General features: G+C 40.7%; 3 protein-coding genes and 1 long non-coding RNA gene across 6 annotated transcripts; 3 read left to right on the top strand and 1 right to left on the bottom strand.

The window, feature by feature from the left end:
- Window positions 1-27,708: 27,708 nt before the first annotated feature.
- LOC124267327 lies at window positions 27,709-157,463 on the top strand. Of its 3 annotated transcripts, none has more exons than XR_006896004.1 (19): window positions 27,709-28,174; window positions 30,990-31,213; window positions 42,382-42,471; window positions 43,012-43,168; window positions 43,696-43,822; window positions 44,526-44,619; window positions 45,015-45,080; window positions 47,890-48,047; window positions 52,171-52,217; window positions 53,222-53,336; window positions 53,800-53,973; window positions 55,033-55,174; window positions 55,762-55,875; window positions 56,255-56,306; window positions 58,133-58,282; window positions 61,715-61,846; window positions 62,232-62,967; window positions 66,230-66,305; window positions 70,277-70,942. XR_006896004.1 is itself a non-coding variant. In XM_046702247.1 (19 exons), exons 1-19 carry the CDS (start codon window positions 27,991-27,993, stop codon window positions 157,396-157,398), a joined length of 2,871 nt encoding a protein of 956 aa, XP_046558203.1. In that variant the 5' UTR covers window positions 27,709-27,990; the 3' UTR covers window positions 157,399-157,463. The 3 variants fall into 3 exon arrangements, 1 of the variants encoding a protein (XP_046558203.1); XR_006896003.1 differs by lacking the exon at window positions 70,277-70,942 and adding an exon at window positions 68,777-69,208; XM_046702247.1 differs by lacking the exons at window positions 66,230-66,305; window positions 70,277-70,942 and adding exons at window positions 156,127-156,208; window positions 157,372-157,463.
- On the bottom strand, window positions 89,452-94,549 carry LOC124267328 (inactive polypeptide N-acetylgalactosaminyltransferase-like protein 5). The gene is made up of 4 exons (XM_046702248.1): window positions 94,413-94,549; window positions 92,986-93,603; window positions 91,977-92,069; window positions 89,452-90,752 (listed from the first exon to the last, which is right to left on the bottom strand). The coding sequence occupies exons 1-4, from the start codon at window positions 94,487-94,489 to the stop codon at window positions 89,840-89,842; spliced, it is 1,701 nt and encodes a 566-aa protein (XP_046558204.1). The 5' UTR covers window positions 94,490-94,549; the 3' UTR covers window positions 89,452-89,839.
- On the top strand, window positions 109,453-118,181 carry LOC124267329. Its single transcript, XM_046702249.1, has 5 exons — window positions 109,453-109,604; window positions 111,568-111,791; window positions 115,536-115,625; window positions 116,445-116,601; window positions 118,039-118,181. The coding sequence occupies exons 1-5, from the start codon at window positions 109,544-109,546 to the stop codon at window positions 118,164-118,166; spliced, it is 660 nt and encodes a 219-aa protein (XP_046558205.1). The 5' UTR covers window positions 109,453-109,543; the 3' UTR covers window positions 118,167-118,181.
- Window positions 139,521-141,598, top strand: LOC124267330. Its single transcript, XR_006896005.1, has 3 exons — window positions 139,521-139,574; window positions 140,167-140,280; window positions 141,239-141,598. It is a non-coding gene; the product is annotated as an uncharacterized LOC124267330 (long non-coding RNA).
- Window positions 157,464-224,772: the final 67,309 nt, after the last annotated feature.

Consider the following 224,772-nt stretch of genomic DNA (forward strand, 5'->3'; position numbering starts at 1 on the left):
TATGGGGGGTTACGCAATACAAGCCAATGTATAGAATGCGTGTATGATAAAGGTGTTTTGTCATGTATAGTTTTGGGTTAATAAATTTTTGCAAACTAAATATTGTTCTGTTTGTGACAACCATATTTTGTATTTTTTTTACTTTATGTATTTTCATATTGGGTATATTTACTTTCAAAACTAAATTGTGTTTTCTGCCACGCAAGTAAATAACATAAAACGCCTTAAACTATTCTGGCTAGTCGCAACCATCCCGAGCGTATAAAGGCAAACATTGTCGATGCTTGATAAGCGTACCAAAACGTCCCCTAACTCAAACTGTGCCTGTCTGCTCAAAACAAACCACACGTTAATGATTCGATTTTTCCAGGCTCTGTCCTTCTTTCTCGTCGATATGGAGGTAACATAAGGTATTTTACTTGCCGAAAGGTAGTTGAATCCATACAACGCAAGTACAAAAGTGCAATATATAAGCTCTTTTGTAATGAGTAATCAGTCCTGTAACAGGTCACTTTCTCCAACCACTGTATTCGATTCAACCAGTACCCCTTTCACTATTTCCAGTGGTACCGATATAGTAGCAGATGTCGACAGTCGGTTTTGCACAACAGCCAGCCAATATAAGTCCTGAACGCAACATATGGGTAAAGTCAAGGTCTGACGTATGCAAATAACATAACATCATTTTGACTCCCATAAATGTGAAACATGGTCCGCAAAACCGCCCTAGTTGTAGGTAGCCTGATTGCCTTTGGTCATATACTTGTCCGTTGCCATGCTTACGACACCTTGAACGTGGGGATCAAGGAGGAGAGTATCGACACGCGACATTCCCCAGGTAGAGTAAGCTGTGATCCTTCCGCAAAACACTCATTATATGTCCTTGTGGCGGAATGTTAAGGAAATGAATGGTTATGTGTGATACAATCTAAAAATTAAAAACTAATTTCGAAATTATTCTGAACTCGAGGCGCCTCTCCTTGGAAAAGACTACATTCCAGATACAAACTCTTTTTAAAAAAGAAGAGGGTATGGGGACACCAGAAATGGGCTTCACACACAGCTACCATGTGGGAAATCGAACCCGGACCTTCGGCTTTACGAATTTTTAAAAGTACTAGATCATGAGATATAACATTTGTCGCAGCTATTTGAACATCGCCGTGATATTGCTGAATATTGCTAAAAGCGGCGTAAAAATACTCATCAATAATATTATATGATCGCCAACTTAAGCCCATCTCAATAAACTTATGTTGCACGCACGTACTGACCCGGAGAACATCCGCTGGCGCGATCTCTGCGCTTTGCTGAAGGAGGCGACAAGACGGATCGTGATCACGGTGTGACTTAAGAAGAGGTAACGTATCCCTGGAATGGCCTGATGCTCTGTCACTGGATTGTTCAGGATACTTTGACCCGGCCATAAAGGGTGACATTGTCTGAGGGCGTCGTCTAGCAGCAAAACAAAGAAGCCTCGCTATTCGAGTTCAAAATGATGTTCCAACACAAAAATTTTAGTTTTTTACTCATAAAGCCTCACCACAATAATTTATTGTAAATGAGTTTTTTTCACAGCCATGCACGGTAAATCAGCCCTATATCAATCTTGATGATTTTTCAGAATCCAATCTTTGGAAACCAGGTCAGCCACTATCCAGTTCGAACCTTCATTCAACAAAGTCCCTGTCACGGAACGATCTACAAAAATCATTAAAACACTACCTTCCGAACAAATGATACATATTTTGCCGCGCGACAAAACCGAGTGACAAACGCAACCCTAAATGCAAAATATCAGTCCACGGGTCAATTGATGTCCGTTATCATTCCATTCTATAACGAAGCATTCATTCTACTACGTCAAGTGTGCATACACTACTAACGAACGCCATCTCACCTGTTAAAAGAAATCCTATTGGTAGACGACAGAAGACATTTTCGTATCTGGGAGCCGATTTAGAACGTTATTTTGAAATACCGGCCAAGAGAACAGTATACTTTAGAAACAAAAAGAGAGATGGTTTATACACCAGGAACAACCGTTGCGGCCAGAGGAGATGTTCTTAGAAAGTTCCTGGATGCACACATGAAGTGGCGTGGCTGGCTGGAGCCCCTTCTGGAACGAATAGTCAGTCAGTCACGAATTGTAGTTCAACCGTCGCTAGAATACAGGTAAAGTTCAGGATCCCAATATTCTTTACTTTCTTTACTTTGAATTGATACTGATAAGTACAGAATGCCAGACACCTCCTGGCATATTAAATATACGTACGTCAGCGCATCCCGATGATATTTCAAACATGACGAAACTTTGTTTCCTTACATAGAAGGTCCGGCGAATATCAGGAACCTTTGTTATTGATGGAACGTTGCAATTTTTCACAACCTGATTTGGTGTCCACTTATGTCATTGCCACCTAAATGCACCATAAATGGGGTTCGAGCACGGAAGATCAAACACTGCACTCACTTGGCTACTTCAATCGCCGTAAATGTGATGAGAGCCGTTACGTCACGGAATCATCCAGCCTTCTTCTCCTTTTGCTGTAGTATGTTGTGGTTTGCATTGTTAGGCGCCCCATGATGTATTTTGGGATTTAAACCTCGATGAAACCAATACTGAAACGCCCAGTAACTGCTTCATAATCCATTCCTGTGGAGTTCACCAAAGGTCACCTGATGACTGCAGCACTAGCTCATGGTGTTAAAGATATTCATAATGTAGGCAGGTAGTCATATTCGTCGTTCTCTAAATGCCTTTGTAAAGAACATGTTGTGATACAGTGTACATCTACAACTCTTTCTCACATTGTGCCTTCACTTGCTTTTTCAGACATCCGGAAACATCCAACCATTCCGTTGTCAATGAGGAATCTTACAAGAAGGAACGATAACTTGAGGCCGGGCATGTCTTGGGGAAAATGAGGTAAAACAGATTGCTATAACCAAAATAAGTTGGTTGACGTTACATGTGCAACATGTGTAATGAGTAGAAGTTGTTCAACGGCATGTGCAAATACGTAATGAGGTAGAGTTGCTGACGTTACATGTGCAAATATGTGTACGAGGTAGAATTTAACGTTACATGTGCAACATGTGTAATGAGGCAGAGTTGCTGACGTTACATGTGCAACATGTGCATTGGCAGAGTTGTTGACGTCATACGCAACATGTGTAATGAGGTATTGCTAACGTTACATGTGCAACATGTAATGAGGTAGAGTTGTTCACGCGCCATGCGCAGAGTTATAACGTTGCCGTGCAAATATGTAATAAGGCAGAGTTGCTGACCCAATGTGCAACATGTGTAATAAGGCAGAGATGCTAACGTTACATGAGCAACATGTGTAATGAGCAGAGATGTTAACGTTACATGTGCAACATGTGTACAAGTAGAGTTGCTGACGTTGGCATGTGCAACATGTGTAATGAGGTAGAGTTGTTAGCGTTACATGTGCAACATGTGTACGCTACAACGTTACATGTGCAACATGTGTAATGAGGCAGAGTTGTTGACGTTACGTGCAACATGTACGAGGTAGAGTTGCTGACGTTACATGTGCAACATGTACGCATTGACGCCATAGCAAATGAAGCAATATAAACGCCGACGTTATGCAACATGTAATGAGGTAGAGTTGCTGACGTTTTCATATACCGCACGATGCTAACGTTACATGTGCAACATGTGCAATAAGCAGAGTTGGTTATCGGCGCACATGCAATAAGCAGAGATGCTAACGTTACATGTGCAACATGTGTAATGAGGCAGAGTTGCTGACGTTACATGTGCAAATATGTGTAATATGAAGAGCTGCCGACAACATGTGCAAATATGTGTGCATGAGCTGCCACCCATAAAAGTAAAACAAGGCCAGGTTGCGAACGTTACATGAGCAACATGTGGCCGAGGTAGAGTTGTTGACGTTACGCAACATGTGTAATGCCCAGATGCTAACGTTACATGAGCAACATGTGTACGAGGTGAGTTAAAGCTGACGTTACATGTGCAAATGCGTAATAAGCAGAGATGCTAACGTTACATGAGCAACATGTGTAATAAGTAGATAAGTTGACGTTACATGAGCAACATTACGCAAAATGAGGTAGAGTTGTTGACGTCATACGCAACATGTGTAACAAGGCAGAGTTAAAGGGACGTTACGTGCAACATGTGTAATAAGCAGCGTTGCTAACGTTACGTGCAACATGTGAATACATCGCCATATAAATATGCGCACGCGGTCGTTCACCACGCAAATAAGTAGAGTTGCTAACGTTACATGAACATGTAATGAGGTAGAGTTGACGTTACAGCAACATGCACAAGCGCAGATGCTTAACGTTATATAAAACATGTGTAATAAGTAGAGTTAACGTTACATGCAACATGTGTAATGAGGTAGAGCTCCAGGGTATCGCTGCTGGCAACGTATAATAAAGGAACAATTATCCATTGATCCCCAAACACCAATATAACATATTCACAGGGTGTTTGACAAACATCGTACCATCGTAATTGCTCTTCCAATGATATAATTCATAGAGATCAGAAGGGAGCATGGAAGTTGAGATGCGCGTCACCTGCATTAAAATTAATATTTGAAGAGGCTAAACATATCCCCGCAACCTATTTATTAGTTGCGAATCTCACAGCCGCTATTACGAATGTAACTGACTAACAAAATAGGTTGCGGTGATATATAGCCTCTTCCAAAATATTCGCTTGCACAAGAGAAGTCCCATTCGCTGTCTGGGCTGGGTGGGTAGAGGGACCGCGTCTTGATACATTAGCCCTACTACCGACTGTGCCAGGATCACCTTCGAACCCTCTCTGCTGCATTGTGATTCTAGTCGTCAAACATAATTAATAAGATCATGTTTGATACCGCCCCAAACTTTGACACAACTATCGCAGGAATGGTCCAGGCTATGTAAATGCTTTGCAGACTAGAGATTCAAAAGGCCAGGACAACCGCGTATTGGTGGGAAATACTCAACAAAACAATAAGCTTGAAAAAGGCGATATTAAATCATAAGCACCATTCATGAAGTTGCTCCGTTACTTTTAGTCGCCAGTCATTCATATTTCTAACCAGCAGCAAAATAAATCTACAAACAATTCCTAAACTTTAAAATCATCTGTTGACATATCCTGGAATCATTTTCTATTCAACTTCTAAAATATCAAAATCTCAACAAAACACGCAACATTTCCCCTAATTCTTTCCAAGAACGCCCCAACCACGCCAAAATGATCAAAAGCTCAATGTAACAAACTTGATCACAAAATGATTTTGGATTTGTAAATGTAGTTTAGAGGAATACTTTCCTCTCCAGATGTCATTGTATGCGACCTTGAACTCTGATCTACGTTTCGAACATGATATCTTCCTAATCGTAAACGTACTGACGTGATGCAACATCGTCAACTCCAGACAATGTCGGAATGCGGAAAGCAATTTGCGAGATATGATTCCCATCTTCAAAGTCCTATCAGTCGTCCACCGTTCCACCAGCCGCACCAGCATTACAAGGATCGGCCATTGTGGTTCGAAGGTCTTACTTCATGAGTATCAGAGGCTTGATGAAGGACTGAACATCTGGGGAGGCGAGCATGCAAATTGGCGTTGGAAAGTCAATGGCAGGAGACGATTGAGACAGTTCCATGCTCTATTGTTACCACGTGCTGCCAACCCGAATGTTAAAACCATAGTGACATTGTAGTTACGAAGAATGTTTTCGCTTATCGCCGAAATATGGATGATGAGCGCAGACTTTGTGATTGCAAATTCCCAGAGCTAATTCTCATAATGGACACTTGCCTACTTTGACGTCACGTACAGTTGAATCGATTCACGAGGGAAGGCATTTGTGGGAACAGGTTTTCTTCAAAACGCATCTGTATCGAAACTGTCTCATCGAGGAATGATCTATTGTGGGAGAAATCATGAAGGATGACGTCTTTCGGTCGCAATGATACCTGTTGCTGTTGACGATGTATGCGAGCTTCATAATGGCGTTACTTTCAGAACGTCTTCCTGGACAAACGAGGCCGTCTCAGGAGTAATGGCCAGTGTTTTGGCTTAGGTGCACACACTAAGAGCCTTGTGATGATCCCGTGTTGCAAAGAGGATATGTCTGAAGCTGCTGGTGAATGGGAATATACAGAACACGATCAGCTGATGTACCGAAGTCCTAGCGGAACATACTGTTTGCGCTTGGTTACGTCAGAGGACGCCATTCATATGGAATCCTGCGAACGCAAATGGAAACAGCCTGTCCTCAGCGTCAGTCAGTTCGCAATCATGAACTGTCGCTAAAACCGTTTTGTTAATTATACTATATTCCTCCTGGTACGTCCCATGAAAGCATGTACCAGCGAATGGGGGTCCGCGGACATAAATTCAAGGATCCGAGGGGCAAGGTAGCATCCCTAAAACGTTCGTCTATAGGTAGGTGCAACAGGGATGGAAATAAGATTCAAGATATTTCTTGTTTTAAAATTAATACAGTTGAAAAAATGCAGCGTAAGGAAGAAACTATTTCATTAAAAAGATGTGTTCATCTTTTGAATTGGTAAACATATATTTGAACTAGAAGTATTTACCAATGCCGTGGATGAGAGAGCGGGCAGACGGACGGACTGACAGACAGACTCATAATCCACTTACACCCACATAACTAGGTTGAAATACCCTTCACAGAAGCGGTAAAACCCAAACTCAAACAGATATCCTGCAGCCGGAAACATCAAGCGTCACAACAACAGCCGCTACAACAACAAAATGTCTTCAGTCTCATTTTTGAAACACGTAGAAGTTGGATCGGACATATGATATGTTTCTTATGGACATTTCATGTACTTAAGAGACACCAGAAAGCATGGAAATGTGTAGAAAATTGTCAGTGTAGCGATAGTGAAATATGGCGTTGTGGGAGAGGTCATTGGGCGATTAGGGGTAACCCTAATGGTTAAGCGTCCGCTCGTCACGCTGAAGACCTGGGTTCGATTCCCACAACATGGAATTTTTAACGTGTGAGGGCACATTTCTGGTGTCCCCTGCCGTGATATTGTTGAATGTTGCTAAAACTAAACTCACTCACCCACTCACCGTGGACGGAGTCTAAGAAATGCTATCGGAAATTCTTTTTTCCAAGATTTATATCAACAATTTATGAAGTTGATATGTGCAAATTAATGAAATATCTGTTAAACTAAGTTCGGCATAACTACAGTCTCAGTGGTAGGGAGATGGAAACGTTAAAATATAGACTTTACTGAGGAGATATTAGTGCAGAAATAAGGCAATGCGGGATTTTTTTCTAAGTCCAATGCTGACTTATTTGGAACAGATGGCCTTATGCAAAATTGAGTGTGCGATGATATTGTATTACAAAGGATACTTTTAGTACCCATTTTGGAAATTAGACTTGGCTTCATTATAAAAGATAGCTGACGTAAAAAAATGATAGCTTAAGTACAGAAACTATTAAGGATGCAGAACCATGGAGTCTCACTCGTCACTATAAAAATAAACGAGTAAAGGAGGGGTCGTCTCAAAAGCAAACACCAGGACAGATTGTCGCAGATGGCGGTTAAGGGTTGGGCTGGGTAAGATATCTGAGATAGAGATATCAGCTAAGATAAAGATTATACGATTATTGAATTCTAGTGAGGAGTTGATCAATGATTTATCGACCGAGGAATTGAATATCCCACATGTCAAGGTCGATAAATCATTGGATCAACCGACAGATGCCAATACCTGTTCTTCTGTGACATAGGGAGAGACTCAATATAAGTTGGAATAGGCTTACAGCTTTCAGAGGCGAGTATTAATAAGTGAAAGCATTTTTAAAAATTCAACTTGTTTGTTATCACAAACTCTTAAGATATCTTTCAACAGTCAATAACATTTCAACATCTTTAAAACATCACACAGTTCAAATATTTCAAGTCTCAATTTCAGCAGCAGTGCAGAGTTCACTGCTGGAATATCCCAAATCTATTTTCAGCCACGGGGAGGTGCTTTGGATTGTTATATCAATGTCGAGGTTGACATCACTTAGCGCCACAACTGTCATGTGATTAAATGGGCCAATCAGAAGGGGCGAAATCTACCCGTCATATAATAAAATCTTTTTAGGGGACTATTAAACTGAGGAAGTAAACGGCGTAACGTCATAACAGTTTACAAATGCCTATCCAGTCCTTTCGAGCCACGGGTGGGTCATACCCACCTATATAGTGGAGACATTTAATAACGTTGGCCGATTTAAGATTTTCTGTGGGTATCATACTCTTTTCACATAAACCTTATGAAAGAAGGCAGCGCAGATGTTAATCAATAGATGGAACATATTCAACATGTAAGAAAAGCAAAATATCTTTGAGATGCGCCCTTGTGCCTGTATGCTTAGCACATGCATTTCATGCCAGAAATTTAGAGTCAACGGTCCGTTGTCATCACCACCAGGCTGAGCGACCTAATTGCTATCTATAGTCTGATCTATTGTGAACAGCGGCTATTGGTATTTATTCTAAAGATTTGCCCGGTTTGTAGCGAGTAAGCATGCTTCTATTAAGCACATCCTATTAAGCATCCTACTGAACGCCCCGGTTAGGCCGATGTGAGTTATTTCGACATAGGCTATTGTTTACAGTAGCGTAGATTGTAGGGATACAGGTACCTGCCAGCTAAAGCAGTTGTTTTTCTTTTTCCGACAGTACTTTTTAGTAACAATGACGCCGTGCTGTGGCGCGATGACAACGACGTGGTACGTGTAGATGCCTGTTTATTACGATCATCAGAACAGAGCACTGCGTACCGGTCACCTGATCTACGACTCCAGAGCGAATTCTCTTGAAGGCAGATAAACATTCTCAGTTTCCAAGCACGGGAAATCTTGGCGGCGTTTTAATCCCTCATAGTTTAACACTGTCAAATCGGTGAAAGCGTTACCCAGATATATTAATCAACTGGAAATACATGTTTCGTCTCAAATGTTTAGAATACAACCACATTTAGATACATATAGTTGTAACGGCAGCCACAAAACATTGCTGTCCTGGAGAAATGTCAGCTGTGACCAATTTGATTTTGCAAACAAACTTCTATTGTAACAAAATTCTATGGTTCTTTTGTGAGGAGGTATATGTCGGCGTTTGTGCGCCACCGGTAGCACAACCTGGCAAAAATCTATTCAACGGCTGTTATTAGACAGATATTGATATTACAATGCAGCAATATGTTCTACTATATTGGAATATACAACATGTTGTTTTGGTTTTGAAGCTACAATTCAGGGAATTAAGCTTCGCCCTGTTTTTCTTTTTGTCAATTTGCGCATACTCCTTGAATCACTATCAAATAGTGATCAGTAGGTGTTCGTGAAAAAGTTGAGCGTATGCTGCACTAGAGCTCATAACCGTCACAAATTGTTATTTTATGGGTATTTATATAGCGCTATAGTCCATCACATCTACATGCATGCTCAAAGCTTTGCCACCTCGATCATTGGATGTCAAGCCCAATGGCACATCGTATTTTCGATCTCAACTCCTGGGGATCATACAACTCGATGCAGCCACTAGGCGCACCGAGTAATATGTGGCTTTTCCCCATCCTTACAGAGGTACCCATTCACAGCTGGGTGGACTGGGACACATAGTCACAGTACTTTGTCCAAATTTTTATTGCACGTTGCTGTACCAGTAACTAGGTGTTTGTATGTATTCATGTAGCGGCTACCATTTGGTCATCTACTAACAGGTTCGTGGGTTCTTTAAAGTGTGCAGGGTGTACGTACAAAGTTGACTCCAAGGTGTTTACACCCGGCCTCGATCCGGGCACCCGTAACTCGCTGGATCACTAGCCTGGCGCCATAGACAGCTCGCCAACCACGCATGTCATGTGACAGGAAACGCCCCACCTACCATACATTTTTCAGAGCTTTTCTGCAGCCTTGAATGCTGTGCAGAGGTCAACCATCTTTTCTACAGGGGTGATGTGAGGTTCCTCAACGTCGAAACAGAATACTCGTCCTTGTCCCAGTGCATAAATGTCAGTGATCTGCACCCCTTAGATCAAAAAGTCTTAAATCAATCGTTCTGAAACAAGGCTTTTGCAAGTCATCTGACTGAAACGTCCAAAGAAACATTTGTTTCCTTCCATGATTTCATTATTAAAATCACTGCATGCAACGAATCACGCGTGCTCAGGACCACATGTTCAAATAAAGGGGCAATTCGCTTTCCACATCCATGAAAAAATTTCCGACTATACAACGACACTTGTTTAAGAATCGATGCGAAATAGTAGTGATAACAGGTATTCGTAAAACCAGTTATTAGTACGTCAGCTTCAATTTAAGGCAAAATGACATTTTTTGAGGCCATGATGGCAGTGACCATTACAAGTTATCCATGTACGAGACACTGGAAAGTACTAGTGGGACAACATTCTTGCGCCAACTGTTTTGTCATATCTAAGCCGTGAAGCCCACACCGTAATATTGCTGGAATGTTGCTAAAACGGCGTAAAACTAGATTCGCTCAGTCAATCCACTCATTCCACGCCTTGCAGGTCCCTGTGTTAAAGGCGACAAAGGGTTAAAACCTCCGCTCGTCATGCTGAATACCCGGCCGGGTTCGATTCCCCACATAGGTGCAATATGTGATAGCCATTTCTGGTGTCCGCCGTATATTGCTGAAATATTGCTAAAATTCTTACTCACTAACTCAAAGCGACAATGCTCGTACCCACCGTTCGAATCATACCAGCTTCAAAGCAACACACCACCAAATGCAATGGCCGTCACAGATCTTTCGCTCATAAAGCACGTGTAGGTTGTGTTCGGACAGCGTCCACCGATGCCAAGTGCCACACGCTGGGTTAGTGGGGTAAAGCGCTTCTAGAAGAGTGAACAAGACTGTTTCAAACCTATATTTGAGGGATAGATTCGGACAATGCCGCCGTTAAAACAATCGTTTGATCAGTAATGGTGGCATGACCCATCTCACACAGATGATGACTGTTTGCACTCCGTACACTACCAGGATGTTGATTGCGGAATCAGTCCCTCTTTTATTTTGTCGTATTTATATTTTCTTTGTATCTTTGTGGTTATTTGTTTATAATTTTCAATAATTTGTTGCTGATTGAATTTTACATGTTGTCAATATTCAAGAACGAACTCACCTGAAAAAAACTTCACTCACTCCACTCAAATTTCCCTTATATGCAGCAATATTCCGCAGTTGGTGTGATTCTTGCTAAAAAGTGTTTTGATCGAGGCAACAACATTCAGAGTCATTAAGTCTTTTATCAAGCTACCCTTTTCCAAACTTTACTGACTGACTGACTGAGTTTGGTTTTACGCCGCTTTTTAGCAATATTCCAGCAATATCACGGCAGGGGACACCAGAAATGGGCTTTGCACATTGTACCCGTAATGGGGATTCGAACCCGGGTCTCTGGCGTGACGAGCCATCGCTTTAACCACTAGGCTACCCACCGCCCCTCAAACTTTATACTTTGGATCGGTTGGGTAGCCCAGTGGTAAAAGTGATCGCTGGTCACGCCGAAGACCTGGGTTCGATTCCCTACGTGGTGCATTAATGAAACCCATTTCTGGTGTCCCAGAGTGACGTATTAGTGTAGGTATGTTTCGGTGTAGGTACTAACACCGTTATCAAACAAATGATGACTTGCTTGATAACGGTATCAGTACCTACACCGAAACGTCGACTACCCCTTGAGTTAGGTGACCTAAATATCAATTGTGGATACTGTGTAGCCATATACTCCATTGTCATGTCTTCAGATATAGCACTCTGAAAAGCGAAATTACCTCGTTGAAAGAACACAATGAGCATATGCAAGTATCTAACATTGTAATGAAACAAGCTGTCGAGTATGTTGTTGAACAGATGGCAGACCTAAAAGAGCAACTCACTTTGAATAATAGAGATGTAACAATGGCGGTGAAAACAAGCGCAGAACAATTGCCCACCACTCAGACGGAAATATTGTTAACCGAGAAATCTGGACGCAAAGAATGTAGGTTGACATCAACAAACAACAAAAAGATGTGACACAATTAACAAATTTATTACTCAAATAATTAACTTTAAAAATCAATACAATTCACGGCAAAACAAATACAATGACAGTAGAAGCGTGACATTAATTATAGATTACTATTCAGTAAAAGTACAACTGCACTTGGAATTCAAGATAAACAGTTGGAATGGCTGTTAAATCAATGATGATAATAATAATAATCACCTAGCTACAGCAGGTGTTGGCCCTGGGGTGGGAGAGCAGGAATAAAGCAAATCCATGTCTTCACAACACGGCTGGTCTTGATGTAATAACCCGTGAAGGTCCGGGTTAGAATGAACCTTCAGTAACCCATGCTTGTCGTAAGAGGCGACTAACGGGATCGGGTGGTCAGGCTCGCTGGCTTGGTTGACACATGTCATCGGTTCCCAATTGCGCAGGTCAATGCTCATGCTGTTGATCACTGGATTGTCTGGTCAGACTCGATTATTTACAGACTGCCGCCATATAGCTGGGATATTGCTGAGTGCGGCGTAAAACTAATCTCACTGCCTTCATGTAATATGGGAGTATAGGGACTTCAGGTTTGTCCACTTGCCCTCAAGTATATTCGATATTATGCTGGATTAGCCTTTAACAGTTCAGACCCGTGAAAATCCGGGTGAGAATTGGTCTTCAGCAACCCATGCCTGTCGTAAGAGAGGTGACTAACGGGGTCGGCGGGTCAGGCTCGCTGACTTGATTGACACATCTAATCGTATCCCAGTTGCGTAGATCGATGCGTACGCTGTTGATCACTGGATTGTCTGGTCCAGACTGAAGCATTTACAGACCGCCGCCATATAGCTGGAATATTGCTGAGTGTGGCGTTAACAACCAAACCATTCCTCTTTAACAGTTCTAGAATACTTCAGATGACATTAACTCCAAAGCCATCAATATATAATAATTACACAATGCCTACATTTAACAAGTAATTCATTAAAACAACAAATTATCGTTGACAGAAACAATGAAATACAATTACAACAGCGTTCAAGAAGAAATTACTTCACATATATGGTAGACAATTAGAGATGGAGTAGTTTCGAAATTCTGCTCTTGTCCCGCATACAAAGACTGCATGAACAGCGTGCCGTTGCACAAAGCGATCTTAGCGCATAGTTACCGTACCTCCCATGCCTTAACATAGACTTAAGGCCGTGTTAGCGCTGTGGTTGTTTTGTACAATACCACCCAGGTCTAGATATGAAGTGTGCACCTGTGCTCTTTCTATCTGCTCAAACTATAGCTCAGATGCAGCTTCTGAAAACAGGCTGTTTCATTTGACAAGTTTCTTTTACTTATCATTTATAGTTGAAGTTAAAGTGTCCCATGTTACGTAAAGGCGACCAAATATAAAGTTTGTGCTTATATGAATGTGTTGTGTTCATCACTGACACCTGTTTATAAACATCGATTTTGGTCAAATAACCTTTGAGTTTACTATGAGGATTGATGCAGCTTGGATCCATGCAGGTAACAAAGACACTGTCCCCATGGTCCTCAGTATAGTGATCTACCTTCGGTTGCTGGTGATCTCTATCCTGTTTTGTATATTGTATTGTTGTCTATAGTAATATATTTTTATTATAATTTGAAGTTACGTTCTGTGATATTTTAGTTATTTTACTGTCCATTAACGACAGGTTATTACATTCTAAGTTTATTCATTTTAATATATAAATTGTTCTGTCACGATATGGCTAACATATTGCATATATAAAGCTGAATATTAACTCACCTACTCACTCACTCACTACATAACTACAAGGGTTTAATTAGTCGATTGAAGTTAATAAAATAGAGATGTTCAAAATAGTGTGTGTATGGTTTCATGCCGCTTTCAACAATATTTCAGCAATATCACGGCGAGGGACACCGGAAATGGGCTTCACACATTGTCCCCATGTGGGGAATAGAACCCGGGTGTTCGGCGTGAGGGGCGAACGCTTTAACCACTAGACTACCCCACAGCCCTTGTTCAAATTAGGCTAAAACAGCTTCAGTAAACAACATGTATACCAAACTGGCGTAAAAACGATTTGGTGTTGTGCGTTTGGGATACTTTGAATATCTTATTCTTATATTTAATTTTCAAATACCCTTGGCTATTTTAGTCGCAATGAGTGTCATTGCGTGTCAATCGCAACTGCTGAAAGTACAACGAACTGTAATTCCACGAGTGATTTTTGATGATAAATAGAATCCACCCTCGTGTATTCTGATATCAAATACATGAACACTCGTTGACAAAAGTAAACATTTGTAACTTTATCAACTCGTAGTGATATATTTGATATCAAAAGACACTCTGGGGAGATTCTCTATATCCCTTTGAGTCCTTAATAACTGTAATTTACTCCACACGAAATTAATTTTAGAAAACCAAATGTTAAGGGCAGCCCAGTGAAAAATTCAATGGGTCGTATTCAGTTCTAGCGTTTAACAGGAACTTCACAAAAGAATCCTCGTGGAATATAGCAGTTGACATCATCCCATCTGTACTGTCTGTCACTCCAGCGGTAGGACAAACAACAGTTGGCAGGCCATCCATCCTTCCCGCTTTTCTGCCAGTAGAACTTGACAATGGGTGTTCCGTCAAGCCAGATCCAGTTGACTTTCCCCTTGCCACCGATCCACAGTGAAAGCTCTGGAAATGATGATTGGTTGGTCGGTTTGTTGTTTTACGCCGCACTGAATAATATTCCAGCTATATGGCGGCGGTTTGTAAATAATCGAGTCTGGACCAGACAATCCAGTGATCAACATCATAAGCATCGATCTATAAAATTGGGCTCCGATGACATGTGTAAACCAAATCAACGAGTCTGACCACCTGATCCCGTTAGTCACCTTTTGCGACACGCATGGGTTGTGGAAGATTAATTCTAACCCGGATCTTCACGGGTTTAAAGTGAAAGGAAGCAATGTACTGATATCGAATAGCTTGGAGACCAAGGATAACATGAGCGTTATTGTGCATGTTCCTCTGTATAAACGACGCTACTTAGGGTGGAAAAGTTTTGAAAGGGAACATAGGGCTTGATGAGTAATTATAAACGATTTCAAACCTGTAATTGTTCTTACAATTTTTTCTGACAATTCTGTTCGTGTTTTGCGCTTTCTGCACATTTTCTACACATTGATAGTTGTTCATATATATTTTTTATCGAAACTCATCAATTCATTTAAAGTGTTAACAAATTTCATACAATAATGAAAGGGGTACTCGTTACTTGAAAGTGTACAGGCTGCAACGAAGTTTATAAATTCGGTACAATGTTTCGGGAAGTAACCGCGTGCGTGCGTGCGACATTCTCAATATTTTTACTGGCTATTTATGATAGTATTGTTAAAAGTATATGGTTCCAAAGACATTTATGAAAATATGTCCCAATCTAACACACGTCCCAACTGCGTAGATCGATGCTCGTGCTGTTGGTCACTGGATTGTCTGGTACAGGCTCGATTATGTCGCCATATAGCCGGAATATTGCTGACTACCGCGTAAAACTAAATTCACTCAGAACGTGATATTCCAGAAATACTGCTTGATGCGGCGTAAAATATAGGATTTTGGACATTCTGCATCGTTGCTATAAAATATTGCCGAGGCATCTCGGGTGTTGAAAGCATTCGCCCGTCACGTTGAAGATCCGGGTTCGATTCCCCACACGGGTACAATGCGTTAAGCCCATTTCTGGTGTCCCCGCCGTCATATAACTGGAATATTACTAAGTGGTGACAGGGCGGAGGGTGCGGTAACGGGTAAAGCGACCGCTCCTCACGCTGAAGTCCGGTTTTGATACCCACATGGGAACAATGTGTTAGCTGACTCATCCACCCTTCGTCAACACGTATGTGACGAAACACGTGCATGCACGAAGACGCGAGCCTGAGTGAGTGAGTTTAGCTTCACGCCGCTTTTAGCATTATTCAAGCAATATCACGGCGGGGGACACCAGAAATGGACTTCACACATTGTACGCTTTAACCATTAATCTACCCCACCGCCCCGTTTGGCCCTGACACAACCAGGTACCCGTTCCTCAAAGCGATCTTAGTGCTACGATGATAGCCATGAGATAGCCTGGCCATGAGAGATAACGTTAACGTACGGGTAGATTCTCCGTAGGTGACCATGAACTTGTGTTTTTCTTCCGTGTCTACCTTCATCAGGGCCCCTCCATCTGCCTTGCACACCTTACTCGCCATGTGCCACGTGTGTCGGGTAGTCGTTCTGTTCCGGTAGCAAATGTTCCCCCGGGGATGGTAGACAAATCCTTCCACACTGCACCCCTTCGCAGCAATCCCTGAAGGCCAAAGTCAACTATTTAAAAAAGTTTTTGGGTTTTATTTAAATAAAATTATGCAATATAATATCGAATGCAGTTCAACATCTTGACTTGTACCATATGTTTTCACGGTAGGCGTGTCAAACGAGATATTGCCTTGGCTTTGCATGTATCGGATGCCGCCGATGGAGCAGGATACGCTCACCATTTCGTGAACATATCTTTATTGATGTCATATTTTTCGAAATTCAGCATTGCCATATCCTTTGCTAAACTAAGAATTACTTTTGTTTCAACGAATATCTGAGGCCCAAAAGAGGACCAACAAGTAAAAACGGCATAGGTGACTGTTTGCAGGTGTCATCTATTGTCCAACACTGTTTGCAGGTGTCAGCTATTGTCCAACGCTGTTTGCAGGTGTCATCTATTGTCCAACACTGTTTGCAGGTGTCATATATTGTCCACACTGTTTGCAGGTGTCATCTATTGTCCAACACTGTTTGCAGGTGTCATCTATTGTCCAACGCTGTTTGCAGGTGTCATCTATTGTCCAACGCTGTTTGCAGGTGTCATCTATTGTCCAACACTGTTTGCAGGTGTCATATATTGTCCAACACTGTTTGCAGGTGTCATATATTGTCCAAACATCTATTGTTCAACACTGTTTGCAGGTGTGCTATTGGTGTCATCTATTGTTCAACACTGTTTGCAGGTGTCATATATTGTCCAACACTGTTTGCAGGTGTCATCTATTGTCCAACACTGTTTGCAGGTGTCATCTATTGTCCACACTGTTTGCACTGTTTGCAGGTGTCATCTATTTATTGTCATTTATTGTCAACACTGTTTGCAGGTGTCATCTATTGTCCAACACTGTTTGCAGGTGTCACCTATTGTCCAACACTGCGTGGTTTTGCCTGTTCCTTTAGTGAGCCGTTTACACAATCAATTAAAAGGATAATAATGTCAAGTGCTTTTACAGTAAGTACACAAAATTAGTCAAGACAATAGATACCTTTCATAGCATTTTGGAAACGTAAAATATGGTTCTGATGGACATATCACGTTGCTTCGAAATGTCCAGAAAATAATTGAAGCAGCCTGGACCTAACTGAGGGAACTAGAACATGTTTGAAGCAACGAGAAATACTTGATTTTCGAGAAAATAATTGAAATACCGAGACAATATTTGAAGCAACGAGAGAAATCTTTATTATCAAAAAAAATAATAACTAAAATTACGAGGATGAAAATGGAAGCAACGAGAAATTTCGATTAAACTATTAATGCAACAGAGGTAGCAACACCAGGATGTCAACAGTTATATGCTAGGCGTCATAAGTAAAGAGTCAAGTGATACAAAGCACATGTAAAGACAAGTTTCTCAGAATTGCTATAACTAAGAGTGTCATCATAATGTTTAATGTGTTGGCAAACGTGAGACATCGTGACATACAGACAAAAAGTTCAAACAGCACGAGCAAATATCCGTTTTATAGATCAACCCCCAAAATGAAAATGACAAACATGAAGTACTCGGTCATTCAATATGTTGTGTGCCCTTCTCGCGCGTCCAAGACACAGGTGCACATTTTCCTCATGCTCCTTATCAAGTTCATAAAGAAAACTTGCTGAATCGCATTCCATTGCTCTGCTAGAGCTCTGCGGAGTCCTTGCCACTGGTGCTGGTTGACACGTCGACCGAGTTTATCCCAGGCATGCTTAATTGGGTTGAGGTCTGGCGAGCGTGCTGGCTACTCCATCCTTTCTACACCCTGCTGCCTAAGGAATTCCGTGACAATCCTGGCCGTGTGAGGCCTAGCGTTGTCGTCTTGCAGTAAAGAGGGTCGACCATAAAAGCCATGCATAACTTGCAGGAAAGGCCAAAGTCTCGTCAAGATAACGCTGTCCGGTAAGATTACGTCGACCACGAACAGTGGAGTACGTCCAGTAGGAGTTATTCCTCCCAAACCATGATCGAACCCCCTGCTGCGTTGAGGAATCCCTTACGTGACGCAGTGTTAATCATGTGCCTATCATCTCGGACTGTTGTGACTCTGGGGCGACCTGGTGGACATGCATATTCCACGGACCCACTGGCTTGAAATCTCTGGCACAGTCTACCAATAGCACTCTGACTCACATTAAAGCGGACAGCAACCTGCCGCTGAGTTTGACCAGGTTTTAAAAGGCCTATAGCCTGACCCCTTTCAGCAAGTGTAGAAAAAGGTATAATTTTAAGCTGCGATTTCAAACAGGTTCCTGAACAGTGAACGAAAGTAAAAAAGGGTCAATGTTTGTGTATTGTCCTCCACTTAGAGCGACTTGCACGATCTAATCATTGACATTAAGAGGCAGGTGAATTTCCATATTGACAATTTGACTTAAAAATATGCCATTTGTAACAGAATATATCGGACGTTAAATGACGCAATATTGACATTTCAACGGCCTGATAATATTTTTCCATCCTGTTTAGAAACTTTGTAAAACACTCAGTTGTATATTTTTCAAACCAAACCGAAGATTTTACAACTTTTAAAAAGTAGTTTTACCAATAGCTTAACCCACCATTAATGACGCCGAGTGAAATTATTAACACGCAGTCCATAATTGTTTACTCAGTTTGAAGAATCTCTCCGCACAAGAAGTAACAAGCGCGACATCCACGAGCTATTCGAATTATGTCTTAAAGGGCTGATGTACATTAAATCTTGATTTAGATAAGATACATTTGTAGGTGTGCATTTACCTGTGGAAAGGGTTTTGTCACTTTGAAATGCCTGTCGGTACCGTCATCCGCTAGTTTATATTAAATTTCGTATCTTTATTTCCAGGTACACTCCAATTGAGACTGGATCTTGCCTCGAATCTAGATGGTTTGTTTACTTCTTAGCTGTTTAACGCCGCACCCAGAAATATTACGGTTATGTGGAGCCGGTGTGTACATAATAGAGTCTGGACCAGGCAAACCAATGATCTACATCATGAGCATCGATCTACGCAGCTGGGATACGATGATATGTGTCAACCATGTCAGCGAACCTGACCACCCGATCCCGTTAGTCGCCTCTTACAACAAGCATTGTGTTGCTGAAGACCAAATCTAACGCGGATCTTGAAGGGTCGGATCAATATGTAAATGGTCAGATTCACTTCTAGCTGCAGTTGAGACATGTGTAAGACATTCAAAAACTTTAAAGGACACAAGAAATTATATCGTTCACATTTTTATCAATATAGTAAATATATAGCCTCTCTATAGCGTTGGTACTAGATCTTCCTTTCACTACCCCAACTGCGCAGATCAATGCTCATGATCACTGGATTGTCTGATCTGCAGCCATAGCTGGACCGAATGCGGCAACAAACAAACACACAAATGATTTCACTATGTACGTCTCACATTGTTTACACACATTCAGTAAATATTTCTGCAAGAGTTATTTTGACAACCTCACCAATGTGAAAATCTGAAAAATATTGACATGGCCATACGTCAGGTTATCAATATCATATCCAGCCATGACAATAAAGTCATGTAAACATTATTTTTAAAAATTGTAGATAATGGAATCTGCGCTTCTGCCATGTATGAACAGGACAACATTAATCATTATAATTTTACGTGGGCGAATCCATTTCATTTGCAACTGATGGTGAGGTTCTATGGCCGCAGTGACAGGGCTTGGATATTGCTGAGCGTTTCTTTAAACAAATTTTATCATAACAACAACAACAATAAAACAACAGCAAAAAAGGAAAATCAAGGATTAGGACTGCGGAAAAGTGAACTTACTGGTGACAGATACTTTTCCGTAATGCTTCACGTTGTCTCGAGGTGCCAACTGAGCTCTGTCTGTTATATTGGCATCTGCCAGGATGCACTTCCCGTCCTCGTAGAACAGAGACCTACAGGAGGGGCGATCTACACACAGCTTGGCACAGGCTATCTCAGTTACAATATTCATCTCCGGAATAATTCCCAATAAAATGTGATCAGAAAACAGAATTTCCATGGCGAACACCCCAATAACACAACCGGCACACATTGCTGCAACTTGTCACTGTGCTTAAGAAATTCTGAACGAGTTATATTAATAATAAAATAGGAACTTGAGAGTTGAGTTCTCCACTGTTGCAAATGTCAGTTTTGGAATGTGCCTTGTGTAATGAACTCTCTGGGTCAAGGTCAAGCGATACTCTAGAACTTTTACATTGTAAAATCCCGTTCATCAAGGATACTAGACCCCTTTCGGTAAAATATTTGTTTGTGCCATTTATAAACATATTTGGCTCTCCATCGGAATCGTGTGGTTGATTAAACTGCGATCCGAATTTTGACTTGACGAGCATGTACTCTGATGATATCACTGTAACCATGTGGGGAATAAATTCAATTCAATTCTTTATCGAACCCGGTCTACGGCGTGACGAGCGAACGCTTTAACCACTAAGAATACTTTTGATAAACACATGTCCATAATTTTACTTTCTTTCAGACGCCGTGTAGCGATGTGAACAATTTGTTGTACAAATGTCTGAGAATATTTTAAAATACGCAGTTAATAATTGAAATGGTGAACACAACTAAAGAACATTTTGCTGATTGAAAAGTAACAATATTTCACCATTGAAATTCTAAACGATCCTGTATTGTGTATCGTGTATGCTGTAATGCCTTGATGTGACGGTGTTGTCATGGCAACCTATTTATCCGACCAGAGAATATCACTGCAATCTATACAGCTATAAATCTGTAAGTATAAACATTCCATCTTAATTTTTACACTCGCAGAATTTGTGATTAATATCAGTGGCACTATTGAGAGAATAAACGTTGTCTGCTTTGGACCAACAAATCTTAATCGAGAATCTTGAGACGATGAATTTCCGTGGCAGACAATTTCGGTGTTTTTTCATCTGGGGTTTCCATAACATCCTACCTTTTCCACAGCAACCTTGACACAAGGCTTTTTCAGGTGACCTTTCGGGGGACATTAACTTCTAGTGGTAGGTTTCATCTCAACATTGAGTCAAATTTTCCAGGCATCCCATCCGTGACCTTTTGAAAAAATGTACATATATACTAACGGAAAAAAGTAACTGTGGTTAACATAAAACTGCATAAAATAAAAGCTATTTACAAAGTTATAAAAATGATCCTAAATTAACATGGAGCAAAGCACTTCGCATAAAATCTCATGTCACTATTATTACTGGTGGCGCCTGGCACGTGAGATTTGTGCACAATGAACTTACTCACTTTTGCATGCTTTCTAACACCTGAATTTCACACACCTGACATTGAAAACTGGGTTATTTTCTAGCTTCTGAAGTTGTGGAAAACACGTTAATGTCAACCTAAACTGCGCGTACGTCATGCCATGGCTTACAGAAAATCTGCGTCATCTCATCACTGATTTCCAACCATTAAAAACTGTAATATACTGACGGAAAAAGGTAACTGTGCATAACATAGAACTGCATAAAATAAAAGCTATTTGAAAAGTTATGTTCCTAAATTAACATGGAGCAAAGCACTTTGCATAAAATGCCAGATAAAGAAAAAAACACAAATCATGATATTATTTTTTGGGATTAAAGAATGGCATAATATGAAACATTGCACAGTTATTTTTTTCAAGTAGTATATTATTTGACAGAAACAACATATCGAAATTCCCCCTGGTTCTCGTTATCAATCTGGTTAAAAATTCAGGGACAACCGACAGCCACGTCATGGTCAAAACGGATGAGACTTTCAGGGCCGAGAGGGTAGCTTAGTGGTTAAAGCGTTCGCTCGCCAGATTGAAGACACGGGTTCGATTCCTACATGGATACAATGCGTGAAGCCTATTTCTGGAGTCCCCCGCCGTGATATTGCAGGAATATTGCTCCAAATTGCGTAAAACAATATTCACTCACAATGAGGGTATCCAACAGTTCCAAGACACAGATCTTAGAGAATGCCAGAAGACTTTACCTCGTGAAAACAATGCCCCAAAAGACCAAAGTTTCATGTTCGACCTTCTACCTAGCCACAATGAAACATGATCACAGACACACGGATGGAATTCCTCCCTAAGGATGAAAATAAAAACTACTGTTCAGAATTTTTTCAAGAGAGCAGAAAAGGGCAAACGTCATGTATATACGCCTGCTACATAACATGGAAGTCTTGCTAGCTGTGATAGGTAACTGACCCTATTGTTGAGGCAATATAAGATATATTGATGACAAAACAAGAAAGGCCACGCCCTAAAAAAATCAGATCTGATTAGAAACCCAGATTGTGAGTGGCTGTATCCTCACGGAAGGTTAGAGTATTGTAAATTTACTGTCCTCCTGAGAGGAAACGTAATTCCCAAAACATTCAAAGTATATGTTGATCTACCACAATCATTAATCGTCATATGTTTGTTGTTTTATGTGATTGCTAAAAATTCAGTTCAATCGCCAGCGACTGAAGGAAGGGTGTAAATCCAGCTATGGTCCATGCAAGTGAGTGAGTGAGTGAGTGAGTGAGTGAATATTGTCTGGTCCAGACTCGATTATTTACAGACCGCAGCCATATATTGCTGAGTGTGGGGTAAAACTAAACTCACTCATTCACGATCTGGCTGACATACTGCCGCTGGGTATATGCACTTTAACTCACTCACTCACTTACTTAACTTGATGGATTGGGGCTTGTTTTGTTCATTGATTGTCTCACGATTGTATCCAGGTAGTTAATTATTGAATAGATAATAGAACAATCAAACAATTTCAGATGCTCTTCTGTGTAGTCTACTAATATACTTTGGAATGAATTATCACTGTATAGTGTCGTTTTTACTTTGAACAAAGTGAATCCAATTGTCGATTTGAAAACGTCTTATTGTAACTGTATAAAGAGTATGTTGATACATGTTTTTTCCCCTCTGTTTAGGGTACAGAATATCTTGTCAAGTTGCAGGGGTATCCATTGAGCAGTCGACCTGGGAACCACGTTCCAACCACATCCAACATTCCTGTGACCTACCCGAGATATTTTCCCATGACGCTAGGAAGTCGATTCCGTCAAGACTAAAGAGTCGGGGCCTACTGTCACCTGTCATTTAAACGTGTTTAGGGCCTTATTTAGGACTGACAGAGCAATTCTTCTAGGTTGAGAAGAACTAGAACATGTGTCTTCCACCCTACTGGTGGTATAGCATTAACAAACACGGAAAAGAAGAAGAAGAAGAAAATTAGTTTATTAAGGTGTCACACATTGTTTTTACAACCAAATTCAATAAAAGTACATGTAATGAAAAATGTCCATATGGCCTATATGATACATCAAATACATAATTGTGAAATATTTGCCATTAAAAACCTATGCCCATATCACAGCTCAATGTATCTCCCTGCCGTGGGTACCGACCACCGTACTGTGCGAGAACACCAGCATGTTCTAGTTACTAGCTAGAGGGTGTAAGTCACGCAACGCCCATGGTACTGAGAAATGATAAACGTTGCTAATCCCAGAACCGCCTTGCTGACGTCATCCCCCAGGGACATCAGCACCCACGACAGGCCGACAACAAAGCACGTATACACATTTAAAAGGTTGAAGACATATATCTCAAACATGAGCGGGATGTGGTAGATACTGCTTATTGTCGCCGAGCAAATTACCGGCGCTTGTACATTTTAGTAATGGAGTTGCTCGTGTTATCTGTGAAAAACCTGGATGAACTGATTCTATTTCTTGCCCTATAGCATATCGCAAATCTGAATACAAACTGCAGTGAAGTGTACTTCAACTCTAACCACATTTTCACTGCAACATTTGCAAATACGAGTTTTCGGACGAGCATCTCCGAGGAGACAGTTGTCTTTCAGACTCGCACAAGAGCTTGCACCTTGGCCCTGATCCATCGTTAAGTAATAACCATTCCGATATATGTACGATGTTTTGAACATTCACTTGTTGAGTTGTGTGATTTTTGGTCATTTTCCTAATATTTTAAGTTCTTGAAATATACACACTGTCATTCAACCTGAGGACCTTACGATTGAGTCAGTTCAAGGACACTGTTTTAAGGTGAACCAAGCCCATGTATCAACTTGAAATACCTTAGGAACATTTGCGTCTTTGCAAATGACAAATCTCTTACTCAAAAAATTGAACCAAGCAAAGAACTGTATGACAATTTAACAATGGTTGACATCCGGAACTCTCAGCTTGCTTATATTATGATTCACCAGAATGATAGAGAAGAAACCAGGCTAGCTACCCAATCTGGAATTGTATGTCGCAAATTGAAGAAAATGAAAGGAGGGAAACAGAAAATCAAATGTGAGAAAAACATATACACCATGGCCGTATTGGCCAGGGAGTTGGTGAAGTCCTCAGATATGAATAATGATCAAAGAATTTGACTCGAAGAGCGTGGAAGTGGAAGATCGCTGTCCGGAAATGTGGTGCTCTTTAAGCACGAGGCAAAGCGAATTTTCCAATTGAGTGTTTCTCCAAAAGACATTTAATGCCACCAAGACCTGCAAAAGAACATTGCAAAGAGTTATCTCCCATGACACCATTTTTCAGAGCCTGGCAATGACGTGGCAGTTACATCGGGGATCGTCTCAAAACATGAAAAAAAGAAAGCTTGATGAATTCGATAGAAGGATTGTGAGGGACGTCATGTGTCGGTTACATCGATCCAATGAGTCCATATCTTCAAGCAAACTGAAGAAATATTGTTCAAAAGAAGACCATGACATCAATGTATCAAAGCGTACCATATGCAAGCTCTTGCTCAAATTTGGATATAGATACAAGAGATTGAGCAACCAGTCTTTAAAGACTTCAATACATCTACTTGTTTAAGATGGATTTGTGATGATTATACAGGCCCATTTAGATTTGCTTGCAGGCGTAACAATGTAAACAACATGCACGCGTGTCATACCATGTTGTTTGCTTTTCCATCGTATCATTTTACTCCCTTGTATAACTACTTCTATTTTTTTTATTTTTATAAGATGGCTTCTAAAGGAGAAGTTTTAATAATTGACATAAAATTATGAAATTTAAACCTTAGATAGGTCATAAGATATAAAGAGCGTATGCACAAAAACATTTTGAAGGCATTTTTGGATAAAAGGTAAATTGTGAAAAACAGGGTGCCAAAAGTTCAGTTGACGGACTATAGTCATCGACAGTCGAGACGACGACTCACACATATTCAGGAGTAGTCCGAGAAAACACTGAAATGTTTTTTCACGAATATGGGTTAACACCCAAACGGCTTACATTATCGAATGGTGCTGGTGCGGATATTAACATTTCTCATGGCAGATAACACTGCAGGTAATGACTAATTCACTGCCAAAACGGAAGGACTCTTTCCGTCTCAGTTACAGCACTTCTTAAATCTGGTCTGAGATTGTGGCCAGGGCATTCAGTTAGATAAGGTTTCACTGTCTCGCGAATATTTTTATCACTGCGCGTACACCGAGGTGTCTTTACGAATGGCACTGTGTTCAAGTCACAGTGTTCCAGACGAAGTGTAGTAATTATGACTTCCTCAAGTTTCTTAGTCGACTAATTGACTGTTCTACTGGAACAATCATACAGTTGAAACTTCTTCATCAATGAAACTGCGGTAAGTATTTAATCCATAGTGTTCAAGATGAAGTCTAGTAATTATAACTTCCCCACGTTTCGTAGACGAATTGTCCAATTTGATTTTACAGAAGAACAAACGGACCAAATCGCTTGTTTGGGGTATGAATTCTGATATCGTTACTTCAGGATTAACGCAGTTGGTCTGTTATCTCACATTTCCCTGTAACCCACCATGAACTGGAATTCACACAATATCACTAATAATATGCTTTGAGTTCAGAATTGTACCAAGCAACTTAAACAAGGTCCATTACAAAAATAAATTTATTGATGTTGAAAAGAAGCACAAGTGAATTAGGAGATTCCGACCCTGAACCTCATGAATTGCTTTATTTAGGGGTTTTGGGCATACAGAAGCGTTAGATAACGTGGCTCAGGTACTGTGGGACAGACTAGATTGCTTGTAATCAACGGTTGTGATATCCCATTGCCGCCACACAAACCTGCAGGTTGCCCCATGGATTCTATACTTAGACATCTGAGTAAACCCCTCACCTATCCCTATCCAAGTCAAATCACAGGCCCTCGTGTCTTTGCGAGGATTAATGATTTAAAAAATATTGTTTTGAGATGACCCCCGACTCGAAATGCTTCACAGCATATCACATTATGACAAGGCCGGACACTTCGGTGCACCCTACCCGACTGCTTTGCCGATCGCTACGCTACAAATCGTATACAATCGATTAAAACTTAATGTAAACATAATCATGGATGACTGGCCTATCGTGCACCACTCATGACACCTACCCATTCTTTATTGTTCTTTCTGCAAGTCGATTGAAACCCGATTTTGACTCTCAGCTAAACGATCTTGACACAAATGGATGATCATATATCCGCACAAAACGTGGGTGTGGTCGAAGCAAGCTCTCTTGCAAATACAATTTTTTAAAAATATTTTATAAAATCTTTAATCCTCGCAAAGGCACGAGGGCCTGTTGTCAGAATGAGAGTACATGTATCCAACCAATCAGACACACAACAGATTCACAGAAAAAACAACAACAACATTTTATCAGTTGCATCTGTATATTGTTATATACACGTGATGCGATAACAGCAAGTAACAGTTTGGACACACAACAGATTCACTGAAACTGACTGACTGACTGAGTTTAGTTTTACGCCGCTTTTAGCAATATTCCAGCAACATCACGGCGGGGGACACCAGAAATGGGCTTAACACATTGTGCCCATGTGGGGAATCGAACCCGGGCCTTCAGCGTGACGAGCCAACGCTCTAACCACTAGGCTATCCCACCGCCCCTCCAGATTTGAGGTGAGGTGAGGTGAGGTGAAATTGGGTTTAACGTCGTGCTTGAGAATATATATGACGACGATAAGTTATGTGGATCCACGAACAGGAAGTGTTCCTGATCGTGAAAAATGGAAGCCTAATCTACAGCGTGTCGTCAAATGTTGTCATAGTCGCCACTATTACAGGGGGATATATTTGATATTATACAAACAAACCGCAACATTAAACAAAAGGCTTACAGTAAGTTAGTCAGCTCGGATTTCAGAACAGGCGCAGTCAAAAAGGATCAAGGTCCACGTGATATGAAAATAATCCTGCTACAGTTGTTTAATACCATATCAGTACTTAAACGGATTATTGCAAGTGTTCGGGCGGGCTTGTACGGACGATAGTGTCATGGTGTTTTGTCTGTTGTTAGCTTGGCCTTGAAACTATTTACATTTTGAATTAACATACGTAGAGTCTTAAAGCCGACACGATGCATATGTAATTAGCTGTAATGGTAAACCCATTGGAATGTCAAAGGCGGAGTGATTTTTTGACGACTAGAACATTCGTGTGCACCCCTTAATATTCGACCTGGGTTACAGAATCTCCAAGTAACCCATACCATCCCCTCCATTTCTACTGACAGATGAATACTTGGTGAAAGAAGAGCACATGTTATTTGATCACGAGGCAAAAAGGTGCCATTATCACGAGTTGGACACAGTTGTGCAAGGTTGCACGTCAGACACTTGTCATTGTGGGTTCAGTTTCGTTGAAGAAACAAAGACCGACATGGCGACTCGAGACGTATTTGCGTTACTGTACTTGTGCGGTATTGTCGGGTGCTGGGCCCAAGGTGAGCTCCATTTCCATTCATACTAGTGTGAGTGTTCCGCCGCTTTTAGCAATATTCCGGGGTATATGTGCAGTCTGTCCCCCGCTCCTGAAATATTCCAGAAACATTGTGGGCAACGTTCACTTTGGGTGGTCAGACAATCAGAGAAGCTCCGGGGTAGAATAGGTCTTCAGCAACCCATGCTTGCCACAAAAGGCAGCTATTCTTGTCGTAAGAGGCGACTAACGGGATTGGGTGGTCAGGCTCGCTGACTTGGTTGACACTTGTCATCCGTTCCCAATTGCGCAGATCGATGCTCATGCTGTTGATAACTGGATTGTCTGGTCTAGACTCGATTATTTACAGACCGCCGCGATATAGCTGGAATATTGCTGAGTGCGTAAAACTAAACTCAATTACCCACTCAGACCCTTTTGATTTCCGCTCAGTGTTGTCTCATGAAGACCACCTCTATTCTGGAACATGTTCGATAAACCACGCCTCCATGGCAGAAGCAAACCGTGGACATGGGTCACTCTGGTGGCTCGCAGTCTCACGTTGCTCGTCTATTCACTATTGATCACAATTTGATAGTGACTCCTTTAATTCTATTGTACATTTGCTATAAATATGGAAAGTGTTTCGTCACTTCCAACACACCAAAGACAAATAACAAACAAACACACACACACACACACGCACACACACAATCGACATTTATAGAGAATCTCACCTTCGTGTCTTTTGATATCAAATATATCAACACGAATTGATAAAGTTGGAAAACTCCGAGGCATATTGTGTGGCTTATGGTGATACATTTGATATCAAAAGACACGAGGGTGAGATCCTACTTATCATCCAATATCATCCAATATCATCCATAATTTGTCGTTCAAGAGGAATTAAAAACGAAATGTGACCTGTAGGAAGTTCATTTGAAGACTACATCCAAGTGAACAAGAGTGATGGAAGAGGGAACAAGTGACACCTTTACGTCATAAAAACAACCATACAAAAGGTAGTGCTAACATGTATTGCTTTAAATTCTGCAATGCACAAGTTTCACCGTTTCTTGTTGGTATTTTAAGTGGTTCCATCAATTGAAACTTTGTCACCTGTCAAAAATGACTTATTGAGACGGCCACCTTTGTTCATAGCTAAGGGAGATGAAAGTAGTCCGAAAATATTGACCAATCAGCATTTACCTCAAAACTTAGCAAAACAATACCTCCTAGGAGATATCGCCTGATCTTCTACAAGCGATATCGCCTCTGGAAACCAGTATTGTATGATCGGTCCAAGGGTTTTGAGTCATGATGGGTTGCACACATCAGTGCTTCATGGTCGAAATAAATAAATAAACAGATTTAAACTATTTGAACTTTGAACTGCTTCCCCACCCGGATATGTTCGCGTTGTTGCGCAAAATTGATTTGGGGTTGACCTCAGTCGTGACGGAAGCATGATAAAACGAGACGGAGATCCTGGTCTGATTTTACAACAGACGTGGTCAACATGGACAGGTTCAGGGTTTTGTTGGTGTACGTTGTGCTTCCAATGACAACACCATACGAAGGTAGGCCGCCAATGTGTGATTCTTATGCGATAAATATATCAATGGAAGATTTTCTTAAGATAATGTAAATTGAAACATAGATGATGTTTAGAGTATTTATGTAGGGATTCATCTTGGGGCAAAAGTTACGGTTACTGCTTCCTCATATTGGTTCATCATTGGGTTTCATTTTCTATCCATTTTCTTAGATGTAATTACAACGTGTCACATTTCGTAATTGTGTTATGCGACATGACTTCAGCATTATTGTTTCTTTGTTGTTTTACGCCGCACACCGCAATATGGCAGCGGTATGTTAATAGTCTGGAAAGACAATCCAGTGATCAACAGCAAGAGTATCATTTCGCAATAGAATCAACCTTTTGAGTCGTTGTACGACACTGACCAAGGATTTGTTTTTAAATCAACACTTTCCCCCACATTACTCAGAATTCATAAACTTAATATAAACGTGCGTGTCAGTATAGTACTAGGTGCCTCACTATCATAAAAGTCAAATTATATTTTCGATTGCAAGTTTATTTACTTGTTTCCTGTTTGTCCGTTAGCCAGCAGTATATCTGTTGAATATAGCTTGATATCGACGCTGAGAAATATCTTTTATTGTCCATTGTTGACATCTTAAAGCTTTTCATTGACTGAGGTGATCCAGGTGACTGAGTGAGTTTAGATATACGCCGCGTTTAGCAATATTCCAGTAATATCACGGCGGTGGACACCACAAATGGGTTTCACACCTTCTACCAATTTGGAGTAGCTAGCCCGAGTTTTTGTTGTGACGAGCGAACGCTTTAACCACTAGGCTACCCGCAGTCCTACATATCCAGGTGAGCTAACCAGTAAGCTACCCGCAGTTCCACATATCCAGGTGAGCTAACCACTAGGCTACCTCACAGCTCCACATATCCAGGTGAGCTAACCAGTAGGCTACCTCACAGTCCTACACATCCAGGTGAGCTAACCACTAGGCTACCTCACAGTCCCACACATCCAGGTGAGCTAACCACTAGGCTACCTCACAGCCCCACATATTCAGGTGAGCTAACCACAAGGCTACCTCACAGCCCCACACATCCAGGTGAGCTAAACACTAGGCTACCTCAGAGCCCCACATATCCAGGTGAGCTACAATGTCACGAATCTGTTTTGAAATGAATAATAATATCCTGTTTCAAGAGACGCATCCCTTCAAAGTGTAAATCTATCTTAAACAATGTTAAAACCATGTCTTTATCTTCGTGTATCGTTTTGTCATAGGTATGGAGGCCATCGTCGACATCGTTTATCCAGACATCTCATCTGGAAACGTCACCTTCTGCCGACTGCAGGACTCCATCGTGGTCAGTGTGCAAACCGGAAATGACCATCTCACCCTCAACTTAGAAAGAAATTCAGCAGTGAAGGAAAACACACCGGTGTATGTTGTCAGACACGTTGGCAACAACACCGTCATCGTACGGGATACGGTTATGAACATGGAGGTACGTACTCTGAACACGTACCTTTGCAGCTGATATTCCGTTTCAACAACCATGAACGTTGTTTTAACGGGCACAGAAAACAACAACTTACTCTGTCGCCCAGTTAGCCATCCAAGGTGTTTCCAATTTTTTTTATCTGTATTTTTCAAGTTAAAACTTCTTACCAAAGGACAATGAAATGGAACTAGATTTTTTCGTTATTACCAATAGTAAGTGAGTGAGTGTAGTTTTACGCCACTTTTAGCAATATTAAAGCTTTCCAAAGCGTTGAAAATACCAGGTAAAGCGATAGTAATCAGACGCCGGCAAATATCGATCAATATGTCAGATAGGATTGTCAAATGTGTCGCAAATACAAAAATGGACGGACGCCTTTATCCAGTTTTGTGCTATAGCTTTATCCGTTTCGCACATGCAACACGTTCCCCGTGACACCTGTTTCCAAGTTAGTTAGTTTATCAATTAAAATGCAGCCATTAAAACAGCCATGATGAGGCCATGACCATCGAGATATCACCTATCTCATTCAATACATTGAGTCTCGACCCATGAGTATCTGGGATAGAATTGATCTTCTGTAACCCATGCTTGTACGAGGCGACTAACGGGATCGGGTGGTCAGGCTCGCTGACTTAGTTGACACACGTCATTGTATCCCTTCGTATCAATTCAGATTGAAGATCGTGAAGATCGTGAAGATCACTTAATGTGTGCCTTTTAACAAGTATTCCACTAACAATCCCAATCGACGGTAAAATATATTGATGGCGTGTAACATGCTCGCGCGATTGAACAAACTTCGGATTTTAAGAAATCCCCAGCAAGCCATAGTGAAACGTATCTGTGGTGTCTTGGCAACATGTGTGCGACTTACTTTTTGAAAAAGATAACCGCAAATTACTATGTGTTTCCTTTGTTTTGCACTTCAGTTATATAAAAAAAAATTCCTTGGCTTGAGATATCAAAATTCATTCAACAAAAAACACTTAATCATGACATGGACAACATGCTTAAAAATAGCTCACCGACACACACTTTGAATTCTTTGAACCAGGAAGTAGTTACATGTAATGCGCAATATATAAATGTTCAAATAAAATACTCCCACTATGGGATACTGTAGGGAATATAATCGCGATGTCCAGCTTTGGATACAAATATGACAAAAACATACGAAAATGAGAACTAGAAATTTAGCAACGCAGAACGCTGTAAAGGACGTTCTCACAATATACACTGGATGCTTGTATTCGTGTTTTGAAAAGTCTTGAATTCGAGATTGTGAGATCGAGATGATGTCCCTTACAGTATTCCATACCGCACCGAGACCACTGAATAGCCTTCTATACACAAGCTGTTTAAATCCGCAGTTTAACACGCAGCTTTCCTCTGTTACAGAAAAGACCCACATCCTGGTTACTGAAAACACCCTCCTCGTTTTCCTACTTCTGTTGATTTTTCCAACAGGATATTGACTTATGGTTTGTTGTGTTCTGCCCTCAAGAGACACACATTCACACAAGTAGAACAGTTTATACATCTTTATACACGCAGCTTTCCTCTGTTACACAAAAGACCCACATCCTGGTTACTGAAAACACCCTCCTCGTTTTCCTACTTCTGTTGATTTTTCCAACAGGATATTGACTTATGGTTTGTTGTGTTCCGCCCTCAAGAGACACACATTCACACAAGTGGAACAGTTTATACATCTTTCCGCGAACGCCTACTGTCATAACCATCTAATGCTTGTAAACACACGCTTGACATCGTCCCAATATTAAACACTCTTCCTAATGCTGACGTTTTTATGACTACTGAACCGTTTCGTCGCTGTCATTAATTTATTCTATTAAACAGGGGTACGTAAAGTTGGTGATAAAATTATTAGTTTGCATTACAGCTTTGGAAATATTACTGAATGTTTCAAAGAGTCCGTATTCCGGTTCCTGAACTCTCCTCGGGTGGTTTTCGGGGTGACGAACGAACGCTGTAAACCACTAGGCCACCACACTGCCCTCAGTCTGTCTCACAGTCCCTGAACCACGTTATTTTCCATACAGCCTAGCCCTCCCTGCAATGCTAAAGCCCAAAAAGAAGCAAGTCTCCAAATTCACTGGGTCTCCTTTTCAATTTAAAGGATGTATCTGTTACTATCAAAATTATACATATTCAGGGACTAAGCGTTAGTCTACACCGGCCCCTTATAAGATGAGTTAAACTGAGGTGAACGTCGGGTTCCAAATCATTATCCATAACATGCCTGTGTGCATTAGTTGCTTGCAACAGTCCGATTTCGTCCGGTTTAATAGTGCCTAGATACCATGTTGCAGTATCGTTGATACGCCTCTCTGCAACATCATACTGACTCCGAGACGATTAGTTTTATTTCGAAATGACAACGCCCGTACCTGTCAAAAACAGGAACATGATCTTATATTGCCATTAATTGGTACGACGCGACCAGGTATTCATCATCGGTAATCTCCAGGGTATACTTTCCGATATATACAGTGTGCCCGTTTGTCCGGAAGAAAATTATATCCAGGGTGGCATTATAACCAGTTAGGACGGTTAGAGAACCTGTGCAATCAACAATTTGATTGAGCTGATGTCTCCTGTAGTGAGCCTTGAATGACTGGATAATCCCAGCGTCTTGGGGCTGCAGGTGATTTATTCAAGGTGGTAGGAAGTGTATCGTCACATGTGTTATCAATATCTGAGATTACAAGACAACTTAAAGCGTGAATGAGTTTGGTTAATTAATTTGAGCCATGTCATTTAAACAATTAAGGTACGTATACTACATGCAGCCAGTGTAATTGGCATTATAACCGAGCAAAATGACTTTTTGTTCCAAACGCCTTTGGCAAATGGCATTATTTACAGTTTGGCATTATAACCAGGGTATTATATAGGCAGGAAATCCGTTCTGGCAAAAACATGTCATTACATCCAGGATGGCATTATAACCAGGGTGCACTGAATCCACTAGTACCCTGGATGGATCTACGGTTCGGCCCCATGAATTACATTACCCCTGTTTTGACATATATTGGATAAGGTCGGGAATTATAGGGCAGATCTTCAACCCCATATCTAATCGTTCTTTGCCTCCATTACCCACCAGTTTCCGGTTCAACGGAATGAAGGGACAAGATGAAGCAGAAATTAAACAGAAATATCATAATGCCTAATTTTATCATTAAACTGTTAATTGATTCAACAGATTATTTGTCTGCCGTCGTTATTGATAGAAATTTCGTAGTATATATTCTTAAAAAATCACTTCACTGAATCACTGAAAGCAAGGGAATTTTCGTAATATATATTCTTGAAAAATCACTTCACTGAATCACTGAAAGCAAGGGAGGCAACTCACACATGGTTAATCTGGACGACTACTGTCATTTGCGAACTTTCCATGTGGCAGATATGTGATACAACATGTATAGTTAGAGTTAACTGCCCTGTTCACTCCGTTGAACTGGAAGCTGGCAGGGGTAATGGAGGCGAAGAAAGATTTCATATGCCACGAGTGACGCTTAAAATGTTTCATGAAGTATAAATTTACGTGAGTACTTATCAAAAGTAAGCTTGGAAATCTGAGGGCACAACCCTGTGATTAGATGGGTGTATATCTTTGATGGTGGCGATATTTTTTTACACTAAAAATATTTTTCGAACCGAAGCGAGGGAAGTACGATGATAATATTTGCTCTCTTTGTCATTTTTCTCTCTATTACGCAACCCTGTTTGCGCTACAGTTTGCCTCATTCGTGACCAACTCGTGTTATTCCGGGACAAGCCGAATAGCGACTCGTGCCCCTCTGTGAAGATGGAAGGAATTCATACTGGCGCATGAACATTAGAATTACTTTAAACAAGAACGATAACTCTATCCATGTTTGATTCCAATGTTTCTAAAAATCACCGAAGTACATGTACGTTGTATTCCTAGGTTGTTGTTTTTATTTTTTTTAACTTATTCAGAATTAAACCTCTTTGATGCAACTCAAAGAAGGAGAAACACATATTTGTTAAGGACATATTCTAATGTAATTATTACCAGCTGTTCACCTTATTTACAATTATGTTAATTTTCTTAATAGGGTTTAATCATCACAAATGGGAATTGTTTTATTGAAAATACCCCCCAAAAAATTCAGCTACATTAAATCCCAAAGCAGATACTCAAACATGACTTTAACATATTTCTCAAACTGAACATTCGTGTAACCTTGCTGTCACACCCCTGGTGGAATTTTAAATGAATTCGCTGAAAAAAATATGAATGACCAAAAAACAGTCAGACTAAAATATTCCCAGAGCTATGAAATATAAGCCAATGTTAAAGATTAAGGTTGATTAGTTTACGATATTATTGTTTTGAAACTCGTAGCGATTATTATTACATTTCCTAAAATTGGTCGAAGCGCACGGACAATCTCCATAACAAGCCCACAAGATTGTCAGAAATACACTCAGTTGGACTCATGAGAGCAGTTATGTCAACAAACGCACGTGCGTGTATTTGAATCTCTCACCGTCAATCGCATGATTCTTATTAAAACTTCATAATAGGCAGTAAAATCTTTTTAGCTACGTTCTTTGTACTTTCAATATGACGGCATATTTTTTTATCATTCTTTAAACAATGACATAATGCCATAAACGATTTAAGCACCGCGCTCATTTACGCGCGTTCTGATTGGTTTGTCGTATTTTCGCACATAACAAGTATCGAGTGGGGGACGAGTCTTTTTGGAGGTTACGGAAAGGGGCGAGTGGTGACGAATGAGTTTGCCTGTGATCCAGAAGAAGCTGACTTGTCACGCGACATTCCACAGATGCATTGTGGGAATGTAAAAATTGCGAGCGTTTTTTAATTGTGAGACATTCTATCCAACGAAAAACATAAACGCAATGTTCCAACCAGTGATATTAGCCGAGTGAAGCAACTACAGACCAAGAAACGAGGTGTTACGGAATGGTTTACTGTAGGAGGCGGTACGAGGCGATGACATCTGACATGCATCGTGACGTTGCTACCAAGAGTACGTTTGAAAACGAGGGGGTCAGACGAGAATGGCGTAGTGACGGCACTACAGTGTGACGACAGGGCTAGTATACACAGGTGATTATTTTTGTGATAATCGCACATGTGCTTTTCAGTGATTCTCAACGGCGATTGGTCAGCTAAGCAGAGAAGAAATATGATTGGTTGATGGAACTACTTGTCATGATCCAAGTTCATGGACAACTTTTACCGTTTCATTGAAAATTAGAACGTGTTGTACTCACACATTCCGAGATTTAAAAAAGAAAACATAAAGGTTGAAGAATAATCTTTTTATTAGACATTATTATTTTGCAATAAAATTGCGTTATAAATAGTAGTCATTTTAAAATATATAACCTTACAAAACCAAAACAATCGTTTGCATTGTTTGTAAACAAACATGGCCGCATAGTTGAAGTTGACGGTGACCTAATAGGAAGAGTGATAGGAATTTTACAGCCTTTGAATTCCTACAACCTGTTTGTTGTTAAAACTGAATTCGGGGAAACAGAAGCAGCAAGATACCGACTAAAGATGTTATCTGAAAGTGTAACAAGTAAGTCGGACACGTCGTCCATGCAATCGAACCAGAAAACAGCTTCTTTCTTACCGGAATCAGTGCTAAATGATCTTCTTCAAGATGACGTTTTATATCCATGCATTCTTAATCAATCCGAGTGGTTTGTCCCAGTATCCGATGCAGAGATTGACACATTTCATAGACTCCTACTAGAGTTATCCTTCTTGGAACTGCTGCACTCTACTGTAACCAGTGACGTGTCTGTAACACGCCTTCCACAGAACAAAATGTTGTTTAATCTTCAAACTTGTTGAGTTTCTTGACAGAAAACATTTTCTGAATAATAATAAAAAAGTGTCATCAAAAAGTCCAAATCTAATACAGCTCCAGGGCCTGATGGCATTCGAAACCGGTATTCGAAACTGTTCCCCTGTGTCCAAACACCATTACTTCACTGTTTCAATTCTCTTGTGGACACAGGTGATGTTCCTCCATGGTTCTGCAAAGGTCGCACAATACTTCTCCCCAAGAAAGGAGACTTGACTGAGCCGAGTACAAATCTCGCTTAAAGAAAATCTGGAGCTCAGAGCTAAATGCTCGAAACAAGGTCAAAGCTACCAATACATTTGCTGTGCCAGTCCTTTCCTATTCCTTTGGAGTAGTTGAGTGGACAAAACAAAATATCCAAAGTCTTGACCGTCTGACCAGAAGGATCATGTCTGATAACAGCCCACCACCCTCGTTCCTCTCTTAACCGTTTATACATGCCAATCAATTCTGGAGGTCGGGTTTGATTAATGTGGAGGCTCTTCATGATAGAATTTTATTGTGTACTTTTGCACATATTTATTTATCAGATGATCCTCTGGTGATGCATGTGAAGACTCATGATGAAAGCAAGGAATTCCACAGCTATTTTAAGCGTGCCAAGGTTGTTGGACAGAATCTGAAATTTGAGGTAGATTTTGTTGATGGCGATGTACTGCTGGACGGTACAGCGATGGGAGTAAACCAGGTGAAGCTCTTTACCAAGTCCGCCCAGAGTCGGTCTTTTGTGGAGAAGCTTTCTGAGAAGCCATTGCATCGTGTGTACATGCAGTGTGTTGAACAGAATAGCAATCCCACCGACTCCTTCGCCTGGATGAAATCAGCTGGTCTTAAATGTGAAACTGAGGGCTTCCTTTTTGCTGCTCAAGACCAGTCCCTTCCCACTCGCAACCGCCTAAATGTGATTCTTAAAGAAAATATCAATATGAAATGTAGACTTTGCAATGAATTCACGGAGACTGTCCAACACCTTGTCAGTGGATGCCCTTCCTTGGCACAAACAGCATATCTTAAACGACATGATGGCATGGCTCGTTGCTTTTGCTACCGTCTCCGACATGCCTGTGGCTTTGACTCCGAGGTCCATCCATGGTACGACCCTGAACATGTCCAGGGCGTCATGGAAAATGATGCTTTCAAACTTCTCTGGAACAGGCCCATATACAGCCTCAGAAGAATTCCAGCCAACAAACCTGATCTTGTCCTTTTTGATAAAGCCAATGAATTTATATATATCATTGAATTTTCTGTCCCTTTTGACACCAATGTGATTGGCAAGATTAAGGAAAAGCATGATAAATATGCGGACCTCGCCTTTGAAATGTCTCGCTTGCATCCCAAGTACACTGTCGTCAGGCACCCCATTGTTCTCGGTGCCCTTGGTTTGGTACCTCCTGCTCTCTTGGCACAGATCAGGAGAGTGCCCGGGTTCTCCACCGGGAGTACAGCTCTTCTGACACTCTGGGTAATGCAGAAGGCTGCAGTGTTGGGGAGCCTTCATATTGTCCGGAAAGTTCATGGTGGGTTCGACTAGGCAGCGTTTCCTGGGAGAAGTCTCATTCGCTGTCTGGGCTGCGTGTAGAGGGGGCAAGGGCCCTGGGCTGATGATGAGCCTTACCAGCCTGACTGTGCCAGGATCACCCGAACCCTCTCTGCTGCATATTATCTTTAATCTGTAAAACATAACAATAATAATAGAACACTTGTAATGCGCATATATCCATGATTGTTTGCATGCTCACAGCGAACAGTGAGAAAAGCTGGAGAGAAGAGATAGGCCTGAGGTTGTGACCTAGAAAGAGTCAAGTCAGTACAGACTCTCAGGTAGTGTGGTAGGCTGTTCCATAGGATCGGTGCTGTGAAAGTAAAAGTCATTTTGCCATATTGTGATGTTCTTACTTTTGGGCAGTTAACAGGTTTTTGTTTTATGAGTGAAGGCGTCTTCCTGGAGTATAAATTTCTACTAGTTCCTGAAGCTAAGATGGTACAGTATGATGAAAACATTTGAAAACGATGTAGAGGATTTTGAAAGAAATTCTGTGGTCAATGGAGCTGTTTTAGAAGAAGAGTGATGTGGTCAGTTTTGCGTGTTAGAGTCACAATCCTCGTAGCAATGTTCTGGACATGTTGAAGTTGGTAAAGCTGAGCTTTTGTAGCGCCGGAGAGGAGACTGTTGCAGTAGTCGAGCCAGTGAAAGGACTAAAATAACAGCAGAGGTTTTAGTTAGATATTTTTTTACAGATCCAATGTTTCGTAGTTGGAGGGAAAACAATTTCACAACATTCTTTACATGACTGCTTAAAGAACGATCCGAGTAAAATGTGACACCCAAGTGTCTTACAGTGTAAGAAACTGATAACTCTACGTCGCCATCATCAAAAGTGGAGAAGCAAGACTGCGGGCATCAGTTCCAAAGAGAAGAAGTCTTAGTTTCGTTGAGTTTCAACTTGTTGTTGAACATCCAGGCCCCGATGTCTCGAAACAAACTTAAGTTTTTACTCAAGTTTCAAACTGTATTTGACAATTTTAAACAGCTGAAGATTTCACTCCACTGGATTTTTAAAATAAAAAAGCCCAAACAACTTAAGAAATCTATCCACCAAACTCAATTTGTCAACTGAGTTTGAGTTTAATATCGATTTCAGTTCATTCTGGGAAACGCAATTTTCCTGCGTTTTCTCAGACTTAAGTTTGTTTCGAGAAATCGGGGCCAGGTTTTTATCTCACTGCAGTACTCGGTGAAGTGTAGGGTCTATTTCAACTGGGCTTGCTTTAAAGGCATCATGTAGTTGAACATCGTCTGCATACATATGGAAGCCAATCATGGACTTATCAATGCAAGCTCTTTGACGTACAATGTGAACAGGACTGGCCCGAGTACGGAACCATGTGACGCCACAGTCAAGATGGATTTGATCAGAAGAGGGCCAGTTTACAGACGCATATTGGCAACGTCCAGTGAGATAGGATGTGAACCACTGGTGAGCAGTACCGTCTATTCCAAACTCAGTCTTCCGTCGAAGACGTAGCTAGATGTATTCGTGGGATGGCTGTCTTTTAGTTTTCCCATTTTTTAACCGTCGACTTTCCCCCAAACTGACAGGTTTTTGCCTAAGTGTGTTTCAACACTACACCGTGACATCCTCATCCGTCACTAGACACATGTCAGTCGTGATTCTACCATGACTACGTGAAATACTCGAATTTGATTGGACAATAACAAAAATACACACTATCAATCCTGGATTGAAAATGCGTTTGAATTCCTGACCGCTTCACTGCGTACGTACACAGCACTGCCGCACTACTTCAGCTTGACCACCAACATGGCTAACATCAACACAACAGACGTGATGCAAATGTATATAAAACATTTATTAAACTCGAAAAATACAATAAAATGGTTTTTCATCCTCAATTATTAGGGAACCACACTACCATTATCTTCTACATGTATTATAAAAATATTCAAACTCAATTACAATGCACAGACCCAAACATAAAAAAACACAGTATCTAACATATAAATCAGTGTGATTGAGGGAGTTTAGTTTTACGCCGCACTCAGCAATATTCCAGCTATATGGCGACGGTCTGTAAATAGACGAGTCGCGACCAGACAATCCAGTGATCAACAGCATGAGCATCTATCTGCGCAATTGGGAAAAGATGACATGTGTCAAGCAAGTCAGCGAGCCTGACCACCAGATCCTGTCAGAAAAAGGTTCTATTCTTCGATTCTGCAGGGTTCAGATTCGACAGTCAATGAAGTATTTTCTCCACTGTCACTTCAAATTTCAACCTTTCACAAAATGTAAACACTGGCTCGTCCGCCATTTCAAACTGTTGCGTAACAACTACTTATAAGTAGGTCAGATGATTCCATTATAGTGTCGCCGGGGGGTGCAGTAACACGGCACACAAAACAACAGGCTGGTTTCGGTCGTGTGAAGCTCTCAAGTATTATAACTGCATTGAATAAACAAGTTTGTTTTCTGAGGACAAAATATTTTTTTATGTTGCAATGTTTAAAACAATACAAACTGCACCTACCACTCCCACCACAGACGAGTTCAAATCGCCTCTCGTCCCATGCCGGATTATGCAGGATCTCATGCAAAACGAAGAAGTTCGAATATAAATCGGTTATGGTAGAATGGAGATAAACATACTGTGTTTGGAAATTAGGTGAATGTTACGCATTCGGATTTAAATAAAATTTAGATACTATCAGTTCGGTCTAACATTCATCTAATTTCTAAACACAGAACATTTACCTCCTAAATGAACGATGTTCCGGCGCACAGACTTGATCAAGTAACGTCTTAGTTGTTTTAGCATATTCAATGATATTGCATTTAAAAGCTCATTTTTACCATATTAACAAATGTTAATAAATTATTCCGTAAAAAAAATTGTGTTATATTTTAAAGCGATTTTACGAGGTACTATTTTCCATAGCGTAGTTATTTTATTACCGCTGAAGAAGTTCGGTTTAAGACGCGCATGAATTTGAATCAGTTGTTTGAAGGCACAGGTCCTGGCTCCGGCTGGTTTTATTTCGTAGTTATTTTTAAATTACATTATGGGTAATAAATAGAATAACCAATTTGCCAAGGCTCGGCACTGTGTATATTATTTCAACTCGGGCATATTTCCCGTAGTCACTCGTACCTCGTTGGTTATTCTTAAAGTATCGCCTTGTAAAGAACTGTCGGCACCCTTGATCGTTTAGCAAAGCAGAGACAAACTGTAGCGCTTCGGTTCGAAAAATATTTTTAATGTCAAAATATAATATAGCCACCAGCAAAGGTAGACACCCACTTCCTCACAGGGTTGAGCTCTCAGATTTCCAACCTCATATTTAATAATTACTCACGTAAAATATGCTTTATTCAACATTTCAAGCGTCGCTCATGGCATATCAAATCGCTCTTCGCCTCCATTACCCCTGCCACCTTCCGGTTCAACGGAGTGAATGAACAGGGAGTTAACTCTGATTATATTTGTTGAATCACATGTGTGAAGCCCATACTTGCGAACGAAGTGTGTTTTTAATAAAAAATTTATATAGAAAATATGTTACGAAAATTCTAACAATAACTACGGCAGAAATGAAAAATATCTTCAACAGTTTAATGGTAAAATTAGGCAATATGATATTTATTAATAATTTCTGCTTATTCTTGTTACTGTTTTATAAGAATTGCAAGTGTGATGGTTGATATATACTAATTCACTCACTCACTCACTCTGCAGGGGCGTCACGAGTACCTGGATGTTGCTAACATGGCTTCAATTGAGGTGTCCTGCCAGACAACATCAGAGGACAAACCATGGTATCAGCTTGTAAGTAACGTGTTATACGAGTTATGTCATACAGTAACGTTTGCTTGTTGTTTAACGCCGCACTCAGCAATATTCCAGCTATATGGCGGCAGACAATCCAGTGATCAATATCATGAGCATCCATCTACGCAATTGGGCTACGATTTCATGTGTCAACCATGCCATCGAGCCTGACCACCCGATCCCGTTAGTCGTCTCTTACGACAAGTATGGGTTGCTGAAGATCAGTTCTAATCCGGATCTTCACGGGTATGATACAGTAAGGACCTATGTAACTGTATAATTATCTAATGGAGAATTTAAAATGGGTCAAAATACTTGCGGCTATAACGAACTCAATGGGACCGGTCAGTTCGTTATAACCTTTGTTCGTTATATTCATTGGACGAAAACATCAATAAGAGACCAACACAAAGAGACTCGCTTCCAATGGCAGATTCCCCTGGTTTTAGTCTCCTCTGGAATATCGATGTGTGGGGTAAACAACAAACAAGAATACACGAACCCAATTTCGCTGTATACGGCTTTTTTTATTTACAGCGAGGCTTCTTATCTCTTCCTGGAGGTATTTTGTATGAGATGACGCCTTATAACGGGGCTCTACGGGAGGCAGGGGGACCTGCCGACGATGCTCTGTATATCCTCAAGCCAGTGAAGCCTCTTATTGATAAACAAGCCATTGACATCACGTTGCCTTGTAAGCTTCAAGTTTCCAACAGTGTATGCGAGTGAGTGAGCGAGTGGATATGGATTTACGTCACTTTGAGCAATATTCAACCAAGATAAGCGAAAGTGACGTTAGTGTGGGGAATGAAACTCAGGTTGTAGGCGTGATGATCAAACACTTTACCAAAAAAACTAACAAACCGACCCTCAACAGGTGATGCTAAATGATATCCAAACCTGTATTCGTTTTGACTTGTTGATAATTTCGACTTGATCTGACGTCAAAAGTGAGACATTTGTTTTAATGTATCATTCGGAATCCTACAAAATGGTAAAGTGAATATATGATACAGGTTCACTTCACAAAGAACCGATTACAGTATAAACTACGGCTATAACGAACTCGAAGGGACAACAAATTTAGTTCGTTATACAAACTTAATATTTTTAGTACCTGGGACAAAATTAAAGTTAATTTTATCCGTCAGTTTCTTAAGGTTTATTATTTTTTAAAGGGGATCCTTCGTCCTTCGTCTTGTTTTCAAAACAATATTTCAGATGACGAGGAAGATAATGTTTCGGAGCAGGAGGCTGAACGGTGGACACAAGAATCTAGAAGGAAACGTTCGACTGACCAAATACACATTGATGTTGTTGCTGTCGTTGACCACTCCGTATATCGAAGGTAGTTGGTGTCTTTGCGCTACTGTTCTATGTTGAGGTCCCAGTTGAATCCTTTTACTAGTCTGAAGTGTCTTCATCAGTTTGTCAAAAGTGTATCCCTCTATCGGACAGTTGTTATGACATTGAGTCCAAAATATACATTACTGCCATCCTGTTTAAAACATGCCGTTGAGTTGACACTCACAATACACGAATTGTACATAACATGAACAGTTCCTTCATCAGTATATTTTACTGTTGTGAAATATACAACACAAAACATTGTTTGTTTGTTTGTTTGTTTGTTTTTGTAACGCTGCACTCAGAAATATTCCAGCTATATATGGAGGGGTCTGTGAATAATCGATTCTGGACCAGACAATGCAGTGATCAACAGCATGAACATCAACTTACGCAGCTGGATACGATGACATGTGTCAACCAAATCACAAGCCACTTACCACAAGCATGGGTAGCGGAAGACCAATCCTTTGTCATCTGGCATCTGTGCAACAGAAGAATGAAGTATTTGACAATGTCCTTTAGAGGTATTCTGGCCACCATGGCAATCTGATTCAAATCCATTGGTGATTGAAAATATATGTTGCCATCACGTCCTTCGCGATGACACACAATTAACAAAGCCAATGAGCATGACCACCCAATCCACTTCGTCCCCTCTTCCAAGCATTGTGTATTGGGATAAAAAATTGTACCTTTTACAGATGGTTTGCAAGGACTTCCCAGGTGTCCGAAGTCCTCAAGCATGCTGAAACAAAGGAGAACATACGACGCCATTTTGCTCATCTTGTGAATGGGGTAGGTATTAAGACGTAAGATAAGTTGCCTACAATGGTGAAAGAATCTATCTACAAGGAAAAGTAAAGGCTGTCTGTAAGCGTTAAGGGTTGATGCTCTCCTTGAGCTGCTATTAACACCGGAGTCTTTACTTAATTGTAGTCTTTACTTAAAAGTATAGGCTACCTTTGAGCTACCATCTGCAATTCGACGAAGAGCGAAGTGTCTACATAATGGTGGTCTTTATTTAAAGGTAAATGCTCCCGCTGAGGCACTACGAAGAGCTGAGCCTCTATGTCCATTTGTGAAAGCAATCTAAGTGCTGTAAGTCACACACGTTAACACAGACATACGAAGCGTTACAGTTGTATGTGAACGAGGTCCTCATCTCTGCAATTATTACCTTATTTTTACAGATTAACTTAAGGTTTAAGACTGCCTCGACATTGTACAACATACACCTGGTTGGGTATGTCATTGAGGTAAGTAATTCATCACGATAACCCATTGTTGATTGAACTGAAAAGTTCGATGTGCAATAAAATGCTCAATACTGTTTTCTCTATACAAGTTTTTTATTGAACAAAATACATTCAGTGATTTTAAAGTTTCTGAGCTTACACAAACGTTATGTAGCGATACGATGTTAACTGTAAAGTGCTGCCGTTCATGTGTGCGCGTGTGTGTGTGCGTGTGCGTGAATAAAATTTATATATATGATTTATAACCCGATGTTATATTTTGAACTGACCTATTATATCTGTTTCTGGTTCACACCGCACTCAATATGTTCAGACAATACCAAGGCGGATGTTAATAATCAGTGATGGTCCAGACAAGTGATCGACATCATGAATATGAAGCTAGGCAATCGTGATACGTTTAAAAACATTAGTTGACGATGACCACCCCTAATTTATGGTTGCTTTAAGAGGCGACAACGTGGATCTGGGGTGTCAGCTTAGTGTACGCGGTTGTTTCAGTGAAATAGTGTTTTTCCATGTGTGGATCGATGTTCATTGTATCTCAGTGATCTAGCACTATGAAACTAGCTAAAGTCTGGACTAGCACAAGCAGCTACACATACACCCGCATGTACGTCGTCGTCCTATGAGCGAAATAACCATAAGTACGACGTTAAACCCCATCTCACTTCACAACGTGTTAAAAATAGTTTCGAAACAATAATGATAATTGTTTTCGAGCATGACTGTGTTTATAATGCACGTGTTGCTCATCTCCCGTTAAATTCATTCACTCACTCACTATCACTCTCTTTCTCACTCTCCCTCTTCCCGTCTTCTCCAACTCTCTCATATATACTCAGCAGCAAAACAAACGTCAGTACGAATTCAAAATTAGATAGGCACTGTAATCAAATCATTACAGAAATGAACATAATAAGCGGATCAAAAACTTTTTTTGTGTACAATATATTGACACATCAATGAATAACTCAGCATAATTTCAAGACATTACGTGAACGTTTGCTGTCCATTCAGACTCTTGACTTCAGTATCTATTGTGACCACCACGAGCGGCAATAACTGCAGCACAGCGTCTATGCATGGAGTGCACTAATCGATTGGTACCTGGAACCACACTCTGAGAAAGGTCTGGCGCAATAAATCGGCTGTGTTCGGCCTTGGTATGACATTATTCAGTCTCCTCTGAATTTCATCCCAAATATGTTCAATTGGTTTTAAATCAGGACTAAGGGCTGGCCACTGCATAATGTTGACACCGTTCTGCTGTAGGAAGTCCCTTGTAGCTCTGGCAGTATGGGCCAGGGCGTTATCGTGCTGGAAAATGTAGTTCCAGTGACGTGCGAAATGTCGTTATTACGTGAAGTCTGAGAGCTTGGTCGATGTAGCACACCGCTGTGATGCCGCCTCCTCTCCCTGGACCAAGATTCTGGAATACCACAGGACCCACTCTCTGGTTCAGGCCTATGCCACCCCATAGCATGATGCTTGCACCTCCCTATGAGTCTCTTTCCACAACACATTGGTCTGAGTAACGCTGGCCACGTCGTCGCCATATTCTTGCTCTGCCATCTGCAGTTGATACGCAGTCCCGACTTTCATCTGTGAACAGAACAGTTCTCCGTTGCCTGTATCGCCAGTTTGGGTGTTGTAGGGCAAACTGTAGACGTTCACGCCGATGACGAGGGGTGAGGATAGGTCCACGGTAAGGTCTACGGCAATGGAGGTTCCCGCTGTTAAGACGTCGGCGTACTGTATGTATCAGTACTGATTGGTCATCCGTGTGTTCCCACTGTCTGGCGTGCTGTTTCGGATGCCTGCATGAAGGGATTCTGGCGGTCTTGTCTTGTGGTCACCCTTGATCTGACAGTACGGGGGCGATCATTTGTGGTGTTGGTGGCCGGGAAACGTTGCTGCAGTCTGTAGATGGTCCGAACGTTGACCTGGAAGTGATTGGCAACGGCTTGTGCAGTGTGGCCAGCTTCAAGTCTTCCTACTGCCTGGTTCCTCTGAGCTGTCGTGAGTCGCGACATCCTGCTGACGTTGTAATGTGAATGTTTCAACCAGGTTTGGGGGTGCATTTTATAGGGCTGGTCCTAGTGAACAGCACGTGCAGCAACAGTTGCATGAAAAACATGGAGAACACCGTACCATCTCCGAGGTCAGGTTGCGTTTATGAGATCATTTCCGGGGTTCAATTCTGAGTTTGGGAAGGAGTGCCTTTGGTCAGGTTAATTTGGAGATGTTGTCAAAAATATACAATCAAAATATTACATGAGTTTACAGTTATCCGTTTCTGCGAAGCAAAATTCCAAACTGACGTTTCTTTTGCGGTTTAGCCACTGATGCATCAATTTCGGAAATTTCCACCTCATGTTAACCATTATATTTTCTGAAAGCCTCACTAAAGTTTTGACCCGTGAAGAATTGATCTTCAGTAACCCATCCTTGTAAGAGGCAACAAACAACATCGGGTGGTCAGGCTCGCTGACTTGGTTGACACATATCATCGTATCCCAATTGCGTAGATCGATGTTCATGCCGTTGATCACTGGATCGTCAGGTCCAGACTCGATTATTTCGCCATATAGCAGGAACATTACTGAGTGCGGCGTAAAACTAAACGCACTCAGTCACTCACTCACTCACTTAAGTTTTACATATTATAAGCCTGGACAACCTTTCAGGAAGACTCGAATGAATCATCATTCTTGGAAGAACGTTCTGCAATGTGCATATCGATCGCTATACAAATTACTTAAGTTAATTAAGTCTAGACCCTCAAACATTATTTGCATTGCTTAAGGATCAAGGAAGAGGAGTCTGGTTCCAGTCAGTCTTGAACGAGGAGGATTACCCAAACAACACACAGATAGATGCTTCCAATCTGCTTCCAAGTGCTAGAGATTGGAAAAATAGCATCACAGGGTTCCCAGAGAACGACCACGTCATTGTTTTCACAGCGTAAGTTATAGTCATAGAGTTATAGTTATATACGCCATTCTTTGCTAAGGCATCTCGAGTACTAAGGCTAATTCTGATTCTGCAAATAGCTGTCGTATATCGTTTGTACCCGGTGTCCACTCTTTCCCTTCATTAACACCTGGTGTGGTCACGCTTTGATAGAAATTCAAAAACATGCTCATGATATAGTCGGAATTGTACAATCGCTTCAGATTTCTTCGCTTTTAATTCAGTCATCCATTCGTATTATTTCACCGCTATTTGGTCTTTTTAGACTGATCACCGCTATTTAGTCTTTTTAGCCTGATCACCGCTATTTGGTCTTCTTAGTCTGATCACTGCTATTTGGTCTTCTTAGTCTGATCACCACTATTTGGTCTTTTTAGTCTGATCACTGCTATTTGGTCTTCTTAGTCTGATCACCGCTATTTGGTATTTTTAGTCTGATCACCGCTATTTGATTGTCTTAACCTTATCACCGCTTTGTGATCTTCTTAGTCGGATCACTGCTATTTGATCGTCTTAGTCTGATCACCACTATTTGATCGTCTTAGTCTGATCACCACTATTTGATCGTCTTAGTCTGATCACCACTATTTGATCTTCTTAGTCTGATCACTGCTATTTGATCGTCTTAGTCTGTTTACCGCTATTTGATCTTCTAAGTCTGATCACCGCTGTTTAGTCTTGTTAGTCTGATCTCCGCTATTTAATCGTCTTAAGCTGATCACCGCTATTTGATAATAATAAAGTCAATTTCTATAACGCAATATCCACGTTGAATGACATGCTCAAAGCGCTTTGAAGTAGGTAGAGGCATGCCACCTGGAAGAGATAGGTCTTAAGTAGAGTTTTAAAAGTTGAGAAATTGTCACATGATTTCAGATTTTCTGGCAGATGGTTCCATTGGACTGCTGCTGTGTGAGAGAAAGACCGTTCGCCTTTGTTGTTGTTTTTGGAACTTGCAGCAAGTTCTTTGTCTGAGATCTCAGAGATCTATATGGAAAATATGGCTTGAGAAGCTCATGCAGATAGACTGGCGCTGTACCCTGGATGCACTGGAATGTTATACACAAGGTTTTGCATATAACCTCTCTTGTATAGGTAGCCATCGGAGTATTGGTGTTATGTGTTCTCGCTTTGGGCACATGGTTACAATTCTTACTGCTGTACACGCTGTAGTTTGTTGATTAATCCTTTGGGAGATCCCATTAGTAGAACATTGCAGTAGTCCAGACGGGACAATATTAATGACCTCATCAGCTTGATTGTAGCATCCTTTGAGATCAGCTTGCGGATCTTGCTGATGTTACGGATGTACATGTAACACGTCTTGGCTAGTTGATTTACATGCTTCTCCATTGACAGTTCGTTGTCAAGAGTGGCACCAAGGTCTTTGACTGCAGCACTGAGAGTGATCTCGTTGCTTCCTACTCTACTCTGATGTTGGTAAGATTGGTCTTATCGCGTCTGTTCTTCGGGCCAATAAGAATTGATTCGCTTTTTACCTCGTTGAGCATGAGCATATTTATGTTCATCCAGGTTTTCACGCTCTGGCAACAATCAGTGGTTGTATCCACGGCTACTTTGGCGTCAGCATGAGTTGGCTTGACAAGTGTGTGCACTTGGGAATCATCTGCATAAAAGTGGCGAAAAAGGTTATGATTTTTGTTTGATAGAACCCAATGGTGTCATGTAGAGAGTAAATAACTGGGGTCCAAGAACAGATCCTTGGGGCACGCCATATTTCAGCATCGTGGGTTCTGTCAAGGTGCCATCAATGGACACACTTTGAGATCGATTCTGAAGGTAGGACTGGAACCAGTGGAGTGCTGTGTCACCTATGCCCATTTCATGCTAGAGTCGATGAAGCAGTTTGTGGTGGTCGATGGTGACGAAGGCGGCCCAATATTTCCACTATCTACTCCACGGTGTAAATAAACAACAACTCGCAAGAGTGCAGTTTCAGTGCTATGGTGGAATCTGTAAGCAGATTGGAATTTTTCTTGTAGACAGTGACTTGAGATGTGATCGTTTAGACGCTGTGATACTGCTTTTTCAATAAGTTTAGAAACAAATGATAGGTTCGAAACTGGTCTGTAGTTTTTAAGACTGTCCGTGTCGAGTTCTGACTTCTTAAGCTGGGGCTTGACTAGAGCTTTCTTCATGGCAAGGGGGACTACTCCCCTGGTAATACAGGTGTTGACAAGCCCTCTCATGACTGGCAGCATGATGTCTGTGTTTTCACAAAAGAGGGTTGTTGGTATTGGGTCCAAGTCACATGTCGTCTTGTTTGCGCTTTTGAGAAGATTTAGAATTTCACCATCCGTGAAGGGTTTCAGATCTGTCAGTTTCACTCCTTGAAAGACTTCTACTATGTCATCACTGGCATCGCTAGAGGGTATAAATCTCTTGCGAATTCTATGAATCTTTCTTACAAAATATGCTGAAAATGACTGTGCAATGTCCTGATTGCTGCCTGTTGAAGGCGGTGTTTTATCTGGAACCTTTCCAATTAGGTAAAACAGGAGTCTATACAGAGTTTGGGGGGCTGGAGGACGAGTCGGTGATCTTCGCCATGATGTAATCTTTCATAGCATGTCTGATCATATCCGTCACATTTTCCCTCTCTTGCACATAAAGTTCTGACTTCCTCCCTCGTCTTAGTCTGATCACCGCTATTTATTCTTCTTAACCTGATCACCACTTTGATCTTCCTAGAGTGATTATCGCTATTTGGTCTTCTTAGTGTGATCACTACTATTTGATCCTTTTAGCCTCATCACCCCTATCTGATCGCCTTAACCTGATCACAGCAATTTGATCTTCTTAGATTGATCACCGCTATTTAATCTTCTTAGTCTGATTACTGCTATTTGATCATTTTAGCCTGATCACCGCTATTTGATCTTCTCGGTCTGGTCACCGCTATTTGATCTTCTTAGTCCGATTACAGCTATTTTATCATTTTAGCCTGATAACCGCTATTTGATTTTCTTAGGCTGATCACCGCTATTTGATCTTTTTAGCCTGATCACCGCTATTTGATCTTTTTTTGCCTGATCACCACTATTTGATCATTTTAACTTGATCACCGTTATTTGATCTTCTTAGTCTGATTACAGCTATTTGATCTTCTAAGTCTGATCACCGCTATTTTATCCTTTCACCTGATCACCACTATTTGATCTTCTTAGTTTGATCACCGCTATTTGAACTTCGTAGTCTGATCACCGTTGTTTGATCTTTTTAGCCTGATCACCGCTATTTCATCATTTTAGCCTGATCACCGCTATTTGATCTTCTTAGTTTGATCATCGCTATTTGATCTTCTTAGTTTGATCACCGCTATTTGATCTTTTTTTGATCTGATCACCGCTCTTTTAATTTCTTAGTTTGATCACTGTTATTTGATCTTTTTAGTCTGATCACCACTATTGATCATTTTAGCCTGTTCACCCCTATTTGATCTTCTCAGTCTGATCACCACTATTTGATCTTCTTAGTTTGATCACCGCTTTTTTATCTTCTTAGTTTGTTCACCGCTATTTCATCTTCTCAGTCTAATCACCGCGTTTTGATCTTTTTAGTTTGATCACCGCGTTTTGAACTTCTTTGTTTGATCACCACTATTTGATCGTTTTAGCCTGATCACCGCTATTTGATCTACTTAGTCTGGTCAGCGCTATTTGGTCTTTTCAGTCAGATAACCGCTATGGGGAATCTTAGCCATGATCATGACATAGTCGTAATTTTAGCTTTAAGCAGGGAAATTTCACATGGATGTAGAAAGAGTTTTTCGTGTTTCTTTCAGTAGTCCAATAGTATTATTTCATCACTAGTTATTCTTCTGAGCCCTATGAAACTTGTTAAAGATATCCAGATCTTAGCCGACTACTATCCAACATAATATAGCCGTACTGAACGTTAAATAATATTCACTCACTCAAGATTTCTAGCAAGTGATGTTTCCATAATTATTCTGTTTTCACATGACTCTTCCTCTGACAATTAAGAAGAAAATAGCAAAAAGTAATCAGATTTTGAAATTTGTGTCGTTGTCCGTGTCTGTTCATTGTTTCTGTGTATTTCGTCTGTGTATGTTTCAATTCCTATGTTTTAGGTATGATTTGTACAGGATGGATGCTAACGTAACTAAAAACCTGCTGGGTAAGTTCTGTTGATGGGGATTGTCTTCGCCTGCTTCTGTTGCTGCTTATCGTGCACAGGTATTTGAACTGATGCCATATTGGCTGCATCACACGTGGAGATTTGGGACGCTGAGTCCCTGTGAAGATCCATGTCAGAATTAATCTTCAACAACCCATGCTTGTCGTAAGAGGCGACTGACTGAATCTTAATGTATCCGACCCATGAAGATCCGGGTTCGAATTGGTCTTCAACAACCCATGCTTGTCTCACCCCGTGAAGATCCGGGTTCGAATTGGTCTTCAACAAGCCATGCTTGTCTCACCCGTGAATATCCATGCTTGTCGTAAGAAGTGACGGATCGGGTGGTCAGGCTCACTTATTGGTTGACACATGTCATTGTATCTCAATTGCGTAGATCGATGCTCATGCTGTTGATCACTGGATTATCTGGCTAAACTTCAAACAACAAGGGATATTGAAAACAGATCTTCGGCATCAAGTTGTCATTAGGACTCTGCGGGTCGTCTCCGGTGACGTTGTTGTTCCCAGATGAAGACGTTGTTCATGCTTTCAGATAATTCAGATGTTTGATAGGCATTTAGAAGTTGGTAGGGTAATGCAACACACTTGATATGGATGTACAACTTCTTTATTATTTACACACAACGTTTCTGGGCTAATACTTGCCCTTCATCAGGCAAGTATTAGCCCAGAAACGTCGTGTAAATAAAAAAGTAGTTGCACATCCATATCAAGTGTGTTGTATTTCAGAAAATTGTTTTTCTTCCAATTTACTGCGGACCAAATATAGGTGGCATATTGCGAACTGCGGAGTTAAACACAATTCAGTCGTTCATTGACTCACTCACTGGCTCATTCACATTCTGACATTATAATTAATTATTATTATGATGATGGCTATGTCTGTCGACTGTTTGACCTTGACCTCCCCGAGCAACATCTCTGCAAGAAGACTTTTCCTTTTCTTCAGGTTTTGCATACGTTGGATTCCTTTTCTTCAGGTTTTGCATACGTTGGAACTATCTGTGACAAGCCAGGCCACAGCATATCACTAGTGGAGTATACCGACATTCTGGTGGATGATCTTCTGGTGACAGCTCACGAAATGGGACATGCGTACGTAGACGTTTGGAGTGAGTGAGTGAATGAGTGAGGGAGTGTAAGGCAAGTCTCCTGTAACAATAGATGTCCAGTCACTCACTCATTCTTCACCTAACACCCAACCACCCTCTCATTCAATCACTCACCCTACCGCTCACCCGTCCTGGCATCGACCCACCCACTGACTCAGTGACTCACTACACAGCACACTCACCACCAACTCACTCACTCTCCTCAAACCCTTTCACTCACTCTTTCACCCACCTTCTCTTTCACAATTCATCTCGACTACTCATTCACCATAAGACCGATCCCACCACCCACCAACTAACTCACTCACCTACTCGCTCACCCACTAACCCACTCACCCACCCACTCACTCACTCACGCCCGACCATGTACTCACTCACTCAAACTCACCCGCCCATGCACTCTCTCACTCACTCACTCACACTTACACTCACGTGTATGTTTACAGACTAAGTGCACGGCATGACGGGGAATACAACAACACGTGTTCTGGGACTGACGCCTACATCATGAGCAGCAGCTACTCAGCACATCATAGCGTCAGCATAACGAATTACTTCCTGTTTTCTAACTGCTCCATCCGCTATTTCCAGACCTTCCTGGACCAAGTGTTAGCAGCAGGGTAAGAAACATTTACTGATATCTACTTTGAAAGTCGAGATCTGCACTTTTGGATGGTAAAGCTGTTGGCTATGACAAGCGCTGCCATAAGCTAAGTGAGTGAGTTTAGTTTTACGCCGTAGTCAGCAATAGTCCAGCTATATGGCGGCGGTCTGTAAATATTCCAGTCTGGACCAGACAATCCAGTGATGACATGTGTCAACCAGGTCAGCGAGCCTGACCACCCGATCCCGTTAGTTACGACTAGGATGGATTACTGAAGATCATTTCTAAGCCGGATCTTCACGGGTGTTTCTTATGACCATGCTATGCTGCTTTTTTGGATGCTGGATTCAAACTGGCCCCAAGCAGCCAATGCTGGTCGTTCGATGCTATTAAAAGGACAGAGTCCATCGCGATGGATGCTGGTCAAGACTTGACCATTCCCGGGCCGTAGCTATGCAGCAGAGTTCATTGTAAAGCAGCGGAGCTCATTGTAAAGCAGCAGAGTTCATTGTAAAGCAGCAGAGTTCATTGTAAAGCAGCAGAGTTCATTGTAAAGCAGCAGAGTTCATTGTAAAGCAGCAGAGTTCACATTGTAAAGCAGCAGAGTTCATTGTAAAGCAGCAGAGTTCACATTGTAAAGCAGCAGAGTTCATTGTAAAGCAGCAGAGTTCACATTGTAAAGCAGCAGAGTTCATTGTAAAGCAGCTGAGTTCATTGTAAAGCAGCAGAGTTCATTGTAAAGCAGCAGAGGTCATTGTAAAGCAGCAGAGTTCACATTGTAAAGCAGCAGAGTTCATTGTAAAGCAGCAGAGTTCATTGTAAAGCAGCAGAGTTCATTGTAAAGCAGCAGAGGTCATTGTAAAGCAACAGAGTTTACATTGTAAAGCAGCAGAGTTCATTGTAAAGCAGCAGAGTTCATTGTAAAGCAGCAGAGTTCATTGTAAAGCAGCAGAGTTCACATTGTAAAGCAACAGAGTTCATTGTAAAGCAGCAGACAAAAAACAAAAATAAAAACGACCTGATAAAAAATGTAATATGTTTTACTATGTTTAACAAAAAGATATTCTTTCCACAGTGATACCACTTCCAGGAGCTGCCTCCTGGAATCTCTAGAACCGGCGTCTGTGACGAACGTCACCGGTGAATGGCCTGGTCAGCTATACAACGTAAACGAGCAGTGTCAGATGAAATATGGCCCCACTTCCTATATGTGCTTGGTACGTATCGAAAGTGGACAATCCGGATTTGAAGTGGTACACGGAACCTACAAATTTGTTGATTGGTTGGATTTCAGTGAGTGTGTGTCATCGTGACTCACGAGTAGCTCGCTCCCATCCCATGAGCGGCTTCCTTCACGGGTTATCCAACATATTTCGTTGTTTTATGCCGCACTCGGCAATATTCCATCTGTTCATAAGCTGTATGCAAATAGTCGCGTTTGAACCAGACAATCCTGTGAATGGTATGATGAGCATCAACCAAGTCAGCGAGTCTGATCACCCAATACCACCAGGAGTCTCGTACGTCAAGCAGGCTTTCTGAAGACCAATTCTGACCCAGATCTTCACAGCTTCAAACATTCATGAAGCATACCTTGAAAAAAGGCACTTTTTTATTGTCGTTTTAAAGTTTAACGTTAACTTCGCGACGTAGCCCCAATGTACATATTTTTAATGGAATACTGATTTTATGAATTTATATAATTTCATTATCTGGAATAAGCAATATGTCCAAATCGGTAAAACCTTCTTATGCTAAAGTTCGAAATGGAAGATACTAGTGTCATCTTTGGATGTTTTTCCAGGGTGTGAACTCTAGCGTCAGTGTTTGTAAGAGGCTCTACTGTTACCTTCCTGATCGGCCGGGATTCTGCAGGAGCATCAACGCCGTGGACGGTACAACGTGTGGCAACAGACAGGTAGGTGGAGGTTTCCGTTCTGCTGTAAAGTCAGGATAGATGGCTTCAGTGTTCTTTGTTTGTTTACGTGTTTAACTCAACAATATTCCGGCTATATGACGTCGGTCTGTCGATAATCAATTCTGGACTAGACAATCCAGTGATTGACATCATGATCAATGCTCTACGCAGTTGGGATACGATGACGTGTTATCAAAGTCAGAAAGTCTGACCATCCGATTCTCGCCTCTTACGACAAGCATCGGTTGCTAACACGGTTCTCCATGTAATGTGAAAAATATTCAGGCAAAATACATACTGATATTCCATTGAAATGATGAATCTCCCACATATATATGACACCGCTTAATCATCCTGTACATTTCTAAATTTATTACAGTGGTGTGTTTCTGGAGAGTGTGTGTCCTCAGTTGATGCCCCTGAACAAGACCGTAAGCATCGATGTTACGCTTTCATGTAATCTGTAATTTAGATGTAAGCATATCTTGAAACCTTCATCCTTATAAAATAATTTGTGATTACTTGTAGCCGATGCTATTTGTTTAACATACAAACTCTTACCTGTTTTGTTACGTGTCAAACAATATAAACTAACGGGCAAAAGAAACGATACCAAGTCGAAATCACTGATATTACAAAACGACAAACCACCATTGTGAAAAAGGACAGTGAATTGTAATAACAGGTGTATGGGCAACATGCACTCAGTCATTTCATTGTAGTAGCAACAATAACACGTCCATTGAATCACTATATAAGTGAAGGAGTGAAGTCTCCAGTATTCGATCACAGATGTAAACAAAACAACACACGTGGCCCTTATCTGGTATGCCCACATCGGACGCCGTATACCTTGGGCAAGGACCGTTCGCCATTCCTCTTGAATGGCTTGGACAAGCTGACGTCGGTTTCCAGGAACAACGGCCTTAGCACGAATCTGACGATCCAAATGGTCCCACAAGTGTTCAATTGTTGACATGTCAGGTGACCTGGAGGGCCAAGGAAGTAAACTGACGTTGTTTCTCTGTAGAAAATCCATGACAATACGTGATGTTTGAGGACGGGCGTTGTCCTGCTGGAACATGATCCGGTTAGGGCGTTGACGTAGGAATGGTAGCCAGACACAGAATTTGATGAATGTATCGTTGAGCAGTGAGACTAACATCCACCACAACAAGATCTGTCATAATAGCGTCACATATCCCGACAAAACCATAACACTACCATCACCGAACGGTTCCACTTCCTGCAACGCTGCACACGTTCTCAAGGGCGTCTGTAGACACGAGGCCTGCCATCATTCCTGAACAGCTGGAACCTGCTTTCGTCTGAGAAGATCACTCTTTGACACTGTCTGTTTTGCCACTGGCGAACCGTGCGTGCCCCTGCGAAGACGTTGACGTCGATGTTGAAGCGTCAACCGTACACCACGGTGGGGTCTTTAGGCACAGATACCGTATTGTCTGCTGTTGTTCGTCGACTGATAGGATGTTCAAGCTCAGTCGCAGCTGATGACGTCACAGATGGGAAACGGTTTCTCAGGTGCAGGATACGTAAGTAGGGTCTCCGTTGGGGTTGGTGACGCGAGGTCTTCTACTTCCGGTCCTGTCTACTGCCCGCCCTGTTTGCCTGTAGCGGGTCATCAGCCTCGTGATGGTTAGACGGTACAGCCCAAGGTCGCTGCATCATGTGCATGAGTGGCACCCATCTGTACCATTCCAAAGGCTCTCTCTCTCTGGATTCCAGCGATAATCGAGGCATGGTCGCTGAAGTTGACTTGATGGTCTGATGTCGTGGAAGGTTTGTGTACGCTCTTATACCCCAAAGATGCACGTGCTTCATGCAATCCGTTCACGTGATTCTCGTGCTTCACGACCTGTTGCAGTGATACTATTCGCCCAAACACAACATTTTCATGACAAATGTTAGGGAGCGCTGTGGCGATTGTTTTAAGCTCATAGCTTCCTACAAAATTTGACTTAGAGTCCCAATTATCAAAAATCAAATCGTTTCTTTTGCCAGTTAGTTTAGATCCATGAAGCTTCAAATCCCAATACCATTCTAGAAAAATAATGTTTCGAAGAAAACTAAGTTCCTAAATGTCTGTAAAATATATTCCTTCAAATCTATAACTGATAAGAAATACGCAGAAGCATGTGTTTACCGCAGGAGTTACAGAAGCACCCCAAATGCTGTCGAACTGCAAACATGGTATGCTACAAAACTTCAAATAATCTGAAACATTTTACATTTTCGGTGGCCTGCCCATTTGGGGATCAACACTCACATCAAAACATGAGCTGTCCTGAGCTTGTCAGTCCTGCTACTAAGCATCTCTGCTATAGAGAGTTTTACTCTGTGTTAATCTGCTGTGACACGTGTCGGCGTCATAAAGGAAATGATTTAGGTAGAAATAAACAGATGCAAAGAAAGACCCACATTCATTTCAGTACAACCTTTGTAAACTGTCACGAAGACAACATTATTATGGATAAAACCGTAATCTTGTTTGAAGCGACTTTTCACGGCCATCTTGTCCTTTAAAGGCGTTAATGCTTCATCGAACAATCACAAGCTTCAACAATAACTTGCCATGAATGAAAGCGTCAAAACGTTCATCATGTTCATAAGTATAAGAACCCCTTGCTTAAAGTGTGTTCTTTAGCTGTGTCTGTGTCAAGAGAATGTGTGTACTTGTGGTCAGATCATGATAGCCTCTAAATGTCAACCATAGAGTCTTGGAGAGGCTGATTCTTGTATAACTGTTCTTCTACAAATCACACATGGATGTTATCACTCAGAATTAATTCCTAGTTAGCGTCAAAAGACGTGTTCAGGACGTCCTGACGAACACGTCTTTTGACGTTAACTAGGAAATAATTCTGAGTCTACGTGATACCATCCTCACGGATCATGGTAGTTTGTCTTGAAATAACGAGGTGACAAATAACATAAGACTGTGTGTTATGGTGTGATATGGTGTTTTTGGTGACACTTTCTTAACCAACAGTGAACGTGCCATCAGGTCTAGCAATATTCCAACAGCTCCAATCTTGTGTGTTTACAGTTGTCAGCTTTTGAGGTACATTTTTTCTCCAAAATTTCAAAGAACGTCATACGACGTTGTTCGATCAAGGTTACAACATTCAAGACCTCAGTGAAGATTTCGAAACGTTTTACAGACACATAGAAGGACATTTCACAATCTGGCATTTGGATATTCATAAACATTGACAAAAATGGTATTCGATGGAAACTCCCACTTTGACTTCTGTCATGCATTCACGATTGTGTTTGCTGTAAACATTTGACTAACCTTGGCATATGTTTTTGACGAGTAGGGGCAGGATAAGTTCACCCTTTCGCAAAAAACTGGTATTTTGATCATTTTCATAGGGGCGATGCGGTGGCCGAGTGGTAAGGCGTCCGCTCGTCACTGACGTCTCGGGTCCGATGTCCCACATGGGTACAGTGTGTGAAGACGATTTCTGGAATATTGCCGCAATCATAATAACGCGGAGAGGGACACCGGAAATGGGCTTCACACCAGGCACCCATACGGAATCGAAACCGACGTGACGAGTAAAGACGTTAACCACTGGGCTACCTTGATAGATAACTCGTTAAAATTGCCATGCCTAAAAGTCATGATCTACTAGCGTGGTACAAAGAAGCATTATCCTGAATAACAAATTGTCAGTTCCTGCTTCAGCATTTTGTTGCACATTTTACTTGTTTTGATCAAATGGACTTGTAAAGGCCTCGTTAAGTATTTAGTTTAATGTGCTCATGTTCGTCTGAGTTCATTGCTCTTTAAATGTCTTTATTTGAACGAGACATCCATTTGGTAATGACGTTTTATCTGGCCTTTGGGTTTTTGACTAAGTATACTTTTTCATGCTGAACGTCTCTCTAATGAAAGATATAATTTCATTGACAAACTGCTCATTGTATGTAACACAACCTGAAAATAATGTAGGCAAAATGCAAACTTAATGTGTGTGAGTGTTTTTCAGTAAATTGATTTTTTGACTCCCACCAACAACGCTTCTGTAAAGCTTTAAAATTTTCAAGGTAGATATGTGGAAAACTGTTCTCAAAGTGGCCATCGGGGACTAAAATGACTTTGGATTCAAGTGCCTCTTTTGACTTGTATTATATGTCATTCATTTTGGTGAACAACTGACTAGCCTTTCCATTTGTTTATGACGGTGTCACCGGTGGGGCAGGATACGCTCCTTTTGTCGAGTACTCGCTGTTATCATTAATTGATGATAATTCATACACGCTCCTTATATAGTTGGAAACGAATATCGACTGATTTCAGCAGAAATTTCTTGGAAGGCGTTTTGTCAATTTTAGTCACGCTCACCGACTTTTACACTCAATTTGACACTCCGAAAACCTGTGATCGGTTTCGTTCATAATATGTTTCCGGGTTTGTTAGCACAGCAACTGCGGTAAACTTCGGATACCTGCAACATTCAGAGCAGCCTAAAACCCAACTCCCTCACTCACTTTCACATCTGAGCTTACCTTCTTTAGTTGTTTATATTGCGTAACGAATTCTGAAAGTTCATCAAAAGCACCACGGTTTGGTGCGGGGTAACAGTTTTACCCATACTCTGCAGAGAACAGTTCATACGGAGATCGCATTGACACTTGTGCCATATAATTCATCCTCGATAATCTCCAGGGTATTCGTTCCCATAAATCTCCACTGGTCCGCTTGATGCATCTTCCGTGCGATTATTGTATTACCTGCCTTTGCTGGCTTTTTATCCAATCGGTTGAGCGTAGATCAATCACAAGGGTTCTATATCTCTCACTTCCGCTTTTTTTATCTAACCAATTAAACTTTGCAACACAATTGTTGCAGAAGTACCATGAAAGAGGTAAAAAAAGTTCTTGCATATATTTTTCAGGTTTATATATAGTTTCAGACCTGTCAATTAGTCTCTACGTTTTGTTCCCAAAATCTGTGTCGCACAGCGAGCAAACGTTCGTGGCTGCAGCCATCATCTTTGTTGACACTGGCAAGCTCGGTTGTAAAGGCTTACCTGGTTGGCTCCTGTGAGACGGCGGAGCCAGCAAGAGGAGTTAATACAATTATCGGGCCGAGTCGTAGATGCATCCAGGGTGCAAGTGGAGATTTTATTGAAATGTATACCCTGGAGATTATCGAGGATGCTAATAATCCATCGGAGGAGAAGAACTTATGCTAAGTCCAGAACAACCACAACCTCTGTTGTGCGACATGCGAGTCTAGGTATAATCAATTTCCTTTGTGCGTTGTCTTGAACGTGCTCGCTCCAATACATGTGTCACCTAAAGTTTTAATTTTCTGAACTGTTTTGCACAACAAAACAAAACACGTTAATTTGATGTTTGGAGGCATGGAAATTTGGATTCAGTACAACTGACTGACTGACTGAGTTTAGTTTTACGCCGTTTTTAGCAATATTCCAGCAATATGACGGCGGGAGACACCAGAAATGTGCTTAACACATAGTGCCCATGTGGGGAATCGAACCCGGGTCTTCGGCGTGACGAGCCAACGCTTTAACCACTAGGCTACCCCACCGCCCCTGATTCAGTACAAAGGTAATGAATATCATTTTAACCAGGAAAATGGGCTTTAATGATGTACCCTCTTAGCATCATCACACATTCATGCAGTGCTCTGAAAGGCCAGGTTACCCTTGTACAAAGCTGTCTTAGCGCTAAGGTGATCGTAACTCTCGTATCTTAGCATAAACTGACGACATACATAAGGTTAAGGTTGTTTTGTACAGTGGCACCTAGGTCACCAACTGATTCACTGATTCGTTGACAACAGAGAACTGTCCATACGGAGACCGCATTGAAACCTGTGCCATGGATATTCCACCACAGAGGAAGAACTTATGCTACAACGAGAATAATTACAACCTCTGTTGTGAGACATGTGCCTCCTACAAGGGCGACGAAGGTACTTTAGATATTTCTTGGAATGTAGAGTCTGAAACATTTAGGCAATACTCAGATGTAAAGGTTGGTTGTGCCACGGTGACCTTGGCTGATGTTCTTAATATCGACCACTGGTATGTCTGGTCTTTATTGATTATTCAGATGTGAAGTTGAGTCGAACTTTCAGAAAGTGGGAATGTTAATTACAATTACCCTTTTCGCGAACACCTGGTGGTATCAATTATTTTCAGTCATCCATTCATTTAATTGTAACTGGTATTTTCCACTTCACAACAATGGGAATTCGTGTCTGAGGACATTTAACACTGGTTATTCTTCTGTTCTGACGTTCTATATTATGTTATTAGTTTGTTATTAAGAGTGTATGTATTTGTCCTATTTTCTAGGCTGTGAGTATGGAGATGACGAACGGAATAGGCTGTGTTCCCTGGAAAGATGTGACCCGTCTGATATCACCTACATCAACACTTGCTGTGCTACCTGTAGCACATTAACACCCACAACCTCTACACTCACATCCACGCCCACATCCACAACCACAACCTCAACTCCTACGTCCACATCCACAACTTCAACACCTACACCTACGTCCACATCCACAACCTCAACACCTGCACACGTCCACGTCAACATCCACAACCTCAACACCTACACCAACGTCTACATCCACAACCTCAACACCTACACCTACGTCCACATCCACAACCTCAACACCTACACCAACGTCTACATCCACAACCTCAACACCTACACCAACGTCTACATCCACAACCTCAACACCTACACCTACGTCCACATCCACAACCTCAACACCTACACCCACGTCAACATCCACAACCTCAACACCTGCATCCACGTCAACATCCACGACCACAACCTCAACACCTACACCAACGCCTACAGCGACAACTTCAACACCTACACCAACGTCTACATCGACAACCTCAACACCTACGTCCACAACTTCAACCTCGACATCTACACCTACGTCCACAACCACAACCTCAACACGTACAACTACGTCCCCGTCTACAACATCATCATCAGTACCAACATCAACTGCATACACAACATCGCCTTCAACAACTACTCCCGTTACAGAAACACCGACCTCCAGCAGTGGTATGTATGGTCTTTTCCTGCAAATGACAATATTATGAAACACATTATAGGTTTGAAACGAATAGTTATTTTTTCACAGAAGGTCTGAGTAAGAGTACCACTAAGAGGTGTGAATAGCATGAACTCTACTGTTCGATTTCTCCTCAAAGTTTGTCTCAATATCCAGAACTGAAATGAGTCTTTCTGAATATTTCATGACAGTAAAACCAATAGACACGTTGTCATCCTTTATTTCTTTGTCATAGTTATTTACATGTTGTTCTGCCTTCTGTTCCGTGACGTACATAGCTTCATGCATGACGTACCTATATCTTCCTTGTATGACGTGCATGTCTCACAACAGAGGTTGTAGTTATTCTCGTTGTAGCACAAGGTCTTACTCTGGGGTGGAATATTTATGACACAGGTGTCAATACGGTCTCCGTATGAACAGGCTTGTTATACGTCATGTGGAAGGATTTGTCACTTTGCTAGTGGCAGTGAAGTCCTGTAGTGGTGCTTGCAGTACTAAGTACGCAGAGGCGTCAGCAGAGTAGATTGAAGAGTAGACACAAGTACGATTTCACTAGACGGATGATCTTACTCCCATGGTGTGAAATGTTGTCTTATCGTGTGAAATCGCAGAAAGATCAAATTCATTATACATTTAGCATATAATAATTGATTAACTAACTAGGGTCCGGTTATTCAAAACGCTGTTACTTTAACGTACCGTTAAACACTAACGACCCGTTAAATAGCTTACGAAAAGTTAGTTAACAGTACGTTACAAATGTGGTTGCTGGAAGGTACTTTTAACAGGCCGTGAACTAATGGTATGATTAGAGGTTAACAACCTGTTAAGGACCTAACCATTACCCACAATTCCTTGCACACTGTCCCATGATTTCCTGTCATAACGGCATCGCTACCAGAAGCACATGAAACGATGACCACCGTAACCTCTGACTATAAGAAACGAAATAGAAGTTAAGATTTCAGCGCGGAAGAAGAGAATGTCATTCAGGCAACGTTCCAGGAAAATGCTAAGATTCTTAGTAAAGCATTCAGCCATAAGGTGACCAATAAGACCAAGGCTGCAATCTGACAAAAAAATAACTGATGCTGTAAACAGCAAAGGCGTATGCTGCCGTACTGTAGATCAGGTAAAGGAAAATGGGAAACATGGCCCAAAAAAGCAAAAAAGACATTCTGCGATTACAGGGTGCAGCAAAGGAAGACGGGAGGAAGGGTCCCGCCTCCAGAGATGAGCTGCCATTATAGAGTCTATGAAGGATACAGCCTCTTTCAGCGGCGTTCCTGGAGGGGTGGAAACTGAAATAGGTTCATGTAGTAAGAAATAAGAGGCCTTAACATAATCAGATGTTGGTGTAACGATATATTCTGGCAATTGACAATATTTTTAACAAAGTAGTGTCTGCTTTTCCTGGCATGAAATGTGCAAATTCGATGTTTAGTACCATTATGTGTTTAAATAAACCCTCCTTGTGACGGAAAACGTTGGTTTTCTAAATTAATCTGGTCAACTAAACGTGATGACACTTTTTGTCAAAAATGTAAAACTGAGGAATTAAACGTGAAACAATTATTTCTAAGGATGAACTGAAGAACTAAATATGATAACACTTATGGGTAAAAAAACGAATGTGTGAAGAACTTACTAAATATGTTAACGTTTGAGTTAATGAAGTTTGAAGAATTTAACTAAATTTACTAACTCCTAATATCTAAATTCTCACTCTATTAATGTTCAAAACCCGACAAATACTAAAAAAATCTAACCTCTAACTTTCTTTACTAACTAAACCCCACTGATTATCTAAGCTAATTTATGAATGTCTAACAACTGATTGATTTTCTAACCTGACAGTCCATGCAGGTAGCAAAGGTACTGTAAGTTCCCATGGTCCCTAGTTTGGTGATCTACCTCCAGTTGTTGGCGATCTGTAGCCTGTTTTATATTGTATTGTCCAAATAGAGCTATTAGTTATTTTAACCTTCCACGCTAGTTTTAATTCTAATTGTGATATTCTAGTTGTTTTACTGTCCTTTGACGACAGATTTATATGATATACACATGTTCCATTTCAATGTCAAATATATTCTCGTCACGATATGGCTGAAATATTGCCGATGTGACGTTAATTTGTAACTCACTCACTCACTTAAGCCTAACAACTAACCCTAAATCTACGTCTGGTATCCGCGATGTTGAAAACCGAATTAAACTTCTACCATATGAAATGAGCGTGTCTAGTTCACTCGCAGGAAATTTCATGCAGTCAGTGTCTGTGGATTTTCAACTCCGCGAAGTAGGTGCGTTTCCATAAATATTTCTTAAATTACATAAACACTAACTGAACGAAATGCATTGAGTGAAGTCTCCCGAATACTCCTATATCTTGTCTTTCTCGTGTACGGTTGGCCACTTGATAAACTGATGCCACTTTCTAACAAGAGCATCGCACACTCTATCAACAGTCCTCGAAACTGTACTCTTATCAAGGCCAACCGTGTCTCCCACAACCCGTCGGAAACTACCGCTGGCCAAGAACTTCAAGGTGACTAGCACCTGCATCTCTACAGTGAGAGCATGATTCCTTCTTGTGTCTCTCCCCACATCATCACGAACCAAAGACATTATGAAATCGGTATCTTTGGTGTTATTCCACTTCATTAAACTCAACAGCAAAAATTCTGAATTCCTTAGGTTTTCTTTGTGGTGTAATGTTCATGAATGCTGCATTACGCTGGACAACAAACGCCATGTTGTCACCATGCAGCTAGACCTAGAACTGATGCTAATGGTAACGTTAGTGAGCTAATGTACCCCTTACGTTAAGTTAACGTGGGCCGTTTAAAGGTTGGCGCGCTTTGAGCAACACGCTTTCACTCTCTTAACGTTAAAGTCTAGTTAACGGTCTGTTAAAATTTAACAGGCTTTTAAACAACCGGTCCCATGCAAACAACGTTAGTGACGGTAACAAAACAGGTCCATGTTGACAAAAGAACTACGTCTTAATGAAGATAATAGCTAGTACATCTTTTGGTTTCATGTATAAGAACGAGATGAAAGCTACTTTGAAGACGAGTCTATTAGTTACAAAGATTGTCTTGAATGTGATTATTACATCCAGTTCAGCAATGCGCCGGATCGAGTTTTCTACAAATTTTACTGCGACATTTTACAGCAATGTGACATGCCGCAATTGTATTACAACTCTCCCGTGTAAGCTTGTTGATCTATGTCTGTCTGTTTCAGGACTGGCGACTCATGGTAAGATGGCAGAAGTTGGTAGATTGGCTGTCCTTCTTTCTCTCCTTGCCATCAGCCTCTGGTATGTGTAAAACAATAGCTTGTACAAGAGTGATGAGTTCAGTTTTCAGACGCTTTTAGCTATTATCCAGCAATATCACGACTGCGGACATCAGATATCGGCTTAACATATTGTACTCGTACTTACGTGAGGAATCGAACCTGGGCCTTTGGCGTGAGGAGCAAACGCTTTAATCACTGGCACACACCAACGCCTAATAATCCTTTGAACTATTTAATAAATTGTCGAAAGCTGTAACATATGTAGCAAAAAATAAGTTAGATTTATATCAGTCTTCCACTAGTAGGAACTACATCTTATAACTGAACAAATTAACATTTTCACATTTTGGGTCATCGTTGGTTTTCAGTGATCTACTAGTTTCCCTTTTGTCAGAATGGGCAGATGTTCAAGACGTTGACGTTCTTTACACATGGCATGAGTCCCAACACTGTAAAGCCCAGTTTTATTTGTTGATGGATTATGAATATGATTGTTATTTTGATTATCACGCAGATGCAAAGGAAAGGGAAAGAACTACAACAAACTCCACTGTCACGTAACCCAGACTACACCCTACCACCTTTGGGTTCATGGAAAACAGTTTAGATTTGGATCAATATATGGCTTCGAGAAAAGTGACAATCGGATCCTGCAAGGACTAAGGGACTCAACTCTTTACACCAAGCCTGATGTTCGTGCAGAGAGACTGACATGCCTAGCTTTTAACTATAACCGTCGAACACAAATACTATGAGTGCATGCTTCCGTTGCATGTGTGTTTGTGTTTGTGTGTGTGTGTGTGTGTGTGTGTGTGTGTGTGTGTGTGTGTGTGTGTGTGTGTGTGTGTGTGTGTGTGTGTGTGTGTGTGTGTGTGTGTGTGTATGTGTGTGTGTGTTCGTACTCGAAATGTTAATGCATCATAATGTATCGTCTTGTTACATATTTTAGCTGTAAAAATAGATGCTGTTCAAACAATATAAACCTGAAGGCTGCTTCTCACTACATATTAGACAGGGCTTCTTTTCCCGTAATAACCGCATTTGAGGTGTTTGTTTGCTCCCAGGTTTTACTTTTGTAAGTAAGACCTCTTCCCAGGTTTTACTTTTTCCCAACTCTATATTAACATCAACATTCAAATTATATGTTAGTGTTTGAAATCAATTGAAAAATATCGTGAAAGATCAACTTAAATGTGCAAATGTTTTCCTTAGCAGGATTGCAACCGCAAATTTCAGATTCATAAGCGGACGCTGTACCTCACAGCCACCGGGCCGACAAAGAACGAGGGTTGTATTATCTATTTATAGTTAGGCCTACTGTCATTCAGTTGATTTTACTAGCGTTTCAGTTACTGTTATGTAGCTTCATTACATGATCATCTAATTATCCATCATTGACGGTTTATATGTATAATAAAGCACTCCTCCTCGGTTATGGTTGGGAAAGTAAGCCCTCGACCATCGGGTGGGGAGAAGTAAGACCTCGAGCGCTACCCTCCGGTTTCCGGTCTTACTTTCCCAACCATAACCTCGGAGTCGGGCTTTATCCTTCACATAATTACTGACGAATTTTGTTTCGGGGCGTTGCTGAATAATGGCGTGATGTCCACTGGTCTGAAGGAATGAAATTACGTGACTAACGTCACCATGGAACCCCCGTCGATTTCGACTACGGGCCCCTGTGCAGTGGTTCCACCCCATACCATTCCTCTACCCACACCCGTAAATACAACGTTGAATACCGCACCAGTGTAACGTCCAATTCGACGTCGATAAACAGTGCAACGTCCAATCCGACGTCGATAAACAGTGCAACGTCCAATCCGACGTAACTAACGTTGAAAAACAGTGTAAAGACCAGTATGTTTATTATAGAATATTCTTTTTAATATATTGTTTCAAAAAGGTGTTTTCCCTGAAAACTGGTCTTAAGCAATTATAATTCCTATACATAATAATGGTGAACGAGGTAATCCCGATAATTACAGAGGGATTTCCCTTTTATGTGTACTCAGCAAAATATATACACGGATTCTTCATACCAGACTTACAACTTGGGCTACGATAAAATACCTGAATTTCATGCCGGTTTTAGAAAAGAGTATTCTACAACTGATCACGTTTTCACCTTAAATGCAATAATTCAGAAATACTTATCAAGAAAAAAGAAGAAATTATATGTCACCTTCGTAGATTTTAGTAACGCTTTCGATTCTGTATCACGATATAAACTTTGGTATTGTCTTCAAAACTCTTGATTAAATGGCCAAATGCTAGCTGCAATAAAAAGTATAAATTTATCCGTTAAAGCACGTGTAAGATGCAACGATAATGTTCACACAGATTATTTTGATTGCCCAGTCGGTCTAAGACAAGGGTATATTTTAAGTTCACTTCTTTTTTTCCTTTTTTATTGGTGAACTGTGTACTGATAGTGTAAAAAGTGGTAAATTTGGTGTACAGCTATTTCCTGATTTTTTACTTTTGCAGATGATGTCATTCTCATATCTAACGTAGCTTCAGAACTACAAAAACAATTGAATATTTTAGAATCATATTCTGATAAATGGGGACTTGCAGTCAACCTCGATTAAACCAATATTGTTGTTTTTAGAATAGGTGGGCGATTATCAGCTAAAGAAAAATGGTATCATAACGACTCTGTTATTGATGTTGTGAATTCATATAGATATCTTGGAGTTATATTTACATTCATGTTTAAAATGAATAAATGTACAGACGATCTAGCACTGAGGGGGAAAAGGGCTTTATTACAAATATTATCTAACTTAAAAAAATTGATGTTATTGATCCAATATTTGATTCACAAATTCAACAAATTTTACTTTATGGTGCGGAAGTATGGGGGGTTAGCGGCTTTGAGAATATTGAAAAAGTTCATTTGCTTGCATGTAAGAGATTTCTAAATGTATGAGTACAAACGCCTAATATTATAATATATGGTGAATGTGGACGATATCCTTTGTATATAAATGCCTTATGTCGAGTTATTAAATATTGGTTAATACTTACAGAAATGCACTCTGGTAGAATACCCAAAAAATCATATGACATCTCAGTATATTTAGATAACACTGGGCAAAATAATTATGCTTCTCATATTCGTAATATACTTTTTTCACATGGATTTGGCTTTGTATGGTTAGCACAAAGTGTAGGCAATAAGGCTGATTTTCTTAGATGTTTTAAAGATGTATGTGTAAATATGTTTTACCAATCTTGGCACTGTACTCTCGCCAACAGTTCACGCTACAATTTGTATAGAGAATTTAAGATTTAAGTGTTATACATGTAAACAAACATCGTAATATTCTTATAAAATTCAGAGCAGGCCTATTACAATAAAAACATAATGAAGGAAGATGGTTAAATATTGATGTATCTCTACGCACTCGTCCTGTTTGTAAATTTCGGTATAGAGGATGAATTCCATTTTCTTTTAGTATGCAAATATTATTCTGAAGAAAGATTACGTTATTTTCCACATGTTTACAATCGAATTCCAAATATATTTATATTCAAAAGCCTGTTAATTTCCGCTTCAAATGAAGCATTATTAAATTTATGCAAATTCATATATACTGCTTATAAAAATAGACTTTGTTAAACTCTTTATTGTTTTACGTAATGTTTCCAATATATTTTGATTGTATACATGTTATATGTATATGGGCCGGTGGCCTTCATGTATAATAATAAACATCTTTGACTTTGATCTCGGACGTTGATCAACAGTGTACCGTCCAATCGGACGTCGATTAACGCGCTGACGGCCATCACTGCTGTCAAGATGAAATCTTGATTCACGTATGAAGAGGAGTATTTTTAAGTGGCCAGGGTCCTTATTCTCGAAATGTTCGTAGCCCTAAGAATTCTTAACTTTGATCGTAGCCAATGTGTTAAGAATGGGCTTAAGAAGTTCGTAGGGCTACGAACGTTCCGATAATAGCTAGCAGATGTTGCCCTCAGGTGTTCGTGAGGTTCCTGCAGCAAAGGTGGACAAACAGCTGGATGTTGCCGTCATCAATTTCTCAAATCCTTGCACTGATCGGACATACGTGCAAGACATTTATGACGCGGGCTATCATCACTGCAGTTTAAAACCAAATTCATGGTTGTTGTGGTGTTGCCGACGTTACCTTACAGACGTCACGAACGTGGTCGGTCCTGGAACCGGAACTTGTTGGTACCAACCAGAGTGACTGTATATGGTGTTACGACGCATGCGCAAGAATTGCACTCGTGTTTGAGATATGTCGTCAAAATCTTGAATATGTGACTTGTTGTCGGCCTGTCGTGGATGCTGACGCCTGTTCCTGTGTGATTACGTCAGCAAGGGGGTTCTGGGATTAGCAACGTTTATCATTTCTCAGTACCATGGGCGTTGCGTGACTTAAACCTTCTAGCTAGTAACTAGGACATGCTGGGGTTCTCGCACAGTGCGGTGGTCGGTACCCACGGCAGGGAGATAAATTGAGCTGTGATATGTGCATATGTTTTTTATGCCAAATATTTCACAATTATGTATTTGATGTATCATAAGCCATATGGACGGACATTGTTCAGTATATGTACCTTTATTTAATTTGGTTGTAAACACAATGTATGACACCTTAATAAACTATTTCTCTTCTTCTTCTTGGCGACTCGGCCGTCTTACACGGTGTTCTTGGTGCTTTGTCTCGGGCAGGGTCATTCGCCACCACTCGCCCCTTTCCGTAACCTCCAAAAAAGACTCGTCCCCCACTCGATACTTGTTATGTGCGAAAATACGACAAATCAATCAGAACGCGCGTAAATGAGCGCGGTGCTTTGATAAAAATAATCCCGAGTACTTAAATCGTTTATGGCATTATGTCATTGCTTAAACAATCATGAAAAATATATATCGTCATATTGAAAGTACAAAGAACGTAGCTAAAAGGATTTTGCTGCCTATTATGAAGTGTTTAATAAGAATCATGCGATTGACGGTGAGAGATTCAAATACACGCACGTGTGTTTGTTGACATAACTGCTCTCATGGGTCTAACTGAGTGTATTTCTGACGATCTTGCGGGCTTGTTATGGAGATTGTACGTGCGCTTCGACCAATTTTAGGAAATGTAATTATAATCGCTACGAGTTTCAAAACAATAATATCGTAAACTAATCAACCTTAATCTGTCACATTGGCTTATATTTCATAGCTCTGGGGATATTTTAGTCTGACTGTTTTTTGGTCATTCACATTTTTTTCAGCGAATTCATTTGAAATTCCACCAGGGATGTGACAGCAAGGTTACACGAATGTTCATGTTGAGAAATATTTTAAAGTCATTTTTTAGTATCTGCTTTGGGATTTAATGTAGCTGAAATTTTTTGTGGGGGTATATTCACTAAAACAATTCCCATTTGTGATGATGAAACCCTATTAAGAAAATTTACATAATTGTAAATAAGGTGAACAGCTGGTAATAATTACATTAGAATATGTCTTTAACAAATATGTTTTTCTCCTTCTTTTTGTTGCATCAAAGAGGTTTAATTCTTTAAAATGAATAAGTAAAAAAAACACCAAAAACAACAACCTAGCAATACAATGTACATGTAGTTCGGTGATTTTTAGAAACATTGGAATCAAACAGGGATAGAGTTATCGTTCTTGTTTAAAGTAATTCTAATGTTCATGCGCCAATATGAATTCCTTCCAGAGGGGCACGAGTCGCTATTCGGCTTGTCCCGGAATAACACGAGTTGGTCACGAATGAGGCAGGGTCTCAAGAGCAACAGAACGCACGTACCATCGCCAGTAGGGGGGAAGACAAAGATGTTCCAACCCTTTTCTACCCAGAAGAGTTTCTCAGTCAGTCCTAAATAAGGCCCTAAACACGATTTAATGACAGTATGCCCCGAGTTTTCAGTCCTGACTGGGCAACGTCACATATGAAAATGGTCTCTATCAGAGATCTCGGGTTGGTCGTACGAGTGTCGGATGTGGTTGGAACATGCTGAGCTGGTTCCAAGATATTCTCTACCCTAATCAGAGGGGAGTAAACATGACTGACTGACTGAGTTTGGTTTTACGCCGCTTTTAGCAATATTCCAGCAACATCACTGCGGGGGACACCAGAAATGGGCTTCACACATTGTGCCCATGTGGGGATTCGAACCCGGGTCTTCGGCGTGACGAGCCAAGAGTAAACATGAATTACCGCACACTCTATGTACATTTACAGCAAGACGTTTTCTAATCGATGAGTGGATTTACTTTGTTCAAAGTAAAAACAACACTATACAGTGCTAATTCATTCCACTATTTACTTTTAGATTAGATAGAAGAACAATTTCAGGATCTACAATTGTTCTTTTATCTATTTAATGTTTAACTACCTGGATACAATCCATGAACAAAACGAGTCCCAATCAATCAAGTGAGTGAGTTTAAGTTTATATTCACAGCGGCGGTATGTCAGCCATATCGTGACTTAATATATACATAGTTACAAATTCATGATAAATACCTGCATTTTAAAAACCGGTCGACGAAGGACAGTAAAACCAACTAGAAAATAACACTATCGAGAATTAAAATTAGCATCAAGCTCTAAAATTGGATTTCAAATTAGAACAACACAATATAGTATCGCCAGAAGTTACTGAAGGTAGATTACCAAGGGGCCCTGAAGTAGTTATGGTACTTGCATGGACCCTAGCTGGATTTACACCATCCCTTCAGTCGATGGCTATTGTACTGAATTTTTAGCAATCACATAAAACAACAAACATACTACGATTATTAAATGTAGTAGATCACAGTATGCTTTGAATGTTTGGGGAATTACGTATCCTCTCAGGAGGACAATAAATTTACAATACTCTAACCTTCCGTGAGGATACATCCACTCACAATCTAAGTTTCTAATCAGACCAGATTTGTTTAGGGCGTGGCCTTCAAGTTTCTTGTTTTGTCATCAAGATATCTGATATTGCCTCAACAATAGGGTCAGTTACCTATCAAGCTAGCAAAAACTCTGTGTAATGTAGCAGGTTCATATACATGACGTTTGCCCTTTTCTGCTGTCTTGAACAAATTTTGGACAGTTTTTATTTTCATCCTTAGGGAGAAATGCCATCCGTGTGTCTGTGTTCATGTTTCATTGTGGTAGAAGGCCGAACGTGAAACTTTGGTCTTTGTTGGCACTGTTTTCGCGTGAGAAATTTGTTTCAGTCTCTTTTCGAGGTATTTTCTCTTTTGGCTCATCCTTAATCATTTCCAAATTCATCTAATACTTCAAGGATAGGAATCTGTCGAGTTACTGTCGAGGTAAAGGTTTCTGGCATTATCTATGGTATCTGTCTTGGAACCCTCATCGTGAGTGAATATTGCTTTACGCAATTTGCAGCAATATTCCTGCAATATCACGGCAGGGGACTCCAGAAACAGGATTCACGCATTGCACCATGCAGGAATCGAACCCGTGTGTTCAATCTGGCGAGCGAACGCTTTAACCACTAAGCTACCCAGTCGGCCCTGAAAGTCTCATCCGTTTTGACCCAGACGTGGCTGTTGGTTGTCCCTGAATTTGAACCAGATTGATAACGGGAAGCAGGGGGAATTTTGGTATTTTGTTTCTGTCATTAATAATAGACTACTTTAAAAGACAACAACTGTGCATTGTTCCATACTATGCCATTCTTTAATCCAAAAGGATAACATCATGATTTGTGGTGTTTTCCTTTATCAGTGTTTATCTGGTAACAGGATAATATCGAAATCTGTTTAATTTGACACAAGGTATCGTGGCACGACCTTGAAGAGAAGTGGTGTCAAAAGCCAGTTCACAAAGTTAGTATCGTGTGTTTCCACCATTGATGGTGCAGGCTTGACAACGACGACGCAGAGACGACACTAAACGATTGAAGAAAACTGGAAAACCACCGTCGATTACGACTACGGGTCCCTACGTAAGCCGTGACATGATATACGTGCAGTTTAGGTTGAAATTAACGTGTTTTCCACATCATGCAGAGGCAAGAGAATAATGAACTGTTCTTCGATTTTCAATGTCAGGTGTGTGAACGTCAGGTGTCAAAAAAGCATGCAAAAAGTGAGAAAGTTCACTGTGTACAAAGCGCACGTGCCAGACGCCACGCGCAATCCATGTTAATTTAGGATCATTTTTATAACTTTTCAAATAGCTTTTATTTTATGCAGTTTTATGTTATGCACAGTTACTTTTTTCCGTTAGTATATTACATTTTTGTGATGGTTGGAAATCAGTGATGAGATAAAACCTACCACTAGAAGTTAATGTCCCCCGAAAGGTCACCTGAAAAAGTCTTATGTCAAGGTTGCTGTAGAAATGGTAGGATGTTATGGAAACCCCAGATGAAAAAACACCGAAATTGTCAGGCACGGAATATTAAGATTTGTTGGTCCCAAGCAGACAACGTATATTCTCTCAATAGAGCCACTGATATTAATCACAAATTCCTTGAGTGTAAAAGTTGAGAAGGAATGTCTATACTTATAGTTTTATGGCTGTATATATTGCAGTGAATTCTCTGGTGGGATAAACATGTTGCCATGACAACACCGTCACATCAAGGCCTTACAGCATAAACGATACACAATACAGGAGCTTTTAGAATTTCAGTGGTGAAATATTGTTACTTTTCAATCAGCAAAATGTTCTTTAGTTGTGTTCACCATTTCAATTATTAACTGCATATTTTAAAATATTCTCTGACATTTGTACAACAAATTGTTCATGTTGCTACACGGCGTCTGAAAGAAAGTACAATTATGGACATGTGTTTATCAAAAGTATTCTTAAATGTTATATAAAGATATAGAGTGTCATGTTATGTCAGATAAACCTTCGTCATAATATTTCAGATAAGCCTTCGTCATGTTATTGCAAATAAGCCTTCGTCGCGTTATTTCAGATAAGCCTTCGTCATGTTAGGTTAGAAAAGCCTTTGTCATGTTATGTAAGATAAGCCTTTGTCATGTTATGTCAGATAATCCTTCGTCATGATATTTCAGATAAGCCTTCGTCATGTTATGTCAGATAAGCCTTCGTCATGGTATTTCAAATAAGCCTTCGTCACGTTATTTCAGATAAGCCTTCGTCATGTTAGGTTAGAAAAGCCTTTGTCATGTTATGTAAGATTAGCCTTTGTCATGTTTATGTCAGATAATCCTTCGTCATGATATTTCAGATAAGCCTTCGTCATGTTATGTCAAATAAGCCTTCGTCATGTTATGTCAGATAAGCCTTCGTCATGCTTTGTCAGATAAGCCTTCATCATGGTATTTCAAATAAGCCTTCGTCGTCTTATTTCAGAGAAGCCTTCGTCATGTTATGTCAGATAAGCCTTCGTCATGATATGTCAGATAAGCCTTTGTCATGATATGTCAGATAAGCCTTCGTCGTGATATTTCAGATAAGCCTTATTATTCTGTTTTAACGTTGGGGGCGGCAGAGAAGCCTAGTGGTTAAAGCGTTCGCTCGTCACGCCGAAGACCCGGGTTCGATAAAGAATTGAATTGAATTTATTGCCCACATGGCTGCAGAGATATCATCAGAGTACTTGCTCGTCACGTCAAAATTCGCATCGCAGTTTAATCAACCACACGGGTTCGATGGAGAGCCAAATATGTATATAAATGACACAAACAAATATTTTACCGAAAGGGGTCTAGTATCCTTGATGAACAGGATTTTACGATTTAAAGGGTTCTAGAGTATCGCTTGACCTTGACCCAGAGAGCAATATATGACACCTGCAAACAGTGTTGGACAATAGATGACACTTGCAAACAGTGTTGGACAATAGATGACACTTGCAAACAGTGTTGAGCAATATATGACACCTGCAAACAGTGTTGGACAATAGATGACACCTGCAAACAGTGTTGGACAATAGATGACACCTGTAAACAGTGTTGGACAATAGATCACACCTGCAAACAGCGTTGAACAATAGATGACACCTGCAAACAGTGTTGGACAATAGATGACAGCTGCAAACAGTGTTGGACAATAGATAACACCTGTAAACAGTGTTGGACAATAGATGACACCTGCAAACAGTGTTGGACAATAGATGTCACCTGTATACAGTGTTCGACAATAGATGACACCTCCAAACAGTGATGGACAATAGATGACACCTGCAAACAGTGTTGAACAATAGATGACACCTGCAAACAGTGTTGAACAATAGATGTCACCTGCAAACAGTGTTGGACAATAGATGACACCTGCAAACAGTGTTGAGTAATATATGACACCTGCAAACAGTGTTGGACAATAGATGACACCTGCAAACAGTGTTGGACAATAGATAACACCTGCGAACAGTGTTGAGCAATATATGACACCTGCAAACAGTGTTGGACAATAGATGACACTTGCAAACAGTGTTGAGCAATATATGACACCTGCAAACAGTGTTGGACAATAGATGACAGCTGCAAACAGTGTTTGACAATAGATGACACCTGCAAACAGTGTTGAGCAATAGATGACACCTGCAAACAGTGTTGGACAATAGATGACACCTGCAAACAGTGTTGGACAATAGATGACACCAGCAAACAGTGTTGAGGAATAGATGACATCTGCAAACAGTGTTGGAAAATAGATGACACCTGCAAACAGTGTTGGACAATAGATGTCACCTGCAAACAGTGTTTGACAATAGATGACACCTGCAAACAGTGTTGGACAATAGATAGAACCTACGAACAGTGTTGAGCAATATATGACACCTGCAAACAGTGTTGGACAATAGATGACACCTGCAAACAGTGTTGAGCAATAGATGACACCTGCAAACAGTGTTGAGCAATAGATGACACCTGCAAACAGTGTTGGACAATAGATGACACCTGCAAACATTGTTGGACAATAGATGACACCTGCAAACAGTGTTGAGCAATAGATGACACCTGCAAACAGTGTTGAGTAATATATGGCACCTCCAAACAGTGTTGGACAATAGATAACACCTGCAAACAGTGTTGGACAATAGATGACACCTCCAATCAGTGTTGAGCAATAGATGACACCTGCAAACAGCGTTGGACAATAGATGACAGCTGCAAACAGTATTGAACAATAGATGACACCTGCAAACAGTGTTGGACAATAGATGACAGCTGCAAACAGTGTTGGACAATAGATGACACCTCCAAACAGTTTTGGACATTAGATGACACCTGCAAACAGCTATGCCGTTTTTTACTTGTTGGTCCTCTTTTGGGCCTCAGATATTCGTTGAAACAAAAGTAATTCTTAGTTTAGCAAAGGATATGGCAATGATGAATTTCGAAAAAAATTACATCGATAAAGATGTTTTCACGAAATGGTGAGTGTATCCTGCTCTATCGGCGGCATCCGATACATGCAAAGCCAAGGCAATATGACACGCCTACCTCGAGAACATTTGGTACAAGTCAAGATGTTGAACTGCATTCGATATTATATTGCATAGTTTTATTTAAATAAAACCCCAAAACTTTGTTAAATATTGATATTGGCCTTCAGGGATTGCTGCGAAGGGGTGCAGTGTGGAAGGATTTGTCTACCATCCCCGGGGGATCATTTGCTACCTGAACAGAACGACTACCTGACACACGTGGCACATGGCGAGTAAGGTGTGCAAGGCAGATGGAGGGGCCCTGATGAAGGTTGACACGGAAGAAAAACACAAGTTCATGGTCACCAACGGAGAATCTACCCGTACGTTGACGTTATCTCTCATGGCCAGGGCCCCGGTACACAAAGCGATCTTAGCTCCAAGGCGATGGTAACTACCATACTTTAATATAGTCTTACAATCATCGTAGCACTAGGATGGCTTTGAGGAACGGGTACCTGGTTGTGTCAGGGCCAAACGGGGCGGTGGGGTAGATTAATGGTTAAAGCGTACAATGTGTGAAGTCAATTTCTGGTGTCCCCGCCATCACACTGCTGGAATATTGCTAAAAGCGGCGTGAAGCTAAACTCACTCACTTAGAATCGCTTCTTCGTGCATGCACGTGTTTCGTCACATACGTGTTGACGAAGGGTGGGTGAGTCAGCTAACACATTGTTCCCATGTGGGGGATCAAAACCCGGGACTTCAGCCTGAGGAGCGGTCGCTTTACCCGTTACCCTACCCCTCCGCCCCTGTCACCACTTAGTAATATTCCAGTTATATGACGACGGGGGACACCAGAAATGGGCTTAACGCATTGTACCCGTGTGGGGACTCGAACCCGGATCTTCAACGTGATGGGCAAACGCTTTAAACACCAGAGATGCCTCGGCAATATTTTATAGCAACAATGCAGAATGTCCAAAATCCTATATTTTACGCCGCATCAAGCAGTATTTCTGGAATATCACACTGTGAGTGGGGGAGTTTAGTTTCACACCGCAGTCAGCAATATTCCTGCTATATGGCGACATAATCGAGCCTGGACCAGACAATCCAGTGACCAACAGCACGAGGATCGATCTACGCAATTGGGACATATTGTCATGTCATTGGAACCATACACTTTTAACAATACTATCATAAATAGCCAGTAAAAATGTTCAGAATGTCGCACGCACGCACGCGGTTAATTCCCAAAACATTGTACCGAATTTATAAACTTCGTTGCAGACTGTACACTTTCAGGTAACGAGTCTCCCCTTTCATTATTGTATGAAATTTGTTAACATATTTAATGAATTGATGGGTTTCGATAAAAATATATATGAACAACTATCAATGTGTAGAAAATGTGTAGAAAGCGCAAACCCGAACAGAATTGTCACAGGAAATTGTAAGAACAATTACAGGTTTGAAATTGTTTATAATTACTCATCAAGCCCTCTGTTCCCTTTCAAAACTTGTCCACCCTAAGTAGCGTCGTTTATACAGAGGAACATGCACAATAACGCTCATGTTATCCTTGGTCTCCAAGCTTTTCGATATCAGTACATTGGTTCCTTTCACTTTAAACCCGTGAAGATCCGGGTTAGAATTAATCTTCTGCAACCCATGCTTGTCGCAAAAGGTGACTAACGGGATCAGGTGGTCAGACTCTTTGATTTGGTTGACACATGTCATCGGAGCCCTATAGATCGATACAGTTGATCCCTGGATTGCATGTTCCAGATTCGATTAGTTACAGACCGCCGCCATATAGCTGGAATATTGGTGAGTGCGGCGTTAAAATACCAACTAACCACACGTCTTTTCCAGAGGTTTCACTGTGGATCGGGGGCAAGGGGAAGGTCAACTGGATCTGGTTTGACGGAACACCCATTGTCAAGTTCTACTGGCAGAAAAGCGGGGAGGATGGATGGCCTGCCAACTGTTGTTTGTCCTACAGCTGGAGTGACGGACAGTACAGATGGGATGACACCAACTGCAATATTCCACGAGGGTTCTTTTGTGAAGTTCCTGTTAAACGCTAGAACTGAATACGACCCATCGAATTTTTCACTGGGCTGCCCTTAACATTTGTTTTCTTAAATTAATTTCGTGTGGAGTAAATTACAGTTATTAAGGACTCAAAGGGATATAGAGAATCTCCCCCGAGTGTCTTTTGATATCAAATATATCACTACGAGTTGATAAAGTTACAAATATCCGAGGCTCATTTTTACATTTGTCAACGAGTGTTCATGTATTTGATATCAGAAGACACGAGGGTGGGATTCTTTTTATCAAAACAATCACTTGTGGAACACAGTTTGGATGGTAACGCGAATGACAGCTCGTTGTACTCGCAGTTCGTGACAAGCATTGCAACTCAAATAGCCAAAGATATTTGAAATATAAAATTAACATATACAAAATAGCCCAAATGCAACACAAAAGTTCGTTTTTACGTCAGTTTGTTATACATGTTTACTGAAGCTGTTTTTGCCTTTTTTGAAAGAAGGCTGTGGGTAGTCTAGTGGTTATAGCGTTCGCCCCTCACACCCCCACGACTTCGATTCCCCACTTGGGTACTGTGTGTGAAGCCCAGCAACTGAAGGTAGATCCCCAGCAACTGAAGGTAGATCCCCAGCAACTGAAGGTAGATTCCCAGCAACTGAAGGTAGATCACCAGCAACTGAAGGTAGATCACCATGCCAGCGACCATGGTTATTTACAATACTTTAGCTACCTGCATGGGCCCTAGCTGTATCAATCCTCATGGTAAAGGTTCGTTGATAGAAATCGATGTTTTTGAACAGGTGTCAGTTTGTATATGTAGCGTTGACATACCCCACGGCTCTTCCTTGTGTATTGGGGTAAAGATACGCTTATCCAGAAGTTAATGATGAACACAAAACGTTTATATAATCAGAGATTTTATTGTTGGTTGCCTTTACGTAACATGGGACACTTTAACTTCAACTATAAAAGGTAATTGAAAGAAACTTGTCAAATGAAACAGCCTGTTTTCAGAAGCTGCATCTGAACTATAGTTTGGAGCAGATAGAAAGAGCACAAGATGCACACTTCATATCTAGACCTGGGTGGTATTGTACAAAACAACCACAGCGCTAAGACTGCATTAAGTCTATGTTAAGGTATGGGAGTTACGGTAACTAGGCGCTATGATCACTTTGCACTCTCTACATGGATTCTTTTTGATGCGGAACAGGAAGCTGAAACTTCAAGAATCAGATTTTCCAAACTACACTGTCCTAATTGTCTACCATGTATAGTTTTTACAGTGGGACGCGAGCTTTGGGGGCATGGTGGGCGAGCTGTCCGTGGCGCCAGGCGAGTGATCCAGCAAGGTTGAGGTGTAGGGATCGAGCCCACCTGTGACCGGGTGTAAAAACCTTGGAGTCGACTTTGTGTGCATATTCTTTCAGTGTTGTCACAACCCCTAGTGTACAATAAACAACCCTATGCACTTAAAAGAACCCACAAATCCGTTGGTATATGACCAGATGGTGGCCAAATGAATATGTGCAAACACCTGGTTACGGGTACAGCAACGTTTAGTAAACTTGGACAAGGTACTGTGACTATGTGTCCAAGTCCACCCAGCTGTGAATGGGCACCTCGTAAGCACGGGAAAGCCTAGTGGCTGCAAGAGTTGTATGATCCCCCGGGAGGCTAGATTGATAATACGATGTGCAGCTGAGATTGAAATCCAATGATCGAGGGGAAATCAAAGCGCCTTTGAGCAACTGATATTGGCGCTATATATATAGAATAGAATTAGGAGATAAACATACTGTGTTTGGAAGTTAGATGAATGTTAGACCGAATTGATAGTCTCTAAATAAATCATTTGAAACCTCACTCTACGCGTTTGGCTTCAAATGAAATTTAGGGAGTATCAATTCCATAACCCATTTAATATCGGACTTCCTCGTCCTGCAGAAGACACTGCTAATCCGGCATGGGACGAGAGACGAATTGAACTCGTCTGTGAAGGGAGTGGTAGGTGCCGTTCGTATTTTTTTTTAACATCGCAACATAAACAATATTCGGTTCAAAGAAACAAACTACTGTTTATTCAATGCAATAATGTAACACCCAAGAGCTTGTTTTTTATGATCACAACTCCACACGACCGAAACCAGCCTATTGTTTTATGTGCCGTGTTACTGTACCCCCCTGGCTACACTATAATGGGATCGTCTGACCTACTTATTTTTTGGGGAAGTAGACAGTTTGAAATGGCGGACGAGCCATTGTTTACATTTTGCGAAAGGTTGAGATTCGAAGTGACATTGGCAAATGCTTGACTGACTGTCGAACCTGAAGCCTGCAGAATCGAAGAAATCATCCTTTTCTGATCGACCTATGACCTGTAACTCATCAAAGACTTTTCATTTTTTATGACCGGCGAGTGTCGATCATGATTTCACGTACGTGCCTCCATCCCGACATGCGACGAAAGAGTGACAGTGCTGCTTTGTGTACATGTCACTAACTTGGGATTCCTTGGAACATTGTTCTCATCATTTGGGACTGGATTGTAGCCAAGCTTTTCAAAATGTACGAACATAGCAGTACGTGACAGCCTTGCGGGGAAGGTGGCAGAGGGCGGAATTCTCGTGGTTCAATTTTTGAACGATGCAACGGGACATGATGGAGTATGAGTGGCATAAATTTTGTGTTTCGCCTGACCGTTATGTTGCGAATTTCCCATTCTAAACGGAAACAAATATACCATTTACCAGAAAGGTAATTGTTGACGAACGTTTTGCCGCACAAATAGGGATCTATAGATGGGGATGTATTTTTACAAGGTTTTCTGATTTATATGTTAGATATTGTTTGTTTATGTTTGGGGCTGTGTATTGTTATTGAGTTTGAATATTTGTATAATAGAAGGTAATAATTATCATAGTGAGGTTCCCTAATAATTGTGGAGGAGAAATCGTATAATTGTTTTTTTCGAGTTTTAATAAATGTTTCATCAGCATTTCCATCACGTCTGTTGTGTTGATATTAGTCATGGTGGTGGCCAAGCTGAAGTAGTGCGGACGTGTTGTAAACGTGCGCAGTGAAGCGCCGTGAAATCAGACGCATTTTCAATCCAAATTGATACCGTCTGATTTTATTGATCAACCAATCAAAATTCAAGCATTTCACGTAGCCATGGTAGAATAATAATTTCATTATCGTTGATGTTGTTTCTTTTTGAATGATGTTGTATTGTATTTTATTGTACCTGTCAACGATAATTTGTTGTTTTAATGTATTACTTGTTAAATGTAAAAATTTGTGTCAAGTATTACATATATATCATCCCAGGCCCGTTTTGAAAACACCTGCTGTAGTTGGTGAATATTATAATTATGATCATTGATTTAACAGCCATTTCAACTGTTTATCTTGAATTCCTATTGCAATTGTACTTTTACTGAATAGTAATCTTTAATTAATGTCACGCTTCTACTGTCATTGTAATTGTTTTGCCGTGAATTGTATTGATTTTTAAAGTTAATTATTTGAGTAATAAATTTGTGAATTTCGTCACATCTTTTCGTTGTTTGTTGATGTCAACCTACATTCTTTGCGTCCAGATTTCTCGGTTAACAATATTTCCGTCTGAGTGGTGGGCAATTGTTCTGCGCTTGTTTTCACCGCCATTGTTACATCTCTATTATTCAAAGTGAGTTGCTCTTTTAGGTCTGCCATCTGTTCAACAACATACTCGACAGCTTGTTTCATTACAATGTTAGATACTTGCATATGCTCATTGTGTTCTTTCAACGAGGTAATTTCGCTTTTCAGAGTGCTATATCTGAAGACATGACAACATGAGTATATGGCTACACAGTATCCACAATTGATATTTAGGTCACCTAACTCAAAGGGTAGTCGACGTTTCGGTGTAGGTACTGATACCGTTATCAAGCAAGTCATCATTTGCTTGATAACGGTGTTAGTACCTACACCGAAACATACCTACACCAAAACGTCACTCTGAATGCATAAAGTAGTTGACTATCCATAGAACTCGGTTTTCCTTCATCTTTACTACTTCTAAAGGGCCTCAAGTAATTCAAGGGAGTTGATGTCGTGACCTGTATTTCTGGCATGGGTTATTGAGGCCCGTTTTACGTTTCGACCCACTGGATAGACGTCGCCAAATGTTTGTCTTAAAGGTACGAATCCATCTTTTGTATAAAGAACCTGTTGAAATCATTCAGCCATAAGTTGGTACAAAATGTAATGAGTGAGTGAGTTTAGTTTTACGCCGCTTTTAGCAATATTCACAGCGGGGACACCAGAAATGGGTTTCAGACACTGCACCCACGTAGGGAATCGAACCCAGGTCTTCGGCGTGACGAGCGAACACTTTTACCACTGGGCTACCCAACCGATCCAAAGTATAAAGTTTGGAGGGGCGGTGGGGTAGCCTAGTGGTTAAAGCGATGGCTCATCACACCAGAGACCCGGGTTCGAATCCCCACATGGGTACAATGTGTGAAGCCCATTTCTGGTGTCCCCCGCCGTGATATTGCTGGAATATTGCTAAAAGAGGCGTAAAACCAAACTCAGTCAGTCAGTCAGTAAAGTTTGGAAACGGGTAGCTTGGATAAAAGACTTAATGACTTGAATGTTGTTGATTCGATCAAAACACTTTTTAGCAAGAATCACACCAACTGCGGAATATTGCTGCATAGAAGGGAAATTTGAGTGAGTGAGTGAAGTTTTTTTTCAGTTCGTCTTGAATGTTGACAACATGTAAAATTCAATCAGCAACAAATGATTGTAAATTATAAACAAATAACCACAAAGATACAAAGAAAATATAAATACGTCAAACTAAAGGAGGGACTGATTCGTAATCAACATCCTGGTAGTGTACGGAGTGCAAACAGGCATCATCTGTGTGAGATGGGTCATGCCACCATTACTGATCAAACGATTGTTTTAACGGCGTGGCATTGTCCGAATCTATTCTCAAATATAGGTTTGAAACAGTCTTGTTCACGCCTCTAGAAGCGCTTGCCCCACTAACCCAGCGTGTGGCACTTTGCATCGGTGGGCGCTGTCCGAACACAACCCACACGTGCTTTATGAGCGAAAGGTCAAGATCTGTGACGGCCATTGCGTTCTGGTGGTGTGTTGCTTTTGAAACTGGTATGATTCGGAACGGTGGGTACGAGCATTGTCGCTTTGAGTTAGTGAGTAAGAATTTAGCAATATTTCAGCAATATACGGCGACACCAGAAATGGTTATCACATATTGCACCTATGTGGGGAATCGAACCCGGTATTCAGCATGACGAGCGGAGGCTTTAACCCCTTGTCGCCTTAAACACGGGGACCTGCAAGGCGTGGGAATGAGTGATTGACTGAGCGAATCTAGTTTTACGCCCTTTACTATTTCGCATCGATTCTTAAACAAGTGTCATTGTATAGTCGGAAATTTCTTTCATGGATGTGGAAAGATAATTGTCGCCTTTATTTAGAACATGTGGTTTCCGAGCACGCAGATTCGTTGCATGCAGTGATTTTAATAATGGAATCATGGAAGGAAACAAATGTTTCTTTGGACGTTTCAGTCAGATGACTTAAAGCCTTGTTTCAGAACGATTGATTTAAGACTTTTTGATCTAAGGGGTGCAGATCACTGACATTTATGCACTGACAAGGACGAGTATTCTGTTTCGACGTTGAGGAACCTCACATCACCCCTGTAGAAAAGATGGTTGACCTCTGCACAGCATTCAAGGCTGCAGAAAAGCTCTGAACATGTTGTATGGTAGATGGGGGCGTTTCCGTCACATGACATGCGTGGTTGGCGAGCTGTCTATGGCGCCAGGCTAGTGATCCAGCGAGTTTAAGGTGCCCGGAGCAAGGCCAGGTATAAAAACCTTGGAGTCAACTTTGTGTGTACACCCTGTACACTTTAAAGAACCCACGAACCTGTTAGTAGATGACCAAATGGTGGCCACATGAATACGTGCAAACACCTAGTTGCGGGTACAGCAACGTGCAATAAAATTTGGACAAAGTACTGTGACTACGTGTCCCAGTCCACCCAGCTGTGAATGGGTACCTCGTAAGGATGGGAAAGCCACATTTACTTGGTGCGCCTAGTGGCTGCACGAGTTGTATGATCCCCAGGGAGTTGAGATCGAAAATACGATGTGCCATTGGGATTGACATCCAATGATCAAGATAAAAGCCAAGCGCTTTGAGCATGCATGTAGATGTGATGGACTATAGCGCTATATAAATACCCATAAAATAACAATTTGTGACGGCTGCCAGCTCTTGAGCAGCATACGCTCAACTTTTCACGAACACCTACTCGATCACTATTTGATAGTGATTCAAAGAGTATGCGCAAATTGACAAAGAAAAACAGGGCGAAGCTTAATTCCCTGAATTGTTGCTTCAAAAAAACAACAACAAAAAGTACTAAATTGAATTCAAGTGGCTTTAATTAATCCACATAATAAACATCGCAATGGCGTCATAAGTGAAAGACACAAGTGAAAGAAACACATGTTGTATATTTTAATATAGTAGAACATATTGCTGCATTGTAATATCAATATCTGTCTAATAACAGCCGTTGAATAGATTTTGCCAGATTGTGCTACAGTGGCGTTCAAACGCCGACATATACCTCCTCACAAAGAACCATTGATTTTGCAAACAAACTTCTATTGTAACAAAATTCTAATTGGTCACAGCTGACATTTCTCCAGGACAGCAATGTTTGTGGCTGCCGTTACAACTATATGTATCTAATGTGGTTGTATTCCAAACATTTGAGACAAAACATGTATTTCCAGTTGATTAATATATCTGGGTAACGCTTTTCGATTTGACAGTGTTAAACTATGAGGGGTTAAAAACGCCAAGATATCTGCGTTGAAAACTGAGAATGTTTATCTGCCTTCAAGAATTCACTCTGGAGTCAGATCAGGTGACTGGTACCAGTGCTCGTTCTGATGATCATAAACAGGTACCTTTATGTCGTCGTTGTCATCGCGCCACAGCACGGAATCATTGTTACTAAAGTACTGTCGGAAATAAAAAAAACCCTGTTTTTAGGCTGTTACTCTGTATCCCTACAATTGACACAATTGCAAATAGCATCTGTCGAATAACGTACATCGGCCTAACTGGGCGTTCAGTGGGCTGCTTAATAGGATGTGCTTAATAGAAGCATGCTTACTCGTAAAACCGGGCCAAACTTAGAATAAATACCAATAGCTGCTGAAAACAATGGATCAGACTATAGATAGCAATTAGGTCGCACAAGGGGCCATCTCAAAGATATTTTTGCTTTTTCATGCGTGTTGAATATGTCTGATCTATTGATTAACATCTTGCGCGTCTTTTTTTCATAAAGTTTATGTGAAACAGTATGATACCCGCAGAAAATCTTAAATCGGCCTTCGTATTAAATGTCTCAAAATATATAGGTGGCATGACCACCCAAAGCTCTAAAGGACTGGATATTATTTTTAAACTGTTATGACATGCCGTTTACTTCCCCAGTTTAATTCCCCTAAAGGATTTTATTATATGACGGGTAGATTTCCGCCCTTCTGATTGGCCCATTTAATCACATGACAGTTGTGGCGCCAAGTGATGTCAACCTCGAGGTTGATATAACAATCCAAACACCTCCCGTGGCTAAAAATAGATTTGGGATATTCCAGGTGTGAACTCCGCACTGCTGAAATTGAGACTTGAAATATTTGAACTGTGATGGGTTAAAGATGTTGAAATATTATTGACTGTTGAAAGATATCTAAGATGTTGTGATAATAAACAAGTTGAATATAAAAAAAATTGCTTTCATTTACTTAAACTGCCTCTGAAAGCTGTAAGCCTATTCCAGCTTATATTGAGTCTCTCCTATGTCACAGAAGAACAGGTATTCAGTACTTTTGTCACATAATAAAACAGTTATTGACTTCAGTTTGGTTGATCCAATGATTTATCGACCTTGGACATGTGATATTCACCTCGGTCGATAAATCATTGGATCAACCTCACTAGAAGTCAATAATTGTATAATCTTATCTTAGCTGATATCTCTATCCAGATATCTACCCAGCCCGACCCCAACCGCCATCTGCGACACCCGTCCTGGTGTTGCTTTTGAGACGACCCCTCTTACCTGTTTATTTTTTATAGTGACAGTGAGACTCCATGGTTCTGCATCCTTAATAGTTTCAGTACTTAAGTTATCATTTTTTATGTCAGCTATCGTTTGTAATTAAGCTAAGTCTAATTTCAAAATGGGCATTTATAAAGTGTCCTTTGTAATACAATATCATCGCACACTAATTTGCATAAAGCCATGGTCTGTTTAATAAGTCGCTTTGGACTCATTGCTTATTTCTGCACTAATCTCTCCTCAGTAAAGTCCTTTATTTACGTTTCCTACCTCCCTACCACAGAGACTGTAGTTAGGCCGAACTAAGTTTAACAGATATTTGAAACTGTTACATATCAACTTCATAAATTGTTGATATAAATTTTTAAAAAAATTCCGACAGTACTTTAGACCTGTCTACGGTGAGTGGGTGAGAAAGTTTAGTTTTACGCCGCTTTTAGCAATATTCAAACAATATCACGGCAGGGGACACCAGAAATGTGCCTCACACGTTGTACCCATGTTGGGAATCGAACCAAGGTCTTCAGCGTGACGAGCGGACGCTGAACCATTAGGCTACCCCACCGCCCCATGACCTCTCCACAAAGCCATATTTCACTTAGACTACACTGACAATGTTCTACATTTCCATGGTTTCTGGTGTTCCCTCTTGAGTAAGTACATGAAATGTCCCTACAAAACATATCATCTGTGTCATGATAGAGATGAAGATCTTGTTGCCGGCCGAGGATATCTTCCTACGTGTTTCAATGATGCGAGATCAAAAGAAGACCGATTTTGTTCTAACTCGAAAACTAATAAATACATAATACTCAATGAAACGCTGATCATTATCAAAATTAGACCAACTAGTTGTTTAGATTTATGTCCTAAAATTAAAATAGTGGTTTAAAGTTCTATCATTTGTTACGAGGGAGGAGTGCAGAGAAAATGAGAGCCAGGTGTTAGAGAATCACTGCACAAGTGCAGACAAAGTTATTGATTCCTTAACCTGTGCTGTGCTGTGCCGTCTCCATCCGTTCTCGCACACCTGGCTGTCCCTTTCTCTGCACTCCTCCCTCGTAACAAATAGTGAACTGTGTCAATATTTTAATGATAGTTTGTTAAACAACTTTTTTTAATTTTAGGACATAAATTCTGCAAAAACCTCACAGAGTTGGTCTGAAGGTTTGATTATGATCATTGTTTCATGGAGTATTTTATGATTATTAGTTTTCGGACTATAGTTATGTGGTCTGTTAAATAATGCGTTCTCGCGATCTCGCACTTTTGGCATTTTTAGCTTGTTTCCAAAGGTCGAGATCGCAAGAATGCGAGATCGCGAGAATGTCCCTTACATGATTCCATAATTGTCCCTACAAAACATATCATCTGTGTCCGATCCAACTTCCTACGTGTTTCAAGATAGAGATGAAAACATTTTGTTGTTGTTGTTGTTGTTGTTGTTGTTGTGACGCTTGTTTCCGGCTGAGGATATCTGTTTGAGTTTGGGTTTACCGCTTCTGTGAAGGGTATTTCACCCTAGTTATGTGGTGTTAGTGGGTTTTGAGTCTGTCTGTCAGTCCGTCCGTCTGCCCGCTCTCTCATCCACGGCATTGGTAAATACAAGTTCAAATATATGTTTACCAATTCAAAGATGGACACATCTTTTTAATGAAATAGTTTTCCTTACACTGCATTTTTTTCAACTGTATTAATTTTAAAACAAGAAATATCTTGAATCTTATTTCCATTCCTGTTGCACACCTATAGACGTGAACGTTTTAGGGGATGCTCCTTGTCTTGGGATCCTTGATTTTATGTCTATGGACCCCCATTCCGCCCCTTCGGTATTCTGTCCCTTCGCCAGGATATTATATCTAATATTACGAGCGTCAAGAAGGGTATATATCGATATCGAAAATCAATATCTTCAACTAGGTTTTTTAACCTGGCTTTCCAGTTCATGATTCCCATTCAAACCGACACTGAAAGGACCATGACTGTTGCTCATTTGTAGATTTGCAGGATTCCATACGAATGGCGTTTTCTGACTTAACCAAATTTAAACAGTATGTTCCGCTAGGACGTCTGTACATCAGCTGATCGTGTTCTGTATATTCCCATTTACCAGCAGATTCAGCCATATCCTCTTTGCAGCACGGGATCATCAAAAGGCTCATAGTTTCTGCATCTAAGCCAAAACACTGGCCATTATTCCGGAGACGACCCCGTTTGTCTAGAGAAAAGATTGTTCTGAAAGTAATGCCGTATGACTCGCATACATCGTCAACAGCAACAAAGGTATCATCCACGACGAAAAGACACTTGTCATCCTTCATGATTTCTCCCCACAATAGATCATCCCTCGATGGAACTTTCAGTTCAGGAAATACATGCTCGAGATACCATTTAAAGCTCTCGCTCCCCATTCGTTCCCTGAAATGCCTTCCCTCGTGAATCGATTCAACTTCTTGTGACGTCAAAGTAGGCAAGTGTCCATTATGAGAATTAGCTCTAGAATTTGCAGTCACAAAGTCTGCGTACTCATCCATCCATATTTCAGCAATACGTAAAACATTCTTCATAACTACAATATCCTCTTTGTCTGTTTTAACATTCACGTTATCTTTAAACACATGGCCAACAATAGAGCATGGCACTGTCTCAACTCGTCCTCCTGTCATCCAAACTTTCAACGCCAATTCCAGCTGCTCGCCTCCCCAGATGTTCAGTCCTTCATCAAAGCCTCTGATACTCATGAAGTAAGACCTTCGAACCACAATGGCCGATCCTTGTAATGCTGGTGATGGAAAGGCATCTGTTTGGTGATAGCCAGCTTGGTGGAGGTAGGGTGGGAACGGAAACCAATTCTGGCTGCAAAGATGGGAATCATATCTCATGAGTACTTCCACGTTGACATTGTCTGGAGTTGACGTGATGTTTAAATCCCATCAAAATTTGTACACGATTGGAAGATATCATGTTCGCAACGTAAATCAGAGGTTCAGAGGTCGCATACAATGACATCTGGAGAGGAAAGTATTTCGTCTAAACACATTTACAAATCCAAAATCATTTTGTGATCAAGTTCGTTACATTGAGCTTTTGGTCATTTATAAACATTTTTTGAAAATTGAAATGTTGCGTGTTTTGATTTAATGAGATTTTGATATTTTAGAAGTTGAATAGAAAATGATTCCAGGATATGTAAACATATGATTTTAGAGTTTAGGAATTGTTCACACTTGTTATTACTTCTTTGATAATGGTTAGAAATATGAATGTTCATAACTGCGACTAAAAGTAACGGAGCAACTTCAAAGAAGATGTGGCTGCGATGTGCATTTATAAGGTTATTACTCATCGCCTTTTTCAAACTTATTGTTTTTGTTTGGTATTTCCCACCAATACACGGTTGTCCTGGCCTTTTGAATCTCTAGTCTGCAAAGCATTTACAAAGCCTGGACTTTTCCTGCAGTAGTTGTGTCAAAGTTTGGGGCGGTATCAAACATGATCTTATTAATTATATTTGGCAAATTAAAATGACAATGCAGCAGAAAGAGTTCGGGTGATTCTGGCACAGTCAGGCCGGTAAGGCTCATCATCAGCTCAGGACCCTTGTCCCCCTCTACACGCAGCCCAGACAGCGAATGGGACTTCTCTTGTACAAAAACGAATATTTTGGAAGAGGCTATATATCACCGCAACCTATTTACAGCTGTATAAAAAGGTCCGTTACGTTCGTTAATAGCAGCTGTAAATTCGCAGCTGTAAATAGGTTACGTTGATATGTTTTAGCCTCTTCCAAAATATATGTTTTTGTACAAGAAGTTGACCCTTGCATCTCCAACATAACTTTCATGCTCCCTTCTGATCTCTATTAATTGTATGATTGGAAGAGCAGTAAGATGACACGATGTTTGTCAAACACCCTGTGAATATTTTATAGTGTGTGTTTGGGGGATCTGTCAAGTCAACATTGAATTCCTTTGTGCATACGTTGCCAACAGCGATACCCTGAGCTCTACCTCATTACACATGTTGCACATGTAACGTTAGCAACGCTGCTTATTTTGGTTATTACTTAATATATTTTACCTCATTTCCCAAGACATGCCAGGCCTGGAGCTATCTTGTTCCTTCTTGTCAGATTCCTCATTGACAACGGAATGGTTGTTTGTTTTCGGATGTCTGAAAAAGCAAGTGAAGGAACAATATGATGCGTTGTAGACGTACACTATCACTATCATGTTCTTTAAAGGCATTTAGAAGTTGGACGAATATGACTACCTGCCTACATTATGGATAACAACAACATTAACACCGTATTTCGGAGCTAAATCTTGCACATTCATCAGGTGAAGTTTAGTAAAATCCACAGGCATGGTTATGAAGCAGTTACTGGAGCGATTTCAAGGGGGGTTTCATCAGGGATTCACAATCCCAAAAATACATCATGGGGCACCTAAGAATGCAAACCACAACATATTACAGCAAAGGAGAAGGCGGCTGGATGATTCCGTGACGTAACTTGACTCTCATCTACACATTTAGGGCGGTGGAGTATCCAGTGTTCGATCTTCTATTGCTTGAACCCCATTTATGGTGCTCCCGCCGTGATATTGATGGAATGCTGCCAAAGGTGGCAAAGAACCGACGCACTTACTGATCAACCCATCATCAGAACCTATGTCTAACCAATCTTTCAGCCACCCTGCTTTCGTCTCCTGGTGTACGTCACTCGTTATACCATTATTTGAACTATTGTTAACAGGAACTACCCCGGATATTTCCTCATGATGCCAGAAAACTCAACCGTATATCAGCTGTATCAGTACTTGGAGGTCCTGGACATTTAGCATTTAGGTGGCAATGACATAAGTGGACACCGTCAGGTTGTGAAAGATTGAAACGTACCACCCAATAACAAGATTCCTGATATTCTCCTCTCTCTGTAAGAATCAAGTTTCGTCATGTTTAAAATATCTTCCCGGGATGCACTGACGTACGTATATTTAATATGCCAGGAGGTGTGCCACAGCATTCTGTACTATCACTATCAATTGAAAGTAAAGAAAATAAAGAATTATTAGGATCCTGAACTTACCTGTATTCTATGTCAGGTATGTCGGGTTGAACTACAATTCGTGGCTGACTGACTATTCGTTCCAGAAGGGGCTCCAGCCATGCCACGCCCACTTCCATGTGTGCATCCAGGAACACAAGAACATCTCCCCTGGCCTTCCTGGCACCGTTCATTCTGGTCCTTATTAAACCATCTCTCTTTTTGTTTCTAAGTATCCTAATTCTCTTGTCCAGTATTTCAAAATAACGATCTAAATCGGCTCCCAGATACGAAAATGTGCTTCTGTCGTCTACCAATAAGATTTCTTTTAACAGGTGAGATGGCGTTCGGTGTAGTAGTGTATGCACATGACGTAGTAAGGGCGTCAATGCTTCGTTATAGAAGGGGATGATAACCGACACCGTCAATTGACCCGTGGACTGATATTTTATGTCACGGCATTTAGGGTTGCGTTTGTCACTCAGGTTTCTGTACAGTTGTAGTTTGTCACTTACCGAAACATTGTAACCAAAATATGTATCATTCGGAAGGTAGTGTTTTTTAATGATTTTATGAAGAAGATCGTTCAGAAGTGACAGGGTTTTGTTTGAATGAAGGTTCGAACCAGATAGTGGCTGACCTGGTTTCCAAGATTGGATTCTGAAAAATCATCAAGATGATATTTGGCTGATTTACAATTGCGTCAAGCTGTGAAAAAGCTCATTTTACAATAAAATTATTTGTAATGAGTAAAGCTTATGAGTAAAGCAAATTTGTTTGTGTTAGTTTATCATTTTGAACTCGAATAGCGAGGCTTCTTTGTTTGCTGCTAGACGACGCCCTCAGACAATGTCACCCTTTATGTCGGAGGTCTGAAAGTAATCACCAGACAATCCAGTGACAGAGCATCAGGCCATTCATCAACCAAGTCACAATCGATCACACGATCCGTCTTGTCGCCTCCTTCAACAACCACGAGATCAGCGCCAACCCGGATGTTCTCGGGTCAGTACACGTGCACGTGCAACATGGAACATTGAGATGGGCTGCAAGTTGTGATCAATTGATGTGTGAGTGAGTATGGTTTTACGCCGCTTTTAGCAATATTCCAGCAATATCACGGCGATGTTCAAAAAGCTGCGACAAATATTTATATCTTATGATCTGCTACTTTTTAAAAGGGGGCTCGTAAAGCCGAAGGCCCGGGTTCGATTCCCCACATGGGTGCAATGTGTGAAGCCCATTTCTGGTGTCCCCCATACTGACTACTTTTTAAAGAGAAAAGTATCTGGTATGTATTCTTGTCCCAGAGAGGCGCCTCGTCTTCACGCAAATTTTAGAGTTCAGAATAATTTCGAAATTAGTTTTTTTTTAATTTTAGTTTGTATCACACATAACCATTCATTTCCTCTTAACATTCCGCCACAAGGACATATAATGAGTGTTTGGAAGGATCACAGCTACTCTACCTGGGAATGTGTCGCGTGTCCGGTCTTTCCCTCCCTTGAACTCCGCGATCCCACATGTTCCAAGGTGTCGTAAGCATGGCAACGGACAAGTATATGACTGTAAAGGCAATCAGGCTACCTACAACTAGAACTGGTATGCGGACCATGTTTCACATTTATGGGAGTCAAAATGATGTTATGTTGCATACGCCAGACCTTGAGACCCATATGTTACTTATTCTAGGATTTATATTGGCTGGCTGTGCAAAACCGACTGTCGACATCTGCTACCTATATCGGTACCACTGAAATAGTGAAAGGGTACTGGTTGAATCGAATACAGTGGTCGGAGAAAGTGACCTGTTATAGGACTGATTACTCGTACAAAGAGCTTATATATTGCACTTGTACGTACTTGCGTTGTATGGATTCAACTTGCACTACCTTTCGGCAAGTAAAATACCTTATGTTACACTCCATACCGATGACAGAAGGACAGAGCCCTGGAAAAAATCGATTCAAAACTAACGTGTGGTTTGTTTACAGGCAACCCAGGCACAGATTGAGTTGGGGACATTTGTGCGCTTATCAAACATCTGTTCATGAATGTCATTTTGCTTTATACGCTCGGAGAAAATCAGTTTCTACACATAGCCAGAATAGTTTTCAGGCGTTAACATATTTATTTAGTTGTACGTGGCAGAAAACACAATTTAGTTTGAAAGTAAATATACCCAATATGAAAATACATAAAGCACAAAATACAAAATATGGTTGTCACAAACAGAACAATATTTGGTTGCAAAAATTTATTAACCCAAACCCCCAACTATACATGACAAAACACGCTATCATACACACATTCTATACATTGACACGCAGTTACCCAAACTCTGCCTTCCTCATCCCAATATACTCAAACCATGATGCACACTAAACCTGCAGACAGTCCTTCCATCACTAATCACAACACCGTCCCATCGGCACAGTCATACGATCATAACTGATATCGGGTACAGTCATATGATCATAACTGATATCGGGTACAGTCATACGATCGTAACTGATATCGGGTACAGTCATACGATCATAACTGATATCGGGTACAATCTATAGCGATACAACTGTAGGTTACTATGGCAACAAGGTAACAAATAATTTGGCTTAATATGGCAACAGAGCAACAGTGTCCGTGTTTGGCATCAATCCCTAACCTCTGTCAGTACGAACCCTCAGTTCACATACACCATCCCAGGGTGCCGTTGTACAAAGCAATCTTAGTACTAAGGTGACCGTAGCTCCCCACCTTAACATACCTTAACATAGACTTAAGGTAGTCTTAGCGCTAAGGTGACCGTAGCTCCCACACCTTAACATAGACTTAAGGTAGTCTTAGCGCTAAGGTGACCGTAGCTCCCACACCTTAACATAGACTTAAGGTAGTCTTAGCGCTAAGGTGACCGTAGCTCCCACACCTTAACATAGACTTAAGGTAGTCTTAGCGCTAAGGTGACCGTAGCTCCCACACCTTAACATAGACTTAAGGTAGTCTTAGCGCTAAGGTTCTTTTGTACAACGGCACTCTGGTCACTGGCGTTGTTAGCCGCCTATCGTAGTTCCACTGTCCGACTCGTCAGCCTACAATAGCCACTACTCCAACCGTGGCAATTTCTCCTGGTGATCTTCACGCTTGCCCTCTGGTCACAGCACATCAACCTCTTCGAGAATATCACGTTCAACAGTCCACCGTTGACAAACCATAGGTCTTCATGATAGGTTCTCAGTAACACCATATCCTGGATGCTTAAATACAAACCACTTGTATTTACTAATATGTCCTAGGTTTATATATTATGCCATTTCAACACGACCTGTTCAGTTGCCCATTATACCATCAATGACACAATTATTTTTACCTCTTAATACAATTTAATACCCGTACAACTATCCCACAAATAGTCAAATGTATAACACAACCCGTCAAATGATCACCCAATACTACATTTCTTATTCAAACAGTAAACTCGCGCCCCGTTCTCCCGCCGAAAACACACACAAAGAACCAGACCTTGACAATGGTGAATGAATGAATGAATAAATGAATGAATGAATGAATGAATGAATGAATGAATGAATGAATGAATGAATGAATGAATGAATGAATGAATGAACAAAAAAACAACAAACAAACAAAACCCAATCCCAGGAAATATAAGGAACCCTACAAAATGAGTGGCACTTGAAAATAAGAAGATGGAGAAGACACAAGTCACTAACAGACTACTATGGTATTTCTTGTCAACGGGGGACATGCCTCTCATGGGCGCGCCAGACACTTGGGATTGTGAGTTCGAATCCTAGTTAGTTCAGATTATGTTTCTAAGTCTGTCACCAGTACACCCGTTCTCTGGCTTTGTTGGTTGGTTTGTTGTTTAACGCCGCACTCAGCAGTATTCCAGCTATATGGCGGTGGTCTGTAAATAATCGAGTCTGGGCCAGACAATCCAGTGATCAACAGCATGAGCATCATTCTACACAATTGGGTTACGATGACCTGTGTCAACCAAGTCAGCGAGCCTGACCACCCGATCCCGACCTTACGACACACGTTGGTTGCTCAAGATCAATTCTGACCTGGATCTTCACGTCTTCGTTCCGTAATGTTAAAACTCCGAGACATGTATGACTTTCCTCTCATATGAGTGAGTTTAGTTTTACGCCGCACTCAGCAATATTCCAGCTATATGGCAGCGGTCTGTAAATAATCGAGTCTGGACCAGACAATCCAGGGATCAACAGCATGAGAATCGATCTGCGCAATTGGGAACCGATGACATGTGTCAACCAAGTCAGCGAGCCTGACCACCCCATCCCATTATTCTCCTCTTACGACAAGCATGGATTACTGAAGTTCAATATTCTAACCAGAATCTTCACGGGCTGCTCTCATATGAGGGGCGGTGGGGTAGCCTAGTGGCTAAAGCGTTCGCTCGTCACGCCGAAGGCCCGGGTTCGATTCCCCACATGGGTACAATGTGTGAGGCCCATTTCTGGTGCCCCTCGCCGGGATATTGCTGGAATGTCTCTAAAACCATGCTCACTCACTACTCCCATATAAAAGGTGCCCCGCCAAAAGGAATACAGTTTTAATCAAACTCACACACGTCCGCTTGATTGTTCTGCTTTAATATTTGGATTGGGAAGAACCTATACTAAGGATCCCCTCCTGGAAGTGTACAAACCAACAACCGCCAACAATACAACATCACACCTGTTTACGTGGTCACGTTATTGTTAATATTTATAACAGCCGGTTCACATGAATAAGAAAACAGTTCAATAGAAATTTCACAACAAATGGCATCGTGTTACACTAAGAGCGTACAAATTATCACAAAGACGCTGGATAATTATGTAGATGAAGGGCGTTCGCCCACGTTCCCCGTTTGAAATAGATCAACTGGCCGCTAAATATAATGTTCGTTTGCCTTTTTCATATTCATAAGATATATCTACTAAAGCAATATGTATGTGTTTATGAATCAATATCTAGTCGCGGCTTGTCAAGGAGTCACAATAAAAGAAACTCGGGAACAAATCAAAACAGAAATGTGCATCAGTAATTTTTGTCACTGATGTATTAAGTATGAAAATATTCTCCACATGTCTAACGCTTTACTGGAGCCTTGAATGTCGTAACACTGATCCTGGTTGTGAAAAGAGAGTGAGTGAGGTTAGTGTTACGCCGCTTTTAGCAATATTACAGCAATATAACGGCAGGAAAAGCAGAAATGGGCTTCACATATTACACCCATGTGGGGAATGGAACCCGGGACTTCGTCGTGACGAGCGGACGCATTAGCCACTAGGCTACCCCACTGCCCTGTGAAAAGAGAAACAATAAACAGTCAGGTTACGTGGAACTATCCTTCTGAGTCGGCTTGCATTCCATGCCGAAAGTTCGAAAGTTTCAGAATTACACTTTAGGATGTGAAGAAAAGGCTGATATTTATATTGTTTAATGGGCCTATAAAATGATGAACATTCTTAAACAATATTGTAATTATATTTTTCAAAGGCATTTAGAGGTGACACACATAAGAAAGAGGACTTTATGGATGTCAACTTGTTTATCATGAGGAATGGGTATATAGTTATTCCTTCAACAGGTGGATAAATGCTGACTGATTGATGATTTTGATTTAACGTGCACTTTCCGACATACTGGATCCGCCTATGCCATTAGTACTATCTCACGATCATAATTGTTCCCAATCTCCCACAATCGGTAACTGAACTGTTGAAACACATGAGACAGATCTAGAAAGACAAAGAAAGCCTTAAGATGTGAAGAAACAGTGTGGTTGATATTGTTAAACGGCTCTGTAAAATTATAAACATTCTTGAACAATGTTTTAAATTAGGACTTTGAATGTCATGTAGAAGTGATACGTAAACGGAAGAGAATTTTATGGATGTCAACTTCTTTATTATTAGGAACAGGTATATACTTATTCCTTTCACAGGTGAATAAATGCTGTTAGATTGATGTTTTGGATATAACGTGCGCTCTCCGACATCGTGAGCATTTTCGTACACGTCCCGCCAGATCATTTAGTGTATCATCGAAAGATATGGCAGCCTGACGGGGATGTTTGGATAGCATGACTGAATTTGTATGAATATTGAATTTGGAAATTTGTCCGAAGCGGCGGTCGGGGAGTTGAAGTACGGATTGTTTTGGTTCTTATTGTTTTTCAATTTATTTAGTTTGAATTTTGTTTAAATTGGTATTCGTTGGTTTTGTGGCTTGATGTGCGATTTAGAAGGCAAGTTTTGATTAGAAATGTACTAAGGCTTTGACAAATTGGGTGTTATTTAGTGGCATATGTGTGTGTTTGTAGTGTCAGTGAGTGTTAGTGTCCAGTGAACTCTGGAGCACCATTCTGTGTCGTTGGTAGTGTGTGCAGTGTTCGGGCGTGTCTGTTTGTTGCAGTGTGTGCATTTGCCAGATTGTTTGTTATTTTCGATATTTCATGTAGATAGTTAATTTCGTGTATCCTGTTTGTAATCTGGTTATCACCCTGTTTATTTTTTGATTTATTGTGAAAATTTTAGTTCAGTTTTTAGTAAACTTTTCAGTTTAGCATTTGAATTGTGGTATTTACTTTGCCACTTTTGGAAATTGTTTACTTTCGAAAGGCTTTTGATTTCGTTTGTAGTTAAGGGTATGTTTAAGTTTTCTGGGAGTTTAAGTGCCGCTTCGGCTACTTGGTCGGCATAATCGTTGCCAAACACGCCGAAGATTCCTGGGTGATTGTTTTATTGCATTAAATAGTTTAGGGTGTTTTGGGTTTTTTTTAAAACATTTTTTTTTTTTTTTTTTCCTATTGCGTGGAAATTGTTAGAATTCAGATTTTATTGTGTTGTTTGGCGAGCGGGTCATTGAGTACTGTTACTAAGTTAAATTTCATTTTATGTTATCATCTAATACTTCCTTATCAAAATTTGGTTTAATGTGTTTCAAGATGTTTTATCGTCGCAAATATTTTTAAGCATATTTCAACCAGTTCAAGCTAGTCATTGTCTTATTTATTATATTGTATCATTTTATGCGTCTATATATATTACTATACTGTTATCTTACCTTTATGAAATTATGTATATTTCACAGTTTTACAGCGTGTCTCTTCGGTCTATTGAGGCCCTGCATAATCAATTTTATCTTTGTGTATTTATTATGGGAGTATACCATATAATTTTACGGGGAACATTGTTTTACAACAAAAACACCCGGAACAGAATAGACTAATCCAAAATAGCAGACCCGTGAAGGTCCGGGTTAGAATTGATCTTCAGTAACCCATGTTGTGTGTCTCCCCCGTGAAGGTCCGGGTTAGAATTGATCTTCAGTAACCCATGCTGTGTGTCTCCCCCGTGAAGGTCCGGGTTAGAATTGATCTTCAGTAACCCATGCTGTGTGTCTCCCCCGTGAAGGCCCGGGTTAGAATTGATCTTCAGTAGTGCATAGCCCAAGCTTGTCGTAAAAGGCGACTAACGGGATCGGGTGGTCAGGCTCGCTGACTCGGTTGACTCATGTCATCGTATTGTAACTGCGTCGAGCGTTGCTCACGGCGTCAGTCACTGGATTGTGTGGTCCAGACCTAATTATTTATAGCTGCGGCAACAACACACAAACAAACAAACAAAATCAGAAAAGTGTTGTGTCTGCACCACAGCCGTATCGAGTATTTTACGCATGCTTCAGTTTAAAGAAAGCACACATTATGGCCGATCAAGTTTTGAGTTTCACGCCCAGTGGAATCTTTCAGATGAATGTAAGTGTGATTTATAGTCACAACCATATCGTGACTACGACAGGTCATATATTGATGATAAATGATGTAATACCATTCAATCTGTCGACAAAGGACAGTAAAGCGACGAGAATATCACAGTTTGAGACTTAAAACTAGCAGTGAGTGTGAGTTAGGAATTATGTCACTATTTAGGACAGTACGATATGTAAACGGGCTGCAGATCGCCAACAACTGAAGGTAAATCACCATACCAGCGATCATTGGGACCTTCGCTATCTGCATGGACCCTAGCTGGATTTACACCATCCCTTCAGCAGCTGGCGATTGTACTTAGATTTAGCCATCTTTTAAAATGACAAATATACTTTGTTTAAAAAAAAACCATGGGTGCAATAGTTTTACGGTGCTTAAAACCCTGTTGAAGATACTGAGATTAACTGTTTTAGTTATCATATCCTGCCTGTTTATAAAATTATTATCACCAATATTGCCTTTCCGCAAATCTGTCATAACGCTAATACGACCATACCAAGCATATTTTCACATAGATCGCAGTAAGTGAACTGAGTCTTTCAGTTCTGCCACGGAGTGTCTGCTGCATGTGGGACAGAATCCCGAAGTACTGCAGGTTTCAGTCGTTAAACCAACATTTATGGGTATGGTGCAGACTAACGCATAGTCTATAAAATATACACTTTTGATTGAAATATTTATGTCGTAAAAGGCGACTAACGGGATCGGATGGTCAGGCTCGTTGACATATGTCATCGTATCCCAACTGCGTAGATCGATGCTCATGCTCTTGATCACTGGACTGCGTGTCCAGACTCGATTATTTACAGACCTCCGCCATACAGCTGGAATATTGCTGAGTGTGGTGTAAAACTAAACTCACTTACTCACTCCTGACTACCTGATTCCGTTTGTCGCCTCTTACGGCAAGCATGGGTTGCGGAAGATCAATTCAAACCGGGATCTAAAACTAAAGTCACTCACTCCTGCAGCTCCAGGGTTGACAACGCTTGCATTTTTTGTGGAAGTTGAAACATTTTAAAATCGACCAAACTATCATGATGTTATTTTACAAAACCGTTATTCAAAGTGTGATAACTTTTAATTTCTTGAGTTGGTTCTGGAACCTGTCCGTCCAGAATAAAAACAAACTATCAAAAATCGTAAACACGGCGTCTAAAATTATCGGGCTTCCTATCGAAAGTATCGGCAGTTGTTATGAGCAGCAAATTTCAAAAAAGGCGAACAAAATTTTAAGTGATCCTTCTCACATACACTTTTCGGAATATTCATCATTACCTTCTGGACGCAGGCTGCGAATGTCGACTTTTAGAACAAACAGGGTTCGCCACTGATTTGTTCCAGCTGGTATTAGATCTATTAATAACAAATTCAGTAAATAATTTGTGTTACAATTGTCCAAATTCTAGTCAATATCTATGTTTGTGTACTAAATTGATGTATTTATATCCTGATTATTTAAACAATAGTTTTATGATTATCATTTGCAATGTTATATATGGCTTCTTTATGAAAGAAAAACTGGAGAACTGCATCTAATGCAAAACAAATTTCCCTTATTGGGATAATAAAGAATTATCTTATCTTATGTCTTCCGTTCACAACTTTTGGGATACAGTCGAGCATTCTGTTCCTACGAAGACATGCCTCACACCACCCTTGATCAAAAGTTGTTTGATCACTGTACAACATTCAAGGCTGTAGAAAAGCTCTGAAAATGTTATGGGGGCGTTTCCGTCATAGACATCAAATTCCTAACTTTGTACTTCATGCTCGACTTCGGTGTTTTTTCGGGTGAAATTATTTCTGATGAAATACCTTAAATTTTTTTCCAAATGATCTGGTGTTTTTCGGATGAAACTATATCTGATGAAATCCCTACATGTGTACATCATGCTCTAGTGCGGTTTTTTTCGGCGTTTTTTCATGCTTTGGTGTTCTTTTCGGGTGAAATGATTTCCGATGAAATTCTTAAATGTCACAATTGGGACACGATGACATGTATCAACCAAGTCAGCTATCATTATAACGTTATTATATATTAAATCTATTTATACCTTAATACAACTTTAAAACAATTACAACCATGTACAATAAATGCAACATACAAAAATTAAACACCCACATTAAAATGAGTCGAGTTTCCTGTTTTTATAAATCGACGTAAAGATAACAACAATTCCAGGTTGTGTCTGCTCCAAAGCTCATAAATGCTTAATTCCCTGAATTGTTGCCACACAAAAAAACAAATATAAAAAACAAAACATTGAACTACAATTAATGGAAATGCTTTTATTGTTCCATATTCAGTATCACAATGGTGACATTACTGAAAGAAACATCTGTTGCATAATTCAATATAGTCGACCATATTGTAGTATTGTAGTGATATCAATATCTCTCGTGTTAGTCTTCACCAGCCCACCTTTACTAACTACATGTTCGGAGGAAGGATATAATTCATTTTATGGGTGCACAAGCAACGTCTACTGGATTTCGCCAGATTCAGCTACTATAAGCAAGGGTAGAGTAGAAATGCCAAAATTTGTCTCCTGACAAAGAAAACATGAGTTGTGTTTGGTTTGTTTGCCATGACGTCACTAGGCAGCTTTCAGTGACAATGGTAAATATGTGTAGTCAAAGACGGACACAACTTTAATGCAATAGTTTTCCTTAGCTTTAGGCTCTATTGTATCAACTGTATTCATTCTGAAAAAAAGGAAATATCTTTAATTCTATTCCCTCCGAAATTCCCTGTGACGGAATTATCGATGTGAGTGTTAAAGCACCTTGTATCAGAAGAGGATGTGTCAGTGTCGCCCTCTCCTGCAGAAGTATGCACCGTCAGTAAGACACATGCTCAAACAAAATGGTAACAGAGATGGACCTCATCCTTGAAAGGACGCCATATCTTTGGAATCGAGCCTTTTGTGACTAAATCAAAATTATTATTTTAACCAGACTTCGTCATTTGCATTGTGGTCTTGGTGCATGTCTACATATGCATATTATTAATAAAGATATTTCTGCAAATTGTACAGTGTCTAATCAGCTAGATAGTGTGGCTCATTATTTACTGCATTGCCAAAAATATGTAAATCAACGTAAGGCGATGGTGGAATCTCTTAGTCCTCTCAGCATTGACATCTCATTGGATGAACTATTGTGCTCAAGGAATATCGTTCGCCATGAAGTTCAGAATGTCATTCTGGCTTATATACAAGCGTGTGGCAGGGGTATTACTATACCAGCCACATAAAGAAACTGTGCATTGTCAAAATATTATCCCAGTTGATAAGTACGATAACAATGTCAAAGGTACATATAAACTTTAATGGAGGGATCATGAGACCATAACAAGTCGGGAGAATTTCAAAGGAAAAGTCAATAACAATGACGTCACGAGTCCACAAGCGGGACAGGGGTCAAACGACCATGTCACAAGTTCAATAACGGGTATGTCCACCATCGGCATTGAGAACAGCAGTGCATCGACGACGCATAGAGCCTATCAAACGTGCAAGGAAGGCTTGTGGGATGTCACGCCAGATTCTCTCAAGTTCCGTTGCAAGGTCAAGGACGTTATCTGGCGGATGGTTGGGGTTTGCTTTGATGTGGTCAGAGATAGCTGATTTGGTGTCGGAGTTAGCGACATGTCGGAACATCGCACCTCTGTTGCTAACTCCGACACCAAATCAGCTATCTCTGACCACATCAAAGCAAACCCCAATCATCAAATAGAGTGGTCCGACTTCACCATTCTCGCCAACAACCAAACGGACTTCACTAAACGCAAGCTCACCGAAGCCATTCACATCAAACGCCATAATCCCACCATCAACCGTGACCAAGGATACTTCATTCCATCAGCTTATGATCCACTCCTCCACCAAGCCCAATCTATTGTATAAACATCGCACCTATTGTATAAACATCTCTCCATTGTACCACTCCTGTATTTATACATCTCTGGCTTCCATTCACTATCCTTTGTGTACTCACTGGCTTCATCAGCTTCCTGCTTAACCAATTATGGCAATAATGTTGTTTCCTTTGTCAATTACAATGTATATAGTTTCATTGTTATACACAGTATATATATGCAGCTCCTCCACTTCATGTATCACTCTTGCTTGACAACGGTACAAGAATCGGTATCGAAACGTCGCACTCACGAAATAAAGAAGTTGTTATCCATAAAAACTTGTTCCATATTGTACGTCTCAACTTCTAAAATGCCACTCAAACAAGTTTGTGCAATAACATTTTATACCAGGCCCTGTCAAAATCTTTCGAAATGTCACAAAATACCATACAGTAAAGATGGCGATTATCTAGGACTGAGCCTATATTATGATAAACTTTATGAGTTGAGATGTGGTAGAATGACTAGCAGTAAAACCTGACTGGAATTTACTTAAATTGTTATGTGCATGGAAATGGTTGTGCACATGCTTTACCATTATCCTTTCAATAACTTCCTCCAGGATATAGTAAACTAATAGGTCTGTAATTAGTTGGGAGGGGTGTATCTCCTGCTTTCAAAATAGGAGTAACATTACCCGTTTTCCACATTGTAGAAAATACAGTCACTCAGTGATATATTATACAACAAACAAAGAGGTTCAGGTACAGATGTACAAATTCGTTTTAACACTCCCATGTTAATGCCATCAGGTCCACTAGATTTGTTTGCTGGTAAGGTGTTAATCATATCAGATACCTCCTTTTCGGTTACAATGACATTTGTTATACTGTTACCACAGCGATGGCTAACAGGTGGCAAAGTCATACCGCTATCATTAACATTTGAAACATATACAAAATAGTCATCTAATGTTTGATGAGCTTTATCCACATCTGTAAAAACTGAAGGTATATCCCAGAATCATCAGTTACAAGAGGGGAATGGGTCCTTATGAAGTAGTACCTTTATACAAAATATTAAAGATCCTCCAATAGGTGAGGTGATAAATAGTTATCAAAATAAGAATAAAAGTTTCTTTCCGTCTACGTTCTCTTTTCTTTTAAGGTTGTTACGAGGGGCGTTGAAAAAAGTGGCCTGTCTAACTATACTCTCGATGTCCAATGTTTGAAAAGCTTCCATTTTATTTTGAAGGAATTATTAGCAAAGTCATATCTAAAATTTCACATATGTGGGTAATGTGGTTAACGAGATATTAGTCATCACAACACATTTGTGTATAATATTTCTTAAAAATTTGCAGAACATGAAAAACGATCTGTCATTTGGTACCTCTTGGATAATGGTATACTCTCAGATAAAATCATATAAGGTATGTTCATTATAGTATTGGATGACTTCCCGTCATAATCAACATTCAAAGGTATGGATTGCTTGATTTATATTTAGACGGGGACCGTTTTTTAAGGACATTCCCAATTTTTCAGAAACATTGTGTCAAGATATACAATATATTGAGAGCTGACATTCATTATTTAGTTTGACCCCTTGGCATCATGTGTGAATAAGTGAAAACATAAGAATAATTTATGTCCTTATGATTACGTCATCTGAAAGGGGTGTGGGTAGTGTCTCCACAACAAGCTCTTTCAGTAAACATGAAGGGGGAGCCACTTGAACAAGCGATTGTAGTTTCAAATTGCCTTTGTGTGCACTTTAATATCCAAGTTTGATGCTAGCGGACTTCTGCCAATCTCAAATATACAAAATGTTTCTTGCACAACGTTTCTTGCACATTTGAAACCTAATAACGGACATTCAATGTGGTTTTCGTAAAAACAGAAGCACCATTGATCACTTAGAGCGTTTAGAATCATTTGTCAAAAACGCTGTAATTAATAAACAACATGCGGTGTCGATCTTTTTCGATCTAGAAAAAACGTACACGACATTACATGAAAATATGGTAATTTAAAACATTTACGTGACTTTGGATTGAGAGGCTGTTTGCCTCAATTCATATCCAAAGTTTTAAATGACAGGCAGTTTCAAGTACGAGTGGGTACAACCCTGTCAGTCATTATAGTCAGCATCAGGGTGTTCCGCAAGGCAGTATTTTGTCTGTCACATTGTTTAGTATAAAGATTAACAGTTTACCAAAGGTTTCAAATGATTCAATTGATGGATGGTTATTTGTGGATGATTTTAACATTTCTTGTCGTGGAAAATATATACATTCTATTGAAAGACAACTGTAGCTTTGTTTAAACCAGATTGATAATTGGTATTTGGAAAATGGATTAACAAAAACTCAAATATAAATCAAATATAAACCTCACAAAAACCTAGACTTATATTTAGATAACACACCTAAGGTGGTAAAAGAAATAACACACCTAAGGTGGTAAAAGAAATAACACACCTAAGGTGGTAAAAGAAGAAAATAAATTGGGTTTAATTTTTGATGAGCACTTGACCTCTCGACCTCATATTAAATATTTACAAAATAAATGCCTGAAGGCCCTTGATTTCTTAAAATCTATCTCTTATACAAAGTGGGGAGGTGATCAGAAAACCCTCCTCAAACTCTACCGAGCACTTATACGCTCCAAACTGGATTATGGCTCCATTATCTATGGCGGAGCCTGCAAAAGCAACCTTAAAGTTTTAGATTCTACCCACCATCAAGCTCTGAGACATTGTCTTTGATCTTTTCGTATCATGAGGATCTGTACAGTAACAAACTTTCTCTTAGTCCACCTGTTTTTATATTGTATAGTCATTTATAGTTAAAATATTTTAGACTTAATTACTAGGTTTAAATATAGTAATGGTGATAATCTAGTTGTTTTACTGTCCTTTGCAGACAGGTAAGTATATTCTCTAAATTTGTATGTTTATTCATTTATAAATTTACAACTTTCTTAGTCACGATATGGCTGAAATACTGCCAATGGGACTTTAAACTCACTCACTCACTTCTAGTTAATCACCGAGGACGGCGAATAGAAAAAACCCACCAGCTTTAATCATTATCCTAACTTGTATGCAGACATTAGATTTGTGTAATGTTTGTGTCGCTTTTCTTGTTGCTCATGAGGCTGAACCGCAATGGATCGCCACAATAGTTCCGGTTAGAAATGCAGTCTATTTATCTCGTCATTCATGACGTCTGAAGATGGCTTCTTGGAAAAGACCACTGTTCATTTGGTTGAACTTAATGATGCAATCATGGGCTAGGTTTACGTGAAAAGTATCGTCTCAACATTTTGTTATTTATCATGTGAGCTAGTTTATGTAAATCGAAAACATCAGACATACAATTTGTGTGATGTTTGTGTCGCTTTACTTGTGGTCATTAGGCTGAACCGTAATGGATCGCCACAATAGTTCTGCTTAGAAATGGAGTCTATTTATATCTAATGTTCAGTAGTTAACAAAGTCGAGGTCACCCAGCCTCACCAGTGGGACACGCAACATACTTCGTCCTTGGCCCAAAGTAATAACAGGGCCTATCGTGTAGAATCTCTCAGCAGCAGTAGGAGTGTCAACCATAAAATCAGTATGACACCTTCCACCCTCCAGAAAATCTTGTCACATTGGAACTAGCCACAGAATGTCCAGGTTACTGACAACAGACAAGGTTTACCCCCACTGCTTGTCTCACAAAGTCCACGTCTAAGATACGAGGACGTGGGTGACAAGTATCCAGATTGAGATTAACAGTATAAACTGCATGAGAATGGTGCAAACTGAAATTTACTGTTCATAAACAAACAACGGGGCACGAGTTTGAACATGAACCTTGGAAAGTTATAAACTTTTGATATACATAGTGTAACTGAAATATTACTATATACGGTCAAAGAGAGCAGACATATATGTCCTTTAGATGAACATTTTTATATATGTAGCTGCTATAACAATAAGTGTGGTTAAGTCATCAGAGGAAACGGCAAAGAGCGACAATGGCTAGTGACTTCATGCAACAACCATTCTCTCAACTCGATCGATCATGTACCGTAATTAATACGCTCCTTTTAAACTTTGGTCGAATGAATACATGACTATGATTATTAGTGGCCGACTCTCGGAGGGGGCTGAAGTAGCGAAAAAAACTGCCCTACGAAGAGGGTACTAAAGACAACATCCTTCAATGTTTGTTGATCATTGCCAGAATTTTAATCGAAGAATGTTTGTAGTTTTAATTTATGGCTAAATTGCTTAAAAATCGCCAACAGCTGAGGGGATGATATATATTCAGCTCGGGATCATGCAGGTAGCAACAGTAACGTAAGTCCCCGTGGTGCCTAGCATGGTGATCTACCTTCAGTTGCCTTCTACAGCCCGATTTTATATTGTGTTGCTTTGAAATTTTACAGTGAAGTCAAACTAGTTTTTATTAATGTGTGATAATCTAGTCGTTATACTGTCCTTCGCTGACAGGCTATTAAAAAGTATACGATAGTCTAAATATTTATTCTTAATACATACCTAAGATATGGATGAAATATTGCCGATATGACTCACTCACTCACTTGCACATTTTGTCTCCTGAAATTTGTGATGCTTATTTGCAGATTTTGCGTTTTTGGGGAGTACCAAGATATATATCACAATACGATATATTGCTGTAGGCTTTTCGCGAACCGGTTCTCCCGCTACGTAATTTTCGTCATGTAGTCAAAACTATTAATACCATAGATAAATACGTGTAAATAGATTTGCAATATTTTAACTTTGAAGTGCTCCTCAACCCGGATACGCTCCCGTTGATGCGCATAGTGGATTTGGGGTTAACCTCAGTTGTACGTGAAGCAGACCACAAAACGCCAGGGAGATCTTGATCTGACTTTACAACAGACGTGGTCAACATGGATAGGTTCAGGGTTTTATTGGTGTATCTTGTGCTTCCAATGGTAACACCGTCCGAAGGTAGGCCGCCAATGTATGATACTTATGCGATATATATATATATAACAATTGACGATTTTCTTAGCATTTTGTAAATTGAAACATAGATGATTTTTAGAGTATATACAGAGGGAAACAAACAAGGGAACACCACTTCATGGCAGTGTTCCTTTATTTATTCTGATTTCCTCCCACAGCGCTATTCAAAGCTGGTGGTGAAAACTAGAAAATATTAAAGGAACGCTTGAATTTTACTGTGTTCCTTTATTTGTTTCTCTCAGTATATGTAGGGATTCATCTTGGGGTAAAGGTTGCGGTTACCGCATCCTCTTATTGGTTCATCATTTGGTTTCATTTTCCATCCATTTTCGTAATGTAATTACAACGTGTCGTATGTAATATGTATATGTCGAATAACACATATTGTAATTGTGTTATCCGACATGACACCAGCATTATTGTTTCCTTGTTTGATGCCGCACACCGCAATATTCCAGCCATATGGCAGCGGTCTGTAAATAGTCTGGAAAGACAAACCAGTGATCAACCGCATGAGCATCGATTTCGCAATTGTTTCAGCGTTATGAGTCCATGTATCACAGTGACCAAGAATTTTTATTAAAAACAACACTTTTCCCCATGTAATTCATAAACTCAATATAAATTCGTACTCAGTATAGTACTAGGTGCCTCACAATAATTAAAGAGTCAAATTACATTTTCAACTGCACATTGTCCAAGTTTATTTACTTGTTTCATGTTGGTCCGTTAGCCAGCAGTATATCTGCTGAATATAGTTTGAAATCGACGTTGAGAAATATCTTTTATTGTCCTTCATTGTTGATATCTTAAATCTTTTCATTACATATCCATGTGAGTGAGTTTAGTTATACGCCGCTTTTATCAATATACCAGCAATATCACGGCTGGGGACACCATAAATGGGTTTCACACCATCTACCCATTTGGAGAATCGAACCCGAGGTTTCGTTGTTAACGAGCGAACGCCTTAACCACTAGGCTACCTCGCAGTCCCACATATTCAGGTGAGCTAACAACTAGGCTACCTCGCAGTCCCACATATTCAGGTGAGCTAAGCACTAGGCTATCTCGCAGTCCTACATATCCAGGTGAGCTAACCACTAGGCTACCGCACAGTCCCACATATTCAGGTGAGCTAACCACTGGGCTACCTTGCAGTCCCGCATATCCAGGTGAGCTAACCACTAGGAGGCTACCTCCCAGTCCCACATATTCAGGTGAGCTAACCACTAGGCTATCGCACAGTCCCACATATCCAGGTGAGCTAACCACTAGGCTACCGCACAGTCCCACATATCCAGGTGAGCTAACCACTAGGCTACCTCGCAGTCCCACATATCCAGGTGAGCTAACCAATAGGCTACCCCGCAGTCCCACATATTCAGGTGAGCTAACCACTAGGCTACCTCGCAGTCCCACATATTCAAGTGAGCTAACCACCAGACTACCTCACAGTCCCACATATTCAGGTGAGCTAACCACTAGGCTACCTCGCAGTCCCACATATTCAGATGAGCTAACAACAAGGCTACCCCGCAGTCCCACATGTTCAGGTGAGCTAACCACTAGGCTACCTCACGGTCCCACATATTCACGTGAGCTAACAACTAGGTTACCTCGCAGTCCCACATATTCAGGTGAGCTAACAACTAGGCTCCCTCACAGTCCCACATATTCAGGTGAGCTAACAACTAGGCTACCTCGCAGTCCCACATATTCACGTGAGCTAACAACTGGGCTACCTCGCAGTCCCACATATTCAGGTGAGCTAACAACTAGGCTACCTCGCAGTCCCACATATTCAGGTGAGGTACAACGTCACGAATCTGTTTTGAAATGAATGATAAAATCTTGTTTCACGAGACGTATCTTTTCCAAGTTTAAATGTGTTCTATACAATGTTAAAACCATGGCTTTATCTTCGTGTGTCGTTTTGTCTTAGGTATGGAGGCCATCATTCACATCGTTCATCCAGACATCTCATCTGAAAACGTCCCCTTCTGCCGACTCCACCACTCCATCGTGGTCAGTGTGCGAACCGGAAGCGGCCATCTCACCCTCAACTTAGAAAGAAATTCAGCAGTGAAGGAAAACACACCTGTGTATGTTGTCAGACACGTTGGCAAGAACACCGTCATCGTAAGGGATACGGTTATGAACATGGAGGTACGTACTCTGAACACGTACCTTTGCAGCTGATATTCCGTTTCAACAAACACGAGCGTTGTGTTAACGGACACAGGAAACAACAACTTACTCTGTCCCCCAGTTAGCCGTCCCAGATGTTTCCAATTATTTTATCTGTATTATCCAAGTTATAACCTTTTAACAAAGGACGATGCAATAGATCTGGGTTTTTTTCGTTTTTAGTAATGGCAAGTGAGTGAGTGTAGTTTTACGCCACTTTTAGCAATATTCAAGCAAAATCACACCAGAAATGGGCGTCACACATTGGGGGTAATCAAACCCGGGTCTTCTTAATCCCAGGACAGTGTTAGTAAAAGCTGCTAATACCAATGCAAGACAACGAGGCACACGGGAAAATGTCTTTCGAAGTTAATGCACCATTCTTTAACACAGACAATCATTACTTTACATAGGAAAAAAGGCCACGGGTACTTTGCATTTATGTCGGAGGGTTATTTGCTACCATGCCTATAAGTAGCAGGTTGTAAATTACGATGAATAAGAAAGACTTTGGGCAATTATCCTTATAGTTCTTATACTCTGTACCTTCATGGTTGGAGGGATTTACAGGATAAAACAGGACCCCGAGATTATGCCTGGGATTGTAGTTTTGTTCCCAACGCGTTTGAAATACCAGATTCCGGCAAATATCGATCATTATGTCAGATAGGACTGAGAAAATATGTCAAATGTGTCTCAAATACGAAAACGGACGGACGCCTTTATCGTTCCTGTTTTGTGCTATAGCTTTATCAGTTTCGCACATGCAACACCTTTCCCGTGACAACGGGTTCCAAGTTAGCTCTTTTATCAATTAAAATACATTAAAACAGCCGTGATGACGTCATGAACATCGAGGTATCACCTATCTCATTCAATACATTGAGTCTCGACCCGTGAGTATCTGGGATAGAATTGATCTTCAGTAACCCATGCTTGTCATACGAGGCGACTAACGGAATCAGGTCGTCAGGCTCGCTGACTAGGTTGACACATGTCATTGTACCCCTTCGTATTAATTCAGATTGAAGATCGGGAAGCCAATCACTTGATATGTGCCTTTAAACAGATATTCCACTAACAACCTCAATCGACTGTAAAATATATTGATGACGTGTAACATGCACGTGCGATTGAACAAAAGTCTGATTTTAAGACATCCCAAGCAAAACACTGTGAAGCATATCTGTGGTGTTTTGGCAACATGTGTGCGACTTAACTTTTTTTTAAAATTAACCGCAAAATACCAGGTGTTCCCTTTCTTTTGTGTTTCAGTTTATACAAAAAGTGAATTAATTCAAGAATCACGATCCATTCAGCCCAAAACACTTAAACCTAACATGAATAACCCTCTTAAAAAGAGCTCACCGAGAGACACTTTGAACCAGGAAGTTTCCACTTAATGCGCAATACATAAATGTTCAAATAAAATACTCCCACTATGGGATACTGTAGGGAATATAATCGCGATGTCCAGCTTCTGATACAAACATGACAAAAACATACGAAAATGAGAACTAGAAATTTGGCAACGCAGAACGCTGTAAAGGACGTTCTCACAATATACACTGGATGCTTGTATTCGTGTTTTGAAAAGTCTTGAATTCGAGATTGTGAGATCGAGAAGATGTCCTTTACAGTATGCCATACCGCACCGAGGCCACTGTATAGCCCTCTATACACAAGCTGTTTAAATCCGCATAACTTAACACGCAGCTTTCCTCTGTTACACAAAAGACCCACATCCTGGTACTAGGTATTGCTCAAGATATTCGACACTTGTGCAAATATCAACTGTCACGGTCATAAATCTGTATGTGATGGGAGACCGTATGAAAACACCCTCTTCGTTTTCCTATTTGTGTTGGTTTTCTTCCAACAGGATCTTGACTTATAGTTTGTTTTGTTCTTCTCTCAAGAAACACACATTCACACAAGTGGAGCAGTATACACACCCTTCCACGAACGCCTACTGTCATAACCAACCAATGCTTATAAACACACGCTTGACATCGTCCAAATAATGAATACGCTTCCTAGTGCATACGTTTTTATGCTTATTGAACAGTTTTGTCGCTTTCATTGATTCATTCTATTTAAACAGGGGCACGTAAAGTTGGTGAGAAAATTGTTTGTTTGTATTACAGCTTTTAAATTATTACTGAATGTTTAGGTTCAAAGAGTCCATATTCTGGTTCGTGAACTCTCCCTCGGGTGGTTTTCGGCGTAACGAACGAACACTCTTAACAACTAGGCCACCACACTCTGTCTCACAGTCCCTGAACCACATTATTTTCCTTACAGCCTAGCCCTATCTGCAATGCTAAAGCTCTCAATGAAGCAAAACTCACTGGGACTCCTTAAAGGGTTTATTTGTTACTATCAAAATTATATATATTCAGGGACTACAACCGACCCCTTCTAAGATGAGATAAGGTTAGGGGAAAATGGTCCAACAAAGCGTTCCAAAACATTATCCGTAACAGGCATGTGTGCATTAGTTGCCTCGAACAGTCCGATTTCATCCGGTTTAACAGTGCCGTGATACAATGTTGCAGTTTCGTTGATACGTCCCTCTGCAACATCATACTGACTTCGGGACGGCTAGTGTTATTTCGAAATGCCGACGCCCTTACCTGTCAAAAACAGGAACATGATCTTGTAATGCCGTTAATTGACGCTTGAAATTTTGCATGAAATATATTTAAGGCGAGTAGTTATCAAAATTGAAGTTGAAAATCTGAGAGTACAACCCTGCGTGTCTACCTTTGATGGTGGCGATATTTTAGTTTGACACTGAAACTATTTTTCGAACCGAAGCGAGGGAAGTACGTTGCCAACCTTTGCTTGTTTCCCTCGCATATAGGAAGACTGGTAATTTTCCTCACTGTTGCGCAACCCTGTTTGCGCTACAGTTTGCCTGTGATCCAGATGGAGTATTTAAACATTGCGAACGTTGAATAGCGTAGAGACGCCAATACAGTGTGATGTCATGCAAATAGTGTACTTTATCCCCTTATGAAGTACTGTCGGCACCTTTGATCGTTTAGCAAAGCATCTAAGAATATATGATATTGATATTGTACATGTGTTTACTATGGTGTGGATATGTTATTGAAGTATTACTGTGTGCTTCTATGCTGTAAGCGCTTACTTCTTCAGGTAAATTGTGTGAATGGCGGGTGTTACCAGTGGAGAAGAACATGCTTGCCCTTTCAATGAACACCTGGTGTCATCACTGCTGTTTAATCTACCCATGCGTTTTAACAGCTATATTTTGTCATTGACACCAAATTGATTATGTTTCTGCGAATAGTCAAGACTCGTTATCTTACCTTCATGTAGAATACTTTAATTTCCTTGGTCAATGACGCTTTAACAAGTTTCCATGTCGCCCCTCCCAGAAGGGTGACAACTGAAAAAAAATTATTATCCGCTGCCACGGGAAACGAAAAACTCTCCGCCGAGAAGCTGAATCGCTTACAATCGCATGACGTCATAATATGACGCATACAGTGCACGGATTTCGTTAATACGGTCTGATGTACGCCTTTTTGTAGCAGTGTTCGGGTAACACTGCTACAAAGAGGCGAACATCAGACCGTAAATAATTACCCTCGAGAGAAGCATACAGCTCATAGTATTCTGTTACACCGATGTTTTATAAGTATTGCAAGTGTGATGTTTGATATATACTAATTCACTCACTCACTCACTCTGCAGGGGCGTCACGAGTACCTGGATGTTGCTAACATGGCTTCTATTGAGGTGTCCTGCCAGACAACATCAGAGGACAAACCACGGTATCAGCTTGTAAGTAACGTGTTATACGAGTCATGTCATACAGTAACATTTGCTTGTTGTTTAACGCCGCACTCACCATCATTCCAGCTATATGGCGGCAGACAATCCAGTGACAATATCATGAGCATCCATCTACGCAATCGAGATTAGATTTCATGTGTCAACCAAGCCATCGAGCCTGGCCACCCGATCCCGTTAGTCGTCTCTTACGACAAGCATGGGTTGCTGAAGATCAGTTCTAACCCGGATCTTCACGGGTATGATACAGTAAGGACGCTAAGTAACTGTATCAATATCTAATGCAGAATAAAGTTTAAATTGGCTCAATATACCTACGGCTATAGCGAACTCAACGTGACCGGTCAGTTTGTTATAACCGTTGTTCGTTAAACTCATATCGACGAAAGCATCAATAAGAGACCAGCACGAAAATAGTTCGTAAGAATCGTGAGTTCCTGTTTAAAGTAGTTTATTGTAATCTTATTTTATTTTTAAAGAAGCGTGGGCACAAGCGGATTTTGATTATCAATATAGGAACACAGAAAAACCTAGAAGTTTAAGCAAAACTGGCTACGTGGTGTCTCATGCATATTTTTTGAAGGCGGAATATTATCAGACCGTGTCACAAACAAACAAACAAACAAACAAATCTTTGAAGTCGATCTTGGCTCTTGCTTGCAATGGCAGATTTTAATCTCCTCCGGATTATAGCTATGTGGGGTAAACAACAAACAAGAATATACGAACACTTCTTCTCTAGTACCGATACTCGACATATATTACGTGGTCCCGAATATGTTGATATTTCGGCGTTTCTTGCTTTTACAGCGAGGCTTCCTATCTCTTCCTGGAGGTAATTTGTATGAGATGGCGCCTTATAACGGTGCTCGTGGTGACGCAAGGGGGCCTGTCGACGATGTTCTGTATGTCCTGAAGCCAGTGAAGCCTCTTACTGATAAACAAGCTATTGACATCACGTTGTCGTGTAAGTTTCAAGTTTCCAACGGTGTAAACGAGTGCGTGAGTGAGCAATATTCAACCAATATAAGCGAAGGTGACATTATTCATTTGTTGGGAATCGAACCCAGGTCGTCGACGTGATGATCAAACGCTTTACCAAATAAACTAACAAACCGACCCTCAACAGCTGAAGCTAAATGATATCCAAACTTGTATTCGTTTCGACTTGTTGATATAAAAAGACAATTTCGACTTGATCTGAAAGATACGAAAGAGAGTCATTTTTTAATGTATCATTCGGAATCCTAAAAAATGTCAAAGTGAATATATGATACAGGTTCACTTCACAAAGAAACCGAACTAAACCGAACTAGACTACGGCTATAACGAAGTCACAGGGACAACACATTTTAGTTCGTTATACAAACTTAATAACTACACTAAACGCCAAAACAAACGTTACCCTCCCGCCTTAGTGACGGAGGTACCTGTCTTCAACTGGCGTTCTGATGTGTTGACGTCCAATTCTTGGTCTGTCTACGGTGACCCCAGTCTGTCTGAAGCCCTGAATAAATCTTACAACCGTGATACGGTGGCATCCGAGGGCGTTGGCAGCTGTATTGTATGTCGACCCCATCTGCTCCATCCCAATGGCTCTTTCTCTCTCTTCAGCTGTTAATCGTGGCATATTTCTCGTACTTGTGTATCATATCATGCATTCTAGTCTATCTTCATACCCTATAAAAACACTCCACATGTGAAATGGATGCAAATACTGCTTGATTATTGCTGCGTTTTGGCGATTGATATTGCTATGTGTACACAGAAAATGGAAAAATGTTACTTTGCAAGCCAAAATGTTAACAAAGCTAATTTTAGATGTTCCTAAACACTTTTTCACAATACCAAAGACACGTTTTACTTGTTTTCACTAATGAAAATCAGCAGAAAATGTTTTAAAAGACTGTAATCATAGGAATGATTATTGTCCAATTTTACACACTCTACAACAGTTGTTTCTTGTGTTAACAGTTGCAAAATGGTGACTTGAAATAGTTTATCTTTGTCTCAAAGCAGAATATTATTTCAACGTTACTTTTAGACATCTAAATCACTGTTGTTGGTTTATTTCGACATCGACGAAAATAGGACAATTTAATTCTTCTGAAAAGGATGCATTTCACCTAAATATGAATGCATTTGAGAATTTCTTTTCGTGATTTGCATAAAGCTGTGTTGTTAAGCTTTCTTGTAAATTAATAACTTCTAACATATCTTTGATAGTTTTTCAGTAATTCATAAAGATAGGAGGGTAACGTATCTTTTGGCGTGTAGTGTATAGTACCTGGGACAAAATTAAAGTTCTTTTTATCCGTCAGTTTCTTAAGGTTTATTATTTTCTAAAAGGGATCCTTTAGTAAACTGACTTTTCCTTCGTCTTGATTTTAAACCATTATCTCAGATGACGAAGATAATGTTTCGGAGCAGGAGGCTGAACGGTGGACGCAAGAATCCAGAAGGAAACGTTCGACTGACCAAATACACATTGATGTTGTTGCTGTCGTTGACCACTCCGTGTATCAAAGGTAGTTGGTGTCTTTGCGCTACTGTTCTATGTTGAGGTCCCAGTTGAAGACCTTTTACTACATAAGTCTAAAGTGTCTGAACCTCTATGTCAACAGTGTCTTCCTCTATCGGACAATTGTCATGACCATGAGTCCAAGATATACATTACTGCCATCCTGTTTAAAAAGATGCCGTCGAGTTGACACTCACAGTACACGAATTGTACATAAAATGACAAATCTAGTTCGTTCATGAGTATATTGTTTGTTTGTTTGTTGTTTAGCGCCCAACTCAGCAATATCCCACCTATTTGTCTCTAAATAAGGACCAGACAATCCACAGATCAACAGAATGGGTGTCGATCTATGCAACTGAATACGATGACATGTGTTAACCAAGTCAGCGAGCCTGACCACCCAATCATGTTACTCGCCTCTTAGGACAATGGGTTGCTGAAGACCAATTCTAACCCGGATCTTCACGGGATTACATCACAAATGAGATCTAAAGTACCCTAAGAGAACGACATGATCAAACGCTCCTCAGATCTGGTTGTTGAACCTGATCTTCTTGAACGAGGTCGACCCGTGACATCGTCTTCGTCTGGAATCCGTGCAACAGAAGATGGAGATAAAACGGTTCCTTCTGGAGGCCATCTGGCCACCACGGCAATCTGGATCAGGCCCAGTAGTGATTAACAATCTATGTAACGTACCACCCGTCGGGCACGGTTACACACAATTAACAAAGCCAATGAGCATGACCACCCAATCCACTTCGTCCCCTCTTCCAAGCATTGTGTATTGGGATACAAAATTGTACCTTTTACAGATGGTTTGCAAGGACTTCCCAGGTGTCCGAAGTCCTCAAGCATGCTGAAACAAAGGAGAACATACGACGCCATTTTGCTCATCTTGTTAACGGGGTAGGTATGAGTGAGTGAGTTTAGTTTTACGCCGCTTTTAGCAATATTCCAGCAATATCATGGCGGGGGACACAGGAAATGGGCTTCACACATTGCACCCATGTCGGGAATCGAACCCGGGTCTTCGACGTGATGAGCGATCGATTTAACCATGAGGCTACCCCACCGCCCCGTGGAGGTATGAAGACATACGTTACGGGCAATAGGAAAAGAGTCTATCTACAAGGAAACCGGCTTGTTACGACGTAAATTGTAATAAAAACGCAAATTGTAATACTTGCAGCAAATTGTAATAAACTTGACGTAAATTGTAATAAAAACGTAAATTGTAATAAAAATTGACGTAAATTGTAATACTTTTCGTTGCGGTAAATTGTAATAAAAATTGACGTAAATTGTAATACTTTTCGTTGCGGTAAAATGTAATAAATATTTACGTAAATTGTAATAACAGTTTTAATCACTCGTAAATACGCGGGTGTTTGTTTTTCGTTGCATTTCATACATCAAATAAGCTTATTAGGGCGATAACTCAAGAAAGAAATGATGGATTTTGTTCAAATTTGGTACCAAGGTATATTGGCGAGATTCACCGACACAAGTGAAATGGAGTGACCTTGAGATAATTTTCAAGGTCACAGCAAAAATCTGAGGGTTTTGCCAATATAAAGATTGTTAGAGCGATAACCCAAGAATGAATTGACAAATCTTTGCTAAATGACGAAAATGATATTTGTCCTGATATATAATCGATATAAACTGTCCTCTGTATCATGTCTTTTCGCAAATATCTTTTGAGGTTTTGATATGTATACATATAAAGTGGGGTGGGTTTTCTAACGGGTATATCTAACACACTTGCATGCATGTAGAGTCGGAGAGATGGGTGGGTGTTCTAACGGGTATCTACGAGGGACGTTCAAATAGTAGTCAGCCTCACCTAGAATATGATACAAATGCAGCTGTTTTTATGTTTTATTTTTCTAAATATTATCTGTCAGCCTCAAGCAAATTGGTTTTGCTATGTTGCAGCCTCACGATCCCATTTTGTGAGACTTTGTATCTTGGCTTGGTACTCCCAAAAAACGTAAAATCTGCAATAAAATGCATCACAAACTTCAGGAAACAAAATATGCTATGTTTGAGATTGGTAGAAGCAATTTGAAACTACAATCGCTTGTTCAAATGACTCCCCATTCTGTTTACTGAAAGAACTCGAGAAAGAAAAGATGGATTTTGTTCAAATTTGGTACAAAGGATTATTGACTGGAGATTGGAGATTTACCGACACCACTTGAAATGTGTGACCTTGAGGTCATTTTTCAAGGTCACAGTGAAGTCGTAACAGTTTTGCACATGCCAAGCTTGGTAACCGCGAACTCAGGAAAGTATTAATAGATTTTGATCCAATTTTATATCAAGGTGTATTGGCGGGATTCTTCCCAACACCAATTGATTGGGAAACTTGTGCTCATTTTAAGTTCACAGTGAAAAGTGTTTTGCACATGTCTAACTTTTTAGTGCGAAAATACAAGACAGAATTAATATGTTTTGCTTAAAGGTAGTACCAAGATGCGTTGGGAGTATCGTCTAACGCCAGTCGAATTCAGTGACCTTCGGATTATTTTCAAGGTCAGAGCGAGTATTCTTTGATATCTCCAAACCTAATGGATGGAATTTGTTCGCATTTTGTATCAAGGCATCAGATGACAGTTTCGGTAACGTTTACATAATTTTCAGGGTCAGACAGAGGATAATTGCTACATTCAGATATCGACATGTGGCGGGGGTAATAGCTATATGTTTGTGACAAACGCTTTGTCATTACTAATTTTCAATTTTTCGTTAGCATATGGTTTCTATAATTTCATGTTAATTCTACCAGCTGTGAAATTATTCGTGACACGTCTTAAAAAAGCCAGAGATTATTTGTGTATGTTTCGAAAATAAAAGTTAATTGTTTTTCATTATGGAGTTATTTTCGATGTTGACGCAAGGGCATATTTTACGAACAATAGCTTTCAATAATTTTATTTTATTTCTATTACATTTTGAAGTTCTTCATAGCATATCCCAAAATAACAGGATATTATTTGTTTACGCTTTGAAATGTACGTTTCTTTTTCTTCATTTTCGAATTATTTTCAATGTTGACGCAATGACATATTTGAAGTTTATTTAATGTTTTAATCATATGTGATTTATTATGATTTATGTTTCGATCATACATTCATATATTGCGTTGTCATAGTTTAACCTTCTTCGTATTATTTTCTTCATCATATTACTACGTATTATTGTATTTTTATGAGAGGGAATTTTAAGTTACATTTGCTAAGGATATCATAAATCGCTTGCGCCTGGTTATTCCTTGCCACATAGCAGTCAATCTGTCTCCTCATTTCTTGTATTTGATTGATGCATTTAAAATAAAATGTAGAAATGATATTGAATTGCATCATTTGCTTCAAGGAATCGATCAGATGTGCTCGTTATCAAAGTAAAGTCAAAACTTCTTTCTGTAAGGTATACAGTGGAAGTTGACACCTTAATTGTTATGGGTAGACCAAAGAAATCATTTATTTAGTTTCACCGCTCAAAATACAACAAAGAATTCAACGGGTGGCATTAACCTCAAAGAACGATAATAACAATGCTTATAACATACGAGGGCAAATTTATCGGGCATAATTTGTTTTCATGCGATATGCACCGGGTAAAATATCACTTTGTCATGGTGACATGACATCATGAACAATATTATGACGTCACGTTGCTTCTAAGAAGCCGCCTTCTAAATACAACGATGAGGGGGAGCCTGCCTTTGTTGGAAAGTAGATTATCGCGTAATTTTCGCAATTAAAGACTTCGTTAATAAATAGAATATTATATTCGTGACCATAATATGCTAGGTTAACGAGCTAAATATCGGCATATCCCGTCTCTGATTTCGAAAATACCAAGATTTAGGCAGTTGTGTTGTAAACTGATATTTATCTTCTATAAAGTCGGCTATATTCAAACCATGAGAAATGTCGTCAAATAATGTCTGATGACAGTTACCAACGTCCCAATAGTGTCCATATATTTTAGAAATCTATAACAATAAAGCACAACCTCACTACTTTGTTTGATAAATGACAAAGGATTAATCAACCATATTAAAAGGTTTCCAGGGTTGAAGGACGAAGCTCGTTAAAATCTATTGCCAGCTCCCTTTTAGAGACTGATAAAAGGTTCGAAAATGTGGGTCATAAATGCATGAAAGTTTGTATTGTTGTTCATACCCGTTAGGCCTCCCGCCTCTACATGTATTTGAGATATAACCGTTAGAACCCCCACCACCCCCTCTATGTCTACGGGCCTGTTCGATTATTGCGAACCTGGTTTTGTTTTCTGAAACTGGTTTCTCCTGTTATAAACGATTGTCTAGTTTCGGATACATGGTTTCAAAGTGAAACCAATTTCTAGTTTTATAAACGAGTGGATGGTTTCACCATCCGGTTTCAAAATCGATACAAACTATGAGGAACGAATAGAATGACAGCATTGCCAAAGAGACAAATAATAAAGAGATGAGATGCTTTTGGAAGTAAGTATTTGCGTATATGTAATTATACTGTTACAATTAATTTTATGTATACAAGTTACGTAAAATAGTCATGTTCAAATAGACTGGGGTTTTAAATAATATTTTCCTAGTTCTCAGTTGATTTTTTATCATTATTTTGGTTACAGAAACTGATGCTCTATTTTGCCACCAAGATTGTTTCCGCCATGTTTTTTGTGAGAGAACGCGAAACCGAAACTGCGAAACCTGCCTCGGAGATGGTTTCGAAGTTTCAGAACCCAGTTTTAGGTTTCGACATAAACGAGTGCATGGTTTTCCAGAAACCAAAACCGGTTTAGCATAATCGAATAGGCCCTTAAAGTATGCTAGATATACCGTTAGAACACACCACACCACTTTTCTGCCCATTTATTCAATTGGGCTAAATCATGGTTGAGAGTTGCTTCTATGGATTTTACATATTTTCCCGCAACACCGATTGATGTGTCATAGGCCAACATTATTGTGATATTTTGTAAATTTCCAGGTAAATCATTGATATATACAAGGAGCACAAATTAACCAAGGGCAGATCCTTGAGGAACCCCTGCAGTAACATTTAGTTTTTCATAATGTTCCATTAACAGAGACACACTGTCGTCTATCAGGGCCCGTTTGTTCAAAACTCGGTTATCATTTAACCAGCCGTTAAGTACATTTAACCGACTGTTACCTAATAACAGAGGGTTATCTTGTTGTTCAAAACTCTGTTAACTTTTAACAGGCTGTTAACGTGACGTTAAGTTAACACACCTAAGGACCGCCGCTAACTTTTTAACAGTGTGGTTAACTCGCAAATGGCGTTCATGGCTAACACTGCTTTCATGATGCCAGTTCAGCAAGGAAATGATAGGGTGTATCGTGGACTGGACTTCGATATTGGAAATTATTCTGACGAAGAGTTACATACGAAACTGTATCTATGCACATCATAGGAACTAAAATACATGTTGTACAAGTACATGATGCCTACGTTTCATCTTTTAACACTTGTGGAAAGGTTTATATATGCTTTCCTACACTAAATGTGTGAATTTCTTCTGTAAATATTATTCAAGCAAACACTTTCAAAGAATATAACACGTACACTCTATACCCAGGTATGATATGATATTGAACAAGGCTACATGTAGATAATTAAATTAGTTTCATGCAAAAATATCCGAACGATTACATTATGATACTGAAAGTGTAATCGGCGGGATATGGTGATTGTGTATACTCTTATTCTACCGACCTTCACCTCAGAGAAATTGCCAAATACACTCCCATTTTAAGATAGAGAAGAAGCCAGAAATGCCGATTATTACCGTTGTCGTTCTGCGTGATTTTGCGTCAGTCATGGCGTCACGCAGCACAGAAACTTGACAGTTTCGTGTAAACACATCACATTCCTGTATTGTATCTATTTTTAATTTCCTATTTCTTGCTACTATGCTCTTTCCATGCAAATGGGTGTCTGCAAATTAGAGAAAATGCTACACAGTGTAAAGTCTGAAATTTTCTTTGTTTACATTTCAAACAGGTGTTGTCTTTCGAGCACAGCAGTTGTTTCCACCCCCAATATCTTTCGTTTCACTTTATCTAGACACTTGGTATTGGTGCCAAAAAGACCAGTTGTAATTAGATTCTAAATGTATGAGGAATTCAGTAGGGCTGGGACGAGTAGGAAACAATGGAATCGAGTACCCGCATGTACGTACCCGAATCGGAATCGAGTACCCGGAAATGTAAGAAATACATTCGGGTCAACTTTCTGAATATTCAATCACGATTTGACAGAGATTATTGTAGAAAACTTGAACAGTTTGTAATAAGACATTAAAACTGACCCCAAGCCATTTAATTTACGTCTGTTTAACCAATATAAAGAGTAACACCATTACTTACACTCCTCGTTATAACAACGAACGTTTTGTTCCTGCTGCTACTGTAACTTAACTACTCACTGCTCATGCACAGATAAATTACAGTCATTAAAACTATGCTCCATCAATTGGACGATACCAAAGATGTACAAACCCGTGAATTTCCGGGTTAAAATATGGATCGTCAGTAACCCATCCTTGTCGTATGAGGCGACTAAAGGGATCGGGTGGTCAGGCTCGCTGACTTGGTTGACATATGTCATCGGTTCCCAATTGCGCACATCGATGCTCATGTTGTTGATCACTGGATTGTCTGGTCCAGACTCGATTATTTACAGACCGCCGCCATATAGCTGGAATATTGCTGAGTGCGGCGTAAAACTAAACTCACTCACTCACTCACTCAATGATGTAAATGTGTGTTACGGCAAAAATGAAACAGACAAGCTATTGTCTGCCCTTGTCATTACAGAGCTCTCTCCCTTTCCGGATACTCGATTCCTAGAAATAGGACTCGATTCCAGCTGTACCCGACCCGGATTCGAGTACCCGAGTACCCGTCCCAGCCTTAGACTGCAGTGATTCGTGAATATGAAATACAAGTGATGTAATTGGCGTTTCAATACCGGCCTTCGTGAAACGTGATTTTGTAAACACTATCCAATAGGGCGCAAAGTGCACTTGGGCGTTCGTGTGAGTGTATTTATGAAAACATCTGAACACGATTCCAGGCTTATCGGCAACGTTTCAGAATTATTAGTGATTTTATTAAAAACTGATATCATTGTTAATTAATATGCTATTTTTGAAAGTCTATACTCGAAGTAATTATCCGATTTTGTTTTAATATGTCCGTCATCCCTTCCCATAGATGGATTTTAATTATATTTTTACTAATCATTTCAGCAATAGGCCTAATTTCTTTTTCATTCTTCGAATGTTTTAATTGAAGCAAATCATGTTTTAAAAATGCTGTATTAATTGATGAAAACTTAGTTAACATAAACATTGCTCTCGCAAATGATGTGTAGGAAAATAAACATAACATTATTATGTATCTATTTCTGTTGTGAGTGATATGCAGGCCTACTTCGTAGTCACTTTGATTAAATGTTATATTTGAATATCGAAACCTTTTTGTCACAGCGAACACAACACTATCTCTTGTCATATTACACGATAATATTTGGAATATTTAACTTATTTTATAACAATATCTGAATGCTAATGTTATACAATGATAGGTTCATATAAGGAATACTATGGCACAATAGTATTTCTGTGCCGAATCGTTGCAGCGTTCTATAATACACTTATGAAATATAATATATGTTTTCCGACCGTGAAGTCATTAACAAGAATTATGCATTTTCTGCAATCACTTGTGAATTGAACTAAATGAAGGTTCATCTGATTAATGAGTATCGAAGAAATTATGTTCATCTATAAATTAGACGCAGCTTCATGTTTTTCAAGACATCTTTCCGGAATATGCGTCTGTGAAGGCGTTCAGATAATGACGATTTTGCACAGTATTATTCATGAGATTTTTGTCAAAAGTAAGGTCGGATAATAGATCGATTTTATTCAGCAGTCTTGGCCCTGGGGCCTATAGTACGATTACAGTTTGATTAATTGCACGTGGTGCTAGTAACATATTAAGTTTCTATTGGTATTGAATGCATATTTCAGATAAAAGCTGTGATATTATTTACACAACATGTATAATGTTTGATGTTACAAGATTTGGCAATGTGCGTTCATACATTACAATTTTTGACAGACTTGGCAAATAATTAATAAATGATATTGATAGCATCTTCACGACTTGGCCATACAGTCATGACAATTTAAGGAGTGAAAAGTGAGCGATAGGTCTTGTGGGAATTCAAAGATTCATTAAGACTGTAGCCGTCTAAGCGAAACCTGTGTGTAATATTTATACATTTTCTATCCACTGACAACATGCTTCTAATATTAATATTATTTTCATCGATTCATCATATTTTATCTATAGCTGTGCTATAGTTTTTCATTAAAATGTCTTTTTTGTTGTTGGAATTGAAGTAAGTCCCACACAGAGCTGGGATCATATGTCTTTGAAATATAAATTATGCAAACGGCTGGAACCTTGTGTTCCAATACAAAACGTTCGTAACTCTACGACATTCGCATGCCTATGATAAACTACAGAGTTGGCCTCAACCATTGGCTGGATTACATTCTTTTCGTCAGCAGAGAAATTTCGACTTCTCTTTTTCCTTGGGGTGCAGGCGACAGTATGCGTTTCCATTTTTGGTAAACCGGAAGTAAATAGAAAACGGAACTATGGGATATATGGAAGCTAACCAGTGACGTTTACCACACTGTTAAACTTTGACGGCGACGTTAGCTAACGGCATGACTAACCATGTTCTGAACAACGCACATTTAAAGTTCGGTTACCTAACGGCCGGTTAAGGATTTAACCGGCCGTTAGGAGTTAACCGGCGGTTAAGATAACCGAGTATTGAACAACCGGGACCAGATAGATAGTTAGTTAACCAACTAAGTACGTTTCCACGTACACCATCATTTTCTAATTTGTGCAATAAACCTTTATGCCATGCCCTGTAAAAAGCTTTTGAAATATCACAAAACAGCATACAGTAAAGGTGGTGATTATCTAGGACTGAGCATATATTATGATAAATGTCTATGTTGAGATGTAGTAGAATGACTAGCAGTAAAACCTGGCTGGAATTTACTTAAAATGTTATGTTCATGGAAATGGTCGTGCACATGCTTTACCATTATTCTTTCAAGGATTTTCCAAAGGATAGGTACTATTAAACTAATCGGTCTGTAATTAGTTGGGAGGGATGCATTTCCTTCTTTCAAAATAGGAGTAACATTACCCGTTTTCTACAATGTAGGACATACAGTCACTCAGTGATATATTATACAACAAACAAAGAGGTTCAGCTATAGATGTACAAATTCGTTCTAACACTCTCATGTTAATGCCATCAGGTCCAGTAGATTTGTTTGCTGCTAAGGTCTTATCAGATACCTCCTTTTCGGTTACAATGACATTTGTTATACATTATATATACAAAATATTCATTTAATGTTTGAGCTTTATCCAAATCTGTAAAAACTGAAGGTATCCCAGAATCATCAGTGACAAGAAGGGGAATGGGTCCCGATGAAGTAGTAACAACCTGACGGAATAGACTGAAGTGATAAATAGTTATCAAAAATAGATTAAAAGTTTCCCTTGGCTATTCTTTTCAGATTATTTACTTTATTCCTTTGCTTTTTGTATTTAAATAGCTCAGAAGTATTCAGAGATCGAAATGCTTTTTTTTCCTTAGACGTTCTCATTTCTTTTTTAAGTATGTTACGAGGGGCGTTGAAAAAGTAGTCAAACTAACTATATTATCGATGTCCAATATTTGAAAAACAGCTTCCATTTTATTTTGAAGGAATCATTAGCAAAGTCATATCCAAAATTTCATGTGGGTAATGTGGTTAACGAGATATTAGTCATCACAACATTGGGGTATTATGTTTCTTGCAAATTTGCAGAAAATGGAAAACGATCTCCCATTTGGTATCTAGTAATAGTAATAGTCCGCTTATATGGCGCTCACATCCAGGCACATTGCCTGCTCACGGCGCTACGTACATTACTATCCCCGTTCTTAGGACACAATCGTAGTTTCCGATACTTTTTCAACTCCCAGGGGATTGTACAGCCATGCTGCCTGTTAGGCGCAATGAACTAAACAGACACATTGCCAGCACATACAAATGTCTAATTTGATTTGATTTGATTTGATATACCCGTTAGAAACCCATCCCCACCCCACCCTACTTTATATTTATACATATCAAAACCTCAAAAGATATTTGCGAAAAGAGATGATACAGAGGACAGTTTATATCGATTATATATCAGGACGAATATTATTTTCGTCATTTGGTTAAGATTTGTCAATTCTTTCTTGGGTTATCGCTCTAACAATCTTTATATTGGCAAAACCCTCAGATTTTTGCTGTGACCTTGAAAATTATCTCAAGGTCACTCCATTTCACTTGTGTCGGTGAATCTCGCCAATATACCTTGGTACCAAATTTGAACAAAATCCATCATTTCTTTCTTGAGTTATCGCCCTAACAAGCTTATTTGATGTATGAAATGCAACGAAAAACAAACACCCCCGCGTGATTTACTGTAATTACAATTTAAAAATGTTATTACAATTTACGTCAATTTTTATTACAATTTGCTGCAAGTATTACAATTTGCGTTTTTATTACAATTTACGTCGTAACACGGCTCCATAAAATGAAGAAGGGGACGCCTGTAAGCTTTAAGGAGCCTTTACATAATTGTAGTCTTTACTTAAAGGCTGATGCTCCCCCTGAGGTACTATTAACACCGGAGTCTTTACATAAGTGTACTCTTTACTGAAAAGTATGGCCTCCCCCTCAGCTACTATTAACACCGGAGTCTTTGCATAAGTGTACTCTTTACTTATAAGTTGGTTGGTTGGGTGGCCTAGTGGTTAAAGCGTTCACTCGTCACGCCGAAAGCCCGGGTTCGATTCCCGACATGGGTACAATGTGTTAAGCCCATTTGTGGTGTCCCCCCGCCGTGATGTTGCTGGAATATTGCTAAAAGCGGCGTAAAACTATATTCACTCACCCACTTAAAAGTATGGGCTACTATTAACACCGGAGTCTTAACATAATTGTAGTCTTTACTGAAAAGTATGGCCTCCCCCTCAGCTACTATTGACACCGGAGTCTTTACATAATTGTAGTCTTTACTGAAAAGTATGGCCTCCCCCTCTGCTACTATTAACACCGGAGTCTTTACATATTTGTAGTCTTTACTGAAAAGTACGGCCTCCCCCTCTGGTACTATTGACACCGGAGGCTTTACATAATTGTAGTCTTTACTGAAGAGTATGGCCTCCCCCCTCAGCTACTATTAACACCTGAGTCTTTACATATTTGTAGTCTTTACGTAATGGTAAATGCTCCTGCTGAGGTACTACGAAGAGCGCAGCCTCTATATCCATTTGTCAAAGCGATCTAAGTATCGTAAGTCACACACGTTAACACTGACACTCGAAGCGATACTATCGTATGTGAACGAAGTCCTCATCTCTAACACTAACAATGATGTCCCCTGCAATTAATACTTTATTTTACAGGTAAACTTAAGGTTTAAGACTGCCTCGACATTGAACAACATACACCTGGTTGGGTATGTCATTGAGGTATGTATTTCATCAAGATAATCCATCGTGGATTGAACAGAGAAACTGAAAAGTTCGATGTGCGATAAAATGCTCAATATTCTTTTCGAAGGGAGCATGTTTTTCATTTAACAAACTTTAAGTAATTTCAGGGAGTTTAAAGTTTCTGTGTTTCCGCAAACGTTATGTAGCGATGTGATGATAACTGTAAAAGTGTTATCGATCATGTGTGCGTGTGTGCGTGTGCGTGTGCGTGAATAAAATTATTCTGTATGATTTCTAACCCGATGTTATATTTTGTACTGACCTATTATATCTGTTTATGGTTCACACCGCACTCAAGATTTTCAGACAATACCCAGGCGGGTGTTAATAATCAGTTATGGTCCAGACAATCGAGTGATCGACATCATGAACATCAAGCTAGACAATCGTGATACGTTTAAAAACATTAGTTGACGATGACCACCCCTAACTATGGTTGCTTTAAGAGGCGACAACGTGGATCTGGGGTTCCGGTAAGTGTACGTGGTTGTTTCAGTGAAATAGTGTTTTTCCATGTGTTGATCGATGTTCATTGTATCTCAGTGATCTAGCACTACGAAACTAGCTAAAGTCTGGGCTAGTACAAGCAGCCACACATACACACGCATGAACGTTGTCCTAGGAGCAAACATTTTTAAGTACATACGATGTTAAACCCCATCCCACTTCACCTTGTGTTAAAAATTGAATATAGTCTTGTAATAATAATTGCCTTCGAGTATGACTGTGTTTATAATGCACGTGTTGCTCAGACTCCGTTAAATTCACTCACCCACTATCACTCCCTTTCTCTCTCTCCCTCTTCCTGTCTTCTCCAACCTCATGTTGACCATTATATTTTCTGAAAGCCTTACTTAAGTTTTGACCCGTGAAGATCCGGGTTAGAATTGATCTTCAGTAACCCATACTTGTCGTGAGAGGCTTCAAACAAGATTGGGTGGTCAGGCTCGCTGACTTGGTTGACACAGTCATGTCATCGTATTCGAATTGTGTAGATCGATGCTCTTGCTGTCGATCATTTATAGACCGATGTCATATAGCTGGAATATTGATGAGTGCGGCATAAAACTAAACGCACTCAGTCACTCACTACTTAAGTTTTAAATATTATAATCCTGGACAACCTTTCAGAAAGACTCGCATGAATCATCATTCTTGGAAGAAAGTTCTGCAATGCGTATACCGATCGCTATACAAATCATTTAAGCTCATTAAGTCCAAACCTCAAACACTATTTGCATTGTTTAAGGATCAAGGAAGAGGAGGTTGGTTCCAGTCTTGAACAAGGAGGATTACCCAAACAACACAAAGATAGATGCTTCAAATCTGCTTCAAAGTGCTCGAGATTGGAAAAATAGCATCCCTGGGTTCCCAGAGAATGACCACGTCATTGTTTTCACAGCGTGAGTTATAGTCAGCGAGTTTTGTTACATACGCCATTCTTTGCTAAGGCATCTCGAGTACTAAGGCGCCTTAGCTAATTCTGATTCTGCATATAACTGTCGTATATCGTTTGCACCCGGTGTCCACTCTTTTTCCCTTCATTAAGACCTGGTGTGGTCACGCTTTGATAGAGATTCACAAACATGCTCATGATATAATCGGAATTGTACAATCGCTTCAGATTTCTTCGGCTTTTATTTAGTCAATCCATTCGCTTATTTCACCGCTATTGGTCTTCGCTCTGATCATCGGTATTTGGTGTTTTTAGCCTGATCACAGCTATTTGGTCGTCTTATTTTCACTTAGTCGCTATTTGGTCTTTTAGTCTGATCACCGCTATTATTGAGTCTGATCACCGCTATTTGGTCTTCTTAGCCTGATCACCGCTATTTATCGTCTTCTTAGTCTGATCACCACAGCCTGATCACCGCTATTTGATCGTCTTGACCTGAACACCGGTATTTGGTCTTAGCCTTACCGCTGATCGTCACCTCTTAGTCATCACCGCTATTTGATCTTCTTAGTCTGATCACCGCTATTTGATCTTCTTAGTCTGATCACCGCTATTTGATCTTCTTAGTCTGATCACCGCTATTTGATCTTCTTAACCTGATCACCGCTATTTGATCTTCTTATTCTGATCACCGCTATTTGATCGTCTTGACCTGAACACCGCTATTTGATCTTCTTAGTCTGATCACTGCTATTTGGTCTTCTTAGCCTGATCACCACTATTTGATCGTCTTGACCTGAACACCGGTATTTGGTCTTCTTAGCCTGATCATCGCTATTTGATCTTCTCAGTCTGATCACTGCTATTTGATAGTCTTAACCTGTACCCCGGTATTTGGTCTTCTTAGTTTGACCATCGCTATTTGATCTTCTTAGACTGATCACAGCTATTTGGTATTTTTAGTCTGATCACCACTATTTGATCGTCTTGACCTAAACACCGGTATTTGGTCTTTTTAGCTTGATCATCGCTATTTGATCTTCTTAGTCTGATCATCGCTATTTGGTCTTCTTAGCCTGATCATCGATATTTGATCGTCTTGACCTGATCACCTTTATTTGATCTTCTTAGTCTGATCACCGCTATTTGATCGTCTTAACCTGATCAAAGCTATTTGATCTTTTTAGTCTGATCACCGCTATTTGATCGTCTTAACCTGTACACCGCTATTTGATCTTCTTAGTCTGATCACCGCTATTTGGTCTTTTTAGTCTGATCACCACTATTCGATAGTCTTATCCTGTACACCGCCATTTGATCTTCTTAGTCTGATCACTGCTATTTGGTCTTCTTAGCCTGATCACCACTATTTGATCGTCTTGACTTGAACACCGGTATTTGGTCTTCTTAGTCTGATCATCGCTATTTGATCTTCTTAGCCTGATCACCACTATTTGGTATTTTTAGTCTGATCACCACTATTTGATCGTCTTGATCTGAACACCGGTATTTGGTCTGTTTAGCTTGATCATCCCTATTTGATCTTCTTAGTCTGATCTCTGCTATTTGGTCTTCTTAGTCTGATCACCGCTATTTGGTCTTCTTAGCCTGATCACCGCTATTTGATCGTCTTGACCTGATCACCTGCTATTTGATCTTCTTAGTCTGATCACCACTATTTGATCGTCTTAACCTGTACCCCGTCATTTGATCTTTTTAGTCTGATCACCGCTATTTGATCTTTTTAGCCTCATCACCGCTATTTGATCGTCTTGAACCTGAACACCGGTATTTGGTCTTCTTAGCCTGATCATCGCTATTTGATCTTCTCAGTCTGATCACCGCTATTTGGTCTTCTTAGTCTGATCACCGCTATTTGATCGTCTTAACCTGTACACCGGTATTTGGTCTTCTTAGTTTGATCATCGCTATTTGATCTTCTTAGACTGATCACCGCTATTTGGTATTTTTAGCCTGATCACCGCTATTTGGTATTTTTAGTCTGATCACCACTATTTGATCGTCTTAACCTGTACACCGGTATTTGGTCTTCTTAGTTTGATCATCGCTATTTGATCTTCTTAGACTGATCACAGCTATTTGGTATTTTTAGTCTAAATCACCACTATTTGATCGTCTTGACCTGAACACCGGTATTTGGTCTTTTTAGCTTGATCATCGCTATTTGATCTTCTTAGTCTGATCTCTGCTATTTGGTCTTCTTAGTCTGATCACCGCTATTTGGTCTTCTTCTTAGCCTGATCATCACGCTATTTGATCGTCTTGACCTGATCACCTTTATTTGATCTTCTTAGTCTGATCACCGCTATTTGATCGTCTTAACCTGATCAAAGCTATTTGATCTTTTTAGTCTGATCACTGCTATTTGATCTTTTTAGCCTGATCACCGCTATTTGATCGTCTTAACCTGTACACCGCTTTTTGATCTTTTTAGCCTGATCACCGTTATTTGATCTTCTTAGTCTGATCACCGTTATTTGGTCTTTTTAGTCTGATCACCACTATTTGATCGTCTTAACCTGTACACCGTCATTTGATCTTTTTAGTCTGATCACCGCTATTTGATCTTTTTAGCCTCATCACCGCTATTTGATCGTAGTCTTGACCTGAACACCGGTATTTGGTCTTCTTAGCCTGATCATCGCTATTTGATCTTCTCAGTCTGATCACTGCTATTTGGTCTTCTTAGTCTGATCATTGCTATTTGATCGTCTTAACCTGTACACCGGTATTTGGTCTTCTTAGTCTGATCATCGCTATTTGATCTTCTTAGCCTGATCACCGCTATTTGGTATTTTTAGTCTGATCACCACTATTTGATCGTCTTAACCTGTACACCGGTATTTGATCTTCTTAGTCTGATCACCGCTATTTGATCTTCTTAGACTGATCACCGCTATTTGATCGTCTTAACCTGTACACCGCTATTTGGTCTTTTAGCCTGATCACCGCTATTTGGTCTTCTTAGTCCTGATCACCACTATTTGATCACCGTCTTGATCGTCTTAGTCTGTACACCGGTATTTGGTCTTCTTTGTTTGATCATCGCTATTTGATCTTCTTAGACTGATCACAGGTATTTGGTATTTTTAGTCTAAATCACCACTATTTGACTATTTGATCGTCTTGACCTGATCACCGGTATTGGTCTTTTTAGCTTGATCATCGCTATTTGATCTTCTTAGTCTGATCTCTGCTATTTGGTCTTCTTAGTCTGATCACCGCTATTTGGTCTTCTTAGCCTGATCACCGCTATTTGATCGTCTTGACCTGATCACCTTTATTTGATCTTCTTAGTCTGATCACCGCTATTTGATCGTCTTAACCTGATCAAAGCTATTTGATCTTTTTAGTCTGATCACTGCTATTTGATCTTTTTAGCCTGATCACCGCTATTTGATCGTCTTAACCTGTACACCGCTTTTTGATCTTTTTAGCCTGATCACCGTTATTTGATCTTCTTAGTCTGATCACCGTTATTTGGTCTTTTTAGTCTGATCACCGCTATTTGGTCTTCTTAACCTGATCATCGCTATTTGATCTTCTCAGTCTGATCACTGCTATTTGGTCTTCTTAGTCTGATCACTGCTATTTGATCGTCTTAACCTGTACACCGGTATTTGGTCTTCTTAGTCTGATCATTGCTATTTGATCTTCTTAGCCTGATCACCGCTATTTGGTATTTTTAGTCTGATCACCACTATTTGATCGTCTTAACCTGTACACCGGTATTTGGTCTTCTTAGTTTGATCATCGCTATTTGATCTTCTTAGACTGATCACCGCTATTTGGTATTTTTAGTCTGATCACCACTATTTGATCGTCTTTGAACTCTGAACACCGGTATTTGGTCTTCTTTAGTTTGATCATCGCTATTTGATCTTCTTAGACTGATCACAGCTATTTGGTATTTTTAGTCTAAATCACCACTATTTGATCGTCTTGACCTGTACACCGGTATTTGGTCTTTTTAGCTTGATCATCGCTATTTGATCTTCTTAGTCTGATCTCTGCTATTTGGTCTTCTTAGTCTGATCACCGCTATTTGGTCTTCTTAGCCTGATCACCGCTATTTGATCGTCTTGACCTGATCACCTTTATTTGATCTTCTTAGTCTGATCACCGCTATTTGATCTTTTTAGTCTGATCACTGCTATTTGATCGTCTTAACCTGTACACCGCTATTTGATCTTCTTAGTCTGATCACCGCTATTTGGTCTTTTTAGTCTGATCACCACTATTTGATAGTCTTAACCTGTACACCGCCATTTGATCTTTTTAGTCTGATCACCGCTATTTGATCTTTTTAGCCTGATCACCGCTTTTGATCGTCTTAACCTGTACACCGCTTTTTGATCTTCTTAGTCTGATCACCGTTATTTGGTCTTTTTAGTCTGATCACCGCTATTTTGTCTTCTTAACCTGATCACCTCTATTTGGTCTATTTAGTCTCATCACCTCTATTTGGTCTTCTTAACCTGATCACCGCTATTTGGTCTTTTTAGCCTGATCACCGCTATTTGATCGTCTTAGTCTGATCATCGCTGTTTGATCTTTTTAGCCTGATCGCCGCTATTTGGTCTTTTTGGTCTGATCACCGCTATTTGGTCTTCCTAGTCTGATCATCGCTGTTTGATCTTTTTAGCCTGATCAACGCTATTTGGTCTTTTTAGTCTGATCACCACTATTTGATCTTCTTAACCTGTACACCGGTATTTGGTCTTCTTATTCTGATCATCGCTATTTGATCTTCTTAGCCTGATCACCGCTATTTGGTATTTTTAGTCTGATCACCTATTTGATCGTCTTAACCTGTACACCGGTATTTGGTCTTCTTAGTCTGATCATCGCTATTTGATCTTCTTACCCTGATCACCGCTATTTGGTCTTTTCAGTCAGATAACCGCTATGGGGAATCTTAGCCATGATCATGACAAAGTCGTAATTTTAGCTTTAAGCAGGGAAATTACATATGGATGTAGAAAGAGTATTTCGTGTTTCTTTCAGTAGTCCATTAGTATTTTTTCATCACTATGAAACTTGTTAAAGATATCCAGATCTGAGCCGACTATTATCCAACATAATATAGCCGTACTGAACCTTAAATAATATTCACTCACTCAAGATTTCTAGCAAGTGATTTTTCCACAATTATTCTATCATCCCATGACTCTTCCTCTGACAATTAAGAAGAATTTAGCAAAAAATAATCAGATTTTGAACTTTGTGTCGTTGTCAGTGTCTGTTCATTGTTTCTGTGTATTTCGTCTATGTATGTTTCAGTTCATATGTTTTAGGTATGATTTGTACAGGATGGATGCTAACGCAACAGAAGACCTACTGGGTAAGTTCTGTTGATGGGTATTGTCTTCACCTGCTTCTGTTGCTGCTTATAGTGCACAGGTACTGATGCCATATTGGCTGTATCACACGTGGAGATTTGGGACGCTGAGGCCCTGTGAAGATCCATGTCAGAATTGATCTTCAACAACCCATGCTTGTCGTAAGAGGCGACTGACGGGATCTTATTGTATCCGACCCATGAAGATCCGGGTTCGAATTGGTCTTTAGTAATCTATGACTGTCGTGTCGTAAGAAGTGACGGATCGGGTGGTCAGGCTCACTAATTGGTTGACACATGTCATTGTATCCAAATTGCGTAGATCGATGCTCATGCTGTTGATCATTGGGTTATCTGGCTAAACTTCAAACAACATGGGATATTGAGAACAGGTCATCGGCATCCAGTTGCCATTAGGACTCTGCGGGTCGTCTCCGGTGACGTTGTTGTTCCCAGATCAAGACGTTGTTGTTCCCTGATGAAGACGTTGTTGTTCCAAAATGAAGACGCTGTTCATGCTTTCAGAAAATTGTTTTTCTTCCAATTTACTGAGGGACAAATATAGGTGGCATATTGCGAACTGCGGAGTTAAACACAATTCAGTCGTTCATTGACTCACTCACTGGCTCATTCACATTCTGACATTATAATTAATTATTATTATGATGATGGCTATGTCTGTCGACTGTTTGACCTTGACCTTCGTCCCCCCGAGCAACATCTCTGCAAGGAGACTCAGCACCAGATTCAGCGCATTTATTGTCCTCATTGTCTTCAGGTTATGCATACGTTGGAACTATCTGTGACAAGCCAGGTCACAGCATATCACTAGTGGAGTTTACCGACAATCTGGTGGATGATCTTCTGGTGACAGCTCACGATATGGGGCATGCGTACGTAGACGTTTGGAGTGAGTGAGTGAATGAGTGAGTGAGTGTAAGGCAAGTCTCCTGTAACAAGGGATGTCCAGTCACTCACTCATTCTTTACCTAACACCCATCCACCCTCTCATTCACTCACTCAACCTACCGCTCACCCGCCCAGACACCCACCCAACCACTCACTTAGTGACTCACTCACTACACAGCACACTCATCACAAACGCACTCACTTCACAGCCTATTTTTTCACTCACTCATTCATTCAGGTGACACCCTCCCATCCTCTCTTTCACAATTCAACCCGTCGACTCACTCACCATAAGACCCACCCTACCAAACACTCACCCACTCACTCACTTACTCACCCACTCACTCACCCACCAACCAACCCAATCCCTTCCACCCACCCACTCACTCACTTACTAACCCAACCCACCCACTCACCCACCTACTCACTCACTCACTCACTCTCACCCACCCTCCAACGAACCCACTCACTCACTCACCCGCCCACTCACTCACACTCACCCACTCACTCACTCACACTCACTCACTCACTCTCCACCACCCACCAACGAACCCACTCACTCACTCACCCACTCACTCACTCACACTCACCCACTCACTCACTCACTCACTCACCCACCCACCCACTCACTCACACTCACCCACTCACCCACTCACACTTACGTGTATGTTTACAGACTAAGTGCACGGCATGACGGGGAATACAACAACACGTGTTCTGGGACTGACGCCTACATCATGAGCAGCAGCTACTCAGCACGTCATAACGTCAGCATAACGAATTACTTCCTGTTTTCTAACTGCTCCATCCGCTATTTCCAGACCTTCCTGGACCAAGTGTTAGCAGGGTAAGAAACATTTACTTATATTTACTTTGAAAATCGAGATCTGCACTTTTGGATGGTAAGCTGTTGGCTATGACTAGCGCTGCCATAAACTAAGTGAGTGAGTTTAGTTTTACGCCGTAGTCAGCAATAGTCCAGTAATATGGCGGCGGTCTGTAAATATTCCAGTCTGGACCAGACAATCCACTGATCAACAGCATGAGCATCGATTTACACATTTTGGATACGATGACATGTGTAAACCAGGTCAGCGAGCCTAACCACCCGATCTCGTTAGTTACGACAAGGATGGATTACCGAAGAGCAATTCTAATCCGGATCTTCACGGGTGTTTCTTATGACAATGCTATGCTGCTTTTTTGGATGCTGGATTCAAACTAGCCCCAAGCAGCCAATGCTGGTCGTGCGATGCTAGTAAAAGGACAGAGAGTCCATTGCGATGGATGCTGGTCAAGACTTGACCATTCCCAGGCCGTAGCTATGCAACAGAGTTCATTGTAAAGCAGCAGAGTTCATTGTAAAGCAGCAGAGTTCATTGTAAAGCAGCAGAGTTCATTGTAAAGCAGCAGAGTTCACATTGTAAAGCAGCAGAGTTCTTTGTAAAGCAGCAGTTCATTGTAAAGCAGCAGAGTTCATTGTAAAGCAGCAGAGTTCACATTGTAAAGCAACAGAGTTCATTGTAAAGCAGCAGAGTTCATTGTAAAGCAGCAGAGTTCACATTGTAAAGCAGCAGAGTTCTTTGTAAAGCAGCAGTTCATTGTAAAGCAGCAGAGTTCATTGTAAAGCAGCAGAGTTCAAATTGTAAAGCAACAGAGTTCATTGTAAAGCAGCAGAGTTCATTGTAAAGCAGCAGAGTTCATTGTAAAGCAGCAGAGTTCATTGTAAAGCAGCAGAGTTCACATTGTTAAGCAACAGAGTTCATTGTAAAGCAGCAGAGGTCATTGTAAAGCAGCAGAGTTCATTGTAAAGCAGCAGAGTTCATTGTAAAGCAGCAAACAAAAACAAAAATAAAAACGACCAGATAAAAAATGTAATATGTTTTACTATGTTTAACAATTCATGAGATATTCTTTCCACAGTGATACCACTTCCAGGAGCTGCCTCCTGGAATCTCTAGAACCGGCGTCTGTGACGAACGTCACCGGTGTATTGCCTGGTCAGCTGTACAACGTAAACGAGCAGTGTCAGATGAAATATGGCCCCACTTCCTATATGTGCTTGGTACGTATCGAAAGTGGACAATCCGGGTTTGAAGTGGTGTACGGAAACCTACAAATTAGTTGATTGGTTGGACTTCGGTGACTGGGTGTCATCGTGACCCAAAGTAGATCGCGGCTCCCATCGCCGGTTTTCCAACATCTTTGTTGTTTTATGCCGCACTCGGCAATATTCCAGCTCTTAGTATGCTGTCTGCAAAATAGTCGCGTTTGGACCAGACAATCCTGTGAATGGTATGATGAGCATCATTCTATGCAAAAGGATGCGATTACATGCATCACCCAAGTCAGCGAGTCTGATCACCCAATACCACCAGGAGTCTCGTACGACATGCAGGCTCTCTGAAGACCAATTCTGACCCGGATCTTCACAGCTTCAAACATTGACGAATCATACCTTGAAAAAAGTATTGTTTATTTTAGCTTTAAAACAAAGTTTAAAGTTTACATCGCAACGTAGCTCCGATATATTATATTTAATGCAATACTAATGTTATGAATATTTAAAGTTTCATTATCTGGAATAGGCAATATGTCTCCTTGTAATGCTATAGTTCCAAATGGAAGGTATCATCTTTAGATATATTTTTGTCCAGGATGTGAACTCTAGCGTCAGTGTTTGTAAGAGGCTCTACTGTTACCTTCCCCATCGGCCGGGATTGTGCAGTAGCATCAACGCCGTGGACGGTACAACGTGTGGCAACAGACAGGTAGGTGAAGATTTCCGTTCTGCTGTAAAGTCAGGGATAGCTTGCTTCAGTGTTCTTTGTTTGTTTGTTTGTTTATGTGTTTAACTCAACAATATTCCGGCTATATGACGTCGGTCTGTCGATAATCAATTCTGGACCAGACAATCCAATGATTGATATCATGAACAATGCTCTACGCAGTTGGGATACGATGACATGTGTCAACCAAGTCAGAAAGTCTGACCATCCGATTCTCGCCTCTTACCACAAGCATGAGTTGCTAACACGGTTCTCCATGTAATTTGAAAAATATTCAGGCAAAATATATACTGATATTACATGAATGATGAATCTCACACATATATATGACACCGCTTAATCGCCCTGTACATTCTAAATTTATTACAGTGGTGTGTTTCTGGAGAGTGTGTGTCCTCAGTTGATGCCCCTGAACAAGACTGTAAGCATCGATCAAAAGCTTTCATTTAATCTGTAATTTAGATGTAAGCATATCTTGAAACCTTCATCCTTACAAAATACTCTGTGATTACTTATAGCCGATACTATTTGTTTAACATACAAACTGTTACCTGTTTTGTTACGTGTCAAACAATATATACTAACGGGCAAAAGAAACGATACCAAGTCGAAATCACTGATATTACAAAACGACAAACCACCATTGTGAAAAAGGACAGTGAATTTTAATAACAGGTGTATGGTCAACATGCACTCAGTCATTTCATTGGAGTAGCAACAATAACAAGTCCATTGAATCACTGTATAAGTGAAGGAGTGAAAGTGTCCAGTATTCGATCAAAGATGTAAACAAAACAACACACGTGGTCCTTATCTGGTATGCCCACCGTGGGCATCAATGGAAGCCCTCCCTAACTCTACGACGTGTTGAGAACGTGTTGGTCAAGGACCGTTCGCCATTCCTCTTGAATGGCTTGGACAAACTCACGTCGGTTTCCAGGAACAACGGCTCTAGCACGAGTCTGACGATCCAAATGGTCCCACAAGTGTTCAAATGGTGACATGTCAGGTGACCTGGAGGGCAAAGGAAGTACATTGACGTTGTTTCTCTGTAGACAATCCATGACAATACGTGATGTATGAGGACGGGCGTTGTCCTGCAGGAACATGATCCGGTTAGGGCGTTGACGTAGGAATGATAGCACAACCAGACACAGAATTTGATCAATGTATCGTTGAGCAGTGAGATTAACATCCACCGCAACAAGATCTGTCATAATATCGTCACATATCCCGACCCAAACCATAACACTACCGCCGCCACACGGTTCCACTTCCTGTAACGCTGCACACGTTCTCCACGACGCCTGTAGACACGAGCCCTGCCATCATCCCTGAACAGCTGGAACCTGCTTTCGTCTGAGAACATCACTCTCTGCCACTGTCTGTTTTGCCACTGGCGAACCGTGCGTGCCCCTGCGAAGACGTTGACGTCGATGCTGAAGCGTCAGCCGTACACCACAGTGGGGTCTGTAGGCACAGATGCCGTATTGTCTGAGTCGTCGTGCTGCTGTTCGTCGACTGATAGGATGTCCACGCTCAGTCGCAGCTGATGACGTCACAGATGGGAAACGGATTCTCAGGTGCAGGATACCTAAGTAGGGTCTCCGTTGGGGGTGGTGACGCGAGGTCCTCTACTTCTGGGCCTGTCTACTGTCTGCCCTGTTTGCCTGTAGCGGGTCATCAGCCTCGTGATGGTTAGACGGTACAGCCAAAGGTCGCTGCATCATGTGCATGAGAGGCGCCGATGTGTACCTTTCCAAAGGCTCTCTCTCTCTGGATTCCAGCGATAATCGGGGCATGGTCGCTGAAGTTGACTTGAAGGTCTGATGTCGTGGAAGGTTTGTGTGCGCTCTTATACCCCAAAGATGCACCAGCTTCATGCAATCAGTTCACGAGATTCTCGTGCTTCACGACCTGTTGCTGTGATACTGTTCGCCCAAACACAACATTTTCATGACAAATGTTAGGGAAGCGCTGTGGCGATTGTTTTAAGCTCATAACTTCCTACAAAATTTGAGTTAGAGTCCCAATTATCAAAAATGAAATCGTTTCTTTTGGCCGTTAGTTCAGAACTGTGAAGTTTGAAATCCCAATACCATTCTAGAAAAATAATGTTACTTAGTTCCTACATGTCTGGAAAATATAGTCCTTCAAATCTATAATTGATACGAAATACGCAGAAGCATGTGTTTACCGCAGGAGTTACAGAAGCACCCCAAATGCTGTCAAACTGCAAACATTGTATGCCACAAACTTCAAATAATCTTAAACATTTTACATTTTCAGTGGCCTGCCCATTTGGGGATCAACACTCATATCAAAACATGAGCTGTCCTGAGCTTGTCAGTCCTGCTACTAAACATCTCTGCTACAGAGAGTTTTACTCTGTGTTAATCTGCTGTGACACGTGTCGGCGTCATAAAGGAAATGATTCAGGTAGAGATAAACAGACGCAAAGAAAGACCCGCATTCATTTCAGTACAACCTTTGTAATCAATGTAAACTGTCACGAAGACAACATTATTATGTCCCAGCTACTATACACTAAACGCCAAAAGAAACGTTGCCCTCCTACCTTTATGAATTACTGAAAAACTATCACAGATATCTTAGAAGGTATTAGTTTACAAGAAAGCTTAATAAAACAGCTTTATGCAAATCACGAAAACAATTCTCAAATGCATTCATATTTAGGTGAAAAGCATCCTTTTCAGAAGAGTTAAATTGTCCTATATTCGTCGATGCCGAAAGAAACCAATAACAGTGATTTTGATGTCCAAAAGAAAGGTTGAAATAAAATTCTGCTTTGGGACAATGATAAACCATTAGAGTCGCCATTTTTAAAACAAGAAACAACTGTTGTAGACTGTATAAATTTTTAAAATAATCATTCCTGTGATTTCAGTCTTTTAAAACAAAAAAATTCTACTGATTTGCATTAGTGAAAACAAGTAAAACGCGTTTTATATATTTAATAAAAATGTTTAGGAACATCTAAAATTAGCTTTGTTATTATTTTTGCTTGCAAAGTAACACTTTTCGATTTTCTTTTTACACATAGCAATATCAATCGCCAAAACGCAGCAATATTCAAGCAGTATTTGCATCAATTTCACATGTAGAATGTTTGTACAGGGTATGAAGAAAGCATAAAATACATGATATGATACACAAGTACGAGAAATATGCCACGATTAACAGCTGGAGAGAAAGAGCCATTTGGATGGTGCAGATGGGGTCGACATGCAATGATGTTGCCAACTCCTTTAGATGCCACCGTATCACGGTTATAAGATTTATTCAGGGCTTCAGACAGACTGGGGTCACCGTATAGTGTCGAGGAATCGGACGTCCACGCATCAGAACGCCAGCTGAAGATAGGTACCGCCATCATTAAGGAAGGAGGGTAACGTTTCTTTTGGCGTTTGGTGTATCCTGTTTGACGCGACTTTCCACGGCCATCTTGTCCGTGTATGCTTCATTGAACAATCACAAGCTTCAACAAGAACTTGTCATGAATGAAAGCGTCAAAACGGTCATCATGTTCATAAGTATAAGAACCCGCTGCTTAAAGTAGAGTGTGTTCTTTAGCTCTGCCTGTGTCATGAGAATGTGTGTACTTGTGGTCAGATCATGATAGCCTCTAAATGTCAACCATAGAGTCTTGGAGAGGCTGATTCTTGTATAAATGTTCTTCTACAAATCGCACATGGATGTTATCACTCAGAATTAATTACTAGTTAACGTCAAAAGACGTGTTCAGGCCGTCCTGACGAACACGTCTTTTGACGTTAACTAGGAAATAATTCTGAGTCTACGTGATAACATCCTCACGGATCATGGTAGTTTGTCTTGAAATAACGAGGTGACAAATAACATATGACTATGTGTCATGGCGTGATATGGTGTTTTTGGCGACACTTTCTTAACCAGCAGTGAACGTGCCTTCAGGTCTAGCAATATACCAGCAGTGAACGTGCCATCAGGTCTAGCAATATACCAGCAGTGAACGTGCCATCAGGTCTAGCAACATACCAGCAGTGAACGTGCCATCAGGTCTAGCAATATTCCAACAGCTCCAGTCTTGTGTGTTGACAGTTGTCAGCTTTTGAGGTACATTTTTTCTCCAAAATTTCAAAGAACGTCATACGACTCAGACGTAGTTCGATCAAGGTTACAACATTCAAGACCTCAATGAAGATTTCGAAACGTTTTACATACACATAGAAGGACATTTCACCATCTAGCATTGGATATTCATAACATTGACAAAAATGGTATTCGACGGAAACTCCCACTTAGACTTCTGTAATGCATTCACGATTTTGTTTGCTGTAAACATTTAACTTGCCTTGGCATATGTTTTTGACAAGTGTGGGCAGGATATGTTCACCCTTCGCAAAAAAATGATATTTTGATTATTTTCATAGGGGCGATGCGGTGGCCTAGTGGTTAAAGCGTCCGCTCGTCGCTGACGTCCATGGTCCCATGTCCCACATGGGTACAGTGTGTGAAAACGATTTCTGGAATATTTCTAAACTCATACTATCGCGACGAAGGACACCGGGAATGGGCTTCACACCGGGAACCCATACGGGGAATCGAACCCGATGTGACTAGTGAATAAGTTAACCACTGGGCTACCGCCCTTGACAGATAACTCGTTAAAATTACCATGCCTAAAAGTCATGATCTACTAGCGTGGTACAAAGAAGCATTATCCTGAATAACAAATTGTCAGTTCCTGCTTCAGCATTTTGTTGCACATTTTACTTGTTTTGATCAAATGGACTTGTAAAGGCCTCGTTAAGTATGTAGTTTAATGTGCACATGTTCTTCTGAGTTCATTGCTCTTTAAATGTGTTTATTTGAACGAGACATCCATTTGGTAATGACGTTTATCTGGCCTTTGGGTTTTTGACTAAGTATACTTTTTCATGCTGAACGTCTCTCTAATAAAAGATATATTTCATTGACAAACTGCTCATTGTATGTAACACAACCTGAAATGCAAAATTAATGTGTGTGATTGTTTTTCAGTACATTGAGTTTTTTACTCCCACTAACAACTTCTCTGTAAAGCTTAATTCAAGTGCCTCTTTTGACTTGTATTATATGTTATTTATTTAGGTGAACAAATGACTAGCCTTTCCATTTGTTTATGACGCTGTCACTGGTTGGGCAGGATACGCTCCTTTTGTCGAGTACCCGCTGTTATCATTAATTGATGACAATTCATACATGTTCCTGATATAGTTGGAATCGAATATCGACTGATTTCAGCAGAAATTTCTTGGAAAGCGTTTTGCCGTTTTTAGTCACGCTCGCCGACTTTTACACTCAATTCGACACTCCGATCTGAGCTTACCTTCTTTAGTGCGTTCATCAAAAGCACCACGGTTTGGTGCAGGTAACAGTTTTACCCATACTCTGCAGAGAACAGTTCATACAGAGACGCTTGACGCTTGTACCATAATATTCATCCTCGATAATCTCCAGGGTATACGTTCCCATAAATCTCCACTGGTACCCTGGATGCATCTTTGCTATTTATCCAATCAGTTGAGCGTACCAATAACAAGGCTTCTACATCACTCACTCACTCCCGCTTCTCTTATCTAACCGGGGCGGTGGGGTAGCCTAGTCGTTTAGGCATTCGCTCGTCACGCCGAAAACCCGGGTTCGATTCCCTACATGGGCACAATGTGTTAAGTCCATTTCTGGTGTCCCTGCCGTGATATTGCTGGAATATTGCTAAGAGCGGCATAAAACTAAACTCACTCACTCACTCTTATCTAACCGATTAAACTTGGCAACACAATTGTTGCAAAAGTACACTGAAAAAGGTAGAAAGAGTTCTTGCATATATTTTTAAAGGTTTCATACCTGTCAATTTGTCTCTATGTTTTGTTCCCTCAATCTGAGTCGCCCAGCGAGCAAACGTTCGCGGCTTTGTTGACACAGGTTTTAACGGCTTTTCTGATTGGCTGCTGTTAGAAGGCGGAGCCAGCAATGGGAGGTAATACAATTATCGGGCCGAGTCGTAGATGCATCCACAGTACAAGTCAAGTCAGAACATTGATTACACAAGAGTCTCGTTTCCTGCTGGGGGCGGTGGGGTAGTCTAATGGTTAAAGCGTTGGCTCGTCACGCCGAAGACCCCGGGTTCGAATCCCCACATGGGCACAATGTGTGAAGCCCATTTCTGGTGTCCCCCGCCGTGATGTTGCTGGAATATTGCTAAAAGCGGCGTAAAACCAAACTTAGTCAGTCAGTCAGTCGTTTCCTGCTGACTGGGTTCCGTCCTGTTGCGCACCTTAGTACAATAACCAGTCCTGAATTTTGAGACCAATTCATTCAGCTGGATACATAATATTTATCAGTATTATTTGATACATCTAAGCATGTGTATATTGCAACACTACGCTCCTTCTTATCCTTGCAAACACGTCGTGCAGCGGGCTCTGTCGTACAGCGGGCTCTGACAAACAGAAATCTGGAAATCGTAGAAATCTCAAAACGAGGCTCTGCGGCTAGAAAAGTTTGGCGGTCTGGTACGGACTTGATATTATATCAATCACATTGTGCGTTACAAAACTTCTCAAACTAGGCGCACAAAATACATAACCGGTGTAACCAGTGAGACAGATGAATTGTGAATTATTTTACGAACTCATCAAACAGGGGCAGTCTGTGACGTCTTAGTTAAGGTCATGCTGCCTCAACCTCGCATTAAAATATAGAAATACGAAGTTATTAAAATTTCACATTAAAATGAACTTGTAAATACTAATTTCTTATGAAGCAAGGAATTGGAATTCAGTGTAGCCATAGTTGTTTGTGGTGTCTCTTTTCACTTTTACACGAGAAAATTCGGATCGCCTGAAAAGTAGGTCTTTGTCTGAATAGGTTAATGAGACTCATGTTTCGGTTTGGGAGATTTATCGGAACGTATACCTTAGAGATTCGAGGAAGCTAATATTCAACCGGAGGAGAAGAACGTATGCTAAGTTGTTCTGGACGTAAGTCAGGAAAAGGGGATTTACTGATGTACCTGCTTAGCATAACAAAATGCATGTAGTGCTCTGAAAGACCAGGGTACCGTCGTACAAAGCTGTGTTAGCGCTAAGGTGATCGCAACTCTCATACCGTAACATAAGCCAACGACATACATAGCGCTAAGGTTGTTTGTACAGTGGCACCTCGGTGTTTGTATAAACCAATTTGATTCACTGATTCGTTCAGAGAACTGTTCATACGGTGACCGCATTGCAACCTGTGCCACGGATATTCCATCCCATAGGAAGAACTTATTCTACAACGAGAATAATGACAACCTCTGTTGTGAGACATGCACGTCAAACAAGGAAGATATAGGTACGTCATGCATGATACTATGTACGTCAAGGAACTGTCGAGAAGGCAGATCAACATGTAAATAACAATAACAAAGAAATAAAGGATGACAATGTGTATATTGGTGTTATCACAGACTAATTTTAGTACTGGATACTGAGACAAGCTTTGAGGTGAAATCGGACTGTTCTTGTTTCTTGTTATTCACACTTCTTAGTGGTAGTCTTACTCAGACCTTATGTAGCAAATAACCGGATCAAAATTTGGTAATCAACCTATAATGTGTTTCATAATATTGTCATTTTGCTTTAAAGAACCACTAAACTTTGTTTTGTTACTCTTTTAACCATTACATATGAAAGATTTGTGGTTAGTCTTATGCGGAACACCAAATTTATTCTTTAAAACTTGTGGTTAATTAATACCGAGCGATTAAAAGTGGCCAAAAGTCGCCTGCTTCCCTCTCGCCCGCCAACGAAACCACAGACAGGTTACGTAACTCTGTCGCCAGAGCACTGCAGTGACGTCATATGAGGAACGATTTTCAGTTAGTTGTATAGAAAGTGTGTAGCACGCTCATCATTTGATGATTTCTCGACATGAACGACGACATGCCGAATCGTTGCTTTGTCGTCAATTGCTCCTAGGGGTCGGGTGATGGTGTCACCATGCACAGATTTCCACAGGACCCGCAGTTCGTGCTAAATGGGTTATGTTTGTGAGTGCGAAGCGAGCGTTGTGGAAGCCTGAAACGATATCTTACTTGTGTTCAGATCGCTTCACGGAAGTTAAAGAATCAAAACTACTTACTAGTTATAGTAAAATATGTATATGATTGATGACCATAAAGATTTTCCATAACACAACTTGTAACATAACGATTTCTTCCTCGGAAGTGAGGTTGTGGTCGAAGTAACAATAATATTGTAAGTAGTATTATATTGACACCCACCTCGCTGCCAGGAGAGAAATTGTTATGTTATACGCTATGTCATGCAAAATCCTATTGGCCATCAATAAAATACATATTTTACTACCAGTAGAAAGTAGTTTTGATTTTGTAACTCGGTGAAAACAAACCTAAATAGCATTTATCCACAGACTGGCGGATGTTCCCGACAGAGTCGCCGCCATTTTGAAAATCGTAAAGTCTGTTAGAATTAATGAGATTATAGTTTGTTTTCATCAAGTTAGAAAATCAAAACTACTTTCTACTCGTAGTTAAATATGTATTGGAATCATAACCAAAAGGATTTTGCATGACACAACTTATAACATAACGATTTCTTCCACGGAAGCGAGGTGGGGGTCGAAGTCACAATACTGCGCGATAAATTTCTTGCTACATTCACATGGTTAATGTCCACTCACCAGTATGTAGATACTAGTCAATGTGCGTCTTTATATTTGGTCTTATAATCCTAATTAGTTTATTATCATACTTTTATGCATTTTGAAACTAAATAAAAGCTGACGATCTGCTGATACTTATAGTGAATTTATAACAGAACTGTAATATCTAGACATTTTATAGTTTGCCAATGTGAATCATAATTCGCACACACACCCTAGTGTATGTTGTCTGTCTCATTACACTTCACGGCGAAAACAATGATTCTGTTGAATGCTACGACAAATGAATAAAAACAAAATGCAAATATTAAAATTAAAACAGATTAAAGTTATAGGAACAATATCAGGCCATTACCTTGTTTGAGGAATGTATCCATCAATATCCACAAAACTGTTCCAAATGATGTGTCTTTTAACAGTTTAATATACGAAAAAGTGATAAATCTTTTCAGGTATTGGTGTATAGTCTCATTGGTCACCCAAGATAGCACACCTGGCAACTAATTGCATAATGTCCGCCTTTCATTAAAACAGTAATTTAGTTAGCCAATAATGGGCAATCAATCAATGTATTGCCGGTTAATCCTTTGAAGAAGGACGTTGTTTTACGCAGACACCGACACGGCAGAGTGTATTCAGTATAGATTAGTAAATCTACATACATAAACACTACCTTTTGACAATTCCGCTGTGTAAGATAAAAGTAATTAATCAATCAGCGTGTTATCGGTTAATCCTTTGATCGATGTTTATAATGTTGAATATTTACTCCAGACACAAGAAATGCCAAATGGGAACCTTTGTCGGGTAATCTAAGTGTGTTACCACTAATTATACCTGTTATAAATTCATTAACTGACCATCAAGTGAATGATGACAAATAACATGTGTAGGTTTATACCACCTAACACGGGTTACAACAAAGGGAGTATTAATTGCTGTATTGCATGTGAAAACTTATGGGCCGACACTGTTTTGAGAATACAAACAGATTTTTACATGACATGATTAAATATCGAGGTAAAAAACACAGAAATGGGATCAATTTGGATCAGTCATTATACAAATAGGGCCTAACGACACCAATCAATTGTGACAGAAGCGTCTATGAAAACAAGTTGTAACTCGGAAACTAGGCAAAGCAGGAGACAAAATTAAATGCCAGTAGATTGTGAGAACATATAGCTTTCATTTTCCACAACAATTGTCACGATTTCAGGTTTATACAAGCCTGTAAACAAGATAATTTACCCCCTAAAATGTAGATGAATTCTGCATCGGCCCTCAAAGCTATTCCTCATATGACGTCACAGAGTCGCGCCGCTCTGATTGGTTGAAATTTCGTTCGCGGGTGAGAATTGTGCACTGTTGTCAAAAGGTCGATTTAAGTCAATTAAAGGTCGAAATGAGTAGTTTTAATGACGGGGTTTCATTTATAACGATGCCAGTTAGTGATTTATGTATTTTTACCCCCTAGGGTTTATGTGACCTTTAAGTACCCATGTGGGGATTCGAACCCGGGTCTTCGGCGTGACGAGCCAACGCTTTAACCACTAGGCTACCCCACCGCCCCCTATAACAAAGAAATAAGGATGACATTTGTGTGTGCCACTTTTCTGAAGCCTCCACTTAATGGGGCATCTTATAGGGTGTCATTAATAAAGATCGTATTATTCGTTTGTAGCTGCAACCTGTGGTTACTCTTCAATGTTCTCTCTGTGAAGCGTGTGTTACCTAGCGTGTTATAAGAAAAGGATTAAATGACAAAAATTGTATGAGAAAGTAATAAGAATATTTTAATATTTGAACACATGGGAATTTGGATTAATTATAAAGTTAATGAATATTATTGTCATAAGGGAAATGGTTTTAATGCTGTATGTTGTTTTCTGCTTTTCCGGATTATAAGTGTGCCCCAATTGACGAGGTGGTGGGTACAAAGCAAATGAATAACTGATTCGCTTAATTCAGAGAACTGTCCATACGGAGATCGCATTGACACCTGTGCCACGGATATTGCTCCTCGTAGGAAGAACTTATGCTACAACGAGAATAATTACAACCTCTGTTGTGAGACATGCACGTCATACAAGGAAGATATAGGTACGTCATACATGATGCTTTGTACGCCAAAGAACTGACGAGAAGGCAGAACAACATGTTAATAACTATAACAAAGAAATAAGGATGACATTTGTGTGTGTCACTTTTCTGAAGCCTCCACTTAATGGGGCATCTTATAAGGTGTCATTAATAAAGATCGTATTATTCGTTTGTAGCTGCAAGCTGTGGTTACTCTTCAATGTTCTCTCTGTGAAACGTGTGTTACCTAGCGTGTTATAAGAAAAAAAATAAATGACAAAAATGCATGAGAAAGTTATAAGAATATTTTAATATTTGAACACATGGGAATTTGGATTCACTATAAACTTAATGAATATTATTGTTGTAAAGGAAATGGTTTCAATGTCGTATGTTGGAATACTGGAACATAAGTACACCCGAAATGACGAGGAGGTCGGTACAAAACAACTGATTCACTGATTTGCTTACCTCTGCAGAGAACTGTCCATACGGAGACCGCATTGCAACCTGTGCCACGGATATTCCACCCCATCGGAAGAACGTATGCTACAACGAGAATAATGACAACCTCTGTTGTGAGACATGCACGTCAAACAAGGAAGATATAGGTACGTCATACATGATGCTATGTACGCCAAGGAACTGACGAGAAGGCAGAACAACATGTACATAACTATAACAAAGAAATAAGGATGACATTTGTGTGGCACTTTTCTGAAGCCTCCACTTAATGGGGCATCTTATAGGGTGTCATTAATAAAGATCGTATTATTCGTTTGTAGCTGCAAGCTGTGGTTACTCTTCAATGTTCTTTCTGTGAAACGTGTGTTACCTAGCGTGTTATAAGAAAAAAAAATTAAATGTCAAAAATGCATGAGAAAGTTATAAGAATATTTTAATATTTGAACACATGGGAATTTGGAATCTATATAAACTTAATGAATATTATTGTCGTAAAGGAAATGGTTTCAATGTCGTATGTTGAAATACTGGAACATAAGTACACCCAAAATGACGAGGAGGTCGGTACAAAACAACTGATTCACTGATTCGCTTACCTCTACAGAGAACTGTCCATACGGAGACCGCATTGACACCTGTGCCACGGATATTCCACCGGAGAAGAAGTACTTATGTTACAACGAGAACAATTTCAACCTCTGTTGTGAGACATGTGCCTCCTACAAGGGCGACGAAGGTACTTCAGATACTTTTTGCAACATTTAAGCAATATTAAGATATAAAGGTTGGTTGTGCCACGCTGACCTTGGGTGATGTTCTTAATATCGATCATTGGTTTGTCTGGTCTTTATTGATTATTTAGATGTGAAATTGAGTCGAACTTTCACAAAGCGGGAATGTCAATTACCCTTTTCGCGAGTACCTGGTGGTATCAATTATTTTCAGTCATCCCTTCATGTAATTGTGACTGGTATTTTCCCCTTCACAACAATGGGAATTCGTGTCTGAGGACAGTTAATACTGGTTATTCTTCTGTTTTCTGACGTTCTATATTATGTAATTAGTTTGTTATTAACAATGTATGTATTTGTCCTATTTTCTAGGCTGTGAGTATGGAGATGACGAACGGAATAGGCTATGTTCCCTGGAAAGATGTGACCCCTCTGATATCACCTACATCAACACTTGCTGTGCTACCTGTAGCATATCACCAACCACAACCTTTACACTCGCATCCACGCCCATATCCATAACATCAACACCTGCACCAACGTCACCATTCACAACCACGCCCACATCGGCAACTTCAACGCCTACACCGACGTCCACATTTAAAACTTCAACGCCTACACGTACGTCCACAACCACAACCTCAACACCTACGTTCCATTCCACAACTACATCCACAACCTCAACACTTCCACCCACGTCAACATCCACAACCTCAACACCTACACCTATATCCACGACCACAACCTCAAAACCTACATCCACGTCCACATCCACAACCTCAACACCTACGTTCCATTCAACATACACGCCCACAACCTTCAATACCGTCAACATCCACAACCTCAAAACCTACATCTATATCCACGACCACAACCTCAATACCTACATCCACTTCAACATCAACATTCACAACCTCAACACCTACATCCACGTCCACGGCCACATCTACACCCACGTCCACATCCACATCCACAACCTCAACATCACCCACTTCAACATCCACAACCTCAATACCTACCCCTACATCCACAACCTCAACACCTACCCCTACATTTACAACCTCAACACCTAGCCCTACATCCACATCCTCAACACCTACGTCCACGTCCACGTCCTCGTCCACAACCACAAATACAACCTTCACACCAACGTCCGTGACCACATCCCCGTCCACGTCCACATTCACAACCTCAACACCTACATCCACGTCCACGGCCACATCTACACCCACGTCCGCACCCACATCCACAACCTCAACATCACCCACGTCAACATCCACAACCTCAACACCTACCCCTACATCCACAACCTCAACACCTACCCATACATCCACATCCTCATCACCTACGTCCACGTTCACGTCCTCGTCCACAACCACAAATACAACCTTCACACCAACGTCCGTGACCACATCCCCGTCCACGTCCACATCCACAACCTCAACACCTACGTCCACATCCACAGCCACAACATCTACACCCACGTTCACAACCTCAACACCACCACCCACGTCAACATCCACATCCACAAGCTCAACACCTACCCCTACATCCACGTCCACAGCCACAACCTCAACACCTACGCCAACGTCCACAACGACAACCTCAACACCTACACATACGTCCACATCAACAACCTCAACACCAACGTTCACGTCCCCGTCCACATCCACAACCTCGACACCTACGTCCACGTCCACGGCCACATCTACACCCACGTCCACACCCACATCCACAACCTCAACACGACCCACGTCAACATCCACAACCTCAACACCTACCCCTACATCCACAACCTCAACACCTACCCCTACATTTACAACCTCAACACCTACCCCTACATCCACATCCTCAACACCTACGTCCACGTCCACGTCCACAACTACAACACCAACCTCAACACCTACGCCTACGTCCACAACCTCAACACCTACGTCCATGTCCACGTCCACAACCACAACCACAACCATAACCTCAACACCAACGTCCACGACCCCGTCCCCGTCCACGTCCATATCCACAACCTCAACACCTACGTCCACATCCACAGCCACAACATCTACACCCACATCCTCAACCTCAACACCTACGTCCACGTCCACGTCCACAACCACAACCTCAACACCAACGTCCACGACCACGTCCACGTCCACGTCCACGTCCACGTCCACATCCACAACCTCAACACCCACGTCCACAACGACAACCTCAACACCTACACATACGTCCACATCCACAACCTCAACACCAACGTTCATGTCTCCGTCCACATCCACAACCTCAACACCTACATCCACAACCTCAACACCTAAGCCCACATCACTAACCACAACCCCAACACCTACATCCACGTCAACATCAACACCCACAACCTCAGCGTCTACAACCACGTCAACAACATCATCATCAGTATCAACATCAACTGCATACACAACATCGCCTTCAACAACTACTCCCGTTACAGCGAAACCGACCTCTAGCAGTGGTATGTATGGTCTTTTCCAGCAAATGACAATATTATGAAACACATTATAGGTTGATTACCAAATTTTGATCCGGTTATTTGCTACATAAGGTCTGAGTAAGACTACCACTAAGAAGTGTGAATAACAAGAAACAAGAACAGTCCGATTTCACCTCAAAGCTTGTCACAGTATCCAGAACTAAAATTAGTCTTTGTGATTAGTTCTGACAGTAACACCAATATACACATTGTCATCCTTTATTTCTTTGTTATTGTTATTTACATGTTCTGCCTTCTCGACAGTTTCTTGACGTACATAGTTTCATGCATGACGTACCTATATCTTCCTTGTATGACGTGCATGTCTCACAACAGAGGTTGTAATTATTCTCGTTGTAGCACAAGGTCTCTCTCTGGGGTGGAATATTAATAACACAGGTGTCAATACGGTCTCCGTATGGGCAGGCTTGTTATATAGGTCATGTGGAAGGATTTGTCACTTTGCTAAAGTCCTGTAGTGGTGCTTGCAGTACTAAGTACCCAGAGTCGTCAGTACATGGAAGAGTAGACTCAAGTACGATTTCACCTGACGGACAGTCACTTCTCTCACTTCCATGGTGTGAAATGATGTTTGAAACGTTTAATTTTTTTAACGTTATGCATAACTCAGCTCAGCTACTCATTGGCGCTTTGGTTTTCCCCCTCGATCACTGGATGTCAATCTCAAACGGCACATCGTATTGTCAATCTCAACTCCCCTGGGGAGCATACAACTCTTGCAGTCACTATGCGCACCAAGTTAATGAGGCTTTCCCATACTTACGAGGTGCCCCTTTCACAGCTGGGTGGACTGGGATCCATAGTCACAGTACTTTGTCCAAGTTTACTGCACGTTACTGTACCCGCAACTAGGTGTTTGCACGTATTCATGTGGCCACCATCTGTTCATATACCAACGGATTCGTGGGTTCTTTTAAGTGCACAGGGTTGACTACTGTACACTAGGGGTTGTGACAACACTGAAAGAGTCTCCACACAAAGTTGACTCCAAGGTTTTTACACCCGGTCACAGGTGGGCTCGATCCCGGCAACTCAACCTCGTTGGATCACTAGCCTGGCGCCTTAGCCAACTCGCCCACCGCGCCCCTACATCTTTTGGTTTCAGGAACAATAACGAATAATGACATGAAAGCTACTTTGAAGACGAGTCTATTAGTTAAAAAGATTGTCTGGAATGTGATTATTACATCCAGTTCAGTAATGCACCGGATCGAGTTTTCTACAAATTTTACTGCGACATTTTACGACAATGTGACATGCCGCGATTGTATTACAACTCTCCCTTGTAAGCTTGTTGATCTATGTCTGTTCTAGGACTGGCAACTCAGGGTATGATTGTTACTGCAGCAGTTGGTGGATTGGCACTTCTCCTTTCTCTCCTAGCCATCAACCTCTGGTATGTGTAAAACAATAGTTTGTACAAGAATGGTTTCACAGGATACGGGCCTTTTAGTAAATGAGTGTGATTTTACGCCACTTTTAGCAATATTCCAGAAGTATCACGGCTGGTAACACAAGAAATGGGCTTTACATATTGTACCCATGTAGGGAATCGAACCCGGGTCTTCGGCGTGACGAGCGATGGCTTTAATCACTGGGCCACGCCTAATAACCCATTGAACTATTTACTTATAATTTATCGAAAACTGTAATATTTGTAAAACAATATTCTGAATCTGATACATTTAATGCTTCACAATTCGGAGGACAATTCAAATAATATTTTATGACCAGTGATTATGTTTGACCACGGTTTTCTGTCATTATCAAAACATGAAGAAAAGCAGCTCTTGTCACAAGCTTGGTTGAGGGAAATGTTTTCGGAAAACGTTTTGAATCAGAACTTGCATGATTCATGTAAGTCAGTGCCGTCTTGTTTTTTTGCAATTTGACGAACACCTAGTGTACATTAAGAGGTTTTTGCAAGTTGAGATAGTTTTAACCCCCAAAACACGCAAACAAGGACACACGCACGCACTTTCACTTGCACTAACTTCCTCAAAATACACTATAAGATCCATATCCTCATAATTCATCATACAACATAAGGTCATTCATTAGACCGCCTCATTTGTACGTTGGGGAGTTTTGGTCCATGATTGATGGGTTTGATTCGTATCAATCTTCCACAAGTATTATATATATTATCACCCGAAACATCTGTTATTTCTGTACTAATTGGCACAGAGACAATAGCTTAATTCCGTATCATTTAACGTAATGTTTTCATTGCAATCCGTGCGACTTGCAGGTGCCACCGGAACAGCAGTAGAGGCTTTCCCAGCTTAACACCTGGGGCCATCGTTGGTTTTAGTGTTCTACTACTTTGCCTTTTGCCAAACTGGATCTGTTCTTGGCAGATAATCGAGACTGATTATTGTCAGGCGTTGACGTGTTTTACACATGGCACTAGTTCCAAGTCTGTGAAGCCCAGTTATAATTGTTTTAAATTGGAACGCAGTAAACATCATGCGAAAGGATCGCGAATTATGGTGCCGATGTTACTAACAAATATTTCGAAAGACTGTGAATATAATTGTTATTTTCAATGTCACGCAGGTGCATCTGCAAAGGGAAAGGAAATGAACTCAAACAAACCCCACTGTCTCGTAACCCAGACTACACCCTACCACCTTTGGGTTCATGGAAAACAGTTTAGATTTGGATCAATATATGGCTTCGGGAAAAGTGATCATCGGATCCTGCAAGGTCTAAAGGATGCAACTCAACACACCAAGCCCGATGTTCGTGCAGAGAGACTTACATGCCTAGCTTTTAACTATAACCGTCAAACACATATACTGTGAGTGTTTGCCTTTCTGCATGTGTGTTTGTGTGTGTCCGCGTGTGTGTGTATGTGTGTGTTCGTACTCGAAATGTAAATGCATAATAATTTATCGCCTTGTTACATATTATATTTGTAGAAATGGATGGTGTTCAAACAATAGTTACTGATGAATGAATTTTGTTTTGAGACATCGGTGCACACATATATATATCCCGCTGAAAAATGACGTGACGTCCGTTGGTCTGAAGCAATGAGACAACTTGATTTACATAATTTCTCTACCCACATCCGTAAGCACAACGTTGAATACCGCCCCTGTGTTACGTCCAATCGGACGTTGATAATCAGTGTAACGTCCAATCGGACGCTGGAAAACAGTGTAACGTCCAATCGGACGCTGGAAAACAGTGCAACGTCCAATCGGACGCTGGAAAACAGTCGATTTACGCGTTGACAGCCATCACTGCTGCCAAGATGAAACCTTGATTCACATATGAAGAGGACGATTTGCAACTCGTGAAGCTCCTGCAGCAAAGTTGGACATACAGCCGGATGTTGTCGTAATAGATTTGTCAAATCTTTGCACTGATCGGACATATGTGCAAGACATTTATCAAGCGGGCTATCATAAATGCAGTTTGAAAAGAAATTCACAGTTGTTGTGGTGTTGCCGACGTTACGTTACAGATGTCGCGAACGTGGTCGGTCCTGGACCTGAAACTTGTTGGTACCGACCAAAGTGATTGTATATGGTGTTACAACGCATACGCAAAAATCGTGACCAATTTTGGCAGTTAATGAAGCATTGATAAAATAATTAAACCCATTTCAAGTTAGGTAAATCCATATGAACTATTGAATAATTTATTTTTTATTTTATTTTTATTTTTTATTTGTGTGTGTGTGTGTGTGTGATTAACAGATAATAAAGAGCAAAACGGGCACTTTGTTTTAATATACCTGTAACATGTATATGTAACAAAGAGACGTACTAAATATCGTGCAACACGTACATGCACATAAACTTTCAATGCCCGTTCTGAAACATGAAAATACAACGTATAGAAAAACGTGTATATGCAAACATCACATTTAGCTTATCTAAAAAACTTTTTTTCTAATAAAACCTTTTTATTCTTCGATGTTGAATGAATGCCATATGAACTTTAAACTCTGCAACTCTGACAGAGACATAAGCTAGGGATCAACCAGTGCTGACTATGAGGATCGCAGAGAATTTTCATATTGCGATATATTGCGATGCAAAAGCATGTATTGCGATCTGTATTGCAATATATTGCAAGATGTTTTTTATTAACACAAAAATACTTATAATCGAGTTAATGTTTGATTATAAAGCCAAACCACAACAAAATCACTATGCTTGATTCACCTTAATAAAAACATAATAATATTTGGCACAAATGAAACAAGGAAAAGAACTTAACAATCCAGTTTAATGGAATTTTCACCACGATCATTCCAACCACCCTTACCACAACTTCCACAATCATCAAGATTACCGAGTGTTACGAAGGTTTTCCGAATGCATGTCAAAATACCGGTTTTTCAGCGTATCGCAATACGTATCGTTTTCATGTGTGAACCGGTAAATACCGGTAAACTGGTTATATTGAGCAGCCTTAGTGCTGACGGTGGATCTCTATCAAGATCTTAGCCCTTTTGGCCCATCTTGCCTCTGCAAGTTCCTCCGTCTAGTACTCAAGGCGACTTTTGCAGTAAGGCCACTTATCTCAAGCTAGATGACCATTTTCTTTCATTCTCTTCCGAATGGTTAGGGCGTCAACTGTGGTCTCACATTTCTGTGATGTTCTTTGATGAATAATTCTTTTTCATCTTTTGTGTTCCCCACAACTTGACAGCTGACCTTAGTGATCCAAACCTGTCAGTCATGTAAGGAACGTGGTAGACCATGCATTGTATGTATGGAATAACATTCCTAGTCTGATAGCCGTCAGTTTCACGAGCCAAGGAGAGAAAAGTCTCGAGCCAGGACTTTCAGTTTCGAACACTACATGACCAGATGTGCATGTATCGTCAGAAGCGAGGAGATCGATGTATTCGCCAAACACTGTCCACAGTGTACATACTGTAGAGTCAGGCTCGGAACAAAGAATCCCACCAAGTCGTCCTGGTAATTTAGTGAGAAATGTTATCTTGTCACAACCTCACAGGATTGTCCATTTGAGCATCTTGGAGTCTGTGTCCTCCCACAGCTACAGATACAGGTGTCTAGGGTGATGGACCTCATCAGTGACATAATTATCCCCTGGAATGTCAAGCAGTGGGCAATGGTGGACGCCATACATCGTTTTGTCCGCATATTCCTGGATAGTTTAAAGAGTCTTTTCATTTCTCCCTGAGAATAACATTCCATCGGCAAAGATGTGTCGTGCCTGCCATCCTTGTGTCATCCTTGTGCACGAGACATAAAATGCATGCATAATGTCCGGGTGTGCTTCCTAAGCCCACCATGGTCAATATCATTTTCATGTGAGAACAAAAAAAAACAACATCTGCTGCAATAGAATGCTCACCAACAGAAATACATCCAGGGTTATTGACATCGTTTGCCTCTTCCATCAGTGGATGAAGACTTGCTTTCAGAGTACCGTAATCTTCTTTACAGTTCACGATCGCTAATGTGCTCAGAGTTAACGAGGCTAATGCCTCTTCAAGCCCAACAGCTGAAGCGATGCAACAGCAAAGTAACCCTGCTGACTTGGGAGCCATCGACTGTCAGCTGCACCGTGACGCGTTAGCTTCTGTGCTACCTTCTCCTGCAGTTCATGTTTGAAGCTTAGCATAGTCCCTGGCAAATTGCCTGGAACTCGCTCCACTTCTGTCGTAGATGTCATGTCATTCTTCATGCTGATAACAGAATGCGATCATGGAAGTGTTGGGAACAGCTGGCAATTTCGTGATGCGGTGAAGAACTCACTCTAAGCCTGTCCTGCACAACCATTTAGGAGCGAGGGGTCTCCTTCTCAGCTTCTCGTAGCATGGAGTAGCTACCCTTGCCATAGGAAGTGTTAATATCTGCAGCATTACTTGCTTATGTTAGCCGTTTGGGGGTTAACCCATATTCTTTCAAAAACGTCAGTGTTTTCTCAGACTTCTCCTGAATGTGTGAGTCGTCGTCCCGACTGTCGCTGGGTGAGACTATCACCATCCACTGGGGTGTTTACGGTGTCTTCAGTTGAAGAGCACCATGTTTCCCCACACAGAGCTTCCACTGCAACTCTCTTCGAGTCAAATTTGTGACATTCGTTCATCATTATACATTTCTGAGGACTTCACCAACTCCCTGGCCAATACGGCCATGGTGTATATGTTTTTCTCACATTTGATTTTCTGTTTCCCTCCTTTCATTTTCTTCAATTTGCGACATACAATTCCAGATTGGGTAGCTAGCCTGGTTTCTTCTCTATCATTCTGGTGAATAATAATATAAGCAAGCTAAGAGTTCCGGATGTCAACCATTGTTAAATTGCCGTACTCTTCTTTTCCTTGGTTCAGATGTTTAAGGACGGGATTTGTCATTTGCAAATACGCTGCAAATGGTTTACTTTCCAGTTGATGCATGGACTTGGTTCACCTTAAAACAGTGTCCTTACTCAGTCGTAAGGTCCTCAGGTTGTCTGACATATATTTCAAGAACTTAAAATATTATGAAACTGACAAAGAAACACCTACAACAAGTGAATGTTTAAAACATCGTACATATATCGGAATGGTTATTGCTTAACGATGGATCAGGACCAAGGTACAAGCTTTTGTGCGAGTCTGAAAGACTACTGTCTTCTCGGAGATGCTCGTCCGAAAACTCTGCCCGTATTTGCAAATGCTGCATTGAAAATGTGGTTAAAGATGAAGTACACTTTCTCATTCATTGCAGTTTATATTCGGATTTGAGATAATATATATACAAGAAATAGAAACAGTTCATCCAGGTTTTTCACACTTTGCACTAATTGAGCAAACTGCGTTTTGTGTTAGTAAATATCTTGCTGCATTACTACAATGTACAAGCGCCGGTAATTTGCTCGGCAACAATAAGCAGTATCTACCACATCCCGCTCATGTTTGATATATATGTCTTCAACCTTTTAAATGTGTATACGTGCTTTGTTGTCGGCCTGTCGTGGATGCTGATGTCCCTGGGGGATGACATCAGCATAGGAGTCCTGGGATTAGCAACGCTCACCGTTTCTCAGCACCATGAATGTTGCATGACTTAAACCCTCTAGTTAGTTACAAGGACATGCTCAGGATCTCACAGTGCGACGGTCGATACCCACGACAGGCTGATATACTCTTCACAAGAAATTAAGCAACAAGTATTTTCAGTGTAACATCTTTATCAATCTCGTCATGCTACTGAAAGGTAAACATTCAAAGACTACATGACCTTTAGTGACTGTCAAATTGATGTTTCTGATAACATTGACAGCATCACCCGAACACAACCACACTCAGAAACAACATGCACAATGTGTGGCATGAATGTGCTCCACTCTTCACACATGCACCATGATCGGCGTAAACCTACCTGTAATCATTCCTCTGGAACAACAAGCGGGTTCTAACTTCATTTTTATGGATGATAATGCCCGAGAAAGAGTTGTTAACGATGTTGTTTAGATCAACAACATCACACATATCGACTAGCCTGCAAGGTCACTTGATCTTATTCCCATTGAACATGCTTGGGACGTTGTTGGAAGTCGTGTTTACGGTCTCCATGTTCACCCCCAGATTCTGGATGACCTTGAGCAGGCGTTACAGAGAGAATGGCAGAACATTCCACAACAGCAACTTTAAAGGCTCATTTGGTCAATGCAAAGACGTGTAGAAGCTTGCATTTGTGCTCATGGTGGTCATACGCGTTACTGAGCACTGCTTCTCTGTCCAAAACTGACTTGAACTTTAATGTTAACATCAATGCAGCACATTTTGCACGACTGTTTCACGGGTACATGCTTTTGGTGATTTGTAAGTCTATTATTGCTCAATACCATTTTATTTCATTTTGTTATTCGTGTGTACATATGTTTCACCTTTCTATTGCATCATTCCATGCTTTGCAATGTCAATAAATGAAAATGTAATCAGACTAAAAATTTGTGTTGCTTAACGTTTTGTGAGGAGTATAAATTGACCTGTGATATATGTATACGTTTTTAATGGCAAATATTTCACAATTATGTATCCTTAAGTATCGTTGGTGTGTTATAGGCCATATGGCCGGACATCGTTAAAAACATTATGTACTTTTATTGAATTTGATTGTACCAACAATGTGTGACACCTTTTTATACTGGTTATAAGGCTGGAACGTGCTGATTCGGTTCCTAGGTCAGTGGAATACCCCTGTCACTTGACAATATATTCCCTACTTTCTACGTTCCTTATACATTTACACAAGGCGTTTCCAGATCTACGAGTGGATTCACTTTGTTCAAAGTAAAAACAACACTGCACAGTGCTAAATGATTCCAAAGTGACAGAACAACTTATGGTATGGATTTACTACTTCTTGAATATTTACTACTTCTTGAATATTTACTACTTCTTGAATATTTACTACTTCTTGAATATTTACAATATGACGTTTCTGGGCTACTTTTTGTCCCTTCATCAGGTGAATGATGAAGGGGCAAGAAGTAGACCAGACACGTCGTGTTGTAAATATTCAAGAAGTTGTAAATCCATACCATACGTTGTTATGTTACCTTCCAACTTCCAAATGCCCATCAAGCATCTAATTCCAAAGTGTACTTGTAGATTGTCTGTTCCAGCATCTGAAATTGTTCTTTTATCTATTAAATAATGAAGAACCTGGATACAATCGTCAGACAAACAATGAACAAAACGAGTCCAAATCAACCAAGTTAAGACAAATACCGGCGTTAATCCTGCTTTTGTAAGGGAACCGTATTCAGTATTAACTTTCTATAGTTTTGTTACTGAGATGAAAACAATTGAAACAATGAATTGTTCACTCCCATTCTGATTGGTTGCTTGGTTTGTTGTTTAACGCTGCACTCAGCAATATTATCTGCTGTAGATATGGGCTCTGCTTTAAATAAGACCCTGTTATTGTAATCCATTTGATGACAAGAAGGGTATGCCATATATGGTATCTCAGTAGAGTGTTAGTCTGGGAACAAGTTGGTTATAAGTAATCGTAAAGGTAGTTTATGGTATTTAATTAAGTGACAGCAATGGAATCTTATATATCTAAGATATATCACTGAACAAAAAACGAAATGTCATTGTAACATGTAATGTTGTGATGTGTGTGATCCAGCGGAGAGAGTTCACTTGAAGTTTAAGCAACGTTGGGCGCGGAGAGTTCTTGGATGAGTGGCCGTGTTTGGCAGCTTGACTCCTGAGAGTTTCTAGACTTCAGTCCTGCCCCACAACGAAGCACATGTTATACATGTGGTCCCATCTTAGGCAAGCGAGTTTGTTCATAATTGCCTCTGTTAACCCAGCAGAAAATGGGTACGCGGTGATTGTGCTCCATACATATAAATGCTAGCATGTCTATCTTCCTAAGAAGCACCGCAAGAACAAGTTGGATAATTTGAATTAAAGCTTGTGTTAAAGGCACACTGTCCCACAACACTTCTCTAAACTTTAATAATGCGTTCCTCTCAATAATACTAACACTGGCTATCAGCCCTCACGGAAGCTACGCTATAATTTATTCTACTAAAAAATACGCATTTAGATTACAATATTGAATTAAAAAGTTTGAATGAATAATGCAACTGTGCATTAAATCGACTCTCGCGCCCTCTACCGGTCAAATATTATTCCAAGCGAACCCCATAGAGTTATGTCCCTTGGAAAGCACTTTATCTCATCCTACGCACAACCTTTGATTGAAACCAGTTCGGCAAACACCGCGTGCGACAGTTTTCAATGTACGGATTAATTGTTTACATTCCATATAGTTGTTTGATCGGTATTCTAGATGTTGGTGACTCAAAAATGAAACATACAACTTTAAGGATGACAACTTCTTATTTATTGCGTTAAGCGACGTTTTGATGCAGATGCTTACATCGCTATCAAGCTACAGTGTTGTCGCACAGTGATGTAAGAATCTACATTGAAACGTCGCTTAACTCAATAAACAAGTTGTCATCCATAAAGCTGTACGTTTCATATAGGACAACACTAGTTTAAGAAATCAATTGAGCTAAATATCAATTGCGGAAAGTGTATTGCGGAAACTTGTCATATACTCTGTTCCCTTTTTAAATGTTTATCAATAAACATACGTCGTCCTGTGTGTAGATATAACAATGCCTGATACATAGTAATGTTATTAAAATCAACGCCAGACAAGACTGAAGGCAATATTCAGGTCAGATACAACAGATGGTACCCCGGCATTACTGGGATATTGATTGTTGAAATAGATTTTCTGTAATTTATTATCGTGGTTGAAGCATGAGGTAATGGAATTTGACACTGACACATGTGGTTACTATGTTATACAGTACATAATTATAATGTTCATTAGTACTTACTGTACGTGCCTTTTTTGTACTGTATTCAGCAACAAATGTTCTGACGAAGTTTAAACAGTATTTCCCTGATGTCATTGATACAATTGTTGTAGTTTTATATTGTTTGCAGTTGAGATATCCAGTAGAACTTCACATCATTTTCATGTGAAATCATTCTGAAACGGAAACACTGTTAACAGAGAAATCTGGACGCAAAGAATGTAGGTTGACATCAACAAACAACAAAAAGATTTAACACAATTAACAATTTTATTACACAATTAATGAACTTTAAAAATCAATACAATTCACGGCAGAACAATTACAATGACAGTAGAAGCGTGACATTAATTATAGATTACTATTCTGGGATGATATATATGTAATACTTGACACAATTTTTTACAATTTACAAGTAATACATTAAAACAACAAATTATCGTTTACAGGTAAAATGAAATACAATTACAACATCATTCAAAAAGAAACAACAACATCAACGATAATGAAATTATTATTCTACCATGGCTACTTGAAATGCTTGAATTTGATTAGTTAATCAATAAAATCAGACGGTATCAATTTGGATTGAAAATGCGTCTGATTTCACGGCGCTTCACTGCGCACGTATACAACACGTCCGCACTACTTCAGCTTGGCCACCAACATGACTAATATCAACACAACAGACGTGATGGAAATGCTGATGAAACATTTATTAAAACTCGAAAAAAACAATTATACGATTTCTTCTCTACAATTATTAGGGAACCTCACTATCATAATTATTACCTTCTATTATACAAATATTCAAACTCAATAACAATACACAGCCCCAAACATAAACAAACAATTTCTAACATATAAATCAGAAAACCTTGTAAAAATACATCCCTATCTATACATCCCTATTTGTGCGGCAAAACGTTCGTCAACATTTACCTACCTGGTAAATGGTATATTTGTTTCCGAGTAGAATGGGAAATTCGCAACATAACGGTCAGGCGAAACACAAAATTTATGCCACCTTCCCCACAAGGCTGTCACGTACTGCTATGTTCGTACATTTTGAAAAGCTTGGCTACAATCCAGTCCCAAATGATGAGAACAATGTTCCAAGGAATCCCAAGTTAGTCGCATGTACACAAAGCAGCACTGTCACTCTTTCGTCGCATGCCGGGATGGAGGCACGTACGTGAAATCATGATCGACACTCGCCGGTCATAAAAATGAAAAGTCTTTGATGAGTTACAGATCATAGGTCGATCAGAAAAGGATGATTTCTTCGATTCTGCAGGCTTCAGGTTCGACAGTCAGTCAAGTATTTGCCACAGTCACTTCGAATCGCAACCTTTCGCAAAATGTAAACAATGGCTCGTCCGCCATTTCAAACTGTTGCGTAGCTGTCTACTTCCCAAAAACATAAGTAGGTCAGACGATCCCATTATAGTGTAGCCAGGGGGGTACAGTAACACGGCACATAAAACAATAGGCTGGTTTCGGTCGTGTGGAGTTATGAACATAAAAAACAAGCTCTTAGGTGTTACATTATTGCATTGAATAAACAGTAGTTTGTTTCTTTGAACCGAATATTGTTTATGTTGCGATGTTAAAAAAATACGAACGGCACCTACCACTCCCTTCACAGACGAGTTCAATTCGTCTCTCGTCCCATGCCGGATTAGCAGTGTCTTCCGCAGGACGAGGAAGTTCGATATTAAATCGGTTATGGAATTGATAGTCCCTAAATTTCATTTGAAGACAAACGTGTAGAGTGAGGTTTCAAATGATTAATTTAGAGACTATCAATTCGGTCTAACATTCATCTAACTTCCAAACACAGTATGTTTATCTCCTAATTCTATTCTAACATTTATATAGCACCAATATCAGTTGCTCAAAGGCGCTTTGATATCCCCTCGATCATTGGATTTCAATCTCAACTGCACATCGTATTATCAATCTAGCCTCCCGGGGATCATACAACTCTTGCAGCCACTAGGCTTTCCCGTACTTACGAGGTGCCCATTCACAGCTGGGTGGACTTGGACACATAGTCACAGTACCTTGTCCAAGTTTACTAAACGTTGCTGTACCCGTAACCAGGTGTTTGCACATATTCATTTGGCCACCATCTGGTCATATACCAACGGATTCGTGGGTTCTTTTAAGTTGTTGTTTATTGTACACTAGGGGTTGTGACAACACTGAAAGAATATGCATACAAAGTTGACTCAAAGGTTTTTACACCCGGTCACAGGTGGACTCGATCCCTACACCTCAACCTCGCTGGATCACTCGCCTGGCGCCACGGACAGCTCGCCCACCACGCCCACCACGCCCCCAAAGCTCGCGTCCCACTGTAAAAACTATACATGGTAGACAATTAGGACAGTGTAGTTTGGAAAATCTGATTCTTGAAGTTTCAGCTTCGTGTTCCGCATCAAAAAGAATCCATGTACAGGGTGCAAAGTGATCATAGCGCCTAGTTACCGTAACTCCCATACCTTAACATAGACTTAGCAGTCTTAGCGCTGTGGTTGTTTTGTACAATACCACCCAGGTCTAGATATGAAGTGTGCATCTTGTGCTCTTTCTATCTGCTCCAAACTATAGTTCAGATGCAGCTTCTGAAAACAGGATGTTTCATTTGACAAGTTTCTTTCAATTACCCTTTATAGTTGAAGTTAAAGTGTCCCATGTTACGTAAAGGCGATCAACAATAAAATCTCTGATTATATGAACGTTTTGTGTTCATCATTAACTTCTGGATAAGCGTATCGTTACCCCAATACACAAGGAAGAGCCGTGGGGTGTGTCAACGCTACACATACCAACTGACACCTGTTCAAAAACATCGATTTCTATCAACGAACCTTTACCATGAGGAGTCATACAGCTAGGGCCCATGCAGGTAGCTAAAGTATTGTAAATAACCATGGTCGCTGGTATGGTGATCTACCTTCAGTTGTTGATGATCTACCTTCAGTTGCTGGTGATCTACCTTCAGTTGCTAGGGATCTACCTTCAGTTGCTGGTGATCTACATTCAGTTGCTGGTGATCTACCTTCAGTTGCTGGTGATCTACCTTCAGTTGCTGGTGATCTACCTTCAGTTGCTGGTGATCTACCTTCAGATGCTGGTGATCTACCTTCAGTTGCTGGTGATCTACCTTCAGTTGCTGGTGATCTACCTTCATTTGCTGGTGATCTACCTTCAGATGCTGGTGATCTACCTTCAGTTGCTGATGATCTACCTTCAGTTGCTGGGCATCTACCTTCAGTTGATGATGATTTACCTTCAATTGCTGATGATGTACCTTCAGTTGCTGGTGATCTACCTTCAGTTGCTGGTGATGTACCTTCAGTTGCTGGTGATCTACCTTCAGTTGCTGGTGATCTACCTTCAGTTGCTGGGGATCTACCTTCAGTTGCTGGTGATCTACCTTCAGTTGCTGGGGATCTACCTTCAGTTGCTGGGGATCTACTTTCAGTTGCTGGTGATCTACCTTCAGTTGCTGGGGATCTACCTTCCGTTGCTGGGGATCTACCTTCAGTTGCTGATGATCTACCTTCAGTTGCTGATGATCTACCTTCAGTTGCTGGGCTTCACACATAGTACCCATGTGGGGAATCGAGGTCGTGAGGGCGTGAGGGGCGAACGCTTTAACCACTAGACTACCCCACAGCCTTCTTTCAAAATAGGCAAAAACAGCCTCAGTAAACATGTATAACAAACTGACGTAAAAAAGAACTTTTGTGTTGCATTTGGGCTATTTTGTATACGTTAATTTTATATTTAAAATATCTTTTGCTATTTTAGTTGCAATGCCTGTCACGAACTGCGAGTACAACGAACTGTAATTCGCGTTACCATCCAAACTGTGTTCCACAAGTGATTGTTTTGATAAACAGAATCCCACCCTCGTGTCTTCTGATATCAAATACATGAACACTCGTTGACAAAAGTAAAAATAGCCTCGGATATTTGTAACTTTATCAACTCGTAGTGATATATATCGATATCAAAAGAGACTCTGAGGAGATTCTCTATATCCCTTTGAGTCCTTAATAACTGTAATTTACTCCACACGAAATTAATTTTAGAAAACAAATGTTAAGGGCAGCCCAGTGAAAAATTCGATGGGTCGTATTCAGTTCTAGCGTTTAACAGGAACTTCACAAAAGAACCCTCGTGGAATATTGCAGTTGGTGTCATCCCATCTGTACTGTCCGTCACTCCAGCGGTAGGACAAACAACAGTTGGCAGGCCATCCATCTTTCCCGCTTTTCTGCCAGTAGAACTTGACAATGGGTGTTCCGTCAAACCAGATCCAGTTGACCTTCCCCTTGCCCCCGATCCACAGTGAAAGCTCTGGAAAAGACGTGTGGTTAGTTGGTATTTTAACGCCGCACTCACCAATATTCCAGCTATATGGCGGCGGTCTGTAACTAATCGAATCTGGAACATGCAATCCAGGGATCAACTGTATCGATCTGCACAATTGGGCTCCGATGACATGTGTCAACCAAATCAAAGAGTCTGACCACCTGATCCCGTTAGTCACCTTTTGCGACAAGCATGGGTTATGGAAGATTAATTGTAACCCGGATCTTCACGGGTTTAAAGTGAAAGGAAGCAATGTACTGATATCGAAAAGCTTGGAGACCAAGGATAACATGAGCGTTATTGTGCATGTTCCTCTGTATAAACGACGCTACTTAGGGTGGACAAGTTTTGAAAGGGAACAGAGGGCTTGATGAGTAATTATAAACAATTTCAAACCTGTAATTGTTGTTACAATTTTCTGTGACAATTCTGTTCGGGTTTCCGCTTTCTGCACATTTTCTACACATTGATAGTTGTTCATATATATTTTTATCGAAACTCATCAATTCATTAAATATGTTCACAAATTTCATACAATAATGAAAGGGGAGACTCGTTACCTGAAAGTGTACAGGCTGCAACGAAGTTTATAAATTCGGTACAATGTTTCGGGAAGTAACCGCGTGCGTGCGACATTCTGAACATTTTTACTGGTTATTTATGATAGTATTGTTAAAAGTGTATGGTTCCAATGACATTTATGAAAATATGTCCCAATTTGACACACGTCCCAATTGCGTAGATCGATGCTCATGCTGTTGGTCACTTGATTGTCTGGTCCAGGCCCGATTATGTCGCCATATAGCAGGAATATTGCTGACTGCGGCGTAAAACTAAATACTGCTTGATGCGGCGTAAAATATCGGATTTTGGACAGTCTGCATTGTTGCTGTAAAATATTGCCGAGGCATCTCTGGTGTTTAAAGCGTTTGCCCATCACGTTGAAGATCCGGGTTCGAGTCCCCACACGGGTACAATGCGTTAAGCCCATTTCTGGTGTCCCCCGCCGTCATATTACTGGAATATTACTAAGTGGTGACAGGGGCAGAGGGGTAGGGTAATGGGTAAAGCGACCGCTCCTCACGCTGAATCGAAGTCCCGGGTTTTGATACCCCACATGGGAACAATGTGTTAGCTGACTCATCCACCCTTCGTCAACACGTATGTGACGAAACACGTGCATGCACGAAGACGCGAGCCTGAGTGAGTTAGTTTAGCTTCACGCCGCTTTTAGCATTATTCCAGCAATATCACGGCGGGGACACCAGAAATGGACTTCACACATTGTACGCTTTCACAATTAATCTACCCCACCGCCCCGTTAGGCCTGACACAACCAAGGACCCGTTCCTCAAAGCGATCTTAGTGCTACGATGATCGTAAGACTATGTTAAAGCATGGTAGTTACCATCGCCTTGGAGCTAAGATCGCTTTGCGGACCGGGGCCCTGGCCACGAGAGATGACGTACGGGTAGATTCTCCGTAGGTGACCATGAACTTGTGTTTTTCTTCCGTGTCTACCTTCATCAGGGCCCCTCCATCTGCCTTGCACACCTTACTCGCCATGTGCCACGTGTGTCGGGTAGTCGTTCTGTTCCGGTAGCAAAAGTTCCCCCGGGGATGGCAGACAAATCCTTTCACACTGCACCCCTTCGCAGCAATCCCTGAAGGCCAAAGTCAACTATTTAAAAAGGTTTTGGGGTTTTATTTAAATAAAATTATGCAATATAATATCGAATGCAGTCCAACATTTTGACTTGTACCATATGTTTTCACGGTAGGCGTGTCAAACGAGATATTGCCTTGGCTTTGCATGTATCGGATGCCGCCGATGGAGCAGGATACGCTCACCATTTCGTGACCATATCTTTATTGATGTTGTATTTTTCGAAATTCAGCATTGCAATATCCTTTGCTAAACTGAGAATTACTTTTGTTTCAACGAATATCTGAGGCCCAAAAGAGGACCAACAAGTAAAAAACGGCATAGGTGGCTGTTTGCAGGTGTCATCTATTGTCCAACACTGTTTGCAGGTGTCATCTATTGTCCAACGCTGTTTGCAGGTGTTATCTATTGTCCAACGCTGTTTGCAGGTGTCATATATTGTCCAACGCTGTTTGCAGGTGTCATCTATTGTCCAACGCTAGTTTGCAGGTGTCATCTATTGTCCAACGCTGTTTGCAGGTGTCATCTATTGTCCAACACTGTTTGCAGGTGTCATATATTGTCCAACACTGTTCGCAGGTGTCATTTATTGTCTAACACTGTTTGCAGGTGTCATCTATTGTCCAACACTGTTTGCAGGTGTCATCTATTGTCCAACACTGTTTGCAGGTGTCATCTTTTGTTCAACACTGTTTGCAGGTGTCATCTATTGGCCAACGCTGTTTGCAGGTGTTATCTATTGTCCAACACTGTTTGCAGCTGTCATCTATTGTTCAACACTGTTTGCAGCTGTCATCTATTGTCCAACACTGTTTGCAGGTGTCATCTATTGTCCAACACTGCGTGGTTTGCCTGTTCCTTTAGTGAGCCGTTTACTCAATCAATTAAAAAGGATAATAATGTCAAGTGCTTTTACAGTAAGTACACTAAATGAGTCAAGAAAATATATACCTTTCATAGCATTTTTGGAAACGTAAAATATGGTTCTGATGGACATATCACGTTGCTTCGAAATGTCGAGAAAATAATTGAAGCAGCCTGGACCTAACTGAGGGAACTAGAAAATGTTTGAAGCAACGAGAAATACTTGAATTTCGAGAAAATAATTGAAATACCGAGAAAATATTTGAAGCAACGAGAGAAATCTTAATTATCAAAAAAATAATAACTAAAATTACGAGATGAAAATGGAAGCAACGAGAAATTTCGATTAAACTATTAATGCAACAGAGGTAGCAACACCAGGATGTCAACAGTTATATACTAGGCGTCATAAGTAAAGAGTCAAGTGATACAAAGCACATGTAAAGACAAGTTTCTCAGAATTGCTAGAACTAAGAGTGTCATCATAATGTTTAATGTGTTGGCAAACGTGAGACATCGTGACATACAGACAAAAAGTTCAAACAGCACGAGCAAACATCCGTTTTATAGATCAACCCCCAAAATGAAAATGACAAACATGAAGTACTCGGTCATTCAATATGTTGTGTGCCCATCTCGCGCGTCCAAGACACAGGTGCACATTTTCCTCATGCTCCTTATCAAGTTCATAAAGAAAACTTGCTGAATCGCATTCCATTGCTCTACTAGAGCTCTGCGGAGTCCTGGCCACTGGTGCTGGTTGACACGTCGGCCGAGTTCATCCCAGGCATGCTTAATTGGGTTGAGGTCTGGCGAGGTCTTGAAATCTCTGACACAGTCTACCAATAGCACTCTGACTCACATTAAAGTGGACAGCAACCTGCCGCTGAGTTTGACCAGGTTTCAAAAGGCCTACAGCCTGACCCTTTTCAGCAAGTGTAGAAAAAGGTATCATTTTAATCTGCGATTTCAAACAGGTTCCTGAACAGTGAACAACAGTGAAAAAAAGCATCAATGCATGCGTATTGTCCTCCACTTAGAGCGACTTGCACGTGCTAATCATTGACATTAAGAGGCAGGTGAATGTCCATATTGGCAATTTGAATTAAAAATATGCCATTTGTAACAGAATTTATCGGACGTTCAAAAACGAAATATTGACATTTCAACGGCCTGATAATATTTTTCAATACTGTTAGTTGTATATATTTCAACCAAAACGATGATTTTGCAACTTTTAAAAAATAGTTTTACCAATTACTTAACCCACCATTTATGACGCCGACTTTATAATTATTAACACGCAGTCCATATTGTTTACTCAGTTTGAAGAATCTCTCTATACAACAAGTAACAAGCGCGACATCCACGAGCTATTCGCATTATGTCTTTACGAGGCTGATGTACATTAAATCTTTATTTAGATGAGATACATTTGTAGGTGTGCATTTGCCTGTGGAAAGGGTTTTGTCACTTTGAAATACCTGTCGGTACCGTCATCCGCTAGTTTATATTTAATTATTTTATCTTTTTATTTCCAGGTACACTCCAATTGAGACTAGATCTTGCTTCGAACCTAGATGGTTTGTTTACTTCTTAGCTGTTTAACGCCGCACCCAGGAATATTACGGCTATGTGGAGCCGGTGTGTAAATAATAGAGTCTGGACCAGGCAATCCAGTGATCAAAATCATGAGCATCGATCTACTTAACTGGGATACAATGATATGTGTCAACCATGTCATCGAGCCTGACCACCCGATCCCGTTAGTCGCCTCTTACCACAAGTATTGTGTTGCTGAAGACCAATTCTAACCCGGATCTTGAAGGGTCGGATCAATATGTAAATGGTCAGATTCACTTCTAGCTGCAGTTGAGACATGTGTGAGAAATTCAAAAACTTTAAAGGACAACAAGAAAACATATCGTTCACATGTTTATCAATATAGTAAATATATAGCCTCTCGATAGTGTGGCTGCTACATCTTTTCACTATACCACCATACCCCAACTGCGCAGATCAGTGCTCATGATCACTGGATTGTCTGATCTGCCGCCATAGCTGGAATATTGACGAATGCGGCAACAAACAAATACACAGATGATTTCACTATGTACGTCTCACATTGTTTACACACATTCAGTAAATATTTCTGTAAGAGTTATTTTGACAACCTCACTAATGTGAAAATCTGAAACAATATTGACATGGATATACGTCAGGTTATCAAGCTCATATCCAGCCATGACAATAAAGTCATATCATGTAAACATTATTTTTAAATATTGTACATAATTGAATCTGCGCTTCTGCCATGTATGAACAGGACAACATTAATCATTATACTTTTACGTGGGTGAATCCAGTACATTTCCAACTGATGGTGAGGTTCTATGGCCGCAGTGACAGAGCTTGAATATTGCTGAGCGTTTCTTTAAACAAAGTTTATCATAAAAGCAACAACAAAACAAAAGCAAAAAAGGTAAAATAAAAGATTAGGACTGTGGAAAAGTGACCTTACTGGTGACAGATACTTTGCCGTAATGCTTCACGTTGTCGCGAGGTGCCAACTGAGCTCTGTCTGTTATATTGGCATCTGTCAGGAAGCACTTCCCGTCCTCGTAGAACAGAGACTTACAGGAGGGGCGATCTACACACAGCTTGGCACAGGCTATCTCAGATACAATATTCATCTCTAGAATAATTCCCAATAAAATGTGATCAGAAAAAAGAAATTCCATGGCGAACACCCCAATAACACAACCGGAACACATTGCTGCAACTTGTCACTGTGCTTAAGAAATTCTGAACGAGTTATATTAATAATTGAAAAGGAACTTGAGAGTTGAGTTCTCCACTGTTACAAATGTCAGTTTTGGAATGTGCACTGTGTAATGAGCTCTCTGGGTCAAGGTCAAGCGATACTCTAGAACTTTTAAATCGTAAATCCCGTTCATCAAGGATACTAGACCCCTTTTCGGTAAAATATTTGTTTGTGCCATTTATCAACATATTTGGCTCTCGATCGGAATCGTGTGGTTGATTAAACTGCGATCCGAATTTTTAACGTGACGAGCAAGTACTCTGATGATATCACTGTAACCATGTGGGCAATAAATTCAATTCAGTTCTTCATCGAACCCGGGTCTTCGGCGTGACGAGCGAACGCTTTAACCACTAGGCTTCTCTACCGCCCCCAACGTTAAAACAGAGTAATAAGGCTTCTCTGACATAACATGACAAAGGCTTATCTGAAATAGCATGACGAAGGCTTCTCTGACATAACATGACGAAGGCTTATCTGAAATAGCATGACGTAGGCTTCTCTGACATAACATGACGAAGGTTTATCTGAAATATTATGATGAAGGCTTATCTGAAATACCATGACGAAGGCTTATCTGGAATAACACGACGAAGGCTTATTTGAAATACCATGACGAAGGCTTATATGAGAAAGCATGGCAACGGCTTATCTGACATAACATGACGAATGCTTATCTGACATAACATGACGAATGCTTATCTGACTTAACTTGACGAAGGCTTATCTGAAATAGCATGACGAAGGTTTATCTGACATAACATGACACTCAATATCTTTATATAACATCTCAAATTTTACACTCGCAGAATTTGTGATTAATATCAGTGGCAGTATTAAGAGAATAAACGTTGTCTGCTTTGGACCAACAAATCTTAATCGAGAATCTTGAGACAATGAATTTCCGTGGCAGACAATTTCGGTGTTTTTTCATCTCGGGTTTCCATAACATCCTACCATTTCCACAGCAACCTTGACACAAGACTTTTTCAGGTGACCTTTCGGGGTACATTATCTTCTAGTGGTAGGTTTCAACTCATCACTGATTTCCAACCATTAAAAAATGTAATATACTAACGGAAAAAAGTAACTGTGCATAACATAAAACTGCATAAAATTAAAGCTATTTGAAAAGTTCTAAAAATGATCCTAAATTAACATGGAGCAAAGCACTTTGCATAAAATCTCATGTCACTATTATTACTCGTGGCGCCTGGCACGTGAGATTTGTGCACAATGAACTTACTCACTTTTTGCATGCTTTCTTACACCTGAATTTCACACACCTGACATTGAAAACTGGATTATTTTCTAGCTTCTGAATGTTATGGAAAACACGTTCATGTCAACCTAAACTGCGCGTACGTCATGCCATGGCTTACAGAAAATCAGCGTCATCTCATCACTGATTTCCAAACTTTAAAAACTGTAATATACTGACGGAAAAAGGTAACTGTGCATAACATAGAACTGCATAAAATAAAAGCTATTTGAAAAGTTATGATCCTAAATTAACATGGAGCAAAGCACTTTGCATAAAATTTGATGTCACGTATTGCGCGTAGCGTCTGGCACGTGCGCTTTGTGCACAGTGAACTTTCTCACTTTTTGCATGCTTTTTTTACGCCTGACGTTCACACACCTGACATTGAAAATCGAAGAACAGTTGATTATTCTCTTGCCTCTGCATGTTGTGGAAAACACGTGAATTTCAACCTAAACTGCACTACATCATGTCACGGCTTACGTAGGGACCCGTAGTCGTAATCGACGGTGGTTTTCAAGTTTTCTTCAATCGTTTAGTGTCGTCTATGCGTCGTCGTTGTCAAGGCTGCATCATCAATGGTCGAAACACACGATACTGAGTTTGTGAACTGGCTTTTGACACCACTTCTCTTCAAGGTCGTGTCACGATGCCTTGTGTCAAATGATACAGATTTCGATATTATCCCTGTCACCAGATAAACACTGATAAAGGAAAACACCACAAATCATGATATCATTTTGGATTAAAGAATGGCATAATATGAAACAATGCACAGTTTTTGTTTTTTTAAATATCAAAATTCCCCCTGGTTCCCTTTATCAATCTGGTTAAAATTCAGGGACAACCGACAGCCACGTCTGGGTCAAAACGGATGAGACTTTCAGGGCTGAGTGGGTAGCTTAGTGGTTAAAGCGTTCGCTCGCCAGATTGAAGACACGGGTTCGCTTCCACATGGTACAATGCGTGAATCCTGTTTCTGGAGTCCCCGACGTGATATTGCAGGAATATTGCTACAAGCTATTCACTCACAATTAGGGTATCCAAGAAGTTCCAAGACACAGACCGTAGAGAATGCCAGAAACCTTTACCTCGTGAAAACAATGCCCCAAAAGACCAAAGTTTCAAGTTCGACCTTCTACCTAGCCACAATGAAACATGATCACAGACACACGGATGGAATTCCTCCCTAAGGACGAAAATATAAACTACTGTTCAGAATTTTTTCAAAAGAGCAGAAAAGGGCAAACGTCATGCATATAAGCCTGCTACATTACATGGAAGTCTTGCTAGCTGGGATAGCTAACTGACCCTATTGTTGAGGCAATATAAGCTATCTTGATGACAAAACAAGAAACTTAAAGGCCACGCCCTAAACAAATCAGATCTGATTAGAAACCCAGATTGTGAGTGGCTGTATCCTCACGGAAGGTTAGAGTATTGTAAATTTATTGTCCTCCTGAGAGGATACGTAATTCCCAAAACATTCGAAGCATATTTTGATCTACCACAATCATTAATCGTAGTATGTTTGTTGTTTTAAGTGATGGCTAAAAATTCAGTACAATCGCCAGAGACTGAAAGGATTGTGTAAATCCAGCTAGGGTCCATGCAAGTGAGTGAGTGAGTGAGTGAGTTTTACGCCGCACTTAGCAATATTTCAGTTATATGGCGGCGGTCTGTAAATAACTGAGTCTAGACCAGACAATCCAGTGTTCAACAGCATGAGCATCGATCTGCGCAATTGGGAACCGATGACATGTGTCAACCAAACCAGTGAGCCTGACCAGCCGATCCCGTTAGTCGCCTCTTACGACAAGCATAGTCGCCTTTTGTGGCAAGTATGGGTTGCTGAAGACCTATTCTACCCCGGATCTTCACGGGTCTCCATGCAGGTACCAAACCTACTCTAAGTCCTCACGGTGATCTACCTTCAGTTGATGGCGATACTATATTGTATTGTCCTAATGTGAAAACCAATATTAGACATTGATGCTAGTTTCAGTTCTTGATAGTGTTATATTCTAGTTGGTTTTACTGTCCTTCGTCGACAGGTTTCTAAAATGTATGCATTTATCATGAATTTATAACTATATTTTGTCACGATATGGCTGATCCGTGAAGGTAACCTATGCCTGTCGTAAGAGACGACTAACGGGATCGGGTGGTAAAGGCTCGCTGACTTGGTTGTCATATGTCATCGGTTGCCAACTGCGCGGATCGATGCTCATGCTGTTGATCACTGGATTGTCTGGTCCAAACTCGATTATTTACAGACCGCCGCCGTATAGCTGGATTATTGCTGAGTGCGGCGTAAAACTAAACTCACTCATTCACGATATGGCTGACATACTGCCGCTGGGTATATGCACTTTAACTCACTCACTCACTTACTTAACTTGATGGATTGGGGCTTGTTTTGTTCATTGATTGTCTCACGATTGTATCCAGGTAGTTAATTATTGAATAGATAAAAGAACAATCAAACAATTTCAGATGCTCTTCTATGTATTCTACAAATATACTTTGGAATGAACTATCATTGTATAGTGTCGTTCTTACTTTGAACAAAGTGAATCCACTCGTCGATTTGAAAACGTCTTGTTTAACTGTATAAAGAATATGTTGATACATGTTTTTCCCCTCTGTTTAGGGTACAGAATATCTTGTCAAGTTGCAGGGGTATCCATTAAGCAGTCGACCTGGGAACCGGATCAGCACGTTTCAACCACATCCAACATTCCTGTGACCTACCCGAGATCTCAGATCTTTTCCCATGACGCTAGGCAGTCGTTTCAGTCAAGACTAAAGAGTCGGGGCCTACTGTCACCTGTCATTTAAACGTGTTTAGGGCCTTATTTAGGACTTACAGAGCAATTCTTCTACGTTGAGAAGAACTAGAACATGTGTCTTCCACCCTACTGGTAGTATAGCATTAACAAACACGGAAAAGAAGAAGAAGAAAAGTAGTTTATTAAGGTGTCACACATTGTTTTTACAACCAAATTCAATAAAAGTACATATAATGAACAATGTCCATATGGCCTATATGATACATCAAATACATAATTGTGAAATATTTGCCATTAAAAACATATGCATCATCACAGCTCAATTTATCTCCCTGCCGTGGGTACCGACCACCGTACTGTGCGAGAACCCCAGTATGTTCTAGTTACTAGCTAGAGGGTTTAAGTCACGCAACGCCCATTGTACTGAGAAATGATAAACGTTGCTAATCCCAGAACCCCCCTGCTGGCGTCATCAGCCAGGAACAGGCGTCAGCATCCACGACAGGCCGACAACAAAGCACGTATACACATTTAAAATGTTGAAGACATATCTCAAACATAAGAGTGATGTGGTAGATACTGATTATTATCGCTGAGCAAATAACCGGCTCTTGTACATTTTAGTAATGGAGTTGCTCAAGTGGTGTTATCTGTGAAAAACCTTGATGAACTGATTCTATTTCTTGCCCTATATCACATCGCAAATCTGAATACAACCTGCAGTGAAGTGTACTCCATCTTTAACCACATTTTCACTGCAACATTTGCAAATACGGGCAGAGTTTTCGGACGAGCATCTCCGAGGAGACAGTAGTCTTTCAGACTCGCACAAGAGCTTGCACCTTGGCCCTGATCCATCGTTAAGCAATAACCATTCCGATATATGTACGATGTTTTGAACATTCACTTGCTGAGTTGTGTGATTCTTTGTCATTTTCATAATTTTTTAAGTTCTTGAAATATACACACTGTCATTCAACCTGAGGACCTTACGATTGAGTCAGTTCAAGGACACTGTTTTAAGGTGAACCAAGCCCATGTATCAACTTGAAATACCTTAGGAACATTTGCGTCTTTGCAAATGACAAATCTCTTACTAAAAAAGATTGAACCAAGCAAAAGAACTGTATGACAATTTAACAATGGTTGACATCCGGAACTCTTAGCTTGCTTATATTATTATTCACCAGAATGATAAGAGAAGAAACCAGGTTAGCTACCCAAACTGGAATTGTATGTCGCAAATTGAAGAAAATGAAAGGAAGGAAACAGAAAATCAAATGTGAGAAAAACATATACACCATGGCCGTATTGGCCAGGGAGTTGGTGAAGTCCTCAGAAATGTATAATGATAAAAGAATTTGACTCGAAGAGAGTTGCAGTGGAAGATCAGTGTGGGGAAATGTGGTGCTCTTTATCTGAAGACACCGTACACACCCCCTTGGATGGCGACACCAAGATTAGTCACCGACAGTCAAAACGACGACTCACACATATTCAGGAGTAGTCCGAGAAAACACTGAAATGTTTTTTTATGAATATGGGTTAACATCAAAACGGCTTACATTATCGAATGGTGCTGGTGCGGATATTAACATTTCTCATGGCAGATAACACTGCAGGTAATGACTTATTCACTACCAAAACGTAACGACTCTTTCCGTCTCAATTACCGCACTTCTTAAATCTGGTTTGAGATTGTGGGCGGGGCATTCAATTAGATAAGGCTTCACTGTCTCGGGAATATTTTTATCACTGCGCGTACACCGAGGTGGCTTTACGAATGGCACTGTGTTCAAGTCACAGTGTTCCAGACGAAGTGTAGTAATTATGACTTCCTCAAGTTTCTTCGTCGACTAATTGACTGTTCTTTTGGAACAATCATACAGTTGAAACGTCTTCATCAATGAAACTGCGGGAAGTATTTAATCCACAGTGTTCAAGATGAAGTCTTGTAATTATAACTTCCCCACGTTTCGTAGACGAATTGTCCAATTTGATTTTACAGAACAAACGGACCAAGTCGCTTGTTTGGGGTATGGATTCTGATATCGTTACTTCAGGATTAACGCAGTTGATCTGTTATCTCACATTTCCCTGTAACCCACCATGAACTGGAATTCACACAATATCACAAATAATATGCTTTGAGTTCAGAATTGTACCAAGCAACTTAAACAAGGTCCATTACAGAAAGAAATCTATTGATGTTGAAAAGAAGCACAAGTGAATTAGGAGATTCCGACCCTGAACCTCATGAATTGCTTTATTTTGGGGGTTTTGGGCATACAGAAGCGTTAGATAACGTGGCTCAGGTACTGTGGGACAGACTAGATTATCTGCTCTTACCGTATGTTTGCGCTGCTTGTAATCAACGGTTGTGATATCCCATTGCTGCCACAAAAACCTGCAGGTTGTACCATGGATTCTATACTTAGACATCTGAGTAAACCCCTCACCCTATCCCTATCCAAGTCAAATCACACGCCCTCGTGTCTTTGCGAGGATTAATGATTTAGATAATATTGTTTTGAGATGACCCCCGACTCGAAATGCTTCACAGCATATCACATTATGACAAGGCCGGACACTTCGGTGCACCCTACCCGACTGCTTTGCCGATCGCTACGCTACAAATCGTATACAATCGATTAAACCTTAATGTAAACATAATCATGGATGACTGGCCTATCGTGCACCACTCATGACACCTACCAATTCTTTATTGTTCTTTCTGCAAGTCGATTGAAACCCGATTTTGACTCTCAGCTAAACGATCTTGACACAAATGGATGACCATATATCCGCACAAAACGAGGGTGTGGTCGAAGCAAGCTTTCTTGCAAATACAATTTTTTAAAAATATTTTATAAAATCTTTAATCCTCGCAAAGGCACGAGGGCCTGTGATCAGAATGAGAATACATGTATCCGACCAACACAGACACACAACAGATTCACTGAAAAAAACCAACAACATTTTATCAGTTGTATCAGTATATTGTTATATACACGTGATGCGATAACAGCAAGTAACAGTTTGGACACACAACAGATTCACTGAAAAAAAACAACAACATTTTATCAGTTGTATCAGTATATTGTTATATACACGTGATGCGATAACAGCAAGTAACAGTTTGGACACACAACAGATTCACTGAAAAAAAACAACAACATTTTATCAGTTGTATCAGTATATTGTTATATACACGTGATGCGATAACAGCAAGTAACAGTTTGGATGGTTGCCAAGTGAAGATTATTCCCCTCTTCAGTAAGAGCATTGCCGGGTTTCTGTTGTGTTTCCGGAAGGAGTGAGTGAGTGAGTTTAGTTCTACACCGCACTTAGCAATATTCCAGCTATATGGCGGCGGTCTGTAAATAATCAAGTCTGGACCAGACAATCCAGTGATCAACAGCATGAGCATCGATCTGCGCAATTGGGATACGATGACATGTGTCAACCAAGCCAGCGAGCCTGACCACCCGATCCCGTTAGTCGTCTCTTACGACAAGCATGGGTTACTGAAGGTTCATTCTAACCCAGACCTTCACGGGTCATTTCCGGAAGGACAGGGCTTCGAGTGAGAATGATCTGCAGCACAAATATTTTTCAATCACCTCGTGCATTTTGATCCCTTGTTCAAGTTATGTGGATCCACGAACAAGAAGTGTTCCTGATCGTGAATAATGGAAACCTAATCTACAGCGTGTCGTTAAATGTTGTCATAGTCCCCAGTGGCGCTATTACAGGGGGATATCTTTGATATTATACAAACAAACTGCAACATTAAACAACAGATTTACAGAAAGTCAGTCAGCTCGGATTTCAGAGCAGGTGCGTTTGGAATGTTTAGTCAAAAAGGTACAAAGTCAGACCACGTGATATGAAATTAATCCTGCAGCAGTTGTTTAATACCACGTCAGCACTGAAACGGATTATTGCAAGTGTTCGGGAGGGCGTGTACGGATACTATAGTGTCATGATGTTTTGTCTGTTGTTAGCTTGGCCTTGACACTATTTACATTTTGAGTTAACATATGTAGAGTCCTAAAGCGGACACGATGCATATGTAATTAGCTGTAATGGTAAACCCATTGGGAATTTCACAAGCGGAGTGATTTTTTGACGAATAGAACATTCGTGTGCACCCCTTAATATTCGACCTGGGTTACAGCATCTCCAAGTAACCAATACCATCCCCTCCATTTCTACTGACAGATGAATGCTTGGTGAAGGAAGAGCACATGTTATTTGATCACGAGGCAAAAAGGTGCCATTATCAAGAGTTGGACACAGTTGTGCAAGGTTGCACGTCAGACACTTGTCATTGTGGGTTCAGTTTTGTTGAAGAAACAAAAACCGACATGGCGACTCGAGACGTATTTGTGTTACTGTACTTGTGCGGAATTGTCGGGTGCTGGGCCCAAGGTAAGCTCCATTTCCATTCATACAAGTGAGTGAGCGGGTTAAGTGTTCCGCCGCTTTTAGTAATATTCCGGGGTATATGTGCAGTCTATCCCCCGCTCCTGAAATATTCGAGAAACATTGTCGGCAACGTTCACTTTGAGTGGTCAGACAATTAGAGAAGCTTCGGGGTAGAATAGGTCTTCAGCAACCCATGCTTGCCACAAAAGGCGACTATGCTTGTCGTAAGAGGCGACTAACGGGATCGGGTGGTCAGGCTCGCTGATTTGGTTGACACATGTCATCGGTTCCCAATTGCGCAGATCGATGCTCATGCTGTTGATCACTGGATTGTCTGGTCTAGACTCTATTATTTACAGACCGCCGCCATATAGCTGGAATATTGCTGAGTGCAGCGTAAAACTAAACTCACTCACTCAGACGCTTTTGATTTCCGCTCAGTGTTGTCTCATGAAGACCACCTCTATGCTGGAACAAGTTCGACAGACCACGCCTCCATGGCAGAAGGCGAACCATGGACATACGTCACTCTGGTGGCTTGCAGTTTGAAGTTGTTCGTCTATTCACTATTGATCACAATTAGATAGTGACACCTTTAATACTATTGTACATTTGCTATAAATATGGAAAGTGTTTCGCCACTTTCAACACACCAAAGACAAATAACAAACACGACAGGTGTAGCAATTGATATTTATAGAGAATCTCACCCTTGTGTCTTTTGATATCAAATATATCAACAAGAAGTGATAAAAGTTGGAAAACTCCGAGGCCTATTGTGTGGCTTGCTTCGGAGTTTTCTCACTTTTATCAGTTAGTGGTCATACATTTGATATCAAAAGACACGAGGGTGAGATCCTGCTTATCATCCAATATCATCCATAATTTGTCGTTCAAGAGGAATTAAAAACGAAATGTGACCTGTAGGAAGTTCATTTGAAGACTTGCCTATGAATGCATCCAAGTGAACAAGATGGATGGAATATTTTTAATTGGATTTCTAGTATAAACAACCTTGGCTTGGTTTCATTCAAGAGGGACAACTCCGTTAATTCATTTTCATTAGTTTGTGAAGAGTTATCCCCCTTTGCTTACTTGCTAGCAGACGGCATTTTCAGTGATCCTCAGTATGGATAATTTAGAGAAGAGGAAGTTGATTTTAGAGTATTATAACAAAGACATCAGATCAGCTAAAGTGATTTTAAGTAGAACAGGCATACCTTTGTCCACTGTTTATCGTGTTTTGAAAACGTTTGCAAATGGATATAGCATTGAGCACCAGGGAGGCGCAGGTAGGCCCAGAAAATTGACTGTCGGTGACAGGAGGCGGCTTGGTATTCTTGTTTCTAAAAACAAACGAAGGAGTTTAGAAAACTTAAGGCTGGATATAATTGATAGAGGAACTGTGGCTGTCTGTAAGGAAACAATTAGAACTGAGCTGCATGCAATGGGTCGGCAGAAAAGTCAAGGAATTCCATCACCGATCATGAAACCTGAACAAAAGCAGCGAAGGTTGAACTGGTGCTTACAGCATAGAAATTTTAACTGGGACAATGGGATTTTCTCAGATGAAAGTTCTGTGTGGTTGTTTCCTTATACACTGAAATTCTGGACCAAACAAACTGAAAAACCTTTGTATTAGCGCCCAAAGTACAGTCCGAAATTTAACGTGTGGGGTGGCATATCTGTGTTAGGGGCAACGTCCCTCTGTGTATTTGAAGGGAATATGAACAGTGAGCGGTACACAGATATTCTCGAGGGACATTTGCTTCCATCTGCTCACGTGTTCTATGGACACGTTTGGACTTCCAGCAGGACAACGACCCAAAACATCGTTCAAAGCATTCACAGGCCTGGTTTCGGACCCAAAATATGACATTATTAGATTGGCCAAGCTATAGCCCTGACCTAAATCCCATAGAAAATGTTTGGGGACTTATGAAGGAAAGTGTCAATAAGAAAAGTCTGACAAATATTGCTGAAATGAAAGAAGAGGTGGTCCGATAGTGGGACACCATGGACCACGACTTTCTAACTTCTTTGATCAGTAGTATGCCCCGCCGCATTGAAGCCTGCATTGCTGCCCATGGTGACTTGACAAAATACTAACTGTTCACCAGTCTTTGAATCTGGAGTTATGTTCTGCTAATATTCACATTTAATGCGTGAGTAATGAGTGAAAAAAAAACACCTACAATCTTTACATTCTCAATAATTTCTGGTTGTACTGTAACATGTATTGCTTTAAATTCTGCAATGTATACGTTTCTTGTTGGCATTTTCAGTGGATCCATCAATTGAAACTTTGTCACCTGTCAAAAATGACTTAATTGAGACGGCCACCTTCGTTTATAGCTAAGGGAGATGAAAGTAGTCCGAAAATATTGACCAATCAGCCATTACCTCAAAATTTAACAAAACGATATCTCCTGGGAGATATCGCCTGATCTTTTACGAGCTATATCGCCTCGGGAAACCAGTATTGGATAATCGCTCCAAGTGTTTTGAGTCATGCATTCCACACATCAGTGCTTCATGGTCAAAATAAATAAATAAACATATTTAAACTATTTGAACTTTGAACTGCTTCCCCACCCGGATATATTCGCCTTGTTGCGCAAACTTGATTTGGGGTCGACCTCAGCCGTGAATGAAGCATGATAAAACGAGAGGGAGATCCTGGTCTGATTTTACAACAGACGTGGTCAACACGGTGGTTCAGGGTTTTGTTGGCATCTATAGCCTATTTTTTTATATTGTATTGTCATTTATTGTTCCAATATTTTACATTTAATTACTAGTTTAAACACTAGTAGTTTTACTGTTGTTCGTCAACAGGTTTATAATGTCTTACTTTATTGATCTTTAATATACTTATAAACTGTTCTCGTCACGATATGGCTGAAATATTGCCGATGTGACGATAAATATTAACTCACTCACTTGTGCTCCCAGTGGCAACATTTTACGAAGGTAGGTCGCCAATGTGTGATATTTAAGCGATAAATATACTGAGTCAAAAAAGAAACTTCACATTCTTTCTTAAGGGCACTATAAAAGAACAAGAGATGGTAAGATGGTTAAATTGTTATTATTTCATTGCTGAGATCTGTGTGATGTACTCGATACACTGACAGTGCCATACTCAGTTCCATTAGGCTACACCGCCGTTCCAAAACATGGGTATACAGAATGTCAAGTCACAAGAATAAAAATGCGAAATTTCTCAGTTCAATATCGTGTATGGCCGCCCCGCGCATTCACCACTGCCAAACACCGTCTCCTCATCGACTGCCTGATGCTTGTGAACACGTGGTTGGGGATTCTGCGCCATGGCTCTTGCAAGGCAGCGTCAAGTTCCTGCAAATTCTGAGGTTGGTTCCTAAGACCACGAAGCCTTCTCCCAAGTGCATCCCAAACGTGCTCTATTGGATTAAGGTCAGGGGACCTCGATGGCCAGTCCATGACGTTGATTCCAGCGTTTTGAAGGAAATTTCGTGTCAACATCGCGGTATGCGGCCGAGCATTATCATGCTGGAACTGTAGACCCGGGCCATGAGCCGCCATGAAAGGAACGAGTTCAGGGGTGAGCACCTGGTCGCGGTAAGCAGCAGCTGTGAGGTTTCCACGGATGACCAGAAGTCGGGAACGGTTGTTCCCACAGAAAGCACCCCACACCATGCAACTTCCGCCCCCGAATATGTCGACTTCCTGTACTCAACATTGGGCATACCGTTCACGACGTCGTCTCCAGACTCTATGCCTGCCGTCCGCGAATCTGAGGGTAAACCTGGATTCATCGCTAAAGGCGACTCGATTCCAGTCTCTCTGGGTCCATCGGAGGTGACGTTGGGCCCACAGCAGACGTTGACGTTGATGAAACGGCGTCAATATTGGCCCACGATATGGACGTCGAGAATTGAGATTGGCAGCCCGCAACCGATTTCGAATGGTCTGTGAGGACAGTCGACCTCTAAACATCTCAGCCCTGGTTCGTGTAGCCGGCAGAAATCTGTCACGTAGGCGACGTAGGACGATTTGACGGTCTTCTGCTCGTGACGTCACACGTGGACGACCCGACCTTGGGCGATCAGAAGTGGTGCAAATTTGTTGTAGACGACCTCGCAAGTCATACACAGTACGACGGCTGCATCCCATTGCTCTTGCGACGTCAATAACTGATCTTCCCGCTTGCAACATGCCAACGGCACGTTCACGTTGCACATTTGACAATCGTGGCATTTCAAGTACCGTTAGAACTGTGGTTTAAAAGTGTTTTTTCAATTCTTGAGGCCAATGCAAACACGTGCATATGAAGAAAACTTCGATGCGAAGATCACGTGATCGACTGCACGTGCAAAACCTGATTTAGCACTAACGTCATTTGCACGACGAATGAATGGGTTTGAGTGGGTTTTGCTAACGTTTTTCTACAGTCAAAAGATAGGGATCCCATTTCGGATACATAGATGTATCATCAGAGAAAAATTATTCATTATTTTTCAAATTACATTTTGTGAAGTTTTTTTTTTGACTCAGTGTATATCAATTGAAGATGTTGTAAATTGAAAAATAGATGATTTTTATGGGCAAAATTTGCGGTTACCGCATTCTCATATTGGTTCATCACATGGTTTCATTTTCTATCAATTTTCTTAGATGTAATTACAACGTGTCACATTTCGTAATTGTGTTATGTGTAATTGTGTTATGTGTAATTGTGTTATGCGACATGACTTCAGCATTATTGTTTGTTCTTGTTTTACGCCGCACACCGCAATATTCCAGCGTTATGGCGGCGGTATGGAAATAGTCTGGAAAGACAATCCAGTGATCAACAGCAAAAGTATCATTTCGCAATATGTTCAACCTTATGAGTCAATGTATTACGCTGACCAAGGAAATGTTTTTTAAATCAACACTTTTTCCCATATTACTCAGAATTCATAAACTTAATATAAACGTGCGTGTCAGTATAGTACTAGGTGCCTCACTATTATAAAAAGACAAATTACATTTTCAATTGCACATTGTCCAAGTTTATTTACTTGTTTCATGTTTGTCCTTTAGCCGGCAGTGGATCTGTTGAATACAGTTTGATATCGACGCTGAGAAATATCTTTTATTGTCCATTGTTGACATCTTAAATCTTTTCATTGCATATCCAGGTGATTGAGTGAGTTTAGTTATACGACGCATTTAGCAATATTCCAGTAATATCACGGCGGGGGACACCATCAATGGGTTTCACACCTTCTAACCATTTGGAGTAGCTAGCCCGAGTTTTTGAAGAGCGAACGCTTTATCCACTAGACTACCTCACAGTCCCACATATCCAGGTGAGCTAACCACTTGGCTACCTCGCAGTCCCACATATCCAGATGAGCTAACCACTACGCTTCCTCACAGTTCCACATATCCAGGTGAGCTAACCACTAGGCTACCTCACAGCCCCACATATTCAGGTGAGCTAACCACTACGCTACCTCACAGCCCGACATATCCAGGTGATCTAACCACTCAGCTACCTCGCAGTCCTACATATCCAGGTGAGCTAACCACTACGCTACCTCGCAGTCCAACATATCCAGGTGAGCTAACCACTACGCTACCTCGCAGTCCCACATATCCAGGTGAGCTAAACCACTTGGCTACCTCGCAGTCCCACATATCCAGGTGAGCTAACCACTAGGCATCCTCACAGCCCCACATATCCAGGTGAGCTAACCACTACACTACCTCATAGTCCTACATATTCAGGTGAGCTAACCGCTACGCTACCTCCCAGTCCCACATATCCAGGTTAGCTAACCACTAGGTAACCTCGCAGTCCTACATATCCAGGTGAGCTAAACCACTTGGCTACCTCCCAGTCCCACATATCCAGGTGAGCTAACCAATACGCTACCTCCCAATCCCACATACCCAGGTGAGCTAACCAGTAGGCTACCTCACAGCCCTAAATGTCCAGGTGAGCTAACCACTACACTACCTCACACCCCCACATATTCAGGTGAGCTAACCACTACGCTACCTCCCAGTCCCACATATTCAGGTGAACTAACCACTAGGCTACCTCACAGCCCCATATATCCAGGTGAGCTAACCACTAGGCAACCTCGCAGTCCTACATATCCAGGTGAGCTAACCACTAGGCTACCTCGCAATCCCACATATCCAGGTGAGCTAACCACTAGGCTACCTCGCAATCCTACATATCCAGGTGAGCTAACAACTAGGCTACCTCCCAGTCCCACATATTCAGGTGAGCTAACCAGTAGGCTACCTCGCAGCCCTAAATGTCCAGGTGAGCTAACCACTACGCTACCTCACAGCCCCACATATTCAGGTGAGCTAACCACTACGCTACCTCCCAGTCCCACATATTCAGGTGAGCTAACCACTAGGCTACCTCACAGCCCCACATATTCAGGTGAGCTAACCAGTAGGCTGCCTCACAGCCCCACATATTCAGGTGAGCTAACCACTACGCTACCTCACAGCCCCACATATTCAGGTGAGCTAACCACTACGCTACCTCCCAGTCCCACATATCCAGGTGATCTAACCACTAGGCTACCTCGCAGTCCTACATATCCAGGTGAGCTAACCACTAGGCTACCTCACAGTCCCACATATCCAGGTGAGCTAACCACTAGGCTACCTCGCAGTCCTACATATCCAGGTGAGGTTACCACTGGACTACCTCGCAATCCCACATATCCAGGTGAGCTAACCACTACGCTACCTCATAGTCCTACATATTCAGGTGAGCTAACCACTACGCTACCTCCCAGTCCCACATATCCAGGTGAGCTAACCACTAGGTTACCTCGCAGTCCTACATATCCAGGTGAGCTAAACCACTTGGCTACCTCGCAGTCCCACATATCCAGGTGAGCTAACCACTAGGCATCCTCACAGTCCCACATATTCAGGTGAGCTAACCACTAGGTTACCTCGCAGTCCTACATATCCAGGTGAGCTAAACCACTTGGCTACCTCGCAGTCCCACATATCCAGGTGAGCTAACCACTAGGCATCCTCACAGTCCCACATATCCAGGTGAGCTAACCACTAGGCTACCTCGAAGTCCCACATATCCAGGTGAGCTAACCAATACGCTACCTCCCAATCCCACATATCCAGGTGAGCTAACCACTACACTATCTCACAGCCCCACATATTCAGGTGAGCTAACCAATACGCTACCTCCCAGTCCCACATATCCAGGTGAGCTAACCACTAGGCTACCTCACAGCCCCATATATCCAGGTGAGCTAACCACTAGGCAACCTCGCAGTCCTACATATCCAGGTGAGCTAACCACTAGGCTACCTCGCAATCCCACATATCCAGGTGAGCTAACCACTAGGCTACCTCGCAGTCAAACATATCCAGGTGAGCTAACCACTACGCTACCTCACAGTCCCACATATTCAGGTGAGCTAACCACTAAGGTACCTCACAGTCCAACATATCCAGGTGAGCTAACCAGTAGGCTACCTCACAGCCCTAAATGTCCAGGTGAGGTAACCACTACGCTACCTCACAGCCCCACATATTCAGGTGAGCTAACCACTACGCTACCTCCCAGTCCCACATATTCAGGTGAGCTAACCACTAGGCTACCTCACAGCTCCACATATCCAGGTGAGCTACAACGTCACGAATCTGTTTTGAATAATAATATCCTGTTTCACGAAACGCATCCCTTCAAAGTGTAAATCTATATTAAACAATGTTAAAACCATGTCTTTATCTTCGTGTGTCGTTTTGTCTTAGGTATGGAGGCCATCGTCGACATCGTTCATCCAGACATCTCATCTGAAACCTTCTGCCGACTGCAGGACTTCATCGTGGTCAGTGTGCGAACCGGAAGCGGCCATCTCACCCTCAACTTAGAAAGAAATTCAGCAGTGAAGGAAAACACACCGGTGTATGTTGTCAGACACGTTGGCAAGAACACCGTCATCGTACGGGATACGGTTCTGAACATGGAGGTACGTACTCTAAACACGAACTTTTGCAGCTGATATTCCGTTTCAACAAACACGAGCGTTGTGTTAACGGACACAGGAAACAACAACTTACTCTGTCGCCCAGTTAACCTTCCCAGATGTTTCCAATTTTTTTATCTGTATTATTCAAGTTAAAACTTTTTACCATAGGACAATGAAATGGATCTGTTTTTATTCGTTTTTAGCTATAGTAAGTGAGTGAGTGTAGTTTTACGCCACTTCTAGCAATATTCAAGCTTCCCAACACGTTTGAAATACCAGGTAAAGCGATAATAATCCGATACCGGCAAATATCCACAGCAAAAATAACTTTGTAACCTAATGGATACTGGGTAATGTATGTTTCCGCTTGGTTTCAGCATCCGGAAACAGACAATGTGAGTTTCCGCGTAGTTTACCAAACTGAAACTAACAAATCTAGGTTTCCGTCTGATTTCTACAACTGAAACTGTCATTATGAGTTTCCATTTAGTTTCAGGTCGCTGAAAGATTCATAGCAAAATGACTTAGTTTCCGTTGTTGCGGAAACCTATTGGATACTGGGTAATGTAGGTTTCAGCTAGGTTTCTGTACCCGGAAACTGACAAGTCTGTTGGTTTCAGCTTTGATGAAATGGCAAACTTAGCTTTGTGTTGTTCCATTGGGGGCTATATTAATTTACTGTTACACTTGTAAAATAATTTCTATATACAGTATCCAGCTTGGGCCCATGCAGGGAGGAAAAGCAATAGCCCATTTTTATACTGTACTGTATAAGTGTTTATGGTTATATGTTTTTAGTGTACATTTGTGACAGACTAGTTATTTTACTGTCTTTCGCAGACAGGTAATTTTTTTTATATAATGCACACATTAAAATATAAATTTCCAAGGTTAGTTTCAGCGACTGGGAAACTACCGGAAACCAACAAAGTTAGTTTCCAGAAACGGAAATTTAAAGTAAAGTATCATTGGTAGTTTCTATTGCATAAAGCAGCTTGAAACTATCATTGATGGGAACGTCAATGAAACGAACGTAGAGGAAATTACTCCATATATACCAGTATATTCAGCATATAACCGACATTAACCTACGCTAAACTGTCTATGTATTCCATGTATGTAAGTTTCAGTTTAGTGTTCTCAGTGTACACCAGTATTCAAATAAAAGATACTGTCACATGAAAGAAGAATAATTTCAGGAAAAGTTAAACCATATTACGGAAACTTAAGATTCTACTTTGTCTCCTTAACGGTTTGTTAGGTACACTCACAGATGCCTTAAACTTTTAAATTACTGAGGAACCGGTAAGGCTCCATTAGGTTTCAGTTACCCATTGGCTTTCCGTTTGTTTTTCTCAAAGTGATACATACTAATACAACTAACTGGGAGTGGTTATGCACATTACACATAACTGTACCAAAAAAGGACAATAGTTCGTAAATGTCCAATAAAGAACATAATACAGGCTTCAACAAATTACAAAGTAGACCTATAGATATAAAATATGTTTAAGTTTAACGTCATATGCCAGTGGTGAAAAATGTTGGGATTGAAAGAAAATGAAGTCAATGGACGTTTTGCCTTTTAATTATAGTATTATCATTATTGATCCATTATCATATTTATAAGCACTTTGGAACCTCATAAATTTATTAAATGGCTTTCTAAATATGTCATCGAGTACCTAAAATATAAGGGAATCAGTTTACAACCTGAAAAAAACTAAGAGATCTTGTTGGGTACGCCCCTGAATTGTCAGAAGAGGAGAGGTGGGGGCTTATAACTCACATGGACAATGTTGTTTGTGGAATAATTTTGTTGAATGCTACAAGAAAAATGAAAACAAAATACAGATATCAAACTTAAAACCAACTAACGTAATAACAAAACTAATGGGCTATTACCTTGTTCGAGAAAAGTATCCATCAGTATCCACATAATGGAACGATATGCCATTCATCGGCAGCTGCCCCCAAAAACTGTTTCATGTCACGTGATCGGGTTTCACTGGACACCAAAGATAATACACCTGACAAGTTTTTACATAATGTCACAATTCTATAGAAAAGGTGCATGTTGTTTTAAGGGATTAGCTTCCTGAAATACCTAGCGAAATAGGTGACACTAACTCACCCCTTGTTCACTTACATGATGAAAATCAATGAAATTGAACTCACTTAGCTTGTTTTGATTGATATGAGTAAGCACCAACTCATCAATTTTGGTACATAATATGCTGGCCATAATTCATCACTTTTATTATGGCAAAACAGCAGTTACATGTGTAAAGTAAAAGTTCATTCCGACTTCACGAGGCTGTATGTATGGATGGTACGCTTTAGAGAAATGCTACATCTTGGATGTGCTGGGTATGTTGTAGAGTTTCAGCTGTCTCCACTGTAGATGATATAGTCACCAAACATCCTGACATACGTAACCACGAACGTGTCAACAATGATATAAAGGCATAATTTATAAATATCCGCTGTGACAATAAATACAACATGTAAGATAAACAGGAAGAATAAATGTACTTGCGTTCGCAGAAGCAGTTTCATACTTAATGAAACTGCAGTGTAGACTGGATGTGTACTATGTACATGTATTATGAAATTGTTTTATCATTATGATGATTAAAATAATTTGTGCCAAGATGTCATTTTAATGGATTTTATTGTTGTTGCCATGTCATGAATATGTAAAATATTATCTAACATCTGGTATTTTCTACGGATATCACTTCGTTGTACAATTTATTTTGTTTTCAACTTGGGAATTTAGTGTTACCTGCATGCCTATCATCACAGATTATGTCCATTGTTCTCCAAGTGCGGTCAACCTGAAAATCCCTGTGTGTCGCCCTTATTGTTGTTACCAACATCTCAAATGTCTACGTCACGGTACTAAACCTTTTCAGTATACGTTAGTAACTCTACAAACATAAAGATTATCTTTTGACGGGCCCTTTTGACAAAGACGTCGTGCAAGATAAAAGTAATAAATCAATTAGCGTGTTATCGGTTAATCCTTTCATCTGTGTTTGTTTTTTTAACTCAGCTGATAATTCCTTTTGCTGCACCTGCATGCATATATTACATAACATGTAGTACTATACCTAAGTTCACTAGATGACCATCAAGTGAATGATGACAAATATACGGGTAAAATCGTTGTATTGCATGCAATATTAATTGCCTACAGAATCTTAGGGAACTACGCTTTGTGGTTTTAAAATAATAGGTCATCAACCATCACATTGTTCTTGATATGATTCAATATCAGGTCAAAAACACAGAAATAGGATCAATTTGGGTCGGTCATATACGATCAACGCATCTGAAAATCTGAAGAAAAGCTTATACTGACTACTTGAGTACTTTATTACGGGAAATACATCCACCGTTCTTATTGTTTCATTCTTTAGGTTGAGGAAATTCTGCCATGGTTGACAGCTGCCCAGTCCCTGGGTCCGTCACGGTCGAGGTAGCATGTGCTGCCCCACCTGGCAGTCAGACCACATACTAAAATTGTTGTCCCGAAACCGGAAGCGCTTGATTTGGAATGAATGAGGCCTCGCGAGATGTGACGGACATTGTAAAAAACAAACAGTTTACATAAACACATATTGCACTTATCAGTGTTTTTCCAAGCTTGTGAAGGGTAAGCAGACTATTGGCATGTTAACAATAGAACTGAAAAAACACACAACCTAATTGACTACCCATAGTCTTTGTTTGAAATGCCGCCATCTTTGTTCAAATGTGCACGCGCGAGATTGGAAAAAAACTTCGTTGTTGTTTCAAGTAAGTCTATGAGGGTAAGGTAGTAGAAATGGCAGTCTGTATACTTGCTATAGTTTTCTTGACACATGGCAACAAACTTGACAATCGAAGCTTTGGGAACAAGGATCCGGGAACTCAAGCGATCTCAACGGAAGCCCAAGACAGAGAAATTGGCAGGTAGGTTTCACATAAAATTAATTATTTTCTTCTTATCATAGCAGTCATTTTGCATCGAATTAAACGTTTTCGGTAGGAACGTTTATCTTACAGTAACGGTGCGCTCGCATTTCGATTTCTCCCACGGTTATTAATGTGGACATTGCATTTTGGTGTGAAATCTGTTAAAAAACAACATTATTGTTGATACCAGCTGAACATTCCGTTAAAATATAACCATAAGACAAGTATACCTTTGTGTTCCTGTACGTTGAGTCTGATGTTTTTTAATTTTTATTTCATGCGGCAGTTCATTTTGTTGCTGGGCACAACCAACACCATAACCAAATATTTATTCTTCAGTCATTTTTTCTGAGTGTAATTTTGTCTCAGTATTATTCTTTTCTTGTCGGACTATTTCAATTATGTATCCAGCTATATTGGAACCGTGTACTGGAGCGGCGTTTATATAAGACACTTGGCTTGTTCGCCTTTCCAGGTTATTGATGGAATAAAAATATATTTTAAGAAATTGTTATACATGTATCCAGCAAGGCAACACATATAGATGAAACCAGTAGTTCATGATATTCCGGTGGAAAATATTACCGATCGACATATGTTCATGATCCAAATGTGTGTCTCTTTTTGTTTTAGGCTATTGTGAGAAGAATCATGGAAAAGTTCCCGGAGTACCTGGAAAATCCATTAAACGTTACTTATTTAAGGTAAAAAAAACTTACCCCAAGTTTTATTATTGCTCGTCATCATAATCAAGATATATGTTTGGTTTTATAAGATTAGAGACGTGTTCAAAATACAATTAATTCGTTTCTTGTTCACCATTGGGTAAATCTAGCATCTAATTATTTCACTGTCAGGTATCTAGTACTAGCAGTAGAATTGACATAGCATACTATGTAGTGCATATTTGCTGCATAATCATGTCTGTCATGTTGGGTTATAGCTAAAACGGCACCACGCCAAAACGGTACTATCCAAAACGGAACCAAATTGGCGAAGACGGAACTTTGACTTGGCGACAACGGAACCTTGACTTAGCGAAAACGGAACCTTGACTTGGCGAAAACGGAACCATAAAATTTTAGCTCTAAATTAAATGTATAAATAAAACTTTACGTTAACTAAGTGCTCAACGATAATGATTTAAAATGGATACTTGCTGTTGACATGGTTGACTCTTCCATTCACATCTATCGGCTGACCAAATAAACTTGTCTCTTCTCAAAACTTGTTGTTTTTAATGCAGTATAAACATGTTGATTATCAAAACATGTTATAAACACTAGTTAATGAACACGCCTCATGCATATTGTTCCAAAGAAAACAGCGGCGTCTTTGATGGGTTGACAAGCTTCATTAAAACAGCAACTCATGACTGCTCTGTTACAACTCAATGTCATGATACATGCTAAATAAATACTAGTAGTATTTTGATGTTTTTTTTTAATAATGTGGTTCCGTTTTCGCCAGAGAAAATTGGTTCCGTTTTCGACAGAGTGATTCCGTTTTCGCCAATTGGTTTTTGGTACCGTTTTGACGCGGTTCCGTTTTAGCCTGCACCCGTCATGTTAATAGAAAACTTCTCACACCCCCCGCAGTAATGCATATACATGTAGTTGATATACCACAATTACTTATTACTTGGTTTGATACATGATAATAATCAAACTTATGAATGTTTGTGTCGGATTGTAATAATCTATTATTGGACGAATGAAAATTAATTCATTTGCTTTTCTTAATAGAAACCTTTTGGATAATCTGGAGGAGCAAGACGGACGATCGACGTCGGCAGATTACAGGAAAGAAAAACAAAGGAAAGATGCTAAAAGAAACAAAAGAATCTGATCTGTAAGTTCCTGAAACTGGATTATATAATATCATTTGTACCGGTTTATACACTTCCTGACACCAATTTAAAACACCCTGAGTCACTGACATGATGTGCTACATATTATCACATCGCTATATACCTGTAACAGAATACCTTTCCTTATCACATGCCATTACCCATCACCGTAATGTGCCATTATCTAATTAGAACAAGTGCCGCTCTCAAGAATAAATGTTGGACATAACTTTCGCAGTGCAAGAATTTTTTCCCCCAGAAACTCCAACACCTCCTGAAGGATCTAGCTGGGCAGAGAAAAGAACACAGAAGCTGGCTGCAGTCCTAACCCTAGAATTGACATCGCCAGTGGTGTCTGAAGCTCCAGCAGCAAAAATGAAGAACTTGCGACACCATCCAACAAGATGCTTTCCAACCACCTAAAGGTCTTAGGAATAGAATGGAATATCTAGATGTACATTCAATTATCTTCTGTAGTCACCCTGTTTAGGACAAGAACATCTAAATTTGTTGTTTCTGAGACTAAGATTAAAGATTAATGTCCCTCAAATTAAAAAATGCCAATCCCTCCATAATATTTATTTGAACAAACTACTCTCTCTCTTTCTTACTCTCTCTCTCTCTTTCTCTCTCTCTCTCTCTCTCTCTCTCTCTCTCTCTCTCTCTCTCTCTCTCTCTCTCTCTCTCTCTCTGTGTGCTTTGTGTCAATGTTTAATTGAAACATAGATATGATATGTTTATGATGAATAAAGAGAAATCGACTGACATGCCTGATTTTGTATTTATTTATTTCTATGTCCATGTGGTGTTGAGGTAACTGTAGTTGAAATGAGTTTATTTTATATTTCAATGTATCATGAATAAAATATATGACCTAATACATTCACATATATAATACACTCATTTCAACTACAGTTGATTTAGTTGAATAATCATAATTTAATATGGACATGAATACTAATGATTGAAACCAAATGGAGCCATACAGATTCTGATTTACTGAAACTTATGGAACATTTTAAAAGTTATTAATAGAAACGAAATTCACAGGGAATCATAATTGAACTAGTAAATACAATGTATATGAAACCATCTGAAAGTAGAGGATAAGGGAAACCCAATGGACCCTATCTCATTCAATACATTGAGTCTCGACCCGTGAGTATCTGGGATAGAATTGATCTTCGGTAACCCATGCTTGTCGTACGTGGCGACTAACGGGATCGGGTGGTCAGGCTCGCTGACTTGGTTGACACATGTCATTGTACCCCTTCGTATCAATTCAGATTGAAGATCGTGAAGATCGTGAAGATCACTTAATGCGTGCCTTTTAACACGTATTCCACTAACAATTCCAATCGGCTGTAAAATATATTGATGACGTCTAACATGCTCGGGCGATTGAACAAATTTCGGATTTTAAGACATCCCCAGCAAACCACAGTGAAACGTATCTGTGGTGTCTTGGCAACATGTGTGCGACTTACTTTTTGAAAAGATAACCGCAAAATACTAGGTGTTTCCTTTGTTTTGCACTTCAGTTATAGAAAAAGTAAATTCCTTGGCTGGAGATATCAAGATTCATTCAAGCAAAAACACTTAATCATGACATGGACAACATGCTTAAAATAGCTCACCGACACACACTTTGAATTCTTTGAACCAGGAAGTTTACATGTAATGCGCAATACATAAATGTTGAAACAAAATATTCCGACTATGGGATACTGTAGGGAATATAATTGCGATGACCAGCTTCGGATACAAATATGACCAAAATGTATGAAAAGAAGAACTAAAAAATTTGGCAACGCAGAACGCTGTAAAGGACGTTCTCACAATATACGCTGGATGCCTGTTTTCGTGTTTTGAAAAATCTTGAATGCGAGATTGTGAGAAGGAGAAGATGTCCCTTACAGTATTCCATACCGCACCGAGACCACTGTATAGCCTTCTATACACAAGCTGTTTAAATCCGCATCACTTAACACGCCGCTTTTTCACGCAGCTGTTACACAAAAGACCCACATCCTGGTTACTGGGTATTGCTCAAGATATTCGACACATGTGCAAAGATCAACTGTCACGGTCATAAGTCTGTTGTGATGGGAGACCGTATGGAAACACCCTCCTCGTTTTCCTATTTGTGTTGTTTTTTTCCAACAGGATCCTGACTTATGGTTTGTTGTGTTCTTCTCTCAAGAAACACACATTCACACAAGTGGAGCAGTATACACACCCTTCCACGAACTCCTACTGTCATAACCAACCAATGCTTATAAACACACGATTGACATCGTCCAAATAATGAAAGTTGGTGAGAAAATTGTTTGTTTGTATTACAGCTTTTGAATTATTACTGAATGTTTAGGTTCAATGAGTCCATATTCTGGTTCGTGGACTCTTCCTCAGGTGGTTTTCGGCGTGACGAACGAAAACTCTTAACCACTAGGCCAGCACGGCACCCCATAGTCTGTCTCACAGTCCCTGAACCACATTATTTTCCCTACACCCTAGCCCTCTATGCAATGCTAAAGCCCTCAATGAAGCAAAACTCACTGGGACTGCTTAAAGGGTTTATTTGTTACGATCAATATTATATATATTCAGGGACTAATTGTTAGTCTACAACGACCCCTTATAAGATAAGGTGAGGGGGAAAATGCCTCAACAACGCGAGTAAAGCTTTATTGATGAAATAAAGCTTTTGTCAGGCCCTTATCTCTCTCTGCTAGTGTGCATACCACTGTTTGAATCCCCAGTTAACATCCTGGTCACTATGACCGCGAACCAACACTTCCTGGTTAGGTGACACTATTGTGGCCACCTTATATCATGTTGACCTCAACGAAACCGTTTAATGTGAATCGTTTATGAGCTCTTTGGTCTTCATGATGAAGGCTTGCCGGGCTTGTCGTACCCCTTCTATGTACTATGTTCTATGAACTTTTTTTTTCTCGTCTTCGTTGATAGTACTCTTACGGGACTTGGACCGAATCTCCTGCTTCATCTTGTGGTACTTGGTGAGTTCAGAGAGGACCAAACGAAACTCCTCCTCGTAGACTTTACTGTCAGTGAGTGCGGTGGAAATGTGGTCGCTTACCGTGTTCAGCTTTGCTTCAGCTAGAACCCTGACGTCGTCGTGCTTCAACGTTTTACGATGCAGTCTGCGGGATGCAAACTTAAACACCAACCCCGCCAACCCTGACACCCCAGCTGTTATCTCGATGCCTAGCCACGATGGTGGCCAATAACCCAACACCTGCCGCTCCTAGTCCCATGCTGGTTGTCATATGGGTGGTCTCAACCCCATCCACGACATTGAAAGCCCTATGATACTTCTTGCATAATGCTGCCCGTCTGTCGCGGTCTTGTTCTAGTTGGCGTTTTACGTTGCATAACTCCCTCAAGCGGAACCCGTCTATGGTTTCCAGTGTCTTCACTACTTCCTCTACGACTGGGTACAGGCCCATCCTGTGCGTATAATATATACTACAAGATATTTTTTAATTGGGTTTCATTTAATAGGCGATCAATGTACTTGAGGATTATAAGGCTTAGACTTTTATTCAATGTAATTAGTGAGATATCAATAGGCGTAACTTGGACCAAAGTACGGACCCCCTCGAGCTTACGAAGAGGGCCGATCCTGGTCGTACGATGGTACGGCAACGTTGGTATTTGGGCCTGTTGAGTGTTACCGAGATAGACTTCTATGATGAGTGTGGTGTCTGGCCCCATAACCGAAAGCCCCTCCTGGTAACCGTGGCGTACTTGGAACTCTAAAAATGTAAGATCACCGTTTGGAGCTAACATGTTGCCCGTGTAACCTGGTATTTGTATAACTTGGGTATTATCCAACGAAATGAAGGTGTGAGCAAGATACCGTCATTCTTAACCTCGGAGACAAAATTATTTCCATCGAAAGAGATGTAAGGTGAGGTGAGGGTCATGTTGATCAACCATTCGGGTTCTTTAAAATCTGCAAGGGACACCCGCCTATACACGTTGTCTTTCAAGTGTAGGACGTACAAGGCGTCTAATCCCCGCCGGGCAGATCGAACCCCTTTGTGAAGTTTTTTTTTTGACTCAGTGTATATCAATTGAAGATGTTGTAAATTGAAACATAGATGATTTTTATGGGCAAAATTTGCGGTTACCGCATTCTCATATTGGTTCATCACATGGTTTCATTTTCTATCAATTTTCTTAGATGTAATTACAACGTGTCACATTTCGTAATTGTGTTATGTGTAATTGTGTTATGTGTAATTGTGTTATGCGACATGACTTCAGCATTATTGTTTGTTCTTGTTTTACGCCGCACACCGCAATATTCCAGCGTTATGGCGGCGGTATGGAAATAGTCTGGAAAGACAATCCAGTGATCAACAGCAAAAGTATCATTTCGCAATATGTTCAACCTTATGAGTCAATGTATTACGCTGACCAAGGAAATGTTTTTTAAATCAACACTTTTTCCCATATTACTCAGAATTCATAAACTTAATATATAAACGTGCGTGTCAGTATAGTACTAGGTGCCTCACTATTATAAAAAGACAAATTACATTTTCAATTGCACATTGTCCAAGTTTATTTACTTGTTTCATGTTTGTCCTTTAGCCGGCAGTGGATCTGTTGAATACAGTTTGATATCGACGCTGAGAAATATCTTTTATTGTCCATTGTTGACATCTTAAATCTTTTCATTGCATATCCAGGTGATTGAGTGAGTTTAGTTATACGACGCATTTAGCAATATTCCAGTAATATCACGGCGGGGGACACCATCAATGGGTTTCACACCTTCTAACCATTTGGAGTAGCTAGCCCGAGTTTTTGAAGAGCGAACGCTTTATCCACTAGACTACCTCACAGTCCCACATATCCAGGTGAGCTAACCACTTGGCTACCTCGCAGTCCCACATATCCAGATGAGCTAACCACTACGCTACCTCGCAGTCCCACATATCCAGGTGAGCTAACAACTACGTTACCTAGCAGTCCCACATATCCAGGTGAGCTAACCACTAGGCTACCTCGCAGTCCCACATATCCAGGTGAGCTAACCACTAGGTTACCTCGCAGTCCTACACATCCAGGTGAGCTAAACCACTTGGCTACCTCGCAGTCCCACATATCGAGGTGAGCTAACCACTAGGCTACCTCGCAGTCCCACATATCCAGGTGAGCTAACCACTACGCTACCTCCCAGTCCCAAATGTCCAGGTGAGCTAACCATTACGCTACCTCACAGCCTCACATATTCAGGTGAGCTAACCTCCAGGCTACCTCACAGCCCCACATATTCAGGTGAGCTAACCACTAGGCAACCTCGCAGTCCTACATAACCAGGTGAGCTAACCACTAGGCTACCTCGAAGTCCCACATATCCAGGTGAGCTAACCAATAGGCTACCTCACAATCCAACATATTCAGGTGAGCTAACCAATACGCTACCTCACAGTCCCACATATCATGGTGAGCTAACCACTAGGCTACCTCATAGCCCCACATATTCAGGTGAGCTAACCACTACGCTACCTCACAGCCCCACATATTCAGGTGAGCTAACCACCAGGCTACCTCCCAGTCCCACATATCCAGGTGAGCTAACCACTAGGCTACCTCACAGTCCTACATATTCAGGTGAGCTAACCACTACGCTTCCTCACAGTTCCACATATCCAGGTGAGCTAACCACTAGGCTACCTCACAGCCCCACATATTCAGGTGAGCTAACCACAAGACCACCTCACAGCCCCACATATTCAGGTGAGCTAACCACGAAGCTACCTCACAGCCCCACATATTCAGGTGAGCTAACCACTACGCTACCTCCCAGTCCCACATATTCAGGTGAGCTAACCACTACGCTACCTCACAGCCCGACATATCCAGGTGATCTAACCACTCAGCTACCTCGCAGTCCTACATATCCAGGTGAGCTAACCACTACGCTACCTCGCAGTCCAACATATCCAGGTGAGCTAACCACTACGCTACCTCGCAGTCCCACATATCCAGGTGAGCTAAACCACGGCTACCTCGCAGTCCCACATATCCAGGTGAGCTAACCACTAGGCATCCTCACAGCCCCACATATCCAGGTGTGAGCTAACCACTACACTACCTCATAGTCCTACATATTCCGGGTGGAGCTAACCGCTACGCTACCTCCCAGTCCCACATATCCAGGTTAGCTAACCACCAGGTAACCCGCAGTCCCTGCATATCCAGGTGAGCTAAACCACTTGGCTACCTCCCAGTCCCACATATCCAGGTGAGCTAACCAATACGCTACCTCCCAATCCCACATACCCAGGTGAGCTAACCAGTAGGCTACCTCACAGCCCTAAATGTCCAGGTGAGCTAACCACTACACTACCTCACACCCCCACATATTCAGGTGAGCTAACCACTACGCTACCTCCCAGTCCCACATATTCAGGTGAACTAACCACTAGGCTACCTCACAGCCCCATATATCCAGGTGAGCTAACCACTAGGCAACCTCGCAGTCCTACATATCCAGGTGAGCTAACCACTAGGCTACCTCGCAATCCCACATATCCAGGTGAGCTAACCACTAGGCTACCTCGCAATCCTACATATCCAGGTGACCTAACAACTAGGCTACCTCCCAGTCCCACATATTCAGGTGAGCTAACCAGTAGGCTACCTGCAGCCCTCTAAATGTCCAGGGGTGAGCTAACCACTACGCTACCCCTCACAGCCCCACATATTCAGGTGAGCTAACCACTACGCTACCTCCCAGTCCCACATATTCAGGTGAGCTAACCACTAGGCTACTCTCACAGCTCCCACATATTCAGGTGAGCTAACCAGTAGGCTGCCTCACAGCCCCACATATTCAGGTGAGAGCTAACCACTACGCTACCTCACAGCCCCACATATTCAGGGTGAGCTAACCACTACGCTACCTCCCAGTCCCACATATCCAGGTGATCTAACCACTAGGCTACCTCGCAGTCCTACATATCCAGGTGAGCTAACCACTAGGCTACCTCACAGTCCCACATATCCAGGTGAGCTAACCACTAGGCTACCTCGCAGTCCTACATATCCAGGTGAGGTTACCACTGGACTACCTCGCAATCCCACATATCCAGGTGAGCTAACCACTACGCTACCTCATAGTCCTACATATTCAGGTGAGCTAACCACTACGCTACCTCCCAGTCCCACATATCCAGGTGAGCTAACCACTAGGTTACCTCGCAGTCCTACATATCCAGGTGAGCTAAACCACTTGGCTACCTCGCAGTCCCACATATCCAGGTGAGCTAACCACTAGGCATCCTCACAGTCCCACATATTCAGGTGAGCTAACCACTAGGTTACCTCGCAGTCCTACATATCCAGGTGAGCTAAACCACTAGGCTACCTCGCAGTCCCACATATCCAGGTGAGCTAACCACTAGGCATCCTCACAGTCCCACATATCCAGGTGAGCTAACCACTAGGCTACCTCGAAGTCCCACATATCCAGGTGAGCTAACCAATACGCTACCTCCCAATCCCACATATCCAGGTGAGCTAACCACTACACTATCTCACAGCCCCACATATTCAGGTGAGCTAACCAATACGCTACCTCCCAGTCCCACATATCCAGGTGAGCTAACCACTACGCTACCTCACAGCCCCACATATTCAGGTGAGCTAACCACCAGGCTACCTCCCAGTCCCACATATCCAGGTGAGCTAACCACTAGGCTACCTCACAGTCCTACATATTCAGGTGAGCTAACCACTACGCTTCCTCACAGTTCCACATATCCAGGTGAGCTAACCACTAGGCTACCTCACAGCCCCACATATTCAGGTGAGCTAACCACAAGACCACCTCACAGCCCCACATATTCAGGTGAGCTAACCACGAAGCTACCTCACAGCCCCACATATTCAGGTGAGCTAACCACTCAGCTACCTCCCAGTCCCACATATTCAGGTGAGCTAACCACTACGCTACCTCACAGCCCGACATATCCAGGTGATCTAACCACTCAGCTACCTCGCAGTCCTACATATCCAGGTGAGCTAACCACTGCACGCTACTCAAGCAGTCCAACATATCCAGGTGAGCTAACCACTACGCTTACCTCGCAGTCCCACATATCCAGGTGAGCTAAACCACTTGGCTACCTCAAGCGGTCCCACATATCCAGGTGAGCTAACCACTAGGCATCCTCACAGCCCCACATATCCAGGTGAGCTAACCACTACACTACCTCATAGTCCTACATATTCAGGTGAGCTTAACTCAAGCTACGCTACCTCCCAGTCCCACATATCCAGGTTAGCTAACCACTAGGTAACCTCAAGTAGTCCTACATATCCAGGTGAGCTAAACCACTTGGCTACCTCCCAGTCCCACATATCCAGGTGAGCTAACCAATGCGCTACCTCCCAATCCCACATACCCAGGTGAGCTAACCAGTAGGCTACCTCACAGCCCTAAATGTCCGGGTGAGCTAACCACTACACTACCTCACACCCCACATATTCAGGTGAGCTAACCACTGCACGCTACCTCCCAGTCCCACATATTCAGGTGAACTAACCACTAGGCTACCTCACAGCCCCATATATCCAGGTGAGCTAACCACTAGGCAACCTCGCAGTCCTACATATCCAGGTGAGCTAACCACTAGGCTACCTCGCAATCCCACATATCCAGGTGAGCTAACCACTGGGCTACCCTCAAATCCTACATATCCAGGTGAGCTAACAACTGGGCTACCTCCCAGTCCCACATATTCAGGTGAGGCCCAACCAGTAGGCTACCTCGCAGCCCTAAATGTCCAGGTGAGCTAACCACTACGCTACCCTCACAGCCCCACATATTCGGGTGAGCTAACCACCACGCTACCTCCCAGTCCCACATATTCAGGTGGGCTAACCACTGGGCTGCCTCACAGCCCCACATATTCAGGTGAGGCTAACCAGTAGGCTGCCTCACAGCCCCACATATTCAGGTGAGCTAACCACCACGCTACCTCACAGCCCCACATATTCAGGGTGAGCTAACCACTACGCTACCTCCCAGTCCCACATATCCAGGTGATCTAACCACTAGGCTACCTCGCGGTCCTACATATCCAGGTGAGCTAACCACTAGGCTGCCTCACAGTCCCACATATCCAGGTGAGCTAACCACTAGGCTACCTCGTGAGTCCTACATATCCAGGTGGGAGGTTACCACTGGACTACCTCGCAATCCCACATATCCAGGTGAGCTAACCACTACGCTACCTCATAGTCCTACATATTCAGGTGAGCTAACCACTACGCTACCTCCCAGTCCCACATATCCAGGTGAGCTAACCACTAGGTTACCTCTCGCAGTCCACATATCCAGGTGAGCTAAACCACTTGGCTACCTCGCAGTCCCACATATCCAGGTGAGCTAACCACTAGGCATCCTCACAGTCCCACATATTCAGGTGAGCTAACCACTAGGTTACCTCGCAGTCCTACATATCCAGGTGAGCTAAACCACTTGGCTACCTCGCAGTCCCACATATCCAGGTGAGCTAACCACTAGGCATCCTCACAGTCCCACATATCCAGGTGAGCTAACCACTAGGCTACCTCGAAGTCCCACATATCCAGGTGAGCTAACCAATACGCTACCTCCCAATCCCACATATCCAGGTGAGCTAACCACTACACTATCTCACAGCCCCACATATTCAGGTGAGCTAACCAATACGCTACCTCCCAGTCCCACATATCCAGGTGAGCTAACCACTAGGCTACCTCACAGCCCCATATATCCAGGTGAGCTAACCACTAGGCAACCTCGCAGTCCTACATATCCAGGTGAGCTAACCACTAGGCTACCTCGCAATCCCACATATCCAGGTGAGCTAACCACTAGGCTACCTCAAGAGTCAAACATATCCAGGTGAGCTAACCACTACGCTACCTCACAGTCCCACATATTCAGGTGAGCTAACCACTAAGGTACCTCACAGTCCAACATATCCAGGTGAGCTAACCAGTAGGCTACCTCACAGCCCTAAATGTCCAGGTGAGGTAACCACTACGCTACCTCACAGCCCCACATATTCAGGTGAGCTAACCACTACGCTACCTCCCAGTCCCACATATTCAGGTGAGCTAACCACTAGGCTACCTCACAGCTCCACATATCCAGGTGAGCTACAACGTCACGAATCTGTTTTGAATAATAATATCCTGTTTCACGAAACGCATCCCTTCAAAGTGTAAATCTATATTAAACAATGTTAAAACCATGTCTTTATCTTCGTGTGTGTCGTTTTGTCTTAGGTATGGAGGCCATCGTCGACATCGTTCATCCAGACATCTCATCTGAAACCTTCTGCCGACTGCAGGACTTCATCGTGGTCAGTGTGCGAACCGGAAGCGGCCATCTCACCCTCAACTTAGAAAGAAATTCAGCAGTGAAGGAAAACCTAATGGATACTGGGTAATGTATGTTTCCGCTTGGTTTCAGCATCCGGAAACAGACAATGTGAGTTTCCGCGTAGTTTACCAAACTGAAACTAACAAATCTAGGTTTCCGTCTGATTTCTACAACTGAAACTGTCATTATGAGTTTCCATTTAGTTTCAGGTCGCTGAAAGATTCATAGCAAAATGACTTAGTTTCCGTTGTTGCGGAAACCTATTGGATACTGGGTAATGTAGGTTTCAGCTAGGTTTCTGTACCCGGAAACTGACAAGTCTGTTGGTTTCAGCTTTGATGAAATGGCAAACTTAGCTTTGTGTTGTTCCATTGGGGGCTATATTAATTTACTGTTACACTTGTAAAATAATTTCTATATACAGTATCCAGCTTGGGCCCATGCAGGGAGGAAAAGCAATAGCCCATTTTTATACTGTACTGTATAAGTGTTTATGGTTATATGTTTTTAGTGTACATTTGTGACAGACTAGTTATTTTACTGTCTTTCGCAGACAGGTAATTTTTTTTTATATAATGCACACATTAAAATATAAATTTCCAAGGTTAGTTTCAGCGACTGGAAACTACCGGAAACCAACAAAGTTAGTTTCCAGAAACGGAAATTTAAAGTAAAGTATCATTGGTAGTTTCTATTGCATAAAGCAGCTTGAAACCATCATTGATGGGAACGTCAATGAAACGAACGTAGAGGAAATTACTCCATATATACCAGTATATTCAGCATATAACCGACATTAACCTACGCTAAACTGTCTATGTATTCCATGTATGTAAGTTTCAGTTTAGTGTTCTCAGTGTACACCAGTATTCAAATAAAAGATACTGTCACATGAAGAAGAATAATTTCAGGAAAAGTTAAACCATATTACGGAAACTTAAGATTCTACTTTGTCTCCTTAACGGTTTGTTAGGTACACTCACAGATGCCTTAAACTTTTAAATTACTGAGGAACCGGTAAGGCTCCATTAGGTTTCAGTTACCCATTGGCTTTCCGTTTGTTTTTCTCAAAGTGATACATACTAATACAACTAACTGGGAGTGGTTATGCACATTACACATAACTGTACCAAAAAGGACAATAGTTCGTAAATGTCCAATAAAGAACATAATACAGGCTTCAACAAATTACAAAGTAGACCTATAGATATAAAATATGTTTAAGTTTAACGTCATATGCCAGTGGTGAAAAATGTTGGGATTGAAAGAAAATGAAGTCAATGAACGTTTTGCCTTTTAATTATAGTATTATCATTATTGATCCATTATCATATTTATAAGCACTTTGGAACCTCATAAATTTATTAAATGGCTTTCTAAATATGTCATCGAGTACCTAAAATATAAGGGAATCAGTTTACAACCTGAAAAACTAAGAGATCTTGTTGGGTACGCCCTGGATTGTCAGAAGAGGAGAGGTGGGGGCTTATAACTCACATGGACAATGTTGTTTGTGGAATAATTTTGTTGAATGCTACAAGAAAAATGAAAACAAAATACAGATATCAAACTTAAAACCAACTAACGTAATAACAAAACTAATGGGCTATTACCTTGTTCGAGAAAAGTATCCATCAGTATCCACATAATGGAACGATATGCCATTCATCGGCAGCTGCCCAAAAACTGTTTCATGTCACGTGATCGGGTTTCACTGGACACCAAAGATAATACACCTGACAAGTTTTTACATAATGTCACAATTCTTTAGAAACGGTGCATGTTGTTTTAAAGGGATTAGCTTTCTGAAATACCTAGCGAAATAGGTGACACTAACTCACCCCTTGTTCACTTACATGATGAAAATCAATGAAATTGAACTCACTTAGCTTGTTTTGATTGATATGAGTAAGCACCAACTCATCAATTTTGGTACATAATATGCTGGCCATAATTCATCACTTTTATTATGGCAAAACAGCAGTTACATGTGTAAAGTAAAAGTTCATTCCGACTTCACGAGGCTGTATGTATGGATGGTACGCTTTAGAGAAATGCTACATCTTGGATGTGCTGGGTATGTTGTAGAGTCTCAGCTGTCTCCACTGTAGATGATATAGTCACCAAACATCCTGACATACGTAACCACGAACGTGTCAACAATGATATAAAGGCATAATTTATAAATATCCGCTGTGACAATAAATACAACATGTAAGATAAACAGGAAGAATAAATGTACTTGCGTTCGCAGAAGCAGTTTCATGCTTAATGAAACTGCAGTGTAGACTGGATGTGTACTATGTACATGTATTATGAAATTGTTTTATCATTATGATGATTAAAATAATTTGTGCCAAGATGTCATTTTAATGGATTTTATTGTTGTTGCCATGTCATGAATATGTAAAATATTATCTAACATCTGGTATTTTCTACGGATATCACTTCGTTGTACAATTTATTTTGTTTTCAACTTGGGAATTTAGTGTTACCTGCATGCCTATCATCACAGATTATGTCCATTGTTCTCCAAGTGCGGTCAACCTGAAAATCCCTGTGTGTCGCCCTTATTGTTGTTACCAACATCTCAAATGTCTACGTCACGGTACTAAACCTTTTCAGTATACGTTAGTAACTCTACAAACATAAAGATTATCTTTTGACGGGCCCTTTTGACAAAGACGTCGTGCAAGATAAAAGTAATAAATCAATTAGCGTGTTATCGGTTAATCCTTTCATCTGTGTTTGTTTTTAACTCAGCTGATAATTCCTTTTGCTGCACCTGCATGCATATATTACATAACATGTAGTACTATACCTAAGTTCACTAGATGACCATCAAGTGAATGATGACAAAATATACGGGTAAAATCGTTGTATTGCATGCAATATTAATTGCCTACAGAATCTTAGGGAACTACGCTTTGTGGTTTTAAAATAATAGGTCATCAACCATCACATTGTTCTTGATATGATTCAATATCAGGTCAAAAACACAGAAATAGGATCAATTTGGGTCGGTCATATACGATCAACGCATCTGAAAATCTGAAGAAAAGCTTATACTGACTACTTGAGTACTTTATTACGGGAAATACATCCACCGTTCTTATTGTTTCATTCTTTAGGTTGAGGAAATTCTGCCATGGTTGACAGCTGCCCAGTCCCTGGGTCCGTCACGGTCGAGGTAGCATGTGCTGCCCCACCTGGCAGTCAGACCACATACTAAAATTGTTGTCCCGAAACCGGAAGCGCTTGATTTGGAATGAATGAGGCCTCGCGAGATGTGACGGACATTGTAAAAACAAACAATTTACATAAACACATATTGCACTTATCAGTGTTTTTCCAAGCTTGTGAAGGGTAAGCAGACTATTGGCATGTTAACAATAGAACTGAAAAAACACACAACCTAATTGACTACCCATAGTCTTTGTTTGAAATGCCGCCATCTTTGTTCAAATGTGCACGCGCGAGATTGGAAAAAACTTCGTTGTTGTTTTCAAGTAAGTCTATGAGAGTAAGGTAGTAGAAATGGCAGTCTGTATACTTGCTATAGTTTTCTTGACACATGGCAACAAACTTGACAATCGAAGCTTTGGGAACAAGGATCCGGGAACTCAAGCGATCTCAACGGAAGCCCAAGACAGAGAAATTGGCAGGTAGGTTTCACATAAAATTAATTATTTTCTTCTTATCATAGCAGTCATTTTGCATCGAATTAAACGTTTTCGGTAGGAACCTTTATCTTACAGTAACGGTGCGCTCGCATTTCGATTTCTCCCACGGTTATTAATGTGGACATTGCATTTTGGTGTGAAATCTGTTAAAAAACAACATTATTGTTGATACCAGCTGAACATTCCGTTAAAATATAACCATAAGACAAGTATACCTTTGTGTTCCTGTACGTTGAGTCTGATGTTTTTTAATTTTTATTTCATGCGGCAGCTCATTTTGTTGCTGGGCACAACCAACACCATAACCAAATATTTATTCTTCAGTCATTTTTCTGAGTGTAATTTTGTCTCAGTATTATTCTTTTCTTGTCGGACTATTTCAATTATGTATCCAGCTATATTGGAACCGTGTACTGGAGCGGCGTTTATATAAGACACTTGGCTTGTTCGCCTTTCCAGGTTATTGATGGAATAAAATATATTTTAAGAAATTGTTATACATGTATCCAGCAAGGCAACACATATAGATGAAACCAGTAGTTCATGATATTCCGGTGGAAAATATTACCGATCGACATATGTTCATGATCCAAATGTGTGTCTCTTTTTGTTTTAGGCTATTGTGAGAAGAATCATGGAAAAGTTCCCGGAGTACCTTGAAAATCCATTAAACGTTACTTATTTAAGGTAAAAAAACTTACCCCAAGTTTTATTATTGCTCGTCATCATAATCAAGATATATGTTTGGTTTTATAAGATTAGAGACGTCAGTAATACAAAATACAATTAATTCGTTTCTTGTTCACCATTGGGTAAATCTAGCATCTAATTATTTCATTGTCAGGTATCTAGTACTAGCAGTAGAATTGACATAGCATACTATGTAGTGCATATTTGCTGCATAATCATGTCTGTCATGTTAATAGAAAACTTCTCACACCCCGCAGTAATGCATATACATGTAGTTGATATACCACAATTACTTATTACTTGGTTTGATACATGATAATAATCAAACTTATGAATGTTTGTGTCGGATTGTAATAATCTATTATTGGACGAATGAAAATTAATTCATTTGCTTTTCTTAATAGAAACCTTTTGGATAATCTGGAGGAGCAAGACGGACGATCGACGTCGGCAGATTACAGGAAAAGAAAAACAAAGGAAAGATGCTAAAAGAAACAAAAGAATCTGATCTGTAAGTTCCTGAAACTGGATTATATAATATCATTTGTACCGGTTTATACACTTCCTGACACCAATTTAAAACACCCTGAGTCACTGACATGATGTGCTACATATTATCACATCGCTATATACCTGTAACAGAATACCTTTCCTTATCACATGCCATTACCCATCACCGTAATGTGCCATTATCTAATTAGAACAAGTGCCGCTCTCAAGAATAAATGTTGGACATAACTTTCGCAGTGCAAGAATTTCATTTTTTCCCCAGAAACTCCAACACCTCCTGAAGGATCTAGCTGGGCAGAGAAAAGAACACAGAAGCTGGCTGCAGTCCTAACCCTAGAATTGACATCGCCAGTGGTGTCTGAAGCTCCAGCAGCAAAAATGAAGAACTTGCGACACCATCCAACAAGATGCTTTCCAACCACCTAAAGGTCTTAGGAATAGAATGGAATATCTAGATGTACATTCAATTATCTCCTGTAGTCACCCTGTTTAGGACAAGAACATCTAAATTTGTTGTTTCTGAGACTAAGATTAAAAATTAATGTCCCTCAAATTAAAAAATGCCAATCCCTCCATAATATTTATTTGAACAAAACTCTCTCTCTCTCTCTCTCTCTCTCTCTCTCTCTCTCTCTCTCTCTCTCTCTCTCTCTCTCTCTCTCTCTCTCTCTCTCTCTCTCTCTCTCTCTCTGTGTGCTTTGTGTCAATGTTTAATTGAAACATAGATATGATATGTTTATGATGAATAAAGAGAAATCGACTGACATGCCTGATTTTGTATTTATTTATTTCTATGTCCATGTGGTGTTGAGGTAACTGTAGTTGAAATGAGTTTATTTTATATTTCAATGTATCATGAATAAAATATATGACCTAATACATTCACATATATAATACACTCATTTCAACTACAGTTGATTTAGTTGAATAATCATAATTTAATATGGACATATGGTAATCACTGAATACTAATGATTGAAACCAAATGGAGCCATACAGATTCTGATTTACTGAAACTTATGGAACATTTTAAAAGTTATTAATAGAAACTTAAAAACACAGGGAATCATAATTGAACTAAGTAAATACAATGTATATGAAACCATCTGAAAGTAGAGGATAAGGGAAACCCAATGGAACCTCATAGGAATCTGCGTAGCGGAAACGCACTGGAACCATACAAGAATCTGGGTAGCAGAAACGCACTGGAGCCCTACAGGAAAAAGGGTAACGGAAACGCACTGGAGCCTTACTGGAAACTGGGTAACGGAAACGCACTGGAGCCTTATATGGAAACTGGGTAACGGAAACGCACTGGAGCCTTATATGGAAACTGGGTAACGGAAACGCACTGGAGCCATGCCGGTTTCTGGGTAATTTGTAAGTTTCCGTTTTCCGGAAACTTGAAGGAAATGTAGAGAAACGTTCCGGAAACCTAGTTGAAGCAGTTTCGTAAGTTTCCATTTTGTTTCCGTTAGGTTTCGGGGTCCGGAAACAGGTGTCAACGAAGGAGACTCTTCTAAATGTTGAAGAGTCCTGTTCTTTCTTCTTAATTTTTTCTTTTCTTTATTTGAAAGGTGGGCAACACTCTGTGTTTCCTGAGTCGAATTGACATCGTCTGGTTGCGTTTCCTCAGTCTGAGAGGCTGATGTGCATTGATGATCGTTTGATATTTTATCATTGTCATCAAGGTTATTGGATCAGCATTCAACCAAGATATAACAGTTTGACATTCAGTTGAAACTGAGTCAGATTTAGGAACAGGTGTCGGAGCAGAGGAAGTAGCTGCGGCTGAGTATGTTGGACAGGTAGAAGATTTGGATTGAGCATTAACTACTTTCTTCGCTTCAAAGTATGAGATGTTGTTTGTACATTTGATTTTCAGAATTCTGGCCTCATATTCAAACTTTGGGCAAGATGCCAGGTGGTCACCACTGCAGTTTGAGCATTTTATGGTATTATTGCAGTCAGTACTCTCATGACTTTCACTGCAGCGGGAGCATACAGATTTACCGGTGCAAGACCTTGCACCATGGCCAAATGTTTGGCACTTGTAACACCGCAGCAGATTTGGTACATATACCTCCACTCCGATGTTACAGTATCCAGCTTTAATGGATTTGGGAAGTGTAGTCATGCAAAACGTGAAAAGATATATGTTTGTTTTCACTATGTTTGATGCTTGTTTTCTAGTAAAACGCTTCACCATAGTAACGCCTTGGTCCTTCAGCTCTGCCACAATCTCCTCTTCGGTCATATCCGACAGACAACGGGACCTGTCTCTTACAATATCTCTGCAAGTATTGCGAGTCTTATGCACTGAGACAACAACCTGTTTGTGTACAAACTGCTGTAAGCCCAACAGATTGACAGATTGCTGACGCTTTGCACATTCAACCAAGAGTGAACCATTTCGGAGGCGAGTGACATTCTTTACTTCTCCGCAGACACCTTGGATGCCCTTGGATACGGCAAATATTTAATGGACTTCCATCATCAGTTGCAATAACCAAGAACCTTGCCCAGGAATCATTCAATAAAGGGGATACATCTTCATCAGATGACGATGAAAGATGTCCTCTTATTTGTTTTGGATGAACCAGAGTGTGTGAGTGAGTGAGCCATGGTATAATAATATTGTTCGACAACCCTGCTCCCACCCGCCATCGAGTGTCAACAAGGACGATGTTACAGTGGAAACCAGACTGCAACACCAGGGCTACAGGGATGCTATTCTCCAGAAATACAGACATAAATAGATGAAAATTCTAAAAGATCACATGCCAGGCTGGTTCGGCCAATGCCATTAGTCTCAAGAAACTCAGTATTCAGAGATCCATATCACCAGATTGGCCCATGAGCCACCGCCTTCTGGCATAGGACTCTAGGCATGTTAACGTATAATTAAATAGTAATCGTGAAATCGAAAAGGCCAATACCCTCAAAATGAGAAAATGTGCAAATATATATCCACCTTGCACAGGGCTTGACGTGACCAGCCGATTGATAGAACCGGGCCAGTTCTACCACCCGTCTAGGTGAAGTAAGGGGCAAAGTTGTGTGTTGGGCAAAAGGAACACGGTTCCAGGCTCCCAGTGCCCTCAACCACCAGAATCCCGTCCTCCACCGACACAGGGGCGCAACCCACGGCAAACGGGATGGTGGACCAAATATACCCCCGGGTCCACAACGGGGGGTCGAAGAGCGCTTAGCGTTACCCAGCACCCACCACGAGGAGGTGGCTCTTCACGTGCCCTTAGCAAAGTGTGAATGATATATTAGGATATAAATACTTTCATGATACACAAGTGCTTTACAAGTTAAAGTCAGCACATCATACAATCTATGGTGTGACAGACTTGCAGTATAGATTTACTATGGGCGTGATAGTTCTGACTGTAATTTACATCATTTTGCTACATACTGCCATCGATCGGAAGTGATGCTACTTACAGTAATGTTTCTGTTCAATGTGTTTAATCATCAAGTGCTTGTAATGAATGTTATCGACTAGCATGTATCGTTTGGTATGCACATTAAACGTATCGTCAACGTTCGCCGTGTTGTTCGATATGCCACATGGTGTCAGAAGTGGTTTTCAAGCTATCAAACTAAACATTTGAAGCTTTTAGTGACCTGAACGACGAGTCTTGTTCTCAAGGCATCAAACCGGCAACTTGTTGTGAAGTGATACTGTCAACTTTCAGGAAAAAAATTTGGTGCCTGTCGCTGCACAGTGAGTAGAAGTTAACATCTTCGTAGCTTACGTGTCTAAACTGTTCAGATGGCAACAAGAGACAGTAATACGCCCCATATGAACTGGGATGCTGTTGATCTTGAACGGGAATGGAAACGTTTCAAACAACATTGTCAGTTTACATTCAGCGGTCCTCTATTTGGCAAAACACAAGGGCAGAAAGTGAATTACCTAATGACTTACATTGGTGAATTATTTCATTTTTAAAAGAATTAGATTTGTTAACTGATTTGTAAATAGATAAATATTTTATGATTGGAAGTTTGATTAATAACTCAGATTGTTAGTGGCTGTATCCTCAAGGGAGGTTAAAGTACTGTAAAAGGATTGTCCTCCTGAGAGGATACATAAGTCCTAAAACATTCAAAGTAAATTTAAACTCTCCCCTTTTTTAATCGTAGAATATATGTTCGTTTAATTTGTGGCTAGATTATCCAAACATTGCTAATAGCTGACGGGATGGTGTAAATCCAGCAAGGGTCCATGCAGGAAGCAATTGTACTGTAAGTCCCCATAGTCCCTAGTATGGTGATCTACCTTCAGTTGTTGGCAATATATAGCCTGTTCTTACCTTTGTATTGTATATAAGGGTAATGCTAAGTATCCGTTACTGAACACCATTTCTAGCTCAGTTCTTCACGAATAGACAAGTTAATGTATAAATCACTAAAAGTAAGTTTTACGCATTTCATAGCGTCTCTGCCTCGCAAGCTCTCCGTCCACTGACTGGGTCCTTCGTTGCCCTGAAGACAGGGAACTGTATCTTGAGAAGATGCACAAGCAGCCAGAAAGTCTTATCATGCGATTATTATATACCAAAACAAACAACCCGCATGGTGCATAGGAATACAAAGCCATATTTATATTTATGATAATAAATAAAATTTGTAGCTATTACAAATAATGTTTACCAAGTATATATAAGCATATTCAGAATCACTATTAAAATAGTTAGCGTTTTGTTTGTTGTTTAACGCCGCACTAAGCAATATTCCAGCTATTTAGCGACTGTCTGTAAATAATCAAGCCTGGACCAGACAATCCAGTGATCAACTTATTGAGCATCGATCTACTCAATTGGCAGATATTACATGTATCAACCAAGTCAGTGACTACCAGATTCCGTTTGTCACCTCTTACACGTATGGGTTACTGAAGACTAATTCTAACCCATCTCTCTTCACTGGTATAACATAGCTTCTTGGACTGGATATTGCTTTACATATTTTAACAGCTTTGTGACAGAGGTAAAATACGTGATACATAATTTCATCAACATTTCAGTTTGATTCAATAAAGTAATAAATTAATATACACCTCGTCTGACGACCAGAGACACTTTTAATTACAATTTCTTGCTTACATATATTTGTTATTTATGAAACGTTTCTACTAGGCACAGGTGTGCCTTATTCCTGTACAGTTTCACTTCTTGAGGACAAGCAAACCGGCAACTTCAACTTATCAGCCGCAACAGCCCTTCCTGTCTTGCCATTGCTTCAGAGTGCCGACCTCTAGCCGTCCTCATTTGTATGGCTGCTTGGCTGACATGGTAATTCGGCAAGACGTGAAATGATATTATTACTTTGAAAGATAATGAAACATTCTGAAAATATCCTCTCTGTAGCATATACTTATCGCCTGCTATTTCTCCATTTCAGTTTAGCACTAGTGGTATTATCCCAATATGTTCATCCATGTAACCCAGGTATGCATATGTAATTCTATGATAACATTTGGTTCAATTCTTTAGGATAAATAACTAAAGGATACCAGGACAGGTTTTTTTCACAAGAATATGAAATTGGTCCATTTTTCTTTCTTTCGTTATTATCAATAGCCGGAGTTCCTTTGTAATTATTTTACACGAATGTGGTGTTTATCATTGTAGAATGATATACATCAAAATCCAATAATCTATGTTCATTAGGTAGTATATCCGTCATGCCTGATCAGTTCATTGTGAAATTATATCCATAAACAAAGGTGCCGGTTTTGTCATTCCTGTGAATTTTTCTCTGTTAAAATGTCACGCTATTGTCATCATTCTAATATCGAGAAGAAGCAACTACAGAGATTGTGCTGTCAAGTATTTCTTGTTATGAACATGGAGAACGATCATCACTGCCGTATTCGACATATTGTACGGGCGGTTCACTTGATTTAACATTATGCTTTATTGATAAAAGGCCTCTGACAGCGTTAACCCCCCCCCCCCCCCCCATAGGGGGCACTGTATGTTCGTTGAATAAACTACCCGTGAAGGTCCGGGTTAGAATATTGATCTTCAGTAACCCATGCTTGTCGTAAGAGGCGACTAACGGGATCGGGTGGTCAGGCTCGCTGACTTGGTTGACACATGTCATCGGTTCCAAATTGCGCAGATCGATGCTCATGCTGTTGATCACTGGATTGTCTGGTCCAGACTCGATTACGTACAGGCTGCTGCCATATAGCTGGAATATTGCTGAGTGCGGCGTAAAACTAAACTCAGTCAGTCAGTCGTTGAATAAACATGTCGGCTTGACATTGAACCGAAGCTACTCGTGTCTTATTCTCGGGAGTTTTTGAATACAATCCCCTTGATGAACTTAAATAAAGGAAACCTGAAGAACATAACATGGTCAGAAGTGCCATATACAACGTTCTAATGGCTGGGTCGAATTAGTCTAATCCGACTGTAAATTGGGAGGCACAAAGCCCCGGCGAAGAATGGCGCCGATTCAGACAACACGTGGAACTTATGTTCCTGGGACCACTTGCTTCGAGGAACGAAGAGGTTCATATGAGTTACCTACTTCTGTGGGTCGGCGATAAAGGAAGTGACATCGTTAACACTTTTGAATTTGCTGGCAAAGATCGTAAACAGTTTCAACCCTCTACCTTTTTTTCTAGCATACGTGAGTCCAAAGTCAAAACCGATAGTTGCGAGATGGAAATTCCGGAATAGGTTACAGTCATGTACGGAAAGTGTAGATACGTTTGAAACAGACTTGAAGTTGTTAGCCCATGATTCTGAAATCTATGACAGTGATGAAATGGTACGGGACGCCATAGTTTTTGACACAAATTCACAAAACGTACGTGAAACACTGTTGCATGAAGGTAAAGATTTGACACCAACTAAATCAGTGGACATTGTTCTTTCATTTATGTACGAAAGCCTATTCGTCTCCCCTCGCCGCCAATCTTTGACGATTTGTATGCCGTTTCGGGATGCTATGACTGCCGTTTTGTACGCTCGGCGACCGTTCTCGCGCGCTCTTGTAGCTGATACGCGAGTTTTGTTTCCATTTCAAACGATTACAGATGTATTGTTTCGGTTTTAGAGGATATTGTTGCAGTTTTGGTGGTTTTTGTTCTGTTTTGGTGTATATGAGTTCAGTTTTGATGATTTGTTCACCGTTTGTATGGTAGGCCTGATTAAGAGTATGTTGCCTGAAGTTAAAGAAAAAGTGGATACTATTTCTCATTACCGTTGCAACGGAACGGACAGAAATGCCCTGCTAAGGGCTAGCATTGTAATAATGGTGGAAAATGGAATCATTTAGAATCTGTGTGCATGCAAACACAACGCAAAGACAGAAAGTAGAATGTCAAAAAGAAAGCTGTGAACACAATATGTGAATAATCTCTTGATTATGTTCTTCATCGACACCATCAAGAACATGTGTGATGGTGACCAAGCATACGCCAAACTTCATCTCACTGATCAAATGATTCCACTGGAGTTCAAGCTTGATACAGGGGCTCAAGTAAACACTACACCGATGAAAGTTGGTATGTCTACATGCTTGCAGCGAGCTTCAACAAGGCCCATGAGATACGGTGGAACCTAATTGAAGATACGTGGTCAACTGAAATTGAAGGTACACAGCGCAAACAAAGAAGTGACACTAACGTTTTACATCGTAGAAACAGATGCACCCAGTGCTATGTTTGGGCACCTGTGTAGACCTGCATCTGCTGCAGTTAGTGTTAGCTATCGAAGTCTAACCCTCAACATGCAGGAACAAAGCGAGTGTACTTCAAAGGTGATGGGCAATTGGATGGTGAGTGCAAGTTGTACCTGAAAGAACATGCCGCACCAGTAGTACCAGTACCACGTCGTGGTGCCTTCGCTCTGAAAAAGAAACTCAAGCAGGAAATTGACAGAATGAATGCATGGGTGTGATTGCTAAAGTGCCTGAAAGTGCTGGTTGGGTAAGTTCAGTGGTAATCGTGGAAAAACCCCAAAGTGGAAATTTCGGATATGTTTAGACCCAAAGGACCTAAATCAAGCAATCGAACACCCTCTTTACAATATGCGTACGCTTGGAGACGTCACAGTTAAGCTAGCAAGAGTCAAGTTCTTCAGTGTTCTCGACGCAAGTTCAGGGTATTGGTCTAGCCATCTTATCACCAATCATCCTATCTCACACCATTCAACAATCCTTTCGGGCACTACCGCTTCCTACATCTTCCTTCTGGCATCATCGCAGCACAAAATAAATACCAACGTCGTATGGACGAAATCTACGAAAGACTGGATGACATTGACGCTATGGTTGACGACATACTCATCTACGGCCGGCAGGGTTAATGCGATCTCATCAGAAAGTTTTGCGTTTTGAAATCATAGTCGATGGAATCAACATCAGCCGATGGAATCAAACCTGATCCAAAGAAAGTCAAAGTCATCACTGACATGGAAGCATCCAAGAATCGAGCTGAGTTAGGGACTGTTCAGGCATGCCAAACTACTTTGGACGTCCTTGTCTGAGGTGACTCCTCCACTTCGAGATTTGACGAAGAAAGAGTTCTTGTGGGATACAAATCATGACAAATCACATGTAAAGCATTTTTATGTTATAAAGGATTGATAACAGTCTATGTAGTTTGATACAATGAAAACATCATATGAAAAACAGTCATAAACAACAAATGAACATGACAAGCAATGTTGCGCACATGTACATTGTCTCTGAGTTTACTTCATGGTTTGAGGCTGTACAACTGGATTCCTCAATTACCCACTATACGGATGGTTTCAGGAAACCAAGTCATTTCTGTAAAGTGTGTCGATCACATAGTATACATTGCACAAATTATGAAAGTATTATGTGAAGCTACACAACAGGCTTATATCCAATTACGCAACCAATGATACAAAATATAGATCATTCACGCCAGAAAATGAAGTCTACAATATGTGTGTTGATCCTATCAGCTTGAAGAGGCATACCTTGTAATTCTGCTTGAGAGTGTTATCAGTGTGCCCCACATTTTCGGACCCATTGAGATGAAACATTTGTATCAGAGCTTCCAGCCACATGGACATTATGACAAATATCAACCTTCAACGATACAAAGGTGAATCAGGGATTCCAGAAAGAAAACATAGGGGAAAAAATATGAACCTAAACAATGGAAAGTAGTAACGCAGCCGGGTAAATAATTTTAGACCATTTACAGAAAATGGAAAATAGCATTGCAACACTCCATTTGTTTCCCTCCTAGTATCCATGTAACCGTTACCTACAGCACATTAGTAATCAACTGATCTAAAAGATGAAAAAGTGTAGTTTATTTAGAGGAAGCAAACATGCCGCCATATTGACGCATTTGTAATGCTGGTAACTTTGGATGTTTGACGTTAACAAGAGTGGTTATTTTCAAATTATTCGCATACAATCCGGTGTAAAACAAATTGAGTCGATGTCCTGCAAAAGTGTTCACACCTGAGAGTGTTTAAGACGTACAAAGTCAGGCGTCAGGCAGAATATAATTCCATACCTTGCTCCCGACATCATGCACGTCTGGTCAGCAGCACCCGTCAGAAGAACGTAAAGGGGCATCAACGCTGTCACATACACCACTCTGTGAGGAGAACAATATTGCCCTCCGTGCATATTGTTATAACACCGTCAGTACAGAACCTGGCAGGAAAGTCAGTGTAATGCAGTTGAAATTAGCAAATTGAAATATACGCATGTTTTTGTGAAAGAAAATACCTCTATTTTTACATACATTCATTAATATATTCCTGTAGATGAACATTTTAAGCCACATCCGGTTAAGACATGTAATATTGATAGATTGCCTATTTATCATATTTTCTTCATGCAAACCGTAAACAGTGAACTAATTCCCTATACCATCCATACACAAGTTGGAATTTGGGGCCATTAGTAATGACCTGCAATGAAATGCACCTGAGCTACTTCTTCGTATTTCCTTCCACCACATTCCAGGCAACATTCCACCAATAAAGACTCCTGGGCTCACCGTTTCTCGTAACATCTAGATATCTCCTCACCCCTCAATTAGCCGTCATCATTAACCGTTCATTATATAACAGCGGGCAATCGCGAACGTCTTTCACCATATTCCATATAACAGTTAAAATGATGACATAGCCTTCATCTGCAAATTTTTGTTGAATGTCAACTGGGCCGATTAACATTATATCATATATATGTGGGCAATAAGAACAAAGATCAAAATATTAGTGTAATGAATTTAATGGCGACTGAAATCGAAATCTGTTTGGCCAAAACCTGAAACAAAATTATCAAAATCACCCTTTTGTAATTCTGACCCTAGCATGATTGTCTGCTGTTTAATCCACCTTACAGAAACGACATAAGTTGAACCCTAATGATATGACCTGAGACATATTTAGCATCCAAAAATTGTGTCCAGTCTCGCAGGTTCGTAAAACATATCATTTTGGGATTCATTAACTCCAGATTGGATAGCGATAATGACCGCCTGTCAATCAGTGTCAGTACTATTGCGTCAAAGTAGGGGAATTTCATTTTATAATTTTTGACTGAAAAATTGGGATATATATCGGAGCCAATCAATGTTGTTATGATAATAATTAATGTTTTGAGAGTCCGCTCACCACTTGCACCTCCTTATGACCATAGCTGTTTGTACAGTAATCGCTTATTGAATGATGATTGGTATCACGTGAAATTTGTAGCTGGTATGACTTCTTTAGTTTCAGACAAAAACAAACGGCCAGGAAACAACTGCGTGATGCAAGATGATTCGTCCAAATTAACGGTCTACAGTGATTTACCGACCCTTCCAAATCAAGAATGACCTCATGCACGTGTTTGGGACTAATGCGATTTTCTGACGTTGTTCACGTAGCTTATCGAGTGCAACAGTGACATCTGAGTGAGATTTGCATTGGTCACTGCACTTCAGAGGGTCAGCTGGTGATTTTGTTGGATGTTTGGCCAGTGCGCCCTCCTGTCCATCTCGTCATTTCATAACTATCAGACCAAACTCATTGATGTCGAATGCATCCACTGCTATTTTCAGGAACAATCATGTAGTCGACGAGTCATACTCCTAATCCATCCCATTCTTCCTGTATGGCAGCGCCAAACCCGTTGGGAGTGGATGTTCATTGTGTGACGTACGCGCTGCCTTCCTGCTGTTGAGGTACAAAAGTAACAACATGAGCCCTGTTCGTCTTGCCTTGTCACTCCTGACACACAACACGACCTCAATGTCGGCGCGCGCAATGACACCACACATGTGTCTCTGCTGATTCTGGTCAAGGTAAGTGCTGCCCAGTCACATCGTCCGTGAATAACATGTAAAGAGTATTCTTCCGGTAAAAGCGGATCTCACTCCCACATCATAGGATCCACCCTCAAAACTGATGGTTATATCTGTTAACATGTTGAAAACGAGCATTCTGTCCACCGAACACTCTGCTACTTTCAAGGAAGTCCAAAGTAAATCTTGTTCAACAGATTAAATATAACGTTGTCCCAATGACGATTAGTCCAGAGTATGAGAAATTGAAATAGGGCTTAAATTGTCCCACTTAAGAATATATTTCGCTCATATGACGACGTGCATGCGTGTGTTTGAGTGGCTGGATTGTACTAGCCCCGATTTAAGCTGGCTTTATAGTACTAGCTCACTGAGATACCAGGAGTGAGTTAAGATTTATAGTCCACATCGGTTAGGTAAGTCCCAATACATTCAGGGTAACATATTCTACCATGTTTTTAGTCGTAGTATATGTGTCATTTTCTAATGTATGTATTAAATCTCTTGGACTGAAAAGGGATGGGTGTAAATCCAGTTAGGGTCCATGCAGGAAGCAAATGTACCAAGTCCCCATGGTCCCTAGTATGGCGATCTACCTTCAGTTGTTGGCAATATATAGCCTGCTTTTTATATTGTATTGTCTTCTATAGTTAAAGTTTTAAAGTGTTTCAGACCAGTTTTATAATCTACATTCGTGATCATCTAGTTACTTTACTGTCTTTTGTTGACAGGTTTTTATAATTTACCATTACTTACTATATACCAATTAATTGTTCTCGTCACGATATGGCTGAAATATCGCCGATGTGACGATAAATTCCCAACTCACTCACCACCATAGTCACTATCTAAGCAACAAACAGCCATATCAAAATCCTTGACAGCGAACCACAAACAATAAATTAAATCATAAAACCTGTCGACGAATGAGCAAATACGTAACCGAACCAGCGTCACCAA

The sequence above is a fragment of the Haliotis rubra genome, unplaced genomic scaffold (assembly GCF_003918875.1).
Source record: "Haliotis rubra isolate DU_JTF1 unplaced genomic scaffold, ASM391887v1 Scf1301, whole genome shotgun sequence".
Classification (NCBI taxonomy): Eukaryota; Metazoa; Mollusca; class Gastropoda; order Lepetellida; family Haliotidae; genus Haliotis; species Haliotis rubra.

Coding starts and splice junctions, on each gene's coding strand:
- LOC124267327 (XM_046702247.1), top strand. CDS start 27,991: ATGTTATTTGATCACGAGGCAAAAAGGTGCCATTATCACGAGTTGGAC. Junction 31,214..42,381: donor ATACGGTTATGAACATGGAG/GTACGTACTCTG, acceptor CTCACTCTGCAG/GGGCGTCACGAGTACCTGGA. Junction 53,337..53,799: donor GCTCACGAAATGGGACATGC/GTACGTAGACGT, acceptor GTATGTTTACAG/ACTAAGTGCACGGCATGACG.
- LOC124267328 (XM_046702248.1), bottom strand. CDS start 94,489: ATGCTTACGACACCTTGGAACATGTGGGATCGCGGAGTTCAAGGGAGG. Junction 92,070..92,985: donor ATACCTGACATAGAATACAG/GTAAGTTCAGGA, acceptor TTGCTTTTTCAG/ACATCCGAAAACAAACAACC. Junction 90,753..91,976: donor GGCATGTCTTGGGAAATGAG/GTAAAATATATT, acceptor CCATCTTTGCAG/CCAGAATTGGTTTCCGTTCC.
- LOC124267329 (XM_046702249.1), top strand. CDS start 109,544: ATGGATAGGTTCAGGGTTTTATTGGTGTATCTTGTGCTTCCAATGGTA. Junction 111,792..115,535: donor ATACGGTTATGAACATGGAG/GTACGTACTCTG, acceptor CTCACTCTGCAG/GGGCGTCACGAGTACCTGGA. Junction 116,602..118,038: donor TATTGACATCACGTTGTCGT/GTAAGTTTCAAG, acceptor CCATTATCTCAG/ATGACGAAGATAATGTTTCG.